General features: G+C 39.9%; 17 protein-coding genes and 1 non-coding gene across 31 annotated transcripts; 12 read left to right on the top strand and 6 right to left on the bottom strand.

Annotated features, from left to right (window-relative positions):
- Positions 1-10,255: 10,255 nt before the first annotated feature.
- Positions 10,256-17,585, top strand: txndc5 (thioredoxin domain containing 5). Its single transcript, XM_077508420.1, has 11 exons — positions 10,256-10,621; positions 11,728-11,880; positions 12,113-12,221; positions 12,306-12,405; positions 12,886-13,001; positions 13,191-13,283; positions 14,183-14,215; positions 14,855-15,028; positions 15,149-15,231; positions 15,897-16,026; positions 16,278-17,585. The coding sequence occupies exons 1-11, from the start codon at positions 10,395-10,397 to the stop codon at positions 16,398-16,400; spliced, it is 1,341 nt and encodes a 446-aa protein (XP_077364546.1). The 5' UTR covers positions 10,256-10,394; the 3' UTR covers positions 16,401-17,585.
- Positions 17,586-17,618: 33 nt separating this feature from the next.
- Positions 17,619-57,141, bottom strand: bmp6 (bone morphogenetic protein 6). The gene is made up of 7 exons (XM_077508421.1): positions 56,212-57,141; positions 36,358-36,550; positions 33,066-33,214; positions 32,213-32,410; positions 21,703-21,779; positions 19,376-19,486; positions 17,619-19,314 (listed from the first exon to the last, which is right to left on the bottom strand). The coding sequence occupies exons 1-7, from the start codon at positions 56,606-56,608 to the stop codon at positions 19,165-19,167; spliced, it is 1,275 nt and encodes a 424-aa protein (XP_077364547.1). The 5' UTR covers positions 56,609-57,141; the 3' UTR covers positions 17,619-19,164.
- Positions 57,142-63,537: 6,396 nt separating this feature from the next.
- shrprbck1r (sharpin and rbck1 related) lies at positions 63,538-69,232 on the top strand. 3 transcript variants are annotated; one of them, XM_077508418.1, is made up of 14 exons: positions 63,538-64,159; positions 64,828-65,002; positions 65,088-65,150; positions 65,332-65,473; positions 65,567-65,657; positions 65,750-66,059; positions 66,138-66,238; positions 66,661-66,831; positions 67,038-67,198; positions 67,327-67,438; positions 67,524-67,703; positions 67,778-67,876; positions 67,940-68,083; positions 68,288-69,232. In XM_077508418.1, the coding sequence occupies exons 1-14, from the start codon at positions 63,887-63,889 to the stop codon at positions 68,366-68,368; spliced, it is 2,103 nt and encodes a 700-aa protein (XP_077364544.1). In that variant the 5' UTR covers positions 63,538-63,886; the 3' UTR covers positions 68,369-69,232. The 3 variants fall into 3 exon arrangements, with proteins under 3 accessions (XP_077364544.1, XP_077364543.1, XP_077364545.1); XM_077508417.1 differs by having other exon boundaries at positions 65,085-65,150; XM_077508419.1 differs by having other exon boundaries at positions 63,539-63,847; positions 65,085-65,150.
- A 465-nt stretch (positions 69,233-69,697) lies between these two features.
- oplah (5-oxoprolinase, ATP-hydrolysing) lies at positions 69,698-89,674 on the top strand. The gene is made up of 28 exons (XM_077508723.1): positions 69,698-70,045; positions 70,523-70,702; positions 72,701-72,892; positions 73,247-73,361; positions 73,622-73,745; positions 74,796-74,991; positions 75,066-75,231; positions 75,338-75,476; positions 77,016-77,083; positions 77,431-77,606; positions 78,403-78,543; positions 78,621-78,733; positions 78,864-79,034; positions 80,474-80,611; positions 80,687-80,825; positions 82,086-82,198; positions 82,962-83,113; positions 83,184-83,344; positions 83,407-83,508; positions 83,577-83,751; positions 84,353-84,537; positions 84,610-84,756; positions 85,582-85,716; positions 85,810-85,959; positions 86,031-86,188; positions 87,357-87,517; positions 87,596-87,693; positions 88,735-89,674. The coding sequence occupies exons 2-28, from the start codon at positions 70,532-70,534 to the stop codon at positions 88,885-88,887; spliced, it is 3,939 nt and encodes a 1,312-aa protein (XP_077364849.1). The 5' UTR covers positions 69,698-70,045; positions 70,523-70,531; the 3' UTR covers positions 88,888-89,674.
- A 243-nt stretch (positions 89,675-89,917) lies between these two features.
- On the bottom strand, positions 89,918-94,926 carry foxh1 (forkhead box H1). The gene is made up of 3 exons (XM_077508726.1): positions 94,380-94,926; positions 93,888-93,992; positions 89,918-92,324 (listed from the first exon to the last, which is right to left on the bottom strand). The coding sequence occupies exons 1-3, from the start codon at positions 94,818-94,820 to the stop codon at positions 91,377-91,379; spliced, it is 1,494 nt and encodes a 497-aa protein (XP_077364852.1). The 5' UTR covers positions 94,821-94,926; the 3' UTR covers positions 89,918-91,376.
- On the top strand, positions 92,518-111,591 carry ppp1r16a (protein phosphatase 1, regulatory subunit 16A). 2 transcript variants are annotated; one of them, XM_077508724.1, is made up of 12 exons: positions 92,518-93,312; positions 98,338-98,530; positions 104,535-105,295; positions 106,509-106,579; positions 107,078-107,223; positions 108,427-108,530; positions 108,632-108,756; positions 108,847-108,972; positions 109,049-109,124; positions 109,199-109,328; positions 109,411-109,564; positions 110,617-111,591. In XM_077508724.1, exons 3-12 carry the CDS (start codon positions 105,046-105,048, stop codon positions 111,100-111,102), a joined length of 1,668 nt encoding a protein of 555 aa, XP_077364850.1. In that variant the 5' UTR covers positions 92,518-93,312; positions 98,338-98,530; positions 104,535-105,045; the 3' UTR covers positions 111,103-111,591. The 2 variants fall into 2 exon arrangements, with proteins under 2 accessions (XP_077364850.1, XP_077364851.1); XM_077508725.1 differs by lacking the exons at positions 92,518-93,312; positions 98,338-98,530 and adding an exon at positions 98,919-98,942.
- Positions 111,592-114,802: 3,211 nt separating this feature from the next.
- Positions 114,803-120,351, top strand: bco1 (beta-carotene oxygenase 1). The gene is made up of 11 exons (XM_077509024.1): positions 114,803-114,950; positions 115,033-115,161; positions 115,245-115,374; positions 116,605-116,752; positions 116,820-116,970; positions 117,195-117,415; positions 117,496-117,753; positions 117,823-117,928; positions 118,040-118,134; positions 119,757-119,868; positions 119,946-120,351. The coding sequence occupies exons 1-11, from the start codon at positions 114,893-114,895 to the stop codon at positions 120,098-120,100; spliced, it is 1,563 nt and encodes a 520-aa protein (XP_077365150.1). The 5' UTR covers positions 114,803-114,892; the 3' UTR covers positions 120,101-120,351.
- A 516-nt stretch (positions 120,352-120,867) lies between these two features.
- Positions 120,868-120,941, bottom strand: trnat-agu (transfer RNA threonine (anticodon AGU)). The gene has a single exon. It is a non-coding gene; the product is annotated as a tRNA-Thr (tRNA).
- A 231-nt stretch (positions 120,942-121,172) lies between these two features.
- marchf6 (membrane-associated ring finger (C3HC4) 6) lies at positions 121,173-131,940 on the top strand. Its single transcript, XM_077509300.1, has 25 exons — positions 121,173-121,588; positions 122,431-122,530; positions 123,418-123,491; positions 123,823-123,966; positions 124,137-124,209; positions 124,325-124,493; positions 124,608-124,800; positions 125,580-125,641; positions 125,730-125,762; positions 125,899-125,950; positions 126,369-126,427; positions 126,502-126,582; positions 126,668-126,736; positions 126,933-127,007; positions 127,975-128,109; positions 128,194-128,414; positions 128,531-128,668; positions 128,775-128,991; positions 129,262-129,331; positions 129,554-129,735; positions 129,863-129,997; positions 130,117-130,206; positions 130,935-131,067; positions 131,193-131,328; positions 131,423-131,940. Exons 1-25 carry the CDS (start codon positions 121,570-121,572, stop codon positions 131,511-131,513), a joined length of 2,751 nt encoding a protein of 916 aa, XP_077365426.1. The 5' UTR covers positions 121,173-121,569; the 3' UTR covers positions 131,514-131,940.
- Positions 131,941-132,631: 691 nt separating this feature from the next.
- Positions 132,632-140,645, top strand: zdhhc20b (zDHHC palmitoyltransferase 20b). 5 transcript variants are annotated; one of them, XM_077509325.1, is made up of 13 exons: positions 132,632-132,780; positions 133,731-133,757; positions 133,872-133,966; positions 134,051-134,171; positions 134,416-134,485; positions 134,619-134,651; positions 135,634-135,754; positions 136,006-136,041; positions 136,215-136,353; positions 137,338-137,464; positions 137,594-137,683; positions 137,775-137,881; positions 138,609-140,645. In XM_077509325.1, the coding sequence occupies exons 1-13, from the start codon at positions 132,663-132,665 to the stop codon at positions 138,653-138,655; spliced, it is 1,131 nt and encodes a 376-aa protein (XP_077365451.1). In that variant the 5' UTR covers positions 132,632-132,662; the 3' UTR covers positions 138,656-140,645. The 5 variants fall into 5 exon arrangements, 4 of the variants coding, with proteins under 4 accessions (XP_077365451.1, XP_077365452.1, XP_077365450.1 ...); XR_013280956.1 differs by lacking the exon at positions 136,006-136,041 and having other exon boundaries at positions 133,872-134,171; positions 138,609-139,373; positions 139,469-140,645; XM_077509326.1 differs by lacking the exon at positions 136,006-136,041.
- Positions 140,646-143,231: 2,586 nt separating this feature from the next.
- Positions 143,232-150,134, top strand: slc51a (solute carrier family 51 member A). Its single transcript, XM_077509101.1, has 8 exons — positions 143,232-143,470; positions 145,690-145,841; positions 145,931-146,004; positions 146,082-146,240; positions 147,744-147,855; positions 149,095-149,241; positions 149,328-149,433; positions 149,534-150,134. The coding sequence occupies exons 1-8, from the start codon at positions 143,398-143,400 to the stop codon at positions 149,680-149,682; spliced, it is 972 nt and encodes a 323-aa protein (XP_077365227.1). The 5' UTR covers positions 143,232-143,397; the 3' UTR covers positions 149,683-150,134.
- Positions 150,135-151,135: 1,001 nt separating this feature from the next.
- Positions 151,136-163,663, top strand: pdk3a (pyruvate dehydrogenase kinase, isozyme 3a). Its single transcript, XM_077509744.1, has 11 exons — positions 151,136-151,487; positions 155,155-155,296; positions 155,542-155,613; positions 156,842-157,026; positions 157,087-157,176; positions 157,349-157,426; positions 158,372-158,448; positions 158,530-158,631; positions 158,725-158,832; positions 158,947-159,060; positions 162,099-163,663. Exons 1-11 carry the CDS (start codon positions 151,343-151,345, stop codon positions 162,246-162,248), a joined length of 1,263 nt encoding a protein of 420 aa, XP_077365870.1. The 5' UTR covers positions 151,136-151,342; the 3' UTR covers positions 162,249-163,663.
- Positions 163,664-164,401: 738 nt separating this feature from the next.
- Positions 164,402-172,233, bottom strand: pcyt1ba (phosphate cytidylyltransferase 1B, choline a). 3 transcript variants are annotated; one of them, XM_077509746.1, is made up of 8 exons: positions 172,046-172,233; positions 168,923-169,022; positions 168,071-168,187; positions 167,822-167,973; positions 167,665-167,743; positions 167,434-167,546; positions 166,390-166,578; positions 164,402-164,662 (listed from the first exon to the last, which is right to left on the bottom strand). In XM_077509746.1, the coding sequence occupies exons 1-8, from the start codon at positions 172,127-172,129 to the stop codon at positions 164,438-164,440; spliced, it is 1,059 nt and encodes a 352-aa protein (XP_077365872.1). In that variant the 5' UTR covers positions 172,130-172,233; the 3' UTR covers positions 164,402-164,437. The 3 variants fall into 3 exon arrangements, with proteins under 3 accessions (XP_077365872.1, XP_077365871.1, XP_077365873.1); XM_077509745.1 differs by having other exon boundaries at positions 167,434-167,576; positions 172,046-172,229; XM_077509747.1 differs by lacking the exon at positions 172,046-172,233 and adding an exon at positions 170,887-171,217 and having other exon boundaries at positions 167,434-167,576.
- A 408-nt stretch (positions 172,234-172,641) lies between these two features.
- Positions 172,642-217,733, top strand: pola1 (polymerase (DNA directed), alpha 1). Of its 3 annotated transcripts, none has more exons than XM_077509742.1 (37): positions 172,642-172,981; positions 173,436-173,563; positions 173,691-173,787; positions 173,860-173,937; positions 174,022-174,137; positions 174,427-174,489; positions 174,635-174,736; positions 174,832-174,964; positions 175,046-175,202; positions 175,419-175,588; positions 175,664-175,776; positions 176,508-176,621; positions 176,696-176,770; positions 176,856-176,994; positions 177,087-177,241; positions 177,359-177,443; positions 177,531-177,592; positions 177,789-177,878; positions 177,962-178,078; positions 178,249-178,424; positions 179,063-179,192; positions 179,276-179,395; positions 179,500-179,590; positions 179,663-179,787; positions 179,856-180,005; positions 180,093-180,215; positions 188,693-188,725; positions 189,531-189,623; positions 189,715-189,920; positions 190,005-190,137; positions 190,229-190,360; positions 191,434-191,608; positions 191,723-191,904; positions 196,243-196,374; positions 201,809-201,925; positions 207,500-207,596; positions 216,996-217,733. In XM_077509742.1, exons 1-37 carry the CDS (start codon positions 172,933-172,935, stop codon positions 217,130-217,132), a joined length of 4,395 nt encoding a protein of 1,464 aa, XP_077365868.1. In that variant the 5' UTR covers positions 172,642-172,932; the 3' UTR covers positions 217,133-217,733. The 3 variants fall into 3 exon arrangements, with proteins under 3 accessions (XP_077365868.1, XP_077365867.1, XP_077365869.1); XM_077509741.1 differs by having other exon boundaries at positions 172,643-172,981; positions 175,043-175,202; XM_077509743.1 differs by lacking the exon at positions 172,642-172,981 and adding an exon at positions 173,073-173,125 and having other exon boundaries at positions 175,043-175,202.
- Positions 217,734-223,616: 5,883 nt separating this feature from the next.
- arxa (aristaless related homeobox a) lies at positions 223,617-231,184 on the bottom strand. Its single transcript, XM_077509059.1, has 5 exons — positions 230,915-231,184; positions 229,344-229,926; positions 228,445-228,490; positions 225,888-226,216; positions 223,617-224,142 (listed from the first exon to the last, which is right to left on the bottom strand). The coding sequence occupies exons 1-5, from the start codon at positions 231,084-231,086 to the stop codon at positions 223,875-223,877; spliced, it is 1,398 nt and encodes a 465-aa protein (XP_077365185.1). The 5' UTR covers positions 231,087-231,184; the 3' UTR covers positions 223,617-223,874.
- A 2,888-nt stretch (positions 231,185-234,072) lies between these two features.
- hgd (homogentisate 1,2-dioxygenase) lies at positions 234,073-247,704 on the top strand. Its single transcript, XM_077509456.1, has 15 exons — positions 234,073-235,999; positions 240,906-241,067; positions 241,821-241,892; positions 241,974-242,062; positions 242,134-242,239; positions 242,360-242,419; positions 242,507-242,598; positions 243,407-243,441; positions 243,571-243,650; positions 243,835-243,934; positions 244,988-245,112; positions 246,366-246,470; positions 246,828-246,954; positions 247,085-247,266; positions 247,342-247,704. Exons 2-15 carry the CDS (start codon positions 240,948-240,950, stop codon positions 247,483-247,485), a joined length of 1,437 nt encoding a protein of 478 aa, XP_077365582.1. The 5' UTR covers positions 234,073-235,999; positions 240,906-240,947; the 3' UTR covers positions 247,486-247,704.
- A 40-nt stretch (positions 247,705-247,744) lies between these two features.
- On the bottom strand, positions 247,745-249,320 carry ndufb4 (NADH:ubiquinone oxidoreductase subunit B4). Its single transcript, XM_077509546.1, has 3 exons — positions 249,017-249,320; positions 248,363-248,506; positions 247,745-247,892 (listed from the first exon to the last, which is right to left on the bottom strand). The coding sequence occupies exons 1-3, from the start codon at positions 249,311-249,313 to the stop codon at positions 247,830-247,832; spliced, it is 504 nt and encodes a 167-aa protein (XP_077365672.1). The 5' UTR covers positions 249,314-249,320; the 3' UTR covers positions 247,745-247,829.
- LOC144009698 (sperm-associated antigen 16 protein-like) lies at positions 249,280-268,176 on the top strand. 3 transcript variants are annotated; one of them, XR_013281014.1, is made up of 5 exons: positions 249,280-250,356; positions 252,169-252,324; positions 258,701-258,795; positions 266,070-266,211; positions 267,957-268,176. XR_013281014.1 is itself a non-coding variant. In XM_077509545.1 (2 exons), the coding sequence occupies exons 1-2, from the start codon at positions 249,532-249,534 to the stop codon at positions 252,295-252,297; spliced, it is 954 nt and encodes a 317-aa protein (XP_077365671.1). In that variant the 5' UTR covers positions 249,280-249,531; the 3' UTR covers positions 252,298-252,978. The 3 variants fall into 3 exon arrangements, 1 of the variants encoding a protein (XP_077365671.1); XR_013281015.1 differs by lacking the exon at positions 266,070-266,211; XM_077509545.1 differs by lacking the exons at positions 258,701-258,795; positions 266,070-266,211; positions 267,957-268,176 and having other exon boundaries at positions 252,169-252,978.
- The last annotated feature ends 1,128 nt before the right edge of the window (positions 268,177-269,304 follow it).

The raw sequence follows: 269,304 nt of genomic DNA, 5'->3' as shown, positions 1-269,304 counted from the left end.
TGACGTCTTCAAGTAAACCGAGCATTCTGTATAGTAACTTTCATGATGAACACCGCTTGAATGATCAGTAACAGCTGCTTCTCATTTGCATGACCACATCAAATCCGATGCTGCAAATCCACTGTTTGGACTGCCGTTTTTTCGCTATCACGTGACACGTAAATGAAAGAACATTAAATAAATAATCTGAATATTCCCAAAACAAGTTTCCTCAAACTCAATCAGACATCTAGCTATTATTACAGAATTAATTATTTTACTTACAATTGTATAAGTGTCCGTGTGTGTTTTTTGTCATATGGTTTGGTTGTTGATGGAATTGTAATTCACCAATCTCGCCACTAGGGAGCGGAATTACTCTTTAAAAAGGGGAAGTCAAGTCAAAACATTTAACTGCAAGGTAACAACAGTCACCTGTTTGCTCTTTTTTTTTTTTTTTCATGTGACGTTTGCAAACTAATGTATTCTTGGAAAGTGTGAAGTCGGATTTTTCCGACTTCATACCAGGACGTGAACTCAATTACGTCATAATTGCAAAGTCACTGACCGTCACTGTCTTAATATCTGACGTCACTCGACAATGGCGAACCCTATGGGAAAACCTAATTTACAAGATTTGTTTATTTGTATGTATTGTTACTTAAATTAGTTATTTGAATTAGACTGACATAAAACAATATGATTTGGAATGACTGTGTTAACCAGAATAGCAAATAATTCAGCCATCTTAGTTGTTCATACATTTGCCTCGAACGTTTTGGGGTTGGAAATGGGAGAACGCAAGGATATATTCAACTTTCCACTTTCCTCGTATGCAGGTTTAGCCCTAATTGGCCACGGTGACGTCAGTTTCAGTGGACAGCAAGTGGCAAAATGGCCGCCACCTCAGATGGATAAAAACAATGTAGATTTTGCTGCTTAATAAGTCATATTCCACAAATGCAATGTTAATCAGAATTGGGCTATACTGTGTTTAGAATAGTGGAGGTGCATAGCATTAAATATGTTATTGTAAAGAACATTTTACTGAGACAAATACACATGTTTGGTTGTGTCTTAAGAGTTTAAGCTGTGGCACACTTGAGGAAAAAAAAAAAAAAAAGGCACTTTAACTGCCATACACAGGATATTAAAAAAATATATATACACATCCCTCTTCAAAATGCCACATATTTGTGACATAAAAAATGATCACTGTGCTATAAGTTGTGACTACTACTGTTTTTTTTGTTGTTGTTTTTTTGGACGGGTTGTAGCTGTATTCATTTTTGTTACACCTGGTACAATGTCAATAAAAAGCTATTCAGATTCTGTTGTGGAAGTTGATCTAAAGATTTAGTAAGGGGAAAAAAAATGGCGCCGGAGCTCCCCCCATTTGGCTCCCATCTACTTTAAGCTCTCATGCAAGGTCACACTTTGTTTCCTCTGCTTGTTGCATGCATGGGTGCACGTGTTCACGGGTGTCAAAGTAAAAGTATGATGGCGGGTTCCAAGTCAGAACGTGGTGGTGGTGGTGGTGGTCGCCCTGTCAGAGATCAGAGAGGGCACGTCCATGCCAGCAGATGTTCACAGGAAAAGGGCCAAAGCCAACTTGCCTTTAACGCGTGTGAGTGCACGCGCGCGTGCGTGCGTGCGTGCCTTCTCGTGTTAGTGACACGGCACGGCTGTCCAACATGGAGACAGCTCATCATGTGCTAATACGGAGTGACAAGACGGAAACGTGGTCAGCCTCCGCCAGCAAGGCGTGTTTCATCTGCCCTTGTTTATTTTTTGGTTTGGCTGGAACGAAAGAAAAACAGAGCCCGTGAAAGGTCACTTCCAAAAGTCAGACACAAGGGCGGGGCCTCCTCTCAAGCCTGACGTGAGAATGTTCACCGTTCAGATCTTGTTCAGATGAATTTGGACTCAGCAGGATGTTGTCAGATTGAGAAATGAAGTCAAGCAACTTGTATTTATTACAATCACGCATTCAGATTTGACCTACGAGAGTTGTACACAAAACGGGTGATAATAATTCGAGTGGGTGTGGCAAATTAATAATCGAATTCCAAATGATAATTTGCGGACTCGGATCAAATGACATTTTGAAAAGTTTAGACAAAGGGAGCAAAACTTGAACATTTTCAAGCCAGTGGCCGTCCACTTATATCAAAACGTAGACGTGGCTTGTGTGTTATCAACATTTCAAGGCTTACTTGTAGTGCTAACATATCTATGGTCTCCGTCGCTAGCTAGCATGCAGGCTAACCCATCCAACATTTCAGTGTTTTTGTGACTATTTACTCCGGTTTTACAAATCAAAGTGCGCAACAACCGACCCAGATTCTACTATTACATTTGAAACTTTAAAAAACACATTTTCCATAGTAAAGAATGATGCAAAATGTATCAAATGTCAGGCTTTCTCAAATTGGATGCCAATCAAGCGCTACACAAGTCTCCATTCACAATTGCGCTAAATAGGTTTGTTTTCTGGTCATATGATGTTACAAATCCAACTGGAATTAAATTTTTTTTAAATATTCAAACAATGTTTGAGTCACGGCTGAGTCACAGAGTCCAACTTTTTAAGTTGTCAGAAAGAGAGACAAAAGGTAGATGAAAAAGTTCTAAAAATTACCTAACAATGTGGCAGAAAATTACCGTAAAATTTCCATGAAATTGACAAAAATGTCAGAGAATTGAATTTACAAAAAAAAAAGGCAGAGAAGAATATGCTCAAAAAGTAACCATAAAATGTCCAAAAGCAAAAGAATGGCTGGAAATTACCATAAAATGTATGCAAAAATTCCCATATATATATGATAGCAAAAAAAGCAGAAATAAATGCAAAAAAAAGCCCTAAAATGTCAAAAAAAAAGAAAAAAAAAAGAAGAATATTTCCATAATCGGTCCATAATATTGACAATAATGTCAGAAATTTTGACAGAAAGGCAGAGAAGTCTAAAAATGTATGAAAAATAAACAATGTAAAAAACTGAATAAATAAATAAATCCAAAAACAGTAGACGAAAGGTAGAAAAAAATGAATCTGGTGTACCTATGCAAGACTCGACGGCTGGCTGCTTCGTGTGTCTTAATTCCATGTTTGGCTTTGTTTTTTTGTTTTGTTTTTTTTAGCCGTCCATTGGTGAGCAATGTTTTCATCCTGTTTTTCGGGGGCTCTCGTTGGACTTGCGGTGCCTGATGCCAACATAAACGCGAAAGCGCGCAGCACACGTCTGGAGTTCCGTGAATCAATGCCAAGAGATAAGAGCAGTGTGCTCATGATTAAATGAACGTGATGCACGGAATGAAGTTGAGATTGTAAGTCTACCTGGAACAATGGTTATGTAAAAGTCAATGTTGGTCCAGCAGCCTAATTGGCTTAAAAGAACCTGTGGAGTCGTCTGACCCTGTTGAACTTTCAGAAACATAACAAACCTCATCATTCCGTACAATTACAACCCACCAAAAATGTTCGCAATATCCCGCATATGCCGTCTGCGTTAAGGTGGAAGTAATCATTCCCTTTCTTTATGGCCGCAATTATATAAAAGCTATAAAATGCCGGTGCTGTGAAATCTGAACTTCCTTGAAGAAACAAATCAAATGGGCGCACTGCTAACGTTTTGACCGAGCTGTCGCATTTCCAGTGTTGAGCTTCGTCCGCGGCCTGCTCAACTTTCACTCGGGTCCACGCTTGAGAAAAAGCAGGTCTTGGTGACACAATCGAAGCATGTTTTGCTGGATGGGACGTCAAGCTATTCATTCACTCCAGCTTTCCTGGAGGCTTATGAGAATTCTCAGGCTTTTTTTTTTTTTTCTTCTATTGTGCTACATGACGGGCCCCTGTTACTCAATTACGGAGGGTCCAAAATGAAAATGCCAGTGAACAAAAGCACCGTGCTTCCAAGTTAATAAGCCAGCATAACAGCACACAGGGGAGCCTTGATGCCTCCTTAGGCAGATGGTAATGCAGGTGCTGATATGAATTTGTGGGCTGAAGCAAATGTGATCACTAAATGGGGAAGAGAACGCTCTCCGAGCTGCAGTAAAACTAATTAAGAAAGTGATATTTTTCCGAGGGGAGCTTATGCAAGGCGTACTGGACAGTCTCAACTGAGCTTAAAATGAGCACTGGGTGGCATATAAAAGCAATCATTGGCAAGAAATGGACCTGAAATTAAATGTTCCACCCTTTGCTAGAAAAGGCTGCACCAATGCTTAACCATAAGATTTATGTTTCCCTTTGTTCATATATATATATATATGTTATATCTCAGTTTTCTGACTTTTTTCTTGCATTTTTTTGTATGTATATGGTAATTATGGGGATTTCTTCTTATATTTTTGGACATTTTATAGCTCCTTTTTAAATGTTTTCTTTTCTGCCTTTTTAAAATGCATTTTCTGACTCTTTGGGCAATTTAGTGCACATTATATGGTATATTTTGGGGCATTTCTTTTGTTTTTGGACACTTTGATGGTTACTTTTAAAATGTTTTCTTTCCAACTTATTCTTAAATCAACTTCATGACTTTTTTTTTCTTTTTTTTCCTTTTTTTTGCAATTTGATAGACATTTTATGGTAATTTTCAGGATATTTTCTTTTCTTTTTGAACATCATATAATTTCTGATTTTGAACATTTTCTTTTCTGCCTTTTTTTTGGCAATTCCAAAGATATTTTATAGTATGGGATTTCTTTTTGTGAACATTTTATGGTATTTTCTGCCTTTTTTCTATTGTGTCTGGACATTTTATGGTGACTTTTTGAACATTTTCTTATCAGCCTTTTTTATTCAAATCTCATTTTCTCATTTTTTACATTTTCATGCACATTTTATGGTAATTTTCTGCTTTTCCTCTTCCTTTTTAGACATTTTCTGGTCACTTTTTCGGACATTTTTAGATCATTCTTAAAACTTTTTCATCTCCATCCATTTTCTTGACCACTTCCTCTTCACAAGGGTCGCAGTGGGGGGTGCTGGAGCCTATCCCAGCTGGCTTCGGGCAGTAGGGTGGGTACACCCTGAACTGGTCGCCAGCCAACTTAAAAAAATTGGACTCTGATCATTTTTTAATATTTAAATATTCATTTTCAATCTAAATCGTTAATTTATTTAAAGCATGTTTTATCTTTTTAAAAAATATCATTTACAAAAAAACACTTTAATTTCTACTTCCTCGTCTTTTTTTCCTTTCTTTTCTTTTTTTGAGATCCACAGCAGAGGGCCTATCGTGTCTCCGGATCCGCATGTTGCAGACCCTTGCCCAAGCGCATCAAATGCACGAAAGGATAGCAGAAATGATCCAACTCGGCTGTTTGTGAAGCAGCAGGTGCTGGGAAGACCGGGCCTGCATGCTTGCCAAACAGCCGAGTCAAACTCATTTAATGGCTTCTGTGCCTGCACCTTCGGGTTGTTCTGTGACTGCTTCTGCAGATGCTCGGAGGTGCAAGCTGCACTCAGTCACCCGCACGCTCACAGAAACGCTTCCTCACAAGCACATCTAAGACACACGCTTTCCTACACGGGATCCATTTTTCGGGCACCTGTTTGGGAATAGAGAAATCTGCTCGAGTCATAAACTGACTTTGATGAAACGTGTCTGCAATAAAGCTCATATTTACAATGAGACGTAAACACGCGCATTGTATTGTACAGCGAAGCGATTTGGTGAAGTCTTGGACAGGAATTGGTAACAAATCTGTCTGAGAAAAAGAGTAAACATCTGTTTTGTAACTCGGCCACCTCTCGACAGCAACGTGGGCCAGACTTGAGCGAAACCTGGGCCCTTTCGAACGGTTTTTTCCATGAGAGTCGGCGGGAGCACCAATCAGCGGGTGACAGCATCTTTTTTTTTCTTTCTTTTTTTTTGCATAAGCTGGGGAAAATATTAACAAACATTGACGCAAGCAATAAATGCAGGGACACTTTTTTTTCTTTTTTTTTGACAGTCTACAAGGATGTACAAAAGGGGGTGCACGGGGGGCAGACAGTCTTTTAGTGTTTACATGTTTTTATTTGGTAGTTATTCAATTTTTAGCTCCAGTGTGAGCCTCCACAGTGAGAGGGATGCTTGGTCTTCATCCATCTCACTGTGGATGAACTCCTCCTGGGTGCCTTTCCTTACAGGGTACTTCTGTGCCCCGCCATGTTGTGGTTTTCATGTGTTTGTTGGGTTTTGGGTGTGTCTGTGGGGCTTTTTCTTTCTTTTCTTTGATTGTATTATGGATGTCCAGCACTTTGAGTTGCATTTTAAAATGTATGAAAGGTGCTATATAAATAAAGTTGATTGATTGATTGATTATACATACTGTATGGTAACAAAACTACAGGTATTACAGGTTCAATAGAATTATTCCATTTCTTGGTGGCTTTAACTCATCTGTATAGGGTCATTTTTATTCTCATTGGATCAAAATCTTGACCAAATGTTGATCCAAGTTCAAATCCTCAACCTCATATGTTGGGTATAAATATCCAAGCATTGTCGCTGGGTTAGTTTGTTCACCCAATTTGGGTTTATTTTGACTCATCAGTTGTGTACCGGTAAGTTTGGTATCCAAAAATTAAAACGACACGAAATTTAGAGATCACAACAACGGAATGTGAACATGTGAGCTATCAATCTAAAATATCCGCATGGCCCAGAATTATAAATTACTGGTACATGAAGTCTCATTTTGTTGGGTAACTTCAGCAATTGATGTTCAAAACGAACACGTTTGTCGTTTTTGCCCCACTTCATTCCTGTCCTAGTTTGGCAGGTAAATCCTGATGGCTTCCCCAGCAGGAAGTGGGCCTTTTAAAATGACGGATATAATGGCTCACACTCAGGTGACATGTTTTTGTATGCTGTTCATTTTTTTTTTTTAAGTGGACCACACAAGTCAATAGAATCCGAATTGCTGACAATTTTATTGCGATGACAAAAACAGCGTGTACATCAAGATGTGATATTTTTCCTGCTTTGGTGCTTTTTCAATTCAAACAAACCCGATGACTCGTGGTTCGGGTGTGTGTGTGGGGGGGGGGGGGATATTCACAAATACTGTCTTTGGCAAATAACGCATCTTTATTTTTCTTCCTGGTTCCAGAGCAGTAGCACAACTTCAACGTATCTGAACTTGACACAGCCACGATGACCAACTTGGAATAAATCCTTCCCTTCTCTGTCATCTTGTCTTCTTCATTGCTCACCAGTCGCTGCTTCTCTTTTCTTTTCCAAAGTCAGATTTACACCCATTATGTGACACTTTGTGTTATTCTATCCCACACGTCCACCCCACACATTTTTCTTCTTTATTCTCTCTCACCTTACTTCCTCTCACCCACTTTGTCATATGAAAAAAAAAGAAGAAAAAAAAACAGAGAATGCTTTCCAGTTTCCATCCTTTGAATGTTTTTTGAAGGGTGGGGTGTGCAAATGATGAGGGAGAGCCTTTTCCCTGCTGCTGTTTCCCCATTCCCAGGGCAGGTGTCTACTGCTCGAGTGACTCATCTGAAAAGGACATCGGTTCCCCTCTGTTGCTCATATCCTGTGTGCCGGATATGTTACTGTCATGTGGACCTCATGGAAAGTCATCTGGCTCTGGATTGCGCCGTATGCTTGCTGAGAGCTTTTTTGGAAAGAATTAAAAGTGCAGATTTATTCCCCGCTGTTTTACGGACAAAGCCGTTGAACACCGTTTTATTCAATTACTGGTTCTGTGGCTGTGTCATTTTTTTCGCTTGATCATTTTTAGTGTTCACGTTACCGGATAAGTAGCGATTCTGCAAATATGATGCGATGAAGATCTTTAGTTGTCTTAAATCTTTAAAACTCTTTGACTGCCAAAAACGTTTAATAACGATTAGTAAAATCACAATGTATGCCGCCATAAACGTTAAATGACGTCAACTAATTTTTTTTTATTTTTTTTTTATTTTTTTTTAATCAATGGGCAGTGCAACGTCTAAGTGCAGCGCTGCCTGGTCAATGGGTTGTGGAATCAAAAACACTCACTCACTATGGCCAGCAGATGGCAGCATTGTATCTCTTTTCAATGGGCTGCCTAACCAACTCCCGTGTCCACTCCATTTTTAGTGTCAGATGATTTCATTAAAAAAAAAGAAAAAAAGAAAAGAAAACTAGCCATAACAAAAGAAAGAGTTGTGTTAAAGTTGTGACAGCCATTCAAGTGGTTGATCAAATAGTCAACTCAACTTTATTTATAAAGCACTTTAAAACGAGCATTGCTGTATGCAAAGTGCTGTACAGGATATAGAATAGAAATCGGGCATGCAGTAAGGAATACGTATACTAGTATAAGTATACTAGTAAATAAAGTTTACATCAATACATTAATAACACAAAGTAGGCGAGTAAATAAATAAATAAAATACAATATCAAAACTCATGTTCTGCACTCTTGTTAGTTTTCATTTGACACTCACAGAGGTTCCTCAGTTTTGCCACCTGCCAGCTCATACAAAATATCCCCCGACTGCACGCAATCAGGAAAATAATCAGACTGTCATCTCGTCCCCATGCTCCATTAATCTCCCCTTCTCTTATTAAAGCATGCAGTAGCAAGCCTGGCAAGGTGCCCTCATTAACAATGTGTAACCAAGACACGCCCGCAAGTATGCGGCCTCCACTTCAGACAAATGTGTAAAAATGTGTCAGGAGCAATTCCGTCACAGCGTGACATGTTTCCATGTGCTCTCACGGGATCGCCATGGAAACAATAGAGTCCCTCTGCAAGAAGCCGACCGCTTTGTCGAGCTAAAGGTTATTAGGCGCGAGACTCAAAAGTAAATCATGTTCAGTGTCATTTTTCACTTTCAATTAACAGTCGAGCTTTTTGACCTCAGAAACGGCTGCAAAACGAGAAGGTCGCAGGACGTGGGAGACGTGAGCGGATGTCAAGTCCGGTCCAAGATGCGGTAAGTCAAATAAACGTGAGTGGGTGGGAGAGTTGGTGCTTCACATCAGCACAGTGGGACCAAATCAGGACAGAAATATGATGGGAAAAAAAATGAAAAAAAAGTGAGTAATAACAATCCAGATAAATGAAATCCTTCTGTGGAAGGGAAAGGGTCTTTAATCAGGGTCACGAAAAAATGAATGTTTACCAAACTTCAGCCAGTGCAAAGCTGGATAATTATCTTGTTAGTCCTTACGCATCTTGAGGTGGGCGTCACTTACTAGTTGTGATGACAATGTAGTCAGTGCTTCACTGTAATTGATTTATTTTTTTTTTCATTAAAAAAAAGGGCAATTTTCCAGCAGCTGGGGCGCCAAAAAATACAGCCCCCATAATTATAATACATTTTGTAAGTGTAATTATAGCAAGTTTTTAGCATATTAAGTATTAAGCAATAACTTATGGGAGCACTGACCCATTTCAGGTAATTAGGCTTTTCCTAACTCTCTTGGAGGTGAACAAAAATCTCCTAAATGTCTCTTAAATTACGTTTTAATGACACATTTCACTCTGCCGCCGATGACTTCATCGGCTTCAACTTGAACAGATTTCACACAAGAGGCTTAGCTCACATTCGTCATTTGAAATGTGCTGTGAAACTTTAAATATTTGTACGAGTCTACTTAATTGCACTACTTGTGGCTATGCGGGATAGTAATCGACAAAAAAAGCAAAATAAAACTCTCAATATCAAGCCACTAAATACTATAGGCTTTTATATACTGTATAACATTGTGCCTCTACGGCACTGCTTTTGAATTATGAATTAAGCAACTGTTTTTAATCTATCTTAGTGGCGGCCATTTTGCCACTTGTTGACTGAAAATGACATCATAATCGCTCATGGCTCAGGTAACGACCAATCATGGCTCACCTGTTTTGTGAAGCTGAGCTCTGATTGGTCACTACCTGAGCAACTGATGTCATTTTCAGTTCAGTACAGTAAGTGGCAAGATAAACCAAAAAAAAAAAGATAGATCATATAGCTCATAAAAGTGTAAATCGGACTCTAAAATGAACCTTGGTGTTTGTCACTGACTTTGCTATACAATAAGTACACACAGCCTACTGTATTTTATTTTATTTTTTCAGTGCTGTATGTAGGATTAGACATCATTAAAAAAAATGTTATGGCTCACTTTGTATATTACACCATACTGCATAAAATTACAGTATTGTTCATCCTGAAACACAACAGAGTTTGAATGACGATAATCAAGCCAGCTTTTACTGTTTTGTATAACCTGTCAGGCTGGTAAGCAGAGCAAAACGCCTGCAGGCTTGCACAGATCTGCACATCACAGTGATCCATCCACATCTTGCATACTTTGAATCACGTTCCAAAGGCACGAACGTGAACGCGCTTTCTCCATTGTAGTAGTCGGGGAAGCAGCAGCAGCAGCAGCAAGCAAGCCGCAACGACTGGCAGGCACTTCATCATGGCATCCGCACTCAATTGCACTCCTTTGACCCTACTTTTTATTTATTCGTTACTGTTTTCTTTTGCGTTTTGCGATCAAGAAGCTCAAGAAGCTCAAGCCACCCAAGCCACTCCAGACGCTCAAGACGAGACAGATGAAGAGCACGTCAAGTACACGTACACGGTGGAGATGTTCAACGTGGCCGTGGCCACCGAACCGCACTTTGTCATGTTTTACGCCCCGTGGTAAGTTGAATTATCTGGCTCGCTACCGGCTACTTTTACGCGGCGTGTTGCAGAAGCTTACGTTGTGACATCTGAGCTAACTGGCCAGTGTGTTAGCCGAGCTAGTTAGCATGCACGCTAGTCTTCACTTGGCTTTGAGCTTGTAGCCGTCAAGCTAGTTAACGCAGCTACCGACCGGTTAGCTCACTTCGGTGAAGTGATCTTCAGCGTTAAATAAAATAACGAGTGAGGAAAAAAAATACACTGTAGAGTTTGCAGGTAACCGTTTAATTTACTTGAGCTAACTGCTGTGGAGTTATTATTTTGTTATTTTTTTATGGTGACATACTGTCGGTGAAAGTTGTGAGTCGGGATGCTGAGTGAGCTCACAGAGCTGACGTGGCACAAGCGGAACTGCAAAATTCGTTTTCTAACAATACTCTATTTAACAAACGAGAAATATAAAACCACATGAAATAAAAGATACATTAAATTGCTTAGACCTTTAAATATTCATATCGTCCTGTTTTCAAAATGTCAAATAAACGTCAAATTCTTTCCGATGCATTTCCCCCCCGTTATCAAAATAATGCTTCTATGTTAAATCTGTCTCCTGAATTCATTATACTTCTTTTTAGTTTGCTCCTAGCAACATCTTTTGGGACTTGTACTCACATGATGACTTGATTGCATCTCAACTGCATGTTTCATTACCTTACGATGCATGTATCATAACTGAAATTTAGATGCTCTAAAATCTGTTTTAGTTATGTACCCCTTGTGATTCACAAAAAGCAGCACTGACAACATGAGTTTTTCCCGTCCAAACTTTTGCAGATTGTTATGTACTCATAAATGTCGTCATGATCAACATACAAAAGCAACAAGTTGCACATTTCCACTGACATCTGTGGATTCATCCAGCTGGAATGAAAAAGAAGTTTTCCCACAAATGTGTATATATATATATATATATATATATATATATATATATATATATATATATATACATTTAAAAAAAAAAATGATATACCTTAAATGAGCAACAATATGCGGCTCGAGTTAAATTAGAATTAAACCTACAACATAAAAGTTTTAATATAAGTATGTGTTTTTGTTGTGTACAGGTGTGCCCATTGTCAGAAGTTGCAGCCGACGTGGAATGAACTGGCAGAGAAGTACAACAGCATGGATAAGCCCCCTGCTTATGTGGTAAAAATAGATTGCGTCCAGGATACTCTGTTCTGCTCCAAAAACCACAGCATCCGAGGCTACCCCACGTAAGTCGTTCTTGACATGTCTTTAACGGCAAAATTCTCAATGCGGAATTAACATGAAGTGAGTGGAATCGATGAATATGTGGGAGTCCCTTAAGTGTTAATAATGGTAGAAACACATGCACATTTGTGTTCTGCAGGGTGGGTTAGGGTTTGCATTTGGGTTTCACAAATGTCTTGTTTTACAATTGTCATTGGAAATGTATTAATCAGGTGTATTCTGTGTTGTTTGTAGGCTCGTGTTGTACAAGCCTCACCAGAAACCGGTCACTTACCACGGACCAAGAGTACTAGACACTCTTGAGGACTGGATGTTGAAGACGCTCGAGATGGACCATTCTCCTGTACGTGTTGCCACATGATGTCATCATTGAAATGTGGCGATCCATGCGTCTATCTGACTTGCCTTCTCGTTCTGCTTCCTCCAGGAAGCAGTGGCTGAACAGGAGCAATCTGAAGAGCCTCCCGAGCCCAAAGATGGCATGTACGAGCTCAAAACTGGCAATTTTAAGACACACGTGGCCAAAGGTAAAGCTCCCGTGTAGAATGATGAAAGACAACGTAATAGTCTCTGTCATCGGGCGTATTGAATTGGGAAACCTGCTGTTCAAGTTCCAACCAGCAAAAGCGGTCCTTCTGGATCCGTTCCTCCTTGCCGTAATTCACTTAACTGGCATTTTATTTTAGTAAGTCAACGCAAAGCAGAGTATGCCTCCGTGAAGTCTAAACTGTTTTGGTTCTCAAGCAAAAATAAATGACCAGAAAGGGCAGGATATGACATCGGCATTTTTGAAGCCCGTGTTTATTGGTCCTCTCTTCACATGTTGGCAACAGAGGAGCAGTAAATGTTGTGTAATGCTTGCATTCAACTGTGTAGGAGGTGGCGATTTGCTTTTACAGCTCTTGTGGCAAATCGACGTTGCTGCAGCCGCAGTATAGAAAAGATTTGTGTACACGACACGTGTCGTGTTGGATTTGCCTGATGATTTGGTTCCTTTCTTTGTTTAGGTTTACATTTCATCGAGTTCTACGCTCCATGGTGCGGCCACTGCAAAGCTATGGCTCCTACCTGGGAACAGATGGCCTCCACCTTTGAGCACTCTGATGACGTCAAAATAGGAAAGGTGGGCCCTTTTTATGACACATTATGGAAAGGATAACAATTTACAACCCAAATGACCTCCAAAAGCCTAATGACTTTTTTTTTTTATTTTTTTTTTTTCAACATTTGTTTTGAGTTAGCACAGTATATCATTTGTATGTTAGCATGAATGACTGCTCGTTGAAGTCGTTTTCGGTTCAATTTTTTTTAGGTGGACTGCTCACAACACCACGATTTGTGTAAAATGTTTGGCGTGCGGGGATATCCCACACTGCTGTTCTTCAAGGGAGATGACAGTGCAAGGGTATGTTTGGAACTCACTACATCACATTGCATACTGTGTTCTTCGAAGATTTTAACGGGAATTAGTACAATTGGAAAAACAAGCATATTGTGATTTTTTTTTTTTTTCTTTTGATAAATTAACAGTTCCCTAAATTCTATTTTGACAATATTCAGGCCAAATAGACAAATGTTAGAGAATTGTAGGACACTTAAGAAAAAAAGAGAAGACCTCAATGTCAAAAGTTGTTCATCAAAAACAATGGAAGAGCTGAAAAACTTGGGTCGATTCGGAAAAATTTGTCATTTTCAGATTCAGCAACATCAACCGTGTCCTGAAACTATTAAAAAAAATTCTTGGCATCAAAACGTTTGTTGACCAGTGTCATCAAAGTACTGTAAATAATTTGAATGCATAAAGATTAAATGTTAATTAAGAGTCGTTCAAAGAATTTTTAAAATTGTTTTCCAAAATAATGAACAAACAGTTTACTTAAATTTATTGATTAATTAATTTATTTATATATTTATTTATGTATTGATGTAAATTTCAGTTGTACTTGGCATCAGAGAAACATTTTAGATAAATCTCTCGGCCAAGTGTTTGATGAGATAAAGTGATTTCAAGACCACAAGTAGCGATTTCGCTGGCAGAAGCGGCACATCTTAAGCGGTGAGAGGAAGGGCAACTGTGTCAGGCTGGCAGCATCAATGCGTGCAGAGCCATTTTTTGTCCATTAAACTGCTTTTGAAGAGTAATGCGACGGCTTTCGCCAGCCTATGTGCGTTAGCGGCGAGCCGCTCGCAGCTGATGATGCACAATGTGAGCATGTTCTTGCTTTTCTTTCGTTTGTGTGCGAGAAATATTCTTTTTCCAGTTACAAAAACGACTTTGACACAACCAGTTGTATCTGATTGCAGGTCGAAGAAGGAGAAACTACTCCCCCACCCAAGGTAACACTCCGCCCACTTGCAACAGTCCGCCCATCGCCTAGTAACACTCCGCCCCCTCCGACTACGGGCACTAATAGAGACTGATTTAAACACGCTACTATTAATGGCCGTGACAAACAAAACTTTATTGCACAAACCATCACAAACGTAGCACATATGAAACAGACTATTTCCCCATTATTACCTGAGGTGTAAATAGTATGTTACATTTTATTTTATTTTTTTACGTTTGAGGTGAGGAAATTGGCGTTGTTTTTAAACAGTTTGCAAGACGTTGAGCTAGCGAGCAGCTAGGCTAAAAAACACTCCCCTAGTTACGAGGCATACTGTCTAATGATTGCTTATTTTCATACACTACTATTAGAATTTTGACTTTTGTACTGCTTGGAAGTGAAACTAGAGACCTCAAGGAGGCTATTTGTGGACAAATCTCAAAATGGACAAAGTCCAACTGTCTAATATGGTACATATCTCTAGATTGATCCTCCCGACATGTGGAGCCTTTTGCTGGAGCCAGTCACATATGCACAGCACGCACACGCACACACGTCTATAAACCAGGCCTAATATTGTGCTCAGAGTTTAAGAATAAGAATAAGAATGAAGGTTATAGAAGCTGTCATGTCTTCCCAATTGCAGATCGAGATAACCCGATACAAAGGAAAGAGAGACTATGACAATCTCAAACAGTTTGTGGACGATATGGTGATCGCTGCTAAGAAGAAAGACGAAGATGTGAAAGAAGAAGTCGAGGAGCCAAGAGAGACGGAAGTCAAGGAAGAGCCAAAAGAAGTGGAAGTCAAGGAGGAGCAGGTGAGCTTAATGAATGTGCATCTTGATCCTGATGGGAAAAGAAACGGCGCCTGCGTTTGTTGCCGAATCTCGTACGCTACACATCTGTGTCATACATGACTTTTTGCTTCCTGTCCGCAGACCAACGTCTTAAATCTGGCAGAAAACAACTTTGACGAGACCATCGCCAAAGGATTCACTTTTGTCAAGTTCTTTGCTCCATGGTAAGATTGACGTTACGTTAACTTGTCCCTTCATGTCGTTTATAGAACAGTTTTTGATAGAAAATGTCAACATTTTTAATACCCATGTGATATTGTGTTCAATAATTACATATAAACCGAATAAGTAATGCAACAAATATTACAGGATCCTTGAGAATATAAATCAGTGGTGTCTAAACTACGGCCCGGGGGCCATTTGGGGCCCTCCATACATATTTTGGCGGCCCGTGGCGTATACTAAAAATATTTTTTTGACATGTCCACAATACTATTTAAAAACAAAAACAAAAAGAGGTTGCATTAAATTTTTCTGGCTATGCATGCAAAGACGCACACAAATGTACACCTAAAATAGTTACTGAATTTCTGTTTGTAACACTAAGTGCAGAAGCGTATCTATTATATAGTGGCACCCCAAAACATAAAAATTAAACCCTGAACTATTTACCGTATGGCCTTTTTAGTAGTCACAGTTTTTCCAAAAATAGCTACATTATTTCAACAATGTGTAATTGCTTCATTGATTTGTTTATTAAATAAGTTAAAGTAACAAAAAAAAGTTTGGACAACCCTGATGTAAATGCTCAGTGGAGCAGTTCAAGAACGGAGTGGCACATAATAACTTTTTGCACACCAATGATTGAATCTGGCGTGGTCCGGTACAGGTGCGGCCACTGTAAACTTCTGGCTCCGGTGTGGGAGGAGCTATCCACCAAGGACTTTCCTTCTCTGACCAACATCAAGATTGCCAAAGTGGACTGCACGGTGGAGCGCACGCTCTGCAACAAGTATTCGGTAAGTGTCATATTTTGAAGCTGTGAAAATGCTCATCACACTTGTACCTTTAACGTGGCTGTAAATGCTTAATTGGTTGTGATCTGTTTGCAAATGAGGCCTGGAAACTGGAATCACGATCTGGGTTTGTTTGCAGTCGTTAATGTTTAACAAGGAAGTGCTGCAAGAGCGTTAAAGATTCACATTTGCGTCACGGCGCAACAATGTGGTCGATCTGATTTTTTATTTTTTTTGCCGTTGCCCCTCCTCAGGTGCAAGGTTACCCCACTCTGATGATGTTCCGCGCCGGCAAGCAGGGCAACGAGTACGGCGGCCCTCGGGAGCTGCAGAACCTGTACGACTTTGTGATGAAGCAGGTGAGGGACGAGCTGTGAGGAGGACCCGCGTGTCAGCGCTCATCCCTCTCGCGCCGCTCGGGCGGCGGCGGCCGCTCGAGCGGCCGTGCACCAGCCAAACCTCACGCTCCTTTTCCGGTGTTGACGCAACAATTCTGGGTGTTTGGGTACACGAATGTATTTCTCTTTCTTGGTTCTTTGAAAGTGCTTATGAACTTTCCGAAGGGGGTCTCGGTTGTTTCCTGACATGATTTGTGTAGCCACTATTTTTATTTTATTTTTTTTAACTCTTTAAATGCCAAAAACGTTTAATAACGATCAGCAAAATCACGACGTATTCCGCCATAAACGTTAAATGACGTCAGCTAAGTTTTTTATTTTATTTTTTATTTTTTCTCAGTGCAACGTCTTAAGTGCAGTGCTGCCTGGTCAATGGGTTGTGGAATCAAAAACACACACTAACTATGGCCAGCAGATGGAAGCATTGTATCTCTTTTTGTGAATGATCAAAGCCTTTGTCATATCAAAGTTTTTTTTTTTTTGATAACGTGTGGCAGTAAAAGAGTTAAATAATAGTAATGGGATCTGTTGTTGAAATGTAAGCCATTAATTGATGTTGAGTGTTAACCTCTCAGCCACGCCAGTGCTTATGTGACTTAACTCTCAGGGACGACGCTCAATGAGCTTGGGAGCCCCTCACAGGAGTCTGACACGAAGGCGGGGCTACAGATCAGCTCCTCCATGGTGCCCCATAATATCGCCATTAGCATAACATTAACAGTATCGTTTCTGCTGCTTGTGTTGATCTGAAAACGTGAACGGTACTCGAAATGGTGTATTGAAATGAAGTGTTTTCTGTGGCCCAGTGGGGTCAAAGCACTGAATTAGTTCCTAAAAACGAGAAATTGAATAATCCATCAATTAGTCAAAACGTTTTAGCTCCACATGCTGAAACAGTCTCAAACTGTTTCTTCATATTTGCACTGTGTAAATGAGATGTAGTGCACATGTTGTTCATGTGACGATGTAAAACCAGGTACACACACACACCAAGCAGTTTTTTTTGCCAGTAAATCTTTATGGAAAGCACATGGTCTGAAGGAACTCCAGTGACACTTTTTTTTTGTTATGCAGTCATGAGTTGTGCACTGCCCATGAATTTGTAAAAAAAAAAAATGGCAAGTTGTAACATGAGATTTCATAATAAAAGATATTCCAAAACAAGTTCTTGTTTCTCGATGCATCTCTCATAAGGTGTACTTTATTATTTAATTTTTATTTTTTTAACAAAAAGTGCAATAAATAAACAAATGTACAAGTATTTACACAAAAACAGTCTAAACATGATCACAAATGTAAACAGCAGCTTACCAGAGGTATATTTTGTGTTGGATGATTGGCTAGGCACATAAGGTATTGAGATTCTTAGTATTGCTATTAGATTTTTTTTATTCAAATATATTGTCTAAAGACTCCACAGTAACATGTTCAATTAAAAAAAAAAACAACAACCGTCAAACATCAATAAAAGCACAAAGATGGGTTTTTTGTTTTTTTGTTTTTTTTTTGCCCGTTCTCTGGACGGGCTGTCAGAAGTGGGCGTGTTGGGCGGATAAGGCCTTATTCTTCACTTGTTTGCACCAGAACATCCTTTCAGCCACAACATGCATCATGTTGGACACGCAAATATTGACACTAGGGGGGGTTTATGTGGAGGCAGGCACTGCTAAAATAGCCTGTGGTCACGTTGGTTCAGTCTATTTTATTTTTAGGGAGTGTAAATATAATTTGAGAAGTAAACAAATGAGGAAAGATGACCAAAAAAAACAAAACAAAACTGGATTTAACGTCAAATTATTCTTGATTTTCCCTTGATTTAACACATCAGTTGAACCCAACCCCCCCAAGAAAAAGAAAATTATGCAATAATGTTTATAATAAATTATTATAAAAATTACTATAATATGTTTTATGTGTCAAAAAAAAACATCAATCTGATTTATATGAAATGTGGAGCACTTGCCAAGCAGCTTGGCCTTCCTTCGAACTCCACCTGCCGTGTTTGGAAGATGAATAAGTTGTACCATCATGGAACATCATCCCTCGTGTGAAGCATCATGATTTGGGCATGTTCTTTTTCTTTTTCTTTTTTTTTTTAAACCTTTGTAATTGTAAACAAAGGCTTTAGTATCAAATATTAACATGTATTTTCTCACATGTTCAAATACTTATTTTCAACACAAACATATATATAAAAATAAAATAAAATGTGATTTCCTGATATTTTTTTTTCCTCTGTGTAGTGTGTCAAATTTATAAGAAATGTATTTAGACTTTACAGGGATTTGAATGATAATGATCACTTTACGAAAATGTCTCCAGAACGTTTCCCACTCCCTGAGAATGGGATTATCTCCTGGAGAGACTTTGACTGGCACTTGCACTCATAACAGCTGATAAGAATTTTACAGCCACTGGGAGCACATTAATCCAGAATGAGGATAATAAATTCCACTCTAATGTGTAATAAGACGATTTGGCATTTTCTGTCCACACCAACGTGTTGCGAAAAACTGCCGCTAGTGGGTGAGCAAACAGGCTTGAAAGCAGCACTCGGACTGGTCCAATCACAGTTCAGTTTGACCCACTCATTGGTAGAAACCACAATGGGGATCTCTGGGTTGCCATGACATGACGCGCGTCGTCCCTCTAAATCGGCTTTTCCGAGCAAGGCTCGGACAGCCCTGGGATTCGTGTAACCACTCCAGCGTCGTTCAGTGTTGAACGTCCTCCTCCCCGGTCGTCAGTGGCAACCGCAGGCTCGCACCACCATGTTCTTGTATTTCTTCAGAATGACGTTGGAGTTGTCGTCAAAATAGAGCACGGAGATGGCGTGGAGCTTGGTGGGGGCGCAGCAAGGCTTCGGGACGTTCTCGGGATTCATCAGGTGCACCTGGAAGATGACAGCGCTTTATCAAAGTTCATCCACTCCCAAATGAGTGTGCGGGTTGTACCAGGGTCTGCACGATGGCGTGGTTGGTGGCATTCATGTGGGCGTTGAGAGGGAAGGAGCACTCCCCGTCGCAATAGTTGGCGGCGTAGCCTTCTGGAGCGATGATCCAGTCCTGGCACATGGGAAACATGCAAGTTAAAATGACAGTTTTGAAGCACAGTGTTCCATATCAATAAAGATGACTTGACTTGACTTGACTTGACAGCTAAGACTGTTTGAAAGCGCTATATAAATAAAGATGACTTGACTTGACTTGACAGCTAAGGGTGTTTGAAAGCGCTATATAAATAAAGATGACTTGACTTGACTAGACTTGACTTGACTTGACAGCTAAGACTGTTTGAAAATGCTATATAAATAAAGATGACTTGACTTGACTTGACTTGACTTGACTTGACAGCTAAGACTGTTTGAAAGTGCTATATAAATAAAGATGACTTGACTTGACTTGACAGCTAAGACTGTTTGAAAATGCTATATAAATAAAGATGACTTGACTTGACTTGACTTGACTTGACTTGACAGCTAAGGGTGTTTGAAAATGCTATATAAATAAAGATGACTTGACTTGACTTGACTTGACAGCTAAGGCTGTTTGAAAGCGCTATATAAATAAAGATGACTTGACTTGACTTGACTTGATTTGACTTGACTTGACTTGACTAGACTTGACTTGACTTGACAGCTAAGACTGTTTGAAAATGCTATATAAATAAAGATGACTTGACTTGACTTGACTTGACTTGACAGCTAAGGCTGTTTGAAAGCGCTATATAAATAAAGATGACTTGACTTGACTTGACTTGACTAGACTTGACTTGACAGCTAAGACTGTTTGAAAATGCTATATAGATAAAGATGACTTGACTTGACAGCTAAGGCTGTTTGAAAGCGCTATATAAATAAAGATGACGACTTGACTTGACTTGACTTGACTTGACTAGACTTGACTTGACTTGACAGCTAAGACTGTTTGAAAATGCTATATAAGTAAAGATGACTTGACTTGACTTGACTTGACTTGACAGCTAAGACTGTTTGAAAGTCCTATATAAATAAAGATGACTTGACTTGACTTGACTTTGCTATTTCACGGTTCGGTTATTGCAGCTTCTCAACTCTATTGCAGTTTGTCATTTGTGACTAACTTGAACTTTTGCAGTTTTACGGGTTTTCTTGCTATTTTTCTTTGACTTTTCCGGTCCAATTTTATTTATTTATTTATTTATTATCTATTTATTCATTTAGAGGAAATTTGTTTTACAAAGACTATGAACATAACAAATCGACAAAGGTAAATAGTTGCGTTCTGAAATGAATGTGAACAAAATTAACTAAGTAACGAAGTGAATGACCAGCCCTTGTTTTGCCAATCTCGCTGGGCATCCACAGCAATCACGTTTGCACATCCCGTCCCCGCGCGTTGTCTCAAAACAATCCCGTTTTAGCTGCCGGGAACATCGCCTCAAATCAATGTTTTTCCCGAGCTCGAGTGGAGAAAATTGAGCATGAATCTCTCCAGCTCGTCTCTCAGGACAAGTCCTGCTCAAGCGTTTTGGTCTGTGGACTCACTCAAGGAAGTCATACTTCTTGTCTCCTTCCTACTCTTTTTTTTTTTTTTTTTTTTTCTGGCACATTCTCGGCACCTGAGAGTGAGTGTGCGTCCCTCTTGATGTCAACTCAGTGTTTCCAGGCAGCTTGTTTGAAAAGTATGTTATTTGTTTTATTCTTCTCTGCCTTGTCTCCATGTAAAACACAAACACACACGCAGAGCAAGCGAGCGGTGTTAAATCTTTAACATGTGAGCAACTTAAGCTCTCTTGTGTCAAGACGGATGTTTTGCCGGCGCTCACTCACTGCATGTGAGGAATTGTGCAGTGAAGCGCTCAAGCGGTGCTGAGGGCTTCGTTCAAACGTTCACTGCAACTGTTTTCTTCAGTTTAGCTGCTTGAAGTCATGTTTTAGGATGAGAGAGATGTTATTTATTTATTTATTATTTCTTAAAATTTGGGGATTTTTGCACATTAAAATATATATATATATATATATATATGTAATAGTTTTTTTTTTCTTTTATTTCATTTTCAGTGTTGTTTTGTTTATTTATTTATTAGATTTGCTGTATTTATTTTTATTAGAGTGGGTTTGTTAGTTTTATTGTTACATTTAGCTTTTTGTGTGTATTTCTTGTGTATGACATTAAAAAAAAAAAATCACTGTTATTATTAATAGTAGTAGTAAGTTATATTGTGTAACAAAAATTCAACCCAAATATTATTTGATGTTTTACATTTTAAAAACATGTCTAAAGATCAACGCTTTGGTTACCTGCCATCCCAGCTCTCGAAAGCTGACGTAGAGCTCGTGTCTTCGACAGGCCGACTTCTGATCACTGCCATTGTAGTCTATAAAGAAGAAAGCATGATTATTACCATCATCATATTTATCATTATTATCATCATCAAGTGTATTTTCATAATTTTCCTCAGTTGTTTTTTTTTTTTTTTTAAAAGCACAAATTCCGATCATCATCATCGTCATCACCATCATTTTTATTATTATTATTATTATTTAAATTGTTCAGTGTTTTTAAAATTTTCCTCACAATAACAACATTTTTAACCTTGCAATAACAAATACACTAATAGCCCACCTTACTGTCTTCATCATCATCATCAATCTTCATCATCTATTCATCTAGATATTTTTACAATTGCCCTCACAGTAAAACTGTGAGATAAATAAAGAAAACATGTTCATATTTTAACTATCTTTATGATACTGTTTTCACATATATATTCCTGTATTAATTAAAAAAAAAAAAAAAAAAGTATAGAAGAAACAATAAATTAAGACAAAAAATTAAAATTGGGCCAAAATATTCCACATTAGTGATTTGGTAAAAACAATAGTTTTAAATCTCACAACAATATCACAAATTATTATTATTATTATCATCATCATCGTTTAAAATGTTCTGTATTTTTCTAACTTTATTTCTGTCATGTTTTGGTTCTGTTTGGGTTGGGTTTTGCTTTGTTTTTGTTGGGCTTCTAAGTTTTGAGTTTGTCATGTTTATGTTCTGCTTTCCTTTGTCTTCCCGAGTCTTGTTAAGCCTTGTCATGTCCACCTGTGTTTACCTGCCCTTCCTCATGTGTCAACCAATCAGCACCCCCTGCCACTTGTGTCTTGCCCACCTGTGTCTAATCATTCTCAATTAGTGTGTGTACTTAGTTATCGGTTTTTGTTTCTGCACGTCCATGCTGCCATTGTTCTGTCTTGTCTTGTATCGTTTTCCCCTTCGGTTTTTTTTGTTATTCTTAGTTACCAAGTCTGTTTGCCACTTTTGTTTTGTTTGATTAAATTGACTCCTTTTTGAGCACCTCCCTGACTTGTTCGCCTCCTGCACTTGGGTCCTCCGCCACACTTCATAGCCGTGAATCTGCGGTTTGCTCTTAATGATCTCGCGCAGGTTTTGCTCGCAGAGTGGAGGAGGTCATTGCTGGCGTGCGTCAGTGTGCTTAAGTCAGGCCGGCGACGCCGACTTTCCACCATGACGCCTTCCCTCGCTCGCTTCTCACTGAGACGCTTTATGCCCTGCAGCGTTCCATTCGAGACAATGGCAGGAAGAAACATGGCACCGCCGCTCGGTCCTGCCAAAACATCCACGGAGGGACCGAGAAGGCGTGGATGAAAAAAAAACGCCAAGTGCAGTTCGACTTAATGTGAGCACATTTCAGCGGTCGGTTGACGACAAGAAAATGAAAAGTTGGACCTGCTTCCAGACGATTATGAGTGCTTCTGTCATAGAAAGTCAGACTGCCGACATTGGCGTTTGTTACCGCCCGCCTGGACCCTCGTCAATAGTGACCTTGTTGAAGCAGCTGCGCTTTTTAATGGGACACGACAAACACGGCGCGTATTTAATAAAAACATGTTTTCAAATGCGCGCGATGCAGCGACGACACCATCTGAACAACAAATGCACAAACAGTAATCAATGCAGCTCTGCTTACCTTTTGACGTAAAAAAAACAGGGACGTGTTAATTGGAATTAAAATAAAGCATGCTGGGAAACACTTTCACTTATGAGAACACCATAACTTGTTTAAAAAAAATACAAAATTGAATGTCATGTTTCATTATCTTTCATGTACAATTAGTACCTTTAAAAACACATTTTGCAACTTGCTGTCGACCGAAAACGACATCATAAGGCCTCAGGTAACCGATCACAGCTCAGCTTGTGAATGTCACATGACCAAACCTAGAAAACAGGTGAGCTGTGATTGGTTACCTGAGCCCTTTGTGATGTCATTTTCAGTCGACAGCTAGTTGCAAAATGTGTTTTTAAAGGTACTAATTGTGTGTGAAAAATAATGAAAGTATCAAATTAATTATAGACAAAATATTAACTTTGTATTGCTATAATGGGCTAAATAATTGAAGTATCCCTTCAAGTTTGAGTCGAGTTCATGACCTGTTAGGTGTGAGGTCACGTGTCTGTCTTGTACTGATGTAACCGTCATCTAGTTTCAACTAGTTTTAGGCTATGCGTTGTCAAGAATCGTTCATAATATGTGATGCTACGTGATGTCAAGAATCTTTAATCGCAATACAGGGTCAACAGGTCAACAGCCATTCAGATAATTCCATGCCCGTACTGGTACCCACATGTCTAGCCACAACCAATGAGATCGATTCACTGTCTCTATAAGCTGTCTGAGAAATGTGCGTGTGGCCGGATTATTGCTCCCGGTTCCTCTGTGCTTCTCCGCAGTCCAAGTGGGCTTTGGCGTCTCGATGCATTCTTGTTGTTTTTCGTTTAGTTATGTGAATAAAAAGTTAAAACCTTATTTGTGTCTGCGCTTTGGGATCCAACCCTTCAGTACAACAACATACATAACCAAGAAATACAAACAAGTTACGGTTCATATTGTCACTTAATGTGCCTGCCGAGTTGTCACGCACGGAAACACGCAAACATGCGATGCAAAATAGGCGCCGCTCGATTAAGGACGTCAAAGTTGCCCTGACAGATCACTTCTACTCAGTCAGGTCTGTTCAGGCGTTTCCCGTCCTGTTCCCGAGTTCCTTCCCTTCCTCTTGGATAGGAAGCGCCGCTTGCTGGATGTTTATTTGAATGTGCGAGTGAGCAATGAATTAACACATGTACTCGAATGTGAAGTTGCTGTTTCGGAAACTGACTTAAAAAAAAAAAAGAAGATGACTGAAGATGAAGTGACCTGTGAGTGTTTCGTATCTGGAGGATAGACAGGAAGCATTGGAGGACAGAGGAAACTTGACCTGATGTGAACTTGAGGTTATGTTTGTGGGAGTGGTTGTTAAATCACACGTTTACGCTATAATAGCAAGATAACGTCGTCTTAATGGAGTTAATGTATACAGTTACGAGTTTGCAACGAGGATGCGGGACAACTAGTAAGCAAAAGTGAGAAATGAGGTCATGCAGATTCTTCAAGATGAGATTGTAAACCGAAAAAAAATAAAAATAAAAAAAATATCACGCAGGACCACAAATACAATTTGGTGCTTTCACAGCTGTAGTTTTCAAAAATACTTCTTTGTTTGTAAACAGTTCCCATGTCCCTCATTGATTGTGTTTAGTCAAAATATTCAAAGTGTGTCACAACTTTTATTGGTCACAAGAATGTGGGGAAAAAGTTTTTGGTGCACAGACTAGGGTTAGGGTTAGGGTTAGTTTTAAACTCTTCAGATCATTCCCTATTTTCGCTTAATAAAAAAAAAACAAAGCACAATATTATATTTTTGTTTATGAAATGTAATGTAATGAACTGCTATTTAAATGGTGCTTTTTTAATAACGATAAAAATCATCTGGACAATCAAGCAGGCTGTTTGCTAAATACGGTATTAACAAGAACATATATATATATTATTATTATTTATTTTTTTATTTTATTTTTTTTACTATAATAATGTGCTACCTTTGTAATTACATCACTGGTAAACCCTCGTTCCATATCCTCGTGATTGCATAATACAATTCCATCCTATCGCAGCCAGACGTTTCTTCAAAAGCGACGATGAACTCATCGCACATGTTCTTGATCCAACCTCACGGATGTTGCAGCAGATGGGAGGACGACTTGAATAACATTTCACTGAGGACATAATATCCATTGATGTCATTCCGGTAATAAAAATGAGATATGAACGAAAAAAGTAAAAAATTATCTTCGAGGCCTCGGGCCCGTCTGCATTACGGTAAAATGTCGTTCAGTTAGCAAATAGTAGCAGCTGTAAGCAAACAGCATGCACTGTCTACGAGGGTCTTTAAGAGGAATAACGCTGATATTTACAGTGGGCTTTCATTGAGTGTAAAGGCCCAGATTTGTGGTACCCATAAACCACATCGCCCCTTTCCTGCCAGTAAAAATTTAACGCCATGCAGCTACCGCTGAGCTCCGGATCCCATGAGCCCTCCATTCATTTCTTTTTCTTTTTTTTTTCCTTTACCTAACTGGGAGCAGAGGTGGAAAGAAACTTGAAAAATGCATATATAATATTGGTAATTGTAACTTTTAGAAGGCTACTTGTGACACTTCTGTCTTTGGGAAATAGTTCAGTTTCGGTATGTTTTACTTGCGGTTTTAAGGAAATGTCAGCCAACAAAAAAAAAAAGAAAGAAAAAAAAGAAGTAATGAATAAAAATGACGTGATAGTCTCCAACAGGCCAACTTATATTAGCATTAAAGACTGGAGACCTTTTTTTTTTTTCAAGCAGACTTAGTGACTTCCAGGACTCTTGACTAACTGTATAAAGTCCTCATATTATGCTAAGCTAATTGGCTGCTGCTAGCATTTAGTGAAATGAAACAGAATTATCACCGTGTTTCAGTATTAACTCTTTGACTGCCAAAAACGTTTAATGACGTATTCTAAAATCCTAATGAATGCTGCCAATAACGTTAATTTACGTTTATCACTTTTTTGTCTCACTCTCAGTGGGCAGCGCAACGTCTTGTACAGCGCTGCCTTGTCACTAAACAAAAAATATTAGTGTCAAAGTCACTGTTGTGCAAAAAAATGTATCTTTTCACAAAAAAGCTTGTTTTTCTCTTAATATTTTTGTATTTTCGCTTATGTCACTCCTGTGGCCTAATTTCAAATGGTGATTACTAAAGAACGAAATAAGGTAGAAACATACTTTTTTTTTTCTCATGAAAGAATGGAATCCAATCTTTCATATGGTATCCACCATATTTATGTTGTCATACTGCACAATATTCTGTTTGCTTTGAAATATGAGTGAAAATGCTCCAAATCGGCTGGCACCGTTTGGCAGTCAAAGAGTTAAAAACTCACCCACCTAATAAATAACCTTCATACAAGTAATATATATATATATATATATTTTTTTTTTTTTTTTTTTGAGGGGGGGTACTCCCAACCCGACTTTTATGGAGAACGCTTATTATCCCCGCTTGTTCAAGAAATTTTCAAACTGACCCCGAAGATAACAGGAAGGCTAAGGCTGTGACCTTTGAACTCTGAATAGCAACAAATATATAAACATGACCGGTGAGTGACCAAAAAAAAAAACAAAATAAATAAACATTTGAATATGTGACACTCCATGCTCCCCTATTGCACACTGACTTCACTTAAGGTCATGACTGGTCGCACACCAGGGTCCACTCAATCGCCAAGGAAATGCATCGTAACACTTTTAATGCTCACGACGCGTCCTGAGCACATATCAGCTCTTCGGCAACACTAGCCACCATTCACCCAGCCTGAAAAATAAAACTCTAGCACCTTCTATCCGGAGGAAAACTCCATAAATAACTTTTTTATCGCGTGTCGTTCCAAAAACACGCAACTCAAACGATGCTCATTTGGACTTTCCGAGCTCGACTGTTATGTCGTCGATCAAGACTCATTTAGAAGCCGCCTTGACAGTGGCAATTACACGTACGCCCACTCAACAGGCCCACAATTTGAACTCAACCCGGGAAGCGCGACGCAGCGTCCTCGACGCCCGAGCCGGGAGGACTTGAAAGGAAGAACGCCGTCTTTTTTTTTTTTTCCTCTGACGTCTTGATGTTGTCTCACTCCTCCCTTGCGAGTTTATCTTTCTTCCTGTCTTTCATCACGGAGGTTATTAAACCCTGTGAGGGAGCTCTGTCTCGTCTAATTACTCGGACGGTAAACAAAAGGCGATCGGGCGGGGACGGAGCGAGGAGAACGAGGAGGCGAGAGACGGATGAAAAAACACAGCTGGCTCAGCGCTGTGTTATTATAATTCTTTTAGCGATACAGTTAGCGCGGTTCAGTCCTTTAGCCGCACGGCTAATGACTGGCTAGGCCTAATTACAGGCCACCCGTGCTCTGCTGGGATGTGATATTCCTTCCCCGGATGGTCGTTAACTTCCCCCTGACAGCCCGACAACTATTAGCTGCCTTCGCGCCCACAAAAGTGGAAATTATGCTTAAAAGGTGTTGCATTGTTCTTTTGACGACGGACTTTGCTAAAGGCCCAGCCAGATGGACGCACAAATTTGCCGCACAAGTATAAAATTAATCACACAAGTGGAATAAAAGGACTAAACTGACTAAACTGTTCTAAACACGTTGTTGCTCAAATTAAACTGTTTTATATAGTGGGGCTGTTTTATGTTTCTCTTATTTGTTCAATAAAGTTAAAGTAGCAACAAGGTAACAACGTCAACAAAGTGACTCCAGCAAAATGTTGATTGGTGAGTTGAGTGTAAAAAAAAAAAAAAAAAAGTATTTTAAAAAAACAAACTTCCATTTTAGTTTAATTATTTTGAGTTTTATATGACGTGTATCAATCAGAGTGGAGAATAACAAATAAAAAAATCACAGTACTATTGGATTAACAAAAAAATAAATACATTTGCACAAGAATGTTTTCTAAAATCTTAACTTAATGCAATCCTAATAAACAAATGAACCTTCATTTTGCGATGTCAAAATGGCTCCTATAACTGAAGCTAATTAAAAACAACAAAGCTCAGTGGTGGCCCGAGACTTTTGCGCAGTACCGAATGTCAACGCGAAGGCAAGCAAACAAGCGACTGGACTGCGGATTGTCGGCTTTGGCGAGTGCGGCCCGATACAATTTATCACACGCAGAATGATGTCTCAAACTAATGCTGCAGAAATTTGTTTGGCAGACATTTTAAGTGCTTGTGTCATCTGGAAGACATTTTTCCTATCGTGATATCATTATCATTTTCAAATTATAGAAATGAGGAAAACGCTCATTGGGAAAACAGATGGGGGGGGGGGGGAAATCATTTGCAATGAGAACGGTGTCTTCAGGATTTGAAGAAGCATCATCGTGATCAATTAAAAAAAGTAACAATGCGTGTCAAGAATGGAAGGTGCTGCCCAGTCACCAATTCAAACATACACTGCTGCCTTTCTTCATGTCCAAATGTTCAGAAAAAAAAGAGAAAGCTTGTCTGGCATTTTGTTGGTTTCGATAATGCTCCCGCCACCATCCATCCACATCCATCCATCCATCTCGTCCCCCCTCCCTGTCTCTAGAGTGGCAGATTCCGCGTTTGATACCCTCTCGGAGTTCCTCGCCGATCCTCCCAAACCCGACCGATGCCGCAGTTGCTCGGACGTCACGCAGAAGGCGGCGGAGGCGGCCAGAGGGCGGGCGGGGTCCTCACTTCCTGCGTGGGATCTAAATATTTACCCTCGCCGCTGTCCCGAGTGGCAAGGCAGAAAGTTTTTGATGTCCCGGGTTACGCAAAGTCCAATTCACCAAGGGTGCACGTTATTAACAGACGGCCCCAGTTGATGAGGGTGGATTCTTAACTGAGAAAATAGCACTGCATCGCTTCTGCTAGGAGGCATCCATCCATCCATCCATCCATCACAAGGGTGTGCTGGAGCCTATCCCTGCTTCGGCCAGTAGTAATCGCAAATTTTTCATCTGTTCTAAATATTCAATAAAATATACAATCAATATTTTTTTTCCTAAATGTCATAGTCTTGTCAACATAAAGGTGTGAAAAATGTTAAATAGAAATACGGCTTCAACTTTTATTCATTGATACAGTAATTTCACAATAATTCACAAAATTGAGTTAAAATTAAAAACGTACTGTAAAGTAAAAAAAACAAAACAAAAAACGAATGTGAGATTGATTTGCGTTGAGGTCATTTTTTTTGCCACTAGATGGCATAATTGCATTTGTAAGACGTTGACAGCTCAGTGCATTTTTTTCTTCTTTTCATATTAACAGCCGTCTAATCTGTAACATGAAGTAACTTGTGAAATTGTGCACATTTTAAAAATGGTAAAATACAAATTGACACCAGTCTTCACAAATATATGCATTATTATTATTATATGTATTACTGTAAATTTTGCGACTGGAATTCCACCAGTATAGCCTCTCCCAAGTAACGGGCAGTCATTATTCGCACGTTTAAAAAAAATAAAATAAAAAATAAAAAAAGTATATATATGTGTGTATATATATATATATATTAGGGGTGTTAAAAAAAAAATCGATTCGGCGATATATCGCGATACTACATCGCGCGATTCTCGAATCGATTCAATAATCGGCAGAATCGATTTTTTTTTTTTTTTTTTTTTTTTTTTTTAAGGATTCACACCTTGAGCATGGAAGAATGTTATATGAACGGCACATTAAGCCTTAATATTTTTATTTTAATGCTGTTCAAACATGAAACAGATTACAACCTCTATAAGACTGAAATTTCAGATAAATAAATAATACATTTTCATATAAATCTTACACTCTACAAGCTTACTGATTAGTATTTTCTAAATATGAATGAAAAAAAATCGCAACAATCGACTTATAAATTCGTATCGGGATTAATCGGTATCGAATCGTGACCATTCGTATCGGGATTAATCGGTATCGAATCGAATCGTGACCTGTGAATCGTGATACGAATCGAATCGTCAGGTACTAGGCAATTCACACCCCTAATATATATATATATATATATATATATATATATATATATATATATATATATATATATATATATATTCTTCTTTCATCATATATTTCATGTTTTGATGCATTTGAGAGGTTTTGTGACATCTTTTGTCCAAGTCGGTCCAAAGCCAAGAGTGAACATGTGTTCCACTCTTCCAACTGTCCTGCGGCATAACAAATGATGTGTCTTTGTTCTCTGTTTTGAAAGCTTTCATCCGATGCGATTACTGAAAAAAAAAAAAAAAGACCGGAGGAATTGCACTCGTAGCCTCTTGTGTCAACAAGTGTGCACTGAGAACCACACCGAGGAGCTGAATGGAAGAAACGGGGCAGGTAAACAAAAGCGAAAAGCTGGAACATCTCAGAGGGCTTACAAGGAGTCGCGGCGCTTGGGGAGACGAAACACGGCGAGATGACGAGGTGGAAGAAGATGCAGCTCAGGTCGTAAGCCGAGACCGACTCGTGTGACGCTTTTGCAAGTTGTCTTGGATCAGTGTGCTCATTCTGGTGGATCATTTAGTTATTTCCTCAGTCCCACTCATGTGTGGTGGGCCAACACTGCATTTCTTCAATTTGCTTTGTGGTTTAGGCGCCATGCATCCATTTCCTATAGCGTCGATGCTGTTTGGCTGATGTGGGCTTCAGCTGTAATTGTGTGACAATTTTTTTCCGACATGTATTTAGTTTTCAATAAAGCATATTGGTTGGATCTATTTCTTCCTCCATTTTTATCTGACAGTTTAAAGTTTCTTAAGCTTGAATTCTTATGACCTTGTCGAAGGCCCCAGTTTCAGCTAAAAAAGCCATCAACATGCTTCACCGTATTAATGGTGTTCGTATGTTGAAGAATTGAAAACATTTTGAATTATGTCTCAGCCTTGGTTTCATTGGACCATAACACAACACAGGTGAGAAAGTGTGTTGTGGGTGTTGTTGTTTTTTTCAGCTGGAACCAAGTTTATAAAAGAAATAAGTAAATTGTGAACAAAATAAAAACTAAAATGCTTAAAAAAAAAATTTAAAAAAAGAAAGAAAGAAACTAAATAAAATCCTTCCTTTTCATCTTTGTCAAATTATATAATACATGGACTTTCTTAAGCTGGCAATAGTACCTAGATGTTATACAAAAAAGGCTTACTTATATTCCAAAATGATATTTAATGGCTAATGTTACAAATGTATGTAATTGAGTTTCCAAAAATTTGTTATAGACCGTGAGCGAAACTTAACTCATTTTTGGAGTCACTCTGGGTTACATTGCCACCAATGTCAATAACACAAAATCGCCCTGAAATCAAAATCAATAAGGATGCTCAGAAACTACTTAATTATGCTGACACTGTATTTAAACAACATTCAACTCCGGCTCCAACATGAGCATCTCCAGCGTTAGCCGCTAGTTGCTAACTAATCTGCAGCAAGCAAGATGAGAGCCATCGGATGACTTTTCATCGGCAGTTTAATCGACAAAAATGATGCTGACAAATGGCTCCAAATTTAAGGCAAGAGATTTATCTAAAATCTCAGAGGGACACCTTTCCGTCAACGTTGGTCCGTTATTTTTCGAAGACGAACCAGGTCTGTAATCGTCAGTAGTGACGGAATGCATATTTGCATCGTAAATAATTTTTGCTCCATGAATCCTGCCTAGCAACAAGTGATCTTCACGTGAGAGGGGATTATTAGAAAAACTGTTTTAGAATGATTTGTATTGTTTGTGTCGGTTATTGAACATGATATAGAAAGTTATCGGAATGCGATGTGGTCATTTCGCTGTGTGCCGGTGGCTTGCGGGCAATCGCGCAATGTTGACGCGACGGGCATGGGACTGACCTGCTTGGCTGGGCCCCCTGGACGCCTCCTGCGTTTGTGTGGATCGGTTGCGGTTCTGCTGGCGACGTTTGCCGCCGGCGGAGCGGGAGCTGCGGATGTGCACTTCGCTGACCTTGAAGAACGCCACCATGAACGGCTGCTTCTCCAGAGCGCCGTCGCGCCCGACCAGCCCCGCGTCTTTGGGATCGATGCTCTGCCCTGTTTCCAAAAACATATAATGAAACGATTACCGTATTTTCTGCACTATGAGGCGCACCTAAAAGCCTTCATTTTTTTCAAAACCTGACCTTATAATCCGGTGCGCCTTATATACGGATCAAGACTGAGCCGCAACAGGTCTCGCTGTCAAGACGCTATCGGTGACCCTGCACGATCGGTGACGCGCATGCGCAGAAGATCCCGCCATCTTGGATCGCTAGCTAATACTAATACTTTACCTCAGAGAAAATCATAAAAGCTGTTTATTCGTTTTGGAGTTGTCAGAAAGCTGCTTTGTAATCTATTAATAAAGTTTGACTGACCTATCTGACTGTTTTGTTGACATTCCCTTTGGCGCAGCACCATCTAATGGATGCATAACGTAACCCCAGCCTCTAACTTAGCGACTTTATTTGGAAAAAGTTTTCAAATATGTCATTCATTGAAGGTGCGGAAAATACGGTAGTTTTGTAAATAAATTATGAATTTGGTATCCACGGGATTTTTCCAATTAAATGCTTTGAAGAAATTGGTTCGAAAGAACTTGAGCATCTGCATAAAACTCATTTTTGATTCGCATCTTAACTAGAAAAACTAGTTTGAAAGGCCGTGTCGCAATATTTTTGTCCATACACTGTACAGTTCAATGGCTTACCGCTGCTGGTCTCCACGCTGATCTGGAGGCCCAAGTTGTGCACTGGACTCATCAGCCACAGGTTGCTGGTGGCCGCGATGTCAAACTCCAGCCAGCCTTCTTCCAGTGCCCACAGCCTGCGAGACTCCAGCAGGAAAAGGTCAGACTCTCTGGGCGAGAACAACAACGTAGAAACGCGCTTTACTCATTTGAGTCAAACCAACTTTTGCAATTACACCGTTGAAGTGGAAGTCAACCCAAAAATGTTCAATGCAGATAGTCTAAACACGGTATTCTGATTAATGTCATGTGACTGTCTGTGAGGCGAGCTGTGACACAATTTTATTTTGTTTTGCTGTTGTTCATGTTGTTTTGTTTTAATTACTTTGTAACTGAACTCTGAGGAGAAATGGGGCAAAGAAATTAAGACTTGTCTTTTTTCTGCTCGAAGAATAGTGTATATTGCATATTTTATATAACAGTGTTTATATTGTCTTTTTTCTTTTACAAATGAATAAAATAAATGATTTAAATTGAAAAAAAATGAGGTAACATTGTGTTTGTAGAATATAAATTAAGCAGCCAAATCCAACCGTTTTTATTTATCTCAGGCGGCGGCCATTTTGTCACTTGCTGTCGACTGAAAATGACATCACAGTTGCTCAGAGCTCAGGTAACAAACCAATCGCGGCTTATCTTGCAACCATCACACGATCGCACTCGGAAAACAGCTGAACCATGATTGGTCGAGCTCTGAGCAACTGTGATGTCATTTTCAGGTGACAGCAAGTGACAAAATGGCCGCCCGCCCGAATTTTGCTGCTTAAATTTAACGCGATATTAATCAGACGGCTGTGTTTTGACATACATGATAACATTATAAAGTAAAATGTATTAAGATTGAATAAAGTACTGTCACTTTTGCAAGAAAGTTTGGCTGAATGAAAACTTTGCAATTAAAATATATGTCAGATTGACAGCAGAATTGGAATAATGGCTGAAGAAGGAGTTACATTTGGACTCTGAATGTAACTTTTTGAAATGCAAAGGAGCAAATTGCTATTTAATTTATTTCACTTTATTTTATTATCCAGTAGGGTTTTATATGTTATGTAGGACAGCTGGTTTTCCTCTCAAGTTTTAGCCATTCGACCAAATCACATCCAAGCCCTTGTTACAAAAAAAAAAAAAAAAAAAAAAAGAAGAAGAGCCTACCTGTTCCCACAAAGCATAGAATAGACCAAAATGTTATTTTTAGCAAGTTGCTTTGACAAACGATGGTGGAATGTGTCCCACTGAGTGAAGTGACAGAAAAGTGCTTCACGAGAAGACGGTAGAGGACGAGTGATAAGAGGGCCCGTCCTCCCACTGTGCCATTACAGTAGTAATAACACGGCGGGGCGCCTCTCAAAGTCACATCAAAAGCCCCCGCAATCTTCCAGGTGTTCGGAGAATGTCCCTGCAGCACGTGAGCCTCCGCGGGATCGACGCAGCTGAGGTCCACCTGGCGGGAGAGACGGCGGGGGGGCCGTCGGAGAGCCGCCCGCGGGCTGGAGAGCCCCGCGTCAAAAGCACTTTGTGACTGACTGCTTAAATGGGCTGGAATAATAAGGTCAAGGGTCAACTGGCGAGTGCTTTTGACGACGGTAAATCTCATTCACAAGTCTGACCAGCAGCTTTTGTGCGAGGGATCAGACAAATCAGACAAAAATGAGTCCATTTTGAGTCTATTTTTAATCTTGTTTGGGTATATGAATCGTAAAACTACACAGTTAGGGCAAACGTCTTTAAAATGGATTCATCTTACACGACATCACCACCAAAAATGTAAACAAGATATACTACACTAACATATGGATGATTTAATCAAATTATTCTGTTAAATGAAGGGCATTGGGTGCATACATACATTACAAAATTATATCAAATTAACTATACTTATAGACCCTACCAGCTGACGTTACAAACATCTCATATCAAATGAATATAGAGAGCTTGATTTTCGCCGAGCGTTTTCGTTAAAAGGTGGGAAATATGTCAAGAGTCACCAAAAACGTCCCGAGTAGGACATTACATTACTGCGAATCATTGAAACAAGTCGTTTGGAGCCGCTAGCTACTTTGGGTGACAAAGTGGAAGCCTAAGGTACCACCGGTATGTTGTTTTTGGTTGAAACAGTACGTCGATCAAAACGTCGATGGTGTAAATTGTCATTCATGAAATGGTTTGTTTCCGGATATACTCGTCTTATTGTATATCAAAGTCTTCGAGCTAGCTTAGCTTGCTAGCTGCTAACAAACCGCACGTCGTTCACTCCACATTTCTCAGCAGAAATGTACATAGTAAAACTCTAGTCTATAGGAAGAGAGACGGATCAGTTGATGGTCTCCGACTGTCGTGTGTAATTTTACCATTTTGCTATTTTCTTTCTTCTCAGTGTGGCCATAATAGTCTTTTTTGTTTTGTTTTTGTTAACTATACCAACCAGGCTCGAATGAACTTAAAACAAGTTTCCCAAAATAACACAGTGCTATACGGGCCCTTTAATCTGCAAATATCTGTGAAAATAAAAGGCTTTACCTCTTGGCTGGGGAGTACAAACCGACCATTGTAGGGGTAAAGGAATGCAGAAAATAAGTAGCTTCTGATACCCGTAGAAACCCTTTTGACAGCATGGACAAACAGACGATTGCCAGCATCTTTGGATGGAGGACTTCTTCACTCCAAAGAGCTCAACGTGGATCACGTTGAGCCTCGTAACATTTTTTTGGACCGCACCCAAACATTTTGCTTTCTTGACAAAGGGTCACGAGACTTCCACTGCTTTATTCTCAACCATCGCACACAACAATGAGAAAAATACACAGTGGACGCTTCCGAAGCAAAACGGCAGAAACCGTTTTCGCATCGGCTGTCATCGGACTCGCTGTGCCTAACGTGGCGGCTGAGCGTACCGCGTAACCGCCGCTCAGCATGTCAGCATTAGCTTTCCCCGGGAAGGCCGGATCAAACACAAATACGACTTCAAAATCTCCCTGGATGTTTACGTAGCGCTGCAGATGCAATGTAAATGTTTGTCATGTATTAGTTCCGCGCGTTTGGGAGGCTCGGCGGATTTTGAAGCGGTGCTGTTTCAGTGAGAAATGGCTTTGCTCGATTTCACATTGTAAACATGGCCTGAGAAAAGAGCGAGAGAGAGAAAGAGAGAGAGAGAAATCATAATCCTGACATTTCTTGATTCCTATTTGAGTCAAAAGCAACCGCATGTCGACTCAGACTTTCTCCCCTCACGTGCTGCACAGTGTGCTGTCACCTGTCCGGGTGCTCCTTGACCACTTGGTAGACTTTGAGCAGGAAGGTGTCGTTGCAGAAGGCTCGGCTCACGCACTCCTTGTAGAGGCGGAACTCGGCGGCGGCGACGGCCTCGCCCTCGGGGATCTGCGACAGGTTGAACTTGTACTCTTTGTGGTGACGCCGCTGTGGGGACAGCTGCCGGTCCTGCTCCACTGGACACACAAAGACGACGTTCATTACCGAGAGAGAACATAATGATGTTTTTTTACCCGCGAGAGGAAAGAAAAGATCACAGAGTTGTGATTTCTCCTCAATTATTTGTTTTGATTCATTGGAAACTGTCACATGTGGTTGAAATAACCGAAATAACAGAGGATAAAACCGGGGAGTGATTTGTTCTGTTGAATTCGATTTTTTAGCTAATTGAAACTAAAATTAGCTTGCTGATTCCAAAATTACGGCGTATTTTTCTAGCACTTCAACTTTTTTTATCCACGGTTTACCCACCAAATAAGCAAAAATTCCACTGATTTGCTGTAGTAAGACTGTAGTAAGAATAGCCAATTATGATATACTCATCTACAGCTATATGGTGATTTGAGATGTCCAATAGGTCAGTACGATCAATATCTGCAAACAGAACGCCAGCATAGTCGGAATTAAGAGGATTAGTGCTGCTTTTTCTCTTAACCTTGTAACCATGGGCCTAACGCTGTAAGTTATATTTCATTTTATGCTATTTTTTTTTTCAAAAAGTTTTCAAAGCTTGTAACTACTCCATCACTTAGTGTTTGATTTGCATGCATACACATTTATTTCACATTTTCTAAGAAAACAAGGATCCCTAGTTAAAAAAAAACTTGACGTGAAAGTTAAAAACAGAGATCAGTTTTGGATTCGGCAACCAAGAACTCGTTAAAAACAGCTATCAGATCTCACTCAACAAAAAAAATTTGCGTTCCTTAGTGCAATTCACACAACAACACACAACAAACTAGTTTATGCAGTGGTTACTGTTTTTCACTTGATTGTTTTATACAGTTTTCTTGGCCCAGAAGTATTTTTTACACAAATATTTGACTTTACTTACTGAGTTAGCTTAGGCTATTGATACTACAGCACGTACCGTATTTTCGGCACTATAAGGCGCACCTTCAATGAATGACATATTTTAAAAAAAAATCCATATATAAGGCGCTACAGTAGAGGCTGGGGTTACGTTATGCATCCATTTGATGGTGCTGCGCTAAAGGGAATGTCAACAAAACAGTCAGATAGGTCAGTCAAACTTTATTAATAGATTACAAAGCAGCTTTCTGACAACTCCCAAAATGAATAAACAGCTGTTTTGTTATTTTCTCTGAGGTAAATATTAGTATTAGCTCGCGATCCAAGATGGCGGGATCTTCTGCTGATGGCGTCTTGACAGCGAGACCTGTTGCGGCTCAATATCGATCCATATATAAGGCGCACTGGATTATAAGGTCAGCTTTTGAAAAAATTGAAGGCTTTTAGGTGCGCCTTATAGTGCGGGAAATACGGTACTCTGTTACATACTATTGGCGATACATCACAGCCATACAAACAGAACTCCATCGAAAACCGAAGACTCCCTATAATCAGTCCCCTTGAACAAGGAATGCGTTTTCGTAATTGCCCATCATGTATTTTAATGTAGCCGTCCAGTTGTTTATATTCAGCTCAAACATAAATAGCGACAGTGGCATGAAAAAGTATGGGAACCCTTTGGAATTTCGTACATTTCTGCTTAAATTGGGGGCAAATCCTGGTCGAGAAAGTCAAAAGCTGTCCACAGTTTGGCCTGAGCCGCAAATGCATCGACTCAACTGGCAGAGAAAAGCTCATTTGCACATCTTTTGAGCTTTAACTATTGGACAGATGGTCTCACGTTGTGCCGACAAATATCTTGAATCCGTGTTTCCGTTGATGATAGCAAGCTGTCCATCCATTTGAGGTAGCAAAGCCAATTGATTCCGGTCTCAGATGAGGCTTTATTCCGCAGCCACTTTGATCGACAGATAACAACAAGAGCAAGAAAAGGGATGCAGAAATAGCAAACGTTACAACCTCAAGAATGTGCTCGATGCTGCAAAACACGCACACACACACCAAATATGCAAGTTAATTGATTGCACAGATCATTCAAGACAAGACAAACAAGCACCCGCACACCCACACAAGTCGCTTGTTTTCACTGAGGTTGAGAAGACGGCACTTTCCTGACCGCAGACTGGAAGTGCAGACGGGACCGGGAACCAAAAAAGATGGATTTATGCGAGCCGACGAGTTTTTTTTTACACGCAGCACGCAGTCGGGCCCCTCGTTCATAATTGTTACGTGCGCGTCAAGCCGCGCGTGGAAGACGCCACTCGCCGCACGATTGTTTGGATTTGTAAATGCAATTTTCCCTCCAAAAAAAGGACGCTCTGGCACGCGCGGCTGTGTCATTAAGTGCGTTTTTAGGTCATGTGTGAGCAAAATAAGGAACACACAAATTTGCTCACGTTGCAGACGTAGCCGCACACACACACACACACACACACACTTTGGCGTTTAAATGCCAGTTACAGACTGACTGGGCGGACCGCATGTGCTCACCGCTTGGTATCAGACGACACAAATGCCTCCAAATCATTCAGAATTACCATAATTATTGTATTTGTAGCAACGCTACAGTTGGCCAGCTGATAATGACATCAACTATTGAAGAAATAAATAAATAAATAAATAAATAAATAAATAAATAAATTACATTAATGACTGTACTGGGGGAATTCCAGTTAAAAAAAAAAATTAGTAGCAATAAATTGTAATAATAATGCCTATATTTGTGGAGATTGGGGTTAATTTGTATTGTACTATTTTAAAAATGTGCAAAATTTCCCAAGATTAGATAGCTCTTATTATGAAAAGAAAAATGCACGGATCTGTCGCCATCTTACAAAAGCAATGATGCCATTTATTGGCAGAAAATTTACCTCAACACAAATTAATATAACACTTGTTTTTTTTTTTACAGTACAGGACGTGTTTTTAATTTTGTGAATTATGAAATTACTGCATCAATGACTAAAAGAAAAACTTGGGAAACAATTAGTGTACATTTATTGTACATGTAGAACATTTAGATATTAAATGTGTGATTAATCGTGAGTTAACTATTAAAGTTGTGCGATTAATTACGATTAAAAAAAAATAATCGCCTGACACCCCTAATACATATATATATATATATATATATATATATATATATATATATATATATATATATATATATATATATATATATATATATATATATATATAGTATTAACTACATTTTACTTTTTTTTTTTTTTTTTTTTTTTTTTTGTGTGCTTATGACGGCAATAACCCTAACTTACGGTATTTGGACCAGCAAGAAAAATTTGTTATAATAATGCCAACTTTTCTGGTGAATTAGACATTTATTTAATAAAAAAAAAATAATAATAATGTACCGGAAGGCATAAGAAGTGTCATTTGTCATTCTGTACAGGAATAAATGTACATATTAGGGTTATTTTATTATATTTACGCTCCGTCCTACATGATTTCAGCGCACGCTGGGAGTTTGATTTATGATGATATTCAGCGGGGAGTACGAAAAAGTAAAGCAGGTCTATTAAGTCAATATTTCACATGTCATTAAAAACACATTTTATTTCATATTATTTTTTTAAAGACTTTCACAGGCCAAACATGAGGTAAGAAATTCTAATCTATTTTTGCAACTGAGCCAGGCTCGTTAAGTGTTTTTTTACGACGTGCCGAACCGCCCAGAACGGGCCAGTGACACATTTTGCACAAATACCGCTGCCGCTTCATTATGGTTCATTGGTAGAGTTCCCATGCTAAAACTCGGAGAAAAGAAAGAAAAAAAACAAGCCGTGACACATGATGGCAAAATGACGACACTTTCAGCAACATGATGTGTGAGGTCACGATAATATTTGAAATGATTTTATAACACTGCCAGCAACACCTTGGAATGAGATACTGTGTAATAGCTTCTTGTTATCAAAGTAATGACTTCATGGCAGGGAAGCTTGTTGATAAACTTGGTGTAGGTGTAAAAAAAAAAAAAAAAAAAAAAAAGGTGTCAGCATTATCACAAAGAGAAACATTAAATTTGATGTAGCTTTAATCTTTCTTTCAATATGTCCATTTTAAACCTTTGGTGTTAAATGTGGGAGTCGCAGTCTTATATTATATTTTGGTGTAGAGTTTCAGTGCATAACAACGATAATGACCAGCGTCAAAGCTTTCCCTTGTATCACAAATCATCAAACTAGGGGTGTTAAAAAAAAAATCGATTCGGCGATATATCGCGATACTACATCGCGCGATTCTCGAATCGATTCAATAAAAAAAAAATCGATTTTTTTTTTTTTTTTTTTTTTAAGAGCTCAGAATTGTTCATTCGGTAGTCTTACCGATTCAACGTCTTATCATCATTGCCTTTTTTTTTTTTTTTTTTTTTTTTTTTTTGTGTGTGTGTGAATCGATTTTTAAACTTCCATTTTTAATGTAAAAATATTCAACAAAACGTCTGACTTCGGGTTAGGATTCACACCTTGAGCATGGAAGAATGTTATATGAACGGAACATTAAGCCTTAATATTTTATTTTAATGCTGTTCAAACATGAAACAGATTACAACCTCTATAAGACTGAAATTTCAGATAAATAAATAATACATTTTCATATAAATCTTACACTCTACAAGCTTACTGATTAGTATTTTCTAAATTTGAATGAAAAAAATCGCAACAATCGACTTATAAATTCGTATCGGGATTAATCGGTATCGAATCGAATCGTGACCTGTGAATCGTGATACGAATCGAATCGTCAGGTACTAGGCAATTCACACCCCTACATCAGACTATTTGAATTATTTCAACCCAGATTCCGGGGCAACTCATTCGCTTGAGTTGGCCCTCACAAACTCAACTCAACTCAAGTTTATTTAACCTGGTTAGCGGTAGCTGCTCGGGCCCTAACTAGAGCTGCGAATGACAATGAAACATGACGCAATCTGATGAAATAGAACGTTTTCAAGGCTGATGTGAATGATCAAAGCATTTGTAACATTAAAGCTAATTTGACGGAGCGTCGCTAAACAAAAAATATTCGTATCAAAGTCAGTGTTGTGGAGAAAATCTTTTCTTTTCCATTTTCGCTCAATGTCACTCAAATGACCCATTTTCAAATGCTGATTACTAAAGAACGGAATAAGGTAGAAAGATACTTTTTTTTTTCTAATTTCTAATGTCGTATATGTAGCACAAGAACACAATATTCTGCTTGCTTCGAAAAACGAGCTAAAATGCTCGAAATCCGCTGTGGCAAAGAACGGAGGCCGAAAATGACGCTGGAGGAAGAAGAGAAGATGTCAAGACCAGATGGAGGATGATGAAAACGGAGGAGGAAAGAACGTTTGGGATGTAACGAGAGCAGAGGAGACGCAGACGTGAGGGAAATGAAGAGTATATGCAAAGTTACTTTTGCATTCAATCGAAATTCTTGTCATGGTACTGCAATAACTATACAGTGCAGCAAAATGAGTTTACCAGCTCTGCTCGATGCGTCGCAAAATAATCATCAACAACAAAGCAGTTTCTTTAGCCTTGCTGAAAATGTGCAGACTGAACTATTTAACACTGAACATTTTATAATGTTTTTTTTTTTCAGTTGTCTGGGAATTTCAGTCTCTACTCGAAAAATAGTCGCACGCACGCCAAACAACATCAGTGAGAGAAAGACTGTAAGTCAGTGGTGTCCAAACTACGGCCCAGGGGCCATTTGCGGCCCAACGTCCGTTTTTTAGTGGCCCGCGACTTATGCTAAAAATGGCATTTGACTCAGTTCAGATAAAATAAACAAAAATGTTTGGAGATGGTCAAAGTAAGAAGGGAGGGTGTCGAAAGAAAAATCACATTAAAGGTTATTTTAGTGATCTAAAACTAACGAAACAACTAAAACTAAAATTCAAAAAACAATTTCGTTAAGGAAATAAAATAAAAACGAAATTGCTTTTTTTTTTTTTTTTAAACGAAAACTAACTGCAATTACATTAACCATAACTAAGCATGACTAAAACATTTATAAGCATTTATTAAAGAACTAAAACTAATAAAATGTCATGGTTTGGGTTGGGTTTTTGTTCTGGTTTCTTTGTTGATCACTTCAGTTGTTTTCCTTGTTTGTCGGTGTCTCGTTTTCGTGTGATCATTTTCACCTGTGCTTGTCGTCCCACACGCTCGTGTTCAGCCAATCACTTCCCTCGCCCACGTGTGTCTTTGTCCAGGTGTCACTTGTTGTGTAATCAGTTTGTGTCTATTTAGTCACCTGTTTTCAGTTCACTTCTTGTCGGTCCGTTGTCGTTTCCACGCTTTGCAGTTTCTCCCGTCTTGCCTTGTTATTTGAGTTTGCTTTGATTTAGGACTTTTGTTGTTGTCGTTTGTGTCTGCACCTTGTTGTGCACCACCTTATTTTTACATAAGTAATAAAACCCTTTTTTTTTTTTTGTATGTTGCCTCGGCCTCCTCACTCTGCCTCCCCCCCACTTGGGTCCTCAATCCCCCACAAACCTTGACATAAAAACTAACAGAATCACTCTGAAAACTAACTCAAATGAAAAAATCCCAAACTATAATAACCCTACTGCCATATTACAAATAAATTGGTTTATATACTGTCGCATTTTTCTAAATATGCAAAAGCACAAATTATTTGTACAATTTTTAGGACTAAACACAATTTCTCTTCATAACATCATGTGGTCCTTTTTTTTCTGCATGTGGCCCTCAAATGAAAAAGTTTGCACACCCCTGCTGTGAGTACTACGCTTGGCTGCAATCGGGAGTCTTTCTGCTCTTTGTAGTCAGGAAATTGGGTGCTATAAGCTTCAGGGGCCAGGGTGCAAAGAATGAAGGCTGTAGCGGTCCGCAGAGACTCGTCATTATCATCGTGTGTGTCTTCGGAAGCTCCGATTTTCTCCCGACCTGCCATCAAAGCGCGAAGCGGCACCGGTTTATGTGCACAGTGCGTTGATGCAACATAAACGTGTGCGAGGACTAGCAAGAGTGTGGGCGGTTTTGCACACAGGCCCGAAAGGTCAGTGATGCGAGAATTGGGGTCAGGCAGGATCATTAGTCCGTAGCGAGGATATGAGGCAGTGAGGTCACAACATTTGTTGACCAAAAACAAACAGAAAACAGCTTTAAGCTGCATGTCCACGACAGAAAAATATATATTTTTTTAAAAACGTATAAATACGTCTTTGGGACACTTAGAACATTAAAAAAACGTATTTATACGTTATTGGGAGTAAATGAGTTCATTTGAATTGATCTCGTTACTTAATAAAGTTTGTTTGTTTGAAGAAAAAAAAAAATCACCACTCAACAGTTCATTACGATAATAGTGATGCTGGACCAGTGAAATTTACTCAGGTCTTAAAATAGTGGCTGTAATTTAGCGATGACTGAAAACATATCAATGATAGATTGAAGATGATGAACGGGTGTCCGACTGTTGACAAATAATGTAACATGAAAATTCATTGACACGCCCACCTCTAAATATTATTGTTTTTATCATTGGAGTTGTTGGTATCGAATTCCACTGGATCATACAGAAAGTAGTTTGCCTCTAAAAAAAAAAAAAAAAAGAATAAAAAGCAGGCCAGAATTCTTGATTCCAATCTTGCAATGGAGGTGATCAGATTTGGCGCAGGTTCCCAATGAAGTGTCTGTCGTCACTTTTTTTTTTTTTTTTTTGCTGCATTCCACGCGAGTTGATAAACAGACGATGATGAAGGAGATATCAGGGGCACACGTTTACTGTCACAACATGCGTGGCTTAATGTCTGCAGCTCTCGACAGCGGCTGGATAATGTGCGCTAATCGCTCGTCTGCCGGGCCTTTGCGAGCAGATTAGATGGAAATCTCGGATTTTTGTCTTTGTGCTATCAACAGCTCACTTCTGCAGTCTCCAGCCCGTCTCCTGCTGGCCGTACGTGTCATACCTGTGTGTCAGTAGGAGAAGCCATTCCATCTCTTCTATCGCTACGATTCGGGAATAAAGGTGATAGAAAGACTGCAAGACAGAGGTGTCCAAACTACGGCCCGGGGGCCATTTGCGGCCCGCCGTCCTTTTTTTTTTAGTGGCCCGCGACATATGCTAAAAATGACATTTGACTCAGTTCAAATAAAATAAAAACAAAAAATGTTTGGAGATGGCCAAAGTAAGAAGGGAAGGTGTCGAAAAACACAGGTACCATTAAAGGTTATTTTAGTTAACTAAAACTAACGAAAAAACTAAATTTAAAAAAAAAACAATTTCGTTAACGAAATAAAATACAAACGAAGATGCTTTTTTTTAAAAAGAAAACTAACTGAAACTACATTTTATGTTTACAAAACTAACTAAAATACAACTAACTATAATTATAGCAAAAATGTCCTTCGTTTTAGTCTTTGGTAATTAATTTAATGCATGAGCCTTTGGGTATATAAACCGGAATAATGATGATAATGTTGATGATTTAAATATTGCCCACAATACTACACATAAAAAAAAACAAACGAAAACTAATACTGAAACTAACTAAACTAAAACTAAGCATTTATTAAAGAACTAAAACTAATTTTAAAAAAAACTCACAGAACCACCCTTAAAACCAATTAAAACTAACTTAATAAAAAAAAAAACTCAAAACAAAATAAAACTAAAATGAAAAATTCCAAAACTATAATAACCCTACTGCCAAATTACAAATAAATTGGTTTTTATACATTTTTTCTAAATTTTTCTAAATATGTAAAAGCACAAATCAATTATTTGTACAATTTTTACACACAATTTCTCTTCATAACATGATGTGGCCCTTGCGTCCTTCTGATTTTCTGTATGTGGCCCTCAAATGAAGAAGCCAGGAAGCCAACATGTTTGAAAATACCATTTAAAATTCAACAACACAACCAGAGTTTTGCATAATGTTGAATGTAATATAGGCAGATGGACATCAATCAGCACGAGAATGTTCAAATACAAAATAGATCACATTATTGTGAAATTTCCTCCTGCAAGATGCTGTGTTTGGCTTCGTGATTTATTTGACACATGATGCTTTCTGCTTCCTATTTGGGTTGGCAGCATTGACTTGGAACCCGAGCAATATGGCGACGAAGAGTAGAACAGGCTTTAGACTTGCAAAAAGCAGGTCTAAGTACAGGTGCAGCTGGTGTGAAATATTAATTATAAATATGCATCAGGCAAAATAGCAAAAGAAAAAAAATCTTCACCCATGCGCACGGAAATGTCTGAAGTTGCTTTCAAAACAAACCCGGGAAAACGAGCCAAAGGACATTTTCCAGACAAATCCTGACACATTTTACACTTTGATTTTATGATGGTGACAGTTTGATCAAGGCACCATTTTTTTTTTTTTGTAAGCTTTCTAGTCTATCCGTGTGTATCGGTGAAAGTAGTAAAGAGGCCCGCTGTGGCGAAGCGTCACTAACGTCTGCGCTTGGGCAGCAGTCGTGTAGGCGTATGTGAGTGTGTGCATATGTCGACTCTGGACCGGTCCGGAGTGCTCCCAGATTTGAAGGAGGAAGCCGGCGTCAGGGCCAATAGATGGATCCCTCCCGCGGGATCTGATAAATGAGGAAAAATATCTTTGAAAAAGCGGAAAGCAGCTGTTGCCAAAGGAGAAGTCCAAAAATCGGTGGCTTTGCATTCCACAGCCACAAGGTAGAGGGACTTTTTTTTTTTTTTTTTGTCTCTGTGAACTGAACACTTCATTTTCTCTGCCATTCCCAGCCCCTCTCTCACATAACATCACCCGATCCTCATCACTTGTCTGATTTTTTTTTTATTATGATCTGAATTGATCTTATTATTATTTTTTGTTATGCCCGCCCCAATATAGGAAGAAGAAAACACCCCAAACGAACACAAACAGACTCAATTAACCACCGTGACCATAAATAATCTCATTTGTCGATGCAAATTGTTGCAAGTACACCTCTGCAGAGGAGCTCATACTCCTGTTGCACTCTCTGACAATCAGATCACCACTGCCACCTACTGTAGTGGATGTCCAATTACATATTATTCTAGTACAGAAAAAAAAATATATAAATATGGCATGTCCACTGCAATCATCTATGGGTATGAAGGGGTTAATTAAAATGATCTATCATTATTTGGGGGGGCGGGGTTGTGTATTTAAAAAAACAAAAACAAAAAAAAAACTAGTGGGTATTGGTACTTGGTATCGGTGCATGGTATTGGTGATTACTCAAGAGTTGAGTGCTCGTATCGGTCTGAAAAAAAGTGATATAATGTATTTGTTTTTGTTTTTTTTGTTTGTCTGTAATGCTCATGAGAAAACACATTGATGTATATACAGTAATACGCATATAGCTGCTATATAAATACCGTACATGATGATCTATTTGAGTCATTTTTGTGCCTGAGGGATGAAGCACATTTCTAATTTAGTTTTTTTTTTAGCTGAACATGTTGAGGAAACCCTGCATTAAGGCATCCATCTGTCAAACTGGAAAAAGCACACTGACTCTCTAAGTGGCATTTATCTACTTTTCGAAATGAAACACTTATGATGTCAACGTGTATGCCGAAATGTGACAAAAACCAACACTCCAAATATATTCAAAATGGAAGAAACGAGGAAGAATTCTTATTGGAAACGTCTCATCCCTTCCTGTCTTGCCTTCCTTCCAACAACTGTCCGATTCCGACTGTTTTCCTGCCCGTATCGTGTTTGGAAAGCCCGGCTGGGGGGTCAACGGAGGGCTCGTAAATTTGTCAGTGGCGGCGGCGATGTCGAAAATGAGCTTTGGGAGGGTCAAGAGCTCCGGTTGCTCACATTGAAGCTTTTTTTTTTTCTCAACGCCCGGCGACACTTGTTGTTTCAGGCGTGTCCTTTTTAGACGGACCACCAACTTGTGGTGGGGGGGGGCAGATGATGATGACGTGCTTGAATTTTGCCGGTCCAAATCTGATTGGATGGTCACAGAAGGGCAACGCAGCGTCTGCATTTGTCTAACGGTGTTACAATGTGTGAGGTAAAACAGGTAACCAACTCCAAAATGTTTTCCACATTTCCATAATTCATATTTTCTCAAATGACATCCTTCCACAATACAATTTTCAGAAATCAGAGGTGTTTTATATAAATCCCTCCTCCTTCAAAATGTCTTAAATTAAACCATTTCAATGTCAAAATATTTTATATATTCCAAGAATTTCCACATTCCCAAAATTACATGTTTCACAATATAATTATCATATGGTACACATTTAAATTCTTACGTCCACATTTCTTGACTGATTTGGGGAAAAAAAATCAAAATATTCTTTCCTCATTCCATTTTTTTTTTTGTCTGATTCAAACGGTTCCAAATCACATATTTCATATTTCAAAATTAATTCCACAACATTAAAGTTCAGCTTTTGAGCATTTACATCTGATTTCTACATATTTTGGATAGTTAGCCTACACTAATATAACCATTTTTTTGTAGATGACAGCTCCCGGCCGTTTTACTGGATTTTGACTGATTTTGCACGGCTATAAAAGCATGGAACCTACCAAAAGAAAGATTAAAGTTTCTTCTTTCATCAGGAAAAAAAAATATGTTTCTATCTGTTTCCGTTTTGCAGCAATTAGCATTAGAAGAGAGCTAAGTTTCATCAGTTTTCACAAATCTATTTCAAATTGTAAGTAATTGAGGCTTTTTTTTCGACATGGCCCTGGTTGATCGGCTTTGCTCTGCTGCCACCTGCTGGCCGTTTGTGTAATAACTACCATTTCTGCAACCGTTCTTCGTAGTTGAGAGGCTGAATCAAAGCCTTCTCTATGCTCTAGCATAAAAAAAAATAAACAAACAAAAAACGTATAAATACGTCTTTGGGACACTTAAAACATGTAAAAAAAACTTATTTACACGTTATTGGGAGCAAATGAGTTAAACACAAGACAAAGTCTGACAGCTTTACAACAGTGCTTTAGGCTGGAGGCATACGTTAAAATACGCACTCTTCGTATCCTCCCTTTACACACACAAACTGTGTTCCACTTAAACGACGTGCACGCATATGGCCTGAATAATCGCAGCTGCACTGGACGTGTTACAAAACGGATCGTTGAGAAGTATTACAAAATAAAGATAAACATGCGCCGAGACTGAAAATGTCTCACTGATCGTTGCCAAAAGTGAATACTTTGCACTTGTGTAAAAAAAAAAAAAAAAGCGTGTTCCTGCCAGAGCAGACAAGATCGGAGAAAACGCCTTCGAGACACGATTTGCAACATCCATCTCTCCAATGAAAACTGAGCGGCCAAAATCTAAAAACATCATGGCCGCGTGCAACCCAGAGGAGGCCGACATTTTGAAATGTTGTTGATGAGACGTTTTAATGTTGTTGTGGAAAAGCAGGTGTGGGTCATCAAAGTAGAACATGCTCGGCCGATAAAGTACGACGAAGAAAATACGAGAGGTGAATGGGGATCAAATTCCTCCATGCCGGCGCGCACGAGGGTGATAAATGGCAGCAGCGGGCCCTAATCAGATGTTGCGCTCGGGGTTATCAGCCCTCTTGGATCAATCGTTAGCAGCCGGGAGTGTGTTCCGCTTCGTCTCGTGTGTCGCTCCTCCTCCAACGTCTCGTGCCACTATCACTCCAAGATGGAATGTGCAAAAGAAGATGGCACGGCGAGAAAGAAAAACACAACAAGAGGCCCAATCGCAACCGCCATCTTGTGATATAGTATCAGGGTGGGTGGGCATTTTGTGTGGGCGGGGGGATGAAATGTGTGTCCAGGGCTGAGTGTGAGACTCTTTTTATTTTATTTTTTTATTTTTTATTTTTTTTTATATATAAAAATAAAAATAAATAAAAATAAAAAAATAAAAATAAAATAAAAAAAAATACAAAATTAAAAAAAAATAATAAATAAAAAAAATAAAAATAAAAAAAATAAAAAATAAAAATAAAAATTAAAAAAAATAAATAAATAAAAAAAAAAAAATTAGATTTTCCCTTTTTCTTATGTTTCATTTGTAATCTGCGACGATAACATTCCATTTTGACAAGAGTCTCACACTCATTTTTTTTTTTTTTTTTTTTTTTTATTTTTTTTTTTTTATATAAAAAAAAAATAAAAAATAAAAAAATAAAAAAAATAAAAAAATAAAAAAATGAGTGTGAGACTCTTGTCAAAATGGAATGTTATCGTCGCAGATTACAAATGAAACATAAGAAAAAGGGAAAATCTGGAATTGAGAATTCAACGTTTGAGAGAGTGAATATTTAAATATGTCAAGTAAATAAAACTGCATTCATTTTAGAGTGCTTTTTTTTTTAATCACACCAATTATGGTAAGTCAAAAAGATTGCTATCTACAGGACTGTCTCAGAAAATTTGAATATTGTGATAAAGTTCATTATTTTCTGTAATGCAATTAAATGAGCAAAAATGTCAAACATTCTAGATTCATTCATTACAAATCAACTGAAATATTGCACGCCTTTTATTGTTTTAATATTGCTGATTATGTTTTTTTTTTTTTTTTACTTGGTCTGAGGAAATATTCTAATATTTTGAGATAGGATATTTGAGTTTTCTTACGCTGTCAACTAGCGATGTAACGATATCCAAACATCACGATGTGACGATAATTATCACGATATTGTGGGGGCGTTGGCGATATAAGATAAAAGATCACAATATTGTAAGAAAGAGAGCTCATACTAACAAAAAAAAGAACAATATTGTGCTTTTGTACATAACAGCAATCTAACAACAATATTGAGGCACTTACTTGCTAATGCAAGCACACATTGATCGCTTCACAAGCAAATTCGGTTCCCCTTTTATCTGAGAATTAGCATAGATTTTAAACATAGAAGGCCAAAACATCCCTCACGAAAATTAAATTGCACTAATAAACTAGCCACTAGAGGGTGCTAGAACTGCACAAATGGAAATCAACCTGACTTGTTTAACAAATGTGTTCCTTTTAAATATTGGGAACATGACGACGACGATATTGTGGCAGTTTTAATATCGCGATATCACGATATTGTCCTTATCGTGACATCCCTACTGTCAACCATAATTTGCAATATTAAAATAATAAACAGCTCCAGAGTCCAGACCTAAACCCTATTGAACCCTGTGCGGCATCCTCAAATGGAAGGCGGAAGAGCGCACGGTCTCGAATACCCGCAAGCTCCCTCGTGTCGTCAGGGAGGAGCGGAAGAGAATTCCAGCGGCAGCGTTGTTGGACGCGGGAGGCCCGACCGTATTCTCAGACGTTCCCGCCACCGAACCTTTCAAGTTTTCATTTTTCCACTAATTCCTGTTCCGCACTCCACTCCGGGTTGTGTGACCTCATCGCGGCTAAACGTGAATGACATCAGAACAGCATTTGGAGTTGTTTTTCTCTGACCCGTGAAACCGAAGCAGGTTCTGTGCATCCTTTGGATTGTAACCACAAGGTAACAAAAAAAAAAAGACCCGATGGGAAGAGCACATTTTCCTCTGCCGGCTATTATAGACCCTCAGCGCGGCTTGAGATATTTGTTCCGCAGCGTGTCGCGATGTTTTATAATTGGGTGCGCAATGACGGATTGTGTTTGTTTTTCGTGGTCTTTGCGGTCTCACGCAAGGTGGGCCTGAGCTGAGATTAATATCCGAGACCTTTCAACAGTGAGGCGGACATTTGGGCCTAATTTATTACTAGTCCCATTTAGGAACTGAAAATAACAACAATTGATCATATTTACTTGCCAGGCATATTTTCATCATATTTTCCTGCATTTAATGTTACATGAGTGACGTCAAGAACCAACCATCAGTCGTTCTGTTGGATCCATCCATCCATTTTCTAGACCGCTTCCTCCTAACGAGGGTCGCGGGGGCGCTGGAGCCTATCCCAGCTGGCTTCGGGCAGTAGGCGGGGTTCACCCTGAACTGAACTTCAGCCAGCCAATCGCAGCGTTCTGTTGTAATGACTGAAATGTCTCTTTCAATGATACACAAAAAGTGGCAAAAAGATACAGTAAATGACACAATGGCGACATTTACATTAGGGGTGGGACCATACAGGTCAACCACGATTCGATACTGTGGCGATATTTGGCTCACGATATCGATAACATCACGATACACGATATCTACGATTTTTTATATATTGTCAAGAAGAAATTTGCACAATATATCACGACTGAAACATGACTGAAAATGTCAACAAATGCCCATAAAAAGGAAAATGTCTAATTATGCATTTATACAATGTACAAAGTTCTGCATCGTGCCTCACTGCCTCTTAGACTTTTAACTGTCAACATTGTAATGTGAGACAAATTAAAGTGCATCAAGGGGGGCGCGTTTGAACTCAGGGAACATGCTTTTTTCTTTTCTTTTTTTTTTCAATTTTTTTACTGTCCTAGAATAAAGTGCAATTGCACCTCCACTACATTAGGGGGCAGTGGCGCTCTCATTATTGGCAGAGTGTGCGCAGGGAGCGTTCGCTCGGTGGTGTTGGCGTTTTGTTTGCGCTGAGCATGCGCACTTTGCACACAGCAACAAAAAATAAATAAATAAAAAAATTAGCACAAATTATTTTATTATTATTTTATTTTATTATTTAAATCTTTTCTGTTACAGTTAATAAAGCTCTTCTTTGTTGTAAGTTGGTCCATATTTCTTTCTTTTTTTATTCTCTTATACGTTAATACGGATACAGTGTTATGCAGAGGTGCGCTTATAACAATTTTATAGACAAATGATACAATTTATAGTCGCGTGGGGGTGGGGGGGTTGTGCGAGATGTTTTCTTCTTACTCGGGGGGGCATGACAGAATATAATCGAGAAGCACTGTGCTAACGTAAGGAGTCTTCTCTTTTGAGTCAAACTCTCGAACATGATTCACAAATGCTGATCGCTATTTTTCCTGTAAAAACAGAACATAACTCGAAACCGAGGACGGTAGTTTGTTTCCTTTCTGTTTGTCCGTACGCAGCTCAAAATATAACCTCGACAGTCATCAAGTTTGGACACATTCTTCCTCTTAACTCATTGACTGCCATTGACGGAAAAAGACGTCAAATAATGCATTTTTGCTGGGCTGGCAGTGAATGTGTTAAACAAAATGTGCCAATATATTTTGTGATTATATTGCAGCATCCTTTTTTCCTTTTTTATTTTTTAAGGCAAATTTTGCTTAAAAATCCATCAATTTTGGTTACATCTCATCTTAACTCATTGACTGCCATTGACGGAAAAAGACGTCAAATCATGCATTTTTGCTGGGCTGGCAGTGAATGTGTTAAAAGCCTTCTGGGGACGTGTTCTCGCATATGCGCTAAATTTAACAGAACGATCAACAACACAGACAGTCCGGCAATGAAAAGATGCTCACATTTTCCACGAGAGCGGAAAGCAGCAAAATGGTGAGTTTGTGTGTGTTTGTCCGCGTGCGCCGCAAGAAAACAGAACGGACATCACAGCCAACAAAAGTCCGGGCAAAGCTTCGAGCGCGGTCGCCAGCGAGCGCCGCCCCCGCCGCGCACTGGCGACGCGTCAGGAGCCCGCGCTGCGTCACGCCACGTGAGTCACGCAGTGTCGGCGTGGACCGGCGCTTGGTGGAAAGCAGGACGTCCGCAAGGTAAACAGTCACGAATGTGCTATTCTAGGAATGAAGATGAAAAAGAAAGTGGAAAATATGCTCCGGGTCCTCAATTTGGAGTTTTTTCCACTACTTGCTCTTTATGTTTCACAGAGACTCACGCGACCGTGTGATGAAAGCTGAGGTGAACAAAGTGACGAGGCTCATACATGACTCATGCACGGTTTCAGGGGTCGAGGCTGTAAAAGGAGTCGTGCAGTTCTCGGCGGGTGTACAAGGACGTAACGCAGCAGCTACTAATTTGGTCCCGTGCCTCGTGAGAAGAGATCCGAAAATGAGCTCGCTCGCTCTCTCGTGCTACTGTTGCGGTCGGCTGTTAACTCGTTCACTCGCCGCCATTTTCACAGAAGCAATCCCGTTTCTTTGCAGTTGAGAGGCTGCATCAAAGCCTTCTGTATGCTCTAGCATTAAAAATAAAAAATAAAAAAAACGTATAAATACGTCTTTGGGACACTTAGAACATTTAAAAAAAAACGTATTTATACTAGGGATGTAACGATAATCAAACGCCACGATACGATATTATCACGATATGAAGGTCACGATACGATAATTATCACGATATTGTGGGGGAGTTGGCGATATTTAAAAAAAGATTACAATATTGTAAAAAAAAGACTTCATACTTTAAAAAAAAAAACGCTTTTGTACATAACAGCAATGCATATAAACCACCTACAATCTCTATTAATATTGAGGCTCTTACTTGCTAATGCAAGCACACATTGATTGTTTCACAAGCAAATTAGGTTCCCCTTCATCTGACAATTAGCATAGATTTGAAACATAGAAGGCCAAAACATCCCTAATAAAAATTAGATTGCACTAATAAAATAGCCACTAGAGGGTGCTAGAACTGCACAAATGGAAATCAACCTAACTTTTTTTTAACCGATGTGTTCCTTTTAAATATTGTGAGCATGACGACGACGATATTGTGGCAGTTTTAATATCACGATATCACGATATTGCCCTTATCGTGACATCCCTAATTTATACATTATTGGGAGCAAATGAATTAAAATACTTTGTGCTTCTTGTGATTAGTTTTTTTTATTCTCTTTTTACATTGCTAACAGTCTTTTATTTGCTCTCGTGGTGATAAACGCTTGAATCATAGCAAATTTTAGGAATTTTGCGGGGCTTTCCTTCCATTAGCAGCTTCAGTGTTTACTGGGAGACTCCAAACAGAAGGTTGGAAGATAAACAGACTCAAGGAGGCTTAGGGGACCACACTGATTGTCATTCTCTTTACAAGCTGATATCCAAAAATGTCTTCTTGGACCATTAACAATAAGATTCATTCAGCATTTTTTTGGGGGGGGCTTTATTGTTCTCTATTATTGTTCCTTAGAGTGGATGTTGCAACATGATGGAATGATAAAAAAAGGCTGTTTTGAATTCAAGTGTTGAGGTTGCTAGCTTCTGACTGCTGTGTAGCGCGTCGGTCTGTGGTTTCCATTTAAGTGTGTGCTTCCGTGCTCTTCCACATCTGGACTTCTACTTTGATTAATCACAACCTGTTGCACGTTCTGACAACTGCTACTGATTTTTAGTGGACTGACATCCTCGGCACCGTACAAGGCACAGATTCCTCCATGAAGTGACGTCGAATCTTACAAACGAAAAACGCCTTGCATGATTATCATCAATTAGATTTTAACGTGTCTCTTTTTTTTTTTTTTATCAAATTAGACACGGTGTGATGTACAGTATGTCGGCGAAAAATACATTCCGGGTGGTCCTTTTCCTTGTTTCAAAAGTCTGGATCTCATGAACAAGTTTTTTTAGAATCAAGACAAATGAAAGGAAGAACTGCAAGGAAGCCAAACGCCTGAAATCATTTGAGGATTTATTCAACTGGATTAATAAACAAAGCTCGCACAAATGGTGCTCATCAAACATAAAAGGACACGATCTGCGCTTGTAAAACCAAATCAAAGGGAACACAAAGAGACAAGTGTTGATCTGATTAAAATGTGGAATTATTGTTATAGTTGGGACTGAATCTTTATTCTTTGCTGTAGGCTAAGTTTCGGGCATTCAAGAAAATCGGACACTGGAATGTTTACAGTTGCAATTACAGAACAAAATTCAGGGAGTCGGGAGATGTCACTTCCAAAATCCTGCAGAAACTTTAGATTTCATACGTTTTTTTTTGGGGGGGGGGGGGGGGGGGGGGGGTTTATGCTAGAGCATACAGAAGGCTTTGATGCAGCCTTTCAACTGCCTAAAGCACTGTTGTAAAGCTGTCAGACTTTGTCTTGTGTTTAACTCATTTTCTCCCAATAACGTGTAAATATATTTTTTTTAATGTTTTAGGTATCCCAAAGACGTATTTATACGTTTTTTTGGGGGTTTTTTTTAATGCTAGAGCATACAGAAGGCTTTGATGCAGCCTTTCAACTGCCTAAAGCACTGTTGTAAAGCTGTCAGACTTTTTCTTGTGTTTAACTCATTTGCTCCCAATAACGTTTAAATGTTTTAAGTGTCCCAAAGACGTATTTATATGTTTGTTTGTTTTTTATTTATTTATTTTATGCTAGAGCATACAGAAGGCTTTGATGCAGCCTCTCAACTGCAAAGAACGGTTGCAGAAATGGTAGTTATTACACAAACGGCCAGCAGGTGGCAGCAGAGCAAAGCAGATCAACCAGGGCCATGTAGAAAAAAAGCTCAATTACTTTGAATTTTAAATCGATTTGTGAAAACTGATGAAACTTAGCTCTCTTCTAATGCTAATTGCTGCAAAATGGAAACAGATAGAAACGTACTTCTTTTTCCCGATGAAAGAAGAGACTTTAATCTTTTCTTTTGATAGGTTCCATGCTTATAGCAATAGAACACAATATTCTGTGGGCCTTGCAAAATCAGTCAAAATCCAGTAAAACAGCGAACGGGATTGCGAAACGTGAAAATGGCTGGCGAGTGAATGAGTTAAATAAAGTCATTCAAATCAAGCTTGAATTTAGAAATGTTGCCCTTCTCATAAGTTGCAGGTGATTCTTCCCTTTCACACCTGTTCCCACTTTGGCTCGTTTTTTTGTTTTTTGTTTTTTTAAAAAGCGCATTTACGCACCGAATCAAGACGACTCACCCAAATTCACGAAGCTCATCACCATGTCCGCGTCGTCGAGAAAGGCCGCTTCTTGATACGTGGCCAGCGGGGAACTCCGCGTGGTCCGCGCGGGCTCGCGGCGTCCCGACGCGCTCGCGTCCCCGCCGGAAATGCTGTTGTACAGGTCCAACATGAAGAGCGGGGCCGAGTTGTACTTGGCGTGGGTCAGATGCGGCCTGGGTCTGTGCGGGAGCCCCAAGATGGACAGGATCTCCTTCTGCATCTCCCTCCTCTCGTGCGTCCGCAGGCGCCGCTGGATGAAGCCCGGGTGCGCTTGGCTGCTCCCGTCCGGCGAGGCGTGGCTCCCCGCCGCCGGGGAGGTGCAGTAAGAGGCGCCCAAGCACAATCCGATCAAGGCAAGCCAACCCAGGGTCATGGTGGTGTCCCACGTACTGCGCGCTCGGTCCGTTAATAAGCGCGTCAGTCGCCTTGTCCAAAAAGCTTAAAAAAACAAAACAAATAAAAGACGTAAGAGTGACCAAAAGTTGACCTTAAAGCCGCCCGATCAGAGATCAGAAACTCCTGAGCACTCTTGCGTCAAGCCATTTGAAATATTTCCGAATGCAAAACGTGCAAATCGACGCTCGTCCTGGTCTCATTGCGTCCGGCGGCGGTCCGTGCAACCTCCGGACAAAAGTGCACCGCATGTGAATGAGATCCTCAGGAGCGCCTCTGAGTAGAGTTCACAACACAAATATGTCTCCGACTGGCCCGAGTGAAATAAAAACTCGTCTGGGTGACGCCATGTCGTGACAGCGGACGCGGGTTTTTTTTTTTTTTTTTTTTTTTTCTCCTCAAAAGTGGTGAAAAGTTGCGCGTGGACAAAAAGGAGCGAAATGGGTCACCCTCGTCCTCCTCTTCACACAGTCTGACAGTCGAGCAGGTTGCGCTCCAGAATATCCGCTACTTTGCGTTTGTGCGTGCATGCGCGTTCTGAAACCGCCCACTCGGTGAGCATTTCACGAGAGGTGGAGCTCCAAGGGCCACAAGGATCACACTTTTTCATATTTGTGCGCGCAACAGCACGTCCGCACTCTTTGTGTGACACAACGCCCTCTGCCAAGCTACAGCTGTGATTATTTTCAAAATAAAACAGACGTCAAATGGATTGGTCTCAAAAGACAACTGTGAAACAATAGAAAAGCTCCAAATACCAAGAGAAGAACCGCCGCACAACTACAAATGAAGGCGTTCGTGTAGGCGACAGAATAAATGTTACATAGTTGAAGTGCGACCCCTAACGACGAAAATGGGAACAGCACGCACACCACTTGTCCACTTTCACATTGAATGTAAATGTGATCCCGTACAACAGATGTGTATATATATATATATATATATATATATATATATATATATATATATATATATATATATATATATATATATATATATATATATATATATATATCCCAGAAGAGAGCTTATGCATTTATACTGTATTTACTTCTGTATTTTTTTTTAAGTCTTTATTTACAAAAAGGCAAAAAAAAAAAGTATGGTGAAGCAGGATTTAAATAATTAAATAGTCCATCCGTCCATTAAACGTCACAATTTTCGAAGAACTTGGATCGTTGTGTAAAACCTGAATAAAAACAATTTGCATTTGATTTGATTTGCAAATCTTTTTCGATCTATATTCAAGTGGATATATCGCAAAGAAAAAATAATATATATATATATATATATATATTTTTTTTTTTTTTTTAATATTCACTAATTTTGCTCCAAAACACCTTTTTGGAACCTTCCACAGATGAACAGGTTAATCATGCACTCATCCGTTCATGAGTGGAAATAAAAGGAGCATCCTCTTACTTTGACCATCTCCAAACATTTTTGTTTATTTTATTTGAACCGACTCAAATGCCATTTTTAGCAATATGTGGCGGGCCACTGAAAAATGGGCGGCGGGCCGCAAATGGCCCCCCGGGCTGTAGTTTGGACGCAACTGGTATAGATGAAGGATTGCACTCATTTTGATATTTATAAAGAATATTGTTTCATTTGTCCCAAAAGAATAGTCTTGATGGTGAAAACTAACAAGGGAGCCATGCATGGGGAGAAAAATGCTCTTCCAAACCTCCCCCTAATCCCTCTCCCACCCTTTTCCCCCCTCACTATCTTCATTCCTTTTAGCCAAACCTGTGTTATGTCTTCATGGTGCCACATCAGATGTTGATGGTCCCGCTGATAAGCTTCCAAAGATGTCCGGATCTCTCTTGTCTATCTTATCTATGCGTGAGGAGTGACAACTCGCATCAAAGCTTCGGCCTGCCGCGTATCTCACACAAACACGCACACTTTTAGACAAAACACTCTGAAACCTCACTGAAAGCCAGACATGGAATCGTCTGAATTGAGTTTGAGAAATGACATTTTTGTCCGCTGTGCAACGATGCAGCCATAAATCAGCATACAGGATGCATTTATTCACATAAAAGAACTTTTATAGGTCATGAACATTTTTCCTTGTTGACATGTGAAGCCTTTAATTGGCAGCAGAGCAGGCCATGTACTGTATCGTAAAACTTGCTTGCGTGTATCAACTCTTAAGTCGTGAAATCCTATGAGAAAACTCATCTTGCAGATTGAGAAAGGAGAGGTTTGGCCTTAGAGTGCGGCCCAAGATGGAAAAACTGGATTTACGAACATTTGCTGGTCCAATTTAAAACTACGTTTTCAACTAAGGTGTTTTTTTTTTTTAATCAATGGGAAGCGCAACATCTAAGTGCAGCGCTGCCTGGTCAATGGGTTGTGGAATCAAAAACAGCCACTAATGATGACCAGCAGATGGCAGCATTGTATCTCTATTCAATGGGCTGCTTGGTGGGTACATACAGTTGTCAGGATAGTTTTAAACTCCCTCTTGATCACAATGGTATTTTTATATTCATATTTATGTATTCTGGATAATTTTATCACTATAAAAATCAGAATGTGTCAAATTGGCCACAAATGGTATTTAAAGTTCAGAATCTACTCATTGTGTTGACCCCTAACTCATTCAATGCCAACACAGTTCAAATGAATCGTTTGACGTCTATAGACGTCAATGGCAGTCAATGAGTTAAGCTGGAACCTAGGGGCAGCAAATAGAGAGGAAAAAAAAGGCAGGGGCACCAATATAGAACCCTGTGGACCACCATGGGACAGAGAGACAAGCAGGACACAGAGCAACCAAGGCTAACACAAAAAGTCATGCCTGCCAAATATGATTAAAAAGATCATAGATCCAAGAACCTCACGACTGTGTGACAGACGACGGCAAAATATTCAAACCTAAATTACACATCAGTCGCTTTCAATGAAGAAAAATATCATCAAATATATATTTGCGATCATGAAGCAAAGCAAATGTTGTGCACAACAAGCGCGGCCTTGAAAACGTTTGTGACTCAAGGCCTTCTCACAAGCGACTTGGGACAATACAAAAGGGTTATTGGCTCTCGAAGGCTTTGTCTCGCTACTAATCCAATTGGGATCATCCATTTGGGAATGTTCTCACGAGACTTTCGACAAACGGTGTCAAAGTGGATTCATATTTAGTTCTCTCTTCTTAAATTGTCCGTATTTGTTTGTTTTTGTGTCAAAATGTAGTGGAGCGTTTTCCCCAGTAGCAAGCTATGAATCCAAACCGATTGTTGCTGTTTTGTCTGCTATTTTATTTATTTTACACCATAAGCAACTCGCCTTATTGTCTGTCAGTGCTTTGGCCTCATGCACGAGCGTCTCCTTCTCGACTCAAAGAGGAAAGAGAAGCAGACAAGAAGGAAACGTTCAGAGGCACGCGGGGCTGCAGCCGGGGAGATAACGGAATCGGGTCTGTCATTGGTGCTGCTGTTGGCACCATCGCTATCAGCAACCGGAAGGATCCCTCTTGTCCGCGGCACCTCCACCCCTCAACAACCCTTCAACCAGCCCAACCCAGCCAGATAGGCTCATCTCGAAAGTGTCCTGTTTGCAGGACTGTTATCAGATGTGCGCTTTTGTCCACAACTGTGAGGGTGGCCTTGATGTTGTTTTAAATTCCACTTTAAAAAAGCCTTGCGGTGGTGCCAACAAAAGATAATCTGGCATCACTCAAAAATTTGAATTCTGTTCACAAGATTTCGAAGTTCATCTCTCATTTCTTGTTCAAATGAGAGAAGTACATTATTTACTAGTTAATAACTTGAATGGTGGTCATGAGAGAGTAAAAAAAAAAAGAAAAAAAGAAAGAAAGTACGGTAATGCCTGCATTTATTTTTCCTTTTGAAATTGCGCTGATATTGACAGCTTCAAATTAGCGGTAAGTAAGTAGCAGAAACTTATTGTTGTTATATTAGTATTGTCAAGTTGTAGGAAACTGTCCAAAATAACGACAATGTTAACTCCCACTAACTGGACCTGGCCAAGAAAAATAGTACAATTTAAAAACACGTCTTTAAAAACAAACTAACAAAAAGAAAAGGAAAAAAAAACGGAGTGAGAGAGAGTGAGAGGGAGAGAGAGAAAATTGATCATATTTTGACCCACCAGCGGAGACCACACTCCAGGGAAGCAGCAGACTAAAACAACTTACAAACATAATGTGATAGGATGCTGCTGGCATCCTTAACCACATCAAAGTTAAAAAAAAAATTGATTAAAGACTGATTAAATGAACAATGAAATGATATCATTGAATTTTGGATGAGGATTCCCCCCGGAAAAGTGTTTTCAAATGAATTCTACTTTGCACTACTTCTTTACAGCTTTTTCAACTTCCTTGGTCATTTCCAGCAAATTACATATTTCACTCCACTTTGATTCCATTATTATGGCATCCAGAACAGACTTTGTTCAGTTTGCCATGTATATTTATTTATGTGGATTTTTTTGTCCTCACATTCTGCTGCGTCCTGGTCTATAAATGACATGTGACGACTGCACGATTTGGCAGCACATGTTTTCGATGGTTCAAAGTTACGTCAGCCTTGTAGTAACATGTGGCTTCGTTCTGAGGTAAGGCAGAAGGAGGCTGCAGGTCAGCTAGGGTCAGGTGCAGTAAAACACCCTCATTTAAGCTTTGCCGTTTTAGCCAGGCCTTGAGCGAACTATTGAAGTGTTTTAGTTCCGTTTCCGCGGGCTGAAGAGCCCGAAATAACTTCAGAATCAGCCGAGCATGTGTCGCGGTTTTTCATTTCAACTGGCAAGAAATTCTGAGCGGCAGACACGACCGCCACCAGACTACGGTGACACAACCGTCCTCCTTCTCATTTCCTCCTTGGTGAGGCAAATGGGGCCCCAGAAAAGTGGAAGCCGCAAGCCGGGTCAGCCAATCACGTGCCAGAAAAGATGCTATTGGCCCACATCACAGTTTTTTTGTTTTGGTTTTTTTAAAACCAGGGATTCCCTGCAGCTGGGTGCCTGACCCAAAAAAATAAAAATGGTAACCACCATTAAAAAGAAATCATCATAAGGAAACACTGAAACTTTTAATAACGATAGCTGGAAATGAGCAGGCAAGTTTGGTTTTCACTGGTTTCGTTTTGTGGGGATTGTGGAATGATGGATTTTTTTTCACATTTTTTTATTTTTTTTTTCAAAAGGACCAATAAGTACTTTATTAACAAAGAATCAGAATTTTTTCTCATATATTTCATGGAAGGAAGGAAGGAAGGAAGGAAGGAAGGATGGATGGATGGATGGATGGATGGATGGATGGATGGATGGGCAGACAGTTACACAGAATTTCATGATTGTGACATATTTTTATGACACTACAACAAAAGCCCAATTATTTGCATACAAGCAATCAAAAAGTCACATTTTCCACACGTCCACTTTAATGTCGTTAATGCAGGCATATAAATTGACTAGTCAATCGAAATTTCTGGTAGATTATGTGGAATATATTGTTGATAATTATGTCCCAAAAAAAATGAGGTTGCACTTGAATCCAGCAGAGCCTCTGATAAGATCAGTGTTTGCACTTTGACCTCAGCTATGGGAAACTGAACTTACAGCCAGCATTAATTTGCTCAATACGACACGGCCGCAGGAGTTAAGAAGATTTTGAACACCCGCTTAGGTTAAGCTATATGGTTGCGTGTCCAGTAATTAAAGATTCCGCTATAGATTGGATGACTTTGTAGTGCGCAAAAAAAAAAAAAAAAGATGTGATATTCCTTGATTGATAGAATGTACAGAAGGGCAGACGACGGCACGGCCACAACACTCTCCAGTAAAATTACAGGCCTGTGACGACGGATGAACCCTTCATGTTTACGCTCAAAATCAAGCACTGCCAGTAAATTATTGAACAACAGTTATATTTATACATAACCTACTTGTATTTTAAGCACATCAAAGAGCGATGGCGTCACCCTCTCTAACGGGAGCTACTCCACAGTCTTCCTCTGCTAGTGCGAGTGTCCTCGCCAGTTGGCCGCGAGATGACCAAAAAAAAATGTTGTTTATGAGGAAGTGGCGCAACATCAATAAAACGCCTTGTTTGGCCTTGCGTTCAGTGGCTTCCTCTTCTACTTATCAAGGAAGGTCAGGAGGTCATGGTCTCTGGTGTTTCTAGCACGCAAGACACACGACCGGCCGGGAGCTGGGGAGATAACAAAGCTGAAAAATAGAAACAATGACCCATTCCTGGCACGAGGACGCAGATGATATATGCTTGGATGCAAACGGGCGTCTTTAAGAAGAAGAGCAAGAGGAGGAAAAAGGGATGGAAAAGGGGACGGTAGACTCAATTATCATGTATAATTTTAAACAAGCTTTAATGTGCACCTGTAGTGATTTTTTTTCCCATCTTTATAAATGAAACTAAAACTATGGACATCCAGTAATATATACAGTACGGGGCACAAAATTCAATAAATAAAAAGGCCTTTTTGAAATAACTATTCTTTTGATAAATAACAGGCAATTATCTAATATGGCCATTACATTTTAAAATGAGGTGTTAGTATTATTATGAAAAGTGTTATGCTATTCTTTAATATGTAACAAATATTTTATTTTGGTTAAATATTTCATAATGATTATTTTAACGTCATACTTTTTAAAAAAAAATAATGACATTTAATTTATTTTCAAGGTTTCATAAGATAAGAAAACGTTGTTTTACAAAGTCAGTTTTTATTCCTTAATGTCCTTTTCCACAATGGTCTTCTTTTACATCATGGCGTTTTACAGCCGAATGACTTGGTCACGCTCATTCTTGTTAATTGGCAAGAATCAAAATGTAATGCGTTGAAGAGGATGAATGTAAAGTGCAGTTACACGCCACGCCCGCAGGGGGTAGTGTGAAGTTGCGCACCTATTGCCTTGTCTCGCCGGTAAACAAGCCGAAGAAGACGAAGCAGAAGTAGAACGTGACAGTTGAGTACGAGCAAGCGCTTCTTGAAGATATAATTTACAGTTTGTCGCCAAAGTTCCAACGTCTTTGTGTTGCAAAAACAGGAGCTACAGTAAATAGAAAAGGAGGAAATCATTTGGAGGTCGAGTAACTGATATTTGACAGCCCACGCACTTGCTTCCTGTGTTGTCGGTGAGGGAGATACGACATGAGCTACGGTGTTACAACAACATATACTTGGAACAGCGTTTGAAGTGGAACAAAACCGGACGCCCTTCGGTCAGTGTCTCTTTTTTTCTAAATGCGTCCCTTGACACCATGTCACTGAGTTCGGGCGGTTGGACCGCCAGCGTCGCAACGGAACAGCGCACGCTTGCTTCGGCTCTCGAGTATGGAGCGTCGCAAGCCGAACCCGACTGTCAAACCGTCCTCATGTCGGTTCGGGTGTCGCTGTGCCATTCCGGTATTCGACCGCTTCGTCTTCCGGGCATAGGTGGGGAGTTCGTTCGCCTTCAGCTCAGTATGGACCCGGAGAAGTCCGGGGAATTCCGTCTGTCGCTCCAAGATTGCAGTGGCAATGGTCGTTGCGTGGTGAGTTCGCTGCCTGGCGTCGCAGTAGGATGTTTTTTTTTTTTTGAAGTGACGTTTGGCTTGAATGGGTCTAGTAAAAAGAAAAACACTACTAAAAAAAAAAATATATATACTATTAATTCTGGTCATGACCAAAAGTATTGTAGCGGTGGCCTTCTAAAACGTTATTAAAGTCACATGTTTTATTCCAATTGAAATGTAGGTTTGCTATGAACTTTAGGGCCATTTTCAAAGCTTTTTTTCCAGCTTTGAACCTACTAGAGCCTGTCGTGTTTGACGCCCTCTTTGGGCCCATGTTTTTAAGCACTGGTTATTAAAAAAAAAAAAAAAAAACATTACTTTTTATAATCTTATGTAATACCAGTAAACTCTTGATTTATTATTCAGCCATTATTTAACATTGCAATAAAGTATGAAAATGTTTTTCTCATGTGCAGTGTCATGTTGAAGTTGTTTCTTGAGCTAAATTCTTGATCATTTACTGTAAGAGGCATGACGGACAATTATTCCCAAAAGAGAACAATATAAGGCATGTTTTGGGTGTGGCAACTTTGCCTGAACAGAAAGTAAAACTTAAGTCCGATACCAACCAGGCTACAGAGATAAAAGAGAGCAATCAGACATTGTGAGTCTTGTTCTTACTTGTAATAGTTTCGCTCTTTCTCCAGACTCTCGTCAAGTATGATTTGAGATCTGTGAACTACGAGGTGAAAACGCCCAAATGCCACCAGCTGAGTCTGGCAGCGCCTCCGCATGATCACATCAGCTTCAACTTTCGCTGTGAGCAGGAGGCTCAGCAGTGGGCCACTGTCATGACGACATCGCTGAGAGAAGCGCACAGAGGTCAGCGACCTTTAACCTTTTTACATCCATAACGTGCATTGCGAATTACATTGGCGTTTTCTCCCCTGCTCTCACTCTGCAGCAGCCTCAGAAGATGGTGACACAGAGTGTCTTCAATTCCAGGGCAACTCATCTTTGCAGAAGTTAGGTGCGTGTGGAACATTTTAAATCTTACTTGTAACTGGTCATCTCTTTGTTATTCATGTGCTCATTCGATCATTCATGCATTGACTCATTGGAGGTATGGCAACACCTTCGTCATACATTTGTCACCTTAAGTGGGACCTTTTGTGTTTCTTCTGTGTGGACGCGCATGTCAACATCTATAGAAGAGGCTTGCATGGAGTTGACCAGAGCCATCGAGGCTGGTGACATGAAGGCGGCATCCATCTTTGCTGCAAATCTTTCGCATCAGAAGGCTGCACTGAAGATCCAGCCCTCTAAAAGACTACGTGAAGACACTGATATCAAGTAGGTTTCCTTCTCGACCAGTCACCTAAATAGCAGACCTGCCAACTTGTATGAGTGGTAGTTTCTCAAATGTTGCCCGTTGTCTCACAACAGTTTGACTGTTGTCGTTGAGGATTCGTCGACATCATGTTGCATCACCATGAAAGTTTCTCCTGTAATGACGACTGGAGCTTTGAAACAGCAGGTTTGTGTCCCATCTTGTCTTCTTCCCCCCGTTTGTTGTGTTTTAAGCTCATTTTTTTTGTTCTGTGATTGTTTTCAATCCAACACCTCAAGATGTTCCTCCAGTATGGCTTTCACCCATGGGTGCAGCGTTGGGTGATTGGCCAGTGCCTGTGCACGAACCAGCGCTCCCTGGCCTCGTACGGCGTTCGTCAGGATGGCGACACGGCGTTTTTGTACCTTTTGTCAGCGTGCCACGCTCACCTGACCCGCCAACTCCTCCAGCAGGACCAGGAGAGCGCACTCCTTCACAGTTCGCTTCCGTGTGCAGCTTTGCGCGCGCTCTCTAATCGTAACAGTAACACATTTCACGAACAGAGACCCTTTCACACCTTGCCACCCAGATTAGATTGTGGCGACGGCGGTGAGTGACGCGTCTGATTTTGTAGCAGTCATACCATGCGAATCAAGTGTAGAGAATTTCCATATTTGTCCTGCATAGGGTCCCAGAGAAGTAACCACACTGAGCAAGAAGGCAATGTCCCCAATGTGGAGTTGGCTCAACTCTATGAAGAATTGACCACAAACGCACCTGACCTTCAGGTAACACACTGACAAGATGCAGTCAATGGACACAATTTAATAATGTCCACTACAAAAGCTGTTTAGGTATTTTTTTTTTTTATCTCTTTACATTACAACAAAAGTAATACCCAACCAATGTGTACCATTAAGTACTCAACTGCACTGTGTTAAATAATCCAAATGTAGGTAATTACTTTGCCATCAAAAGCCCTTTCGGTGAACCAAGTCAATGGGGTATATGCCACGGCTGTTTTTGCACATCAGTTTGGTTCCGGTTCAGCTTGCAGCTTTACAGGTGGCATGTCTGTTTTGAAGGCAATGTATTGTAATATATTGCTTCCTGGGCAGAAGCATTTATTAGAAAGTTGGTCTCGAATTGAGGAGATACTGTAAATTGATATTAAAAACCAAATAATAAAAGTGTGCATGCATTCCGTCAGGGTTGGCCGTGCCCTTCTTGTACATACATCAACAAACCGACGCGGCCCGGCTGCGAGATCTGCAGCGCGAACCGCCCTGAGACCTACGATGTTCCGGGCGAGTACGAACCGGACTCAATGGAACGCAAATGGCTCCAGGAGGAGAAAGATGCAATTACAAAGTACCAGAAGGTAGGAGAATAGTCTTTATCTGGGAATATAACAGTATAATAATATATAATATAACAAGTATTGGAAGGACAAGGTCAATTCCTTTGTTTTAGAAATTACCGGACATACCACAAAAATGTGTGTACTGCATACAGTACTCTGTGTGTTAAAGTTTCTCCAATAATGTATGATAAGTTGATGGCTGATGGAAACCCTCCTTGTCCTAGGCAAGGGAAGAGGAACGTCAGGAAAATTTTGCCCAACTGGTGATGATGGACAGCCAGGACTTGGTACCGAATCCCGAGCCTCTGGACTGCAGGATCTGCTATGTAGAACTTGAGCCAGGAGAGGGCGCACTGCTCAGGGAATGTCTCCACTGCTTCTGCAAGTAAAGAGTCGGGAAGTGAAACGTGTTATGTTGGGATATTGAAAGCGGGAGGGAATCAATGCATACGCACTCAGAAAACATTTTTTTCTAGAACTCAATTTTTGCCTGCCTGCGCCTTTAATTCCTAGAGACTGCTTGCGCTCCGTCATTATGCTGAGTGAGGAGCCGGAAGTGGCGTGTCCCTACAGAGATGACACGTACGCCTGCACGTGCTCCTTGCAGGAGCGGGAAATCAAAGCTGTGAGTAAAACAAAGACACTTTGGAGGGTTTTTTTTTGTTTTGTTTTTCATGCTCTTGAACATTTTTCTTCCACCCGTTTGGAAGTTGGTTACACCAGAGGAGTACCAGCGTTGGCTGCAGAGAAGCTTGTCTGTGGCAGAGTCCCGATGTGAAGGAAGCTACCACTGCGCCACCGCGGACTGCCTGGGTTGGTGCTTGTACGAAGACACGGTCAATGTGTATCACTGCCCCGTATGCCAGAAGCATAACTGCCTCATTTGCAAGGTAAAGAGTAAATATGGCACATTATGCACAACAATAAAAGGATAATTGATGATATGAAACGCTTGCTTGCGCAGGCTATTCATGAGGGAAAAAACTGTAAGGAATACCAAGATGATCTTGCGGTCCGCGCTATCAACGACTCCGCCGCACGGAGCACAACACATCTACTTCAAGTGAGCTAAATGTGTAGCATTGTCAGGATAGGACACGTTTCATATCTTGGTTTTCACAAACAGACCCTGGTGCAGTCTGGGGAGGCGATGCACTGTCCCCAGTGTGGCATCATCGTGCAAAAGAAGGACGGATGTGATTGGCTGCGCTGCACTGTCTGCCACACTGAAATCTGCTGGGTCACCAGAGGTCGACGCTGGGGGCCAAAGGTAAGTTGTTTGGATCAACTGTATGCCAAAGTTCAACACAAGACACGTGTTGACTTCAGGTTGTTCACACTTCAATTTTCATCAAGAGATAAAGTCCAAATGAATTAATTGGTTTGAGGCTTATAAGTCAAAGTGGTTCAAAATGATGACACTAATAAAACTGGTCAATGTGCAAAGCAAATGTTTTTATTTTTTGTTTTCAAGGGTCCAGGTGACACCACTGGAGGATGCCGCTGCAACGTTAACCAACAAAAATGCCACCCACAATGTCAAAACTGTCACTGAGTCGTTCAAAAGTGGTTTTGTGTGGAATGACCTGGAAACCCAAGTATTTTCTGTCAAAGTATTAGTTAGTAGAACACGTTTTTAAAGCCCAGAGCAGACTGTGAAAGATTGTACCATAAAAGGCACAACATTTCTTGATGGTTCCTGACAATCACTGTCGAGCTTTTTGACACAGTCACGATAGCAAATGAAAAGAAAATCCCGCAACATAACAATGTCCCAATGATGACAACGTGATGATGCTGCCTTAGAAAAAAAGATTTCCTCTGCAAATGTAGCCTAACCAGATGTGTGACTTTGACATACTGGACATAGATGCAATACACCCAAGTGGCCTTTTACTTGCACAAACTCTTGAATCAGGATGGTATTGGTCATTCTTGTGCCCGTGCAATGTAGATTAGTTCTGAAAATGTAATAGTCTTTTATAGTTTTTATAAGCATGTGTGCTTTGTTCTGTTCTCTTATTTTTGTGCCTGCTGAATGGATCCTGAATTTCTCTCTACATTTGACATAAATGTAGCAGCTGATAGAAAAAAAGTTATGGTTAATGCGCAACATCCTGTAATGAGTGAGTAGCTATGTTGGTTAATAGGGAAACTTGTCACCTGTAAACACATGTATAAGCTAATGATCTCTTCCAAATCCGATTTCAAAATTTTCGAATGCATGGTTTGACTTTCATGCTGTTAACTTTAGGTACTTCGACCCCAGCCTTCCTAGACAGGGTACCTCCTTAAATGCATGACGATCCTGCACTGACAAGCCATGCAAAATACTGCACTGTCATAATATGTAATCAAATGTCATCAATGTGTGGTGTCTGGTGTGCCTTAATGCTCATTAAATACCCTTTAAACAATATTTTGCGGGATATCCTTTTTATGCTATCACTCAGTCTATGCCTGCTGTAAATATGCATAATCTAATCACCGCAGTTATATGATCAATGATGTTGACAGTCATGTTAGTGAGTTGTTTGGCGTGTGCCTCCAAGAAAAGACGAGCTCAATGATACGTTTATATCAGTAGTATGTATGTCACAACTGTCTGAAGTTATGACAAGAACTGCATCGTGCGAGCGTTTTGTTAAAACTTTGCTATTGTTTTCACTTTTATTTTCCAAGCCGCAATGACGCTTCCTGTCCGACGACACCGTGTCTTTTATTTTGAAATCTTTCTCACCACTTCCTGCCTGACAATGCACGTTGGCTGAAATCTGATTGGACAAATCACCCAACTCCCCATTTTACTACAGGAAGTAGTACGAAAGCTGTTTTGAAAACAAAACAAAAAAAAATCAGCTAACAAACAGAATTTAGGTTGTGAAATTACCTCATTTTTTTCTGATAGTGTTGAATCTACCAGAGAAAGCCGTGCTGGTTCTACCGTACCACTAATGATTCGAAGAAGTGTTTTATTTCTTCTTCTTCTTATTATTATTATTATTATTATTATTATTATTATTATTGATGATGATAATAATAATAACGTAAACCTTACTCATTAAAACTCACCGTGTCGGACCGGTTTTGCTGAAGGGTGGTGGAGAGTGGAAGGGGGCGGAGCTCCAGATAATCTTATGTGTGACTGTCGCTTCCTTGAAGAACACGCAAAGGGGGACTTCTTGAGGTTAGGACATTGAAGATTTCACAAAACGCCTGAGCTGGCTGACGGGTGAGTGAATTCAGTTCTCCTTTCATCGGATGCCCGGTAACGAATCATACGTAAGCAAAACTTAGTAGAGCACTTGCACCCCAGTTGTGTTTTGTGACGTTGCACGAAGACAGACGTCCAGTTCCATTTACTGACCACGACAATGTGCAAAAACAGTGGGGGGGTTTTATGCACCACTCCTGTTTGTGCACGTGTCATATTTCTGCAGACTTCTTTTTAAGTATAAATATGATGCAATGTATGTCTCAAATTGCAGCTCATTTTATAGTGGTCTCCTAAGGTAGCGCTCAAGTATGGAGTTAAATATGGTGCAAAGGTAACTCTCAAATGTCTAGCATCATTTATATGTAACTTGCACAAGTTTATACTACCTTCTACTACTAGCTTGTAGTTTAAAACATGAAAACTTGAGAGAAAAAAAAAAGACATAATTTACATAAATCAGGTGCACACATTCACACAGGTGTCTTGTCTCAGGTGCTCACCATGGCCCACACTGAAGGAAAGTTTGACTTTGCCATCGACCGAGGAGGAACCTTCACGGATGTGTTCGCTCGCCTACCAGACGGCCGGGAGAGGGTCCTCAAACTGCTCTCCCGTGACCCCCAGAACTACAAAGACGCCCCCACTGAGGGCATCCGCAGAGTCTTGGAGGAGGTAACTTTGACGTCTGAACATATGCAGTGCAAGCTACAATGACAATAATGAACATGTTGTAAAAAAAAAAAAAAAGAAGAATACCTTTCAGGCAGTGTTAATCAAAACTAGGGATGTAACATTAGTCAACCATTTTAAATGTATATACAATGCTACTTAGATGATGTCATAATTATACATATGCATAGTAAATGGTACCGATAGCATTAACCGAAATGTACATAAATGGCCTACAATCACAAATAATGCTTTAATATTGAGGTACTTGTTAATTTGTCAATTTGTGAAGGAATTCGTGTTACGTTCCCCTTCATCTGGCGATTAGCGTGGGTCTTAAACGTCGGTGGCCAAAACATGCCTAATTAAAATTAGACTGCACTAATAAACTAACCACCCGAGGGCACTAGAACTGCGCAAATGGAAAATGATCTTTTTAGCAAATGTGCTGCTATTAACTCATTCACTCGCCGCCATTTTCACATTTCGCAATCCCGTTCGCTCCCGGCTGTCTTACTGGTTTTTCACTGATTTTGCAAGGCCCACAGAATATTGTGTTCAATTGCGATAAAGGCATGGAACCTATCAAAAGAAAGATTAAAGTCTCTTCTTTCATCAGGAAAAAAAAGTATGTTTCTATCTGTTGCTGCTTTGCAGCAATTAGCATTAGAAGAGAGCTAAGTTAGAGAGAGCTAAGGGGGGGGTGCTCGCTTTGCTGGACCGCGGTTGACGGCTTCTTTCTTTGGTGGTGGTCCTTATGCATGCCAGATCCGTCGCACCAGCATCTACTGAAACTCAACAGAAGTACCCTCTCCCTCCCACAGCCCCTTGAATCAGTTGGTGCTGGTGTCTGTGGTTCTCACTTTGCTTTATCTATCCTTCCCTCCTTCCTCTCTTTAGTTTTTCCTCTGGTCACTTGAGATCTTAATTTATTAGAAGTATGAGGTTTCTGGGGTTGGCATAAGACTCCGGTTTTGTAACCACGCAGGAGGGGTCTTGTTGGTGCTGGACTTCACTTTGATGGATTGGATGTACTGGCTTCTATTGATCTCACTCTGCCTTATCGATCCTTCCCTCCTTCCTCTCTTTAGTTTTTCCTCTGGGCCCTTGAGATCTCGCTAAATTTGCTGGAATTTAGAGGCTTCCGGGGTTGGCGTAAGACTTTGATTTTGTAATCATGGGGAAGGCAGGAAGTGTTTGGTCGGTGCTGGATGTCACTTTGATTTACCTTTCTTTTCTCTTTATTTCTTTTTTTTCTGACCTTTTCTCTGGTCTCCTGACCATTTAAATCTCACGACTCTGGCAAGATTCTGAAGTACCTGGTTAAGGCGAAGGGTAATGGGATATTTAGAAGGTTTTAGGTGAATGAATGAGTATAAATTTATACGTATTTGCACGCACGCACACGCACGCACGCAAACGCACGCAAACGCACACACGCAAACGCACGCACGCAAACGCACGCAAACGCACGCACACATACACACACAAAAAAAAAAGAAAAAAAAAAAAAAAAAAAAGAAAACAGCAATGATGACAAGACGTTGAATCGGTAAGACTACCGAATGAACAATTCTGAGCTCTTCAAAAAAAAAAAAAAAAAAAAAAAAAAAGAAGAGAGCTAAGTTTCATCAGTTTTCACAAATCTATTCAAAATTGTAAGTAATTGAGCTTTTTTGCTACATGGCCCTGGTTGATCTCCTTTGCTCTGGTGCCACCTGCTGGCCGTTTGTGTAATAACTACCATTTCTGCAACCGTTCTTTGCAGTTGAGAGGCTGCATCAAAGCCTTCTGTATGTTCTAGCATAAAAAAAATAAAAAAATAAAAACACGTACAAGTACCTCTTTGGGACACTTAAAACATAAAAAAAAAAAAAAAAAAAACGTAATTACACGTTATTGGGAGTAAATGAGTTAAAAACACAATTGTACCTGTAAAAAATCAAAAAAAATTGATGCGTTTGAATTGAATTTGTGCTACGTCTGCGTCTTGGCCGGCAGGAAACGGGCTCCGCCTTTCCTCGCGACCAGCCCGTCGACACGTCTCGGATCGGCTGGATTCGAATGGGCACCACCGTGGCCACCAACGCGTTGCTGGAGAGAGACGGCGAGAGGACGGCTCTGCTGGTCACGAAAGGCTTCAAAGACTTGCTGCACATTGGAACACAGGCCCGGCCGAAGCTGTTTGATTTGGTTGGTAATCCTCACCCTGCAATAAAAAACAGCCCATTGAAGATTAGATCTGCTAGTTTGGAAACCTTGGGGATAAGCAAGGTTGTTTTTGTCATCTTACAAAGAACCGTCTTAGAGTTTGCCCTATGTCCAGTGAACCATTAATGGTTATGTGGTCTGTCCTGAAGGCTAAACAGAAGTTGTTTATGTGCTTGTATGTTGTACTCTGATCACGTCTTGCTCGAACAAACAACTTACTATCATACGTCCCTTATCGGTTTTATCTTTGCCGCTCTGCATATGTCCTCACCTGTTTTCTGCACATTGTCCAGTTTGACATAACGCATTAAATCATGTTTCCGTGCGCATTCGCAGGAGGTGTCGGTGCCTGAAGTGCTGTATGAGGAGGTTATCGAGGTAGACGAGCGCGTTGTCCTGAAGCAAGATGGCTGCCAGCTACCCAGGAAGGATCCCAAGCGCGTTGTCGCAGGTGCGCCAACAAAAACACTCTGCGAGTTCACTTTTAGAATGTTTTTTTTTGAGGGTCATGGCTCATGAGTAATCAATAATTACTCATTAATACTACCAAGGTTTGTTTGTCCCATCCAAGTCAAGGTTGAATACTTTTATCAGCAAAGTGGTTCACTTGAACAAGTTTCAGGAATCCCGTCGTGTTTATTGGTGTTTGTACAGATGATCGTGTCACTCATTTGAATGTGTTTTCTTTTTTTTTTTGGCGTCCATCCGCAGGCAGCACCGGGGATCGTCTGGAAGTATGGCGGGAGCTCGATCTGGAACGTGTCGAGAAGGACCTGAAAGGGGTTCTGTCACGTGGGATTCGCAGTCTGGCTGTGCTTCTGCTTCATTCCTACACGTGAGTGCAACTGCATGTTTTGTACTCTTTTTGCCTCGTGGTGCATTCAAAGAAAGTGGGACAGTGTAGGAGTTTCCTGCAAAGTGCACTGGAACACCACTCGAACTTGGAGGTCCAAGTCACGATGTCGGAAAAAAAACATGTTTCTAACCGACCAATAAAAAAAAAAAAATGAACGTGGTGCAAAATATGTTTGTCTTTTAAAAAAAAAATAAAAATAAAAAATCATCACAATCAGCCATCTTTGTTGTTTACAATTGCCCGGAACGCTTTGAGCTCGCAACTGTTACAATCCGAGTGGGATAAATCAGACTTTTTTTTTTTTCCCCATTTTTCTGGAATGCAGCCAAAGTCTACATGTTCAAAAAAATAACAATATTAAAAAAAAAAGAAAACTTTCTACCTCCTGAGGCCAAAAAGATCTATATATGTCAACAAACTGGGGTTTGATGACACTTAGCTGTAACGATATATTGACAAAATTGTTTTTACTTTTATATCTCAATGCATGAAACTATGGAGGACCAAAAATGTAAAAAATAAATAAATAAATAAAAACGGATATATAAAATATATTTCAAAAATTAAATGCAAAAAAATATACATGGAAATAATACATATAACAAAGTAAATAGAAAAGTAGAAAATAAATATAAAAATAAATGCGTAAATAAATAAAAATAAATAAATAAATAGAATTAAATGTCATCAATAAATAAAAATGCCGTGCTCTCATATTTCCGTCAGCATGAAATACGCCATTTATATTTATTTTTTGTATTTTAACTTATTACTGGTATTTAATTTAATTTTTGAATTATATTTTTAATGTCAGTTTTTATTTTCACACGTATTTATTTTTCATTTTGGCACATTTGGTCCTCCATATGAAACTATCTTCAGTTGTCGGACTCGTGTCAATTATGGGAGCTTCAGTGCCTAAAATAAGTCAAAATGAATTATTAAAAAAAAAAAGACCCGTATGACGATGCTTTTGTCCTTTTGCCATATGTTGTAGCTCTGTCACAATTTCCCCTCCTTCCTCCCCAGGTGGTCCGACCACGAGAAAGCCGTGGGTTCCCTGGCTCGTCAGTTGGGCTTCAGCCAGGTGTCGCTGTCCTCCGAGGTCATGCCCATGGTCAGGGCGGTCCCTCGAGGTTACACCGTCTGCGCCGACGCCTACCTCACACCCAAAATCCGCGAGTACCTGAAAGGCTTCACCTCTGGCTTTAAGGATGCTTTGAAGGCAAGCTGGTTCAATTAAATGCAGCGTTATCGTCGATCGTGATTTATTTCAGCAGCGTTCCGTTCTGTCGTCAGGACGTGGACGTCCTGTTCATGCAGTCGGACGGCGGTCTGACTCCCATGCGGCAGTTCTGCGGCTCGCGCGCCGTCTTGTCCGGCCCGGCCGGCGGGGTCGTGGGTTACGCCGTCACTTCTTACAGCCAGATGGAGAAGAGGCCTGCGATCGGCTTCGATATGGGCGGTAGGTCTGCGCTGTTGGTTTGTATGCGCCGTTATGAAGATTTGTGTCGTTTGTGCCTTTCTGTGACCGCAAAAACAATCTTGCGTCCTATACTTAACTTCCACAGGCACGTCTACCGACGTGAGTCGTTACGCCGGCCAGTTTGAGCACGTGTTTGAGGCCACCACAGCTGGGGTCACGCTGCAGGCGCCTCAGCTCGACATCAACACTGTGGCGGCAGGCGGAGGCTCGCGACTCTTCTTCAGGTCTATCGCCAACAAAAATCGATTGACCAGTAACAAAGTGTAGTATTTGTACTTTGTTACTGTACTTAACTCATTTACTCGCAATAACGTATAAATACGTTTTTTTTATGCTCTAAGTGTCCCAAAGACGTATTTATACGTTTTTTTTGTTTGTTTGTTTTTTATGCTAGAGCATACAGAAGGCTTTGATGTAGCCTCTCAACTGCAAAGAACGGTTGCAGAAATGGTAGTTATTACACAAACAGCCAGCAGGTGGCAGCAGAGCAAAGGAGATCAACCAGGGCCATGTAGAAAAAAAAGCTCAATTACTTACAATTTTAAATAATTTGTGAAAACTGATTAAACTTAGCTCTATTCTAATGCTAATTGCTGCAAAATGGAAACATTCCTGATGAAAGAAGAGACTTTAATCTTTCTTTTGGTAGCTTCCATGCTTTTATAGCAATTGAACACAATATTCTGTGGGCCTTGCAAAATCATTCAAAATCCAGTAAAACAGCCGGGAGCGAACGGGATTGCGAAATGTGAAAATGGCGGCGAGTGAATGAGTTAAGTAGTTTTTTTTTTTTTTTTTTTTTTTCCAGATGTCTGTACTACCCTTACTTGATGCATTTTAAAATTGATATCTCTACATAAAATAGACTCATGACTATTTTTTTTTAAAACCTTCATGGATGACATATTTATCTTGAAGTTGAAGTCACACTAGTATTATAGGCTACATTATTATTTTAAGGCATTTAAAAAAAAATAATAAAGTGGCGAAGTTTCAAAATTTAAAAGATGCTAGGATACTATAGAGAGGTAAAGTCAGCTGTGGTCGAAAGGTGTGCAAATAATATTAAATAATATTTAAAAAAAAATAAAAAATCTTTGTGTAAAATTATCAAAATTAGTATTCTCTTTTTTTTTTCTTTGTTACTTTTGTACTTAAATAAATTCCAGTCTGTACTTCTTTACTTTTGCTGAAAGGGATACTTGACTCATTGAACAATTTTCAGCAGTGAAAAGTTAATATTTTGTCCAGAATCAATTTTGATAACTTCATTATTTTTCATGTACAATTAATAATACCTTTTTGAAAAGACATTTTTCTACTTGCTGTCGACTGATGATGACATCACCTGTGCTGAGGAAGTGGGTAACGGCCAATCATGGCTCACCTGTTTTCTGGCTTCGGTCAGTAAACTGAGCCATGATTGGCCGTTACCCACTTCCTCATCACAAGGTGATGTCATCATCAGTCGACAGCAGGTAGAAAAAATACGAATTGTACATGAAAAATAATGAAGTTACCGCATTAATTATAGACAAAATCTGAACTTTTTACTGCTGAAAATGGCTCAATGAGTCAAGTATTCCTTTATAGTGTTGAATCAGTACTTTTTTAACAATGTATCAAGTACTTCAATTATCTGTACTTCAACTTAGAGTGTGAATATATTGACCCACTGATTATTGATACGCCTCTCGCATCGGGTCCCACGAGATCGTGTTAGCGGTCTGTGGCCTAATTATTGGCATGATGTCATCTGTCAGGTCCGGGATGTTTGTGGTCGGACCAGAGTCTGCCGGTGCACATCCGGGACCAGCCTGCTATCGGAAAGGTAATTCTTTTTTTTCTTTTTTTTTTTGGTAATTTTTTTTTAAATTATTATTATTTTTATTTTATTTTTTATTATTAAATTAATATAAAAAAAAAAATTTAAAAGAAGGAAAGGTAATTCATGTACATAACCGTCATTGCTTTGCTTGTGTTTGACGTTTTGTCGTGTTGTTCATCCGCACACCTTGGATGAATGTCATGGACTGCAATATCATTTTTTTGTTGTTTGTTTATTTGTTTTTACACCTTGATAGCTCACAAAAAAAAAAAAAAAAAAAAAAAAAAAAAACTTGTGTGCATTACTTTGGTCAAACATTGTAACATGACATCCCGTTTTGATTTTCCTAGGCGGTCCTCTGACTGTGACAGATGCTAACTTAGCTCTCGGCCGCCTCCTCCCATCCTTCTTTCCCAAGATCTTTGGTCCTGGCGAGAACGAAGTTCTATCCCTGGAGGAGACTATGACGCATTTCCGCGGTCTCACCAAAGAAATCAACGACTTCCTGTCCTCTAACCAATCACAAGTACTAATATATTTATCTTGATAGCGTCTCATTGGACCTATTTGCGGTCCAAAAATGTGAAATATTGTTTTGCTGTTTCCAATTTAACATTATAGTGACTGTAGCCTTGTCAATGTCGTTTTCTAAAGACTGAATTTTAATGCATGTCTTGTATGAAGGACCAAAAAAATGCCAAAATAATAAATAAAACGACTATAAAAACCAAACAAAAAATGGAAAATACAATCAAATATATATGTAAATAAATAAATACAAAAATAGGCAAGATCCAAAAATACAAATAAATGTGGAAATAAATACAAAAATAAATATGTAAATAGAATTAACTGTCAACCAATCAATAAAAACGCTCTGCTCTCAGAGTTTGAGGCAGTTTGTTGCAGTGGAGTCCAACCCAAGACACACTTAGGACTGCCCCCTCATTTGAATAACATTTCATGACAGCATCTGTAGCATGAAATAAATAAATATGAGATCAGAGCCTTTTTATGTATTGATTGATATTAAAATCTATTTTTATATTTATTTCCACATGTATTTTTATTTTTTCGCCTTGTTTATTATTCTTTTATTTTTACTTTATTTATTTACATTTGTTGTTTTATTTCCATTTATGTTTATTTTTTTGTATTAATTTTTTTAATTAAAATGTTATATCCGTTTTTATTTTCTCTCTATTTATTTTGGCGTTTTTAGTCCTCCATATCTTGCAATGAGTCTCATTAGATTGTGCTCGTGTTTACGCCAATAATTGTAATGTTTGAAATAGTTTTTAATATATCTATTTTTTTTGCAGGCCGGTGCAAACGGCACATACCACTCCGACAACGCTACTTTGCCCAAAAGCCGATCTGAAATGACCTTAGAAGAAGTGGCCATGGGCTTCATCCGCGTGGCGAATGAGGCCATGTGTCGGCCAATCCGAGCCCTGACGCAGGTACTGAAGTCACGATGTGCGCTTTCCTATACGAGTCTGCCGGAATATGTTGAATGTTAAAATGTCTGCACTCTCAGGCGAAGGGCCATGACACATCTCAGCACGTGCTGGCGTGTTTCGGGGGCGCCGGCGGCCAGCACGCCTGCGCGATCGCACGAGCCCTCGGGATGAAGACCGTCTTTATACATAAGTAAAAACCCAAAAAAAAGCTCAAGATTTGCTTTGGGGCACAGTATGAACCTGGAAAAAAAAAAAAAAAAAAAAAGAGCTCATGACGCACATCATTTTTTACTGTACAATGTATATTGTTGCTCATTCAGGTACAGTGGCGTGCTGTCGGCCTACGGTCTGGCTCTAGCGGACGTTGTGGAGGAAGTGCAGGAGCCGTGCTCGCTGCAGTACGAAAAGGGCTCCTTCAGCGAGCTTGACCGTAGAGTGGAACTGCTGTCCAAGCGCTGCGGCGACGCGCTGCATGCGCGCGGGTTCGACAGGTGACGTCATAGCTGCGTTTTCAACTCTGTTTTCAAATTGCAGAAGAGAGCGAGAAGAATTAATTCATCGATCAAAATGTGCAGAACCAGCACATCCGCTATTTATTCAATTAAATGCAATGGAATTTGATGACTTGGTGGATTTTAAAATGGTACAAATAATGTTTAAAGTTGATCACAATGTACTCGGCCACAGTACTCAGAAGTTGTTTGAAATTAGACACAGTCCTTATTAGGGCCTGACGATTCGATTCGTATCACGATTCACAGGTCACGATTCGATTCGATACCGATTAATCCCGATACGAATTTATAAGTCGATTGTTGCGATTTTTTTCCATTCAAATTTAGAAAATACTAATCAGTAAGCTTGTAGAGTGTAAGATTTATATGAAAATTTATTATTTATTGATCTGAAATTTCAGTCTTATAGAGGTTGTAATCTGTTTCATGTTTGAACAGCATTAAAATAAAATATTAAGGCTTAATGTTCCGTTCATATAACATTCTTCCATGCTCAAGGTGTGAATCCGAACCCGAAGTCAGACGTTTTGTTGAATATTTTTCCATTAAAAATGGACGTTTAAAAATCGATTCACACACACACAAAAAAAAAAAAAAAAAGGAAATGATGATAAGACGTTGAATCGGTAAGACTACCGAATGAACAATTCTGAACTCTTTATAAAAAATAAAAATAAAAAAAAAAATTTAAAAAAATCGATTTTTTTTTAATTGAATCGATTCGAGAATCGCGCGATGTAGTATCACGATATATCGCCGAATCGATTTTTTTTTTTTTAACACCCCTAGTCCTTATGATATAAGGGGTACAAGTGTCTACAAAAAAAAAACCGAAACAAGAACAAATATTAAGCAAAGTTGTATTTCTGTACAAGGTGTTGATTTGTGGAATCATTTGGGAATTGATTTGAAAAATTGTGACTCACTTCTGGAGTTTAAAATTTTTTTTAAAAATAAAGTTCCAAAAAAATGACTTATGTCAGACCAGAGTATGAAAATTGTACACGTGAGTATGTGTAAATGATTTAGATGGGTATTATGGTATATGTTTATGAAATTCATGTTTATATGTTTTTGGCAAATGCGAATATGTCTAAGTGCACTTGTGTGTGTGTGTGTATATATAACCTGGTTTATATATTTTGTTTTAAAAATAGTACATTAGTATTAATAATGAAATAAGTTTAAATCTATTTAGTAAAAGGGGTCGGACGAGATAAGTTTCTAACTTCTTCCTGCTCCCTTTTGAACATGTAAGTTGTGATTGATTGACTTTTATTTTCTTTTGATTTTTTTTTATATTATTATTATTTTTTTTTATCTCTGCTGTTTGCCTGTTTATATGTTCAATAAATCCAATCAAAATCAAAATAGCTCTGTCTCACACAAATGTCTTTTTTGTCTTATCTTCTCAGCGGCCAGATAAGCAGCGAGGTTTTTCTCCACCTGCGCTACGAGGGCACCGATTGCGCCCTCATGGTGACCGCAGCCGGTTACCCCCGAAACGAACAGACTTCGCGAGCCGGCGACTTCCGCCGCGCTTTTGCGCAAAGGTTTGGCGCCCTAAAAGAGTTCGGCCGTGTCCGTCCGCCCACGTGACGCTCGGCTGAGGATTTGCTCGTGTTTAGGTATCGGAAGGAGTTTGGATTCACCATCCCAGACAGGCCCATCGTGGTCGATGACATCAGAGTGAGGGGGTGTGGCAAGTCGGGCATCAAATTGACGTACAAACCGAAGAAGGGACGTGGTCAGGCCAAAGCTGTGACGGTATTTGGACTCTATTGCACAATACCCCCCCAAAATAATGTCCACATGCAACTCATGCTCATTTTTAACCTTTGTTATCCCGGTCAACTCATTTTGACTAAAGAGAGAAATAAAAATGCCTTTCTTTCACCCTAAAATTTGATGTATGTGACCTCACTAGTCTAAACATGAGTTAAGGAGTTATGGAGCAAAATCCTGCAGTTTTTATCCATCTTAGGGGGCGGCCATTGTGCCACTTGGCTGTCGCCTGAAGATGACATCACAGTTGCGCAGTTGCTCCGGCAACGACCAATCACGGCTCCCCTGTTTTCTGAAGCTGGGCTGTGATTGGTTGTTGCCTGGGCCCTGAGCAACTGTGATGTCATTTTGGCTCGACAGCAAGTGGCACAATGGCCGCCGCCTAAGAGGGATAAAAAAAAATAAAAAAAAACGGCTGGATTTTGCTGCTGAACTCGATTCCTGTAATGTAATATTAACCAGAATACCGGATTTAGATTAGTGGGGCTGCATAAAACATCTTGTCAATCATTTGTTTTCCCTTTAATGATACTTAATACTGTCATGTCATTCTTTTATTCAGGTGCAAAAAGTTTGTAAATTTGAATGACGAAGTACAATGGTGGTGGCAATATTTGTGAAACTGCACTTGTCATTAATGTGTGTATTTTTGATGGTACTGTGGCAACAGTATTCACACTCCCAAAAACAGTTTCCACCATAGTTACACAGTTTGCACAGTACCTATGACATAAATGCAAAACCTCTCTTATCATTTTAAAGCGGAAGTCAATCTCCCAAAATAAAATTATTGACAATAATATGTTCTGTGCAGCCTCACTAGTCTAAATATTGGTGGAATATGAGTTAATACAGCAAATTGTAGTCGTTTTGATCCATCTCGGAGGCGGTCATTTTTCCATGAGTGAAAATGACATCACAGTTGCGCCTGTCTCGGGTAACAACCAATCACAGCTCCGCTTCAGAACACGGGTGAGCTGTGATTGGTCGTTCGTTGCCGGAGCCCTGAACAACTGTGATGTCATCTTCAGTCGACAGCTAAGTGGCAAAATGGCCGCCCCCTGAGCTGTCATGTATTAATCAGAATGTCCTTTGAGACTCGTTAGCTAACGTCGTCTTTAACCTGCACAATTTGTGGCTGACAACATCATTTTTCCGATTGTCCACTTTTGAGGAAATAACATATCTTGAAGACTTGTGGTCTGGAAATGTGCTTGATGACACATTTGCTCTTCTGTCTAGATGACCAAATGCTACTTTGAGGACGGTTACCATGACACCGCTGTGTATCTGTGGGAGGAGCTTAATTGTGGTCACACCATCCCGGGACCAGCCATCATCATTGACAAGAACAGGCATGGACACTTCGCTTATACTTTGGATAATTAATAGGGATGCACGATAATATCGGTGGCCGATAATTATCGGCAATTATCCACCTATTTGACTTCAAACAGATAAACCAGATAATAGAGAAATCTGCCGATAATTATCAACCAATTTGGTGTCATCCAGATAAACCGGATAATAAAGAAATTTGCCGATAATTATCGACAATTATCAACCAGTTTGACATCATGCAGATAAAACAGATAATAAAGAAATTTGCCAACAATTATCGGCAATTATCGACCAATTTGACGTCAAACAGATAAAGCAGATAATAAAGAAATTTGCCGAAAATTATCGGCAATCATCAAACAATTTGACACCAAAAAGATAAAGCAGATTATAGAAAAATTCGCCAATAATTATCGGCAATTGTCAATTTGGTGTTAAAGATAAACCAGATAATAGAGAAATTGGCCGAAAATTATGGGCAATTTGCGACCAATTTCATTTCATACAGATAAATATACTAGATAATAAAGAAATCGGGCATTAATAATTGACATGCCACATTGGTCCATTTATCGACATCGGCACATTCTAAATGATTGGTTTATCGGTATCGGTTGAAAATAGCATTATCGTGTATCCCTAATAATTAATATTTATGATGAGATCTATCTGAAAAATGAGATCCGATCATATCTCTAAAGTGAGTTTTATTAAGAGACGTCTTGTGTTGAATTCCGTCAGATTTTGAATCGGTTTTTTTTCGCATGCCCCCCTCAGCACGATCCTGGTCGAGCCGTGCTGCGACGCCCGTTTGACAGAAAGGGGCGACGTGTGCATGACGGTTGGTGCTGACCCGCACTGCGCAGTGGGCACAGAACTCAACACGGTGCGGCTGTCCATCTTCTCCCATCGCTTCATGAGCATCGCAGGTGGGCCGATCACACCATCGGCAAAATACTCCAAATTCTGTGGTTCATTTGTTTTTGGGTGGTCCGGTAGAACAAATGGGCAGAGTTCTGCAAAGAACTTCCATCTCCACCAACATCAAGGAGCGTCTGGACTTCTCCTGCGCTGTGTTTGGACCGGATGGTGGTCTGGTGTCCAACGCGCCCCACATTCCCGTCCATCTCGGTGCAATGCAGGAGACTGTCCAGTTTCAGGTGGGGAATTTTACCTTTAGCTGCTTTGACCCAAAACACTCCATTCTTTTTTTTCTGTTTAGATCAAATCTCTCGGGGATAAACTCAAAGAAGGCGATGTGATTCTGAGTAACCACCCGTGCGCTGGCGGCAGTCACCTTCCCGATCTCACGGTCATCACTCCAGTCAGTTCGTGTCCCGCAGAATTTTTTTTTCAACTCTCCGATGCCAACAATCCCTCCTTGAATTTCAGGTGTTTAAGAAAGGCATTGGTGGGCCAGTGTTCTTTGTAGCCAGCAGGGGGCACCATGCCGACATAGGAGGCATCACTCCAGGCTCCATGCCCCCGCACTCCACCTCTCTGCAGCAAGAGGGCGCTGTCTTCATTTCCTTCAAGCTGGTAACAGGCGGCGTCTTCCAGGAAGAAGGTAGGACAAATATTTATGTATTTATGTCTTTATGTATTTTAAGCATTCAATGCTCGACTCGTTGCCTAGCAACTCAAGTCGCAATTTGAGGTGTCAGTGGACAAGAATAGTCGTCCGTTGCTGGAGCTCTCCAATGCAAGCTGGCATGTCAAGTAATAAATGACTAATTAAGTAAATTACTAAATAAATACATGCATAAATAAATGACTAAAAGTGAAAATAAAAATGGATATAAAAAATGTAGTTCAAAAATGACATTTTGTTGTTTTTATTTCCATTTATATATATATATTTTTTTTTTTTTAATTTTCTAATTATATTTTTTATATCCGTTTTTATATTCACTTTTATTCATTTATTTATTTCGTCATTTATTTATTTTGAAATTTGGCAGTTTTGGTACTCCATAGTGGATAGCATAGGATGCAATTATCTATATTAATTTAAAAACTGTGCACAAGGTTAGAAGACGAGACTGGGATGTTAAATTTAATTATGAAATAACAAATTGGCAAGGATAAAATAAACACACGCTACCATTACGTTCTTCCGACAATTTTATGTCTTTTTTTTTTTGCTACTCTCGCTGTCCGCTCCTCAGCTGTGACGGAGGCCCTGATGGCTCCGGCCCAGTACCCCGAGTCGTCCGGAACACGGAACCTCCACGACAACCTGTCGGACCTGCGCGCTCAGGTAGCAGCCAACCGCAGAGGCAGTCAGTTGGTCGGGGAGTTGATCAACTGCTACGGGCTGGCAGTGGTTCAAGCTTACATGGGCTACATCCAGGTAACGACGGCTCCAAGAGTAAACGGCAGAGCGGAGACGATAAAGTGACGGCGCGGCCCGTGCATATTGCAGAGTAATGCCGAGTTGGCAGTCCGGGACATGCTGAGAGACTTTGCGCGTCGTCGACGGCAACAGACGGGCTCCTTGGAGGTGGAGTCGGAGGATTTCATGGACGACGGCACCCCAATCCGACTGCGGGTGCAGATCAATGAAGAGGAGGTGATAATCGTTATTTATTTCATTCAATGTAATGAATTCATGTATTTATTTATTTATTTATATTCATTTAAATTTTATTTATTTTTATTTTTTTAATGAGAGCTTAGCATTCGACAGCCTTCCTGAGTCAACATGTCAAAAAATAAAAATAAAATTTTATATATATATATATATATATATATTTTTTTTTTATTTAAGAAGAGGTGATAATGTTTTTTTTTAATACACTCTAAGAAGCTGCCACGTAAACAAACAAGCTTTCACTTTAAAACAGTGTCGTGAAATCTTCCTTCAAGTGAATATGTTAGCATTAACTCATTTGCTCCCAATAATGTATAAATACGTTTTTTTTTAATGTTCTGTGTCCCAAAGACGTATTTATATGTTTTTGTTTTTGTTTTTTTTACGCTATAGCATACAGAAGGCTTTGATGCAGCCTCTCAACTGCAAAGAACGGTTGCAGAAATGGTAGTTATTACACAAACGGCCAGCAGGTGGCAGCAGAGCAAAGGAGATCAACCAGGGCTATTGAGAAAAAAAGCTCAATTACTTACAATTTGAAATAGATTTGTGAAAACTGATGAAAACTTCTAATGCTAATTGCTGCAAAACGGAAACAGAAACATACTTTTTTTTTTCCCCTGATTAAAGAAGAGACTTTAATCTTTCTTTTGATAGGTTCCATGCTTTTATAGCAATCGAACACAATATTCTGTGGGCCTTGCAAAATCAGTCCAAATCCAGTAAAACAGGCGGGAGCGAACGGGATTGCGAAATGTGAAAATGGCGGCGAGCGAATGAGTTAATAGCCTTTAACCACAACAGGGCACTGCTGTGTTTGACTTCACCGGGACTGGAACGGAGGTTTGGGGGAACTGCAACGCCCCGCGAGCGATTACGCTCTCCGCCCTCATCTACTGCCTGCGCTGCATGGTGGGACAGGACATCCCCCTCAATCAGGTCTGATGCTTCTCCCTCTTAATCTAATTTGTCTGGGACATCCATTGCCATGAAATGAGCTCCTCAATGTTTTTCCTTCCAACACACATTTAGGGCTGTCTCGCCCCAATCAAAGTCATCATCCCCCCAGGTTCCATCCTGCAGCCTTCGCAGAACGCCGCCGTGGTTGGCGGGAACGTGCTCACGTCCCAGAGAGTCGTGGATGTCATTTTCAAAGCGTTTGAGGTCTGCGCCGCCTCCCAGGTGAGGATGGCGGCGATAAGATGTCGCCACGCTGCGAGCTCTCCATTGACACACCTGCGTCTGTTCATCAGGGTTGCATGAACAACGTTTCTTTCGGCAGCGACAAAGTCGGTTACTATGAGACCGTCGCCGGTGGTGCCGGGGCCGGGCCAAGCTGGAATGGGAGAAGTGGCGTTCACAGTCACATGACCAACACGCGCATCACTGACCCAGAGATTCTGGAAAAGAGGTAAGACGTGGGATCTGGTTAGATCAGGGGTCTGCAACCTGCGGCACTGGAGCCACATGTGGGCTCTTTGAGGATCTCTTTTAAATAAAAAATAAAAAATAAAAAAAATTTAAAAAAATGAATTATTTACATAAAAAGTAATAATTAAATAATTGATTTTTTTTCCATTTGTCAGAAAGAATGGTGAAAGGGAGATGTGAAGGAGAGAAAAGTTGTTTAAAATAAAAAAATAAATAAATAAAATAATAATAAATAAATAAAAATGTCCAAAAAGGAAGAGGAAAATGCAGAAAAGAAAATGTTCTAAGAGTAACCATAAAATGTCCAAAAACAAAAGACGAAGGGCAGAAAATTGCCATAAAATGTCTTTGGATTTGGGGGAAAAAAAAAAAAAAAAAGGCAGAAAATTAATTTAAAAAAAGACAGAAAATGTTTAAAAAGTAATAATAAAATGTCCCCCAAAAAAAGAGAGTCCGAAGATTACAATAAAATGTACCGGTACATACATTTGCCAAAAAAGTCACAAACCTTATTTTAAAAAAGGTAGGGAAGGAAAAAAAAAAAAAAAAAAAAACGTTCAAAGAACAAGAAATGTCAAAAATTGATAGCAAAAAAAAAGGCAGAGTAAATGTCCAAGAAAAAGGATAAAGAGAGGCAGAAAATTATTGTAATATTGCCAAAAATATCAGAAATTTGACAAAAAAGCAGAAAAGACTAAAAATGTGGTCTGAAAAATGACAAACCTGCACACACAAATTCAACAACGAAAAATGAAAGGTAGAAGAAAATGAATCTTTACATAATGGATACTACATCTTTTTTTGGGCCCTCATTACATTAGACTACTAACAAATGGCACACTGTTTCCTTCACCACAATGTTCAAATGTTTTTTTTTTGTTATTTATTTAGCCTAAAACGGCTCTTTGGACAGGAAAGGTTGCTGAACCCTTTGTTAGACAAAACATTTATTTCAGTACAATAATTAAGAGTTGATGATAGTAACTGGATAACTATTTTAACTTCATGTGTCCTATCAATAAAAGCCAAAAAATACTTAAAAAACATTTATATTTCGTCTTTTTTTTTTTTTTCCCCATACTTTTCAAGAATAATATTTTTATCAGTATTGCATGTAAGTTGTGCACTGTTTTGCCCATTTCTACGAGGTACCCAGTGATTTTGGAGCAGTTCTCTTTGCGGCCCGCTTCAGGAGGCGCCGGGAAGTACAGCGGAGGAGACGGTGTGATTCGGAAGCTCCTCTTCAGGGACAAAGTGGTCCTTTCTGTACTGAGCGAGAGGCGATCCGCGCGCCCCTACGGCCTTGAGGGTAAACGCATTGAAGCCGCCTTTTCAGAATGGCTTTGTTTGTAAATTGTGTAACCAATTTCTCTTCCTCTGACGTCAGGGGGCGAAGCTGGTGCGGCAGGACTGAACCTGCTTCACAGAGCAGACGGCAGGGTGCTCAGTCTGGGTGCGAAGACCAGCGTCAGCCTTCAACCTGGGGTAAGATATCAAGATGACCTCGTTTATGATTGACCCAAATTCAAAGTTGTTGTTTTTTTCAACATACAAGGCAAGCAGTCATTTACCGGTATATGTGCGCAGTGAGCTAATTTCAACTCACTTCCACAACAAGCCACAGTTTGGTAAATAGTGAACAATTAATAAAAAAAATTAAAATAAAAAAATAGGGTTCAAGCTGTTTTAGAACAACCACATTGAAAAGTCCGTTTAGCTTAATGCTAACAAACGATGCAAAATTGCCATCAACGTGCTATGCTAATGGTTAGCGTCAATAGTTTCATTTTTTTAAATCTTTAAAGGGACATTTTATTATTTAGTGACATATGGGGGGTGAACTAATAGAATGCAACAAACGGCGTCTCAGAGAGATCACACCAATTATTATTTGTAGAATATTATATTCTAGTGCTATAAAGACATGGACACCTACTAAAAGAAAGATTAGACTCTCTTGTCATCAGGAAAAACAAAAAACAAAAAAAAAACACTGGGGGAAAAAAAAGCATGTTGGAACATGGCTGATCTCTTATACTCTACTGCCAATTGATGGCCGCTTTTTGTAATACTACCATTGCTTTAAGCGACTTCTTCAGGTCAGAAGCTATGTTAAAGCCTTCTGTTTGCTATAGCATAAAAAACATTTAAAAAAACAAAACAAAAAAACGTATAAATATGTTTTTGGGAGTGAATGAGAATGTATTAAAAACGTATTTATACGTTTTTGGGATTGAATGAGTTAATCACTTTTCCATTCTTTTCAATGGGGAAAGATGATTTGAGATACAATTTATTAATTTTTTTTCCCCAAGTTAAGCGTGCGACGATAGCATGCTTTAAACTCGTAGGATCAAGAATAATTTACTTTTATCGGGGTTTCATACCATTTAAAGTGATTCCCCATTCCAGTTAGAATAATATTCCAAATTAATTGATTTTTTTTACTATAGTCGATCAAGGCAATTTACCTTGGAGTGACGGGGGCCCCCCGGATAACGCGCATGTGTCTGTTCCCCTCTACAGGACATGTTCTGCCTATACACGCCTGGGGGAGGAGCTTATGGGAAGGCGGAGGAAGCAAATGGAAGAGCAGCGACAAAGCGCAGGCGCTTGAATGAGACTTTCCCCGAGCGAGGCAGCGTCTTTGACTACCGCATGGCACAAGAGGGAGTGTGACGGACGGGAAGCAAAGTAAACACAAGTGGAAAAAGGTGATTTGATGCAAATTACAAGATGATGTGGACTTTGACAAAAACGGATGTTTCACAGAAACATATTTACTTTTAACATTTATTAACCTGAATTGTAAAGGCTAATGCATAAGTGAGAATTAAAAATTCTAAAGCACCTTTTCCACTCCTGAACTGGAGTTTAAATTGGGACAAAGTGGTACATTGAAATTTGCGACATTGTCTTGTATTTGGGTGGGGCCGGTGGGGGGATGGGGGGGTGCCTGTTTATTTCCCTCCTCCCTTTTTTGGGCGAGGAATGACGCACGGGGGGACGCATGGTGAGCGGGAGTGCAGGCATGCGTAGGCCGCTGATAAAGAGATAGCGACCACTGCGGAGGAAGCAGCGGGAGGTCGACGGCTGCTGGATTTTGGATGTAAATCAGACGGTTTCCTTCTTTTTGCGCTCGCTGCAAATTCCAATCGGGAGCCCGCTTGATCAAAGATAACGTCCGTGTTTATGGATCTCAATTCCTTGCGCTCAAAACACCATCTGTGGTACGATGAAGATTGGAGGCGTGCCCCCCCCCCCCCCCCCTCCCCCTTTTGAGCTTACCCGGAATTATCTTCGTTAGTTTATCAGCTCAAAGCTTGCAACAGCTTCATTGACACCAAACATGACGAATTAAAACGAATGTTCTGTAAAATGCTGACATCAATATTTCTGTTTAGAAAAAATAAATAAATGTCGTAAAATTATGTGCGGTAGAAAGATAAAATCTTTTGCAAGATAAGCCCAAGTCTTACTTTTACTTTTAATTGATTTTACACATAATACATGAAAATCCCACTTTATAGAGTACAGTATTTACAAATGTAATAACACTAAACAAGACAATTTGACGAAAACAGCCTTTTATTATCAACCCTGTTCAGCACCGTGACATTCTTTCTAAAGGATAACATATTTTTTTAAAACAAAAATATTCACCTGTCGACACAGGTAGACTTCATTAGACAATCACCTGACTTGAAAAGAGTGCAAATTAACCCACAGTGCAAAGTCCACGTTGCCGACAGCATCAAAAAAAAAAAAAAAAGAGATAGTCGGACCGTTTTAAAAAAAGAGACAAACCTGAGCAATATTTAAAAGGACATAACAACTGCTACAAACAATAAGCATGATTGATCTGTGCAAGTAGTAATGCAGTGGAAATGTCTAGAATATATCAAGGCACTATTAAAGTAGATGAATTTAATGCACTTAATGAGTTTGTAGCACCACAATGTTTTATTATATGCACCATTTTACTGCCCGCTTCCTTTCAAGCAATCGTAAAATTTGGTACAAAACACATTCAGCTGTCCAATAAAGACCGGCAGTGCAGTTATAATGCTGTATGTGGGACTACGCAAATTGTTTTCCTTGTAGGAATGAGGTAGATTTGCTTGGTTGTACAATTTGAGGTAGTTTTTCAAGAATGACTTTTTTTTTTCTTTGACTATAATTTGTTCTATGCAGTCTAAATACGGCATTCTGATTATGTAATATGAATACAGCAGCAAAATCCATCTCAGGGGGGCGGCCATTTTGTAATCGCTGTTAACCGAAAATGACATCAGTTGCGCACGTCTCAGATTACCGAGCACAAGCTTGCGAATGTCACGTGATCAAAGTCATAAAACAGCTGAGCCCTGATTGGTTGTTACCTCTGAGCAATTGTGATGTCATTTTTTTATTTAAACAAGTGGCAAAATGGCCGCCCCCTGAGATGGATAAAAAAAAAAAACATTTGGATTTTGCTGCTTAATTCATATTCCACAAACGCAATATTAACTCATTCACTCGCCGCCATTTTCACATTTCGCAATCCCGTTCGCTCCCGACTGTTTTACTGGAATTTGACTGATTTTGCAAGGCCCACAAAATATTGTGTTTTATGGCTATAAAAGCATGGAACCTATCAAAAGAAAGATTAAAGTCTCTTCTTTCATCAGGAAAAAAAAAAGTATGTTTCTATCTGTTTCCGAGAGCTAAGTTTAATCAGTTTTCACAAACCTATTTCAAATTGTAAGTAATTGAGCTTTTTTTCTACATGGCCCTGGTTGATCTCCTTTGCTCTGCTGCCACCTGCTGGCCGTTTGTGTAATAACTACCATTTCTGCAACCATTCTTTGCAGTTGAGAGGCTGCATCAAAGCCTTCTGTATGCTCTAGCAAAAACAAAACAAAAAAACGTATAAATACGTCTTTGGGACACTTAGAGCATTAAAAAAACGTATTTACACATTATTGGGAGTAAATGAGAGTGCTATTTTTAGACTACGTGGGATAGATACAATATATTGTCAAGAAAATGTTTTTGGTTGCCAAACTTGAAGTCAATCACAAGAAGGAGTCATGCTACAAAAAAAATTGGGTTGACTACCCCTTCAAATGTTGCGGATTGCATGCCATAAAGTGACGGTTTCCAAAGTCAATAGCGCAAAAAAGGAGTCAATAGTGAGCGTATCGGTTTAAAGACGACGCGTTCTGCAGGTTGTACTGACTGGCTGCTTGGCGATGCGCGTTTTGATTGGGTGGCAGTAGTGCGTCAAACACACTCTTGTTGGGCGGCACCGACTGCAGCATGTGGTCCAAGTCCATGACGAGCGCAGGGGGCGGTTGGACGGAAACTCGCCTGCCGGGGAGGACTGGCCAGTAGGTGTGGCCGAGAAAGCGAGCCGGCGCCACGTGAGAGCCGCCGTAGCCGTAAAAAGGAAGTCCGCCATGTAGGGGCATGAGAGACCCGCTGTTGAACCGCATGCTCGGTGGGGCGACTGCATTGGGTGGGGCGTATTTGGCGTAGGAGGTCGGCAGCTCCCACGGGGCTGCGATAGCGTCCCGTCGCGCCGACTTGTGGAGCGGAGGTTTATGTTCCTCGTAAGCGCCTGATCCCGCTTGACCATCAGGGGGCAGACGTTTCCCGTGAAGGGACACCCCCTTCCAGTCGTCCTCAGAAGAAGAAGAAGACGAGGTGGACGCTGGGCTAGCAGAGCTCGCGGAAACACTCGGCGCAGATGAAGCGTAGCGGGGATGAGGCGGGGGCGATAACTGGGGGCGCTCCGTCTCGCCCCAGCAGTCTCTCGTGCCCACGTCGACCACCCCCGACTCGCTGCTGGGGCGAAGGCTGTGGAGCAAAGAGTCGATAGCGAAGGATGAGTCCAGCTGCTTGGGTCTGTACAAGTCCTCTTGGGGTGGCGAGAGGATCCTGGGCCGCGTCGCGGGCTCACATTCTGGCTTGTGACCCTGCAGGATGTAAGGGGCCAGATCCTGAGCGAAGATGGTCTCATCCTGGCGGGACACGGCCGTGTTCTGCCTCTTTAAGAGCTCCATGGGAACGCAGCTCAGCTCCACGGCCCAGAAGTTACCTTTGCCCTGAGGCTTGCTGGGATCTTTTAACACCTGCGGGCGCAAATAGCAATGGATGATGAATATTCAGACCCGACAACCCCAGCTGGGTTTGCACTCTTTCACATTTACTCACAATGACCACGAATACGTCGACGCTTCAAACTGGTTTGAGGTTTCAGCCATCGGAGTTGTCGCAACAAGTAGAAATTTGCAATTCGAAGCATTCGATGTATATTTCCCCCCCCCCCCCCCCCCCCACCCTTAAAAACAATAATTCGGCACGTTTGAGGAATCTCTAGATCAGTCGACTCTATACATTTGTCAGTTTTAAGAAAGCGTTATTATAATCTTGGATTCATATAGGGAAAGACCGATTATCGACGCCGATATTCAGCATTTTGACCAATATTAGCATTGGCCTTTTTTAAAAATCTGATGGCCGATAAAAATTGAATTAAAAACGGTGTTAGCTTCAGGGAACTATTTATTTAAATGGCAGTCATGCTCGCATCATTTTGCCCCGGGACCACTTAGCTTAGCGGTTAGCATCAAAGTAACGTCAACATAGTCGGTACAAAAGACAACTTTTTGACCGCCAGTTTAATAACGATTAGTAAAGTCACGATGTATGCTGCCATAAACGTTAAATGACGCCAACTTTTTTTTTTTTTAATCAATGGGAAGTGCAACGTCTAAGTGCAGCGCTGCCTAGACAATGGGTTGTGCAATCAAAAACACACACTAACTATGGCCAGCAGATGGCAGCATTGTATCTCCGGTGTATGGAACTACAATGAAACATGATGGAATCTGATGACATCTGATGAAATAGAACGTTTTCAAGGATGACGGGAATTGATCAAAGCCTTTAATTGTCACATTAAACCTAATTCACAAAAAAATGTTAGTTTGAAAGTAACTGTTGTGGAGAAAATGTATCTCTTTTTTTTTTTTTCACAAAAAGCTTGTTTGTCCTTTTCAATTTTCGCTCAATGTCACTCCCTATTTTCAAATGGTGATTACTGAAGAACGGAATAAGGTAGGTCAATACTTTTTTTTTAATTTATTTATTTTAATGAAGGAATGGAATGTGATCTTTCATTTGGTAACCACTTTGTATATGTAGTAAAAGTACACAATGTTTTGTTGGGGTGGGGGGTGTCTAAGGATTAAATTTAGGTGAAGATTGGAAAAAAAAATATGTTAAATGAAGAAATATCCAACTAAATAATATTAATTATATATATTAATATATTATTATTTTAAACTTTTTTATGTTAAATGTTTTAAAGTTTGTTGAATAATGTTTTAAGATTGTTATTGTATGTTTTTTTTTAGTAAATTTTGTAACCTATTTTTATTTTTTATTATTTTATTTTTTTTTCCTCTGAATGTTAACTACTGTTTTTTGATGCTTATGTGTTGTCTTTCCTTGTGTAAAGCACATTGAGTTGCCTTGTGTATGAAATGTGCTATACAAATAAACTTGCCTTGCCTAAACTGTTTGCAATTTCCAACGGGAGCCTTCAAGAAACTCATGATAGATGTGAATCGTGTATACACTCAACTTCTTTTACTGCAAAAAAAAAAAAGTGAGTTTCCATGCATACAAACCTTAACAAAGCAGTCGTATGAAGACAGGTTGTGTCTCACAGAATCCCTCCAGCCTTTGTAGCTCCCCTTGAAGAACGGGAAAAGTGTGCTGATCTCCTTCAGAATCTGAAACCAGAAAACGTGAATGGCCGCAAGTCAGATATATGACAATAATGCCTGATTAACAAATAGATGAAAATGAAATGAGCTATTTACATGTTGCGGCTCATGTACTGTCCTGTATCTAATCACGCTCATGATACATAATCAGCATCTGGCAAGCTTATCACAGCAAAACCCAATAATGGCAAGGCTGGCAGTCACTCAAGTGTCAACAAGCTTTGCTGTTTTCCGTCCAATATTGACACAACATTTATAGTTTCGGCAACAATTCGACGTTTTTCTCTTGAAGAAATGTCAACTTTTAGTGTGTCGTTGACCTGCTAAAGTCAAAAAGGCCCGTGCGTAAAATAGCCAACACCGAAACGTGACATTTATTGATGTTTATATTACCTCAGATAAAGTCAGCTTCTTCTCTGGAGAGCGTTGAATCACCATAGCGATCATCGCAAGGTACGAGTATGGCGGTTTGGGGTACCGCTGATAATTCTTCTTCTTGCCGCCTCTTGCGCCGGTCGCCTCCCGGTCACCGCTGCGCGCAGCCCGGGGAGCGACTTCTTGTTTGGGGTCGGCGTCGCGAGCGTTCCCGTACGACGGTTGCGGTGCTCCGAGTCTGCTGATGTGCTCGTCCTGCGCGTGCGCGAGCGCGAGCGCGGGCTTCTCCAAGCTCGGCGGCGGGAGCATCTGAGCCGAACGCCGGTTGCTCCAGTGCCGGACCGCGTGGCCGGGCGGACAGCTTGGCCGCACGTCCCAGCTCAAGTCGAGCTGGTGGTCTGCGAGGTGGGCGAAAGCGGGTGGTGCCATCAGGTTGCGGCCCGGCCAGTGCTTTGTCATGCTTGTGCCTCCAGCACGGTCGGACTGGAGGACGGAGAGGTAAAGAGAGAGAGAAAACTGGGGGCTGCAGGTTGGGGGTGGGCGGTCAAAGAGTCGCTCCTTAACTTGTGGCAGACTGCTGGCTCCAGGCTGACTATTTGAAGAGCAAACAATTAACAGTTTCATGTAAATCCCGCTGCGTAATCGAGAAGAGAATGACGCGTTATCTGAGAGCAGGATGACTGATCGCCGCGGGGGGGCTGAGGGGGGGCCGGGGGGACTTGCGTGGACGACAGTAAACCTGGAAAAGTACCTTTATGATAATATCGGTTTGATGCAGTTTGCTCTGGAGATGGTGCGTATTTGACTTTTGCGTTGAAGATACAGGTATTAAAATTATAAACTTGAAAAGTATTTAAAACTAAGGAAACTTAGCCATCTGATTAACAAACTACAACCAGTGTTAGGCGATAATGAATGCAATCAAAAGGAGGGCTGTCTTCCAAGTGGTCATTTCAATTGGAGGCCTACATGCAATCAACAATTTGTTGTTGTTTTACAGACAATATACAAAAGGAATCTCTAATTTGCAAACTATTGCAATGGCCAAAATATGACTAAATTAATTCGAAAAGCAATTGCCTTCTGAGATTATTTGCATCTCAGAGCATCCATTAAAAATGCTAAATTTAAAAACTTGAATGCATAAACTGCAAGTTTCCAAACATGTTGCTCACAGTTTGACTTCTCGCGGTACTTCGCAGGATGTCATTCAAGCGCAGAAAGTGGAGAGTTTCGGGTAATGCGCGTCTTTTGTTGCAATTAACGCAGTGCTAATGTGCCAACTCCTTGCTTCTCAGCAAGACAGTGAAAACAAATTGGATTAGGAGAAACCCCGTTGGTAAGATGACGAACGACCCCCCCACAAAAAAAAAAAAGAAAGCTGTTTTGCATGTGAGTAGATTCGGGGCCCATTCAAAAGCATTCGTCGGTCTTGTTTGGCTGACAAGCTGCGAAGTGTCGTCGATGGGCAGGCAGGACATTCACACCTTTGAACAAGAACAATCTGGTAGTTGTTTGCAAAATACCCTAAAAATGTTCCCTTGGAAAAGCCACGAATCAACAAAATCATAATTTGCTCTGCTAGTTCACACTTTGAGTGTTCTGTGTCGGTTTTTATTAGGTCTATTATAAAAATGCACACGAACAAGCACATAAATTATGCAAGCCAGTAAACATCCACTATTTTTTTGTAAACAGGCTATTTGTTAAATGACCATACTTACAAAAAAAAAAAAGACAGTATTGGCTTTATATCCCTAAATATAGACATATATTGACAACTAAATCTGCACCATTTTTTTCCCAAACATTTTTTATTGTGACCCCACATTGCAGCCCTCAAATAATCTTCAAACATTTTATGACCATAAGCGTATTCTATCAATTGTACAGCAAGTATCGACAATCCCATTTTCGGCAAAATGTCCAACTGTCACTACAACATTTCAAATGAAAATATTCATGACATACCAATTATGGGAAGCGGCTTTTGATTGATTCAAAACAGCAGCCCCAACAATAAAAGAATATTTTTCGACCATGTACCTGCTCCCTTTTTCAAACATGTTTTATGACCCAATTTTATTACCGTATTGGCAACACCAACGTTTGGCATGTTGTTGTTGTTATATTGGCCTAACTTTATGGCTCTCATTTAGTAAATATTTACATTTTTTGGTAAGCAGTTATTTTATTCAAACGTGTAGTTAAAGATGCACATTATATATTATATTTTGGGTATATAATATATTGATTATTTACCCTACTTTATAGTTCTCAGAAGCTTGAGGTACAAATATTTAGTTTGTACACATGCTGCTACTTTTTTTTTTTTTATTATTATTATTTTGTAGTCCCTCTTGTCTTTTTTGTTTTGTTTTGATTACTTGACTTTTTTCACCTGCAACTTGCTGGGGATTTATTTCACTGAATCTTGCACAGACAAAAAAAAAAAAAAAGGTCTCCCTCTAGTGGTTTCAACTCGGTTTTTGTGTTGTTGATGTTGTGCAACATTGAAGTCAAACATGTGCAGGCAAACCCCCACGTTCATTCCCTATGCACAATTTTGGAAGCAATTTGCATGCATCGTGAAGTGCTAAGTGATTTAAATACAAACTGCCAATCTATCTCTTCCTGTGTGCTGGAGTGTCGCCTAATAGGTTTGGCCTGGATTAGTGAGCTCCGCCTGCAAAGAATGTCCAAACCATCTGAATGGGGAAAGCGTCTATTCTCGAACGACACTGTTCACTGATTGTGTCTGGACAAATCCCCTTAAAGCTGCCCAGGGATGCATCCTGCTCATCCCCAAGATGAGAAATGAAGTTAAGACCTTCAGTGGCAGGCATATTTCTCATTACTTGTGCATTTGTGGAATTGTGGCGCCTTAACTTTGGACTTTGAAATTTTCTCTAACTGCTTTCACTGTAATGTACGTTTTGAACACTTTACTTAAATTAAAAACTGTACTTTGTTATTGAATTAACAAAATACAAATTGCACTTAAATAAATCTTTTAAAAGAGACCATGTGCAAAGGTTAAATGAAAATCACAGAAGTCCACATCCTGTTGCGTTTAGAAAAATTAAAAACATTTTTTAAAGCAAGAATGAAACATGAGCTACTCGTATATTGTCTGTCTGTATTGTTTGTAAAAGTTGAGTTCGTCGCATGAACCGCTGTTGAAATTAGAATCTGAGTTCAGTATAGTCCAACATTCAGTTTTATTGTTAAAATATGCTCAACATACAGTAATTCAAAAGGTTTGTCACTATATTAAAAAAAACATACACAATGCAAGGCAATGAATAACACTTGCAAAAATAAATAAATGTGGGACATAGACGTTTATATTTACAGGGATAGTTTTATTGTAAGACAGTGTTTCTTTATGTATTTAATTTTGTATTTAATTTTGTATTTTTTTTTTTTTTTTTTAAACACAAATAGTTTTGCTTTTTGTCAAGAAAAGCTGCCAAATTTATTAGTGGTAGTAGTTGTCGGGTGCATGGGCGTTTTCTTTCTGATTTTTTTCAGCACTTGAAGCCCCACCCAATTGGCAATTGGTTGACTTCCAGGCTGTGACAGGTTTTTTTTTTTTTTTTTTTTTTTTTTTAAATAAATACATGCTGAAGGCCTCTTAAAAAAAATGGACAGGCTGCAAATGATCCCCGCCCTGGTCCGTATTTGAACACTTGAGGGTCTGTCATCGTCAAATGAAGCAATAATGTTGTTGTATCGTAATCCTACCAATAGATGGCGCTGCTCCTCTATGCTAAGTTTGAAAGTTTTCGTTGCAGCTCTAACGTTGTTGACGCTGAATACATGGGACAGAATAAAGCTCACGTTGCAATACACACATTTACTGAGAGATGCAGAGGTATATTATTATTATTATTATTATCAGGAATTACTACATCAACGATGATTAATATTATTGTATCACATCAGCATTAAATACGTATGTACTGTATTTGAGGCTTTGGCGCCCTCTCGCGGAGGCGGTTAGCAGCAGGAGGAGAGGTGACAGGTCCGGTTGTTATGGTGAAGCATTTCCCTGGAGGGGCTGGCGGTGGCAGGAGCAGCGGGCAGCAGCTGACTCGCTTACACACAACAGAAGCCTTCCTCCTCCTCCTCCTCCTCCTCCTCCTCGCACACGGCCAACAGCACAGGTAAGATACTTTGTCATTCTGAGCTCTACTTTTATAAAGTGTCGTGTAAGCAAGGTTCGTTTGGTTACGTAAGTACGTGCCCGCTACTTGGCTGCTGAATGGAAAGCTAACCTGCGTCGTCTCACGGATGCTAACATGGCAGAAGAATAAAAGAAAAGTCGACTTTAGCGAAACTCGGTGGGCAATCTTAAAAAAAAAAAAAAAAAAAAAGTTGACAAAGGGGAAGCACGTTCGCCGGTTTGACTCGCTCGCGGTCTCGTTGGATTGAAGTCCAGCAAGTTGAACGAACCGCCAACTTTACCTGTCCGATGATGAGGCACCTGTTCCGGTTAGCTTAGCTTATTCGGCAGCTGCCATCCGTCATTTGGAGCTATTGCTTAATGTTGATTCATTTCTTCATGCACCAATAACGGTACGAATGGTAATCTGTCATTAAGATCGATTTATCATGACAATAGTTGAACGTTTCTTTGGAAATTCATTTTAGTTATATGATGACGTTTGACGTCACCATGTACAATGAAACAATTTCATATGGTAATATAAAAATACCCATAAAATGTCCTTACACTGATGCATAATAATAATCAAAAGTAATCTAATTTTGAAAAAATGAATCTCTTTTGCAAACTTGATCAGAATATTTTGCCTCAAGGGGTCAAATAAAATCGTGTAGTAGTTGTTTGATTTGGGTGTGTCACTGAAAAAGGCTCAACAGAGGCCCGCCCTCACACGTTTTTAGTTATGTTCAACATAATCAATATTTGCATTCTTGCCAGACCAGTCCTCTTAAGCTCTCAATCCACACTACCCGTTCTTATTCATGCATATACCGTACATACAATCAAACATTTGCCGATTTCACAATCGTGCAAATGAATTGAAGATTAGCTGGCAGACGAGAGTGTTTATGATGTCAGACCTTGGAGGAAATCGTGTAAAGGTCAGCTGACATTTCAACATTGTATTGAAGTGAAGTGGACCTTGGTCTACTTTAATCGAATGAGGAAAGCAGAGCGTATCGAGTACACTTTCATTTCACGTGAAATACATTTCATTTTTATCTTTTTTTTATTTTTTATTGAAGGTTTTAGATAACAATGTTGCAACAGGTGCATTGTCAACTCGTCTAAGCTTTGTGGGGCTCATGTCAAAAAACATTAACAATAATGCAGTCGAAACAAACCTGAACTGTCTGGTAAGAAGTGGCATTTTTATTAGACACTTTTTTTTATTTTTTTTATTTGATATCTTGTTGAACCCCCAGTAGATGATGCCACTTCCTGTGTTAGCTGTCAACATCATTCCTCCTCATTCACTTCCTAGTCCCTTGCCTTTTTTTTTTTCCCCTCCATGTATTGTTCTTTAGGAAAAAAAATGTTCTCTTCATCCCCTGCCACTACCGCACATACATCATCCATGTATCTTTTGAAACCGTTCTGATGACATCCGGTAAACTTTTCGCCCATTCTGCCGACTCACGCAAACACGGTCATTGTGTGATTATTTGTTAAGCAGATTAGCTCACTTGGCGTCCGCCAGAGGATCATTCAAGAATCATCCGCGCACTCAACTCGGCTTTGTTTCATCCAACGGCTCAGCTCCGGCAATCCACCATGACCGCGCCAACGCTATTTCGTAACCCAACAACCACCTGCCTGCTCCCGAAGGTTGCGACATTTTTAGGCCGGAGCCAACCCGGGGATTTAAGCCGGGCTTTGTTCCTGCCAGTTCAGTCGCCGCCCTCTTGCTGAATGCTTCAGCAGCGTGTTAGTATGTTCATAGTGCCCCATTCATTGCCCTCGTTGAATGAACGTGTATGTTCCAGAGCCGCTCCTGTTAAATCGTGAGGTGGAAAAAAGTCCACAAATGTCAGATTGACCCAGGAATATTTGAGCTGGCACTGAATATTTGTTCATATTTCTCCGTGCGTATGTTCCATTCTACACTACCAGTTTGTACAATGAAAGTGATTTACCACTTCCCCTTTTATTGTATCAGTGGAGAAAGTCAGAAAGGCCAGAAGTCAGGAAGGTTAGACTCTTCATTCTCTATTCAATCTTTTTTTTTTTTTTCTGTGCATAAAAGCTAAGGATATATGTAGTGCCAAAATAATGAAAATAATATCTATATTTTTCTGTTTTCTTTTTTTTTTCTTCAATAATCAGGGTTATTATAGTTAGGGATGTAACAATATCCAAATATCACGATACGATATCACGATAGGAAGGTCGCGATACGATAATTATCACGATATTGTGGGGGCAGTTGGTGATATTTAAAAAGATCACAATATCATACTAAGGAAAAAAAAAGCACAATATTGTACTTTTGTACATAACAGCAATGCATATAAACCACCTACAATCTCTAATAACAATATGGAGGCACTCACTTGCTAATGCAAGCACACGTTGATCGCTTCACAAGCAAATTCGGTTCCCCATCATCTGACAATTAGCAGATTTTAAACATAGAAGGCCAAAACATGCCTAATGAAAATTAAAATGCACTAATAAACTAGCCTCTAGAGGGCGCTAGAACTGCACAAATGCAAATCAAGCTGACTTTTTTTTTTTTTTTTTTTTTTTACAGATGCGTTCCTTTTAAATATTGTGAACATGACGACGATGATATTGTGGCAGTTTTAGTATCACGATATTGCACTTATCGTTACATCCTTAATTGTAGTTTGGGAAATTTCATTTTAATTAGCTTGTATTTCTTGTTTTGTTTTTTTGTTTTTGTTTTTCAATTTAGTTACTGGTAGTTTTTAATTGGTTCCGTTAGTTTTAATTATTGAATAATATATGTGAAAGTTATCACATGAACTTGTCATTATGCTTCTGTTCGTTGCGAACTTGGGCTATAAAATGCGTACAATTCAACACCTTTTAAATGTAATAAATAGGCCTAATTGCTCTCGCGACCTATTGAAGCCAAGCGGTGACCCGTCAAACGGCAACGGTGATAAGTCGTCTAATATACCCGCATATCAACAAGTGTGATCAGCCACGATGGGCTTCGCTGGTATCAAATGGAACGCTTGCGCTTCTGGCTGGCTCTGATAGATGCTTTATTTATTTTTATGGCCAATAAGTGTTTGTTTGTTTTTTTTTTGTTTTTTTTTAATGCACTGCTGTTTTAATTGACCTATTCTATCTGGACTTACACCACTAATACAGCAGTTAGCGTTCCTGTGGGGATTTTCCTTGTTTCTCTAATCCTTTCATCCCTAACGTTGTTTTTCATTGGCTGACTGTAGTTTTCCTCTCCTATTCACTGTCGGCATGGATTGTGGAAATTATGACGCTTACCTGTACACGTAGAACACAAATAGCATAAATAGAAACAACATTTGCCTTTGAGCAGAGGTGTCCAAACTACGGCCCGGGGGCCATTTTTTGAGTGGCCCGCGACAAATGCTAAAAATGGCATTTGACTCAGTTGAAATAAAATAAAAACAAAAATGTTTGGAAATGGTCAAAGTAAGAAGGGGGGGTTAATTAAAGGTTATTTTAGTGAACTAAAACTAACGAAAAAATTACAATTCAAAATACAATTTCGTTGATGAAATAAAATAAAAATGAAGATGCTTTTTAAAAAAAGAAAACTGAAACTACATTTTGCGTTTAAAAAATTAACTAAAATAAAACTAACTACAGAAAAAATGTCATTTGTTTTAGTCTTTGGTAATTAATTTAATGCGTGAGCCTTTGGGGTTGATTTTAAATGTGATTTTTAGTAGATTTATTTTGATGTAAACCAGAATAATGAGGTCACGCCCATGGTGTTTTTTTAAATGTTGCGCACAAGTAATACACATTAAAAAAAAAAAAAAAAAAAAAAACTAACACTGAAACTAACTAACCTAAAACTAAGCATTTATTAAAGAACTAAAACTAATTAAAAAAAACTATCAAAACCACCCCGAAAACTAATTAAAACTAACTAAATAAATAAAAAAAAAACTCAAAACAAAATAAAAACTAAAATGAAAAATTCCAAAACTATAACAACCCTATTGCCATATTACAAATGAATTGGTTTATATACTGTAGCATTTTTCTAAATATGCAAAAGCACAAATAAATTATTTGTACAATTTTTAGTACTAAACACAATTTCTCTTCATAACAATTATGTGGCCCTTGCATCCTTCGGATTTTCTGTATGTGGCCCTCAAATGAAAAAGCCTTAGAGCAGGGGTGTCAAACATAAGGCCCGCGGGCCGGATCAGGCCCGCAAAGGGGTTTAATCCGGCCCGCGAGATGATTTTGTAAAGTAAAAAAAATAAAAATAAATAAATAACATTGTAATGTCGGACTAATTAATCAGCCGGCCACAATCAAAATATATAAAATTTGTAATTTCACAAGCAGTCCTCAGACGAGCAATGCAACGTACGGGGGAATTGTCCTGGATGTCATTTTTTTCACACAACTTAAAGTTATGGTTTGTTTAATTGTTATTATTATTATTTTAAATCATAGACCAACATAAATGTGTTAAATACGACACAAATTAAATTACTGTTAACAAAAATCGATATGACAAGGATTAGCGTCCTTATAACGTCATTAAATACGCCAGGAAATGCATTCTGGGAATGCATACAATATATATGCAAAACAGGTCGATTTAACACGTCCGGAACGTATACCGGGAAAGTGTTGCCGCGTTCCATTAGCATTTGTGTTATTCTTCGGAACAACATAATTACACCTGAGTTCTGTAATTTAGGGCTGGTCCACGAAAATCTGCGTATAAATGACTGTAATCGTATATAAGTTATATACCGTTATTTTACCGATGTGGCCCACTTGGTAATATATTTTCTTCCATGCGGCCCCTGAGCTAATATGAGTTTGACACCCCTGCCTTAGAGGTTTGTATTTTTTTTCCAGTCAAGTGTGGTATGTTAGTTAAGCTGTTGCCTCAATCTAAGGAAATCCTTACATTGTAGTAAGAAAAGGGGAGGTGCTTAAAATAGCACCACAATGTTGTAAAGTCGCAAATGACAAACATTTGTGTCATGCCAAGGCCGTTTTTTTTGTTTTTGTTTTTTTAAACTCTATCTCACCGCATGCCTCGAGTTGACCTTCCTCTCGGCGCTGTGTCTAAATAATATATGAGTAGCTGAGAAAGAGCCAAGCGTGTGTTGTCGGCCGCAGACGTGACTCGGTGTTACGCTAATGAGGACCTGCTTGAAGCATGCCAGGCCGCGATGCCGCCCTGTCTCACGTCTTCGACCAGGTTCGGTCCACCTCACGTCTGTTCGCGCCTCCTCAAGTCTTACCTCGTGTCTATGACGCCGGCGAAGTTTATGTTGGGCTGCGAGGCGTGTCAATCATTCATGACGACGAGTCCAACCGTCTCGGGTTTCTCTCGGGAGAGGAGGGACTTGTTTGAAGGAGCGCAAGAGTTAAAATTAACCAGCGTAGTGCTTGTACATTGTACTGTAACATGCCAATTAACTCGTTCACTCACCAGTCATTTTCACATTTCGCAATCCCGTTCACTCCCGGCTGTTTTACTGGATTTTGACTGATTTTGCAAGGCCCACAGAATATTGTGTTCAATTTCTATAAAAGCATGGAACTTATCAAAAGAAAGATTAACGTCTCTTCTTTCATCAGGAAAAAAAAAGTATGTTTCTATCTGTTTCCATTTTGCAGCAATTAGCATTAGAAGAGAGCTAAGTTTCATCAGTTTTCACAAATTATTTAAAATTCGAAGTAATTGAGCTTTTTTTCTAGATGGCCCTGGTTGATCTCCTTTGTTCTGCCACCACCTGCTGGCCGTTTGTGTAATAACTACCATTTCTGCAACCATTCTTTGCAGTTGAGAGGCTGCATCAAAGCCTTCTGTATGCTCTAGCATTAAAAACAAAAACAAAAATAAACGTATAAATACGTCTTTGGGACACTTACAGCATAAAAAAACGTATTTACACGTTATTGGGAGCAAATGAGTTAAATAAACGCTCCTTTCCTTTTCACAGACCAGAAAACGTGCACATCAACACAGTCCTGCCAAAAGTTGTCCGGCTGATCACCAATCGCCACCAATGGATTTTTGAAAGCACAACTGCAGTTGAATACCGACTACTTGGCTCTACGAGAGACCGTCACAAACTATTTTTGGACACAATCACCATCAATGTGAATTACAAGCTCAAATGGAACATCTAAGCTCGAGAGAAATTGGAACAAGCGTCGCACCAGCGGCATGGAGAGGAGGACTGACGACTCTTTTTGCTTTTTGACACATTTTTTATTTTTCCTGCCATGATAGAAGTTCCAGTCTGAACGATGGGAAAGAGACATTTGATGTGTTGCTCCTTTCTGCAACCATGGAGGTATCTGTCATCTGATTCCACTACATAAGTTTGAATCTTTTTTTTTTTTTTGGCTTTAGCTTTTGTACATACAATGTCATAAGCGACTTGTGTAGGACCTCTAAATTCAAAACAACTAAAGACCACCAAAATATTGAGTGACCGTCGTGGCATCATGGCTGCGGACCACGGCGAGCTTCTGGCTGAGATGTCCACCGTTGGCCGCCTGAGTGCCACCGAACGCCTCAAACATGCCCAGAGGCGGCGCGCTCAGCAACTGAAGGCGTGGACCCAGATGGAGAAGGACGCAGCGCGAGGCTCGAAAGCCAAAGCCGATAAGAAGAAGAAGCAGCGTGCGAGAAAAGTCACCTTCCCCGGCGCCGTCACGCTTCTCGATGCGGCTGCACGCGATGACCTGGATGAGGGTCAGTAGACGCGTATTGCTCATATGCAATCATTGAAAAAAAAGACACAGTGACTACATCAGGCAATATTTGGGTTGACGGTAATATCTTACTTATATGTGACCTCACTAGTCTAAACGTGACATTCTGATTCATATTATTACATTTGTGCAATACGAGTTAAGCAGCAAAATCCAGCAGGTTTTTTTTTTTTAATCCATGTTAGGAGGTGGCCATTTTGCCACTTGCTGTCGCCTTAAGATGACATCACAGTTGCTCAGGGCTCAGGCAACGACCAATCACAGCTCACCTGTTTTCTGAAGCTGAGCTGTGATTGGTCGTTAGCTGAGATCTGAGCGACTGTGATGTCATTTTCACGCTACAACAAGTGGCAAAATGGCCGCCTTCTGATATTATGAAAACTGCTGGATTTTGTTGCTAAACTCATATTCCGCTAATAAAACATTTAACAAAACGCCATATTTAGACTAGTGGGGCTGCATAGAACATATTGTCCCAAAAATGTTTTTGTGTTAACTTCCCATAAAGTTTTTTTTTTCCCCCACAGAGATGGAGAATAATACAAAAACCGTAAACAAATCAATGTACAGTGTTCCAAAAAATACCTGCGATAATGGAAATCCACATTAATTAAAAGAAAAAAAGAAACAATCCCCTTAATCATATATATTTGTGTTTGTTTGTTTTTCATTTTGGGATGATTTTTACTTTATTATAAACACTTTTTTTATTCCTCATATATATTCTTTTTTTTCATTTATTATGTTTTTTGTTTTGGTATGACTTTTAGTTCATGAATGCTGTTTCATTCATCATTAGTTTTTTTCCCCCCCATTTACAGTCTTTTTCTATTAAAAGTATCTTTTTTTTTTTTTTTTTTTTTTGAGGTCTTATTTTGTTTTTTGCCATGTTATTCTTTTAGAACAATTCTGGCTCGAGAAAGCCCGAGAAGACATTCATCAAGCATTAAATTAATATCAGTAAAAACTAGATCAAAGGAAGAGTTTCACGTATAATTGACACAGATTTTAATTCTCTGAGCGTCTTTGTTTTCAATGTCCTTTTGTCAGTGCGGGACCAAAGCTAAGAATGGAGGCAAATCCTTTAAGTTCATTGTTGGCTTGCATACTGACTAGCATGTCTATTTATGGAAGCTTGACTTGGAAATGCTTTTCATGTAAGTTTTACGTGTATATTTGTGTATATCCACTAGTGAGGGAGCTGCTCAACAGTGGGGTGAGCCCTGATTTGGTCAATGAAGACGGACTGACTGCTCTCCATCAGGTAAAAAGCAGCATCAATCTACTATACTAAAGCCCGCGCATGTTTTATAAACAAAATCTAAAGGTTGAACAATCTAAATGAAACAATTTGCAAGTGCCCTTAAAAATTGTATTCACCCGCTCTTGAATATTTGCCTGGCACTGTTTGTCTTTATTTTGTCTACACTTTATCTTTATTATCCAAACACTCTGACTCCTTCTCAGAGTTTTCGTTTATGGAGAACATTCTTCAACAACAATTCCAGTAAGATTCCAAGGACAAGATCATAAAAAATCCTGTTTTGTCTGATGAGCTCGTCTTCCGAGAAGCACTTTGCCACTATTGTTGTTGCGACAACAGCAGCAGCAGATTTTCTCTTCCTTAAAATGTCTGATGTTCACGCATGGTGCTTTATTTTATTCAACTGCAACAACATCGGCATTGAAGGCTAAACTTAACAATTTGCTGCATGCATGCAAATGACCACCTGTCCTGTCCTGTCCTGCCCTGCCCTGCCAGTGCTGCATCGATGACTTTGTGGGCGTGGTGCAGTGCCTGCTGGACGCCGGTGCCTGTGTCAACGCCTGTGACAGTGAGCTGTGGACACCGCTGCATGCTGCTGCCACCTGTGGGCACACTGGGCTAGTGCAGCTCCTTATTCAGGCGTGAGTTGGCCCAATGAACACTTTCTCCTGTTGCAACTGACTTTTCCTGGTTCTAAAAAGAAAAAGAAAAGAAATTAGTAGAAATTATTTTTTACATATTTATTTGTATTTTTAAAATAAAAAAAAATATTAAAATTAATTAATGATTAAAAAATAATAATAATAATTGAATATTCCAAAAATGTCAGAGTCCAAATGTTTAAGTTGTCAGAAAAATATGAAAAAGATTTTCAAAATGATCTAAAAATGTCCAAAAAAAAAGAGAAAAAGTAGAAATTTACCCTTAAATGTCCCTGAAATTGCAGGAAAAAAAAGTCAGAGAATTGAATAAAAAAAAGGCAGAAAACCCCCCACAATGTCCACCAAAAGAAAGGCAGAAAATTACAGTAAAATATTTTCGAATTGCCATTCATAATAATAATAATAATAATAATCATAATAAGAAAAAACCCCATAAAAGAACATGTTCAAGAAGTAACTATGAAATGTCCCAAAACAAGGGGCACCAGAAATTGTATTTAAAAAAGCAGGAAAATATGTTGGAAAAAGTAAATATAAAATGTACAAAAACAAAATAAGTCAGAAAATTTATTTTCAAAAACAGGAGAAAAGAAAATGTTTGAAAAGTAACTATAAAATGTCCACAAACAAAATAAGTCATAAAATGTATTTTTTTTTAAACAGAAACTGTTTAATAAGTAACTATATGTCCAAAAGCAAAAGCAGAAAACTGGAAATTGCCGTTAAAAAACTGTACACAAAATTGCCAAAAATGTCAGAATATTTCTCACAACAAAAGGTAGAAATAAAATGTCCCAAAATATCCAAAAAAGAAGACAAGAAGCATAAAATGACTGTAATGTCTACAAAATTGCCAATAAGGAAAAGTCAGAAAAGTCTAAAAATGACAATTTACCCCCCAAAAAAACGGAAGAGGAAAAGCATAAGAAAATAGATGTCAAAGTTGGATGCTGCATATTTTTGTGTTGTGATGCATCTCTAATTAGCTCTTGGGCCCTCAGTACATTCTAATACTAACATGTTTTCTTTATATGTTTTGTTGCTCCATAGAGATTTTTGGTTATTTATTTGGCCTAAAATGGCTCCTTTTGACTGTAAAGTTTTCTGAACCCTTTCCTAAACGTGCCAGGAAGGCTTTTGGTCACTCTCTTTCCTCCTTTTTTGCACGTATTGCACCTGCAGCGGGGCCGACCTGATGGCCGTCAACGCGGATGGAAACATGCCCTATGACCTCTGTGAGGATGAGGCCACTCTTGAGCTCCTGGAGATGATCATGGCTGAACAGGGTCAGAGATACACGACATTAACAGTTACACTGCCATTTTTTTTTTTTTTTGTCTCGACCGTTAGCTAAAAACATCATCGAGATGTCGTCTTGTTTGCGCAGGAATAACGCAGGCGCGTATCGACGAATGCAGAGGCGCGAAAGAGGCGGCGATGCTTGCTGACATCCGAGCTCTGGTTCACGATGGAGCTGACTTAAACAGTCAGGATGATAATGGGACAACACTGGTGAGCAAAAAAAAATAAAAAATACATCTTGATATTGACGATAGTGTTTTTTGTGAATTCTGTTGTGCCGTGTTTGTGTTGAACTCCTAGCTACATATAGCGTCTGCCAACGGATATCTGTCTGTGGCGGAGTTGTTACTGGAGCACAAGGCTCAGGTGGAGGTCAAGGACTGTGATGGGTGGACGCCGTTGCATGCTGCCTCCTGCTGGGGACAAGTCAGTACTACATTCTCAGAAGCTTATCTCGAACTCCCAATGTACAAGAGGAAATAATGGTTTGTTTGTACTGTAGATCCAAATGGTGGAGCTGCTGGTGGGCCATGAAGCCAGCTTAGACACAAAGTCTGTCCTGGAAGAAACTCCCTTAGGCATGTTTTTTTTTTGTTAGTTTTTTTTTTCTTGTCACTATCAGACTAATAAAAATATCCGCATGTTTTTCAAGATGTGTGCATGGATGAGGAGGTCAGAGCCAAACTAATGGACCTCAAGCACAAACATGACGCCATCATGAAGAGCCAGGATCGTCACAAGGGCACCTTGCAAAGACGAGCTTCGAGTACCGGCAGCAGAGGGTAAGATCGGAAAGCCGGGCTTACCACCGACGGTGTCGCGAGATGAGCGATTTACTATCTTGGGTCTCGTTCGCCTGGACAGGAAAGTGGTGCGCCGCGTCAGCGTGAACGAGCGCTCCAGCCTGTACAGGCGCGAGCATCACAAAGAGGCCATGGTGTGGCAGGAGAGGGGCCGTCAGCCCGAACCGCAAGATGACGACGAGGACCGTCTGACTGACAGCGAGCTTCATCAGCATGTAAGCATGTCAATTTTGAAGAAAAAATATGTCTGCTCAGTGAACTTGGAAAGCAATTTAAAGCTGTTTCTAAAAGAAATCCGGCCGTTCCTCACTGCTTCCTTTCATCTTTACCGTTATCCACTCTCTTTAGTCCTGTTTTCGTCCCACCCACAGTATTGAAATGGCTCTTAAAAAAAAAAAAAAATTCTCCTTGACCTGAGTGTGACCTCTGACATCATTTCACACCTCATCCTCCTTCAGTTCATCCAGCTAAAATCATTTTCATCCAACCCTTACCCAGTCACTTCAGGTGTGCCCCAGGGCTCTGTACTGGGGCCCCTGCAAATATTCTGAATGTCATACACAAACATTTATTAAATGCTTTACTTTAATGCATGTAGTTATGTTGCTCAAACATAACCTATTCTACCTTTAACGTAACCATCTGCTGTCAAACTTAATAGTGTGATTAATCTGCATTAATACATGATTAATGCGTTTTGGGTTTTTTTTTTGGGGGGGGTTGTGATTACCTCATTTACTCGCAGCCATTTCCCACCTATGCTCCTGGCTATTTTACTGGATTTTGTCTGATTTTGCAAAGCCCACAGACTGTTGTGTTCTATTGCTATAAAAACATGGAGTTTACAAAAAGTAAGATTAAAATATATATTTCTATCTATTTCCGTTTTGCAGCAATTAGCATTAGAATATAGCCATGTTTCATCATTATTCACAAATCTGTTTAGAACTGTGGGGAAATCAGCTTGTTGCAATATGGCCCTGGTTGAGCTCTTATACTCTGCTGCCACCTGCTGGCCGTTTTTGTAATTACTAGCATTTTTTTTTTCCGCCCATTCTCTGCAGTTGAGAGGCTGCACCAAAACCTTCTGTATGATCTATAGCATAACAAAACATAAAAAATGTTTTTTTTTTAAAACGCATAAATACGTCTTTGGGACACAATGCTTTTAAAATAGAACATATTTATATGTTTTTAGGAGCAAATGAGTGAATTAATTAGTTAAGCACTAATCTTCATATAACATGGCATACGTCTTACCATTCAGGCCGGCGTTGAAGCCTCGGCACATGCCGATGAGCCGCAGGCTGTCAGCGATGTCGTGTCAAGCCTCGGCAACGGAGGGACACCCGCGTCTCTGGCCTCCTCCGTTCCCGGAGAGCAATGGAGCGGCGGAGGTCGCATGGATCGCAGCGCCTCCTACGACCTCAAGCCGACGGCGGCGCCCGTCGGCGACGAAAACTCGGACAGCATGACTCGGGAGAAATCGCGCCACACGTTGGCCGACCTGAAGCGGCAGCGTGCGGCAGCCAAGCTCAATAAGTACCCGGCGCCTCCCCCGCCTTTGACCCCACCTATAGAAGAGGAGACCGCCTCTGCCGCCGCGTCCGAGGTGGCAAGCCCTCCGCTGCCGGCGGCGGCCCCCAGCCAGGTGTTCTTCACACCAGCCAGTGGAGATCCTCCTCTACTGAAACTGCGAGCCCCCGAGGAGGAACAGTCCACCAACAAGGAGCCTTGCTGCACGCTCATGTAGAGACGTTCTTCATATCACGCGTCTGTCATTTTAGGCCATGAAGTGTTATCTTTACGCTTTGCAGCGATTTGACTGCATGGTCCACTTTTTTTTTTCAGTCTCTTCTTCTTCTTCTTCTTCTTCTTCACAAAAGCCTTCGAACGATGTCAACGTCGTGTAAGTCGACTGAAGCTCAATGATGAAATAACTTGATTTATTAGAATTGAAAATAGGATCTTTGAGTTCCTCCAGAAACTGACGGTACGTGTGCAAAGTAAAACTCCTACTCGAGTATTCACATTTATAAGAAAGATGAAACATTATATGGTTGGGAATTTTGCCGTACTGTACAGAATCACCATTCATACAAAGTTGTAAACAAGGACTGTTACCTTGCATGCTTTGTTTTCAATTTTGCGAATCATACGAAAGTCCATATATTATTTTTAATGGTCTGTTTCTCTAACGTGTGAGTTAATTTCTAAATAAATCCACACCTTATTCACTCAACTTATCGTATATTCATTGAAAGATCAAAAAAAGAGATTTCAAACTGTTTGTTTATCAATCTAAAGCAGTACTCGTAGACAGTCAGTCATATACTCTTGAATCACTGATATTACCGCTGAGGTTTCCATGTAGTGTATATCAGAATCTCTTATACTGCCCTCAGGTGGCCAAGACGCACACTGTCATTAACTGTCATTAACTCATTCAAACCCAAAAACGTGTAAATGGTTGTTTTTTTTTAAATATTTTCTCCTCCTCTCGCCAAGACGTATTTATACGTGTTTTTGTGCTAGCACCTACAGAAGGCTTTGATGTAGCTTCAGACATGCAAACGTGGCTTAAAGCAATGATATTTATTGCAAAAAAAAAAACAAACGGCCATTAGGTGGCAGCAGATTATAATAGAGCAGCCAGAGCCATGTTGCAACAAATTCTTTTTGCCAGTGTTTTGACCAGGAATGTGAATATTGATGAAAATTAGCTATATTCTAATGCTAATTGCAGCAAAATGGAAACGGATATAAATATATATATTTTTTCCCTGAAGGTAAAAGAGACCGAGTGAATGAGTTAATATTTTTTATTTTTTTTTACAAAGTATAATATTCTATTGTGCTATTTTTCTCATTATTTATTTATTTTTGGAACGAGCTCATCGCATTTCCATTCATTTTCATGGGGAGAGATGATTTGAGATTGATTTGAGTTATGAGCGTGGTCAAGGAGAAAATTAAACTGATATCTCAAGGCACCACCGTACTATATTACGGACCATTGATGATGTTGAAAGTTTGTATACGTCAAATTTTGGGTACATTCGGTATTTTAGGTCATCATTCTCAATTTGAATGAGCCTAATCATCCTCGAAATTCGGAATGTTTTTAGAGAAAATACTTTTCTCATGCATTCATCGAGCAGTGTGGAAGAGGTTTCATAATAATAATAATGATGATGATGACGATGTATCAAAGGTTGCCACACTTATCTATGGTGTACGAAATCGCCACCCGAGCTCACGTACACAACGTGAAACTATCCAAAGGTAAAAGTGACGTCAAAAATTGTGACTTCACAAAGGCTACGTCCATTGTTTGGAAATAAATGATCAAATGTGCATTTTGAAAAAATGTGAAACATTTTGTCCACGTTATTTTTGTTCATGCATCCGTTGCAAAGGTTAATTGTGGAACATATAAAAGTTCAACAACTCAAATCTAGTGTTGTGCGCTCATATCTGTTGTGGACACTGTAAAGTTGACTAATTGGATTTGAATTACAAGGCTAGCGACAGTTGTAGAACTGTATTATTGTGATCATAGAAAAAAATATGGTTATGAAGTTGGTTAAGATAATGCCAACCAGTTGGCGTGCTGGGATTGGATTTGTCTATCATTGCCATCTTGTAAAATCATAAATTTAATCTGATTCTTCAGATAGCTGTTCCTAGAAATCAAACTTCTATGAAGTTTGATAACTTCATCCTGGGACGAGAATGTCAACAGGATGACCATGATTTTGCTTTTTATTTCTTGTATTTTTTTTTTGTTATGCTTGATTTACAGCATTGGCTCACATATTTATATGAATAGCAAGCAAGTTTGAGACATATCAATTTGCATCATAAGTGGCTTATAAACGGGTACCACTTCTATCAGTGTGAATTTCCTGGAATACCATCCTTATCTAATCTATGATATGTTATGGGTCATTTCATATATATCATTTGAATTATAATAATTTGTAAAAAAAAAAAAAAAAAGAAATTCAGAATATGGTTTCGATGGAGCAGCTGTGCGTGCACACGTATATCACCGATTGACATATTTTGACGTGGATGTGATATGATAAAACATAACTTTCCTAACATTAGCAAGACTTGTTATTCTTATCCGAGGATATCCAATTTCATGTTGTTATGTTGTGTTTTGACGCTGACGTGAACACAATTGTGTTGCATGAATTGAGGTCACGCAAATCTCACCTCAAAATCTGAAATCTGACTTAATTCATGAAGCACAACTATCTGTGTAACTTTATTAACATTTTTTTTTTTTTTTTTTTAAGCGTCAGAGAGGGGAAAAAACGCGCACAAGCGCTCCTTTGGTTTGTCAACAGGATGATGTTTATTTTTCCTACTTAAAAAAAGCACAACATCCTTCGTTCATCATTGCTCTAAAACAGGGCTGTCCAAACTTTTTCATTTGAGGGCCACATACAGAAAATCCGAAGGACGCAAGGGCCACATAACGTTATGAAGACAAATTGTGTTTAGTCCTAAAAATTGTACAAATAATTTACTTGTGCTTTTGCATATTTAGAAAAATGCTACAGTATATGAACCAATTTTTTCCAATTTATTTGTAATATGGCAGGAGGGTTATTATAGTTTTGGAAATTTTCATTTTAGTTTTTATTTTATTTTGAGTTTTGTTTTTTTTAAATTTAGTTAGTTTGAATTAGTTTTCAAGGTGGGTCTCTTAGTTTTAGTTCTTTAATAAATGCTTAATTTTAGTTTAGATAGTTTCGGTATTAGTTTTAGTTTTTTGTTTTTTTAAAATGTGTATTACTTGTGCACAATATTTAAAAAAAAAAAAAAAAACACCATGGGCGCTACGTCATTATTCCGCTTTATATCAAAATAAATCTACTAAAAAATCACATTTAAAAACATCCCCAAAGGCTCATGCATTAAATGTATTACCAAAGACTAAAATGAAGGACATTTTTGCTATAATTATAGGTAGTTTTATTTTAGTTTTGTAAACATAAAATGTAGTTTCAGTTAGTTTTCTTTTTTAAAAGCATCTTCGTTTTTATTTTATTTCGTTAACGAAATTGTTCTGAGTTTTAGTTTTTTCCGTTAGTTTTAGTTAACTAAAATCAACTTTAATAGCACCTGTATTTTTTGACACCCTCCCTTCTTACTTTGACTATCTCCAAACATTTTTTTTTTTTTTTTTTAATTTGAACTGAGTCAAATGCCATTTTTAGCACGTCGCGGGCTACAAAAAAAATGGACGGCGGGCCGCAAATGGCCCCCGGGCCATAGTTTGGACACCCCTGCTTTAAAATGAATGCATTGGGAACTTTATGTGGCTTGTACTAAGCAGAGGTGCACATTTGACATCATATGAAATAAATATATATATACACATGTCGTCAGTGTTTATGTTCCCACTTGCCGATTAGATAACGCTCGTCCTTTAGCCCCTCCCCTCGCAAAGAGCTTTTAAAAAGGAGTGGTTTGCATGTTGGGCTGTTTATTGCGACAGCTTCGCGTGCACTTGTCAGTCAGTCAACATGGACTTTTCCAAAAACGCGACAGAGCGGCCGGATCCTCTGAAGGCAGAAGTGAAAGGTATTTTCTATTTGGCGTCAGAAAAATTTAGCGCATTTAATGATGATTTTTTTTTTTTTTATGAATTTGCTTTTTGTTTTAGGGAACATCCCCCAATGGTTGCAAGGCACCTTATTGCGCAATGGGCCCGGGATCTTCTCAATTGGGGATACCAGCTACAACCACTGGTTTGACGGCATGTCCATCATGCACAGCTTCTCCTTCAAGGACGGTCGGTCTCTTCCATTTACATACTTTTCGACGAATAGTTAATTAACATGCTGTTTTTTGTTGGTGTTTGCTGCACTTTCACAGGTCAAGTGACCCACAGAAGTCGCTTCCTGAGAAGCGACACCTACAACGCCAACATGGAGTCCAACCGAATTGTTGTGTCCGAAATGGGAACGATGGCATATCCAGACCCGAGCAAAAACTTCATTGTCAAGTAAAGTGTCGGCTCGTGATTGTTATCTGAACACTCCTGTTAGGTTTCTTCGTCAGCAAGGGCGATAATGCTCACGGGTCACTTTGACCCGCGCTATGTTTAATGTTCCAAAAGCGTTGTGATCATTATAGCTCATAATTAACATAAATAAATAAATAAAAATACTCATTTGTAGCCTTCAACTTTAAACTGGGTCACTTTGACCTGGGCTATGTTTAATCGAAAGCATTTTTGATCAACATGTAACATTTGAAATGAAAGCGTGTCAAAATGAACCATTTTAAACGTTGATGAAAAGTTTCATAACAAAAAAAATACATTTGTACGTTTTCACCCTTAAAATGGGTCAGTTTGACCCGGAATTTTTAATATTCCAAAACATGCCAATAAATATTTTTATTTTTATTTTTATTTTTATTTTTATTTTTATTTTTATTTTTATTTTTATTTTTATTTTTATTTTTATTTTTATTTTTATTTTTATTTTTATTTATTTATTTACAGTTAGTTGATATCAAGTTTCATAGGGAAAAAAAAACTAATTGTTGGGTCAGTTTAACCCGGAATTTTTAATATTCCAAAACAAGCCAATAAACATTATTTTTAGCTTATTGTAATGCATTTTTATTGTATATATGTGTAAATTATTTATTTTTTTACAGTTATCAAGTTTCATAGAAAAAGAAAAACAAATTGTTGGGTCAGTTTGACCCGTAGTTTTTAATATTCCAAAACAAGCCAATAAACATTATTTCTAGCTAATTATTACCCATTTACATTGTATGTATGTGGAAATTAATATTTTTTTGCAGTCAGTTGATGTCAAGTTTCATAGCAAAAAATAAATAAAAAATTGTTGGGTGAGTTTGACCCAGAATTTTTAATATTCCAAAACAACCCTATAAACATTGTTTATAGCTTATTAATACCCATTTTCATTGAACACTTTGGAAAGAATTTTTTTTATAGTCTGTTGATGTGAATTTTCATAGCAAAAAAAAAATAAATGTTTAGTCAGTTTGACCAGTACATTTTCAATTTTCCAAAAAGCATACAGAGAAACATTGTTATCGCTCATACTGCTGATTATGAACTGTTTTCATTGCAAATATGTTGAAGCAGACCATTTGTGACTGTTTGTCTGTGCCAGCTTCAAAGTGGCTCATTTTGACCCACAAGATAATCGTAGTTTGAAAAAAAAAAAAAAAGTTTTTCCCTTTTTTTTTGAAGGGCAATCACCTTCCTGAACCACACGGTGCCCGACTTCACTGACAACGGAGCCAGCAATTTTATCAAATACGGTCAGGATTATTTTGCCACCTCAGAAACCAACTACATTCGGAAAATTGACCCAGTTACCCTGGAAACTCAGGATAAGGTAAGGCTTTAAAAAAAAAAAAAAAAAGTGATAGTTTCCGTGAAGTGTATAAATCATGTCCACTCAGGTGGACTATATGAAGTTCGTCCCAGTGAACTTGGCTACGTCTCATCCACACTACGACAAGGAAGGCAACGCTTACAACATGGGCACTTGTATAGCTGAAAAGGGCAAGACGAAATACCTGCTGTTCAAAGTCCCCGTCCTTTCTCAGAAAGGTAAATGAGGACGTGCTCTATTTTTTTTCCCCCTACAACTCAATTGCCTGGATCCTTATCTGCAAGTCAAAATGCAAGAAGGCAGGCAAGAGAGACTTCGTGCACAATTTCTGTATGTCAACACAGATATGTCGGGGAAAAAAAACTGACGTCAAAAAAAAATGTTGACACAGCAAAAAAAACAAAAAAAACAAAAGTTATTGTTCAAACTTTTTTGGCCACAGACAAAGACAAGAAAGTCGGCGCTCTGAAGAACGCGGAGGTGATCTGCTCGGTCCCCTGCCGGTCCCTCCTGACGCCGAGCTACTATCACAGCTTCGGCATGACGGACAACTACTTCATCTTCATGGAGCAGCCCTTCAAACTGGACATCCTCAAGATGGCCACCGCCTACATGAGGGGTGTCAACTGGGCCAGCTGCCTCAAGTTCCATCCGGAAGAAAATGTAAGGTTGCTTTTACTTGAGCACACTGGTTAAAAAAAATAATAATAAAATGTAAAAAAAAAAATCCAATTTCCCTTCAGACTTTGATCCACCTGATCGACAGAAAAACAGGCAAAGAGGTGGAGACCAAATACTACACGGAAGCAGTGGTCGTCTACCATCACGTGAACGCTTTCGAGGTGGACGGTTGCGTCATATTCGACGTCATCGCCTACAAGGACGACGGCCTCTACGAGATGTTTTACCTGAGCAAGCTGAAGGAACAACCGGGATCTGACGATAAAAGCTACTCCAAACCGAGCTATCGGAGATTTGCGCTTCCTGTTCAACCAAACAAGGTGAGAAAGACGACGACAAATTGGACTTTGGCGCCGAAAGGGGGATGCTGAGCTGTACTCGGTGCGCAGGCTGCGGCGATCGGGGAGAACCTGGTGAAAGTGACGTGCACCACGGCCACAGCGGTGAAAGAGAAGGAAGGCAAACTAACATGCCAAGCAGAGGTTCTCCGCGGAGGTAAAGTTCATGCCGGTTTCAGCAACTTTCATGTAAAAAAAATGGATCTTTGACGACTATAACCGTCAATGGCAGTGAATGAGTTAAAAGTCACATTTTTATCTTCATCAGGGATTGAGCTGCCGCGAATTAATTACGATGTCAACAGCAAGCAACACCGCTTCGTGTATTGCAACTGCGTTGAGGAATCGGCGCTCTCAAAAGAGGTAAAATTCGGATTTGACAATTGGAATTCCTTTGACTTGGGAGGGCATTTTTAAATCAGCAGAGTAGTTAATTTTGTTCACGAAAACTAAACGAAAGTATTTTTGTCAACACACCTGGCATTTTTTTTAAAGTTGACTAAATAAAAACGAGACGAGGTTGACTAAACTATATGATAAAAACTAACACGCATGATTGAAACTGGACTAAAAAGCAAGAAAAATGTCTGATAAAATGAACACGACACCAGAGTCTTAAAAGTAAGGAAGTACATTGTTCGCAGCAACATTGTTATTCCAAATAACATAAATGACAAAACCACAAAGGTGGGAAATCGTTTAATGTCGACTTAAAACAAAACGAACCCCTCATGGCCTTGATTACTGCACCCGTGGATTGTCTATCGTTTGGCAATGCTAAGCGCAAGCGCTAACGCAAACAATGGGATGAAAGGAAGTCCATTCGACTTGGTTAGCATCGGAAATACACTTTCAAGAGCTTCCCCTCATTCTGAGCGTACGTCCAAATCACTGCTCTGACGTCAGAGAGGGGGGAAAAAACGCGCACAAGCGCTCCTTTGGTTTGTCAACAGGATGATGTTTATTCTTCCTACTTAAAAAGCACAACATCCTTTCGTTCATCATTCCTTTAAAACGAATGCATTGGGAACTACACGATCTCAACTCAACTTTATGTATGAGCAAAGTTTTGTGGCTTGTACTAAGCAGTTCAACAAAGTCTTAAATTTAGATAACATAATACACTAGATTGTAAATTGTCACTTATAAACATCCCCGTTTGTGGTCATAAATAGGGGTGTGCTCAAAATATCGCTACGGCAATATATCGTTGCGGGCCTCATTACAATATACGCGTGTCGATACGCAGGCGTCAGAATCGATATTGCTCGTTAACCTTAAATAGGCAGTTATCGATTGCCTTTGCAGCTTGCATTGTACCTAAAAAATAAAAAACCCAGCAGCTTCTTTGAAGTTAATTGCCTTCAATTAATGCAAAATTAGCTCACCAGTGATTGGACACAAAAATGAAAGCAGAGGAAGAATATTATTTATTTACTTATAAACTCAACAAGTGGCACGTGTCTTAATGGACCAATTTTCGTATATTTCGTTTAAAAACGAAATAGAATGTGTCACATGAAAAAAAAAATGCTGTTTTTATTTCCCAAAATATTTCCACAAATGTATTTTTATGTTTTAAAAAGCGTGTACTATGCTGTTACGTTTACTTTCAGGATACAAGTAGCAAGCTTGGATACTGCATTTATAATCAACCAATTCACCTCAAGTGTGTTAACTCATTGACTCCCAGCCATTTTCACAAAAGTATTTTTTCTTTTCTCATTTTCAACATGGCCATGGTTGATCTCTTATACTCTGCTGCCACCTGCTGGCCGTTTGTGTAATAACTACCATTTCTTCAACTGTTCTTTGCAGTTGAGAGGCTTCATCAAAGCCTTCTGTATGCTCTAGCATTAAAAAAAAAAAAAAAAAAAACATAAAAAAACGTATAAATACGTCTTTGGGACACTTAAAACATTTAAAATAGAACGAATTTATACGTTTTTGGGAGCAAATGAGTTAATCTGATCTTTTTGTTGTAGATTGCCAAATTTGACACCGAAACCAAGCAGCTGTTGACCTGGAGTGAAGACAACTGCTGGCCCTCCGAGGCGGTGTTTGTCCCCAGGCCGAATGGCGAGTCAGAGGACGATGGTAAGCATATTGTGTGGTTGGTTCATTATAACAACATGAACATTACAACTCTTAACAACTTTTTCTTCTTCCTGTAGGTGTGGTTTTATCATCTGTAATCAACACCAATCGCGACCAGTCAAACTTCATCTTGGTTCTTGATGGGAAAACATTCAAGGAAGTAGCTCGAGGTTACGTCAACGCAGAACTTCACAAGGACATGCATGGATTTTTTATCCCCCAAGGGAATTAGTCACTTATAATTTAGTGTGCATCAGTCTACATTTGAGGGGAAAAAAAACAATCTTTTGTCAATGTGAAGTATGTAAATTATACTACGGACTACTAGACAAAAGTGATGTACGTAGATTGTATCAAAATGTTCTGGCAGGATTTTCATAATTTTGCATATTGGTGAAAATGTGTGGATTAAATCCATTTTATTATTGTGCATATGACCAAGTCATTTGGCTGTAAAACGCCATTATGTAAAAGAAGACCATTATGAAATAAAAACTGACTTTGTAAAACAGCGTTTTCTTATCTCATAAAACCTTTGAAAATAAATTAAATGTCATTATTTTTTTAAGTATGACGTTGTTAAAATAATCATTATGAAATATTTAACCAAAATAAAAATATTTGTTACGTATTAAAGAATAGCATAACACTTTTGATAATAATACCAACACCTCATTTTTAAATGTAATGGCCATATTACATAATTGCCTGTTATTTATCAAAAGAAAGGTATTTCAAAAAGGCCTTTTTATTTATTGAATTTTGACACTTTTGGGCTTCCATAAGTCAAGAGTTTGAACACTCCGGTAAAACGAAACAGAAGCTGGTTACAGCACCGCCACCTGGCGGTCGGGAGGGACGAAATAGATCCGGTCGGTGATAAACGTACAAATCTAGTGACACGTTTCTGTAAGATGGTTACGTCATTTACCTCATAAGTCAATCAATTGTAATACAGTATACAAATACAAAGTACTACACTATCCTTTGTTCCTGAAAAGGTACCGCTGGGATTCGAACCCAGGATCTCCTGTTTACTAGACAGGCGCTTTAACCAGCTAAGCCACGGCGCCTGTCTACCAAGATTGAAGAGATAAAGATAAACAATTAGAATAGTGGAAAATGCCATTTCTTTAAATTGGAATTGTGAGTTACATTTTCAACACAAGCAAGACAACTCAAAAGTAGAGGGTTTGAATCAAAAGCCTTTAAACGCGCTCGTTGTAATTTACTCTCCGATACACTAGACGGCGGTATAGTTTGCTTTCAGGTGACTTCTTGTTTTAAGGAAGAAGACGGGGCGAAAAAAAACTGTTGTGACAGGAGCTCCGGCCTATGGCGCATGTGCAGTTAGGCTTCAGCAAGCCATTTGTCTTTTTCACTTTTTATCAACTGTCTGTCATTACAATCTTACAGGAGATGTGGTGTTTCTCGTGTGAACTAGGATAAAAACGACATCGTGAAATAAGCAACGTCTTTTAGATGTCAAAAATCGCACACGGCAGAGAATCAAGCCAGCCGGGAGTTTCTTTCTGTTGGGGAACCATTTTCTGTTCGCCAATGCATTCTGACCCATAAGGTGAACGTTGTACGCGTCTCGCTAGCTTGACTTGGCTAAGCTAAGCTAACTCGTCTGTCGTTGATGGGTTCGCTGAACGAACTGCACCTGCAAGAAACAGCGACAGTTGATTTGTGAACAACATGGACACGACCGAAGAAGGTAAACGGGGGTCTCTTCATGTCTTCGTTATCGTTTCTTAGCTTTTGATCAGAGTGATCGTAAGCACATCATCGAGAAGCACACTAAGGTGGCCTGCTAGTGCTTAACCGGCTAACATTCGAGCTTAACGACGTAATATTGTCGTGGAGAGCGAATTCACGATGCCGAGTAAAGGTTACTAAACAGTAGCATGTGTCAGGTGGACTTTAAACAAAAATAACGTACTACGATGAAATTGTAGCACGGACTAGAAAGTGATGTCATCAGCCGTCCGTAGCACAGTCGGTGGCCACTTCATTAGGCACACCATCTAAATTGTGCAATTTGTTAGAACTGAATGTTACTGTCAATCAAAAGAGTAGTAACTGGATGTTCTGTCTGGTTTTTATTGTACATTTGTACCAAATCAATTGTTCACTGGATATTCTCATCTCATAGAGCTGTACAATGTAAATAACCCAGTCCGTGTTGCAGTGTAGTGTAAGGATCACCAATCTATTAAAATGTAGAGCTACTTCTTGGATACTGATAAGTGTGAAGGATTCATGCATTGATTTCTCACAATTTCTAATGATTTAATAAGGTAGGGGGGAACATGTATATATCAATATTTCCATTAATGTAGTGTACATTTTTAAATGATCACTTCTGCAATGTCCCATTGCTGGTGAGGTATTTTTAGAACATACACATGGCTACTCATGTGGTCCATCCACCACTCGTGCAGGCAAATCACCATATATTTCTTTTTTTTCTTGTTAATTGTTTTTGGTTCTACTATTGAATGGAAAGTAAAAAAAAAAACGGTCTTGGTTTTCTGTGTGTGATATTTCCACTCTCAGCGGATATTTGTCGTGTCTGCCGCTCCGAGGGGACCCCAGACAAACCCCTCTATCATCCTTGTGTTTGCACCGGCAGCATTAAGTTCATTCACCAGGAATGGTAAGTGAAAACGATCAATACTCAACAAGAATATAATCAATTTCTTAAAATCCCGAATGACAGACATAGACAAAGACAACATTCAATAGCTATTTTTGTTATTATTCTTTTACATTAACGTTTTTTTTTAGTCATTAGCATTGACTGCGACTCAGTGATACGAGGAAAATGTGGATCCCAGTGTGGGAGTAACTGTTTTAGAAAATATCTCGCTCGAGCTATTTTTAGTGTCATTAGTTAAGGATTTGTGTTTCCCCTGGATCTTGAAGCCACTAGGTAATGATCAGATCAGGTTTATGGTCAGATTAGTAAACTCCAAAAGGATTTTTCATTTTTGTAAGGGATTTTGATTTTTGTTATGTCAGACCGGGATACCTCAGAGGAAAAGTTTGAACATTATTGGATCTTCGCTAGCATAAGGGAAGACTAGTCAGAGAGCAGCTTTTCTTTCTCCTCATGGTTAGATGCTGCTCACATTATAGAACTGAGGGATGGATTTGGCAACGTAACAATCAAACCAGCCCAAACATAATGTGTTGTGTTCTCGTATCCTGTTCATCGCCGATAAAAGGGTGGGGCTGGGGAACAGGTGGATAACTGCTGTATAGAGGAAAAAAGTCTGGATGTTTCTGAGCAGTTGTTGAAATCCACAATGAATGTTTTTGACTCTCAAATCACCCCACTAGAACAACTAAGAGCAGAACAATATTTGTTCCAAGTTAAACAATGTAAATAATCCTGACCAATGTTCCCATTCATTTCATTGTTTTTGTTGGGCTAATGGCAGATTTCTCAAAGACACAACTTTACTAGGAATTGAAGTTTTCGACCAATAAAGATGGCATTTAATTTATAATCATTTTCACCTTCAAAATTCTGTTTTGCAGTTTGGTCCAGTGGCTGAAACACAGCAGGAAGGAGTATTGTGAATTATGCAAGCACAGATTTGCATTCACACCAAGTAAGTGCTTGCGGTCGTAATAGCGCGTCCATTTTGATGTATGAAACAGAGCCTCATGTTTCTCACATTATATGCTATATATTGCTCTCTGATTGATTTTAACTGTGTAGCTATACTTGGGTGGGAATAGATTTATCTCTTTTTGCATAGTTTTTAATTGTCAGGTTTAGCACAATAGTAATAATGACTGTCGGAAAAATTAGCTTGTTTTCCACTGTTGAAAATTGCTTTAAAAGTGCTTGGCAAGTGTTTGAATTTCAGTCACAAATACGTCTGAAATGCTAATAGATTTGCACATTTGAATATGGAAATCATTCTGTATCTTTTGCAGTCTACTCCCCAGACATGCCGTCACGCCTGCCCATTCAGGACATTTGCGCCGGCCTGCTGACGAGCGTGGGCACAGCCATTCGCTACTGGTTCCATTACACGCTGGTGGCTTTTGCTTGGCTTGGCGTGGTTCCTCTCACCGCATGTGAGTAATCAGTGTCGAGTTTGTGTCCGTGTTCGCCTGGCCATACTCCCCTGTAAATATTGGGACTCGAGCTCTTATGTTCACGGCTGAACTAGTGTCCGAGAATGACCATTTTGCAACCATCACATCATAAAATGTAGATAAATGATCTTTTTTGTCATCTGTTTCAGGTCGCATCTACAAGTGTCTTTTTACTGGCTCTGTGAGCTCACTTCTGACACTGCCGTTGGACATGCTCTCCACGTGAGTGATGATCTTAATAGCATTTTGCAGCAACATACACACCAAATTTTACTAAGAGGAAAAAAAACAAACTTTCTGGTGTGTAATTATTTCATTTTTTTCCCCCTTTCTGCAGAGAGAACCTGCTGGCAGACTGTCTACAGGGCTGCTTCGTGGTTACTTGCACCCTGTGTGCATTTATTAGCCTGGTGTGGCTCAGGGAGCAGATAGTCCATGGTGGCGCTCCGCAGTGGTTAGAGCAGCACCAGCCTCCGCCGCCCAATGCAGCCGGACAAGCCAATGAGGTGCCTTATTTGATTCATTGCGCTATTTATTTTTTAAAGCTGATGTGCGTAATGGTGCACTCTATGTAAACGCAACACCGTATCCGTGTCAAATCATCAATTTTGTCACGTCAGGCACAAGCGGCGGGCCCAGGAGCAGCAGATGAACCCCCTGCTAACCAACCGGCTCCTGCAGAGCCGCCAGCCCAGAACGAGGCAGAGCCCGAGCCCCCTGATCCACCAGAGCAGGGCGACGACCCCGAGCTGGAGGAGGAGGAGGAGGAAGGAGTCGCTGCCGAAGATGCCGACCCGAACAATGGAGCACAAGGTCAGAGTACAAGTTTATGTTCCCACACATTTGATATTATATCAATACGGGTGATGCAATGAATCGAAATTAATTTACAATTTCAATTATTACACTCCACAATTACAATATCAGCATAATCATAAAAAAAAGATTACTTTTTGAGTTATATATTTGCATCTTAATATAACTAATTTCATAAATTTTGTTTCATCCAAAAAGTTCTTGCATTAAAGAATTTAATATTTCTTTTATTTTTTTTGTTTTTTACGTTTGTAAACATTTTCTTGTTTTTTTTTGTTTGTTTGTTTTTGTTTTTGTTTTTACCAAAAAAACAAAACAAAAACAAATATGTCATTATAAATATATATATATTATTATAAATTCTTTTTGGTCCAAAAGGAACTTACATAATTATGGTGTTTCTATTTTTTAATTGGTCTTAATACTTTTAAATATGTAAATATTATCTTGTTTTGTATCAAAAAATAAAAAATAAATAGTCGTCCTACAGCACAGTGGGCCAGATTGCACTCCAACTTTTTTGTCAACATAAATAAATAATATATTGCTGTAAATTCTGATTGGTCTATTTTTTTTTTTAAATGCTTCAACATTTTCTTGTTTTGTACCAAAAAATAATTGTTTGAATAATTGTGATTTCAATTATTGCCAAAATAATCGTGATTATTATTGTTCCCATAATCAAGCAGCTCTAATATAAATCCATGTTTCCTGATGACAAATTTGGACCTAACATCCTCTGTTATTATATTAAATGTGGAAATATATCCTTGCAGATGACATGAACTGGAACGCTTTGGAGTGGGACCGAGCGGCTGAGGAGCTCACCTGGGAAAGGGTAACTGTATTATATTGCACATTTTATGGAATTCTGTTGTTTAAAAAGCAAATTAAACAGTCACATTCTGTTCATTATTTTTTTTTAGATGCTTGGCTTGGATGGCTCACTGGTTTTTCTGGTAAGTTTTGTCCATATTTATGAAAGCAGTGATTCCCAACTACTGTGCCATGTCACACGAATGTGATGTTTAGAGCTCCTCAAATGTGCCATGGCAATTTTTCTCCTGAAAAATATGTGCCTTGACTGTCCTGCAGGAGCATGTATTTTGGGTGGTGTCTCTCAACACACTCTTCATCTTGGTGTTTGGTAAGTATGCATATCAATGTGACTAGAACGTGTTCTCATCATAATCCATCAACTGTGCCAAAACAGAGAATGAGGTCTTACTAGTTGCCAAATGTAATAAATCTTCATCCTTGGGTTTGTAATTTTCATCGTTTTATGTGCGTGTTTGCGTAGCATGTCGAATGATAGTGAAATAGCAAACGACACAAAACTAAACACGTCAGAAATTTCGACTGTAACAGCTTGCTAACTGAATCAGGTTGCTGGATGAGGGTGCTAACATTAGCCAAGATTGTGCACCCTTCCAAAGGAAGTCTGAAAGGCACTTTATAGTGATACTGACTCACACATTAAACTGTGATGTCGATTTGTCTCCAGTACCATATTTATGTAAAGTCTTTGCATACCCTCTAATATGTGTATTTCTCTCCTCTGACAGCATTTTGTCCCTACCACATTGGACATTTCTCTGTTGTGGGGCTTGGCTTTGAGGAATATGTAAGACATTGTTTTCATAACCTACATTTAAAAAAAGAAATAGTTTTTGACTCTTCTTAATATTTTTGCTTCAGGTTCAAGCATCCCATTTCGAAGGCTTAATTACAACCATCGTTGGGTACATACTGCTGGCCATGACACTTATCCTGTGTCATGTATCCTTCCACAGCACATGCACAAATGCATATTAAAGATGTGTTTACGAGTTTCTGGTGTTGGTTCTTAACGAGGATCTTTTAGGGATTGGCCGCTCTGGTCCGGTTTCAGCGCTCCCGACGTCTCCTAGGAGTCTGTTACATTGTTGTCAAGGTAACCTGTCAGCAGACAAGCATGCATGAGTTTCGCTTGTAGAGGCACACAGTGTTCTGTAACTGTGAATCAGTGTCTCAGTATACTTCAGGAAGCTGCACAGAAAATATCTCAACTAATAAACATTATTTTTTTTTGCATAATGTTGTGATTATTCTTATTACAAATGGCATTCTTCATTATTTCATGGTTGTAGGTCTCCCTGCTGGTAGTTGTGGAGATTGGTGTTTTTCCCCTCATCTGTGGTTGGTGGCTCGACATCTGCTCTCTTGTAAGAATCTTGTTTGTACAGTTCATTCATCTTGTGTTTAAGCACATTTTGTCGTTTATGGCACTACTTGAAGTAGATTCAATGAAGGCCAAGGTTTCTTATTTTATTGTTTTTCTATCATTCAGCTCAATAGAAAAAAATGTAACCTAGAAAGAACTGTTAAGTTGAGTCTCAGCAATCACTTACATATTGACATTTAGTTATGAAAGAAACGGCTTTGTCATTTGCATTTACTTGCTCTCCAACACGTTCAAGGAAAAACCACACGTTGCTTGTCCCGAAGTAAAGCTGACATCGACGACAAATAAACTTTGGCTGCGTGGAATCAAATGCCTTTTATCTTCATCAATTTGCTATAAATAGGATGTGGCTCGTAGTCCTTGTAATTCAAAACGATGTCCAAAATAGAATAAACGGTGCGTTCGCAAGAGAATACTGTCATTTCTTAAATTAGCCTTTTTTTTTTTTTAATTTCTTTTATTCTATTATAGTTTTAATTATTTAATAAATGCTTAGTTTTCGTATAGTTTTAATTATTTTCAGTATTAGTTTTATTTATATATTTTAAATGTGTATGACTTGTGTGCAGTATTAAAAAATCACCAAGGGAGTGACGTCATATGAAGGTGTTTTTCTATTGGCTGCTGCTAGATGACGTCATTTCTGTGTGACATACTTTCAGACGTTCTTATTCCGGTTAATCTAAAAATAAATTACTTAAAATCACATTTAAAATCATCCCCAAAGGTTCATTCATTAAATTAATCACCAAAGACGAAAACGAAGGAAGTTTTTGCTATAATTATAGTTTTGTAAACATAAAATGTAGTTTGTTATTTTCTTTAAAAAAAATAATAATAATTTTCGTGTTTATTTTATTTTGTTAACGAAATAGTTTTTTTGAGCTTTTTTCGTTAGTTTTAGTGAACTAAAATAACCTTTCCTTTTATAAACCTTTGACTCGCAGGAGATGTTTGATGCTTCTCTGAAAGATCGAGAGATGAGTTTCAAGTCAGCACCTGGCACCACCATGTTCCTGCACTGGCTTGTTGGGATGGTCTACGTCTTTTACTTTGCTTCTTTCATTCTACTTTTAAGAGAGGTAAGCCCATTTGAATCCGATGATATTGTTGACAATGGAAATATGTCGAATTTGCTGACTTTTTTTTTTCCCCACTCTTGTCAGGTGCTGAGGCCTGGAGTGCTGTGGTTTCTGAGAAACCTCAACGACCCCGATTTTAACCCAGTGCAGGAGATGATTCATCTTCCCATTTACAGACACCTGCGGCGCTTCATTCTGTCAGTGGTGGTGTTTGGTTCCATAGTGCTGTTAATGCTGTGGCTGCCTATCAGGTTGATTAAACTACTGATGCCCACCTTCCTGCCGTACAACGTCATGCTCTACAGGTAGACTAATACTGGTTGTCTTGTTGTTTTAACAGAAGTAAATATGTTGAACTGCAGCTATTGAGCTTTCATATGCACATTGTTGAAAGGGCCTTTTCTGAACCTTTGTCCCTCAGCGACGCCCCAGTCAGCGAGCTGTCTTTGGAGCTATTATTACTTCAGGTGGTGCTGCCAGCTTTATTGGAGCAAGGGCATACTCGCCAGTGGCTCAAAGGCTTAGTCAGGGCCTGGACAGTCAGTGCTGGATATTTATTGTAAGTCCCAAAGCTGCTGTTCTGCTTCAATGCACTCATCATATTTTCATTTCGACTATGATGATTTTTTTTTTTATTTTTGATGTTGTCATCTGTGCCATCGCAGAGATCTCCACTCCTACCTCCTCGGGGAGCAAGAGGACATTGATGCTAACCAGCCGGTGAACAACAACAACAACCCTCCCCCGGGACAACATAACAACAATAACAACCCGCCACCAGCAGTTGGCGAGGGGCTGCACGCGGCCCACCAGGCCATCTTGCAGCAGGGCGGGCCAGTGGGCTTCCAGCCGTACCACAGACCTCTCCGCTTCCCGTTCAGAGTGAGATGATCCCATTTTTCCATGTTTTTTCGTGCTGCTCGTGCCCCATAGTAGTTCCTCTATAATTACGACAACAAGGAACATGTGTTAAATTTAACCTCAACTACAGTTTTGCATGAGAGAACGAGAACGCCCTCATTATTTTCCTTCAAATTCACAAAGGCGTGGTTCCCACTGGAGAAGCTTGTGAAGTATTTTTAGTTGATTTGTTTTCAGTTGGTCTGTACTTTTGAGGCATTAACACTTAAACATGACTTCTCTTTCCTCTAGATTGTGCTACTGATAGCATTTATGTGCATCACCTTGCTCGTGGCTAGTCTTGTGTGCCTGACTCTACCAGGTGAGAGAGAGAACACAGATAGCTTTTTTTTTTCCCCTCATATTGCACTCATCCACACTCATACACTCACCACAATTGAATGTTCTCTTTATTTATAGACTAGTGTGATGTTTTCCAGTTCTATTTTTAGCTCAAATTGCAATTCATTTTCTCATCCAGGCCACATGACCACCTTGAAGTTGAATTAATGAGGAGATACTGAGTTATTTTTATTTTTACTAGTGTTCACCGGACGCTGGCTGATGTCCTTCTGGACCGGAAGCTCTAAAATTCACGAGCTGTACACGGCAGCTTGCGGCCTGTATGTCTGCTGGTTGTCCATCCGCGGAGTCACGGTGTTGCTGGCTTGGATGCCCCAAGGACGCACTGTCATTGTGCACAAAGTTCAGGAGTGGACATTCATGGTGGGTGTTAGGAGTGTCATTGTAATTGTAATTGTAACCTGCCTGATTTTTTTTTTTTTTTTTTCTGATGATGAAAAAAGTAATTGTCCTGTTTACTCATCCAGCGTGAAATGACATGTTTGTGCAGATCTTCAAAACTTTGGTCGTTGCTCTGCTGGTTGCTGGAGTCATCCCACTGTTGTTGGGTCTGCTGTTTGAGCTGGTCATTGTCGCGCCGCTCAGAGTGCCTCTGGATCAAACGCCGCTTTTCTATCCCTGGCAGGTAATTTCCCGAGCGCGATTAACAAAATATCTCATCAGTTTTCCTTTAGGAGCATAGCATCAGGAATATCCTGTGAATCATTCATCCCCCTCCCCGCCACCACCCCCTTTTATCTGCAGGATTGGGCTCTTGGAGTGCTTCATGCCAAAATCATTGCAGCCATTACCCTGATGGGTCCTCAGTGGTGGCTGAAGACCGTTATTGAACAGGTAAATTATTTTTTTTGTCCCAATTGGAGAATAGGGGTGTCAAAATGAGTGCATTAATTTGGAGTTAATTTAAAGTTCTTATAATGTCACTAAATTTTTTTAAATGTGTGATTAATGACTGCATCTTACTTGGAAAGCCTGTAGTGGGGGAATTCCAGTCGCAACGCAGCAGACCTATCCATGTCAAAATTTTACAGTAATAAATTTAATAATAATGCATGAATTTGTGGAGGCTGGTGTCAATTTGCATTTTACAATTTTAAAAATATGCATTATTTCACAAGTTACTTCTTGTTAAAGATTAGCTCTTAATATGAAAAGAAAAATGCACCGAGCTGTCACCAATGTCTTACAAATGCAATTATGCCATCTAGTGGCAGAATAATTACCTCAAGACAAATCAGTAGCACTTTTTTTTTTTTTTTTTAACTTTAGCTCAGTTTTATGAATTAGGAAATTACTGTATCTGAGTAAAAGACGCAGCCATGTTTATATTAGTTTAAAAATGTTTCCACATGTTTACAAGAGTATGAAAACAGCGCTAGCGGGAAAAAAAGATTATTGTACATTTAAAACAGATATAAAATTTGCGATTAATGGTGCGTTAACTTGAAGTTATGCAATTAATTTTGATTAAAACTTTTTATCACCTGACACCCCTAGTTTTTTTGTGTCATTGAAGCAATTAAATTTCGTTTTTACTTCTGGTATTTCACGCCCCCTTCCAGGTGTACGCTAATGGAATTCGCAACATTGATCTTCATTTCATCATCCGTAAACTGGCAGCACCAGTCATCTCAGTCCTGCTGCTGTCCCTGTGTGTGCCCTACGTGATTGCGGCCGGAGTGGTGCCCGCTGTTGGTGAGTGTCTGAACATCTTCAAAAATGCTTTGGCCACTGAAGTCGAACAAGTTTATTCAGCACATATTCTTTCTGTCAAAACTGTTGTTGTTATTCTTTACATGTTAAATCTGTTGCTCCCACAGGGGTGACCCCCGAGATGGAGATTTTAATGCAGAGGAGAATCTACCCGTTCCTCTTGATGGTGGTCTCACTTATCGGCATCCTGTCCTTCCAAATTCGACAGTTTAAACGCCTTTATGAGCACATCAAAAATGACAAGTAAGGACGTTTTAGCGTAGTAAGTGGTACGCTTTTTATGAATTGTGGGTTCAGTGTTGAAATTTGATATTCATGAAATCATTTTTGCGTGCAGGTACCTGGTCGGCCAAAGGCTTGTCAACTATGAAAGGAAAGCAGGAAGAGCAAGCGCAGCAGTCCCCCCCTCCAACCCCGTCATAGAATAGATTTTCAACCATGACCCTGCATTCATGACACGCCCTCCCCACTTTTGATTTGATCAGTCACTGGATTGTAATCCTTTTTTAGACTCTCCATTGCATCTTGGTTGATTTCATCATGGATGTTCTTCAGTCCCCTGATTTCCCTTGAATGCCCATCACAGTTGGCAAGGGAAACGTGTATTATAATTATGGGACAGCAATGTAATCTCCTCAAACGGAGTGAGTGCGAGAGGGAGGTTTTTGATTTGACTTATTGTCTGTCATTCTCACCTTGCTTTGGAAAGTGCTGCCTGATAATTGTACATCTGTAAATACTTTGAATGCAGATTTTGTCTTAAAAAAAAGAAAGAAGAAGAAGACATGGAAAAATGTGATTACCATTGTACATCTTAAAAGTGTATGTATAATTTATTAAATCAAACCAGCAATGTCTTGTTGTTTTTATGACAAATGTCATGTAAATTATGATTTGACATCAGGAAGTGCTGGGAATTTGCATTGTTTTGCCAAGTTAAAAGCACAATTTTTTTTCTGGAAAAGCATGATCAAAATGCAACATGAGATGGTGGTGGTGTTTCCTTCAAGAATCAAGAAAAATCTACATTTCTTTGCATCAATAGCATTATTGGCAGTTTCTAACTGCCGTTTGCAGATAGGTAAAAGGGGAAATTTAATATTAACATTTCAACTGAGTCCACCAGAAGGAATCAGAAATGTTACTATTATAAATATGCCCCTCAACCATCCCATGCACTGTAAAGCCGGCTCCGTTCAGCATTCACATCACATTCACATAGAAGTATCATACATATCAGTCAATCCAATTTATATTGTATTGGGGTGGAAAAAAAGATAAAAATGATACCTTTTTTTTAAATTCATAATTTCAAATACTGTACAAACAATTAAGTCACACGTTGGTCAATGTCACAACAAATATATGCAAACACTCAGACAGTCCGGCTTAATGTCACATAACTGCAATTGGAGATATATATATATATATATGATAACCTGAAAAGGGAAAAGAAAAAGACAGACTTCAACTAAACAAACTAGAAAATATTTTCTATAAAATTATTTCCGGGTTGTGGAGCTTCATTCTAATGACGTCACACGCAGACACTCCCTTTCCCCAGTAGAGGGAGAAAGATGGCGCCCACTCACGTTCTGAGATGCTGTCAACGGGGATTAGCATGGATACCTGTGATTTTTATCGCTCTGGTCGTCTGCTGGTCCTATTATGCCTACGTGGTGGAGCTTTGTATATGTGAGTAGATCGCTTTACTGCCCCGTTGTGTCCATGTTAAGCTTTTTTTTTGTTGCCGCTGTTGCCATTGTACTCGCCACACAAACAGGCAGCCGCTGTTTTTGGCCAGTAGGAAGTAAATAGACTGCAGCCCAATAATTAAACTGGCAAGCCTCTTTAAGTCTCCTGATACAGCTAATTAGAAAACCGACAGCGGGCATTATTTTGAGTCGAGGTATTATTTAAGTGATTTGGAGCGAGACAAACTTTCCCCGGGTGACGTGCATGTTATTGCCTTGCTAACAGTTTTAGGTTCGAGCTCAGTGAGGAAGTGGACATCATTTTATTGCTTCATTTGGTTGGCTTGTTATTTGCAAGTACTTGCTTCGAGCGTGTGCCCCTATTAAATGTTAGTAAAATGCATTTAAAGTTCGTATTTATTTTTACAAATATTAATAATGATTATACCGTTGAAAAACAATAAAAAAAAAAAAAAACTGTACTACCTCTACTAACTGTATGTGGAGTCTGTATATGTGGAACCCAATAAACCACATAACTGCATTCAACAAACACTACATTCCTAGAAAATCACAATGTCCCATCACTGGTGACCTATTTTTAGAACAAGTCCACAAGGTGCTCATGCGGTCCTTGGGGGGCCCCCACCTGGTGCCCACAATGTTGGTGACCACTACATTGGACCATATCATTCGGTTTTCGATACCTAAACAGGTGAAAATTGCATATGTTTGTGTGGTCGCGAACGTTTTAAAGCTTGGGATAAAGATGGAAAATAATTCCACTGGGTACACTCGGTCTGCTGAGTAAGAAGGCAATAAAACAGCTGTTGGTTTTGATGTATTCTTTCAACGGCGCTCTAAAAATATGCGTGATGGATTGCTTGCACAATGTCGTATCTACTATCATTGCGGTGATTTATGTCATTTCTATTTTGTTGTCTCTTACAGTCACCATCACTAGTATAGGAAAACAGGGTAAGCTTTGTTTATTGGTTTTATCTTTTTTTGTTTTTTATGCTCCCTTTTATTAGTTTGCTGGCGCACTGTTCCTTTCTGGCTAATATGGATATTTTTCATGTTTTCCCACAGTTGTATATCTCATCTTCTTCCATCTCTCCTTCATCATGTTTGTGTGGTCTTATTGGAAGACCATCTTCACAAAACCTGCCAACCCTTCCAAAGAGGTACTGTGCGATCCAGAGAGACCCCGCTGCGCTATTCTGGTCAATAGTCTAAAATATTTTGTTTTTCTTTTATGCTCCCGCCAGTTCTGCTTACCCAAGGCTGAGAAGGAGCGTTATGAGAAGGAGGAGCGTCCAGAATCCCAGCAGGAGATTCTGTGGCGAGCGGCCACCAACCTGCCACTTTACACTCGTACCGGAGCAGGAGGTGCACAAACACCTTGATGTCTTTTTTTTTTTTTTTCAGTAGAAGGGGTATAAACACCCCCCAAATAGACCCCAACTGCAAAGTGGTGTAGAAAATGGATGGATAGGGCCATGAAAAGCTACAGTATTGACAGTACAGATTCATAGAAAATATTAACGTTTCATAACAGGCAAAAATATGACACATCACAACATCAATATTTTGTCCCACAAGGATACTGATATCATTTTGATTTTTGTTTCAGCAATTCGTTACTGTGATCGCTGTCAAGTGATCAAGCCCGACCGTTGTCATCACTGCTCCGCGTGCGACATGTACGTTTTTATTCACCAGCTTGCATGGGGAAGAAAAACAAAAAACAAAAACAAAACTTTTCCCTTGCTTAGTTGCCTTGTGTGCCTTTATACGTGTTTCATCTACCTCCTCCATTCTTTTTCTGTTTCATAGGTGTGTGCTGAAGATGGACCACCATTGTCCCTGGTCAGTGTTTATTCCATGTGACTTATGCACAAACCATCCACAAATCCAATACAAAGAATCAAAGTTGGTGAAATTTGCTCCGCATGCAAGCTCTTAGCAGAAGTAAATGAAAGAGCGCACCTTATTTCCCGTAATACCACCTTTATAATCCCAATTTTTTTTATACACATCGCAATATTTTTTGTCAGGATGTTCGATAGCCCTTTTTCAAACTGATATAGTGTACTCAGCTCTTTAGTAGTCGGTTTTAAATGAAATCCGCTGCTGGAGTGAAGCCCAAGATTTCTGTTGATCCCAGAAATGATGCGGTTTTCCGTGTTGTGCATACAGCAGCGGCCTATCGACGCAATATGTGTTGCACACATGCAATCAAATACAAAAAAAAAAATCTGACGGCCCATTATTATGAATGTTTTGATTGATGCAGTCATTATTGACTCATTTCATCCCAGCCATCTTTAATGATGCAACCCCCTTCACTCCCGGCTGTTTTACTGGATTCTGACTGATTTTGCAAGGCCCACAGAATATTGTGTTCTATTGCTATAAAAACATGGAGCGTATCAAAAGAAAGATTAGAGAGTCTTCTTCCATCAGGGAAAAATGTTTCCGTTTTGCAGCAATTAGCACGAGAATATAGCGAAGTTTCATCATGGTCCAGACATCTGTTAAAAACACTGGAGAAAAAGAGTTGATTACAACATGGCTCTGGTTGAGCTCTTATACTCTGCTGCCACCTGCTGGCCGTTATTTTGTAATAAGTACCATTGCTTTAAGCGACCTCTTTAGGTCAGAGGCTGCATCAAACACTTGTGTATGCTCTAGCATAAAAAAACAAACAAACGTATAAATACGTTTTTGGCACCATGGCACTATTTAAAATAGAATGTTTTTATATGGTTTTGGGGAGCAAATGTGTTTTAATTTGGTGCTGTTTGGTCCCATTTTCGAATGTAGATGCTGAGTGTGTCTGTCTGTCCAGGGTGAACAACTGCGTGGGATTCTCCAACTACAAGTTCTTCATCCTCTTCTTGGCCTACTCGCTGCTTTACTGCCTGTTCATCGCGGCCACCGTGCTGCAGTATTTCATCAAGTTCTGGACCGTGAGTAATGACGCACTTGGGCGCCGTCAGTTGAAACCTCCGCGTGCACCCAGACGAGTCCGTGTCGTGTCCTCTTCCCATCCGCGTGTGTGTCCAATCCGAGCGATTCTTCCGATCCGCCGCTGCTCCACCAGTTTCCTCTTTTGTAACATTTTGCCTTTACCTCCTGTGCTTTCTTATTTGTCCACCATCTTCTGCTGCCTGTTTTCCCACAGTGTTGCTAACGAGTCTCGTTTCTGTTTATACTAAAGCTATGCCGGAGAAAATCGGCTGAGAACTGCCCAAAGGTAACACGGAGCAAAGAATTTGGCTTTGTACCACCTCGCACGGGTCGTCGTCGTCAGTGTGATGCGTGCATGCTGTGTTCATCCCTTCGTGTCTCTAACCCCCCACCACCAATCGTTTCCCTCCATCTCGACACCTGATTGATGCCTCTCTCGTTTTCCGTCTGTCCCCACAGAACGACCTGCAAGAGACGCACTCGCACGCCAAATTCCATGTCTTGTTTCTCTTTTTTGTGGCGGCCATGTTCTGCATCAGTATTCTCTCCCTCTTCAGTTATCACCTGTGGCTCGTCGGAAAGAACCGCACAACAATAGGTAACGCCCTTTTCTCCTGAAATCCATCCATTCTTTTTCCCTATCACTTCAACTTCTCTTCTTACTTCGTCTCTTCTTCCATCAGGGGAAAAAAAAAAAAAAAGTATATTTCTATATGTTTCTGTTTTGCAGCAATTAGCCCTAGAATATAGCTAAGTTTCATCATTATTCACAAATCTGTTTAAAACAATGGGGAAAAGGACTTTTTGCAACATGGCCCTGGTTGATCTCTTATACTCTGCTGCCACCTGCTGGCCGTTTTTGTAATAACCATTGCTTCAAGCATTCTCTTCAGTTCAGAGGCTGCATCAAAGCCTTCTCTATGCTCTAGCATAAATTTTTTTTATAAATACATCTTTGGGAGCATGGTAAATATAAAATAGAGCGGATTTTTACATTTTTGGGAGCAAATGAGTTAATCTGCTCGGATCAACAAACAGCCGTTCGCAATTTCGAGACTTCAATTAACCTACCGCCATCCATATTGAATGGATTATTAACTCATTCACTCCCAACCATTTTCACTGAAGTGTTTTCCTGGATTTTGACTGATTTTGCAAGGCCCGCGAAATATTATGTTCTATTGCTATAAAAATATGGAACCTACCAAAAGAGAGATTAGAGTCTCTTCTTTTATCAGGAAAAAAAGTATATTCCTATCTGTTTCTGCTGTGCAGCAATTAGCAATAGAACATAGCTAAGTTTCATCATTATTGACAATTCTGCTTAGAACTGTGGGGAAATCAGCTTGTTTTAACATGGCCTGGTTGATCTCTTATACTCTGCTGCCACTCAATCATTTTCTGTAGTAGATAGACTGCATCAAAGCCTTCTCTATACTCTATTAAAAAAAAAAACAACAACAAAAAAACATATAAATACGCCTTTGGGACACTTAAAACATTTAAAATATGACGTATTTATACGTTTTTGGGAGCTAATGAGTTAAGAATGATTTCAGTGATGATATTGTTTACGTCTCAGAGGCGTTCCGAGCGCCCGTCTTCAGGAGCGGGTCCGACAAGAATGGCTTTTCGTTGGGCTTCCGGAAGAATATCGCTCAGGTGTTTGGCGACCAGAAGAAGTACTGGCTGCTGCCAGTCTTCACCAGGTATTAAATTGCCCCTTTTGTCTTGCTGCTTTGTTTAAAAAAAAAACAAAATCTGGAAGATCATTTATATAACCGTGTTCTTTAGCATTTGCGTATTGCTTGTGCCGACTTTGTCCTCGTTTGTTGCAGCCAAGGAGACGGTCTGACCTTCCCCACTCGGCTGGTCAACGTCGACGTCGAGCAGCCGACAGTCACCTTGCACCCAGAACCTGCTAAAAGGTGATCAGTCGTCGGAAGGCGTTAAAAAGTTTTCTTTCTTTTTTTTCTTTTCGTTGAGGCGTCAGGGTTCATGCGCTTGTTTTGCTCGCAGTGAAGTGACGGTGAGCCCGCTGAGCGAGTCACAGAACCGCCTCCTGAGCAACGAGCAGAACAGCAACAGCATGGTACAACACACGGCTGATAATCCCGTCAAGTCAGGTGAGTTCCACTAGAATGCAGAATAATAGAAACAAACAAAAAAAAAAAAGTATGTGAACCTTTTGGAATTTCCTGAATTACGTTATTTATTTTTTTATTTTTTTATTTTTTTTGCTAGAGCATAGAGAAGGCTTTGATGCAGCCTCTCAACTGCAAAGAACGGTTGCAGAAATGGTAGTTATTACACAAACGGCCAGCAGGTGGCAGCAGAGTAAAGGAGATCAACCAGGGCCATGGAGAAAAAAAAAAGCTCACAATTTTGAATAGATTTGTGAAAACTGATGAATTGATTAGCTCTCTTCTAATGCTAATTTCTGCAAAACGGAAATAGATAGAAACATACTTTTTTCCTGATGAAAGAAGAGACTTTAATCTTTCTTTTGATGGGTTCCATGTTTTTATAGCAATAGAACACAATATTCTGTGGGCCTTACAAAATCAGTCCAAATCCAGTAAAACAGCCGGGAGCGAACGGGATTGCGAAATTTGAAAATGGCGGCGAGTGAATGAGTTAAAATAAAATTAGTGGCGTTCAAGGAACTTACTGACTCAAAATTAACCCACTAATATTGACACCTGTAATTACTATACAAACAATTGCATACTTTGAATTGTAATGTTTGAGATTTGCTGACTTATCTTAAGCCCTGCTGTTATTTTGAATCCAACTGTAAGCGTATTGTTGCGCTCGCCACAAACCGACACGTCTTCCTGTTTGCTTTCACAGCCCCAACTGACAGCGCCGCCGCCGTCTCCATGGAGAGTGAATCCTAACCAGGTGATTTTGTCGATCCCACACGTAACGATCCGTCTCGCGATTTCACGCCGCCTGATTGGCTGTCGTGTCCCGCCCCGCCGCGCCGCAGGAGCGACCCCCTCGATCATCCGGTCTGATGCCTTAAAGCTGCGCGACACTTTTTTGCTCATCACCATGGTGACGTGCAACCTCAGTAACTACGGAAATGCATTCCTTTCGCGCCCGTCACAGCACAGAGCCACGTCCACGGCGTTGGCGTTTATCCGCATGCAGCAGCACCAGTGATTACCCCCCCCATACACACACACGCACTTATTTCATTGATAAACTTTATCTGTATTGGACTATTTCGGTTTGTTGATGAAGGAAATCCTTTGTGGGAATTTTGAGCTGCTTTTTTTAAATTTGTGTTTTTTGGTGCCAAAAGCTACCTGGATCCACTTTAAGATGGTCTCATAGGCACAAAGAAGCTGCAGTCATAAGTGGGAGACAAGCTGGATCGTTACCTTTTCCTTTTCTGTGAAGAATCTAATGATGGGACTCTTGTTTTTCTTATTTGAACTGTCTTCTTGGAAGATTTTATTTGATTTTATTATTTTTTTACATCAAATATTTCCCAGCACAGATGTCCCAGATGCCTGGGCCAGTGGACCGTTTTTGTATGAGCACAAAATGATGGTGCAATTGCACTGCAGAGTTCATTGATGTCCATCAGGCATTGCTGCTTGTCCGCAGGTTGGCAAAGCAACACAAGTTGAATGGATCTTTCATGTCTGTGTGTTTCCAATGTGCATCCTTGACATGTGTTTTTATTCATTTTGCTCATCCAGAATTTTTCCCTTCCGTTCTGTGTCCGCCTGCAGTGCTCGACAAATTCAACATTTATTGCCAAAAATAAGGGCTGAACCAGCAGGAGCTCAGACTTCTGAACCACAAGTTTACAGCACCTTTTTTTTTTTTTTTTTTTAGCTTTACCTTAACCTCGGTGGGCCAAACAAACATGAAGTCATGGCGCTTATTTATCAAACTGGACCTCCTGCCTGCCGTCTTGTCTCACTCTGACCAGCAGATGGCGACAGGGCTTTATTTTTGTCTGCATTGTCTCAGAAAAAAAAACAAAAAAAAAACTCACTGTAAAGACTTGAGTTCAACAAGTCAGATTTGGCCTTGTCTGCTTTTTTTTTGTTTTAGGTGAATTTTATCATGTTTAGTGGGGGAACGCAAAGTTTTGTTTCTTTTTTTTTTCTACCATGTCCCCTTAGGGGCTCCGTCGAATTATGTTCCACATATGCAGCGTTCCCGTTACATGTCTGCCGAATCGCATCCTCATGAGTTTGCTGGATGAGCCTCCTGCTATTTGCATCTCACGCTGTACACGTTTACAGCCGTTTCTATATTGTACAGAGTTGAACTGTGGTGGTGTACATTTTCGATCATATCTGTGCTACATGTACATGTAACAGTATGTGATGACAGGGGGTTGACAATACCTGCTCTCTGGATTTTGTTTACCTGTTATTGTTCAAGCAAGTGACATAGTTATTGAAGGTGTTGGGCTTTGTAACACTGAAGCCACATTTAAATGTAAAAAAATAAATAAATTCCTTTACAGGCAACTCCGAAACAAGCATAATGGAGGGAGAACTTTTCCACTAATGCCCATTTATTCCCAACATTTGGACCTATCATCCTCTTATTTTCTATAAATGGCCTCTAATCTTTTTCTGGGCTGTTGGGCCTCGAGATTGACGCGTGCGTGTGTATTTTTGCACTGTGTTGTTTTGTAATATTATCGTCTTGAGAGAAATGCTTCAGTGCAGCAACCTGTTTTTTTTTTTTTTTACATACGATGTGCAAAAGGCCAGAATCAAGCCCGTAAGCATGGCGCCTCACTGTCAGAAGATGTGATTTTAGCCGTGTGTCAATGTGGTGAAACTGAAGGTGCATCATGTTTGGAAACAGCTTTACTCTGGTGTGTCCTAATAAATGAAGCCATAAAACCACAAATAGCAACGCATTTGTTATTTTAGTGTGTTCCAAGATGGCAGTTCCATGAGATGTTCTCAGGGTTTTTTTTTGTTTTTTTTGTCCATAAATACCAACTTGCCCCCTCAGTTTATCTACTTTTGCTGTCACAGTCTGCTTCTATCCTGCAGTTTGTGACGTTAAAAGTTTTATGGGTTGTTTTTTTTTTTGGGAGGGTCACAGTCGAGTACTTTTTAAAACCTATATCAATCACATTCCAACCGCTGATTAATAATCATGAATTTAATAGCGGTCTTGTAAAACTGAAAATGTGTACAAGTGTACCTAATATTGTGTCCGGTCAGCGTACGTGATAACAGTATTTGAAGTAAGCCAACTTTGTGGAGTTGAACTTTTTTTTACTATCTGTCAACACGCAGGCCCTTGAACTCCTCTTGGAAAGTTGTCCGGTGAATATAAATTCTGTACACGTCAACTCCAGTTCACTTGATTTTAAAGTACTTTCATGTGTCAAGATGCATTTCATGCAAAAAAAAAAAAAAAAAGAGATGAGGGTGAGATCACCACGAAGCACATCCAACGGAAAACTTGCTTGTTGAACGTGCACTGGTTTGCATCCAAGGCAATGGCCTCCACGTCATTTGTAGGTTTTTTTTTTTTTTGACTTGTTGAAAAGCAAACACGTGGCAAGGCCAAAGTGGCCTCACTTTTACTGAACAACTTTGGATGGCTTATCCATTACAGATAACACAAAAAATCCGCCATTAAATAGTGGTGTCTTGTGTGTGGAATGACATTTTGCACTCAATCCGAACTCATTAGTTCAGATATTCAATGGCGTCAACAGCTGCCGTAAACTGGAGTACTTTCTTATATAAAGCGTTTGTAGTCAAACATGGTAGAATTTGGAGTAAAAATATTTTATTTATGGGGGGGGAGCCTCAAAACCGTCTCCATGCTTGCAGTTAGCAAATCCAAAAGGTTAACGCCACATGTTTTGTTTTTCCTTTGGCTTTTTTTTTTTTTTTTTTTTTATGTGTGTGATTACATAATGGATCGTAACAGTGAAAAGACAAGTGTGAAGGTAACTATCCATCAAATGGAGCTTACGGCAACATACAGTCGGGCACGTTACCGTCATATATCAATTAAATACACCAAACACATGCTAACGTAATTAGCATGTAGCTGAAGGCAGAGATGCTAATGAGTAATGTAAATGACCAAATCATTTTGTCAACAAATCCATCATCACATGATGAGGGTTTTATTTTATTTATTTATTTTTTACTGTACAGTTTTCATACTTGACTTGTATGATGCGTATTAGCGGGTTTTTTTTAGGCTCTTAGTGGTGATAGTTAATTCAGTGATTTTACATTGCTTCCTTTGTGGAAAAAGGTTGTGAAACTGAAAGAAACAATGTGGGCGTCAACCAGTATAAAATGTGATAATTTAAGAGCTGCTGAGGAGATTCAAATTTTCCAGAAAGCAACGTGAGTTTGCTTTGAAAGAATGGAAAGTGAGAATATATATGTTGTATTTTCAGTGAAGGTAATAATATCGTTTCAGAGAAAAATGAAATGTATTTGATAGTTTTAAAGTTGCTCAATATAGAAATGTGGCCAAATGATCTTGTCATGCTGTTTTTAGTGTACCTGAAGAAGGGAATATGCAGTTTAAAAAAAAAAAAAAAAAAAGAGAGTGTGCAGTTTCATTTTTTGGCCACAATACAAATTGTGCAATTTAGATTCAGTTTTTCAATACAATGTTTTAAAAATCCAAATTCAAATTCAATTTCTGGGAACAAATATTTTAGCCCATATCCATCCATTTCCTTGACCGCTTATTCCTTTTAGCCCGTATGTTATGCTTTAATAAAAGGGACTATTTTAATATTTGAATAACAAATACTTACCTCAATTTTCATTTGACAGATTCTCCCCATCCATACTAAAATAAAAAAAAATAAAAAATGCTACAATAAAATTACAATACAAACACGCCTGTTCCACAAATGTGTATTTTGTTCTGTCCAAACTATTTAGCTTTATTGTATTTGTACAGCGATTTACATGGTTAAAAACCCCAAACACACATTCACGCACCAGCGGTTGCTTGCTGGGAGCAAATCGGGGGTTAAGTGTCTTGCTCAAGGACACTTGGACATGGTCACCAGGCATGAGGAATGAATCCATAACCTCACGGATGCGAGATGATGGTCCACAGCACAAAAAATGTATATTGTTTTAATATGCAGCACCAACCTTTTTTTCCTTCAATGTTTTAGCGTGACAAAATAAAATTGTGTGGACCAGGCTGACATTTAAAAAGTCACCATATTTTTATTTTTAGACTAATGTGGAAGCTCAAATATTTTTATCTGATTCTTTTTTTTTTTTTTGTTAGAATATCGATGCACTACATTTTGATTGTTTTGATGTTTTGGGGAGGAGGCTGAGCATTTTCATGAGGATGTCACCTTTGATAAAGTAGCTGGATTCGAGGCTACATTGATCAATTATGTTCACCAAATCTCTCCAGGGGTGTGACTGGGTCTTGCGTGCGCATGTGCAGCAGGGGGCGTGCCCATCGGGTCTTGCATCAAATGCGGGGGGTGCCCCGCTGCCCCTGGTGCACATATGACGCCACTGCCAAGTAGCAGCACGCCCTTTTTTCAACTTGGGTAACCCAGCACCGCGACTTCGATCCGTGGAGAGCAACTCGGGACGTCGAAGCGATTCCATCGGTGAAAGTTTCTGGAACCTTCGACATGAACGAATCCATCCCCACTATGGACCCTCGGTGCAAGGAGAAACCTCCCCTGGCCATGGACATCATCCTTCGTGAGTAGGCAATTTTTCGAACCAACCGGGAGACGGGAAGTGGGGTTCAGAGGTCACGTCACGCCATTCAAAAAAAAAACAAAACAAACAAACATTTTAGACGTAATGAATATCTCACCCTTGTGGTATTTGTCTTCGTGTCCTTTTATTTTAGTCAAGAACAATTATTAAACTATTTGAATGTAGGCTATTATGTAATTTATGGACTTAGCGCCACATCATAGTTAATGCAATGTTGACATCAAATTAGTTGTGATTGAATCAACAGCGCCTCTACTGGACGCAGACCAGAATTTCATCAATGAGAGATATCGTGTCTAATTTTTTTTTTTTTGTGTGTGAACTTTTTCAACTTAATGCTGCACCCTAAATAATTAATTGACCACAAATTGCAGTCACATTTCGAAAAGCTGTGATGTTTATTGCTACATTTAAATGACTTTGCTTACCAGAAACCCATCGAGCAAAACGCTCATTTACGGGCAACAGAATCAAAGCAGCCACTCAAGCTTTCGTTTTTTTTTTGTTTTTTTTCTTCCCCACGTGCACAACTAACATGTGTGTACCATCTTTTAAATGAACACCAGATGTGTGTTCTGTTGACACACAATGAGAAATACAGTCGACTCTTGCTCTGTTTATTTTTCACGTGTCTTGTTTCCGAAACTTTGATTAGTTCCAGTTTGTTGATGCTTCAATTAACTGGACAACAGTCCAGATGTTACCTGACTGAATATTTTCTAGATGAGGTCAAAACAAGGTTTTTTTTACCAGGACCTAACTCATGTTTGGTTATGTTGCAAAGCAGATAGTAGCAGTGCTTTATTAGTATTGCCCTTGTATTATTTTGTATTATCTTACCTCAGAGTATTATTATTTTTTATTATGCTGCTGACATTTTTTTCTCGGCCGAAAGCAGCTGACATCTTTGAACGTTTCCTCACAAATGAGGTATCAAAAGATGCGTCTCAGATCGGAATGATGATTTTTGTGTTACCATGGTGACGGAGTTTCAAAATATGAATAAACTGCCATAGAAAATGAACGGGGCGATGACCAAATTATCTGGCGCATAACAGATGTGTTTCTCGTTTTATTTTGTAGACACGTTTCCAATATTTTGGTGGCAATCTTTTTTTTTTTCTTTTTTTTTTTCCTTCTCAAAATATAAACTTGTCTCTTGATGTCATTTGAAAGAGTGAGAGGAAACATGTTTTTTTTTTTTTTTTTAACCTTGTTTTTTATTCTTTTATTTTTACATTATTTATTTACATTTGTTGTTTTATTTCCATTTATATTTATTTTTTTTGTATGAAATTTTTCAATTAAAATTTTATATCCGTTTTTATTTTCTTTTTTTTTACGTGTTTGAGGTATTTTGTGCGGAAGTATATTGCATGGAAGCGTATTTCATTCACTCAAAAATCAATATGTAAAAAAATAAATACATATATTTTTTTTTATTGAACCTTTATTTAACCAGGATAGTCCCGTTGAGATTAAAAACCTCTTTTTTTTTTCAATAATAATAAATAAAACCTGTTTTTCTGAATAATTTTGGTTCTTTTTTTATCTTTTTTTTTTTTTTTTTACTTTTTTCTGTTTTTCCTAATATTTTTTCTGTTTTTCTGAATATTATTTTAATGACAGAAAAAAAATAAAAATAACAGGAACAAACATTACAACAACAAAAATGCAGGAAAAAAAGCAGTAAAACAGCAATTAAAACAAATAGACAAGGTTGAACTTTTTGAAAATAATGTCTGGAAAAGCCTGCTAGAACAACTGAATTTTATATGGGCTTCTTAACAAGAGGCAATTCAAATGGGGGCAGGCGTGCGCTGACGCCCGTTTAGCATGAGTTTGAATGTGATTGGTTCATTTTGAACTTAGCCACATCCCAAAACAACAATCACATTATCTCAGTTTATTTTAACATACTCTCATGATTTTGCACAGGTGCAAGGTCATAGGTAGAACATTTTTGAAATGATCTTGGTTTCATTTGTTTGTGCAGGGGTGTGTAGACTTTTTATATTCCTAAATATTAGAAATACAGTAGCTCTAAGTATGACGTAATGCAAACTACAACCTAAATAAGACACATATTGTTACGTGAATTAGAATGTGCGGATAATAAATTTTTATTATTTGCTTTAGCGCCATTGTATTTTGGATCTAAAGATAGTGAATGCATCATGTGACTTGTTCCCCCACAGAGTTGGATCTCTTCGGCATCATCTTGTACTCTGTCCTCACCTTCATGGCAGCCGCATCCATGTTGATTTTCATTGAGGAGTGCGTTTATATTTATAAGAAAGTGCCCGCCAATAAGAAGAGCACCATCATATGGGTGAATGGAGCCGCACCGGTAAGATTGATCGTCTTTGGTGTACGTCTTCCTGTGCTTGTGTGGGTTTTCACTGGATACTAACTGCTAAAGTTGTGTTTTCTTTGAAGGTGATCGCCACCATGTCCTGTTTGGGAATGTGGATCCCCCGAGCCACCATGTTTACCGATATGACCTCGGCCTGGTGAGTGCGCCTTCCTCCGCATCCTTTTGAAACCTCCCTCACCCCCCCTCCCCTCCGCTCCATCCTTTCATTTGCAGCTACTTTGCCATCGTAGTGTTCAAGTTCCTCGTCCTGATGCTGGAGGAGGTGGGCGGCGACGAAGCCTTCCTGCGGCGGGGCACCAAACACAAATTGAAGATCAGCACGGGGCCGTGCTGCTGCTGCTGCCCCTGCCTGCCGTATGCGGCCATCACACGGTAAAAACGATACGCTGATGCGTGCGGGTTTTTTGTTTTTTTTTAATTTTGGGTTGTGACAGATTTAGGCAAAACTGGCGGCCCCAATCGCACTCTGAATGACAAATTTTCAGAAAAATTGAAAAATGGAAATAGATGTTGTTTAAAATAACCCAAATAATTCTTTTTTTTAAACGGAAAAATAGACGTAAATATAGAGAAGAAACCCTGAGAAAAAAAATGGACTTTTTTTTTTTTTTTTTTTTTTTTTTTTTTTTAAACAAAACTTTAGATAGATATTGTTTAAACTAGTGTTGTTCCGATACCGCTACTGGTATCGGCAGAGGTGCCGATACTGCATTAAAACAGTGATATCGTTATCGGCGACGACTCACAAGTAACATGCCGAAACCATTAATTCCAACGCTAATATAGGATTTTGGATGCAACATCTTGTGTCTTGCTCGTGCACGATATTCACTGATATGTGACGTGCTCACTGCATGCCGATCTAAGATATCCTATTGGCCCTTGAATGATCTGAACCAATGGCAGGACAGCTTTTTCATGTTGAGGAAAAAAAACTCTAGGTATCGGTATGGTATCGGTATCGGCTGATACTGCAAAGCTGGGTATCGGAATCGCTATCGGGGGCCAAAAAACAGTATCGGAACAACACTAGTTTAAACTAAGCCAAATAATTCTTCAGAAAATGCAGGGGTTTGTTTGTTTGTTTGTTTTTTTGTTTTATTTATTTTAACTATAGGGAAGAAATCCTGAGAATGTTTTTTCCACAATTCTTTTTATTTTTTAAACAAAAATTTAGATAGATATTGTTTAAACTAACACCAAACTAATTATTCAGAAAATGCAGATTGTTGTGTTTTTTTGTGTTTGTTTTATAGAAAAAAAAATAGCGGCACAATTTTTCTTCTTTTTTTTTTTTTTTTTTGCAAATACAAATTTTAAAATATATTTTTTAAACTAACCCAAATCATTCTGCAGATTTTTTTTAAAATGGAAAAATAGGTAAATATGAGGAAAAAACGCCTGACAAAACAACAACATTATTTTATATAAATGGGGGGGTATGCAAATTCGAAACTGCAACTAACCATTGACTGTAGCTTTAAGTTACAATATCACCATTTATCACTAGATGGCAGACAAGTGCCCTATACTACCAACATGACTAGGCCTAATAATTTTTTTTGCAGAGGCGCTAATTGAAACCTCATGTGGTTATAATGAAGCACACACATGTACAGTCTAACTTCCTTTTTTTTTTTTTTTTTTTGTGAAGCTTATGTAAAATGAGGAAAATGCTGTGCACATGCCGTACTTGTAAGGCAGGTTAAACACACTCCCGGCCGTTCAACTCTCACTGGCGAGGCGCCACTTTTATGCACACAGTTTAAAAGTTCACTCCCCCCCCCGCATAAACTCACGTGGGGGCAAGCCGCAAAGCAAAATGGCTCCCGATGCAACTTGATTTGCAATTTGAGAATTATCCTCTGTTTGCAGGCGTTCTCTTTTCCTGCTCAAACTCGGCTCCTTTCAGTTTGCTCTGCTCAAGGTCGTCTTCACCGTTCTCTCCATCGTGCTGTGGACCAACGGAACCTTCGATTTGGCGGACGTGAGTTCATCGTTTTGACGATGGGGAACACGCGTCGCAATCTACTTGTACTTTCCTTTCATCTTTCATTGCAAACCACAATTATTAAAGGTATACTTGACTTATTTAAACCATTTTTGGCAGTCAAACATTCATATTTTGCCTGTAATAAATGTCCTATTTTCCATTATTTTTCATGTAAAATTAGTACCTTTTAAAACACATTTTGCAACTTGCCGTCGACTGAAAATGACATCACAAAGGGCTCAGGTAACCAATCACAGCTCAGCTTGTGAATGTCACATGACCAAACCTAGAAAACAGGTGAGCTGTGATTGGTTACCTGAGACCTTGTGATGTCATTTTCAGTTGCAAAATGTGCTTTTAAAGGTACTATTTGTATGTGAAAAATGATGAAAGTATCAAATTAATTATAGACAAAATATTCACTTTTTATTGCTATAATGGGCTAAATAAGTGAAGTATCCCTTTAATAATTTAAAAGTCCTATTCCTATTCCACATTTTTTTTTATTTTTAGTTATTTTTTTTAATAATTGTTGATGTACTGGGGGGGGGGGATTTGCATGATAATTTAAAACCTATAACGCCAAACGTATCATAGTAAATACAAGACATTTTGAGTCCCCTATTTCATATTTTTTCCCCCATTAAAACCCTGACGTATATGATCTGACGCATGCATCGCACGGATGATCCATTAGAGGGCAGTATTACCCAGCTGATGGCTTTTCCAGCGACCTTGCACGATCGCCCCCCCAATTGAGAAAGGAAAGACACCTGTACTTATTATAGCTGGAAATGTTCTTTGGGATTTTTGGAAATACTCATATGTTTGATATGACTGTTTTATTATTATATTTTTGACAGTTATAAATGTGCAATTTTAAAGCATTGTGACCGGATGTATCAAATATGACACAAATCAAAAGTCATATGTGGAAGTTGATTCCCATAGTTGTGTTTATTCAAAATGACTAATAAATAGTTTATTTACAAAGAATCAGAATTTTCTGTCCATATATTACATGGATTCTGTGACATGTGAAAAATCTTTGTTTCAATTGGATCGCTCGTCTCCTTAATTTGAATATGGAAAACTGCTTTTGTGAAGGAGAATTCAAAAAGTTATGGTGAAACCTTTCAATGGATTTTTTGTTTTTGTTGTTGCTCATATTTTCCCCGTCTGTTCTGTCCTGTCTTGTATTCACTGACACGCCCGACGTGTTGCATGATTCAGCTGAGCATCACCGGATCTGCAATCTGGATCAACCCCTTTGTGGGCATCTTGACAATCATCGCCCTGTGGCCCGTGGCCATCACGTTCATGCACCTCAGGACCACCTTGCGCAGCATTAAGATCATCCCCAAGTACGCAATGTACCAGGTACGACTCCAAGGCGCGGATTCACACCTTTATGACGTCACAACGGCTCATCGTGTCGGGTCTGACAAGCGTTTACATGTCGGCAGCTGGTGCTGATCCTGAGCCAGCTTCAGTCTGCCATCATCAACATCTTGGCGCTGAACGGAACCATCGCCTGCGCGCCGCCGTTCTCTTCCGCCGCCAGGGGATACAGTGAGTCACCGTCAATCATCCGACCCGTTCTGACGTGGAATTGCTCCATCGCCGTGTGAAACTGTTTCACTCCTCGCGACGTTTCTGCGCGTCTCCGCAGTGATGAGTCAGCAGCTGCTGATCCTGGAGATGTTCATCGTCACGCTGGTGACACGTCTGCTGTATCGCCGCCTCTACGACCCGCTGCCCGACGAGGAGTGTGACGACAATGAGAACACCAAAATGGTCACTTTGCAGAAGGCCATATGAGTCATTTTTTTATATTATGTGCTTTTCATCTGGATTTTTGGGGACGTTCAATGGACTGAACAGACTCTTTTTGGTGGCACAAACTTTATGGAGTTGTAATAACTTTTGCTGCCAATTCTTCTCTGGTGTTTACTGTCATAAAACCCTCAGAAGTTATGCAAGAGACTTTTAGCACATCAACAATGTTTTGGAATGTATGACAGTTGTTTTTGTAATTTATAACTTTGAAGAAGGAATAAATGAATATTTAATTTTATGATGCTAAATCTGCAAAACATGTTGGACTTGAGACAAGCTGGCGAATAACTTGAATATTTTTTTTCAGTTTTACCTCAATAACATGATGTCACTAACCTTTATCAGTACAGGACTGTCTCAGAAAATTTGGAATATTGCGATAAAGTCCATTATTTTCTGTAATGCAATTAAATAAGCAAAAAGTCACACATTCTGGATTCATTACAAATCAACTGAAATATTGCAAGCCTTTTATTATTTTTAATATTGCTGATTATGGCTTATAGCTAAAAAAAAAAAAAACTCAAATATCCTGTCTCAAAATATTAGAATATTTCCTCAGACCAAGCAAAAAACTAAATAAATGTCATAATCAGCAATATTAAAACAATAAAAGGCTTGCAATATTTCAATTGATTTGTAATGAATCCAGAATGTATGACATTTTTGCTTATTTAATTGCATGACAGAAAATAATGGACTTAATAAGTACAGTTGAATATTCCAAAGACTAATGGCTTTATCCGTTAGGTGGCAGTAAAAAGCTAATTTTGAGTAGCGTTCATAAAATAGAATAAATTGGAATACATTTATGAAAATATGATTTAGACATGGTATAAAAATAAAATAAAAAAAATCCTGAAATAGTTCTCATATAGCTATGTAAAAGTATATTACATAGCAAAAAAAATAAATGCATGTTTCGATTGATGCTACTATTGTCCAATCGGATTGCTACTAATGCCTTCCGTCATTTCCTTTTAGCCAATCATTTTAGTACACCGACAGGCACGATCACGCATGGTTGACTCGTGACTTTCCAACGTACGTACAAAAGCTGCTGACTAGGCTGAGTAGAACGGAAACAAGGACGCGTTTTACAAAAATAAAATAAAATATCGATCATAAGGTTTATATTAAAAAACAGACATATTTGCTAGTATCTTTTAAAAATATGTTTACAAACTGCCATGTGGTTTGGAGAGCCCAATTCTGTTTATGTTAAAAAAAAAAAAGATAATGTTTTTCCTTTGAAAATTGAAAAGTGCGCATTAAAATGTGATAAATAACAAATAGCCGCTGTATTTACTGTACTGTACTCGTTTCGAGTTGTTTAAGAAGCTCTGCGTCCAAAGTGAAACAATAAATGTTCATCTACCAGACGAGCACTTCCGCATTCGAAATTTATTTTGAAAAACCTTAGCAGAAGCCGCAGTCGAAGACTACAACTTGACATTTTTGACGGGTCTGAATTGATAAACAATCAGGAGGAAGACCACTTGCAAGATTATCGCTTCAATATTAGCCATAAACTCGCATGGACGAGAAGCGCTCGCCTCGCTGCGTGTCTTGCAGGCCGAGACCGATGTCGTCGCCGCCGAAGCGGAACTGTTCATCCGATTGTCAACATTCCCGGGGATGAATGGTGGTGCGTCTCGTGAGCGTCAACACTAAACGCGTCAAAATGAGGCTGGTCATGTTTCTGCTGAAGAACACCAACCCCAAAGTCGAATATTACTCCAGGTTCTCGCCGTCTCCGCTCTCCATCAAGCAGTTTTTGGATTTTGGTAAGCGCAGGCATCATCTGGCAGGTGGCTGTTGTTATTTCCTGTGTTGTTGTTGTTGGGTTAGCTCTGTCAAGCTGCACTTTTAAAACGTTACCGTCCACGTGTTTATCATAGTGGGGACTAAATGTTGTGATGTTCATGGTTCTGCACGACAACCATGTTTCTTGTGTAAACATGCCGACATACAAGTTAGTCTTGAAGCTCTGCTTATTTTCTTATTCAGTTTACATTCATAAACCACACTAATGATATCTGTACCATGCTGTTTTTTTTTTGTTTTTTTTTAAATTGTTTAATTCCAATTTATTTAAAGTATATTGGCGCTGTATAGTACATCAGTTATTAACTTATTTTGTGATAGCCCTGGCTAGCTTGTATTGGATTTTATTAGCGGTGCTGGCGTGTTTGGTGAGTGCATATTATTGTTTTTAAACGGGATTTTGTTGATCAATATTGTAAAGAAGAATTTATTCCAAAGCAGATGGCTTCAGTTTTGGTCATATTCATAATTCATCAAAACGCTACAAATATTTAAGTTTAAACAATACTGTATTATGATTGGTTGAGCCTAACAGTAAGTCCAAGTACAGATGAGATCAAGAGTAAACATTATGGCTAACTTTATTTTATTTTTATTTTTTCCTTAAAAGGAGCACAGTAGCTCCTAAACTGAAATTTTAGGGGCTCAAGTAGAAGATTTCGGAGCACACACTATACATTGACTTGCAAAGTAAATATTCATTAAGTATTATTATTTTAAAAAAAATAGACAAATAAATAAATCAGCCAATTTACTGGTTTCACTGGTGCAAGTGGATGAAAATTTTGGTTGCACTGCCTCAAATTTTAGGGGCAAAAATGTCACCATTTGGGGGCAGTCTGGAGTGGAGAAAGTTCATTATGAAACTGGGAACTGCGATTTTCTTTCCCTAATATAAATACAAAAATGTGTCCGCAGCTTACCTCTTTTTGTAGTGCTACTGCAAGTGTCGAACCAATTTCGACATTGCTTCAACGTGTGTCCGAAATTCTCTTCTTGCAGAATCTGCAGGTTGCTTCATCCTGTTTTTTTTTTTTTTTTTTTTTAAGATGTGGCTAGCGCCAATTTCCTATGGTTGGTACCAAATTTTTACCAAATTTTAGCTTGCTGCCCCGTAACTATGATTACCGCGTGGCCATTGTAAACGTTGGACTATGTTTCTTTTGAAGTAGGACGTTCATTTTCAAGAATAAAAACGTAGCTGCACTTGGTTGAGTCGATTAAAAACATTTTGTGAGTCCAATGGCGGAGTCTCGAGTCAATAAATGCTCATAGCAGTACCTTGATTTTACAAATATATTCAAGTGATTTGTGAGGATGGCGTTATTATGTTCGCCTTGGCAAGATTCATATATTTGAGTATTTTTAAATACTGACGCCTTATATTGATTTTGTCATATAGCCCACTCTGTGTCGTGTACGTATATCGTTGTTTGTCACAAAGGCTGACAGCGCATGGAAAGACTTGAGGTTTGAAAGGCAAGCGCATGGTTATTAACTGCAACATGCAAGCAGTTCTCTTAAGCTTTCCCTTAATCCATGTGTGATTTAAAAACGGTCGTTTACATTATGTGAGTTGTTCTGGCGGCTGCGCGAGAGGGAGGCCGTGCAACGTGCAACAACCTTTTTCAGCAAGCCAAATAAGGGCCAAGATACAGAGCGTTTGTTGTTTTACGCTCAAAACAAACCACATCCTCTCCGTCCGTCATTCTGCTGAATCAGAGGAAGGAGCCTTTTGTTCTGTGATGTCATCTGGTTTATCAAGGCAAATAGCAAAAAACAGTGTTGTTTCTTGAGTTGCACACGTTGCACTTTGCATCACCAAACCGGCGTTGACATGACATCCTTTTTGAGGGAGACATTTGCAGAGATTGAGTTCTTCCTGCCTATTCCAAAAAAACAAAAAAAACAGAACCTTCCCCTGACTCCCCTACTGAGTAGAGAAACACGACTTGTTGAAACAATCAAGTCTGATGGATGTTGGCTTCAGATCCCCCCAAAGCTCTCTGTGACTCATTGTCTTGCTTTTGATTTGGTAAATAATTGATAGTGTGTTAACGATAAAACACCCTCGGACAGAAATTAGCCATTGTTATTACAACAACTTTGTTTTCACTGTATCTGATTCTGTACCTTGACTGCGTTAGTCGCGCTCACAATGCTTAGCAAGCAGTAAGTACATTGCAAATTAGCCAATGGATACAATTTCCATACAGACAACAAACATAGTTAGCTTTGACGCTAATAAGGACAAGATAAAGAAATGATGCAGCGTACAAACGTAATTAAGTTTTCACCTTTGGTAACCGCTATTCTTTTCTACATAAACCCAACTTCTGTGTGTCAGATATTGTGTTGTATAGGTATCAATGGGACGCATTGTTAAGTCACTGCCGAGTGTGTTAATGTGACAGTTAGCCGACATCCTATCACCGACAACTTGTAAATCACGCCAAGTTCAACTTTTATGATGGAGTGCTTTGTCTTTTTGTCCACCATACAGAGCAGTTTCGATTACTTGTCAACTTATGTTTCAAATATTTCTAGTGCACCACTGACTTGTGTTATGTTACACCTCAGACAGCAACAAGTGAATGTATTGCCAAGAGAGGAACCAGTTTCGTGACGTTGGACCAATTATTATTATTATTATTGTAGCGCATTCTGGGACCTGTTGACTTACTGGCGCGCGCTTTATTGACAAACTGGTCAGCTAAAAAGTGATATTAGAAAACATTTTGCAGTCCAGACAAAAAGTGTTTGAAAGTAATAATAACATGCATCATGATTAGGCGCTGTTAAAATCTGAAAAAATCAGACGATTTTTTTTTTTTAAGACCATATGAAAAAGATAATAATGTGCTAATGTGCTTCAAACATCTAAAAGCATTAACAAACAAAGACATTCACAGAGCAAATACAACAAAACTAGCTTACCAAAATGACTAAAAGAATGTACAAATGACAAACACATTTGCAACCAAAACATTTGGACATTTAAAAGCAAAATAAAAAAATAAAAAGTAGGTTTATGAAATTACTCAAGACTGAATAGTGAAATTGATTAAAAAACAACAACAACCTTAATCAAAGAAAACTTGGATTTAAAAAGCATTTAAAATTGTGTCTGTCTTCACTTCAGATGGCAACATATTTGTTTGCAGCATAACAGCTAAATGACACTTCACCATGTTTGCTTTGAAACCTGGCTTCCACTAAGTTGAACAAATGCTGGTACTAGTTCTGCCTTTACTGAATCTTTAATGTAAGCAACAAGGGACCAAAAAAAAGACATTTTATTTAGATATATATTTATGTTTTTATAAATAGGCCCATTTTTCGGTTATCAAAATTTCATTCTGCCAAATATCAGAAATGGTAACTGCCTCGAAATAATCCATACCGGTTGGGCCCTCATGATTAGTAAGATTACCAAATGTATTTTTAAGGGTGCTAAAATATGCTACTCATGAGCACAAAACATCTACAGTACATTTTTGCTTATCATTGCACATTATTTTGCCATTTCTGATATGGAATGATGTGTCTGGTGAACGCATTTGATTGGCTAGCATGTTTGATGTCGGACATTGCCAAACGTTGGTCGTCATTGATTGATCGTTCCAGGGCAAGAGAACGCATGTGAGAAAACGTCGTACATGTTCCTGCGCAAGGAGCTGCCGGTGCGTCTGGCCAACACCATGCGAGAGGTCAACCTGCTGCCCGATAAGCTGCTCAGCCAGCCGTCCATCCGCCTGGTCCAAAAATGGTGACTTATTTTTCTTTCTTTTTTTTTTTTTTTTACAAAATGCATTGTTGGAAATGCAATGTGCTCTTGTCAGTTGTGCCGAGAAATTAACTTCTCTTGTTTGTTTGTTTTTTTGTGAGTTTGTTATCGTTTAGTAGAATTTGCGATGGAGTTGGAATTATTTGAGTTGATCTGTATATATGGGATCCATTTGATAAGATATCTGATAATGGTTGCCCTTTGCTTTTTTTTGTCTGTTTTATTAGGTACATGCAAAGCTTTGTGGAGCTGCTGGATTATGAGAACCGGAAGCCTGAGGATCCTCACGCTCTGAATGAGTGAGTAATACATGGATCCCTGAAAGTAGAAGAAACATTTTTGCTTATTCGTATTAACTCATTCACTCCCGGCCATTTTGACTGAAACAACCCCTTTACTGCATTTTGACTGCTTTTGCAAGGCCCACAGAGTCTTGTATTCTATTGCTATAAAACATGGAATCTACCAAAAGAAAAATTAGCATCTCTTCTTTCATCAGGAAAAAAAAAGTATATTTCTATATGTTTTCGTTTTGCAGCATTAGAATATAGCTAAGTTTCATCATTAATCACAAATCTATTTAGAATTCTGAGCAATTGAGCTTTTTTTCAACATGGCCTCGGTTGATCTCCTTTTCTCTGCCTCCACCTGCTGGCCGTTTGTGTAATAACTACCATTTCTTCAACCGGTCTTTGCAGTTGAGAGGCTGCAACCATGCCTTCTTTATGCTCTAGCATAAAAAACATAAAAACAAAAAAACGTGTAAATACGTCTTTGGGACACTTAAAACATTTAATATAGAACGTGTTTATACATTTTTTTTTGTGAGCAAATGAGTTAATGGCAGGTCAAAGAAGGTAACTTTTTAAATTTGGACGCCAATATTTTGTCTTTTACTGCAAATTAATATCGACTTGAAATATTGGTTCTCGGCCTATCTCTAATTTGCATGTTGTGACTTGACTTGACTTGACTTGTCTCCCACGTTTGATACTCACACTTTTCACGCCCACCTTAAAAATAAATCAATAAATAAAATACATGTGATACAGGCCGCGACAAATGTCATTTTGAGTGCATAATGTGGGCCACTAAAACATGGAAGGTAGGCCGAAAATGGCCCTCAGTCCATAGTTTGGACATTGGGGCATTACAGTAACTGTCATTTGGTCTCAGCTTAGCAGCTCTAACAGCCTCGATTCAACTGGATCGACTTTGTGTTGTGTACATTAGGAATTTATGCCACCGATGTTGGATCTGCTCTATTTCATAGCAAAGTTCTTTTGAGTGGTAGAAAATGAACGACTGCGTACGTGGAGGTGTGTCCCGAGGCTTTTGTCCATCCGGTGTCGAGCTGCCGGCTCCGCAAGTATTGCGTGTTGACACAATAACAATGACCATTTGATAAGCAGCACACAGGAATTTGGATGAAGGAGCCTCGTTTGTCACGCCAATTCCTGAGAATCGCTCCACTTGTTTCCGCTTGTTGCGAAACACCGAAAACCTTTTCCCACGTCGACCTCTCAGCTTCCTGGAGTTGCTGATCGAGATCCGGAACCGCCACAACGATGTGGTCCCGACCATGGCGCAGGGCGTCATCGAGTACAAGGACAAGTTTGGCTTCGACCCGTTCACCAGCAGCAACATCCAATATTTCCTCGATCGCTTCTACACCAATCGCATCTCCTTCCGCATGCTCATCAACCAGCACAGTGAGTCTGGAATTCGGGGATGACGTCGTCGTGTTTTTCTAAACTTGCGCATCTGTCCAGCGCTGCTGTTCGGCAACGACACCAACCCGGCTCATCCCAAACACATCGGCAGCATTGATCCCACCTGCTGTGTGGCTGAAGTTGTGAGCGGTGAGTTTGAAAGAGGCGTTTCGAGACGCACGTTGAGAATGGTTTGTTTACATAATACACTACGAACGTACTGGTGGACTTCCTGCAGCGAGAGCGCAAAGAGGAGCAGGAAAGAAGCCACATTTTTTTGGTTTCTTCTACTGAGTCATGTTGTCTTTGCTTCATCCATCAGATGCGTATGACACGGCCAAAATGCTGTGTGAGAAGTACTACTTGGCTGCTCCTCAGCTTCACATCCAAGAGTTTAACAGTAAGAGAGTTCAAGGTTTTACGGTAATATTGTTAGTATTGTTATGGCTAGGGCTGTTTGATACCACTTTTTTTCTTTTTTTTTTTCCCAGTCTAATGCCAGTACGAGTACTCAAGTCTTGAGTAGTCACTGATATCAATATCAAGTATCGATACACCTTGTACCGCATTTTCACGACTATAAGGCGCACCTCAGAGTCTTCCATTTTTTCAAAAGCTTCCCTTATAATCCAGTGCGCCTTATATATGGATCGATATTGAGCCGCAACAGGTCTCGCTGCCAAGACGCTATCGGTGACCCTGCACGATCGGCAGAAGGTCCCGCCATCTTGGATCGCTAGCTAATGCTAATACTTGACCTCAGAGAAAATAATAAAACAGCTGTTTATTCATTTTGGGAGTGAATGGAGTTGTCAGAAAGCTGCTTTGTAATCTATTAATAAAGTTTGACTGACCTATCTGACTGTTTTGTTGACATTCCCTTTAGCGCAGCACCATCTAATGGATGCATAACGTAACCCCAGCCTCTACTGTAGCGCCTTATATATGGAAAAAGTTTGAAAATGTCATTCCACGAAGGTGCGCCTTATAATGCGGAAAATATGGTAATTTTTGCTCGCCAAAATGGCCGCCTTTGGATATTGATAATAACTGCAATAGCGCAATATTAACCAGAATACTGTATTTAAACTAGAGAGGATGCATTTTCAAGAAAATATTTTTGGTGCTGAATAAATCCTCTGCAGTAGTTGGCGCTATGCTAACTGCATTTTGACACATTATATGCTTCAGAAAGAATTTTTTTGTCATTATGGTAAATTAACTTTGATATTTCCGAAGTACTAGCTGGGGGAAAAAATAAAAAAAAGCTAAGGGACTAGAAGTACTCAGTGGCGGCATCCATTTGTTTGATTGTGCAATCGCTCTCCGTTTTATTATTTTCTAGTGAAGAATCCCAAAAAGTCCATCCAGGCCGTGTACGTGCCCTCTCATCTGTTCCACATGCTGTTTGAGCTCTTCAAGGTCAGCGACCTCATAGTTGCCTTCATCTAATTACCGTACACTGCATGCTAATTAACTAATTAACCGGCTCTTTATTTCTAGAATTCAATGAGAGCCACAGTGGAGCTTCACGAGAACAGCACTGAGGGATTACCACCCGTGAAAGCAAAAGTCATTCTTGGGAAAGAGGATCTGTCCATAAACGTGACTCACACACGCACGCACACACACGCACGCTCCGACGCACGCGCACGTTCTTCTTATCTCTGCTGAAAACGTCGTTTGCGCGTCTTGCAGATCAGCGACAGAGGAGGCGGCGTTCCCCTGAGGAAGATCGACCGCCTTTTCAACTACATGTACTCCACTGCCCCGACGCCCAGCCTGGAGCCGGGCGCCGTCCCGCTGGTACGTTTCCAAACCATACTCGCGTTGACGTCTTCTTAGATTATTTTTTTTTTATGTTCCGTGAGCTGTGTTGCGCCCGAAATGCCATAACCGGCTCTCCTTCCTGCTTTTCAGGCCGGTTTTGGCTACGGTTTGCCCATTTCTCGGCTGTACGCTCGATACTTCCAAGGGGATCTGAAGCTCTACTCGATGGAGGGTGTGGGCACTGACGCTGTAATCTATTTGAAGGTAAACATTGAAATGGCGGGATAGTTTTTCGCCACGGGTCAAAAGTGCCCGATACCTGATTTCTGTTCACGTGTTCTGACGGTCTGTTCACATGTTCTGTTTTGCAAGTAACACGTTATTCGTTGTCACGGTTTTCACATTTCCTAAACGTGCACCACTTGTGCCCAAAAGGCATCCAAACGACGACAAGTGTGTCAACATCAGGCAGCGACAACACAAATGTTCATACTATTAAACCATTCAAATATTTAAAAAAAAAAATCAATTACATACTGTGCGTTATTTTGACTGTTAACTCCCCCGTCCCATCAGTTTAAATGTAACGTCAACATTATTTGGCACTTTACAATACAAGGTTTCATTAAAAAGCATTGAAAGTCATTCAATGGAATTCACTCAAATTAAGGCCTTAAATGGCATTACGATTCATTAAATACAATGTTGAGAAATTAAAATGGCTTTTTTTTTTTTTTTTTTTGCAATTTAGCAATCATAAATATGATTAAAAACATATTTGTGGGGACTGCTGACTGCTTTCAATGAACAAAATGGCCGGAAATCCACGAAATTCTTCATGTTCCAAATACTAAATTGCTCTGAATTTAAAAAGAAAATTATTGTTCCTGTCACCGACATCCAACATGAAACACGGATGCCAGCTAGTGGTAGAAATTTACCTCAACACAACATTTTAACGAAAACTGTGAACTGTATATTAATTAATTACCGTACTTACTATAAAATTATTTTATCAATAAACTAAAAGTTCTGACCACATTTGTAGAAGAAGAGTATGAAAAACCTATAAAAGATATTTCATCATACATTTGGAATAGCTATAACATGATTAATTTCTGGTAAATCGTCATTTAATTGTGGAAATCATGCGATTAATTATGATTTAAAAAGAAAAAAAAAACAGCCCTAAAATATAAACAGTATATGCAGTGCTAAATTAGTTTTAATTTGCATTAAAAAAAAAACGCATTGAAAAGCATTCAAGTAGATTTGATGATACCTACAGAAACTTTGCTGAAAAACTGACCTCTATTTTGTTTTTGTGCTCATGCCAAAGCTCGTCTAACAAGGAAAATATTTTGGAACTATGTTGAAGTGAGGTGAGGAGCTTTATTGCACAGACTATCACCCTTGTCTAATAGCAAAGTAGTGATTTGCCACCGTCTTGGTTCATCCGTAGGCGGTGATCAAACTTTTGAGCTTAAGGGCGTCAGTTTGTCGCTGATTCTCGTCATTTGGGGCGGGGCTTGGTCCGGATCAAACCAATTGGATCAAACCAATAAACTCCACAGGTGTCAATGATAGGCTCGATCACCTAAACTGAAATCATTAAACGCGAAACTTATAACCCAAAAGATAAGCTAGCAAACTTAACGGCTATTACCCTAACGACAATAAACTAAATGCTAAAATGTAGCCAAACCATGTGACCACCCCCTGCACACTCCTCCACTTGGTCCAACCCGAAAACCTTTGAGCAGTTTCTGACCGAGTAGGGACTCTTTTTGGCCTGAAACCGCCCACCTTGGACACAAGAAGAGTACGTAAGTAAAACGTGCAATACACACCCAAAAAGAAAAGCCAATTTAAAACATACAATCGCACAAATATTGCACATGACTCAATGACGTCTACTCCGCAGGCTGGCCGCCCTTCCCCGGATGCCACCACGACCGCGCCTGTGGGCAACCACTTCAATAAATATTTTTTCAATTATATGCAATATCTCTCTTGTGCAAAAAAGTGCAGTGTAGACATAACGAACGTTTAATGCTGGAGAGGGCCTCCATTTTTTTTTAATTTTTTTTATCAGTTCTAATGATGATTTAGGACAAAAATTCCATTTTAAATATAGGAACAATATGGGAAAAATACATGCTCCTTGATATATGTATTTTTCTTCTAATACATTCTTCAGTGCATACAAAAAAAAAGATAACCAAATTACTTTTTTTTAAATTATTTTTTTTTTTTATTTTAAAGGGGCATGATGCAACTTAAGACTCAAATTGGAGTTTTAAAACAACCATATTTGTCACCCGTGCATGTTTTAAGAATTGTATAATTGACAGGAGGCACTACTGTGGCCTCCATTTTCATGTAAAGTGAAATAATGTTGGCGTGGTCGAACTTTGAACTTTTGCTTAGAGCGTGACGTCATGCTCGTCGCTGGCGTCCATTCCGTGTTTCACCAGAGGGGTCGCAAATGTGCGAAAACTTTGAATCCTGCGTCATGGGCCTTGAAACGATTACTAATTACATTTTTAGGGTAACGTGACCAACATTAGGTTATGCAAGAAGACGTGCATGTTTTCGTAAAAATCTACTCTCAAAATTTTAATATTACTGTATTCAAAATGTGTGTCCTCATGTCATTCCAAATCTGCAAAAAAAATTATTAGGCTTACTCACATTGTAGTATCAGGGCGGGATAAGACCCAGTACAAGCACAAAAAATAAAAAATAAATAAATAAAAGATTACAAAAAAAAATAGCCATCTTTTTTTTTTTTTTTTGTAGACCCAAAAAATTATGCAAATTTATTTTTATTAAATTTTATTTTAAAAAATTGAAAAAAAAAGAAAAAAGTGGATTTGCAAATACAGAGCATTTGCAAAAAAAAAACAACCAAAAAAAAAGGTCCCCTATTTTATGACCAAATTAGAAAAAAAGACTCACCAAAAAAGAAAAAAAAAGTGGATTCGCAAATAGAGCATTTGCAAAAAAAAAAAGAAAAAAAAGTCCCCTATTTTATGACCAAGTTAGGAAAAAAGACTGACCCAAAAAAAAAGAGAGAAAAGAAAGTGGATTCGCAAATACAGAGCATTTGCAAAAAAAAAAAAAGAAGAAAAAAACCCAACTTACCCTATTTTATGACCAAGTTAGAAAAAAAGCTTTGACCAAAAAAAAAAACCCAAAAAAACCAGACCTCCTCTCAAATCGGTTCCACTATTAGACGATATTTACGTATATTTCCCAAATTCCCCACCATTCCTTGTGTGTTCCTCATCTGCATGAAGGCCCTATCGAGCGAGTCCTTTGAACGCCTTCCCGTCTTCAACAAATCCGCGTGGCGACATTACACCACCAGCCCCGAAGCGGACGACTGGAGCAACCCCAGCAAGGAACCGCGTGACGCCAGCAAGTCCAAATACAAGACCAACAGATAACTTCGGATAACACTCCTTTGCAAATTCCCAGATAAGCGTCGCAATCTCTTATTATAGTGGCGCAAACTCCAGATGACATCCGAGAAGTCTCGTTTCTGTAACTGCATTTATTTAGAAGCGGCGACGCCCGTTTGAATGTCTTTTTTTGTGTGTTTGTCGTACTGTTTTGCCTACCTCAGTTTGGCACATGTGAGTCATCAGTATCCCTTCGTCGTCCAAAGGCCTTTTTTCGCTTCGAGTTTCAGTGGCGTCGTCCTTTTGTTTGAGAGATACTTTTGACCGGGCGCAAGTAATCCAACATGGCGGTCGTAGTCTTATTTCAGCCCGGCGGGAACGTCGTTCATCAACAAAAGACACCAAGATAAAAGCCTTACTACTGAATATTATGGTGGATGTTTTTCAGTTTGGAATCCCTCAACGTTCTTTTGCAACGTTGAGGGATTAAGTCACGTGCCAACCTTGTTGTTGTGTTGTCGTTTTGGAGGGATAGCAAGACGAGGGATGCGCGTGCAGGGGGATCAAGTCAGTCATTTTATTGACCATAATCTGCTTTTTATGTTATAATTGTCCTCACAAACTTTTTTTTTTAATCTGTTATAAGAACACATCAACTGTAAACATTTATTTTCAGCTTTGTTGCACTATACTGCTTTTCCTTTTAGTATAATCATGTTTACTCCGAAATGAAATTTCTCTTAAATGCTGAATCTACTGAATCAAACACAGTACAAAGCAGTGCACTTTACTAATATTACACTGAAATTGTACATTTGATTTTACTTCAAAACTTTTAATGAATTGTGAAAACGTTCTAATAATGTTTTATGAATGAATGCAATTATTAATGCAAGCTTGAAAGTGGTTAAAAGAACAAATGAAGAGTTTGTGATGAAGGCCCATTTAAGCCTTATTTCCGATTGTTGCCGGCGTTTCAGGAGACTCCAAAAACATGAACGTTGCATCATCAAGCAATTTTCAACATTTTAGATGGTTGATAAAAATGATACCCACACGTGTGGACTGACCAAAAGTATATATATTTTTTTGGGGGGGGGGAATTTGCCAAATTGTGACTTACCATGTTTCGGCCTGACGCCTGCGAAATGTTCCTCATATGTTTAAGAAGAAACCCAGCATGTACAGCATATAACTATGAAAATAAATTTGTCGCATATGTATGCAGCCAGTGTGAGTGTGATGGCTCCCATTTTCCATCTCACAGCTTCAAATGTATGTATTTATATGCATGAACTGTGATGAGGGCCCCATGCAATCGCCAACCAAAAAAGCCAGCGGGAGCAAAGATGTGATTCAGAAAAAAAAAAAAGTGTGATTTGTGTGTTTTTAAACATATTGAATGTTTATTTACATACCCAAGCTATTTGATCCATATAATAAAGAAATACATTCGCAAAGCGTATGTTGGATCTTAGTGTTGCCTATTTATACACAGAGGATGTGTGGAATGTTGCAGGTGAATTTAACTTTAAATCATTCTGGGTTAAGATCCAAAGAACTATATTGCCAGCAGTAAAAGCGTTTTGAGTATTGTCGCATTTTATGGCTTTTCTGTATGTGCGAACGATATCAAAGCAAAGACGAACGATTCAATGTCTTTTTGTCCCTTGATTTTTGTTTTGTTTTGCACTTTAACAGTCAACATCTCACAGTGCTTGTACCAACACAGTATTGCATTTATTATTAGTTAATTGTGGTCTGCGTAAAACAACGTACATGGCTTTGTGAAATGAGAAGAAAAAAACCCAAAACATTAATAAAGCCCAAATACGTATGCAATCCCCCCCACCACACCACACCTGTCTTCGTCCTCGTCAGGTGTGGTCAGTTTGTACGTCGCACGCCCTGAATGTCACACACAAAACTTGTAAAGAGACAAAAAAGAAGAAAGTGGCTTCACAAAGTTGTGAGAACATTTGTAACGGACTTTCCATTCGAGTCTTGATCTACATTTTTCGAAGACGGACCAGGATCATGACGTCATCGTCCTCCTCGTGATGGCTTCTTAACCCAGCAAAAACAAACCTCCCATGCACGTCTTCAATATGCTTTACGAGTTTCCTTGAGGTAAAGTGCTTTTGGTGGCCGTCCAGAGTGTTTGCGTGGGCACGCGTGTGACAAGTTCTTAGGCAGTGTTCTGTGTGAATCAACGTGCGCATGTGCGAGCTTTATTATTTCTCGTCCTCGTCGCCTTCGCTCATGCTGCTGATAGAGGCCGAAGCTCCCTTGGGGGAGGCTGGCGGCGACGGCCGAGCGTTGTGCCAGCGGGCCGGCGGTGATGGCGGCGACGGTGAGCGCAGGGGAGACAGTTCCCGAGGAGGACTGTTGCAGGGAGACTCTCTGGGGGACAGGGCGTAGGAGAGCATTCGCCCGCTGCGCTCCTGAAACACCTGCTTCTGCTCGAGCACAGAGAGGGGAAAGGAGGGGTCAGAGGTCATGCCGCAGAATAGTGGTTCTCAAACTTTTTGGGATGAAAAGGAAAACTACTTTTCTGTTCGTTCGTATCACTGCGCGACGCCCCGTAGAGGGCTCACCGACGCACTGCAGCCAGCTAGCTGATACTTCCGCCTTCGAAAAGGCAAACAACTTCTAAGCGGAAGGATCAGCTGGCAGCAGTGCGTCAATTCGCTGTCTACAGGGCGCCGCGCAGTGATACGAACAAACAGAAAAGTAGTGGCTGGCGGTAATGGCGTCTGACTTTTTTCAGGAAAGGAGTATTGTGATGGAAATGTATCACGCTTTTGAAAACAAATAGTTTTTAGAAGAAAAAACGCTTTATTTCCGACACCCCAGCCAGCTTGCTGGACTATTTTCCTCTCGTCCAACACCGGACCAGAACTTGTGTCACAGAACGCTGTTAGGGGTAAGTCAGTGCTGATCGCACACACTGGAGGTGAGGATGAAATTGAGATTCATGTTAAAAAAATCCCAACGATGCCTGGGTGGGAAGAAAAATAAACCCATATTACGCTCATGTAAGGGACGCACGGTATAGATTTGAAGGTGAAAAAAAAACTCATGCGCCACTATGGAGGACCAAAAATGCCAAAATAAAAAAAATGAAGAGTGAAACTAAAACTGAATATAAAAATATAATTCAAAAATTAAATACAAAAAAAATATATAGAAATAAAAACTTCAAAAACATAAATAAAGGTAAAAATAAACGCAAAAATAACAATGTCGAAGCCATATACTACCTTTTGGTGTTTTCTTCCTGTGTGGGTGTGGCTGTTTGTGTGTAGTACACGTAATTAACGTCCACCCACACATTTGACTATCACGATGATTGGCGGTGTCACAAGTGGGAGTGGTCTGTTTTGTTATTAAGTGGACTCACCTGTGGTGTGTGTGTGGGGCTGTCATTGATCACCTGGTGGGGTGAGCTGGGGAAGGAACTATTTTGTTGACCGCATCAAACAAATCGATATTGGAATAAGCACAAGAATCAACTTGGAACCGTGAAGTATACAATCAGGAGAACGTCGCTTCGGGGCTGTGGAGGAAACGAGCTGCGCTGACGTCTTATTGAAAGTACCTTGTTGGGCAAAATAAGTGCATGCTGGTGTTATCGCAGTGTTGTGGATTGGAATTGAAGCGAGTAAACTTGATGAAGCTGTAAGAAAACGGAGCGCGTCAGCAAGGTTTTAACTCCCCCATGTCTTAGCCTGCCGTGGCGTCGCAAACAACTAGACGCCACAATAAACAAAATGAGATTCGAAATGTGAAAATAAATATATAATTAGATTAAAATATCAATCAATAAATAAAAAGGCTCTGCTCTCATATTCCTTTGTTTGATGCTTACCCGAGTACCATCAGGTCCAAACAAATAAAAGGAATTAATAATAAAAGAAAAAAATGAATACAAAAATTAGATTAAAAATATAAAAATAAAGTTGGAAATAAATACAAAAATAAATATGTAAATAGATTTAAATATCAATAAATAAAAAGGCTCTGCGCTCATATTTATCTGTTTGATGCTTACCCGAGGTCCAAATAAATTAATAATAAAAGAAAAATTAAATACAAAAATGAGATTTAAAAAAAAAAAAAAGGATTTAAATATCGATCAATAAATAAAAAGCTCTGCTCTCATAGTTATTTATTTCGTGCTTACCCAAGTACCATCAGGTCCAAACAGTTCCAAAAAGTTGCCGATAAACTCCCTGGATTTTTCTTCCCACTTCTGAATGAGGTCATGACTTTTCTCCTCCACACGGTAGACAAAATGTTTACTTTTCTCCTCGACGTTGCGAACCTTCTCTTTCATCCGGTCCACTTGGTTCTGCAGCCGGTACTTCTTTTCCTGTCGAGATCAAATAGCCCAGATAAGTATGCCGAGTGATGATACTGGGGAACGCACCCGTGGCCCAAGCAGTGAAAGAAGATGGATGGACATCTTACTTTTTTGAGAGATCCGAAAATGGCAAATGATCGCCATTCAACCAGTCGCACGGCATATTGGGGGCAATGTCGAGTATTCATCTAACCCAGGGGTGTCAAACTCATATTAGCTCAGGGGCCACATGGAGGAAAATATATTCGCAATTGGGCCGGATCGGTAAAATTGTAAAATAATTTGTAAAACATTGCCGTCAATTACATGCAGATTTTCGCTATTTGTGGGCCAGCCCTAAATTGTGGGGCGCATCTGTACAAATATTGTCCTAAAATTTTTTTTGCATAAACCTGTATATTGTTCACTGATTGTGTGCCGGGTGCCGTTAATGAAGTTATAAGGACGTTAATCCTTGTCATATGTGTAGTTGGATGTGTCTAATTCAGCATGTTTGTGTTTGATTCATGTTTTTATTTTTTAAACAAACTAACTTTAAATTGTGTTTAAAATAACGACATTCAGAACAATTCCATGTACAAGATGCATTGCTCAACTGAGACTTACTTGTGTAATTATGAATTTATAAGCTTTGATTGTGGCCGGCTGATTAATTGGGCCGACAGTCTTTTTTTTTTTTTTTTTTTTTAACTTTACAAAACCATCTCGCGGGCCGGATTAAACCCCATTGCGGGCCTGATCCGGCCCCCGGGCCTTATGTTTGACACCCCTGATCTAACCTTAAAAAATACCTTCATGTGAAAAGCCCCGGGCCCAACTAAAGATCCAAACTCCCAACCAACAAAAGCAGTGTGATGATCTTACATTGATGTAGCTGACGTTGAGCTCCTTGGCCGTGTAGCCACGTTGGAGGTTGCGACGGGCGTAGACATCGTAGTCCCGGACAATCCTGGTGATGATGTCCGACGTGGAGATTCCTTCGGTGCGTTGAGTAGGCACAAACATTCCTGGATTATGCGCATTACAAATACTTTAATACAAAAAAAGGTTGCATCTGATTTTTTTATTTTTTTGCATTACACGAAACACACCAACCTGCTTCCTTGATGTGTTTGTAGACGTCCTCGCTCCCTGCTGAGGAGTATGGAATATCATCATGAGCCACAAAATCGATCTGAGAAGCAATCAGACGACATTGTATCGCATGGAAGGACCACGCACAGCCCGCAGTCATGCGTTTGAACATCACCACCTTGTGTTGCTCCAAAAATTCGGGCGTGAGCGTCCAGGGAGCATCCCTGAGCACCTCATCGACGTAGCGGCAATGTCGCAGCGCTTCGTATCGTTCCGTCTCTGTCATGACGGTGAAGCCCTTGTACTTATGGGTCAGCTCGTCGCTGCACACTGCGTCGCACAAAAAACACGTACAATGTGGGTCCAGGCAGATCGCGAGCTAGTTTAGAGTTGTTGTTGTTGTTGTTTTTTTCTGGTTGTCTCCCACCTCCCACGATGAGGTAGGTGTTGGGGAAAAGGTTCTTGGCCTGCATGAGAGCCCGAGCATGGCCCGAGTGAAACAGGTCGAAGATGCCATCAGCGTAGACTCTCACTGGACGGTCCACTGAAAACGAACGTTGATAACGTTAATTTTCTGCAAGTGTAGACAGATAGATGTGTAGATTGATGTATTTAGATTAGATTCGATTAGATAGATAACATTTCTAATTTGCTAGCTAGCAACCACATTTTGCTAATTGCTAGCTAGTTTGCTAGCCTTCTAGATAGATAGATAGATAGATAGATAGATAGCATTTCTAATTTGCTAGCTAGCAACCATATTTTGCTAATTGCTAGCTAGTTTGCTAGCCTTCTAGATAGATTGATAGGTAAAAATATGTAAATAGATAAGTAAAAATGTATAGATAAATAGATACAGTAGGCTATGTTGACAGATAAGTAGGAATCCAAGTGGGATATATCCGACTTCCCACCTTTCTCGAATGCAGCAATATATAGGCTACGCCGAAAGATACGCAGATTCGATAAGTGGATACGGATAGTCAGTAGATGGGCGGGGATGAAATACTTAAAAAAACTAAACTAAAATGACAACGTAAAACCACTTGAAAACGCATGATGGATTCTATGGTGCAGAGTTTCCTTACAAAGTAATTGCTATTGACACCTTTTGGCAGTAATGTCCTTGAAATCAATTTCAACTCTCTAAATCTAAAGCATGTGTATTTATACATTTTGCAGCCGATAGCTGTAAGTCTCCTCTTTGTTGGTATGATGACATTGCACTCAAGCGCCAAGGTCACCCTTCCCAGCCTTGTCAAGTACGAGGTCTTCTTACCCGGGGTGCCTCTGCGGGCCTGAGCGATGGTGAGCTTTTCGTGAGGGGCGCGGCAATCGCAGCTGGTCTCTCTGGCAAAGATGGCGGGCTCGGTCAGCATCTGAGGAAAAACACAACAAGAGATGGGCCATTACAGTAATGCCTTCGACGTCGGAGCCATACCAAAATATTGGCTCGGGTTGCAAGCAGCCCTGCTCTTATCGCGTGTACTTAGTTCTCTGTTGTGTAGCACTTACATGCGTAGGCACAAAAACAAGTCTAGGAACGATGCAAAATATGAAGAATAAAAGTAATTGATGAAAATGAAGTTTTGGGGAATATATTTTTTGTTTAGCTTACATCACAAGTTAATACTACTACATACTACAATTTGTATTTTATGCTTCCCTAATCTATCTGTACAACTGGGTACTAAACGGACGGTGTATATGTACTGAGCACGCCACACTTCTGTTGCAGTGCCAACATTGACCTGTGAGAGGCGCCACATGACACCCGGACTGCCAGAAAATACAGAGAAGGAATAAAAGTTGGAAAAGAACTAGAAGAAGCTAAGCTAACTGTTAGCTTCTCAGGTCATTACAGTTGCAACTTGCAAACTATTAAAACCAGCAGATTTGTTTATAAAAAAAAATAGCATTAGCATTTAAAAAAAATAATAATTCTTATGCATAATATATTTCTGATCATATTTTGAGGCAAAAGGGCCTTCACTGTTTGGACTTCACTTCTGGCTGTTGATTTAACTTTCAATTAGGTTGTGAACTTCAACTAAGGCTGATATTCTCAGCACACGCCCGCGTGTACACTATTCATAAGACACAGTTTCCATATTTTCAGTTGTAATAAATTATTTTAGTTATTTATCAAAGCGGAATATGACAAAATGGGGGCTCGTCCAGGATTTTTGTTAAAGTTTTGGTTGCGCAAAATTGCTGTTTGAAATAATGATTACTTGCAACATTTAGATAATTTGTTACACAATCAGGTTCGGGTTATGACTGATGCACTCCAGTGCGTTATGAATTCCGTATCAATTCTACATTTAACTACATATTACGCCTATTGATGATTGCATATGTTGATGTCATTCATTTTCCAAAAAGAGGACAAACTATTTATGCTGTAGTCTTCGAAAAGAAGAGGTCAGTGGCAAGATAGTGAAATTTAGCTGTCAAACTTTATGCTATTTTGATATTTCAATTTACTAACTGCATATTCATTTTTGTACCTGCAGGTTCATCCTCTGTTCCTTAATAAGGTAACATGGAATGCATTTTGTATATAAGCGCTGTTTAATATACAATCTATACATATATTTTAAGATGCTTTTTTTTTTTTTTTTTTTATACAACCAAAGCCAAAGACCAAAATATCAAATATGGTTTGATTGCTTGTGTTCATAAAAAAAAAATACATGGGAAGGATGCCTTGAAAAAAAAAAATTGCACCTCAAATCTCAATACTGAGACAATAAATGTAACATTTGCATTTTTATTTTTTCAAAACAAGGAGTCACTTTGACAGTTTCTGTGTCACGGGAACATCCACAATACCCATAATTCGTCGGGGGTGGGGGGCGTAGGGAGATAGCTAACAAACATTCAGCACAGGACAGATGGTGAAGCTTAACTGTCCATGAGCACAGAGGGGCCTGTCTGGATGAGCCCAGTAAGGCGCACCCTGGCACAAGTGAAGAATATCTGCCGTAAGAAGGATTAAAGCCACGGGATGACATGCTGCAGGGGGAGAATGACATGAGCGGAAGCGCTGCAAAAATGAAAACCGAGGCGACACAGACATCGGTGCACCTCTTTGTCCTCACTGCAGTAAATACCTTGTTTGGCTCAGCATCCTACCCACTCCCACAGGCACATGTGATTTCAGGCATCTGTTTCATATCCAGTCTAACGCCCTTTTGTCTACCTTGTTATATGCACACGACAAAAACAGAGACACCCTACCGTCCGAGGATGGGGGCAAGTGTGTTCAAGCTCCTCCATGATTCCCTAAAGACTCATGGGATGTAGCTGTGGTCCTTCCGCTACGTGACTCAGCATCAATGAGATGATGCCTCGCCTCACCACTATGTGTTTCTTTCTTCTTTCCCCTGTTTCCACTCTCACGTCCCCTCCTCCCATCAGTCTCTCTGGTGCTCTCTGCCTTCCCCTCCCATCCCATCCACTCTCATCTCATGCTGCACAGAGGAGCTCCTTGCAAAGAGAACCCACTCCGCAAACCTGTCCATGCACAGTACACCTTTAGAAACACAAGCCACAAAGACCATCATCAGCAGTCACTTGCATTTACTCTCCCCTCTCCGTAGGAAAAAATAAATAGAAGTACAACTCGCCTGATATCGCAATGTTTACGTTTGAGACACGTGAGCTGCCTGTTGTCTGTCAGAGGATCTTGGATGGTTCGCAGATCATCGGCAGAGATCGCTCGCCCAATCACAGCCGCGTAAATAGTCGAGGAGGAGACCGCAACGGAAACAACCGGTTGGCGTTATATGAAGTAATTATTAAAACTGACAGTCGACTGTGTTTCGACACATACGCCTCATTTACGACATATCATATCTGAGCTCATAAGCACAAATTATTAACAGTAATGAATAGGCTGTGGCTTTTTATTGCTACACATTAATAATAATAATAATAATAAAGAAATTAAAACAATTTTCAACGTCGTGAACCTAGACGGTTTCACTAGGTGATAACTTCACTTTTGCGACAATCTCCAAGTACCGTTAGAAACTTCGAATAACAACACTATTTTCTAATGTAGCTATGATATTGGATTAAATAATATTGCATACAAATGTTCTAAATATGTTTTCCACGTGTACTCAAATAATTACAATTGATCGTAGAAGACAGTTACAGTATATATTTAGTTATTTATTACATTTTTTTGTTCGGCAACTTTACCATTTAAACATTTTATTGTTTCAATCAGCAAACATATTTTAAAACATTCATATGGGGAAAAAAAGACATCTTTTCATTCATAGAACTTCAATATGCATCAATTACAGGTGTGATTTCCGCAATTAACAAGGTGATCCAAAAGTTTAAAAATAAATAATAATAACAAAAAGGTCATAATTACTCATTTTACCTTTGAGGGTCTTCTTTTGCGCCGAGGACGTGTTGGATATGAGCAACATTGACGACGGGCTCGGGTACGTCGCTCCTCCGCCATAACATCTCATATATTTGGTCAATATCGATTGAAAAGTGTGTTTGTTTCTTCTTCAGCCACTTTTGCTGTGATGGTAGCACCTCCCGTCCGTGTTCGAGTAAATACACGCAACATAGACATGATGATGACGACCAATCAAGTGTGCTGACTTTATGGCATTTTTTTTTTTTTTTTTTTTTTGGAGTGACCATATGGTACGCAGTGTCTGATTCAGTTGGCTACATCATATTGTAATAAATAAGTACTAGTCATACAAGAAGGTGGGGAAATTAGTGTAACCTAAATGTGCATAGTGGTCATATGGGGATGAAGAACAAACGGCCTTTGTGCTATTATTGTAAACACTATCTGTGGCCCCAATCTGGGGCACGAAACTATTGTACCCTCCGAAATTCCGCTTCATTACCATGGAAACGAATTTGGTTGGGATACACTGCAGGAAAATGACCCTAATCGTATTTTGGTTTTGTTTTCTTTATCATAGGGGCGGTTTTAATTTATTTACGTTTTACAATGTTTATATAAAATTTTTCTACAAGGAAGGTTCATTGTTTCAATAAAGCTTCGTGGAAGAGAGGGGAAAAAAGGAGTAGGGGGAGTAGCCGACTTTTTGTACAACACTCCCACCGTGTGGACAATAAATGCAATAGCATGTTGTCGTCATTGGTTGTGATGTCACTTCCGGCACATGACTTTCCCCGGGAAAACCATTTGGCGCGGACTTTCTTGTTATTGTGTTGGATGTGCTGCTGGTTCCTCGTTTAGGAGCTTTTAGCGAGCGTCCAAACCGGACTAAAGTAGTCATGGCTCCCGTCTCGAACCCCGACAAAGATACGGACGCACCGGGCGGAGGTTGTCTTATTTTAGTTGTCTTCAAACCTTCAAAGCGTGGCTGAAATGAGCTAACTCGGTGGTTAGCTTACCTATCACGGATGCTACTGTGTCTGCGTATGCTAACCCAAATCTCTAGTTTTACGTTTTCAAACAATAATTCGGGTAATAAATAAGTTCCCGTCGTTTTATTAGGGTTTATGGGTTATGTGTTGTCACTTGTTCCCTTAGTTTTCTATACACATATGTCACAGGCGAAGTATAAACTTATTGCATAGAATTTGCTCGGAACAGCCTCAGTGTACACACACTATGTAGTGCTTGTTAAGAAGACTGCCATTTTCAAATATGCTCATTTATTGGTATTTTGAGTCACTTATGGAAAATAAATACATTTAGAATATTTCTACTCCTCAAACCTTGACACGATAACTGTGGACGTGGTAAACTACATATGTATGTGTCTCCTTGCCAGATGATGTCGGCGATTCCTGTGGTCTGGCCAAGTCTCGCTCCAGACGGGAGAAGAGGGAGAAAGTAGGGAGGAAGTCTGCTCTGGAGCAACTGAAAAAGGCCAAGCGAGGGGAGAAGATCAAGTATGAGGTCAGCGGATGAGTCAATTTCAAAGTGATAATGCTCTTGAAATCATAAAATACGAGAATGAGTGTCGACACATTGGAGGCATGTTTGTATTCATCTCATAAGAGTATTAATTTGATCTATTTTGCAGGTGGAGGAGTTAAGCAGCGTGTATGAGGAAGTGGATGAAGCACAGTACTCCAAGATAGTCCGGGACAGACAAGAGGATGACTGGATTGTTGATGATGGTGATGCTGCAAATATCGCAGCAATCTATGTAGTCAGTATTGTTCTCATTTATTTATTTTTTCTTCTTTCAGATGGAGTAGGGTACGTGGAGGACGGCAGAGAGATCTTTGATGACGATCTGGATGATGACGTGGTGGAAAAGACAAAAGGTATTTCGTATTATTACATCATACATCATATTCAGTCATTTTCTATGCAATTTATCAGTCTCTCGATATTATTTTCCTTGGCAGGAAATTCTAGCGGCAAAGGAGTCACTGCAAAGAAACAAATGAAAAAAGTAGCAGTGTCAAAGCCAAACAGCATTAAGAGCCTCTTCATGAACAGCAATGTCAAGAAGCCAGCAGAGGTGCATCATAGTTTTCTGTCTGCTGTATATAATACTATAATGTGTTTACAAAGGGTTCAAAGTTTGAAGTTCCAGTCTTACGCCACCTTTGTCGGAGCACATAGTCTCTTAATTCTAACCTATACAACTTCGCAAAATACGTCACAATTGCAGTAAATAATTGTCTGGAAAAAAAACAAAAACATAAAGGGAAGTAACAGAAAGAAATGGTTGCTTACCTTGACATAAAACGTAAGACTATTTTATTCATGTTATTTATCCATCAATCCTAAATTATAACCTCTTGCAGAAAGATGTGGACTTGTCCAAGGATGATCTGTTGGGAGACATTTTACAAGACCTGCACTCAGAGGTTGGTAGAGAGATAAATATGTTTTCATGTCAACAAATGTTTTTGTCATACTTTTTATTTTTTTTATATATATTTTTTTTTTAATAACTTGCTGGTTGCCCCTCAAATTTCCCTTGCAAATATGTCTTGCTCTTTCCCCATCCAGAAAAGCACCATCCTGGCTCCTCCACCTGTGGTAACACTAAAGAAGAAAAAATCCATCGGCTCACCCATGAATCCGTTCTCTATCAAGCCACAGATGGCCAAAGTAAACTTTTCAGTTGTTTAAATGACAGCTGTGATTCGTTGGGATGACATCTGTCAAATGGGCTTTAGAAAAACAAAAAATGTTTGTCGTATCAGGAGCCAGCTAAGGCCAAAGTCATCCGTCCGCCTCCTCCTGACACCCAGAGGCCAACAGCTACTTCATCTCCTCCCTCAAAAAGAGCTCCAGTAGTGGAGAAAGAAACAGAACCAGTCCAGAAGCAAGAGGAAGGTGCTAAAAATTGTGCACTTATTGATTTACTCTTGTTCTGACTCTTGGACTAACTTCACTGATCATGTTTACCCACAGTAGCCGAAGATCTGGTGTTTGACACGATGGACTTTGATGAGCCGATGGAGGTCGGACCTGAGGAGCCTCCGGGGCCTGCGGTCAGACAAGAGGCCCCATCTGAATGTAAAACAGCCGTTGTGGCGCCAGTCAAAGAGAAAGCTCAGAACGCAGCCCTCATGTGAGTCCTTCCGTCCTCGCATATGCGAGTAAGCTTTTATGGGATGTGACGGAACCTGACTGAATGATCAGCTCCGTCTGCGAGCGCTCTGTAGCGGCAGGTGACGTCACTAGACGGAATTTGGCATCCGACTAAGGCAATGGAAGACAGAATCATGAGTGCTTGTGTACTTTTTCTGTGATTAACCACTGCTCCAATTCTGGTTCTGCATTGCAGCAAGACGGGAGGCTCATGGGGGCCGGATGATGGAGAGAGTGCAGTCACCGAAGCCACTGCAGAGGTGCAGGTGGACTCAAGCAAGCTGCCACTGGTGGAGGGTCCAGATGGCGAGCAGGTTTTCAGATTCTATTGGTTAGATGCTTTCGAAGACCCTTATAATCAACCAGGTATGGCAAGCTATATCCTCTGACATATTGCTTGGATATTCCTCAAGCACAGCCTGACTCTGTTTTGTCTTGCAGGCGTGGTGTACCTGTTTGGAAAAGTGTGGATCGAGTCGGCCCAGGCTCATACAAGCTGCTGTGTCTCTATCAGGAACATCGAACGCACCATGTATATCCTACCACGTGAATTTGTATGTTGAAAACTCTACTATAACAATTAACACTTTTTTTTTTTTTTTTTTTTTTTTTTGTTAATACTAGAGGTGTCGAAATTAGTGTGTTAATTATGAGAGAATTTAAAGTTCCTTCAAGGGCACCAATTTTTTTTTATTAAAGACTGCTCTTTACTTGGAAAGCCTGTGCTGGGGGGAATTACACTCGCAACGCGGCAGGCACGCCCACGTCAAGATTTAGCGGTCGTAAATGTAATAATAATGCCTGTACTTGTGGAATGGGCTCAAATTGTATTTTACAATTTTAAAAATGTGCAGAATTTCACTAGTTACTTCATGTTGAAGAGATTAGATAGCGCTTACTGAAAAGAAAAATACACCACCAATGTCTTACAGGTGCAATTATGCCATCTAGCGGCAGTAAAATGACCTCACCACAAATCAATATTACACTTGTTTGCATATTTTTTATTTTCACTCAATTTCATGAATTATGAAATGGCTATATCGGTGACTAAAAGATGCAGCCATACTTCTTAGTTTCACATTTTTCTCACTTTTGTAAAGAGTATGAAAATTAAAAAAAAAAAAAAATTGTACATTTAGATCATAGAAAATTTGTGATTAATCGTGACCTAACTATTAAAATCATGCGATTTGATTACGATTACAAATTTTAATCGCCTGACAGCACTAGTTAATAAATGTGAATGAAATATTCGTTAAGTGCTTATGTGTTCACCTCACAGAAAGTAGACCCCAAGACGGGGGAGGTGTGTAATACGCCTGTTGGAATGATGGACATCTACCAGGAGTTCAGTGAGCTTTCTGACAAGTACAAGATCATGAAGTTCAAGTCTAAGGTAATCCTCCCAACATTACCTACACCACAGCGTGTATATTTTTGTGTCAAATATTACACTTGTTTTGGCTTCAGAAAGTGGAGAAGAACTATGCCTTTGAAATGCCTGATGTGCCCACGCAAAGCGAGTACCTGGAAGTTCGCTATTCAGTGAGTAAACGCACGTTATAGGGATTTTTTATTTTTATTTTATTTTTTATAAAGATTCAAACATTAATCTTACTTGTTTTCGAAGGCTGAGTTCCCTGCTCTGCCGCCTGACCTTAAGGGGGCAACATTTTCCCACATTTTTGGAACCAACACTTCCAGCTTGGAACATTTCCTCCTTAGTAGGAAGATTAAAGGCCCGTGCTGGCTGGACATCAAGACACCGCGTAAGAACAGATTAAATAAAATGGCGCACCGCTATCTATTTCAAATGTAGCGATAGATAATATGTATTAACATGTTTGTGTGTGTCTGATAGAGCTGCTCAATCAAGCAGTCAGCTGGTGCAAAGTAGAGGCTCTCGTCCCGAGAAGTGATCTGGTCACCGTGGTCAAAGACTTGGCACCACCGCCGGTCACAGTCATGTCTATCAGCCTCAAGACCGTCCAGAACCTCAAGACTCATCACAATGAGGTCAGGATTGATTGATTTTGGAGGACAACAAAATACGTAAACGTTTTTTTTTTTTTTTTTTTTTTTTTTTAAATCAAAGGATACGTTTGTGATTGAGTTTATTTTCCCCTTGTGCAGATAGTTTCCCTGGTAGCACTTGTCCACCATAACTTCCATATGGACAAAGCTCCACCTCAACCACCTTATCAGACTCATTTTTGTGGTGAGCTCCTGCTAAGAATTCTTTTGTTCATCGCATACTGCCAAGATGAGGACCACAGGGCTCATTAAATCAAATTTTGTCTTTCAGTGGTGACGAAACCGACCGACTGCATCTTCCCATATGACTTCAAGGATGCGCTGAAAAAGAAGGTGAGCTGGCACAGAAGGGGGTTCATTGACATTCCTGAGGAAACTGATGAGATTTAGTACACGAACGGTGCCAAGTAAATCAGACTTTAAAAAGATAATCATGTTCAGTCATGATAAGTTTGGTGTGAGTTTAGTTGTATGATGCCTTTCAATGATGTTTTGAAACCAACACACTGAAGTTCTCTTCTTCTCTTAGAACGCTAAAGTGGAGATAGCCACCACAGAAAGAACTCTACTTGGCTTCTTCCTGGCCAAGATGCACAAAATTGATCCTGATGTTCTTGTGGTATGCTTTTGTATTTTTCTTCACATCCATGATATGTTTAATCACTTGGTTAAAACAAAACTTTCCGCTTGTTACTTTTTAAGGGTCATGACATTTTTGGCTTTGACCTTGAACTGCTACTGCAGCGAATCAACTACTGCAAAGTTCCGCACTGGTCCAAGATCGGACGCCTCAGGAGGGCCAACATGCCCAAACTAGGGGTGAGGATTAAAAATACACGGTGTGGCTTTTTGTGTGTGTGTGTGTGTGTGTGTGTGTGTGTGTGTGTGTGTGTGTGTGTGTGTGTGTGTGTGTGTGTGTGTGTGTGTGTGTGTGTGTGTGTGTGTGTGTGTGTGTGTGTGTGTTATAACTGTTTTCTGTTTGCTTGCAGGGCCGCAGCGCCTTTGCGGAAAAAAGTGCCACCTGTGGCCGCCTTGTGTGCGACACAGAGATCTCCGCAAAGGAGTTGATCCGCTGTAAGAGTTACCATCTGACTGAGTTGGCTGCGCAGGTGCTGAAAACGGAGCGAGCCACCATCCCAGAGGAGAGCATCAGAAATCTTTACAGGTGTCACATTTCATTAGGTCCAATGTTGATGTTTTTTTTTTAACTTCTTAGAAAGGTCTGTTTGTCTTCTAATATGGCAAAGCAAGTTGCAATTTAGAGAAAAGTCTCACCTAATGAGAAACTTTCTTGTTCTAACGAGAAGGTTTTCTCGCTTGGGTAAGACTGTAAAATGACTCTACCTGCGAGCGGTAGACGTCAGACGTTTTAAATTACTCTCAAACACACCCTAATGGTGATGACTTACAAGTACAGCAGCAATGTTGTTATAATAAATTCCTAGGTGAAAATATAACCAAACTAGGTCCATTTTCACACAGAAATGCAAACTGTCACTCGAGGGGCTCCGTGCATAGTGTGAACTGTAAAAGGAAATTGTACTTTATATTCAATTCCATTATTGTTATTGTGCCAACCAGAAACTACTTCATCAGTCGCTTTCACCTGACAGCCTGGGGAATTATTTTAAAATGGAGTGAGATATTTTTTAAAAATACCATTTGTGTTGACACAGTTATTTCCTTGAATCCGAATATTTGCTAAACATTTATTTCTATAGACAGATATGTCTCATGTTGTGGACATTGACTTATTTGCATATTATTTACAACATTAAATTTATGTGACTGTCTGCGTGCCAGTGATTCTCCTCATCTTCTCTACCTGCTGGAGCTGACGTGGACCGACGCCAAGCTGATCCTCCAGCTAATGTGTGAGCTCAACGTACTGCCGCTGGCCTTGCAGATTACCAACATTGCCGGCAACATCATGGTAATGCGTGATTCCGCTGCCCACTCACATTTCAAGTTGTCTTTCAATGGGCAAGCTTAGTCACCTAACTATTTTCCCCGCAGTCTCGCACTCTGATGGGAGGTCGTGCTGAAAGAAACGAGTATCTGTTGCTTCACGCTTTCCACGACAAGAACTACATCGTTCCTGACAAACCGTCCTTTAAGAAACTGCAGATGGAAACGGTAACCTCAAACACACCAGAGCACCTTTTTTTTTTTTCTTTTTTTTTATCTCGTTTTGTTAACATAAATGCTTAAACATGACTGCTCTTTTCCAAATGTCTCAGCATGAAGGAGAAGAAGATGTTGATACCGGGAAAGGGAAGCGTAGAAAGAAGGCCGCCTATGCTGGAGGGCTGGTGCTGGATCCTAAAGTTGGTGCGTGTGTTTTGGATCATTCTGAACTCTTTTTACTTCATATCTTGAGTTAATATAAAATCCTTGTTTCAGGTTTCTACGACAAGTTTGTACTGCTGCTCGACTTCAACAGCCTATATCCGTCCATCATACAAGAGTTTAACATCTGCTTCACCACCGTGCAGCGAGCGGCTTCCACCAAGCAAAAGAAGAGTCGGGTGCGTGCAACTTGTCCGTTTGTTCGATCACTTAGGTGTAAAGTGATGTGTTGTTTCTATGGCAACAGGAGGATGAGCCAGAAGAGATCCCAGAGATTCCAGATTGTGACTTGGAAATGGGAATCTTGCCCAAGGAGATCAGGAAACTGGTGGAACGGCGCAAACACGTTAAACAGCTGATGAAACAACAGGACATCAACTCGGACCTTTACCTGCAGGTACACACCAACGCAAAATCAAATTCAGTTTTAACAAATGAGCAAATACTTAACCAAAGTTGAACCCCGTTTATGTGTCTTTCTTAGTATGACATCCGACAGAAGGCTTTGAAGCTAACGGCTAACAGCATGTACGGCTGCTTGGGATTCAGCTACAGTCGCTTCTATGCCAAACCGCTGGCTGCCCTGGTCACGCACAAGGGCAGGGAGGTAAGTCCGGCGAGCACACCTAAATACATTTTACATCAGTTAACACAGAATAGAGAGAACCTATATTGCTTAACAAATTTGTCCTAATATGGACATTTTTTTCTTACATTTGCTACGAATCAGATTTTCAATGGTAATTTTTCTGTGCCGCCACTAGTATTATGTTACAAGTGATATCCACAAGAGAGCACTGCTGCATAATTTTTCTTGTCGACCACCCATGCCCTCCTTTCCTAGTTTTTCCATTAACACCGCTGTAACTTTCGTTTTTAAAATTAATTCCCAAAATAAATATTTGTCTTGTCTAATGTAATGTAAGTATTGTCTGTCATACATGGCACTACATACAAAAATCTCCACGTTAAATCTGATCTAATGACTTCTTTCGACACTCGTTAATGGAGTGTGCACATGCTCAGTAAATAGGTGCGAAGAGATGCCCGCATGACATAAACAGCTAAATGTGGTAGTGTAATTGAATACTGCACACACACACACATTTGCCACACTACTGCTAGCAGGCACGTTCATTCACTCATCTCAATAGTGAACATCCAAGTGGAGGTGTCGGGCTGCCACGCGGGAGTATTTCATTATTTTCGTTACACACGCATTGTGTTCCCTAATGGAGGGCGGGGCCATAATTCTGTGTGTTCTTGTTACTTTGTCAGCTCACTTGTGCTTGCGACGTAGTACAATTTGTGTGTCTTGATTGGCTCGTGCAGGTGGGATTCTCTGGGAGTTTATAGGTTGCGGACAACTTTTATTGCATTTCATCTTTTCTTGATGCGTTTAATGTTTTGTTTTTAATTCATATTCTCCATTTTCATGAGTTTAAAAGGTGTATTGTATGGGAAATACGCCTTTTGGAATAATGACTATCGCCGCCGATGGTATGGAGGGGAATTACTTCTCGCGCATGCGCTTAAGTTACCTAATAGTCGGGGTCGGTGTGGTGTGTATTGATGCCATTTTTGTAGGAGATGTGCGGACGTCTGGGCCGACGCCACAGGTGGTAGGCGTCGTTCACATTCGGCTGATATCGGAGTGGTGTATCTCGGCCTTTAATAAGGACAAATGCGATATCAGGACATATGGGTCTTACTTTAAAATTATCTGTCAGTTTTTTTTTTTCCTGTAAATTTTATGCATCAAAAGTACTAGGGATATTGGTGACTACTCAAGCAGTGACTACGTGTACTGGTATTGGTCTGAAAAAGTGTTATCAAACATCAAGATTCTATTAAAGTTACGTTTTCATCAGCTAGATGAAACTATAAGCCAGTAGAATTCAGTCTGAACCTCTGTTTCACCAAATTAGTCATTTTAATTGAGTTTTCTTGGAGCCCTGACATCATATAGCTGTCAGCCAAGCACTTCTCAGTAGTTTCCGACTGCAGCAAGACAGAAAGGCCAGCTGGCATTTATAAGCGGCATCCTGATGTATTTGCGGCTATCGCCGTTTGCACCTCCGCCCCCGTTTTTAATCGCCACATTTGCACTCTACTTTGGTATTGTGATTTAGGAGACTTTTTATTTTTGTAATTGTAACACTCGCGCGCCTCCGCCTAAGTGCAAATCCAACCCCGCACTGCTCCCACTGCTCTGTAGGTAACGATTTAGCGGGGAATGTGTATATTAGTCGATTGGCTCTTGTCTTCTCAATCTTGTTTTGAATTGAGACTGGACGAATCAGATTGAAGGTTACAGGTTTCAGAGACTTGGTGGGGCTGAGTTGGAAAGGGATGACAGGATTTTTGGCCGCACTTATCGATTGTGTCAAGACCCCCCCCCATCCGTGCACCTTTTTTTTTTCTCGTTTTTGTATTTTTTTTTAATTTTTTTATTTTTTTCCCCCCGTTTGATCTTATTACATGTGAATAAATGTTTGGGTATGTTCACATCCATGTTCGTGTACGTGGGTTTAGCGTATTTCGCGCGTGTGCGCACAAGTGCTACTGCCCGAACTCTGCCCTTTGTCGGCGGACCATTTGTTGTGGGCCAACTCTGTCCTGGTATGTGTGGGTATTAAGGAGTAAGAGGAGGTGGGGGCACTGGTATTAAGAGGAAGGTGAAGGTTTAGGATTACACGGCCGTGAGTCTGCCGCAGATTGATGTCCCGCTCAACCCCTCGGCGTTATTTCGGGTCCTTTTGTATGTTTGCCAGAGAAGCGTCGGGCACAGGGGAAGAGTTATATGAGCCACAGAGAACAAGCGGTTATAATTGGCTGCTAAATGCATCTGTCACACCAGGAAGACATTTATTGTCTAGTGAGTAGTGGCCGGCTGATCCATGATGTCATGCTTGAAATACGTAGACGTCATAATTATATATATATATATATATATATATTTATATAAATAAAAGGGGGATAAGTTCCTGAGAGGATCTATCAGCTTGCTGGTGTTAATTTTCTGTCCTGGTGTTAATGTTGTTACTTGCTGCAAATTGAGTGTCTGCGAGCAGTTAAGGGCACTGCAAAACTAAGCACATCACTGGCTTTTACTTTGCTATTCATTTTATTTTTTTATTTTTTCTGGAGTAGCTTTCGGCTACTGATTATAAAAAGTAACAGTGTGTCGTCCTAATCAAGTGATGTAAACAAGCAGCCCGCTGGAAGCCGCTGATTGTTTTGGAATGCATATTGGTTTGACCTTTGACTTTTTGCCAGCACATCTGACAACTGTTAGCAGGTGTGTGTCGGGTGCAGGATGACTCCCTAAAAGCCATGTAATTGAGTCTCTGTCCTTGTGTTTAAAAACAGACTGACAGGAGCTCGTAGTTGACATTATTGGATGGCACGCACGGCGAGGGATAGATGCGAGCTTGGATGACACGGGCGAGGGTGCCGTGAGGTCAGAGTGTCGTGAAGGTTAATCCCACCCCGTGTGAGTGTGTGTGCGCTTGTAATCAAGTCAAGGTAAATATTGCCGCCCCCGCAGTCCTCCTTTCAGGTTTCGGATCATTCCGCTTGTCCCACGATTCACAAATCATTCCCCCCGAATTAGACACTGGAATCCCGCGACCATCCGATCATGTGTCGTCTGTGTCTGTATGACTAAATAGTGTTGGCATCGTTCCTATAGTAGCCACTGGCTTCGAATCATTTTTACATTTCCTTTGATTAGAGATGGCCGTTACAGGTGTACGTGTGTCTGTGAATGTTTGCGTGTTGGTGTGGAAACGAGGGCTGCATGTTTCCACGGTCGTCTTGTCCCCCAGCCCCCTCCGCACTCCCTAAAGAGGTGGCTTTACTCCGGACTTAACAAATAGTCACATGGGAGCAGCGCTGCTATTTTGGCTCCATTAGCTGGCCGTGGTGGCAGACGATCGAGTGGGACAAGATTTCCACATCCGGACTGTCACTTCAGTCACATTTGCTAATGAGGCCTTGTGAGATGAGACTAATGGTTGGGATTGTACTTTACAGTGCATTAATCTAATGTCTGATATGTCAATTGCGGGAGCTCATAATGAGAGAATAGGAAGTTGTTCTAATTGGCTCAATAAAAGATTTCCTTGGTCAATTGTTAGCAAAAGTAATAGTCAGTTTTCAATTGCTTAATATTGATATTGATGGCTGAAACACAAGAAAATCTGATTTGTATCTCCAACTGGAAATCTTGCAGTTCATTTTATTGTAAATCAGGGTTTCTGTGGGTCATTAAAAAGCCTTAAGTCATTAAATGGATTTGGCTAAAATCAAGACCTTAAATGTCATTAAAAAAAATAAATAAAAAGAAGCATTAAATACAATGACCGGTGGCATTAATAATTTAAATACAGTTGACGTAAAAACATTGTTCATTCTTTTTTTTTTTTTTTTACTTATGTTGTGTAAAGGAGTCATAACACAATTTAGCAACACTAAATGTGATAAACACTTAACTTAACATTTACAATGAACAAAATTACCTGGAGTCCACAAGTTGCTTCATGTTCCAAATAACAATTGCGCTGATTTTGGAAAGAAAAAATGTACCGTTCCTGTCACTAACGTCCAACATGAAACACTAATGCCACCTAGTGGCAGAAAAATTACCTCAACACAAATGTATGCCTTAATGCGTTCCCTTACACAATGGCACTCGATTTCTCAAAACACAATCTTCTGTCTGCTCTAGTCTAGCAAAATACCAAAAGAAACAAATGCGCACAGTTTTATTGCGCTTTGCGCTAGACTTGCCTTAGGCACAAAAATGGGACCCAGTGTGTAGAAGTTGTATTTTGTGTTGTTACTACACAAATGAAGATTACTAAGATTACTCTTATTATTAAAATCCTGGTTGTGGATTAGAGAAAATGGTACGAACACTTCACAACATAGTTACCAAATGATCAAGGTATTAAAGGGACTTGTTTTCTGGGTATACTTGAGTTCTGAGCACATGTGATGTCATTTTCAGTTGACAAGTGGTAAAATGTATTTTTAAAGGTATTAATACAGTATTGTACATCAAAATTATGAAGCGATCAAATTAATTTTAGACAAAATTTTAAATTTATACTGCTGTACGTAGGTAAATGAGTAAACTATCCCTTTGAAATATTTATTATTGTGGTATAAATTGATTCGTGAACATTACAATATTTTCATCCTGTTGGTTTGGCTAATTGCCATGTAATAAAAATTCCAAGCATACCAAAATAGATCACAATGAACCATGTAAAAATCGCTCACTTTTCTTATTGGTTCCAAGGATGTAAAAATGAAAGAAGTAGTGTTGCTTACTGCTAGCATCCATCAATGGTCTAATTTGGTTACATCCCGTCTATAGTTACATGATCGTCAAGGAAATCATGACAAAAACATAAACCCAGTTCTTGAGCTGCTTTTTAGATGACAAAAGGCGGTTTAATCATTTTCGTCAGAGGCCACTTAACTGCCACAAGTAAATTAGCAATTTGGACGTGAAACATTGCTTATTTGCTCACCGTCACACAATTGACTTTGGCTGTGTCAGTGGCAACGCGGCGACGTCGGAATGCGTCCTTTTCCATCTGTCGGTGCGCCGTATTTTCTAATTGAGTGGACCGCAGGCGCATTGTTGTTGTCGTCGTGGAGTTATTTACATTGAACGCCAGCATTTGTGATCTCAGCCGTTGGTATTAAATCAGAAACGGCCTTGTGGCAGGCTGACCCGCCCCGGCGGTAAACATGAGAACGCGGCTATGGCATCTTCCCAGACAGGTGTGTTTTGGGAGCAAAAACCTTTGGTGCTTTTGTGCGCAAAAATGTCCACATTAGCAGTAAAGGCAATACATCTTTGTAGTCAATCTTTTTTTTTTTTTTTCGCAAATATTTCTCTTTTTGTGTGTTTGCGCACATGGCAAGGCAAGTTTATTTGTATGGCACATTTCATACACAAGGCAACTCAATGTGCTTTACACAAGGAAAGACAACACATAAGCATCAAGAAACAGTAGTTAACATTCAGAGGAAGAAAAATAAATGAAAATAGGTTACAAAATTTACTAAAAAGAACATACAATAACAATCTTAAATCATTATTCGACAAACTTTAAAACATTTAACGTAAGGAAGTTTAAAATAATAAACACTTAATTAAAGCTGTTTAAAAGTCCCTAATCAAAGGTATAAGAAAAAAAGCAAAGTTTTTAACCTGGATTTAAAAGCATTTACACTCGGGGCTGACTTCACTTCTGTTGGCAGCCTATTCCATCTGTGTGCGGCATAATAGCAAAATGCAGCTTCACCATGTTTGCTTCGAACTCTGGGTTCCACTAGTTGGCCCAAGTTTGTAGATCTCAGAGCCCTGCTTGGTTTGTACTCAATCAGCATTTCTTGGATATATTCAGGACCCACACCATTTAGTGATTTATAGACGAGTAGCAGAACTTTAAAATCGATTCTACAGCATGAACTCTAACCCCACAGCACTGACAGCGCCGCTTTTTCTCCACAGGTGCTATTTCAGTCAGGCCATGGGTCGTCCCAAAATGCTTTTCATCAGGAGTGCTTTTCAAAACAATCCCAACTGTTGTCCCAGGCTCCTTTTTACAAGGACTCTCGGTCACAGTGCAGTTTGACACGCTAGCCCCTCATGCGCTTCTCCCGCCTGGTATGCAAATGGAGACGTAAGAGGAGATCGGCACGGCCCATTCCATCTTTTTGCGGATCCAGTCGCAACTCAGCCGAGCAGGTCAATTAAGGTTGATGCTGCAAATCAGTGACTTGTCTGGTGAAAGTTACAAATGAGACAAAGTAGAAAAGAAGAAATTGAACTGCAATTGAACAAAAGGCATCTGTTTGATATTGAGTGGTCACTCCTTCTCTGTTAACCCGAACTGATTGATAGTGTCCAAAATAGTAGTTACTTGAACAAGATTTAAATTGTCAGAGATTGAAGTTAATTTTGCTTTAAATGGCATATAACTGTGTACTACAGCACTTACATTCCTATCTCACGTTTTTAATACATCAGTGAAACTGAGCATTATAACATTTATAAGGACATAATGTTTCACGCAGCCCCTGTAATGGATTTCATTAGCGTGTTGGTGTTTTGTGTCGAGATGAGTGCTCACACCACCAGTTGCACAGATTCCAGTGTCATGGTCAAACGACTTGTCTTACACGCGGCCCATTCCTCTGGGCGGCCTGCCCTGTTGGAAGTGACAGCGTATGGAAAATGTGTCTAAATGAGTCCGCGCATTATTTACATCAACGCGTTCTCACTTTGCTTTGCCTCACGTTGCTGTCGCCCTCACTTTCCCAGGATTTGTCTATTTAGCACTTGTCTGGCCTTTTTTTTTTTTTTTTTTCCTTTCTGTCTACCCACTGCTTATTAGACTCAGAACATGCTGTTTTCGCTGTCTTTGGTCACAGATTTATGAAGGAGCAAAAGTGCCTGAATAAAAAAAAAAAAAAAAAAAATGAAATAAAATAAAAGTAGAACATAAAAATATAATTCAAAAATTAAGTACAGAAAAATAAATATAACTGGTAATACAAACAAAACTATATACACTTAAATAAATAAATAAATAAATACAAAAATAAAAAACAAGTCTCAAAAAATAAATGTATAAATAAATGTGGAAATAACTTCAAAAATAAATCTATTAATATGATTTAAATATCAGTCAATAAAAACAAAGGCTCCGCTCATATTTATTTATTTCATGGTGCAGATGCTGTCAGCATGAAATGCTCACTTACAATTTTAAATCGATTTGTGAAAACTGATGAAACTTGGCTCTCTTCTAATGCTAATTGCTGCAAAACGGAAACAGATAGAAACATACTTTTTTTTCCCTGATGAAAGAAGAGACTTTAATCTTTCTTTTGATAGGTTCCATGCTTTTATAGCAATTGAACACAATATTCTGTGGGCCTTGCAAAATCAGTCAAAATCCAGCAAAACAGCCGGGAGCGAACGGGACTGCTTCTGTGAAAATGGCGGCGAGTGAATGAGTTAAAAATCTGAATAATCTCTTATTTGGATTTTTGAGTGTTTTCATGACCTTGCAAAACACAAATATTGCCAATATTTGGGTTTTCAGATGGAAATGTAATCTTTGTCATCGTTATCCAAACAAAAAAAGAAAAGAAAAAACTTTCGCAAGTGATTAGTTGAACTCTCTCCTTACCATCTTATTTTCCTTACACCTGCCTGTATGTCTTAATAACCTCTGGTTTGAGGCTTTCTCCACCGGTAAAGATCTTTGACTGATTCTCTCCCTCATTATTAGCATGTCATTGAGTTGTTTAGTCTGCGAAAAGCCTTCTACCACACACTCGCGTCTTGAGACGTTGACCTTGTTGTTCAGCCTCTAATGGAGCAGGCTGTTGGGTGAATGACTCAAACGCCCGCCTTTGTACAGTGGCATGTGTCACCCCATAAAACATGCTTAAGTCCCACTCTGGTTTCAGGGAGTGGATGTACCCCACCCAGCAGCACCCTTCCCTTACTCTGAAATAGCCCTCGTCCTTGTCCCCGCACACCGCTCACGCGTATGCCGGCGCACTTGATTGAGGCGCAGATTGCCAGTGACGGATCACGCGAGCTCTGTCCGGTCTTCGGACCCCTCCCACTCTCAGGTTAAAGACTCGGGGCTCACACCTGTTAGGATCATTTTCGCTACTTTGTACACAGTGGACAGCCACTGTTAACAGTCTTTTGTCCTTCAAGTCACTCCTCGGGTGATTGAGGCCATTACGAGTCATTAAGACGAAGTGTGTGTGTGCGCGCGTGTGTTTTGCCCAGCGTGGATGTGTGTGGGCTGAAAAGATGGCTGTCACAGCACGCGCTCATAATTGCCCTGTTAGCCAATTATCCCCCGTTTAAAAGAAAATCACCTGCTCTGCTTTTGTGTCCGCACGCACGCACACGGTAACACATGAAATGATATTGAGTTATTATACTGTTTGTTCCTGTTGTTTTTAAATGTGCGATGTTGACAATTTTGTTCTAATCTATTTTTTTTCCCCCCTGCATCTGTTCTCATTCAGATTCTGATGCACACCAAAGACATGGTCCAAAAGGTTGGTACACCTCATCCATTCATTTTATGACACTGAATACTTCATTTGTAATTTGGTTTATACCAAGGGTGTCAAACTCATTTTAATTCAGGGCCACTTTCACCTAAATAACCTATAAATAACAAGTCAAAATATTTATAATTTTAAATATTCATTTTATTGGTGCAAATAATTACGTTCTGAAAATATTAGCTTGTTTTATTATTTTTGCTCTGGCCTAATGGGCCAAATTGGTCCTCCTGACGGGCCGGATCTAGCCCGCGTGCCGTATGATTGACACAAGTGGTTTATACTGTAAATCATCTTATAAAGTCATAGACCAAAATATTAGCAACATTGCTGAGAAGGCTAAAGATGACTTGACTTATCTTTGATGTCAAACATACGGCGCTCGGGCCAGAACCGGCTCATCAGTGGATCCAATCTGGCCTGTAAGAACAGAACTGCAGTTTTTTGATAAAATTAACGCTTGTTGCTATTTTTGGCCACTTGGGGGGTCCATTGACAACCCTTTAAATGACGTTCTTGAAATTTGGCTGTTGCTCAGGATTTGATGCAAAAATCTTTGCACTTATTTTGTTAAGAAATTTCTGATTATTCTGCAATAATATAATAATAAATGGGAATATTTTCAGAATATATGTGTAGTTATTTGCAGCAAAAAAAAAAAAAAAAGGAAATATTTTGATCTGTCATTACTTAAAGCTTTTTAAGCCACGGACAAACTGGCCTGGATCAATTTAGATCAAATGGATAGTTTGTGAATTATTTTACGTTTTTTTTTTTTTTTTGATGTTCTTTTCAGATGAACCTAGAGGTCATCTATGGAGACACCGACTCCATTATGATAAACACCAACAGCCGATCTATGGAAGAAGTCTTCAAACTGGGCAACAAGGTGGCTGCAAAACAAAAACAAAAAAAATCACACTTAATCAAGACGATACATTGCTTTTCTAATACTTTTTGTGTTCTTTTTCCCGTCTCAGGTGAAAGCAGAAGTGAACAAGTTGTACAAACTGCTGGAGATTGACATTGATGGAGTGTTTAAGTCACTTCTGCTGCTGAAGAAGAAGAAATACGCCGCTCTGGTGGTGGAGCAGCACGGCGACGGGCGCTACAGCGTCAAGCAGGAGCTCAAAGGTCTGGACATAGTTCGGCGAGATTGGTGTGACCTGGCCAAGGAGTGTGGCAAGTACGTTCAAGTTAAAAACCAAACAAAACCTGGATTTGAGTCGCTCATACTCGATTACAAGGGGCTTGCTCTCTCCTGTTGCAGCTATGTAATTGGTCAGATCCTGTCAGATCAGAGTCGTGACATCATTGTGGAGAACATACAGAAGCACCTTGTGGAGGTGGGAGAGAAGGTAGCCAGTGGGGCGATACCTTTGCAACAGTATGAGATAAACAAGGTAAAGGACATTTTCTATACTTAGCAAAGTTCCATTTGTCATTACCTTCCTTATACTTCCTCCTCCACGTTTTCCCCACCTCCCCATGCAGGCACTGACCAAAGATCCTCAGGACTATCCAGATAAGAAGAGTCTCCCCCATGTCCATGTGGCTCTGTGGATTAACTCCCAGGGTGGGCGGAGGGTCAAAGCTGGTGACACGGTCTCTTATATCATCTGCAAGGTGTGTTCAGTCATTATCAATACGGAAACAAATTACAAGTGTGGAGTTTATTTCCCCCTTGTTGTTTGAAGGCTTCCACTCTTTTTGGAAATTTCTTACCATTTTCACGAATCACATGCACACAATTAGGGATGTCCAATATCACTTGTTTCAGGTCGATACCAGTACGAGTACTCAATCCCGAGTAGTCTCAGATACCACTCGTACTTTTGATACATAAAATAAATCAATAAAGAATGATTTCAAGAAAGACTTGTATTTCCCTATATTGCATAAAATAAATGTCAATCTTCTGTTATCTTTTTCAATTTCTATACGCACTTATAGATATTGCGGGCCTCTGTTCAGTCATGCATGCTTTTAGTTCCTGATTGTAAAACGGTCACAAGAGTTTCGGCCGCTGTAGCGAGTACGGAGACCTTGAAATAAGGCAAGGCAAGGACAAGCAAAGACACTTAAAGCGTTAACAAACACACCAGTTAACAAAAAGAAAAAAATGTTTAGAAGACCTTAATCAAAGTTATAGGAAAAAAATCCGTTTTTTTTTTAACCTCGATTTAAAAGCATTTACAGTCACTTCGATTGGCAGCTCCATTTATGTACAGCTAAATGCAACTTTGCCATGTTTACTTTGAACTCAGGGTTCCACTATTTGACCCACGTCTGCAGATCTTAGAGCGAGACCGGTTTTATATTCAATCAGCATTTCTTTAATGTATTTAGGACCCAAACGAGTCAGTCATTTACAGACCATGCGGTAGCAGAATTTTGAAATCTATTCTCACAGTTTCTGGTCTTTTTTTCTTCGAAAGGCGTTTGATTTGATTGATGCCAGGGCTCTGTGTGGCCCCCACTTTTATTCATCCGCTCCAAAACCATCCAATCAGATTTAACGGCCCTTACTCCACTCCGTCTTGCTGGAATATAAAATGGCAGTTGTCCAAACTGTCTACCCCTGATTGATTAATTGATGAATAGGCGTGGCATGTTACTTTTATATCAATGGCAGTGATCATTTATTGATGACATTTAAGTGTACGTTTTTGTTGTTTTGTTTTGTTTTTTACCTGCAGGATGGCTCCACATTGGCAGCCAGTCAAAGAGCGTACGCTTTAGAGCAACTCCAGAAGCAAGATAATCTCAGTCTGGACACGCACTATTATCTGGCCCAGCAGATCCACCCAGTGGTGTCCCGCATCTGTGAACCTATTGAGGGCATCGACGGCGTGCTCATAGCCACGTGGCTTGGTAAAAAGCACATGTTGATCATGTTTAGATGATTCTGCTGCTTCGCCCCAAACGTTTCTGTGAATGTGAAAGGCAATGTTACCGTTTGTTTGATTGGCCTGCTGGCGACTTCAGGTCTGGACCCCAGTCAGTTCCGGTCTCATCAGCTGCACCAGAGAGAGGAGGAGATGGACAGCACTCTGGGAGGGCCCATCCAGCTGACCGACGAGGAGCGCTACAAAGACTGCGAGAGGTTCACCTTCACCTGCCCTCAGTGTGGGAAGGAGAACATTTACGAGAGCGTGTTTGAAGGAGCTGTGAGTTTGTTTTCCTTCACTTTTTTTTTTTTGCTACATTTCTCTCATCACAGAAATGGTTGTTTACTTTAACCTGTAGGGATTTTTAATACCAAAAAAAAGGTTTGGATTTTCTAAATAAGATATTTTTTTCTAATTAGCTTATTAATCTAATAAATTTTCGTTTTTATATTCTTTTAATTTGTAGTTCCTGATCGTAAAACGGCTACAAGTAATGGTTGCCGTCACAAGTACTGATACCTTAAAATAAAGTTGGTATCGTCACAGATACGACACCTGGCATTGGTAGTCAACCATCCCTACTTATAAGTGCTCAAATTGTTGGTGCCTAAAATGTTTTAATGAGTTATGTGAGTGATAATTTTTACCATAGTTTTATTTTAATAGAACACCTGAAATATGCCACACGCCGACTGCACACCTCACAATCTAATTAGACCCAGCAATTGTATGAAAAATTTACACATGCTTAGTTTTGAACCACCTTTTCAGTTACGCAAGACTTGAACATGATGTTTATTAATGTGCGTGTGGTGTAGCATGGCATCAAGTCAGATTTTGGTGTGCTAATTTAACTACATGAGTGGGATATTTAAAGAACATCCAACTGTTAACATCACTTTAAAAAAGTTAAAAATGGTGAATTAGGAAGCAAATATATGGAATTGTCATACTTCAGTCAATACAATAATAAACCTAATCTGGATAAAGGCCAAGCCAAAGAGATTGGTGACATGTTAAGAGTGGCACGCTCTCATGTCCTGTGATGAGAGTTCTAAGTGGCTAAAAGCAGCCTCGTTGTGATACTTGGATAGAGCAACACCTAAAAGATGTGGAGGATGCATTCCATCAATAAATGTCAAGCAGATGGTCAAGACCCTGCAGAGATTTGTGGCTAATAAAAACAAACTCTTGAAATCACTTCTGAAAATAGGTGTCCATTGCAGACGGCCTGGCCAGTTCGTTGCTCTCCGGTCCCGGATAACGTGTGCTCTACAGACTGCACAATTTCACTTAGTGTATGTCGCTGCAGTGCAAACACAAGTTGTGTACCGCTTCAAGTACACAAAGCGTGTTCGATTTGAAATGCTACAGACATGATTGTTTATTTGGATCATTAGTGAGGATTTGAACTGGTGAAATTGACTGCTAAGCAGATCAGTCAAAGAACGGTGATTCATGGTGCAGTCACCCTCTATATTGTGTCTCTGCCTGTATTTTTAGACAGCTGCCTGGCTCCAATACGGACTCTGTTTTCATTGGCATAGTTTGGACACCGCAACTTGAAAAGCCTCTCCTTAACCCCTGCCGTTCTGTAGACACGCACACATACAACTACGCACAGATATTCTACCATTTGTCAGGCCAAGGTTATGTATGCGCTATCAGCTTGTAATGAGGAGTAGGGCACACAGCCTTTTCTTGTCTTAAAGGCTCTAATAAACCTGACATCCCCCCCTTTATCCTCTGTTGGCTTAAACAACTTCCATTAAATCAGTGGTTCTTAACCTTGTTGGAGGAATTGAACCCCACCACTTTCCTATTTGCGAACCCTTCTTTTTCAATAAATATCCCCCACCCTCAAATTCAAGACATAGGTATACGTTAAATAACGTCAACAAATTTTTGTATTTTTATTTTTTTTCCCAGTGCAACGTCGAAGTGCAGCACTGCCTGGTCAATGGGTTCTGGAATCTAAAACACTCTAAACTATGGCCAGCAGATGGAAGCATTGTATCTGTTTTCGTCAATGATCAAAGCCTCTGTCATATCAAAGTTTTTCTTTGATAACGTGTGGCAGTAAAAGAGTTAAAAGTGTTTTGGTGAAGGCCGGTCGGAATCCGTCAGTAATAAGTATCCGTACGGAAACACGAAATATGGGTTCCGGCAACTTTTAGTTGCTGCAAAAATGTTGCATGCATTTTTGCGTCAACCAATTATTGTGGCTGACCCAACCGACTTGGTCGACTTTTTTTTTCTCAACAGCCCTATTACTACATATTAAAGAAATTACACGACGTACCAACACAACCTACAGATTTATTTCGCATTGAAAATAAACCCAACATGGAAGTTAATTGCTTATAAGACTTAATTATCCATGATATGTCTTACTTTTTTGTGCTTTCCCTACTATGTGAGTCACTGATAAGACGGTAAGTTAATTAGGGCGGCGAGCATGCTCAGTGAGCAGAGAAGGGAGGACAGATGGGCCTTGACACGTAGCAAGGGATGCTGGGAGGAGGCGGTGACAGATGATGGAGGACAGACAGGGGAGGAGAATCGTTTGATGAAGGTGGCGGGAGAGCCGGGCAAAAGCTGGATCGAGCCGCGGGGATTTCCCCCCCGAGTTCACTTTTAGCGGCGCGACCTGTTAAATCAACATGCACATTATCATGCAACAGTCAGCTGACATAGTAAACCGTTTAAAAATGTTGAGGGGTGCTAACGTGGGCTTTTAGAGTCAGAAGGAGACTTGGATGTCAAAGATATGTTCTTTGGGTCACGTTGTAAGCCCCACACACGAGATTAATTGCAATTCCTCTGCAAGCCTGACATCAAGACGAGCGTTTCATAGTTTTATTTAATTGCTCGGTCATTAAAGAGCTGGCAAGTAAAGTAAGGAGGTGCATAATTTTGTTTGGGGGCGGATGTCTGTTATCGGAATGAAGCAAGCGAGTTAAAAAAGTAGCAGGGGGAGGAGGTCATGTAGAGAAGAGAAGGAATGAAACAAAGATGGAGAGACGTAATTCATTGAAGTGCATTTCGGAGAGTCAGGCAGTTGACGTGAAGGCAGAAAAAGTCTTTGTTTTTACGAAAAGTACTGTTATAGGCCGAGTGGGGGGGTGTCACCCGGCATGCGCCCGTCTTTGAAAGCTTTTCTTTGCTGCTGTCAGTGCACTAGTTAAATGGAGTTTAGAATTTAAATGGGTTAAAGCATTTTTTTTTTTTGTCTAATTGGTATGGACTACTTTTCTTTTTCTTTTTTTTTCTCTCTCCCATGGACATGATTTTACCAGGAATTGACTTATGCAAGCCTCATTGTGTCTTTTCCTTTTGACTGTCATCCCTAATGAGTATGACCACAATATGTGTACGGTGCAATCTAAGGATTATTGGCCTTCAAACATCGGCCAAAACAATCGTCCAATTGGGCCAAATAACCGACTATTTCCCCCTTAAAACGTTATCGAAGAAAACTGACGTTTCCGACGTTGTGAAAGTGCCCTGATTGCACCATTTTGCTTTTGTAGCATTAGCAACTAGCGAGTGTGTAGCGTATGTTATTCTGGTTATTCTGTTGTCCCTTTAAGCTGTTTCATGACACCGCAGTTGGAGTTAACTGTGAAAACCAACCACACAACGTAAAAAATTACATCCCCTGTGTATTTAAATACAAAACATGCTTCGTTTCTAAAACATCGCTAGCCTAGCACGAACATCAAATTAGCAAATGCTAACAGGAAGACAGGAAGTTAGCGTTGACTTCGGGAGTGTTTTTCCTTCAAATAACGAATATTCACACACAAATTTATGGGAACACATACTCACAGATGATAACACTACGCAAAGGCACAAATTTTTCCCAATGGGTGAAAAAACGAGTTATTTTAATAGAATTCAATTGCAACCTTTTTCTGTACTCACTTTAGGTGTGTACGCCATGGATGCATGGCACCACACTGCCCCCAAGAGGCCAAAACACACTAACAGTCAAGTTATCTTGATTTATATAGCACTTTCAAACAGCCTTAGCTGTCAGTATTTGTATTATATATATTTTAAATAAATAATCGGCAGATTAATTGGTAATCGGTGTTTTTTTCTGCCGAAAATCCGTATCGGCCTCAAAAAGTGCATATCGGTCGGGCGCTAATTCTAGCTTTACAAGGCTAACTTATATATTTTTTTTCCCAAATTAAAGACAGATTTACTTTTACTACAATAAAAACAAGAGGCCCCAGAATTGAACCCTGCGGAACACCATACAGCATTATTATATAATATGAATTTATATTGCACGTTTGTCTGACTGCTTTCTTTTTTTTTTTTTTTTGCTCAACATAATTAGTAGTATGAAGTGATCAAAAATAATATGTAAACACACGACGTACTGTGCCATCACAGCAGTCAATAGTCTACTACTGCAGCATAGATAAGGCCAAGCAAAGTAGCGTCGTTCTCATCTGCAGCCATTGATGACCAAGCGGGGGCATCATGTCATCACCAATCATGTGATGACTTGACCTCCGCCGAGAACATCAAATTGGAGAACTTTTTCTTTCCGTGTTGTTGTCATTTTTTTTTTGTATTGAAGTAATGCATGTTGTCTTTCAGGGATCAAAGTTGGAACCCAGCTTTTTGCGATGCTGTCACGTGCCTTGCGGGGGCCGCCCCATCGACTACGCTTTCAACATCAGCAACAAGCTGCTTCTTGACATCCGACGCCACATCAAGAAATACTACTCTGTGAGTATTTCCGTTTTGCGCTCCAGTACACTTGTGTGCGCCGTCTACCTCTGATAAATCACCGCGATGCTTCACGCATCTACTGTCTGCAGGGCCCTCCAAATCCATTTAGGTTTCAACTTGCTTGACTTGCACATTGCTGCTGCAAGCCACTTTCATCTTTCAAAGATCGCACGCGTTTGAATCGGCAATGTCGTTTTCCCGTGAATGGGTTTCATTTGGTTCAAGAGATGTTGATGCATTTCCTCAAACAAGGATGTATTAAATATTCCTCACGTGTGAAAATCGAGGCAGTAACGGTAAGGCAAGCAATCAAAAAAAAATATATATCGGACAAAAGATGAGGCAAAACCCAGCGGGGGCACCGCGCTGACATTTTCCACCAAAAGAGCACATTATGCTTGCAAAAATAAGAGAGCAACGGGTTCATTTGTTTGGATCATGATCCATGAAAAGACTCAAATGCCAATTTCAACTTTTGAATAGCAAGTTTGTCCCTTTCCTTGCCAGTGGGTAATATTAACATGAGATTTGTTAGTGTTTGTTAATGGAGAATGAGCAGTGACGCATATAATGCAATTTTACAATGACAGATTTGCTTTGGTTTGTGACTGACTGATTTAATTTGGTTAACGTCCCCCAGGTACTGACCAGACCACTGCTCAAGGCTACAAAGCTACAATGACAATTGTTACTATGTCCATATCTTGATGACCATGTGTATTTCGGTCTTTTTTTTTTTTTTTTTTTTTTTTTAATTAGCTGTAGGGCTGCACAATATTAGAAAATCATGCGATATAGTTGCTGAGTATCGCTATCGATATTGCGATATTTAACATGTACCGAAGGAAATGACGCTTTTATGATCGAATAAAGGAATTACATTTTTTCATGCAGCAAAATAAGCAAACTCAATATATTCTTAGTTGAATTAATTTGAACTATTGGATTTAGTTAGCGACTGATAAAAAGTATACAATTCCATATGAAACTTATTGCATGTCTTTGAGATAATGCATATTGCACGGGCCAATATTGCAATATCGATATTTTTTTCGATATATTGTTCACCCCTAATAAGCTGTCAAGTGTTTTTGGGGAAGTTTTAAGTATCAAAAGTGTTAGTGGTAAAGAGTTAAATACTTGCTTGTACTATATCGGTCTGGAAAACAAATGGTGTTGAACATCCCTCTTATTATGGTGGATTAAGAGAATTACATGTCACAACTTTATAGGAGTAGCTTTAAAAAAATAAATAAAATAAAAATAATCTTTCTACTTTGAATGCCAATCAAGTGCGTTCCTACAAAAATTCAATTTCTGATGCAGAAATTGTCCAATCCATGTGTTGTGTTTGTAGTGCTGCCCCCCCCCCCCCCCCTCCACTCTCTTAGGAATCTCTGGCAACTTCTTAGATGTTGGACCTGAGAGAGTGGAATGCGCTGTCTGTAAAAGTGTGTGCGCGTATGTGTTCCTCTCCCACAGTGCTGAACAGAAATCAATTATTGGAGTGAATGCGCGGGGAACGAGTTCCCTCTCAACTCCTTTGTCACAATGTGTGAAACAGCTGCCGCCACCGAATAGTTACACCTCACGCAGCAACACACTCTCTGTCACACATGCGCACACACACCAGTGATGGCTGAACTGCAGCGGACAGAGCACACACACACACACACACACACACGGCGGGGGCAATGAAGAGAGGGGTAATATCGTGTAATTAAGGATTCCTTTCAGGCCGACGGGGGAGTTCAAATAGAGCCGTTTGTCTGGCCAGAGAGGCAAAGCTTTGCGCTTGTTTTTGTGTCTGGGGTCACTCGTAACTCGTCTACGTTTGCGTTGGCATCCTCAACCGCACGCACATTAATCATTCGTGAACCCCCCCACCCCCCCAATCATTATTAATAAACCTGTACCCTGAGAATAGGCAAACATTGTGTTTTCTTTCGCCAGTCTTTGCGAAATGAGAAATTCATTGAACCGCCCCCCCCCCCGTTTCTTCTTCTTTAACCCCTCCCATCAAAGCACGGTTGCCATGGCATTTTACAAATGATTGCAATTACCCCTCAAATGTGCGGGTCGCCCCTGGAAACAGGCTGAGGGGGCAAGACGAGAAGTTGGGAAGGGGAGAAAGGGTGAATGAAGACAGGAGAAGGTGATAATCCTGTTTGGAACAAAAGGTCAAAGTGTTGAATTGAGAAGCTTTGATTAAGCGGGGCGTACAAAGTGGAAGCGTTTGAGCTTTATTCAGTGTGTGTGAGTGAGCTTAAGTCTTTGTGGGGTTGCATGTGTTGGTAAAGTAGATCGATTTTCGGTCTGCCAATTTTGGCAGACAAGTGTTTGGTGTGAAAGTGGTCGCACTGGTACAAGGAGTCACGCTGGCTCTAATAGAGCGCAAACAATTACTCCATCAGAACATCAAATTGCGTCTATTGTCATTTTTTTTTCTCTCCAATATACCATGAGTGGCAAAACACATTTACATTTTTCTTTTCTTTCTTTTTTTTTTTTTTTTTTGACAATGATGTCACTTTATATAGGGCAGGGGTGTCCAAACTTTTTCATTTGAGGGCCACATACAGAAAATCAGAAGGACGCAAGGGCCATATAATGTTATGAAGAGAAATTGTCTTTAGTCCAAAAAATTGTACAAATAATTTTATTTGTGCTTTTGCATATTTAGAAAAATGCTCCAGTACATAAACCAAGGGTTATTATAGTTTTGCAATTTTTCATTTTAGTTAGTTTTTATTAGTTTAATTCTTTAAAAAATGCTTAGTTTTAGTTTAGTTAGTTTCAGTATCAGTATTTATTTATTTATTTATTTATTTTTTTAATGTGTATTACTTGTGCGCAATATTTAAAAAACACCATGCTTTTCTATTGGCTGCTGCTAGATGACGTCACGTCCGTGTGACATACTTTCAAACGTCATTATTCCGGTTGATATCAAAATAAATTACTAAAAATCAAATTCAGGCTCATGCATTCAATTAATTATCAAAGACTAAAACCAAGGACAGGATTGCTATAATTCTAGTTAGTTTTGTAAACATAAAATGACGTTTCACTTAGTTTTCGTTTTTTTAAAAAGCGTTTTCGTTTATTTTATTTCGGTAATTTTAGTTTTATTTTTTTCATTAGTTTTAGTTAACTAAAATAACCTTTAATGGCACCTGTTTCTCGAGGAAAAAAACCAACCAGTAAATTGGGTCAAAATGTCCCAAGTCGATCCAATTTTTGACCGGGGTTATTTTTGACCCAGCTGTGTTTTTTAGCGTGTGCTACTTTACGCATCACCAGCTAGCTAGCAACGAGCTCCGGCTGGCTCGTCGTGTGGCTTAACATGTTGTGGAGTCGTTCCTAAGTCAGCTAGAATTGTCTTTGTAATGGCAAATAAGCTACATTTCTGACAAGTATCATTCTCATGACGAGGAAAGACACAGAAGTCATGCTAATTTGCTAATTGCTAAGCTAACCTAAGATTTACATAGAGAAGATTTACACTTTTTCCCATAAATCTTGGCTCTATCTGCCTTAATATGGAGACTACACTTTGAAATTTGAGGAGGAAAGTAGCAAGCAAATGAATAAGAGTGTTTTCCACTACTTTGCACTGCGAACAGGACCGAAACCGGAAATGAAATGTTACAGTACACGACCGTCGATTGATTAGAAAAACTGTGCCACAAAGAACAGTTGTTTTGAGCCTTGTTTGTCTAAGGGTGTTCAAATATTAAAATGGAAGACCAAATTATTTTTGAAAGATGGCAGAACATGAGTTATTTTTTTATTTTTTATTTATTTTTTTATTATTTTTTTAAAGTGATCCACTGCAACCACTGAAAGAGGTTCAGCGGACCGGAAGGTTTTTGACGAGCAGTTACCTGTCGCGTCCTGTTCTTGCCTTGTTTAGTTAAATTATGTAGAAGTCATTTTGACGTCTGCATGCAGTCTGTCATGTATCCACTCATATAATTATGCAATTATGGGCCTTTATGCCGCCTACGTCAAACGTGTACACCTCCACTCCCAACGCCGGCAAAATACCTTGATTAGACGGCACCCCGCGCACCTTTTTTGCTCCTCATGAATTCCTTGTTTCACATTTCCGTCCGTCTCTTTGTCTATCAATCTAATCTATAGATGGAATCAAATTTGCATCATTGCATCAGTAATTTATTAACTTTTCGGTCCATTGGAGTCACCACTTTGGTGGCGCGTTGCGGTTGCAGGTGCTGAGGGGGTTTATTTGGAAATAGTGAATGGAAGAAGGAAGTCTGGGCATTGATGACTGTGGTTCTTACGCTCTGTCATTAGTTGGGCATTAACCCCCCCCTTCCCTCCCCATTTAGTAATAACAGGGCATAAGACGCTATTGGGGGTGGGTGGGCTGCTTGTAAGAAACCTATTGAGATGGTCAGGCCACAGCACCTGTCCAGGGTCACTAACTTAACCCGGCGGGGGTCCTAACTGTGGGTGCCCACACTGTTGCCTGTCTGGCAAGTGCACAAGGAAAGATCTATTCTATCTTTTCATCCATTTTGTATACTGCTTATTAGGGTTGTGGGTGAGTTTGTGCTTTTTTTTTGTTTTTGTTTTCAAAATGTGATCCTGTGTTCTTGAAGCAATTGGGGAAAATGTTGAAATTCAAGGAACCTAATTGGTTTTAAAAATGAATTGAAAGTCATGGAAGCAGCTTCCACATAATGTTGATGTTTGAACAATTTATTCTTAGTCACGACTTTTACTATTACTTTTTTATATATTGGATTTTTTTTTCTCTAAAACCGTGTTTTGAACAAATCTCATTCCAAGCCAAATTATGATAACCATTATTGGAGGCAGCGGCACTTTTCAACCTCAAACTGGGGATGATGTCTACTGTGTGCAGCAGGCATTCCACATACTCCTTCTTGTATCGTCGCATTCGTTTTACAATAAACCGATCAATCTCAAATTCCACCGCCTGTGGTAAACGGGCCTGCCTCGTGCGCTTTTTTTTTTTAAATTTTTTTTTAAGTGAGCTGTTTATATTTTGGAAATCTATAAATTGTCATGCAGGAATGAACCAGATAAAGAAAAAAATGGAGTGGGACAATTTCATGACATGCTTAACTCATTCACTGCCAGCCCAGTAAAAAAAAAAAAAAAAAAGTCTTTGACGTCTAAAGCCGTCTATGGCAGTGAATGTGTTGACGCCAAGAGTAAGACTCAGGCATACAATAGTTTTTTATAAATAAATAAAAGGGCTCAGCCCATAGTAACACACACCCTTCTGAAATCTGTGTTGCCCAACTGCTCATATTGTCGCATTTTCTCTTTTTATACAACTTAATTAGATCTGCACCCTGTTGAAAATACTGCTTGCCCTTGAGTACCGTCAGAAGTGTCCATGATGGTGTACCGTCTGTGTGTGTATCTATTTAAGGGCTGGCTGGTGTGTGAGGACCAGGCTTGTCAGAACAGGATCAGGCGCCTGCCCATTGCCTTCTCCCGCTATGGACCCATCTGCCCAAGTTGCAGCAGAGCGACCCTCAGGCCCGAGGTAACACACGTACAAGCACCCCTCGTCACTCTTTGGGTTGAGACACAAATCCGCACACAGATCACAAAAGTCACGGTTCGGGTCAGGTCATGCATTTGAGCCACGGATCGAGCCGTTTTTTTTTTGTTTTGTTTTTTTTTTGGATCAGCAAAAAAAAAAAAATAGTGCTTTGTCTTCATTTATTTTGCAAAATCCGACAGCGTATTTTTTATTTTTTAGGTTTTGAGGGCAATATTCTGAGGGAAAAAAAAGTCAATCAGAACCGACCACGGATTAACACTGATCTGTTGCACCACGAGTAATAACTGGCGGATGTGTCCAGGTGATGGCGCTGTGGAGCTGAAAAGGCTCGATATGCAGAATACACACATCTGCGGATCAAATGTTATATTTCCACGTCGACAAACATCTCATTAAGTACGCCGGCATATAATAAGACGTGATGTCAAAATGTCCATTTTGTGGAAACGCTGTCACGTTGCTACTTGATATCACCTGAATTCAAAACTTCATCCACATGGACCGTTTAAAGTAGGAGTGTCAGATTCATTTTTGTCACGGGCCACATTGTTGTTGTTATGGTTCCACACGTGTTTTTGGAACTGGTAGCAACCTTCTGAACACTTTGTTAGCTTGACCACTGGATTTCAAAACACTCTCCCTCTTAACTTGAGTGTGACTGTCCAGTCTGTCTGTGCCATTCCTTTTTAACCGTTGCCCTAACTCTCCTGTCAGTTTGTTTTTTGTTATTTTTTAAATCCACTGCGCTCAATGCTATGCGGTCTGTGACTCTGTGGCGACAGATTGTAACCCAGAAGCCCAATTTCTGCTGTCACTGTAGCCACTTAGGAGGCTGTTGGTGTACCTGAGGCCTGTGGCACTTTAAACTGCAGGCTGAATAAAAACTCTCCCGCGCTCACTCATCCATCGTTTCTCCACCACAAGCGTCGCAGACTCGCTGCGTTTTTACCGTCTCCCGAGCTTCACGTTTAGCGCCACACTTTGTCATTACGTATTTACTCGCAAGGCCAACGATAAGGAAGACAGTCAGCTTCAGTACTGTTGCTACTGTTTATCCACTGTTGACAGTGACCGCATTATTCTAAGAACGTTTTGAATAAATGCATCTCCTCTTTGGCCCAAGTTAGCTTAACATGCTAACGTGCTTGGCTATCAACCGAAATGAACATTTCTCCAGTGTGTCTTCTAAACATCGAAGGGTGTTGAACAGGTTCAATAACATTTTTAATGGCAGAATATACTTTGTCAGAATGCACATTATTCCTTGGTCAAGTCTTATTCATACTACACGTTTCTGGCTCCAAGCTAAGTTTCACATTTAACTTTAGCATTAGCTGTTCCTTGTTGTGAACAAGAACAGCTTGAAAACAAGATGTCCTAAATAGGGCTGAATTTAGTGAAATTCAGTAGAACTGTCACAAACTAATTCTTTTAGAATTGATTAGCTGTCGATTATTCCGATTTACTGTAGTAATTGGTCCCTTTGCCCACCCACAACTGTAATTGGTGTATATAAACTGTCTTTCACATTCATTCATGGTTCATTTGCCTTTATTTTAGCATAAGACTAACCTATCAGACCAAGACATTTACTGTATGTATATTTTTTGTAATATAGATTCATTTATTGCTTGTCCATCCATCCATCTATCGTTGGGAGCCATTTTTTTTTTTTTTTTTAAATTGTCAAAATCTTCTGATTTCAGCATATCAACAGTAATTGTTCTTTGATTTATGTAGTCTTTCATGAAAGTAGATTGATTATTATTATCAAAATAAGACATTTACAAACATCTGTTTTTTTTTTACTTTAGAAAACAATGACCAAACCGGTAGCAAAGTACAACATCAACCCCCCCCCCCCCCCTTTTTTTTTTTAAAATTGCTATATGAATATGAAGAAAATAACCATCAGTCACTGGTTAATAAACAGTAATCAGGGCAAAAATACTTTCGTAATACACTTTAATGAAAGATTAAAATGAATCAGATTAGTCAATTAAGTAATTGATAGATTAATCAATTCTAAAAATATTCTATAGCGACATCGCTATTGTGATGACTGTTCAAGTGCATGCTCATTAGGCTTTAAGTCTGAAGATTGACTTGATTCCCTCTGCCTTGACTTCTCTTGGGAGATTTTGAACTTTTGTACTTTTTTTTTATTTACTTGTTCCTTTGTTGGAAAATAATCTAGGCCGATTTGAGGCAAGCAACCATCGGAAAGTTAATTTTCAATTGATAGAATTCACTCGGCTGTCGAGACCAATGTCAGCCATGTATTCTGTGATGTTTGAAGGAATCTCATTTTTTTTTTTTCCCCCCTCTGCCGCATTATCACTTTCTCAATGTTTTCATGTTAGAGTAATCTACTATATCAGTGTAGATAATAGCATTGTTAATATAATTCATGATTGATGAGCCAGAAACACAATCAGGTTTTCTTGTTGACGCATCCACCAGCAGAATGTAAATACACTTGTTGTTTGGTCCTTCCCTCCCCCCCCCCTGTTTAGCATCACGGTACATTTGCCATGACAGTGGGGGCCGCTTCTGCTCACTTCTCTTCCCTCCCTCCACATCCATCTCTCCATCCATGCCTTTTTACTCCTCCGCCCTCTCTGGCTGGACACAGTTTCCCGAGTGTGATCTGATCTCCATGTAATGGGCGAGTAATAGGCACTCTGCCTTGATTGGTTGGTAATTTGGGGGAGTTATGCGCAGGTGCAATTTGTAATATTTTCAGTAAATTAAATTTCTTTCTCTTCCTCTCTCCCTTGCTGTTCATTTCTGCCGTTCCCGTCATTGCTGGCAAACCAACCCACCCACCCACATGCGCAGCGCTTAACTCAAATAGCCTCTTCTTCCACACCCTGTTTCAAATCGCTCCTGACTTTCCCTTTCTTTCCCCTTTTTATTCACCGCTTTCTTGCCCCTGCTCTTTTCTTTTCACTTTTTCCCCTCCCCTCCCTCGTTAGCTCTCCCACTTATTCTCTCCTCCTCCGCATCCCTTTTTCTCCCCCCCCCCCCCCACCCCACTCTCACTTTATTGATGTACGCTCAGGCGCCCATTAGAGCTCCCTTTTTCCCTCTAGTGGAAATTGCACCGTGTTAATTTTCACACAAATTACGGCAATAGCAGGTATCTCTATTTGATACATTATAGCGGGAGCAATCAGAGATAATTGAGTGCCTTTCAGAGGGAGACGGCTGCATTCAGCGCCGCCTCAAAGCTGCCCCATTATCGCCTAATCGCTCTTTAAACACTGAATTTTGCCGAACAAAAATTCTTGTCATAATTTTGCTTAAGTGTATTTGGAAATCACAGTCCTTTGAGTGAGGATAATTGAAATCAAATCCCTTTCACTGGAGCTGACATTTCTACATTTCTCCCCAATTGAAATTAATTTCAAAAATTGGGCATGAATATCTTCAAATAGCAGGCAATTATGCCTTTCAATATAGAGAAATTACCGCCACTGAATGGTTGGAGGCTTGCGGGCGAGAGCACTAGTTAAATGCTTTTGTTTCCCGTCGTGTTTGCCTAGTAAAGATTTACATATATTGACTCATTATCGTGCCTTGTGAAGCTGATCAGCGCGGCCAGCTTGGCCGGCAATAAACGCTTATTGCATCTTTAAAATAAAAAAAAAAAAGCTGTAAAGCACGCTGGAGTTACAGCTGAGGGAAAATGTATGTTGGCGTGGTGCTTCTCACAGCTGCACTCGTGAGACTGGTGATGTTGTGTGCTCGGATTGAATGCAAGGTTTACTGGGTGAAAACCGGATGTAACACGATCTTGTTTATCAATGGTCCAACATCATTTTAAAGAAACATCTCTCGGGAAAAGAAAAAAAAAATTAAAGAAACATCTCCTGCACAAATCTCCATATAGCATTTTCCTTAAAATTGCATGAATGAACGGCAATATATCTGTTTTTCTAATTTCTCAATTTGAGTCCATGATCGCAAGTCAGCCCATCCCTAATAATTGAATATTAATTTAATTTAATTTAATAATCATTTGGAGAATCGGTTTCAAAAGGATTGGTGAAATTGCTTAATTTTTTTTTTATTTTTTTTTTATTATAATCACTAAATAAACAATAATTGGTTGATAAACATTAATTGGAGAAAATGGTTTGTAATCCACTTTAATGCAAAACAAAATTTTACCCATAATGGATAGTGATTTTTGTAGATTGTATGTGTCGAATGATGGCAACAGGTTATTTACAACGACAAGCGATTCTTGAGTGCTCTTTTTTTTTTTTTTTTAATATTCATATTTTTCCTTAAAAATTTTTTTTCTCATCTGTTGTTTGTGCATGCATTTCTGGTGGCGGGCGGGAGGTTGAGTCACTAGGGGACAAAGACAAGCAAGGGGGTACGACGTGGCGAGGAAGGGGGTGTTAGGGTGTTGGGGGGGGGGGCTCCTGCGCTCCCGGGAGAGAGGCAATTTCACAGCTGGTTTGTTCCTTAGGCAGTCAGGCTGAAAATGCTGCAGATTTGTGGAGCAAATTGAAATGGTGTCAGTGCGGGAACAAAGCGGCGAGTGACGAGGCGGCCGTACGTGCGCGCATGCCGAAGAAAAGGTGGGGCCGAGGTGCTACAAATTCAATAACAACCCTGTAATATTTTAGCCACGCCTTTTTTGACACCTGTCCGTCAATCAGAAAGTAACAATTGGCTCGCCCGCAATCAGCGTTATATCGTTTGAATGTGCGTGCGTATGCGCTCGCGTTTACTCTTCGTTTGAAGATGGCGTGCGACTGGCGCTTACGCAACCTTGGCAACCAATAGCGAGGCTCCATTATCGGCCCCCGCATGGTTCGGTTGTTGGAGAGGCAGCGCATCAGCGGCGGTCAACAGCTGTGCGTTCCATGCGCGGCCATTAAACACCTCCGTCAGCCTTACGCGCACACACACACACACTCATCATATTTGGCACGGAGCTACATTAGACACTCTTGCCACTTGATTATGCCGCCGCAGTAAAAACTGAAATTACAATTACGCCGGCGGCCGATTGGCAGGTATAATGGGTACGCGCACGCTCCAGCGGTGACACGCGGGAATTGTCGGGGGATTCTTCCTCCCCGGCGGTAATAATAAAGCACTCTGCACACACCTGACGTCGGTGTGGGGTCGTGGCTTAGCGTGGCCTCTCCAGCGTAGCGGGGAAATGACGATCCAATAACTGCAATTAAACATGCAGTATAATGGCTAATCAAATTGACAGCCTCGGCTGTTGGCGTTCTTGGCTCACAATGGCTTATCACAACAAACTATTAGGAGGGAGGATATTTCCGTCCTGATCCCTTCTTTTCATTCTCTTTGCATCTGTATCTCATTCTGTTTATCTCACTCCTCTTTCTATCTTTACCCTCCTCCGCTTGCTCAGCTCAGTGTCGCTCATTGTCATCCGCCCCCGGTTAATTGCGCTAAAGATTAAAAAAACAAGCAAATTTGTTGCTTCACACAGAGGAACTGAGCTCTTCTTCAGCGTTTTCTCATAAACTTTTTAATGGGTTTGTTTGGATCTGTTTGCAGTACTCGGAGAAGGCCCTGTACAACCAGATCTGCTTCTACAGGTTCATCTTCGACTGGGATCATGCAGTGACCAAATTACTACAGGGAGACGAGAAAGGTAAGACAAAAAAAAAAAAAATCACAACTAAACCACTTTTGAGAATCCGCCCTTTCTTCTTCTACTTTCTTTTGGCGGGTACTTTTGGTGCATTACAGCCACCTTCTGGCCACTGGGGGCGATGCACCAGAAATATTCGGCAACCTCCGAAATAGTCAACGCGGTTGGGAGCAGAGACTTGGGGACCAGTCTGAGCTCTAATTTCAACATATACGCACCTGTGTATATAAGTAGCAGGACTACCCCATTTTATACGAAAAAAAAAACAGTTTCAGAGTCCATCGGAGAAATGGCTGTATTTTGGAAAACCTATTTTTCTACTGTTAATTATAAAAGAACGGGACGGGGCAAAAAAGTATTCTATTGTCATTTGGTAGATTCGGCTTATATATAATTATTGAACATAATATCGCGTGGGCTGCGATTGGTTGCCAACCAGTCCAGGGTGTCCCCCGCCTACTGCCCAGAGCCAGCTGAGATAGGCGCCAGCAGCCCCCGCGACCCTTGTGATGAGTAAGCGGTCAAGAAAATGGATGGATGGAATATCGCGTGGGTATTAAAAATTTAGAAATTTTCTATAATGGCTGGTCGTGAAAGAGTTCATATGTGGAGTGAGGAGCCTGGTGAGCAGGAGCTAGCGGCGAGTAGGAGTGGCTCGCAAGAACTATCTGGAGTGGCTCGCAAGAACTATCTGGAGCGGCTAGCCAGAACTATTTGAAGCTGCTAACAAGAACGGCTAGCAAGAACTCGGTGAAGCGGCACGAGCGGAACGAGCAGCTTGCACGAACTAGCTGGAAAAAAAATCTGGAGTAACAAGAGCAGCTAGCTAGAAGTAGCTGGAGTGGCTATGGCTAACAGGTGCGGCCAGCAAAAATGTGCTTGAGCTAGCAACTCACTTGAATGACCAACAAGAGCGGCTAGCAAGAATTAGCTGTAGCTGCTACCAAGAGCGGCTAGCAAGAACTCGGTGAAGCGGCTAATGAGCAGCTTGCAAGAGCTAGCTGCAGTGGCTAATGAGTGACGAGGAAGAACTATCTGGAGTAACAAGAGCAGCGAGCTAGAACTACCTGCAGTCGCTATGGCTAACAAGAGCGGCCAGCAAAAATGTGCTGGAGTGGCTAACGAGCAGCTAGCAACTCACTTGAATGTCCAACAAGAGCGGCTAGCAATAACTAGCTGTAGCTGCTAACAAGAGTGGCTAGCAAGAACTCGGTGAAGCGGCTAACGAGCAACTTGCGAGGAACTAGCTGCAGTGGCTAATGAGCAACTATCTGGAGTAACAAGTGCAGCTAGCTAGAACTAGCTGGAGTGGCTATGGCTAACAGGAGCGGCTAGCAAAAATGTGCTGGAGTGGCTAACAAGAGCAGCTAGCGACTCACTTGATACAAGAGCGGCTAGCAAGAACTAGCTGGAACGATTAATGACAGCAACTAGCAAGGAGAAGCTAGCAAAGCTAGTGAGAGCCAAGTGGAGGGAGACAAATGATGTGAGCCCAAATCACAGAACTTGGCGACGACTGCAGGCCCTAGTTGTGTAAGATGAGCGCTAAACGGTGGTCGACCATTTGGGGTCCAACACAAGCTAGCTGCAACTACCACCAGAGGTTCGCGAAGTTCTTCTCCTTTCGGCATCCGTAGCAGAAAGAGATGGCGGCAAAAAAATGTCAGCCTCTTGTAAGGCGTGGTGCGACCTATGCAATATAATTAGTAGGTTGTTGTAATAGAATCTTTTTTTTTTTTTTTTGCATATTATTTAAATTAATGTTGGTTTTTAAAATGATTAGTTCACCACTTTTTGGCACTAAATCTACTGTCCTTTTAGTGTGACTAAGTAAAACCATTTTGAGTATATAAATTTGTGTAAATGTACAATTTAATGTAGCTGTGGTCAGAACGCCCTCCATGTTATGGAGCTGATTTTTTATTTTTTTTTTCTAAAGTTTGGTGCATGTGTAGTATGTATTACTTTCTAAATGCTTTGATATTTTATTCATTTTTGCTGTTGGTGTTAGAACTCTGCTAAGTGAAAATTGAAATCAAAGCAGTCAAAGTGCAGTTTGAATTTTAATGCCCCCATCAACGTTTGCTCACAAATACTGTAAATGTAACATAGCATTAACAATCAATGGCTCAAAGTAAGCCGGTTACCCAGGCTGCAATTCAAATATTCATCATTGCTGCCCCATGCACACGCACACACACACACACACACACACACCAAAGTATGGGCATTGTACATGGGAAGGGGGGGTTAAGGACATTCATCTCCTCGAGTCAACAGCCCTAATTTAGGAGACGGATTCAATCACGCACACGCACAGAATGCAAAATGCTCCAATCACCGGGAGAACGTCGGAGAGAGCCCTCCATCGCTCTCCCTCAGCCCTTCGCTCACTGTCCACCTTTCCCGCTCTCTCCGCGTTCGCTCTCACTCTTAGACAGGCACTCGTTTGGCTGTGTTGATTGAAAACAGGTTTTAGATTTGGAGAAATGATAGGGGAAGTAATGGGCGCGCTGAAGAAAGGATAGCCCTTCTCCTGTAATGGGACATGGAGCGTATATTTCCCCCCCCCCCTTTGGACTCAAATAGACGCTACTCCAAGTCTGTGGGTACGCTCGGTAGGCGGAAGCCACAAGGCCTCTTTAGCCATAGTTCTCCCTGATTGATGTCACTTGATTAGAAAGGGCCGCTCCACTGAGTGATTTATTTATTTGATGCAATATTTATGTATGTATGCCCGAATGCCAGGGCTGTGTGTGGCAGCCAGGAGTGAAACAGCAGAGGTAAATATAACTTGTAATCAGCAGATGACCACTCAGATGATGGAAGGCGCTAAAATAAAAGGGATTGGACGACCAGTGCGGGGCTGCTAACGTGATTATAGCCCCCGCACTTCTGCTTTCTTATTATATTTTTGTCGAAGCCGAGATGCAAGCAATCATCGCCAATCACTTCTTGACTCGCCTCCCTTTTATTTTGCTGAGCTTTGCGGCCACTTGCTCTTTTTTTTTTTTTGTTCACTCTTGTATTGTGACTCCCAATGCAACGTAATGCGACGTATTCCGTAAGATGTCCATTTTACAAAAGTGAACTCGATGTCAAATGAGAAGCGCAATAATGTTTCCCATGATCTAAATCAGGGGTCACCAAGGTGGTGCTTGGTGGTCCCCAAGCATACCAGTGATGGGACATTGTTGATTTTCAAGGAATGCTGGAGATGTGATTATTTGAAAATTGGCAGAGATTAATATAAAAAAAAAAAGTGTAGAATTATTGTGAGAAATCATAATAATGAATATTTACTAGTAATTTCTTATTGAAGCCACTTACCAATTGGTGAACATTAGGAAAGATTAATGGTTCCCATTAGTGTTTAAATAATTAATACAATATATATATATATATATATATATATATATATATATATATATATATATATTTACTTTCAACATGTCAAATCTTTCCAATAACTTCCAATCTAATTATAGATTTTTTTTTTTGTAAAAAAAAAAATAAAAATAAAAAAGCCATAATAATAATAATTTTATGCTGTTTTTGTCATAAAAAAGATGCTGTTTTTAGGAATAAACAAAATATGTAATAGTCCAAAAAAACAAAAAAAGTTTAAAAGTGGAATAATCAAGATTATTTTTTGGGCATATGATAGGTCAATAATAATATAAATAGAATAAATATATATATATATATATATATATATATATATATAAAATTTTATTTATTTTGTAGTAGTAACAGCTTTAAAAAAAACTCAAACTGAACACATTAGGGACCATCCTTGTTTTAAGTGTTGAAGTAATTAGTACAATATTTTTTTGTCCATTTCTTTCTTCTTTCTTATTAATTTACTGATGTCAAATGTATTTACTTGTTAAAAACAAAAAACTTGTATACGCACTTCAAAATGTTTGCTTTGTTTCTTGTTTTGTTACCTTATTCTTTACTGCACAACCGATATTTATGTTTATGTACAGCACTTTGTATACAGCAATGCCTGTTCTTAAAGCGCTTTATAAATAAAGTTGAGTTGAGAGCATTTCAATATTCAAGAACTTCTGATCCAACTGTAGAAGCATAAAGTTTGTATGCTTTTATGCACTTTTTCTCATTAAAAAAAAAAAAATGTTTTTTAGACAAACACAAATATGTAATATTTCCATAAAAAGGTTTCTAATTTCCCATTTAACTCTAGCTATAAAGTTATAAATAACTGTACATTAATTGGAGAAAATGTTATTTCAGAAGTGTGTCAAATTGGTAGCACTTCAAATCAGTTACTACCCTCAATTGGCGCTCTGCTTCAACACGTTTGTTTGGTGTTATTTTCCCATGCCTGTATCATGATAGAAACTTGCACAGTACAACCTTGTTTTCAAACAAATTGGATGTAGCACTCTATTTTTTATTTTTTTACACTGTTTTAATGTTTCGATCAAGTATCTCTTATTTGCTGCCAGAATTGTCCTTGAAAACACCTTCACCTTTAAGACCTCGCCTTCATTCGCTTTGTTGTAGAAGCGCTGAAGAGGATAACCATGACTTGTGTCTTTGTGATAATGACCTGACAGTCATTTGGGGTTCAAGAAATGTCTGTAAAAAAAACAAAACATTGTTCCCGAACACACACACAAACACCTTCATGCTGATAGAAAGTATAGCTTTAAAGTGTTATCCTCCGTCCTGTGGCCGTAATACCACATATTACTGCATTACACACCCAGGGGCCACATTGCGGAGATAACAGGGATGAGACATACAATTCTATACTCTACGTGTAGGGTGCTTTTTGTGTAAGATCGTGTGCATGCGCTGTAGTTTTTTTTTCTTTCTTTTTTTTCTTAGCCGACATTTAATAATGCTAATACATTGATTGTATTGTTAGTGCAGATGGTCAAAAACACTTGCTTTAAGAGCAGGGGTGTCCTTTTGGACTGTTTTCCTTTGGGGGGGGGGGGGGCCACATACAGAAAAAAATACAGAAAAAATGAAGTATGCAGGGGCCAATTCAACATTGTCCAACGTTATTAAATACACTAAAATCAATAACTCAATGAATTATGTGTTGTAGTTATTCTAGTGCGGTTTTTTTTTTTTTTTTTTTTGTATTTTTGACACTTTGAAAAGATAAGGCAAACAGTTTGGGATTTCTCATGGTTTGGGCTGGTCTACAGCCCAAACCATGAATCCAGAACCAAAGCAAGAGTAGTCGGTAATAAGTTTTTAAAGCAGTGTTAATTCACATGAGGATCTTAGTCATTAACTCATTCGCTCCCAGTCATTTTCATTTTCGCTCCTGGCTGTTTTACTGGATTTTGAGAGATTTTGCAAGGCCCACAGAATATTGTGTTCTTTTGCTATAAAAACATGGAAACTACCAAAAGAAAGATTAGAGTCTTTTCTTTCAGCAGGATAAAAAGTCTATTTCTATCCGTTTCCCTTTAGCAGCAATTAGAATTAGAATATAGCTAAATTTCAAAACAGCTTTGTTGCAACATGGCCCTGGTTGATCTCTTATACTCTGCTGCCACCCGCTGGCCGTTTTTGTGATAGCTACATTATCATGTTCAGAGGCTGCGTCAAAGCCTTCTGTATGCTCTCGCATAAAAAAAAACAAAAACGTATAAATACGTCTTTGGGACCATGGTATTGTTTAGAATAGAACGTATTTATACGTTTTTGGGAGCAAATGAGTTAATGTAATGGTTACAATCGAACAGACGAACTAGAGCGATGCTTAGTGTAGTTCAACTTCAGTAGTATTTTGTTGTAGCTGCATTCGAATGTGTGCGGATTTGTTTGTTACAGATGCTCAACAAGCACTATAGAGCGCATTGAAGTCGAATGGCTCGCCGATTTGAACGAGAGCGTCTTATCTACATGTGCGTGGCGTTTTTGTGCCTGATTGCTGCGGTTGAGTAAAACATGGCGGTAATTTCATCCGCGGCGGGAGAGCTCCTAATAGATTATGCGCCCGCTCCTGAAAACACGCCGCCCGTCCGTGGCATCTCTCATATCGACGAGTTCCAGTCGTTTCTTGTCACTTTCCGTCTTTGCATCTTGTTGCTTTTTCTCCCTCCCCTCCCACGTCCGGGAGCGTGGGCGCGGTGATTGCGCGCGTGAGCCGTAATGTAATGTAATTTTGACGCATTGATAAAAACTAAATTGTCTTTGAGCTGCACTATTCTAACGGTCGCTTTTACCCGGCTTCTGCATTTGCCCGTCCTTTTCCTCCGTTCTCTCCGCCCTCCTTCCCCTCTCCTCGTACCCCCCCCCGTTCCTTTCTGCGGCATGTCCACGTCCGTGGGTGCGATTGTCGAATCAATTATTCATTCTGTGCAATTACACTCACACAAAGAAGTTTCCCCCGTGCTCCGAGTGGTGATTAAATTAACTGCTATTCCAGCTGCCCGCCACCGCCAGCCTAATAGAATATTCATGTAGGCGGCCGACACGATGGCCGATCTCCATTAACTTCATCATGCTCACTTAATTACAGGCTTGTTATTGTATTTACACCTAGTTAGAGCGTGCGGAGCCCCGAACGTGCTCGTGCCCAGTACTGCCGGAGTGTGCGCGGTTGTGTGGCGACACCATCGTTAGAGCCGAGATAACCTCTGATATGCTCACTTGTGATTTTTTTTTTTTGCTGGATTTTGACTGATTTTGCAAGGCCCACAGAATATTGTGTTCAATTGCTATAAAAGCATGGAACCTACCAAAAGAAAGATTAGTCTCTTCTTTCATCAGGAAAGAAAAGTATGTTTCTATCTGTTTCCGTTTTGCAGCAATTAGCATTAGAAGAGAGCTAAGTTTCATCAGTTTTCACAAATCTATTTAAAATTCAAAGTAATTTAGCTTTTTTTTCAAGATGGCCCTGGTTGATCTCCTTTGCTCTGCTGCCACCCGCTGGCCGTTTGTGTAATAGCTACCATTTCTGTAACCGTTCTTTGCAGTTGAGAGGCTGCATCAAAGCCTGCTGTGTGCTCTAGCATAAAAAACAAACAAAAGAAACGTATAAATACGTCTTTGGGACACTTACATTTTAAAAAACGAGTTTACACGTTATTGGGAGCAAATGAGTTAAAGGACACTTCAGTGTGTTTGAACAATGTCTATTAATTTGAATGTTTTCGCAAACAATCACAGAAGTTTGGTATAATTGATTTGTTGATCCTTTAAACATTTCTTGACAATAATATGTTATATGTGACCCCGCTATAGTCTAATCATGACGTTCTCGTTAATATTGCATTTATGGAATATGAGTTATGGAGCAAAATGCAGCCGTTTTTAAACCATCTAAGGCGGCGGCCATTTTGCCACTTGTCAACTGAAAATGACATCACAGTCGCTCACGTAACGCCCGATCACGGCTCAGGTATTGATGGGTACGACAAACGACCGGCGCCAAAACATACGAGACGACAGGGGGAGCTCCCGATACTGGATAAAAACTCACAATGTTAAGTCTTTGACTGCCAAACTTTATCAAAAAAAAAAAACCCAACGGTGCCAGCCGATTTGGAGCATTTTCACTCATATTTCAAAGCAAACAGAATATTGTGCCGTATGACGACATAAATATGGTGGATGATACCATATGAAAGATTGGATTCCATTCTTTCATGAGAAAAAAAAAAGTATGTTTCTACCTTATTCCGTTCTTTAGTAATCACCATTTGAAATTAGGTCATTGGAGTGACATAAGCGAAAATACAAAAATATTAAGAGAAAAACAAGCTTTTTTTGTGAAAAGATTTTTGCACAACAGTGACTGACTCTAATATTTTTTGTTTAGTGACAAGGCAGCGCTGTACAAGATGTTGTGCTGCCCATTGAGAGAAAAAAAAAACAAAAAAAAACGTAATATAAACGTAAATTAACGCTTTTGGCGGCATTCGTTAGGAGTTTAGAATACGTCATTAAACGTTTTTGGCAGTCAAAGAGTTAAAAATAAATAAAATAAAAAAATTGTGATCTTGATTTAAAAAAATAAAATAAAAAGCAGAATATTGTGTTTTTGTACATAACAGTAGTACCCAAAAAACAAAAAAAAAACAATTAAATTCCAAGACTAAACTCCTCTATGCATACTTCTCCAACTATTCTATTTTTGTTCCTCTTTTAAATCTTTTATCTTTTCACTGGTGGTGATTGAGGTGAGGAAGCGCAATGGTGGTGGTGGTGGTGGGGGGGGGGGGGGGGGGGAAGGATGATTTTCTACCTTTTTAGAAATGATGACATGATTGCTTTCGCTTGATCATGCATCATCACACCCACCCCCTTCTATTACCCAGATAAATAGACCCGTTTGTGTCTTCCTTCTCCTCCTTCCATCCGTCAGCATGAGTATGTTCTCGTCATACTTGCCAATGCCGTTGAAGTCGGCCACATATTGTGCTTGCGTGCGTGTGTTTGCGTTTCTGTGTATCTAACCTTTGTTCTCGTGGCTGCTCGGTAGGCTTCTATTTATACAGCGGCCGCTAATGTGGCAGGAAGGAAGGACAAGACGGGAGATATTGGCCATATGGACGATTTGGACACACGTGTGTGTTTACAGTACATCATCTCGAAATGCATTACCTCCTTACGGGTCCCATATTTACCGGACATTTGTATGCTAATGTGTTTAATGAACACTCTTGGTGACCACCACCTCAGAACAGGAACAAATACTGCGACGATTCTGATCAGCGTAAAAAAAAACAACAAAAAAAACCCCTCAGAATGTCACATTTTTTATGTCATTCTGTGGGGGTGGTGAGTCCTAATGTGGGCTAAAAAGTATGGAAGTATAAGTGGAAAATGCAAGCAAACAATCAAAAGTAGGGTAACGGTTGGAAATAATGTGATTAAATAAGCGGTTGGTTTTTTTTTTTGTTTTTTTTACATCCACATGAGAATGGCGTCATCAAATTGTCAATTGAATTCCCTTCATCTGCGCCATTTAACTTCTTGTGTCCGATAGTGGGCAGATTGCTGGGTTTTAAGACACTTGATGCGCACTCCTCGCTTGCTGTATCGTTTGGGAAGATTTAGCGAATGGCGGCTATCTTGCCAGAGATGGTATCACTCGTCTCACAGCGGCCCACCTGAGGGGATAACACACCAGATATCGACTTAACGCTCTCGCTGGACTTTCGCATCGATTTCTCGTTCCCTCTCTGCTCGCGCTGCCATCGAACGGTCGGTCCAATTGTGCGATCGCCACCCCGACCTTCAAAGTGATAGCATTACGGGGAGATCGCAAAGTAATCTCCAGGTAAACTCCGATTCAGGTGATTTATTACTCGCCGCAAGTTTGATGTTTGATCCAATTCATGGTTATTGAGAGTAACAAAATCATTTTATTTGTTCGATTTTTTTTTTTTTTTTTTTTAGCTCGCGCCGGCTGGTGGAACAAAGAAAAGGAGGCGTACCGGAAGCTGAAGGACGTGCCGGACAAAGCGCTTAACGCCAGCGGCTACTCAGAAATTAACCTGGCCAAACTCTTCCAAGCCTTCTCCTCCCTCAAGTAAAAATTTCACGTTGGATTATATTGTTGTTCATTCATCTCATGGTTCCGGTACACGTTTTAAAGCCCAATCAATCACATATTGACCCCCCCCCCCCCCCAATCATCCAGAGAAAAGGCGAGTGAAGACATCAAAATGACCGACAAGATTAGAAACGGTGTCCAAAAATTCCATCTAGTCCAAAAGCCCCTAATTAGATAACGATAGCGACCTCGGACCATTCGGACTTACTGGATGCCTGAAACCAATGACCACTTGTTCTGATTGCCTCCATTCGTCATCCGTTTGTGTGTGTTATGTGTTAAAAGTCAGGATGATAAAAGGTGACTTGTGTGCGAGGAGGCCACATGTGCCGGCGTCCCGTCACTCTTTTTTTTTTTTTTTTTTGTCTCTCTTATCGAACGGCAAATCTTCGAGTGCGCCGCCTCCGTTTAACCGTTTTCACCCCTTCTCACTCGCCCCCCAAACTTGTCAGATTATCACTTCACATTGCGTTTTTAAACACTCGTCATTTTCAGTCGAGTGTTGTAATTACTCGAGTTGTTTGTATTGCCGTTTTCATATTGTTGAGACTCTTTGATATTAAAATCAAAAGATAAATAAACGTGGTGTTTATCTTGTCATTTGTAATGCTCGCTGAAGCCTTTTTTTTTTTTTCAACACCTAATGCTGCTTTAACGTCGATTACTTTTGATTGATACTGTGAAAGACATTAATATAACTGCTTATTGGGGGTGTAACGTCTCTTTCTGATAGATTATGACTAACGCAAGCACAATTATAGTGCCAAATGTTAAATTATCGTTTTGTTATTGTAATTCATTTGGACAGAGTATTTGTTTTGAATTTCTGATGGAAGTAAAAATGGTTAAGTAACAATAAATAATGCCTTGGAAATTTGACACAACACAGAAGAGTGCTGTTAATTTAACAACCCTGGCAAATTTGCATGATTAAAAATTTTTAAAAAATCGCTGAAACCATGTCTTGCACAACTGTCACCTGCCAATCAAATACCTGACTTGGGAAAACATCATTATTACAGCTACACACAGGAAATAGGAGTTAAGCAGCAAAATCCAACCATTTGTATCCATATCAGTGGGGCGGCCATTTTGCAAATTGCTGCCGACTGAAAATGGCATCAAAGTTGCTCAGGCAACGACCAATCACGGCTCAGCTTGTCAATGTCACATAACCAAATTCAGCCCTGAGCAACTGTGATGTCATTTTCAGTTGACAGCAAGTGGCAAAATGGCCGCCCCCGGAGATGGATAAAAACAAGTGGATTTTGCTACTTTATTTGTATTCCATGAATATTAATCAGAATACCGTGTTTAGACTAATGCGGCTACATAAAACACATTATTGTAAAGAACATTTTTGAGTTGACTTCCTCTTTAGCCCTCTTATGTTCCTTTTTTAGGAACAACGCTCATGGGTCAATATGACCCGCTTATGTTTGGTTGTCAGAAATAATAGCAAAACCGTCTTGGGAGCAACGGTGAAAATAAATAAAGCAAGTTAAATGCCAGCTGTTAAAAAAAATAACGGTATTACCCGCTCTGTTAGGTTGTCAGCGATAACAGCATGCAAATTAAACTACCAAACATTTTTGGGAGAAAAAAAATAAAATAAAAATCTTGTACTGGATCACCATGACTTGCTGTCAAAAAATATGCAAATTAAATGTTTGTAATTACTTTGAATGAAACAAATAAGAGCAACAGTAGAAGTTGATTTTGTTTTTGATTTTTTATGGGTCAATTTGACCCGCAATATAACAGGAGGTTTAAGTGGTCTACCCGAAGGGAAAATAGCGAGCGAGCCACGCAAGTAAGCGAGCGAGCGAGCCACGCAAGTAAGCGAGCTAGCGAGCGAGCGAGCCACGCAAGTAAGCGAGCTAGCGAGCGAGCGAGCGAGCCACGCAAGTAAGCGAGCTAGCTCGCTAGCTAGCTCCACATCGCTAGCTAGCTAGCTCCACATCGCCGTTGTGCCAGATGAAGGCACTGTCGTTCTTTTATTTGGACATTGGTTGGCAATCAATACATTCGTAGCACCATCTTTAACAGTGCCAATCCAAACGGAGCATTATTATCTTTGATATAGCTCTTCCTATTGGATCTCAGACTTGTTTGGGCGTAGCTAATGGTGCGCGATATGTTTTTTTATTCCCCACAATCAGGTTGAATTTCCTGTGTTGTGGTTGAAGTTAACTCCATTAAGTGTCTAGTATATCCCACCAAGAATTCTTTAATACATTCAATTGATTTCCTGTTCCAACTCCGTCCCGCTGTTTACATTTCCATAAAGACTGCCCGCCTCACAAATCACTTGAAACCATTGTGACCCGCAAAGGCGGCCTAAAGTGGACCGAGCACTTAAATCATGATTCACAATGAATGGAACATGCTGCGTGCGAGCAAAAGTGTATTTAAGTTTCAGGAACTTTACATATTTATTTAATTCTATCGTCTCCTCCGGCTGCTCAGCCTTGTTTTATTTTTCTCCCCCTTTTGGATCAAATCAGCCTCATCTCTCAGAAGAGGCCAACTATTCTCACTAGCAGCGAGGGTCTTGTTTTGTCCCGGTCCGCCGTAAACCAGTCAAACGGAGTCCCTCGCATTAATTCGACCCCGCTAAGCTAATAAGGTCGAACAAGTCTCTTTGTATTGTGGCGTTAAGCTTTATTGCTCGTCGTTTTGACCGGCGATGGACAAGGTAGGCTTTGATGAGGGAATTAGTCCTCCATTCTGCGGCTGTTATTCATCGCGCGCTGGAACTACAAGCGGCCGAGAGGGTGTCAAAAGGAGAGCCGGTCCTATTGCAAAGTGTCTCCCTTGTTGGAGCTGAAAGGGCGGTTATGAGACGATAAACCGCTTAATACACTGAGCTAATTGGATGAGAGCAAGGGAGACGAGGAATTAAAGGGGCAACCCGAGAGGGGAGCACAGTGCCGTGGCCCCCGCTATTCAGCTCTTTCACGGGGCCCGGGGAGGGGAGGGGAGGGGGGATGACGACGTAGGGGGGCGGGGGCTGTTCATCAAAGCGCATTGGAAGCTCTGAGTGAGTGGGTAAGTGAGTGAGGGCTGATCCGGCTGAGGCCGTGGAGTGATTGGGCCTATTCTCCTCTCTTGCTAGGGACGTGGGGTGAGAAATGAGGGCCCGGGAATCTAAATCAGGGGCCAAATCAAGTCCGCAAATACGTGTGAGGGAGGGGTAAGCAAGACATCCAGTCCAGACTCACCTGTGTAGTATCACATCAGGGACATTTTATTTTATTTTTTTAGGTGCAGAAGAGAGAAGGATCTAACGTTATATGATTAAAACATTTTCTCAAATATTGGTCAAGTAAAGTCAAGGGCAAGTCAAGTAAAAAAAAAAATAAAAAATAAAAAAATTCTTTCAATGTGGCCACTAGTCTGAACATGACATTTTGATTAAGATGTTTTTGGAATATGAATTAAGCAGCATAATTCAACCGTATATATCCAGCTCCATTTTGTCGCTTTTTGTCGACCATGTGTGACCATTGTAGTAAACTTTACATTATGGATGTATGTTCTAAATTATAGATGTCCTAATTTGTTGAAATATATATTTTAATTATACAAAGTAATTTTACATGTACGGCTAGCTAGCTTGTTTTGTTTAGAGCGGTAATTGTTAGCCTCATAACTTTGATTTAAGTTGCAATATTACGTGGTGTGACCATTGTAGGAAGCTTTCCATGAAAAATGTTTTTTATAAAATATAGATTTCCCAATTTGGCGAAAATATATATTTTAATAATTGTAATTTCACTTGTGTGGCTAGCTAGCTCGTTTTTAGATGACTAATTTGTTCGACTCATAACTTTGATTTAAGTTGCAATATTATGTGGTGTGACTATTGTAGGAAAAAAAATGAAAAATGTTTGTTCTAAAATAGTTTTCCTAATTTGTAGAAAATATATATTTTAATATTTATAATTTTACTTGTGTGGCTAGCGAGCTCGTTTTGTTTTAGATGGCTAATTGTTAGCCTCATAACTTTGATTTAAGTTGAAATATTATGTGGTGTGAATTTTACATTTCCCAAATTGTAGATACTTTTGAAATGGTAGATAATAGTAAAAAAAAAAAAAATCATAAAGATTCAATTTGTTTGTTTTTTTTATAATAAATTAGCTGTGTTGGTTCTAGTGAAATCTTTATCTGTCAATGACCCGCATTATTGCATTATTTTTGCAGCTGTGTCCCCTGCATGAGGCCTGCGTGAATATGTGAAGACAGGACAAGTAATTTGCCCAATATAACTCAATAATTTTTTATTTTTTTTTTCTCCCCCCCCCTCTTGTCGGCTGTCTTCTGATTCCCGCTTGTTTGGAGTAAATTGAGTGATTAACAGGTGTCGGACCTGTGAAACAAGTCCACCGAGGGAGGAAGAAGAGGCTTTTTTTTCACTGCGGCATTCAATCAAAAGAGGGACTAAATTAATCCTCGGGGTAATTTCACGCGATTTCCACCAAGGATGGGTCAAACGGAGGAGAATGCGCATTGATTGCTGTAATAGTCCCCGCTTCAAGTGAGACGCTCGTTGGGGGGTGGTGGGGGAGGATTGGGCGGATTTTTTTGGGTGGGAGGTGGGATTAAAGCACGCGAGGCGTATGTGTGAAAGCCGACTGATGAAGTGGTTTGTTACTTCATTAATGACAAAGAGGACTCACTTCCAGCGACACGGCATTACAGATGTTAAGACCAATTTAGCGGCTCGAAGCCTTTTTCTCAAGGAAGTTTTGTCGCCACCCGCCCAGCTAAAGTGCTGGATCTAATTGAAAAGCCCTCGCCTTTGTGTCTCCTTTCACACGTCGGGGGATTACGCTCATGAATATATGGCCTCTATTTTGTCAACTGGCCTCAAGAGGGAGAGACGCAACTGAAATACGTCAGCCGCCGATAGAGCGCTGCTACTTTGGAAACGAAAATCAGCGTTTATTCGTATATTTCAGCCAAAAAGAACTTCATTTCATCAAGGTCATTTATTCAGATTAGACTTCTCAGTTCATAAGGGACATAAATAATGATCTAGAAATCTAATAATTGATAAAACACATGGAGTTCTACACAGCTCACGTCACGAGTGCAAATTATCAAAACATGCCCTCCGGAAATGTACACAAGCTTCTGTTTTGAAAACGAATCTTTTTTTTTTTTTTTTTTTTTTTTTTTTTTTGTCGTCGTATTTTGTCCTTCGTCTTTACACGATATGTACAGCTTTCTTTTCACGCAGCCATCCGAGACGTCCCGGCTCGGCTCGCCAAGTCCTGAGGCCGGACTCGGGCATGACACGCGTGTGGCTGGAGGACAGGTGAGCGGCGGGAGAGGAGTCACGCGTGTAGAGAAGACTCGAGTCAGGTCTGTGGACCGGTTTCCTTTGGTTCTGTGCGGGTGGCTTGACAGCGAGTCGGGGACGGTGGCAGGGTGGGTTTTTTTTGTTTGTTTTTTTCACTTTTTTGGATCATTTTCTTTTTCATTTATGCGTCATAATTTAGTCATTTTATCTACTGTAGCTTAGCATTAGTTGCATCCATTTTGTTGTCAAATATGTTAAGAATGTGGAACCTTTAGTCCAATTATGATGCATCTATGAACACTTTTTTTGAAAATTGTATTGACAAACATTTTTTGTTGAGCTAGGTATGATGGTTGTTTTCAAAATTGATATCACTTTTTCTCTGCCACGTCAAATTTTTTAACGATAGATATGCGTTGTCTTAAAAAATATATATATATATATATATAAAAAAAAAAAGTCCAATCGTAAAATCAGCTTTTTTACGACAGTCTTACTACAGCTCAACTGTGGAATTTTGCTTATCATGGAGAAAAAAAAACTTGACGTGCAACAAAAAAAAGTGACTGCAATTTTGGAATGAGAATTCCAATTTTAGTTTTAATCAGCATAAAAATCTAACTCAACAGATTTTTTTTTTTCTTTTTTAAACCACCATGGAGTCAAGGTTCCTCTCTCCTGGTTGAAGTAAAAACATTTATCGGTACATCTGCACAATCGAATGAGATCCGGAACAAAAATTGTATAAATCAAATCATTCTTTATAAAGATAATTTTCAGTTTGATTGAACGTGTGAGCTATTCCTTTTTTTTTTTTTTTTTTTTTTTCTCTTTTCAGACCGATACTAGTACACACAAATTTAACTCGATTATGAGTGGGACCAAATAGACTCAGTTTTAGAGTAATATTTACACTTGGGAGAGAAAAAAAAAAAAAGAATTTAAAAAAAAAATATTTCCCCTAAAAACAAAGACATATTTTTTTTTTTTTAAAGAAATGCTTATATATCCCATTATAGCATTTTTATTTAAAATTGCATGAAATTAATGGCATTTTTTAAAATGATAAATCAGCACTTGCCCATTCCATGCTATTTATTATTGGCATATTTTGTGTGGTGGAGAAGTGTACTGCATCAAGAGAGCTGTTTAAATTCACTTTTTTTTCTTTCTTTTTTTTTTAACCCAAAGTATGAGAAATGTTATGTACATTATCTTTATTGAGTATTTGAAACAATCACATTTTTACACATTCGGGTTTAGGATCTCATTCGATTGTTGTAGTCTGAAAATGAGTCACCCATGCTCACTCTCTCTTTCTTTTGTTTGTAGTCAGTGTTTGTGTGACTTTGGTCGTGCTACTATGTCGGGGGCGGGGTCACGGAGCTCCAACGGGAGGCCTCGAATATGTTCAGCACACCTCCTTCCCCGCCGCTCCGGGGGCCAGGATGTTGATCTGGGTCAGCTGGGCCGAGTGTTCCTTGGCCTTGAGGCGCAGGGCGGCGATACTGGAGGCCCGGCGGTCCGCCGCCGCTGAGGACGAGGGGGCCGGAGACGGGCTCGGGTCGGCCAGGATGGCGCCCGCGTCGACGGCGGGGGCGGGCTGCCGCTGCAGGAGCGCGGCGGCGGCGGCGGCGGCGGCGGAAGCGCTGGTCAAGGGGCCCATACTGGAGAAGAGCCTGCGTTGCAACGTGAGCACAAATTTGCTTTGAATTCCGTCGACGTGAACGTGTGACGGCAGACACATTTGCAGTTAATTAAGGCTTTGGGTGTCCCAAATGAGGAGCTAATTGTGACATGCGGTGTTTGCAGTGTCAGCGCTCTTCGCAGCTTGTTTTGCGCGATCACACATTTGGTTAATTTATTAAGACATTTGGCAGTGATTGCACACCACACTGCGAATGGTTAGCACTCAAACACATTTCTAATCAGACGCCCCCGAGATAAATAGCAAAAATCTGGAAGCATCTGTTATTATTAGTCTTAGTGCTGGCAGTCGTTTAAAGGAGAGTTAATTTTTATCAACAAAAACTATTTCCTCAACACATTTTCCACTGGACTAAAACTAGACTAAAACCCTCATTAACTCATTTACTCCCAATAATGTATAAATACGGTTTTTTTTTGTTCTAAGTGTCCCAAAGACGTATTTATACGTCTTTTTTTGTTTTGTTTTGTTTTTTTATGCTAGAGCATACAGAAGGCTTTGATGCAGCCTCTCAACTGCAAAGAACGGTTGCAGAAATGGTAGTTATTACACAAACGACCAGCAGGTGGCAGCAGAGCAAAGGAGGTCAACCAGGGCCATGTAGAAAAAAAGCTCAATTTTGAATAGATTTGTGAAACTGATGAAACTTAGCTCTCTTCTAATGATAATTGCTGCAAAATGGAAACAAATAGAACCATACTTTTTTTTCCTGATGAAAGAAGAGACTTTAATCTTTCTTTTGATAGGTTCCATGCTTTTATAGCAATAGAACACAATATTCTGTGGGCCTTGCAAAATCAGTCAAAATCCAGTAAAACAGCGAACGGGATTGCGAAACGTGAAAATGGCTGCGAGTGAATGAGTTAATAATAACTGGGACTAAATCAGGATGCATTTTAGTTCATGACCAAAAATGAGACAAAATGATATGATTTGGTTAAAATCTTGTCTCTGCATGTGGACACACGGCACAAACACATGGGACAGACAGGAGGCGGAGTCACGGTGAAAGCTTAAAAAAAAAGTGAATTAGAGTTATAATCCAACGGCTATAACTAGGTATGGATGTAACGATATATCGTGATATCGCCGATTATTCAATCTCCCACAATATATTGTCGTCATGTCACGATATTAAAAGCAGCACATCTGTTAAAATGAAAAAAAAGTCAGGTTTATTTTAGTTATTTTTGTAAAAATAAAATGTAGTTTGTTAGTTTTCGTTTTTTTTTTTTTTTTTTTTTTTAAACAAAAGCATCTTCGTTTTTGTTTTATTTTGTTAACAAAATTGTTTTTGGGATTTTAGTTTTTTTTTCGATAGTTTTAGATAACTAAAATAACCTTTAATAGCACCTGTGTTTTTCGACACCTTCCCTTCTTCCTTTGACATCTCCAAACATTTTTGTTTTTGTTTATTTTATTTGAACTGAGTCAAATGCCATTTTTAGCATATGTTGCGGGCCACTAAAAAAGGGACGGTGGGCCGCAAATGGCCCCCGGGCCGTAATTTGGACACCGCTGTTTTAAATCCACGCGAATGGTCGTTAAATTGTGCAAATACTGTCAGATGATAAATACCCCAAGAGGCATGAATTTTAGAAACTAGTTGAAATTTGAACAGTGTAAATTAGAAGTATTATGCGGCAAAAAAGTGCGGAGAATAAAAATCACAATAACATATGTGGGAATGCTAGAAGCAAAACAGGCGACGCCCACCTCCCGAAAGTTGGCCCGATGAAAGCCGGGTGGCGGAACATGGCGGCCGTGCCCAGGAAAGTGCCCAAGCCCAGCGGGGTGGCGAGAGGCGGCGCCGAACCGTTGTGGTGGGGCGGGGCCAGGCCGGGGAAGGCGGCGGCGGCCGCCGCGGCCGTCCACGCCGACTCCAGGGCGGGGTGCGGGTGAGGCGGGAAGGGTCCGCCTTCCAGGTAGTGGCTGAGAGGGTGGCCCGCCGCCAGAGGGCCCCCGAAGGGCAAGCCGGCCGGGTGGGCCTGCACTCCCGCCTTTTCACGCTTCCGCCATTTGGCCCTGCGGTTCTGAAACCACACCTGGACGGACAGACAAGGTAATTTCACACTTTTTATTCATATACGGTCACATCGCCAAAATTATTCATGATTATAAGGCATTTTTTTGTCATTTTTCGTTCCATATATATCAGTTTGTTTGTTTTTTATGTATATATTTTTTAGGGGTCCTTCTCCCCTACAAATAGCACCGGTTGGCTGTAAAGTCAATATAAAAGTCTTTTATATTGTGCCGTCTTCTGATCGGTTATCGTTTTTTCAAAGTCGGTGATCGGTCGAAAAATCCTGATTGTGTAAAAGTCAGTTGCCATCCACATCCTCAAAAAAACAATAATTAGTAACTTACTACTTCGCTGACTGTGCCAGTCAAAAGCAGAGGATGTCATTGTAAATATGTGTAAAATTTCTGAAATGTATTTTGAATTGAATCTCATTACTCCAGGTATGTAATTTAATGTGCTTACATGACAGCAGGGTTATAATAGTTTGGGATTTTTCATCAATAGTTTGATTGTATTTTGTTTGGACTTTTTTTTTTTTATATTCAGTTTTAAGAGCATGCTTGTTTGATTTTATTTTTTCGAAAATGATCAGTTTTAATATTAGTTTTAGTTTTGCAAAATGAAAAAAAAGAAAGTTACTAAATATAGCCTGACAATTCTCTTTTGCACAGAACCAAAATGAATTGATCTAAAAATGAACTCTGAAAAGCAAATATTGTGACAAAGACGAAAACGAACGTCATTTCCGGTATAGTGTTGCTTCGGTTCGCTTTTTGTTTTGTATTTTAATTTTTTTTATTATTTTTTTTTTTATTATAGTAAAAGTATATTCGTTTATCAATTGTATTTTTCCCTTAGTTTTCGTACCGCAGCTGTAATTAATTACCTTCAAGAATACTGAACGCCGTTGTCCTTTTCAGGTGTGCTGCAATTACGGTAATTATACGCGCAAGGTAAATCGTGCCAACTCACAGCCTCCTTAAATCTACTTTCTGTCTAATTAAACCCTGCTTTTTTTGTGGCCAGGCTTGGGGTGCAAAGGGGGGAGGGGGTGGTTTAAGGTAATTAAAAGCCCTGTTGACTAAAAGACCCACAAAATTGCCGCTGAACTGGCCTCCAATGACAATTAATGCGCTTTAAATGAAATTCTTGAAAGCGACGCGGAGCGAGTGGGAGTATTTAACTTTCCCACGCATGCAGCCACTCTCGCCCGCTGGCCAGTTTGCACTGCGAGACGCACAAAGAGCAAAAATGTCAACATGCGGTGGAGCGAAGTGATTGAGCGACAGGGACAGTACGCGCACGCGCACTATTCCCAAGAGGGCTGTTTAGCATGACACAGTCCCTGGGGAATTTATGAGTTTTTATCACCTCCCGATGGCGCCCGCTAAGTGATTTGTTCACCTACAGCCCCCCCCTCTCGAGAGACATCTGTTGTACCACCGTCGGCCATTGACCCTCCAGCCGTGTTTGAACTGTCTCTGTGGTTATGAGCCCCCGCTTTGGACATGCGCGCCACGCTTTCAGTGCGAGATTGAGGAGGGGGCGGGGGGAGGGGGGGGGGGGGAGCAAACACCTTTAATGGCCTATCATTCGCTCCCAAGTGCAAAGCATGGGATCAATGCAGGTCTAACTGCAATCACAGAATAGGAAATCAAATAGCATTACGCCCCCCCCCCCCCCCCCCCCCCTTCACACTCACCTCACCCCCCCCCCCCCTCCTCTTTTTTCCTTCTGATGGGAATCCAAACCCGGACAATATGTTTACTCGTGCACTAAGTGAGCGCTTTTATGAATCGCTTAATTGCCGCTAAAAAAAAGCGATGCAGGCGCGAGATAGAGCGCCAATAACCGGAAGTGCGGGCTCTTGTCGCGCACGCGCTTTGGCCTCGCCCACTCCCCTTTTAAAACACCTTTGCAGTCGTAAATAATGGCCGCCTTTCATTGCACCTGTAGCATACATCCGCGAGTTTCAGCTAAACTAAAATAATAAGATAAAATCTTTAGAAGCTTAACTACAGTTTTTTGTTTTGTTTTGTTTTGTTTTATATAAGAGCTATTTAAAAAGTGATAATGCTCACTTATTTATTTTATTTTGTTTTTGTAATATCTTCCTGCTAAACATGACGTTTCTTGATAATTATCTGGAGTGCATATTTGACTTTTTATTACTAGTATTTTTATTTTATTTTTTCCCCCAAAGTGGGTCGTGACGTCATGAATAAACGTGGGAGGCCTTCCACTTACTTGCACTCGAGCTTCGGTCAGATCCAAACGCATGGCGAGCTCTTCCCTAGAAATAAAAGAACAAAGCAAGACAAAATAAAATTAAATTAAATAAAAAAATCAGCGTTTTGAATTGTTTTCAACAATACAGGTGGCAAAAAATAACCTTTCAATTTTCCTTCTTCCTAACCAGCTTGCTTGAACTAAAAGACATCATTGCACAATGCACATGTTCTATTTTCCCTGTCTGCAATAGGTGGAAATAGGCCTATGGTGATTGTTAGATTTTGTTTTTATTTTTTTTCTCCCTTCTTCTTCTTTTTTCCTCCTCCATCCCGGCGGCCCTGTCAACTGTAACAACATAATGGCTGGAATAATGACATCCAAACGAGTCTGCCTCGCACAAAAAGCAATTGACGCCCCATTCAGCTGCGGGTAAATGAGACCCACAAAAGTACACCGCGGAAATATGAATACTGTCATCTCGATATGAAACATATTGCAAAAAATAAAAATAAAAAAAATCTAATTATAAATTAAAATGTGTTATACCAAATAATTATTAGTTCCATTGCAGCATGTATTTATTTATTTATTTATTTATTTATTTATTTACAGCGTGTTGGGGATTTTTATTATTTTTTTTTAACTTGTTTACAGATTTTTTGTTTAAAAAAAAAATATTACAATGGCTTTAACTGAGGCATATAATGCCCATAATGATATGGTCAATTGCAATTATATTCCATGAATGTACATAATTATTTTGCTGCCAATATAAGAAAATAATTTACTACAAAAATAAGTAAAATTAGTTCATAATTCGCATTGAGTAAAATGAGTGGGCCTGATTTTGACTATGGCAGCAAATTGGTAATAAATGAATGAGAAGGGGGGGGGGGAAGAAAAAATGGCGTTACCTGGTGAAGACGTCTGGGTAGTGCGTCTTTTGGAAAGCCCTCTCCAGCTCCTCCAGCTGGTAACTGGTGAAGGTAGTCCTGTATCGTCTCTGCTTGCGCTTCATCATGCCCTCCTCCGAGTCGCTGCCCGCCGACAGACACACGCTGTCCTCCCCGTCCCCGGCGTTCAGGCCCTCCCTCTCCTCGTCTTTGGGCGACGGGCTCGGGGCCGCGTCCCCGCCGCAGTTCCGCTCCTCCGTCTTCACCGCGTCCTCGTCGAACTTCAAGGCGCCGAGCTCCACCAGGTTGCCGCCGCCGCCGCCGTCCTCCGCCGAGACCGGGCTCGTGCGTTCGCCCGCCTCGGGCCGGCTCAGCGACGCGTTCTCCCTGTACGACTTGCTGCGGCTGATGCTCACCTGCGGCGCCTGGATGATCTTGAGGCTCTCGGCGGCGCCTTCCATGAGGAGGAGCCGCTCGCGCTCGCGCTCCTGCAGCTTCATGTCCGCCCGCTCTTGCAGCAGGTATTTGCCGCCCGGGCCGTACAGGCGGCGGAGCTTCGGGGGGAGATGCACGTCGGCGCTCAGGGAAAGCTCATTGGTCGGCCCTGCATGGTTAGAAAAGAAGTATAGTCCAAGAAAGTAATATACGTATTGGCAATCACTCATTAGGCAAAAAAAAAAAAAAATGTCATCAGTTGCTGTCCTGTCGAGGTGCCCTTGAGCAAGGCACCGTCTCGCCTCTGTTTGCGCGCCGTTTCACTTGTGTGCAACACAAAATAAAAACAGTGTAACTTGAATTGATTAATTATGGTGCGATCAATTAATTTAAAAACTAATTTTAAAAAATACTTTCACTGCTTAATTGTATCTCACACAGCCCACCTCTAAAAAACGTTCGCTCAAAAAGCTTATTTGCCAATTTAAATTAAGCCATAGCAAAACAATACATTAATATTTTGGCTTAAATAGGCCTTTAGCAAAACATAAATAATTGCCAACTTGTCATGCATCAAAATAACTAGTCAGTAGTTGTCAACTGTTTTTTTTTAACCGCTGTTTTAGTGACATATAAGGCACACTAATAAATCTTATTTGTCTAAAACCATAAGGTTATATGTCAAGTCTTTGACTGATTTTTTTTGTTTGTTTGTTTTTGCACTTGAAAGAAATCTAGTGAAGAATTATTGGCTTCATTTTTAAATATATATTTTTATCTAATGTAGCTCCAACATAAGGACACAACGTGAAAAACTGAGTAATGCAAAAAAATACATTTGTATCCTATTTAATGTGAAAAAGACATTTAACCTATAGTATTTATTTTAAACGTGTTAGCCACAAAATTTGTATGAAAACAGATTTGGTTATGTTTACTAATTTACACGTGAATTGGTGATGAGCAAATGAACGTAAACTTAAAAGTTAACAATAGGCTACAAAATGTCTTTTAAAAGTTGCTAAGGATATTTTTTTTGTTTACGCCTTCAATGAAACACAAGTATAATAATCCTAAAAAAAAAAAAAAAAAAATGTGATGCGTCCTATTTATTTTCGCCTCAAAAGAGAAAGTTGCGCGCACGAATTGAGACGTACCCTCCGGCGCCTTGTCGAGCTCTCTGGCGGGAAGCGCGCCAATGAGTCGAACCCTGCACGGGCTCCGGCGGCCCAGAATGCTGTCGATGCAGTAGGACGACAGCAGCGTGGGCGACTTGCTGCCTTTCCTCTCGCCCCTCTCGTGGACGTCCTCGTCAAAGTGGCCGCTCATGTCGACTCTTCTCCGGCCACTTTGCGTTGCGCTCTGCCGTGGACGAGACGCGGTTCACTTCTGTCACGCACGCACGCACGCACGTACGCGCCTCCTGATTGGTCGACAGGCTTAGCGCGTGTGTGTCGAGGGAGACTCGGAGGAGCTGCTTTATATATTTTACATTAAGGTTAATTTGAGGGGAGGGTGACAAACGCTGACATGGACTATGCACGCCACACGGAATGAACCTTCATCTTCATTCCATTCTGTCATATTTACGATGAATTTCATTTGGACCATTTGTGAATCCACTACTGGGTCAAAAACATACTTGGATCTATTTTCACCCAACTAGCAAAACAACAAACCCCTAAAAATTGGGTTGTCTTAATTAATACGAAACATCCCCAAGTTGGGTCAAATTGACAGGTCGCGCCAGTTTTTCAACAGTTTCAGCGTGAACTGGTGCACAAAAAAAAAAAAAAAAGTATTGTAACAATGTAGTTGAATTTCAAACAGGTGTTTAATAATAATAAAAGGCCTATTAGCTGTTGGGGCAAAAAAATTAAATAAAAATAAAATGGGCGACACTTCTTGAGTCGATTTAACCCAAATTATTATTATTATTATTATTATTATTATTATTACTGCGACTGGCTGGCAACCAGTCCAGGGTGTCCCCTGCCTACTGCCCAGAGCAGCTGAGATAGGCTCCAGCACCCCTCCGCGACCCTTGTGATGCCTCACAAGCGGTCAAGAAAATTGATGTATTGATTATTATTATTATCATCATTATCATTATTATTATTATTTATTTTTTTGTGTAAAAAAAAAAAAAAATGATTCCGAAAATTGCGTCACATGGACTCAAGATATGGGTCGGTCCAAATTTTGAGCAAAATTGGACTATTTTTGCCCCACACTTTTAAGAGTGTCCTATTTAAAAATACATAAATGGTTATCTTAACATGCCAAGTGTCTGTGCTGTGGAAAAAAAAAATCTAAAGAAAAAAAAAAAGTTTTGTATTTTGAGTTAATGATTGAGATTATTTTTTTTTCCTTCAATCTTCTTTGAGAACGATTTCTGGGTCCGAAAAAAGAAAATCTTATATTTTGCAATTCTCAATATTAATAGACACATTGCTTATATGTGTCATATGACTTTCATTTAAAAGTGTTATAACAATAATGTGAATATTCGTGAACTAATCTAATCACTGTTAACGATTAATGGCGATTGTGTGTTGAAAATAAATGAATAATAATTTCTTTCTTTCTTTTTGTTTTAGGCAATCCGGGATAAAGAACTATATCATATTGTGAGTGATTTGCTTGACATTTTTGATTCTGATATGATTTCCTTTATGTGGAGAATGTATGCCTGTCACTCATGTTCTCTCTGCTGGAGACGACGGCTGACTTATTATAAAGCGAGCTGCAGGTGATGAGGTGTCGCAAGGGAAGCCGGGATTGCACGCGGAGACTTCACCGCGCGGTCGGGGGTGGGGGTGGGGGGGTTTTAGATGGAGAATGTAATTTTAAATGAAAGTCTATTTAACCCGCTGTGAATGGCGTGTGACCCCCATCCTCGCCTCAGAGCCCATCACTGTTAAAAGGATCATTTTCAGAATTCAATCCAAAAACTTGAGCAAGCTGCAATTTACTCGGCCCCCTTTTCTTTCTTTCCTGGTCTTCTCCCCCTCCGATCTGTCTGGATAGAAGAAAGAAAGGCACAAAGTCCAGAAAATTGCGTATAATTCCCAATTTTCCTTTTATTTCAACCAGGTCATATTTTTATCTTTTTTTGTGTGTGTGTGACTGCTCAGATTAGTTAAGGTTTTGCTTTTTGATTTTGATAGGGTGACTTTTAAACAAACACAACACTGTTCTGCAGCCACAACATTGAAACGAGAGTCACGATATGTCGTCTTTTATTGACCATATACGTCCACATATCACATGCTGGTGTCACGTTCAAATCATCCGCAACTTCTAAACTTCCGGGCTTTGTTTATTTGCAGGCAAATCAATGTAATGAGCGTAATAACAATAGGACTATATAAAATGTTCTTGGCGGTCACAAGCAGACGTGCCTCGCAGACGGGTATTTAGAGTCGCTCTGTAATTTGCGGGCCACAATTTGATTCATTTATCCGCGCACTGTTATTAACCCTGCGGAAAAAAAAAAAAGATGTCAGCCGCCGTTTCGAGCAGCAGGACATCCGCGCTTTGTTTAAATGCACTAATTACGCGCATACATTAGGAGGAGAAAGGAATAGCCTGCGCGCGTGCAATTTTCACATTTCAAATTTTCCGTCGAGTTGACTTGCAGGTGGCGAGAAGACGCCTGGAAGCACGTTCAGCGTCACTTTGGCACGAATGGGAAAGGCAAATATAACACTAAATATAATAATAAAAAAAAAAAAAAAAATCCAAAGATTATATATAGTTATATTGGCACAGAAAAAAAAGGTTATTTGCATATTCCTTCAGGATTTATCAGAATTTATTATTTATTATTTTTGAAGAATCTTGTTATTAATGGTCCGACCAACAAGGGGTGTACCTAATATTGTGACTGGTGAGATAAAAAAAAACAAAACAAAAAACAAGTATTTTGGTGGTATTGCAGGCGAGCATTGAAAGGTGTTTGGCAATGCATCTCATTCAACTGGCGCCATCTTGTGGCTGGAATAGCAAACGGCTACATGAAAAGATGAGAGTTCAGGTTCCGCCACCTTTTGGCAACTGAGAGCTACTTCTGGGCACTTATTAACGCGAATGCGCACTTGTAAAAATAACAAAATTGCTCGAAAATACTACTCGTTCATTACAAGATGAAAGGGTCCAAAAGTAACAACAACAAAACAATAATAAACATCTTTTAAAAAAAGCAACAACAATCGTTGGCCTTTACGTCACTTCAACTATCCAGACTTCCTCCTTCCGCCCTCCGTGTATGACGTCACTAGACACGTGTCCGCTCCGGGTGCCAAAGCCGGAAGTGGAGGAGAGAAGAGAGGGAGGGGGAGGCCTTTGGAGGCGCGCGCGTTCGCAAAGTTAATTAGCGGTTATTAACAGGCCGCATAATGAGTGCGAGAGAGTCAATTTAATGACTTTGTTAGCGCCGAGTCGAGAGCGACAGCCAGCCGAGGAGCGAGACAACAAAGGCACGCAGCCATCATGTGTAATTTCCAGCCCTAATGCGCTCTGATCGGAAACAAAGGCCTCTAATTTCGTTCAACTGACTCGATAATTTCTCCCTTATGTAAGGGAAATAATGAGTGACGTAATGTGTCAACAGGAGCGTAGTTTTCCATGCGAAAGGAAGAGGAAGCGGATTTTTTACAAGGGAAGTCAACCCAAAAAAATTTCGTTACAATATGTTGTTTACAGCCTTATAGTCTAATCATGGTGTTCTAATATTGTACAGCAAAATTCACCTGGTTTTATTCCATCTCGGGGCGGCCATTTTGTCCCTTGCTATCCTGAATACGACGTCACGGCGTGTAAAAGGGCTCAGCGAACGACCAGTCACACGACCAAACTCAGAAAACAGGTGAGCTGTGATTGGCCGTTACCTGAGCCCTGAGCGACTGTGATGTCATTTTCGGTGGACAGCAAGTGACAAAATGGCCGCCATGTTTTGATAAATGAAGATTATAGAGGGTTGTTTTGCTTGAAATTCAATTCCAATATAATGTAATATAATATAATAGAGCAGCAAAGTGAAAGTCCAGTTGTTTTAAAGAGAAATCAAAGTAGAATGTGCATCAATTACATAGGCAGGGCAGTAATGACACCATTAAAGCTTATTGTGGCCCGCTACTGCAAAATGACGGTGTCTTCACGCATGACCTCATCATTCCACAGATGGCTTGAATTATAGGAAAGATGCAAGCGCCATTATCGGTGGGGGGGGGGGCGGGACTCCAAGTCGCCTGCTCGGATTCGCGACGGGTTAAAAGGTGATTCAAACGAGCGAGGCTATTTCACGGCTGCTTTTGTCTCCTCTGATTACAACCCCCCCGATGGCACGAATCCCGATTCTCGCCACCTCCTGAAGATTGTGCGCCTCAAGAGGTCATTTTCATCGTCGTCGCCGGTTGACCGGCCAAATCTCGAGGCGCCGTGTTTTCACGCAGCCGCGTTTGCCCTTTTATTGATTGCGCGCCTTCATTTTAATTCAATTGCGCCGGTGTCAAAAACTCTGCGAGAATCATCCGAGTAATGAGATAATCAAAGTAATATATGCAAATCAGTTCTATCGAAACCCCACCGCCCCCCCCCCCCCTCCCCTTGAGTGTGAAGAAGTCCTTTTATTCACTTAGCGGCAATACCTTGAGCGAATGACACCATGCAAATGACAGTTGATTAGACTAAATTAAGAGCCTGACCTTGTCTGAGTTTTATGTAAATGCTCTTTTTTTTTTCTCTCTCCACGTTTTAATGTGATCAAAAAGCGTTTTTACACATTGGCCTTATCCTGCACGTTTTCCACATGGATAAGAAAAACCAAAGTTGAGTCTGAATGCCCTGAAAGGCTTGAACGATCCTCTCCACTAACGTACCTTGACCTAGGTGCAATCCCGCTGCGCCACAAAGTGCGTCGTTACAACTTCCTTGCTGAGAAGGGAGTGCGCCTCGGAAGATTGACTGCGCGTGCACCGTAACAACACATTGTTTTAAAGCCACCGCGGCTGAGACTTCCTCTCTGCGGGGCGCGCGGCCTGTCGATGGGAAAGCCTAAATCCAATATAGATGGCGGAGCCGCGCCCGCCCCCCCGCCGGGGGGACCCGCAGACTCGCCGGCCGGGATCGAAGACTCCAAATTGGTCTGAGAGGCTGTTGAGCTCCACCCGGCAAAAGATGAAGCCGTCTATGATCTGATGACGGGACTGAGGACGGCTGCGTGTGCCACCTGAACGGCGGTAAGACTTGACATGATTGATGGACACCGCATTGTTTGCTCTTCAACACTTCTCGGACAGAGATCGTTCACTTCAAGCCAGATTGTCCAAAGCGGAGAAAATAGTCAGTGTGGTGTCACAAATCCCAAATCAGACCCATTACTACGCACCAAAATCCTTTGTAGCTTCAACGCCCGGTTTTGTCCAAGCATCTGACGTCCAAATGTCTTTTTCCATTTTCCACTTTTTTGTATTTTCTCCCTTTCATCGCGCTCTTGATTGCGCCTCTGTTGCGGTGCCACTTCTGGCTGTTTTCCTTTCTCTTTTTCTATCTCAAATTCTGCCCCTTACAATGATAACAAAGCTCAGTTTTGAGTGACACTCACCGAGATGTGTTGGTTGAACAAAATGTTTATTATTTGTGCTTTTATTTGGCAAGCGCGTGGAACTGAGCTGGTTTCCATTTGCTTACCTTTTGTTTAGTTAAACCTTTAAGTATTACTGTATGGAGGACCAAAACTGCCAAAATTCTAAATAAATAATGACTAAATAAATAAATAAATTACTAAAAGTGAAAATAAAAACGCCTATAAAAATCTAATTCAAAAATTATATATATTATATATTTATATATATTATAATATATTAAATTACATTTTTTATATATATATATTTATTTATTTATTTATTTATTATTATTGTTATTATTGTTATTATTATTATTATTATTATTATTATTATTATACGCCATTGTTCCAGTGCATAATTCCTGGTATGAAAAGTTCAACTTCCCACCTTCCTCAAATGCAGCATAAAGACCAAGAATCCTCGCAAATAGAGCATGCGCAGAACACAAAAACCAAAGTTCAGTTCAAAGGAGGTACCCTGATTGCGTTTATATGACCAAATATTAAAGGTTAGAAAAGGGGTAATCCAGGGGTTTTATTCAGATTTTTATAATAACTCGTTTAAAAAAAATAAAATAAAAATAAAAAAATCCCGAAGAAGAGAGTTTTGTTTTTTTTAAAGTTTGATTGACTGCATATAAACGTATGTGAAAACAGAACAACAAAAGAAAATACTGCACACTTGGAAGACAAAGCCGAGCAGCTTCTAATCAGAAACCACAAACTTCATTGATGTCAATAATTGCTAAATCCTTTGATTAACTTGTAGGGATTGTCCTTTGAGTGCTTCAGTAATCATGTGTGTATCTTTTTTATTTATTTATTTATTTATTATTATTGTAAGCACCCGTCGCTCTTTAAGGCACATCTTTATAACCAAGCAATTCCAAAGCAATTTTCTCTGTGGGAGGAGAGTGTAATTTTCGATTCGGTGACACTGTGATGTGTAAGAAACTGGGAGCTGGCGCTAAAAGGGCATTTGCAGCGCGCGTCGCCGTGTGGGTGTGAGCCCTTTTAATGGCCGACGCGGGTGGTGGGGGAGCGCGAGCCGTGTCAGGGAGGCCGTCGTTTAATGACCCCCCCCAAAAATAGCGCCCTCCCTTGTTACAAGCTATCGTCCTGGAAACACGAGGCTTTTGGACCAGGCCGGCGCCGCGCGCCGCAAATACTCTTTTATCTTCATATTAACCCATTTGCATAACATTAGATAGGATTCCGAAGATACTCACTCACGGGGAGTGGGTGCGCTTACATGTCCTTGCAAATCTAATCAGTGTTAAATGGAGCTGTCAGATTTGCGTGCGCGAGGCGGGCGGTGGATGTCTCGTGTCAGGGCTCATTTAACATTTCAACCGCGGCGGTGTGTGACCCAGCTGCAATTACAATATCCAAGCTGGCTCTTGGTCGATCCACAATTCATGGGTGATAACGCCGCAGTGAGACACTAGTTGAGGCCGATGTCATGGAAGCGGTCACAACTTGCGTATGTGCTGCGGTAGCTCTCTGCGGGCCAAGGCTTGTGCTGTAAGATATAACCACAAAAGTCAGGAAAAGCCTACTAGAACATCTGAACTTTTTAGGGGGTTAATCAGAGGCGCTTCAGATGGTGGCATAAGTGTGCCAGCTCCCATTTAACTCATTCACTCGCCGCCATTTTCACATTTCGCAATCCCGCTCGCTCCCGGCGGTTTTACTGGATTTTGACTGATTTTGCAAGGCCCACAGAATATTGTGTTCAATTGCTATAAAAGCATGGAACCGACCAAAAGAAAGATTAAAGTCTCTTCTTTCATCAGGAAAAAAAGTATGTTTCTATCTGTTTCCGTTTTGCTGCAATTAGCATTAGAAGAGAGCTAAGTTTCATCAATTTTCACAAATCTATTTAAAATTGTAAGTAATTGAGCTTTTTTTTCTACATGGCCCTGGTTGATCTCTTTTCTCTGCTGCCACCTGCTGGCCGTTTGTGTAGTAACTACAATTTCTGCAACCGTTCTTTGCAGTTGAGAGGCTGCATCAAAGCCTTCTGTATGCTCAAGCATTAAAAAAAAAAAAAAAAAAAAACGTATAAATACGTCTTTGGGACACTTAGAACATAAAAAAACATATTTACACGTTACTGGGAGCAAATGAGTTAATAGTGTTTAGCTAGTTAGCCTAATAAATAACACGATACCACAAATTTCCACACAATAATAAAGCTTGTGGTGGCCTAAGACTTTGTGAGAGTCGAGCAGTCAAAGTGAAGTTGTGTGATTTCGCTCTTGTGCATGTGATTGCTTGTTTATGCATATTGGGAGACTGCGGCAAGCAAGTGTCCCGTTTACCGTTGGGCCATTCGCTTCAGCAGGCATCTAATAACAAAGCATTTCTGTGCCACTTACACATGCATACATCCAGGTCCATTTGTCAACAGTTTTCGTCGCCTCTCTTTTAAGCACACGGGTGCCATCCGGATTGCACCCAAATGCTCTAGAATTCTATCATGAGACTCGGGGATGAAATTAAAATCACCTATTTTCTTTCTCCGTGCAAGCTGCAGATCAATTTCCGGAAACGGGGACGTGATATTTGGCCGCCATTTGGGCTTTCTCGTCTTGCACAGCACCCTAACCGCCTGCCAGCGGGGGATGCCCGGGCCTGATCGCATGCCTCGCCGGGGGAAGCGTTACTTCTGCCGCGGCGAGTTTATTTGCGCCTCGCTAGGAGAATTGCCTTCATTTACCTTTCCCCCGACAACACTCGCGAAAAGGAACGAAATGGACAAGCCAGGCGTGAATGGGAAAGACGAAATTGATTCGGTTTGATACGTGCACCTGGGGTAGACCCTCGTTTGACCGCCTATTTTAAAGATAAATGGGAAAAAAAATTGCCTTATGCATAACCTTTTTCAGCCCTGCATGTTGTTGTTTAGCACGAATCAGTTGTCCTTGGTGCAATCTCACCTGCAGCCACGAAATGTTGCCTACACTTGGAATGGAGCCAATATCAAAAGAAATCATGCTTAGTTTTGACTCACGCTTTTGTAGTTATTAATTTAACATTAAGTAACATCACGTCACGATTGCAGCTGCAGAGAGAATTTTGTTTCCTATATTGCATGGAAAAATATTGGAAATTAAGCATTAAGTGTACTAGACTAAGTGCAATTTCTGGAGAAATTGCGTGGGAATGCTGAAAGCTGAATGCTAAGATTTGAATGCTTATGAAGTAAATTGAGAGATAATTTCTGAATCATGCACTTTACCAACTGTTCCAACGAGCAGCATCAGACACCTGGTAGCGATGATAAGTTCGATGTATGGAAGTGGGCGTGGAAAGTGACACTTAGAAATAGTTGAATGTCGATCCCATTGAAAATGAATGGGGGGGGAAGTTGATATTTAACATTAAATTGTGCGTATACTGTAAGTAATGTGGAATCAGACGATATATAACCCGAGAGGCGGGAATTTTTGAAGCAAGTTAATTCAGAAGTATTATGTGGGAGATGTACCACGGCAAAAAAAAAAAAAAATGTGGAAAATTAAAAAACACAATGCTTCAGCATTCCCACAATGACTATTTTTATTTTCATGTACCACCTAAAAAATAAAATAAAAAAATACTTGGCTCTCTAAGTACCACCATAATGACCAACATTAAAAATACATGTTTTAAAATAAACAATTCTAAAAAAGTTTTACAAAATAATAATAATAATAACAATAATAATACTTTGAGCGATTGTATTAGGTTATAGAGTACTGTATAATAGGCATCGACATATTAATCGATTTGATAAAAATGATCCCAGAAGGGTATGTAATTGATCGTTGATTAATTGTGGTGAAATGGAGTACACCACTACTCATGTTCTAAAATTTCACACTTCTTGAGCTATTAATTCTCTAATTCCAAACATTCACAGTTTTCCCACAATTCAACATTTTTCACCCCCCCCAAAATCTCCATGAATTTCCGATGAGACATTCAACAATTTACTCCCATTTGAAATTCAAAATATTCAGCTCATACAGTACACCTTGGGATCAGTTTTCAACATTCCCTCAATCCGTACATTATAAAAAAATCCACATTTTTTTTGCACATTTTCCACCAACAAAATACCACACTCATTTTGAGGGTTTGCGTTAGTCCTACTCGAAATTCATTATCGTTCCGATTCAAAATTCAAAACATCCAACTCACTCAATTTGATTTCACCTGTGCATAAACTTTCCACATTACACACAATTCTACATTTTGGACCCAAAAATCCCCCATTCATTTTCCACCTTGGGAATGATTTTCAACATTCCTACAAAAAAAAATCCAAATTTTTTCACATTTTCACCAATATCGTTTAAGCAAACTCCATATCATTAAATACTGTTCAATATCATTCCACATTATTCCGCTTCAAAAAAAGCTTCTCCTGCTTGTTGTTTGTCCTGGCAACATTTTGGACACTCATCTTTTTATTTGTGACCTGTCCTCTCCTCCCCTTTTTGCCGTCGGCCCTCTCTCATTGGCTCACACAGTTTGCAGAAGCCTAATTGAAACCATATTGACAAAGAGAATAAATGCAGCCCCCTCATCCAAGCGGAGTTTGCTCTCCAGGAGATTTCCATGAGAGTCATTCATTGACGGTTATCGCTTGTGTAACTCTTGCAGCGACACACAGCAGAATGGCTCAACTCAAGGTAAGGCAGCATTTCTTTCGCTCCAAAATTACTGTCATGTTTGTGCAATACAAGTAGGCTAAGTGGGTAAAACAAACACATTTTGTATATACTGTAAATGTTACTTTAGTAAATAAAAAAAAAATACATTATTTAGAAATGATTTCCTCTTCGTTTTGCATCACAAATACAATTTGAAAGTGCAACAAACAAGATATTGTATCTTCAAGCAAAAGCAGATGGGTGGTGTTGCGCCTGACCAATCAGGATGCAGCATTTGACAGCTGCCCAGATGTGACCATGGAGACGTTGAGCTTTGAAAAGAAAAGTCCCAAAATGGTGCCATTAAAAATCCATAATGACTCCATGAAATAAAAGCTGAAAGTTGCGTTTTGTTTTGGATGTGGGAGGCATAAAGTGCACGCCAGCCATGCTCAGGCGCACATTTGCATGCTAACGATGACTCAGCAACATTTCTTCTATCCACGCTATGAGCAGTCGTCGTGTCTCATCAAGCAAATTTGATTGAAATATCAATGAACGTGTCCACTGGAGGATGCCAGTTCAATTAGGCTCCTTGTGAACACAAAACAACGGATGACTGCGTTTTGTTTGATCACAAATCTAATGTGAATCAATGCGACAACAATTAAGAAAAAAACACTTAATGACGAGCCTTTCCAATTTAATTATAACCAGCGTGAACACATTTATCCTGCATGACAACGAAGCGGCATGGTGAGCGCGTGCCTTTGTTGAATTTCTCTTTCGCAGTACTTGTGTGGATTTGGGAACGAATTCTCCTCCGAAGACCCTCGCTGCCCCGGCTCTTTACCTGAAGCGCAGGTAGGACACGCAGGAGTTGAATTTGCATGCGAAATGCCCATTTTTTCACGACTGCACCTGAACGCGCCGCCGTCTCCCTAGAACAATCCTCAGGTGTGCCCCTATGGTCTGTATGCCGAGCAGCTCTCTGGCTCCGCCTTCACCTGCCCGCGGTCAGCCAATAAGAGGAGGTGTCTATCTTTTTCTCACGTTTCCATCCGTCAAATGAATTGCATAGCTGAACAGTTGCGCTTGTTTCCAGCTGGCTTTATCGCATTCTCCCGTCCGTCAAGCATAAACCTTTTGCCCCCGCGGCTTGTGGGAATCTGACAGAGAAGTGGGAAGGGGCGGAGCCCGATCCCAACCAGGTAACTTCACGACATCCAGATATTCATGCATTCTATTTCATAATGATAATGTTTTTTTTGTTGTGTTGTGTTTTATAATTGTCATAAATTGTATACGTTGTGTTGCTTTTCCTCTTCCAGATGCGATGGCGGCCATTTTCCATCCCCAAGTCGACAGACAAGATAGTCGATTTTGTGGCTGTAAGGTTAATCGCGTTCTCTTTTTTCCAACGTTCCGACTTTATACGGACGTTTTTCAGCGTTATTGTGGTTTTGTGATTCTTGCAGGGTCTGCACACCATCTGTGGAGCGGGCGATGCGAAATCACGCAACGGCGTTAGCGTCCACGTGTACACCTGCAACACTTCCATGATCAACAAGTGAGAACGGACAGAAGCGAGCTTTGCAATGTTGAAAAGTGTCAATCAAAACGGAGCCTTCTTATCTTTCAAAAGGCAGAAAGAGCGTTTGTAGAAGGGATGTAACGGTATCCAAACATCACGATACGATACTATCACGATATGAAGGTCACGATACGATAATTATCACGATATTGTGGGGAGGTTGGCGATATAAAAAAAAGGTTACAATATTGTAAAAAAAAAAAAAAGCTCATACTAAAAAAAACACACAATATTGTTTTTCTACATTAATTAAAACAATTACAAATATTATAAAAATATAAATATTATATATAAAAAATATATAATATAAAACAAAAAACGTCATATTGAAAAAAAATGAGCTCATACTAAAAAAAAAGAAACAAAATGGTGTTTTGTACATTAAAGCAATAAAAAGTGTAAAATATAAATATATATAAAAATATATATAAATATAATGTACATATTGAGGCACTAATGCAAGCACACATTGAGTTCCTCGACATATCGACAAATTATGTTCCCCTTCATCTGACCATTAGTGTGGATTTGAAACATAGAAGGGCCAAAACATGCCTTGTGAAAATTAAACTGCACTAAAAAAAAAAAAAAACTGCCACCAGAGGGTGCTAGAATGTCACAAATGGAAATCAACCTGACTTTTTTTTGTTTTTTTTGTTTTTAACAGATGTGCTACTTTTAATATTGTGACATGACGACGATATATTGTGGCAGTTATCGTTACATCCTTAGTTTGTAGCATTCAATTGTGAAGATGGCCGCAATGTTGTTTCTTGTTTTCTAGATGCTTCAACAACTCCGACGGAGACTTTCTGATCGGTGAGCAAAATAAAAAGGAGGAATGTTTACACCATTATCTGGCACAGGAAGACTGATTGCTCAATTCCGAGTGCGCTTTATTCCCTCATATTTTCTTTCTGCTGCTCCATCTACTGTTTGCCTGGATAGTGCCGCAGCAGGGTGAGCTTTTGATCACCACCGAGTTTGGAAAGATGACGGTCGAGCCCAACGAGATATGTGTCGTTCAGGTGCGTTTTCTTGCTTCGCGTCTAGCAAATACACTGACACTTTTTGGGCCGTATTTGGAGAGCTTGAATTGGCTGGACAATATCAAATCGGTTTTGGATTTGAAGATCCCCTTTTAACCTTTAAACTTCATTTGAAGAAAACTTGTCGTAAAATGTGTTTGTCTTAATACTGTATTGACTCCAGCAAGGAATGCGCTTCAGTGTGGACGTGTTTGGAGAAACGAGAGGTTACATCCTGGAGGTGTACGGAGCACATTTTGAACTCCCTGACCTCGGCCCCATAGGTGGGTGTCAGTGTAACATTGCTGCTGTGTGGAAAATCACCTATGTCCATATTTTTCCCTCTTTTTTATTGGTATGTTTTTGGGTTCAGTTTCATCCCAAAAACATTCAAATAAAAAATGAAAAAATTGACATAGGTGTTTTTATGTCCATTTAACCCCCTTTTTTTTCTTTTTATGTTTTTGGGATGATTTTTTTTATTTTTTTATGTTTTTGGGATGTCCTCATTCAGCTTCATCTTGTATGTTTTTTTTTGTAATGCAGACATCCCAAAAACCTTAAAAAAAAGAAAAAAAAAGAAAAAAAGCATCACAAAACCATTAAATAAATGGAAAAAAATTGACATGTTTTTCACTTATGTCCATTTTGTTTCTTTTGGGATTATTTAATTTATTTATTTATTTATTTATTTATTTATTATGTTTTTTTGGGATGTCTGCATCTAGTTTCATCCCAAAAACATACAAATAAAAAATGAATGGACACTTGTCCATCCAACCCCCCTTAATTATTATGTCTGTGGGATGATTTTATTTTATTTATTTATTTATTTACTTTTTTTCTTCTTTTTTTTTTTTACTGTATTTACTTCAGAAAGGAATACAAAAAATTTATACAAATAAAAAAATGAAAAGAAAAATGGCCGTAAGTGTTTTTCACTTATGTCCATTTTTTTCTCCCTCCCCACCCATTATTTTTTTATTTTATGTTTTTGCAATGAAATTGAATGCAGACATCCCAAAAACATAAAAATAAATAAATGAAAAGAAAAATGGGCATCAGTGTTTTTCACTTATGTCCATTTTTTTTTTCATTTTTTCTCCCCAATTGTTTTTTTTTTAATGTTTTTGGGCTGAAACTAAATGCAGACATGCCCCCCAAAAAATGACAGCCCTCAAACATAAAAATAAAAAAATGGACGTAAGTGTTTTTCACATAGCAGTAACGATAACCTAAATGTATTGATTTTCCCAAGTCAATTCAATCGGGAACGTCTTTACCGTTTTTGATTACATTTACATGCCAATGACGGATGTTTGCGTGACTCTTTGCAGGAGCCAACGGCCTGTCCAACCCGAGAGACTTCCTGTGTCCGGTGGCGTGGTACGAGGATCGGGACGTGTCCGCAGGTTACACCGTCATCAATAAGTACCAAGGGAAGCTCTTCGCCTGCCAACAGGTGATTTTTTGTGTGCTTTTTTGTGTCCTTGTACTTGAAAAGCGTCCTACGTGCCACGTACAGCCTTTCTCTGCCCTATTACCCCATTTGAGGTCTGCGTGTGCTTCAGTAAACACCAGTCAAGCGCGACAATGACTAACAGCGAGGAAACGGCGCCGGGGACGCGTGTGATCCATTAGCCGCCGCCGCTGATTGATTTACCGTCCCCGGTGGTGATTTAATATCGAAATGTTTCCACCTCAATTATGCGTCTTAATCACTCGTAATTAGTTAAAGGCGTTCACGAGTTGCAGAGTGAAAAACAAGTTAGGTATTCATTTCAACCTCATAAACAAAACGTATGAGGAGATACTTGAAGTCTTTGCTGTATTTTTTGTGTTTTTTTTGGCTGAGGGTTAAAGGTGGTGTGGGCCGAGATGTGAGGTAGGCGAGGGAGGTCTCATCTAAAGGGAAGATGCTCCCATCTTTTCCTGCTGGTTTGTCCACCCCCCCGCCGAGCATCAAAATTGCTCAAATTAACTTATTATTTGCTTGACTGGGCCAATGTGTTTTTTTTTTTTTTTTTCCTGTACGTGTGTACGTGCAACTCTCTTCCACTTTTCATTTTAATCGAATCTAGCTGAGCCACCACAAGTGAATGTTCAGGAATAATCTTGCACCAGGTTGACCAAAGAACGTTTTGAGTGCAGCAGAAACTTTCATGTGTGTTTAGTTGATTTTGGTTATGTCATGAACTAGGACTTATTTTCCGTGCGTGGTAATGTGTGTGTAAAGAGTGTCAAGGTCAAGAAGACAGCTCGAGTTGTAATGAACTATATCGATTTTAGAGCTGCTGCTGTATTTCTTTTTTTTTTTTCTCTCAACAGAGCAATGCTACAAAATTGCTTTTCTTTTTTTTAACAATCAAGATAAAGAAATAGCTCTGCACTCGCTGTTACTGTTGTACCCCCCCCCCCCTCCCCCCCATTCCATCAAGTTCGGTATGTGAGCGTTGAAATGATGAAAGTTTGTGAAAGTTTGATTTTGTTGCCAATTACTGAGTAATACCATAAAGACTTGCCTTACAAAGAAAACAAAATGGAAGAGGTACAGAAGCCGACTTTATTTCACAAAACATTTTCATTATGAGCATTTCCCTCCACTCCTCCTTTATGTCAAGCAACACTACCCCAAAGTACGAATCATTTATTGTTTTCTTTGTGTCAGTTGCCTACTCGACGATGGCTGAAGTTGTCATGTTTTGTTTCTGTTAGGATTTCTCTCCCTTCAACGTGGTCGCATGGCACGGCAACTACACGCCGTACAAGTACAACCTCGACAACTTCATGGTCATCAACTGTGTGGCCTTTGACCATGCGGTGAGTGTCATTTGTGTCCATATTAACAGGCGTGCCGTCGAAATAAGTCAATTGTCGTTCGACGAGTGTGCGTGCGCATACCAAATTAGTGCCAGTTCTCGACAGGTTGTGATGCGTCGAGTTCGGCTGTTTCTTAAAATACTTACTCAGTTCGTTTATCTTAATTTATCCAATATTTATCAATTGTGGCATAGTTGAAACCCTTTTGAATGTGAATAAATGACGTTAGTTCCTTTCATTCTTCGACAAAGAGCGCTTTACGCGTGCGCAGTGTTACTCGTTTTAGCTCTCCTTGACGGTAAAAAATAATTTCCAGCACTTCTTCCTGAGTTCCCTTTTGCTGCTAATATTGTGTAGGATCCTTCCATCTTTACCGTGTTGACGGCCAAATCCACCAGACCGGGTGTGGCCATTGCCGACTTTGTCATCTTCCCTCCACGCTGGGGTGTAGCTGACCACACCTTCCGTCCACCATATTATCACCGTAAGGCGTAAACTTTTGTGCACAAGCGAGAAAAAAAAAATAGATGACATATAAATAAATATGACTTCAATCTCCTTGCTCGCAAACTCAGATAAGGTTGTGTAATAGCTCCCCCTGTTGGTGTTTGAAGGCAACTGCATGAGTGAATTCATGGGGCTGATCAAGGGCCACTATGAAGCCAAAGAGGAAGCTTTCCAGCCGGGAGGGGCCAGTCTTCACAGCATCATGACCCCACACGGCCCTGATGCCGAATGTTTTGAGAAGAACAGCGTGGCTGAGCTCAAACCGGAGAGGGTTGCTGAAGGAACCATGGTAAAAATTCCTCCCAATAAAGCTTATGATTTGTACAGAACAAATGAAGATGGGTTAACGTCTTGCGTCCATCAGGCGTTCATGTTCGAGTCGTCCTTCAGTATGGCTGTGACCAAGTGGGGCCTGGAGACGTGCCAGAAGCTCGACAGGAGTTATTACCAGTGCTGGGAGCATCTACGCAGCCACTTTAATCCCAACTGGAAGCCCAGAAAACACTAGACAACAGGTAGCGGGATCATAATAATAGCCATGCGAAGCTAAAAATATAAATAAATTGATCGAAACATATTCGCTCAAAGTCCCTGGATTCATAGTTAAGTGGCGGATTTTTCTTTTGAAATTGAAATAACTAAACATTCATTGGGTATGTAAAAAAAATAATAATATAGTGCATGTCATCCCACCCTGATGTGTATACAATTAAAATGTTATTCCCCACAGCATTCTCCTTTTTCTGAGCATATAAATCCACACCATCTTCATTAGGACAGTCTAGTTTTATTTTGCTTCTAATTACACACACATCAAAACAAGAGACAGACGTAGTCTGTTTACAGTTGCGCTCACGATGACAAACAGAGCCTGCGGTCCTGAGTTCCATCTTTAATGCGTTGTTCTCGCCGGTCCTGTAAAAGAAAAACAGTAAACATATCAGGCTGATTTTGCGCATATTATCTGACGGCTCTTAAAGATTACTGATTAACTTGTGATATTGGGTATGTTGAGAGTGATTTTTTTCCTTCCTAGTCTGCTCAGGGGTGACAATCACATATTAAATATATTTAATATTTCCAATTGCTAAAAATGATCAAATTAAAGTTATGTAGTTACTGCAAAGCAGAGCTGGCAAACAAGCGAGCCAGCCGATGCATACTACTCGAGTTACATGTTTATTCATTAGGCAATGAAATATATGCTACCGCCGTAAATTAGAACGCACTCCATGTTGTTAGTAGACTGCACGCTGTAATGTATGTGCAACTTGTGTGTGATGGCAGGAGGTGGCTGATTAACCGAGTAATCAATGGAATAATGGATTCTAAAGACAGCCCTAACACGTGCCATTTGGAAAAAAAAAAGCAACTAGTGCACATACCCTGTCTGTCTTGAAGACATAGTACCAGAAGAAGAGTGGAAAAATCCCAAACATTGCGCCCATCAGAGAAGTCTTGAAGGTGACCCTATAGTGTGGGTAGGGGTTGTTACGGGCGTAAGACCAGCGTGTCTGGGCAGGGTCATCCTGTAACACAATTTTAAAAAAAATAATACAAAACAAAACATTTAAAAAAACAAAAAAAAAAGCAGGGATGGCTCTATGGAGTAATGAAGTGTCTGGCCAACATGGAATACAAATAGCACACCCATGGTGGAGCTGCTGTTGGCCACCTCTCACACCCAGACTCACACGCCACCCTATCAGGCCTCGCCCTTTAAAGACACAAATGCTACAATATATACAGCACTTTCTACACTTTTTATGTTTGCAATTTATTGTTTTTCGTAAGTATGTTTGTGTGTAAAAAGTGACATTTACTAAGGTAGAATGTCTTATATAAATCCACGTAGTTAGCAGCACGTATGTGAAATATAAACATAACGTATAGTTTAAATCGGAAACAAATAATAGAGTTGAATGTTGACGAAATTGGACTCTTGTAAATAATGTTTACAAGCGACTATGTTAGCAATAGCATCCTAGCATCGAAGGTTTATCCAAGGGTGACATTGTTAGCTCGTGCTAGCCACTTACAATAAGCTCTTTTCTGTGCGGGTTGTTAAGTTGCAGCTGGTACTGCCGTTTCAGATTCGCCCGCATTGCCGCCCTGGCGTCCTGTATTCTTCGATTTTCCGGCGAAACATGAAAATATTCATTTGGGTCCAATGTTTTTGGCCCCGTTGACAAGGGCGCTTCTTTGTGCTCCGCCATGACAGTTTGCTTGCGACGGACAGCGAGATTACGGAAGTCTCGCGATGTTTGATTTGCCAGTGACGCGAGCATTGGGAATTCTCGCGTGGATTTGTCCGCGATCTCCATGGAAACATGCATGACGCTAGAAACAACAACGTAAACAGAAGTCCCACGGAAAAGACATTAACAGGTGGTGACGCGTTAATATAACGTCACCACGTTTGCTTACTTAAATATAATCGACGAGTGCTGACGACTTTTTTTTTAGGACGTTGCCACATTTTGCTAGCGGATTTACAACTTCGACTGTCAATTGAGAATGAAAGGAGGGATCGTGTCAAGTTTTCAGTGTAACTATGAGCACAGACGATAACGCAATGGAACAAGACGACACGGTTGATACTGACGGTGATGATCGTGATGAAGACAATGTTGATGAGGAAGTTGATGTCAACGATGGCGATGACGGCAACGCTGCTGCCGATGATGATGATGATGATGATGATGGCGCTGAAGATCACGATGGTGATAATGAGAAGGCTGATGCTGGACCGAATGAAAACGAAGAAGACGATGAAGAAGAAGAAGATGATGATGATGATGACGACGGTGAGATTGATGATGGAGATGATGACGCGAGCTTGACAGAAGGAGAAGAAGATTTGGAAGCGGCGGTCAAAAGCATAAATGAGCGAGTGAGAAGAGGTCACGCGGGTTCCTCCGGGTTCGACGCGACCACCGAACTTCACGTCACCACAGATGACTTCGTACGCAATTTTCTAAGTCAACTGAAGATGACCGCAACTCTCGACACCTTCCAAACGGAGTGGACGGAGATGGCGCAGAAGGGCTTGCTGAATAGCAAGCGCTTTGGCGAGGTTCCGGACGTTTATGTCCAGAACCAGCGTTTGCACAACGAACTGAAGAACGCGCTGCGGGAGAGGGAGGAATTCCAGCTGGCAGCCTCCACCTCGGCAGACACGCTGGCGAGGGTGCAGAAGGCCCGCGACGCGCAGTGGATGACGCGCAAACGTGCTGGCCAGGAGAACAACAGACTGCTGGAGGAGACGAGGAGGCTCAAGGCGCAGTGCCACGCGTACGAACCCGCGATTCGGAGGATGGGCGACAAATTTCAAGTCCTTGTCGAGCAAACCATGCGGGCGGCTCTTGAGAGGGACAAGGTGGTGAACCTTGCTCAAAGTCAACCATGTCCCCCTCGTGTCCAAAGAGACACGAGGGGGACGCAGAAAAGCAACAACTGCATTAAAAACTCACATCGGTTAAGCTGCAGCAAAATGTTATAATATAAGTTATTATGGTCTTAAATAAAATAATATGGGGGAAAACGGTCCTGCTTTGTGTTGTAGTTTCTTAATAAAACTAGAGGGCAGTATTTACTAGGCAACACCAGAGACTTTTTTTTTTTTTTTTTTTAATCATGCTTGATTGAGCCATAGAATAAGTACAGAACAAGATATCCGAAATGAAACATTAGTATACTAGTGTACAACATAAAGGAAACAAATCAAAATTACATAAAAAACCACACCATAATGCAAAGGGTTTATATACAGTCTTCCCTCGCTATAACGCTGTTCACTTTTCGCGGTCTCGCTGTATCGCGGATTTTTTTTTAAGTGCAATTTTGCATATTTTTTTGCAGTAATATACCCATTTTATAAAATTTATGAAGGTTTGAACATTATCAATGTTTAAACAAGAGAGAAATGTGAGAACATGTAAATGCCTCAATGAGAAAAGTGTCTAAATTGTGCGGTCGGGGATTTTAGAGCCTTAAAACATTTATAAGAATTGTAAAACATAAAGCTAACTACTTCGCGGATTTCATTTATTGCGGGTATTTTTTGGAACCGAACCCCAGCGGAAAACGAGGGAACACTGTACATCAAAATAAGCTTTTTACAAATATTGACAATTTTCAGAGCCTTTCTATTATGAGAGTCATTTATAAGTCAAAAGGTATCAATGTCAAAGTGTGTGAAGTTGTTTTTTTGATTTGCACAAAAAAAAAAATAAATCTGCCCTGATTTCCATACTTGCATTTATGGAAAATAAAAAATAAAAAATCTGTGACGTCATCTTTAAGGGCCAAAAGTCACTAGAATGTTGTCTGGGACTGAATGTAATCCTTTGTACGTATCCATAACAATAGAAAAATAGATTTATTTAGCTTGTCGCGATTAAGTGCCATATAAGTGCATAAGCGGCACGTGATTTGGATTGTTTCCAAACGTTCCACGGTTACAGAGATGCTGATAAAGCTTTTTGAAATCCGCAGTTGTCGGGAAGGCTGACAAAATGATTGATCCCCTGCAGGACATCTGACATCTGCCACCCTTTTGCCACTTTGCAGTGAGGAATCCAAATTCACGGGCAGTTCATACTTCCCTTGGCCAGCAAGCTTCAAGCCTGTCAACACAGCGGCCAGGGAAATATTTAACCTCGTGAATTATTCAGGTTGCAGCTCTTGAGTTGATTTCGGAGCATGTACGGACGTTTTTCAACAATTCTCAATGGAAAGAGACTGAATGTGAAGAAGTGACGGCAACATTTTCAGGAAGACGTGATAATCTAACGTTTGCTGCTTCTTCGCTACGTCCTCGAAATTGAAGTCAGGCTTGGAAAACCCCAAAACAGGTTCCTTCTGCGGCCACATCCCCAAGATAGTTTTTGCTTTTTCGCCGAGCTCCTTGAAGTGGCTTGTAGACTTTCAGACAGTGACCTCATGCTGCTTCTTATTCATAATATTTCCTGCCTCAAAGATTCCATGAGTCTCTTGCCTTTGAGGAATGTTATAGGAATTTAATGTTCCACCCTTGTTTTCAGAAACGGCACATAAAGACTTTGTAATTTTCACACATGGTGTGAAACAAGTCAGCGAGGTGGTGGTTAAAAGGAGACAATTTTTCTACCACCCAAGATGGCCTCCCTGTCTGCTCTCATCCGAACTCTGTGCTTCCTTTCTGTTATAGGAAGTTTGTGGCGACATCAGAAATACCTCACGGTCACTGGATTTCCACCCTCGCTTGCCTTGCTCCAGCCATTTCCTGTCTGTCTCTTCCCTGACCCAACTCGTGCTCCGAGTCCTCCCATCATGCTGAAGCCACTTTGGGGACTCTTGACAGTCGGTGAGTTTTGTTTTTTTTTCGTTATAGACGGCGACAAAACAATCAACAGAAACGCATTTTAAATGGAAACAGCACCCTCTGGTGGGGAACAACCAAACTTTACTACTGTACTATTTATTTATTTATTTATTTATTTATTTATTTTAACGTTAACTACATGCTAAAAAAAAAAAAAAAAAAATCAATGAATCAATGCAAATTTTTTTTATTTTTTATTTTTTTATTTCTGACTGACTTATCTTGATATTCCACGGTGCTATGAAGAGAAATTCAGCTACTATTTTAGCTAAAAATGTATTTGTGTCTTTGCATGTCTCGAAAACATGTATTAATATTAGTAGTGGTAGCCCCCCAATCGCTCACATGCCCCCACTTTGTCGACAACTACACTTCCAATGCTGCCCATCCCTAGCCCCCACTTTCAAACAAACAAACAAACAAACAATTTGAAACACAAAAAAATGTCTGTCCATCCGTCTATGCTCTGACTCCCACAGATTTAGCCAATTGTGTAAACATTGCATTTAACATGTTTTTTGTTTTTGTTTTTTTTCCTGATTGGATGAGTGCATTCCATTGTGGGTAATCAAACATTTCATTCCTGGAATTCAAAGTGCTATTTTCACCCAAATTAAGTGATTATTGACAAAGCAGTCAGCAATTTCCAATCAATAAATGCTTAATATTTTGGTCAAACTTTGCCACAGGAATAAAAAAAAAAAAAAAATGCTATTTACTGATTTATCACAAAACATATGTAGGCTGGCAAACAAAGCATTTATTTATGATATAAGCAAAAAAAAAAAAAAAAAAAAAGACTCCTACACTCATCCATGCTGTAAGGTCAACGTGCAGAGGAGTTCCACATATCAAGTAACACAACATCCATTTCCTGCTTTCCTGTATACGCTTTCATCATAAGCATGAGTGATGCTCCTGTGACAGCACTTGCAGGATGGTTTTGGCGGGCCCACGGCACTCCTGGGAGGGGCGTTGTCAAGCAAAGAGAAGGGGGGTCAGGGGTTGAGGGAAGACAACAGCCTCTCTTGTGTGTCTGATCCAATCGGAGGCGGCAGGAGATGGAAAAAAAAAAGAAAAGGGGGGGGGAACGAGGCGAATCCAGCCCGAACGCGTGGTCACAAGTGTGCGGTCAGCTTGAAAATAGATGAGAGGGACGACCTCGTCTTCACTGTCAATCACCACAAAATCACACAGGAAATACGCTCAAAAACATTCGTCGCTTTGATGGCAACATGAAATGAAAGTAAGATTTTGATTGTATAGTACAAGTCATGTTGGTTTTCGCCTTCCATTTGATATGGAACTCAACCAGTGTCAAATCGGTCCTCATCCTTGCCGCCATCATTCACTGAAAGCTGTCATGGCGGACTTTAGGAGATGTTAGCTAACTGCGTGGTTTTAAATGCCACATACCGAATGGTTTTGGCAAACGATCACGTGAGTTTTTCTTTCAGAGTTGACCCAAACTTGTTTTGGGACTTTAATCTTCGTCCCACATTTCATCTCATGATGAGAGGCTCTCGTCAACACGCGACAAACATCGAAGCAGCGGTTTCTAGTTGCCTGCAAAGCACATTGACCGTAAAGCCCGCTAACGACGTGCAATGCCATACGGGAAACTGTCAAATCATGCATTTCTCTGACGACACCATTTCCTATTCCCAGCCTTCAGCTTTTGGGCTGTTATTGGCTTTTACGCACAACACTAGACAGTCGCTATGACTCAGAAAAAAAAACAAAACAAAATGTTTGTGTGTGACAAATGCTGCGACGGAACACCCTTGTTAACATTTGTGCCATCATGACGGAATTGCTTTATTTGTCCCCACTGTCCACAACAATGTCGTAGCTTTTGTGGTTTGGTGACCTTTGTAGTATTTGGACGTCAGTCGGATATTGTGACGGGTTTTCCAGGCACAACGTTGTGTGTTGTGGGTGTTTTTCACTTTTGTCATATTGTCCCTTTGTGGGCTAACAGTTCCAAACGTGAATAGCGACGCTGTTCAATTAAATTAAAATAGGGTAGAGTAGGGTAGATATGTATAAGTAGAGAGGTTGTGGCTAGATTGACGAGTAGGTGGAAAGGTAGGTGAGCAAGCTAGCTAACGAGCTAACCTCCTCTCTGTCACGCTGGAGCAGATCTTTGTGTATTGCTAGCTAGCTAGCGAGCTAACCTCCTCTCTCTAACGCTGGAGCAGATATTTGTGTATCGCCAGCTAGCTAGCGAGCTAACCTCCTCTCTGTCACGCTGGAGCAGATATTTGTGTATCGCCAGCTAGCTAGCGAGCTAACCTCCTCTCTGTCACGCTGGAGCAGATCTTTGTGTATTGCTAGCTAGCTAGCGAGCTAACCTCCTCTCTCTAACGCTGGAGCAGATATTTGTGTATCGCCAGCTAGCTAGCGAGCTAACCTCCTCTCTGTAACGCTGGAGCAGATATTTGTGTATCGCTAGCTAGCTAGCGAGCTACCTACATATGTACCTATCTAGACACTCACTGTCAGAAAAATTGTACAAACAAAAAGGAGTGAGTTGAGGCCACATAGCTCGAGATGTCTGTGAATAAACATAAGTCCTTGGCCTTATTCGGGCGTCGCTGTTTTTGGCTCCCCATATTTGTTTGTAACCAAGACAACCTCACATCCTGGTAATCCAGGTCGTGTGACGACTCCAGGACATCATTGTCTCACGTATATTACGCCAAACGGAGCGTATAATATCTGGAAGAGGCGTGTCCTGGGAATATTTTACCCGTTGACTTTGCCTCTAAGCCTCAAAAACCTCCTAATGGCTTCTTGCTTTGATTGGTAAACGAGTGGTGGATGAGTCATGCAGTTCATTTTGGATTGTCTTGCTTTCAGATCACATGGGGGGTTTTCGGATGAAACGGTTTTCGATATCAGCCTCGCAGCTTTTATTTCCAACCCATCACTCATTTGGCGATTTATTGAATCTCGGCTCACCCTGACGCTGTAAATAGGCCGAGTTTGTTGTTCGAGCGCCGGTTAATGTGGCCGCATTGACGTCAGTGTCCTGCAGAAGCACTTCAGCCTAATCTGCTGCTCGACTCTGGACCACACTGTTTCCATTTTGTGGGCAAATGAATTAAAAGTGACATGAGATACTTGAATAGATGTATTATGATGCATGTAGCAGATGCTCTTAATTACTTTTTTATATATATATATATATCTTTCACTCACACAAACATTTTATTTGCACTTGGTAGCCTTTTCACCCTTTTTTTTCAAACTCTCAAGTGTTACCTGCATCGCAACATTGCCATCTATAATTGGCGACTGAAACCTTTTGATATTTGCTTTTATGAGTCAGTCATACGAGGCGCTTTTGCAGATGCCAGAGTGGGAAATGTAAGTTATTATTCCAGGAAAGTCTACACTGCATTAAGAACTGATATAAAATGGCTTTAATGGTCCACTGAGTGTGAAAGTGTGGCTGTGATTTGCGGTTGAGGTTCATAAGTGGTGACTGAGGCGCTGAATCCTCTGGAGTTTGGTATAAAAATATGAATCCAAAATGAAAGATTTTTTCTTTTTTTTTCTTTACATGCTATGAAAGCACCGATTTTATAAAATGACTTATGCCTGGTATCATAAAAGCATGTTTGATGTTTGTCATAAATCAATTTGTGTCGAAATTGGTTATGAATGCCTTTGAATAGGAAATATTCAAATTCGTCTATTTTAATGATAACAAACAATCAACGTCAAGTCCTGTTCTGCCAAGTCAAGTCCTGTTCTGTCAAGTCAAGTCCTGTTCTGTCAAGTCAAGTCCTGTTCTGTCAAGTCAAGTCAAGTCCTGTTCTGTCAAGTCAAGTCCTGTTCTGTCAAGTCAAGTCAAGTCCTGTTCTGTCAAGTCAAGTCCTGTTCTGTCAAGTCAAGTCAAGTCAAGTCAAGTCAAGTCAAGTCCTGTTCTGTCAAGTCAAGTCAAGTCCTGTTCTGTCAAGTCAAGTCCTGTTCTGTCAAGTCAAGTCAAGTCAAGTCAAGTCAAGTCAAGTCAAGTCAAGTCAAGTCCTGTTCTGTCAAGTCAAGTCAAGTCCTGTTCTGTCAAGTCAAGTCCTGTTCTGTCAAGTCAAGTCAAGTCAAGTCAAGTCAAGTCAAGTCAAGTCAAGTCAAGTCAAGTCCTGTTCTGTCAAGTCAAGTCCTGTTCTGTCAAGTCAAGTCAAGTCCTGTTCTGTCAAGTCAAGTCAAGTCAAGACCTGTTCTGTCAAGTCAAGTCAAGTCAAGACCTGTTCTGTCAAGTCAAGTCAAGTCAAGTCCTGTTCTGTCAAGTCAAGTCAAGTCCTGTTCTGTCAAGTCAAGTCCTGTTCTGTCAAGTCAAGTCAAGTCAAGTCAAGTCAAGTCAAGTCAAGTCCTGTTCTGTCAAGTCAAGTCAAGTCCTGTTCTGTCAAGTCAAGTCAAGTCCTGTTCTGTCAAGTCAAGTCCTGTTCTGTCAAGTCAAGTCAAGTCAAGACCTGTTCTGTCAAGTCAAGTCAAGCTCAATCCTGTTCTGTCAAGTCAAGTCCTGTTCTGTCAAGTCAAGTCAAGTCAAGTCCTCTTCTGCCCCGTCAAGTCTAGTTCTGTCTCATCGAAGTTTTGGTTTTCCTGCCCAGTTATTAATAAATCACCCCAAGTTGCCCATTGCCGCTGTCTGTTCTGTCTCCTCAATTTGGGTCCACATCACTCAGTCCACCTACAAATTGTGACACTTTCTCGACTAAATCTTTATTGAAATCTCATATAAAAACAACAAAACATTTCTGCAAAAATATACCCCTCAATATCTAATAAAATATAACAATAAACAAGAATGCCTCATGCATCTTTTTCTAACTGTTTTCATAACATGCAGGCATATACATATTAGAACCTTAGCATATAATTGCTAACTAATCAATCGACTATCTTAGAGCTGAAACTAATGATTGACGCACACAAGCCGTTTACTTGCTTGTGTGATTGTCTATTTGTTTTCCATCTAAGATCCGGACACATCTCTTCCCGTGTTTGTCCACTTAAGCATAATAACAACACTATGTTGTAATTGTCTGTATGCTTCTCTTGGGTCTTCCGTTATGTGGATCTACCTGGACAGAAAACAGACACAACTGATGAGAAATGATGTTTTTGACGGAGGGGGCAAAACTGACGTGACAAGATGACTCACCAGACCGACCGGACGTGCCGAATTTGGGCTGCTCGTTCTTCAACTGTCTTCTCGCTCGGATCACCTGGAAAGTCAAACCAGTTCTCAGCATTCACGCGCGTCTGTTTCGACCCATTTCGAGCTTGCGCGTCTGCTCGGGGGTTGTCATGGAGACTCACCTGCAGGGGGTTGGATTTCTTATCGTTGCTAAGGAGGGAAAAGGAGCCGACGCGGGATTTACGCTTGTTCTTCTTCTTATTCGCCGTTTGAGCCAAGTGCCGCCTGGACCTGTCAGCCTGGAGATGTTGTTCATATGGCAATTAGGCAACACGTGCATCCACACACACACACACGCACGCCATCAGTGAGGATTTACCTGGATCAGACTGTTTGGAAAGCCTTTCACGGAGAAAACTCCAGGAAGTTTGGTGTGACCTGGGTGGGCGTGGCTTCTCCTCTCCAACTGTCTCTTGTGCCTGAGCAGCACCTACAACACAACAATCAAGTTTGTATATGACACCAGCATTTCAATCAAAATCTCGTTGATTTATTTAGCAGCAGTCCAACTGCGTTCGTTCTTGGTCATGAAAATCCTTTCCTTGCGTTTCTCATTGATCTGGGCATAAACAAGGAAATGTTATCGATCCTGATCCTGCCTGTGCGCTCTAACAAATGGACTGTCAGCGTGAGAGGTAACAGGTTTCCAATTTGGACTTTGTGGTTCATTTATTACACCACTGCCGGTTCTTGACTTCATCAATAATTCATTTTCTGGGCAAAGTAATCATGCAAAAAAAAAAAAAAAAAAAAAGAGGCTATCATTTCCTGACCTAAGATAGAAGACAAATAAAATCGTCATCCTTCCTTATTAGTCGTGATGCTGTTTACCGCGCTTGCCCTTGACCTACATCGCGACGGTCGTGGCCATTTTTTTTCATCACGTTGCTGCACGCGGCTCTTTGTCACCGACATAATTGGAACATGCATCATGTCATTTCCGCGTTTCCGAGCTGCCCGACAAGCCGGATTTGCTCATCTGGGCGCCGCCACGTTTCCATGGTCACACCGCCGGAGCGTTGTTCCAACTTCCAGCATGTATCGCAGATCTCATCTTAATAGCTCTGAATGGAGCGATGATGTCGCCGTTTTGCACGGAAGATTCAAATCAGCAGCCGAGCTGTAATTCATTTCATTTTCCTCTCTCGTTTACAGCTGCCGCCTTCCTGACAAAAGTGTCGCGAGCATCTGAGCAACATTGTGGACTCTCTTCTGTTGGTAGATGGGACGCACCTGTTCTTCACTTGCAGGTAATGCCCGCTGCAGGCCCCCATCGCCCATCTGGGAATAGAATGAGGAAGTGCACATGATAAATGATAACAATAAATTCATTTTGATATTATTTTCACTAGGGGTGTCAAAATTAATGCATTCATTTTGAGTTCATTATTTTTTTTTAATGCACAATTAATGGCCGCCCCTTACTTGGATCAAAATTGATCAGTAATAATAATGCATATATTTGTGGGTCAAGCTGTATTTTACAATTTTGTGTGCAGAATTGAACAAGTTACATCATGACAAAGATGAGATAACTCTTATGAAAAATGCACTCAGCCGTCACCAACGTCTAGCAAATGCAATTGTGCCATCTAGTGGCAGAAAAAATGACCTCAACACAAATTAATATCGCACTCGTACAGTACATCTTTTTAATTTGAACTGAGATTGATGAATTATTATGAAATTACTGTATCAATGACTAAAAGATGCAGCCATATTTCTATTAGTTTAACTTTTTTTCCTTCCATTTTTATGTTAGCAACAGTATAAAAACTTACCAAAAAAAAGATTGTCCATTGTATTGAAGTTATGCGGTTAATTACAAATAAAAATTTTGATCACCTGGCACCCCTCATTTTTACACAAGGATGTTGGATACAATTTTTTTTTTCAGACATATACAAATATGAATACTCAACCCTTGAGTAGTCATCTATACCAAGTACCAATACCACTAGTACGGTTGATACATAAAATAAGAATGACAGATAATTAACTCATTTGCTCCCAATAACATGTAAGTACGTTTTTCTTTAATGTTGTAAGTGTCCCAAAGACGTATTTATACGTTTTTTTTTTGTTTTTGTTTTTTTGTATGCTTGAGCATATAAAGTCTTTGGTGCAGCCTCTCAGCTGCAAAGAACGGTTGCAGAAATGGTAGTTATTACACAAACGGCCAGCAGGTGGCAGCAGAGTATAAGAGATCAACCAGGGCCATCTCGAAAAAAAAAAGCTCAATTACTTACAATTTTGAATAGATTTGTGAAAACTGGTGAATCTTAGCTCTCTGGGAGTGAATGAGTTAAAAACAAATATAATAATAATAATAATAATAATAATAATATAGCAGTTTTTACAACCAAAAAACAACAACAAAAAGAAACCAAAGGATCTTGCATTGCTTTGCAGTGTCATGTTCATGGAATTGCCTTTAATAAAAATCAGTTTTGAAATATTTTGTAACATTCATGTAGCTAAATAAACTAGACTTTAAAAAAAAAAAAAAAAAAACAACCTATTAAATACACGTCATACGCAGTGGCCATATATATTTTCCTGCTCCTTATGAACAAAAAAACATGTAGAAACCAACTTAAACTGAAGGAAAGTGTACATGCGGTTCCACATTTGAAGCTCACAAATGCGTGCGCGTCATTTCCTTTCCCAAAAACGAACACAAAAGCACGTACGTGCCACCGACTTCATTCGCTTGACAAGAAAGTTCCTTCCCTCGTGAAAATCCTTCCATGTGGCAGAAACAATTCTTTTCAACTCTCGCAGCTGTACGATCCATCGTCCAGATGAGTTGGACTATTATGGACAAAACACTCGACGACTTTCCGCAGAAAAATGCTGAACCGCACGTTTGAAGTCAAACAGTCTGCGGCCACATGAAACAAAAAAAAAAAAAAAAAAAAAAAGGGCTCCGAGGGATTTTTTGTTCCGCAGTGGGTTTTATTTTGGGTGTTTTTGGCATGATGGCTGCAAAAACCATTACAATGAGATGCTGTTCCAGTTGGGCAATCTAATTACATGTCATTGCTCTTCGGGGTTATTTTGTCTGCTGCAATCTTGACCGCTACTGTTATCATACATAGACACGCAACTGCCTCTTTCCAGGGAGCCACAGTGGAAAAACAACAGACGGATACATGAACTACACTCTGAAATGACTAAAGTCTAAAAAGAGAGAATTGTTAACCAACTTGATTGAATTGCTTCAAGTGGGCAACACATGATGATTGAATTAAGTACATCCAAAAATAATTTCAATTAAATATAATTTAAATATATAAAAAAAAATGTTAAAAAAATCTAAATTAAAAAACGAATTTAAATGAACTTAGTTAATTAAACTTAATGACCTCATAATTAATTAAACTTTATATATTAACGTAGATTAACTTAATTCAATCGTGTGTTATCACTTGAAGAAATTCAATTAATTTGGTAAACAATTTACTTTTTAGAGTGTAGGATGTCCTTGACAGATTAAAATAAAAATAAAAATAATAATATATAGTATAGTATTTGAAGTCACATATCTGCTGGGAAGATTTTCTGCAAGATATTGGAGTGTGTCTGTAAGCATTTTTTTTTTTTTGTAAAAGTAAAAATAAAATAAATAAATATAATAATAAAATGCAACAAAAAATACTATAAAATAAAATGAAAAATAAAATAAAATTTTAAAGAGGGATGTCTGAATACTTTTGTCTGAATTATTTTGTGGCATATTTTTGTTCATATTGCGTACAATAATACATCACACAACATTTCATGACCTTTAACCTAGATACAAAGTAAAACATTTATGAGATTATTCTGAAACACATATATGAGCGTTGGCCGTATTTATTATATTTTGGTGGCATTTAAGTGATTTTACCCAAAAAAAAAAGAAAAAAAGAAAGAAAGAAATTACTGACTAGTTTGGATAATTGTTAAATTGATGTAACGAAATATCAGAACATAATCTCGATCGGGGGGGTGGAAAGTGTTCGCATCCCCAATCCGCGGTGAATTACTTCCTTTGCTTTGAAAGGACGACGCGTCTTCCTACCTGCTCGTCCGCCGTCCGCAAGTCGGTCCGGCTTCCTCCCGAGCAGTCAAGCGCGTGAGACAGCAGACTCGCCTGCAGGCAGAGCAGACACAGCCACGCAGTAAAGCCCATGATCCCGTCTGCAAGTCGAGTGTTCCCAGCCCCCGTCAGCGCCTCGCTTTTTATCCTCTCGGCTCCTCCTAATGAGGACCAGATGCTGGCAAGCCCGCCGCAAGCCAGCTTCGCTCCACGCCTGAAGCCAGTCGACTGCGGTCCTGCGTAAACATGTCATAAAGAAAGACATCTTGTGGAGCGCTCTCGACTTCTGCCGCCTTCACCTTGATGAGCTCACAAGCCTGTTGGGCGAGAAAAGTTAGCTTGAAATGGCAGCTTCAACTTTGAATGATGACGATCAGAGAATCACAAAAAAAGAAAACAAATATTGCAACAACACATTAAACATGATGCTAAAACTAAACCGGCAAGCAATTATATTTTGGGTTTTTTGTCTGCTATGATTATAGTTGTCAAGCGATTACAATTTTGAATTGTAATTAATTGCATGACTTTAAAGTTAACTCACGATTAATCGCAAACTTTTCAGTCATGGCGACCTGTCCTATCTCGTCCAGTCCAGTCATGGCGACCTGTCCTATCTCGTCTAGTCCTGCCATGACGACCAGTTCTATCTCGTTCAGTCCAGTCATGGCGACCAGTCCTATCTCGTCCAGTCCAGTCAAGGCGACCTGTCTTCTCTCGTTCAGTCCAGTCATGGCGACCTGTCTTCTATCGTTCAGTCCAGTCATGGCGACCTGTCTTCTCTCGTTCAGTCCAGTCAAGGCTACCCGTCTACTCTCGTTCAGTCCAGTCATGGCGACCAGTCCTATCTTGTTCAGTCCAGTCAAGGCGACCTGTCTTCTCTCGTTCAGTCCAGTCACAGTGACCTGTCCTATCTCGTTCAGGCCAGTCATGGCGACCAGTTCTATCTCGTCCAGTCCTGTCATGGCGACCAGTCCTATCTCGTCCAGTCCAGTCATGGCGACCTGTCTTCTCTCGTTCAGTCCAGTCAAGGCTACCCGTCTACTCTCGTTCAGTCCAGTCATGGCGACCAGTTCTATCTCGTCCAGTCCTGTCATGGCGACCAGTTCTATCTCGTCCAGTCCTGTCATGGCGACCAGTTCTATCTGTCCTATCTAATCTTTACACCAGATCTTTATGAAGAACGTTGTCAGGAGTGTCTTGACATATTTTGCCTAACCAATTTATTAGTCGGATTTTACCCCACCACATGCACCGCCGCAGGCAGATAAAATACTGGACAACGAGGCGCAAAAAAGGCCGACGGGCTGGACTTTTATGACACCTCTGCTTAAACAATTAAAAAAAAAAAAAAAATCCCTGTTCCGTTCCCTCAGCACAAGTCGCTTAATTTCACTCCAGGAAGCCCAATAACCATTTGGAAACTTACATAAACCGTCCGAATGGTTCGCGTCTGACTCACATTAGCACACGTTCACATTGTGGAAGCACTTAGCACACCTTATGCGGGCGATTTATTTATTTATTTATGTATTTATTTGCTTGCAAGAGTCTTTACAATGCCCGCCTGCCAGAAAAGAAATGTATCTTCTGGATGGGGGCAAGTAAGCGCATGAATAGGCAGCTTGTCTTTTAAAGGTGCGTTACACGATGGAAGGAGTGACTCTTAACGTCTTCGAGCCAACAGCACCTTTAGTCACACAGGAATTGTTTGCCGCTGGTATTGGAAAATTGTCGAGACTTAAATAGAGTTAATTTCCTCTCCCAGGTTATAAGCTGCATGGCAGTTTCTTGATATATCAGCGAGAGATGTTCATGTTAGCAAGCTAGCTAGCGGCGCAATTTCCCAAAGGGGCCTAAAAAAAGTTATGTGGAGACTGTTATTGCAAATGTCTCTCAAGCAAAGCCACAACTGCAGGGCTGATGATGGGATGGATGGATGTGGGGGGGGGGGATGTTGAAGCCTGGAGACAAGGAGAGAAAGAGTGAAAAATGACCTTGCAAACACGTGTTGTTGTTGGCAGTCAAACTCAGGAGGACAGAAACTCGCCGTTTCACGAAGCGGATCATTTTGGCTTTATTTAGTTTGTATGAGATGTTGAAATCAAAGCGACATGCTTTTGCTTACATTAGCCCCGTGAAAACCGCAAGTGAAGACATGCCAGTGAAATGTCTCATCCGAAAGATCCACGCGCATTCCCAATAATCGTTCTGCTGTCATCGTGCTGACGATCACGTCGTCTGACGTAAAACGATGATGCGTGTGAGGGTGGGCAGACACAACACAGCTGTTCGGCAGTGGGTTCGGAAACAACATTTGGATCAGAAGAGACGTGACTCATGTCATAATGGATGTTTTGAATTAGCTGAAACATGCTCTTCATTGCTACTAATTGCAGACAGACCTTTTCTCACTTGGGGGACATTTGCAGATGGATTATATGCACGCTCACCTCCAATATAATCAATGACTAAGAGGTGAATGGAACTTAAGCGCTTTTGTTTTAATATAAAAGATTTGTCATGACCATTTTTTTTTCTTCAGATTTTGGTATAATTTATATATATATATATATATATATATATATATATATATATATATATATATATATATATATATATATATATATATATATATATATATATATATATATTTTTTTTTTTAATTTTTCAAATGTAGTACTGTCTTATCCATTTGCTCAATTTAGCACACTATACCATTAAAGAGTAAATAATAATAATAATAATAATAATAACAACAACTACAACAATTATAATAATTATAATAATTATATTATAACTATTATTATTATAACTATTATTATTATTATTATTATAACAATTATTATTATTATTATAACTATTATTATTATAATTATTATATTATAATTCTTATTATTATAACAATTATTATTATTATAACTATTATTATTATTATTATTATTATTATTATTATTATTCTTATTCTTAATTGAATAAAAAAAAAATACTAGGGACGGTTTAAGGACTTTTTTTTTTTTTTTTTAAATATGTATCAACGTACCAGTGGTATCATTATGAAAACAAGTGGTATCGGACATTTCTAAAATAAATAAATAAATAAATAAATAAATAAATACTGTAAAATCCTGTGAATAACACACATCCATGTATAATATGCCCTCCAAAATGACCCTTAAAAAGCTGGTTGTTTTTTTTGTCTGTACTTGCATATAGTTTGTCCCCTCTATTTGCTGGTATCCTATATTATAGAGTGAATAATATGAATGAATAAATATTAAAATATCAAACAAAAATATAATAATTAAATATAAAACATATAAAACAAAACATACCAATAAAGTGTCAAAATAATCGGTTCGGAAAATGGCTGGACGGATTGATTCATTATTTTCTTAAGCCCCTTGTTTAATACCTGACCTTAATTTTAGATTTTTTTTCCCCCAAAAATATGAGTGTTATTCACTGGAATTTACAGCACATCCTCTTTTTCACACTGCTTGTTCTCTCCAAAACGACGTGTGAGAATCTGTAATTGAGTAAAAAAAAAAAAAAACAAATACTCCATTCTCATTCACGGTTCATTGTTTTCAATTTATAACAGACAAAATTTTGTCTTCATCAACATGGATTTCCAGACAAAAGGAAAATCACTTTGTATTTAACCTGTAATTTATAAATGTATGTGAAACTGCCATCATTATATACATTATGCTCAACTAACTCCTATCGGAGGATTTTCCCCAAAATACATACATTTAAACAATAAATTTCCATACAGACACAGATCTAATATGGTATGCAAACGACAAAATGATTGACAGTGTCTCTCTTATATGTTCTTACACGTTTGTGGTTGGTGTGAAATGAAAAGGGGTCTAATGAATTCACGTAAAAAGCACAGCAGTGTGATTGCTTGTCAATAAACAAATTGGAAGCATTTCTAGTTACATTTCATACCTTAAAACCAGGAAACCGTGTTCATTTTATGGATAATAGATGACGTCGATTTGAAGTGACAGAGACTGTGGGGGGGGGGATCAACGGCTCGGTTTGGTTTAAAATAGTATTGGCGAGCCAATCATATGCCGCGAAAACGAGGAAGTGGGTCATGAGCAGTGTGATTATGGTATGAAATAGAAAAGTGAAACGCTGATGGAATTACGGGCTCTCAACATTTTGGAAGCATTTTCGATAGAGACTGAATACTTTCTATTTTTTTTTTTTTGATCCATCATTCATATCATTTTGAGAGGATGGTGCATAATACTGCAACCAAAGCATTTACACGCATACCTGAGCCAGATTGACGAGGCAGCGATTTAAGCAGCGAAAGTTCTAATTAAATCCAATTAGTCGTTTCCCGACAATGACGTCACGAGAGCAAGCGCAGGTCGCGGCCTCTTCCTATCTTGCATTTTATATCTCATCGTCTCTCAGCTCCCGGTTACCATGGCAGCAAGCGGTTGTATTCAAACAATACCGCCGTGGGCTGGGTTGAGGAGCGAGATGCGTGCGGATGACAGCGGGTGCGGACGCCTTCCCTGCAGCGGCAACGAGACCAGGATTATGCCGCAGTCAGGTGCGCTCAATTAATCTCTTCACGTTCATCAAAAATTAATCACGCGTCTTGTGCGGTGGCGTCTTCATGGTTTTCCTTTGCGTTGTCAATATGTTCTCAGTTTATGTGTCTGACAAATGTAAAAAAAAAAAAAGTAACATTAGAAAAATCCATATGTCTGTAGCAGGCTCCTCCCCCCTCCTCCCTTTTTTAACTGTTGCGAAAGGGAAGCAGGCAAATTTACTCTCACTCGTAAAACGCACACAATACCAGAGGAGTTAGTATGACTAATGTAGTCCAGATGGAGAGAAACCACACAATATGTTGTGGGTTTTCCTCATTGGAAAAAATAATAATTAGTAGGAGGTGAGGAAAGACAGTGTGGGAGCTTTGCATTACTAACACAAGCCTGCAAAGGAACTGGTCTTGAGTAAACATCCAATTGTGCACGTGTTACATATGCGCTGGACAGTTGTTGACCTCTGATTTGTTTGGGAATCAAAATTATTATTAAAAGTTATGGAAAATGGAATCATTCTGTCCCGCAGTCAAACTGTCAACAATCACAAAGTGTAGTTTGCATGACACAGCAGGGAGGTCTGGCATAGCAAACCTCCAATTTTTGTGACATAAATACAATTTCTCCCAATCAGATAAGAGGTTCAAAAATAAGTCCTGCGCTGCTCCGCATTATATTTTTGCAACGCTTCACGTTTCCCCAACTCTGTAATTGTGTTTCCCACAATAGTGTTGACAGGCAGCTAACAGTCAGTAGACTTTTAGCTAACTGGCAAACAAACAAACTAAGAAGCGACCAACGAACCAAACAACCAAATAACTAACCAAACAACCAACTAAAAAAAACACAAAGAAAGAAGGAAGGAAACAAACAAACAAACAAACAAACAAACAACATGTGGTGGTTTTGGCTAGCTAGCAGTATAGCTGGATGTTTAGTTGTAGTGTAGTGCAGTGTAGTAGTTCTATATAATTTTGGCCCCAAATTTGTTTTCTTCTTTCCAATTGTACAACTTTTGGAATGTTTGGATTGTGAGGTTAAACTGTAAACAAATAAATACCCCCCATATATTCTTTCCTCATTATGAATAGCAACACAGCTAACAGTCTGTATAGATAACCACTTTTAGCTAACTGGCAAGAAAAACAAGCTAAGAAACAACCAACTGACAAACTAAACAAACAGCCAACTAACCAAACAACTAACCCAAAAAAAACCCAAAAAAAACAAGAAAGAGAAAAAATGAAATAGAGAAAAGAATAGTGAAAGAACGAAGCAAAATGCAGCAGCTTTAGCTAGCTACCAGTATAGCTGAATGTTTAATTCTAGAAGATCTTTTTTTTTTTTCTTCTTTCCACTTTTTGGTATGTTTGAAAGGTGAGGTCAAACTGTAAACCAATAAAGAGCCATATACTGTATTCTTCCCTCACTATGAATAGCAAAGCAACAGATGATGACTCATCACAAATAATTTGGGTGCTCTGTTTCCCACACGACAATGGCCACTTATCAACAATCAGTCAAGCTGACGCGCAATGGCACGACTGGAGATAAAGAACAGAGGATTTATCACACATTATGTATATAGTATATCGCAAATCCTTTTTATACCCATGCGCTTATGTATAATAAGCTGATCAAGGCGACAATTTTGAATGAGTGGGAATTGATTTAAAGTGAACTGCCATGAGGCCTTCGAGTCACAAAGTGAACAGTGCTAACTCAAAATATTGACGGCTTGTTTCAGCCTTGAAGAAGCCAACGAGAGGGAAGGGGCAGCCAACAGCACGCCGTCACCCCTGTCGCCAGCTCGTGTGCGCATATACGTCAGCACGGGGCGCAAACTGGCTGCTTGAACATCACAAGTGAAGGAAACGGGTCCACTCAGACCAGTAATGGTGCACCTGCATGTCATTTTGATAGACTATATATTCTTATTAATGGTGATGTATTAAAGTACTTCTAAAAAAAAAAAAGATTGTCACTCAATGAGATTGCTCTAACTGGCCATTAAAAAGAAAATTGCGCCACCTTCGAATTTGCTCATAAATAGAAAAATCACAGCTTACTTTTTCTCACCTCAGATGAAGTGTCCCCAAAAAGGGGTGTAAGCACACGTTCATTGCAAGTGACTCAGCAGCAGAGCATGAGATCCTTAATAAGATTTACAACATAATATATTTGTGAGCAATAGTTGCTATAAGGTTGTCGAAATGTGCTTGTGACCAGTGGGGGATTAATGATACACTGTTGGCCTTGTTCCTTCGTCTGAGCTGGAAAGTGATGAAAGAGTGCGGGTGGTCGCGCACATATTCGCCAAATTGAAACAAAATCTGTGTTGCCTCTTTTGATGATGCTTTGTGAGATGTGAGATCAGAGTCTTGGCCGTTTTACATCAAACGTGCCAACACAATTTAGTGATGCATGTGTATTTTGTTTATATGGATACTTGACTCACTGAGCCGTTTTCAGCAGTAAAAAAATAAAAAATAAATAAATCACATTTTGTTTATAATTAACTCATTCACTGCCATCGACGGAAAAAGACGTCAATGTCAATTTGTTTTGCTGGACTGGCAGTGAATGTGTTAATTTGATAACTTCATTATTTTTCAAGTACAATTAATACCTTAAAAACTCCCCCCCCCCCCCCCCCCCCCCACCCCCCACCCACTCACACAAACACACACACAAACAAACGTGGTCCCCCAGGCGGGGATGCGAACTCGCGCCAACCGGCACCGAAGGCAAGTGACGGTTCTAATACTTTTTAAAAACAAATTTTTTTCCCACTTGCTGTCGACTCAAGATGACATCACCTCTGCTGAGGACGTAGGTAATGACCAATCATGGCTCACCAGCAAACTGAGCCATGATTGGTCGTACCTACTTCTTCACCACAGGTGATGTCATCTTCAGTAGACAACAAGTGGGAAAACTAGTTTTTAAAGGTATTAATTGTACATGTAAAAATAATGAAGTCACCAAATTCATTCTGGACAAAATATAAACTATTTTTACTGCTGAAACTGACTCACTGAGTCAAGTATCCCTTTAAATCTCCAAACAAATACAAAAAAAGCACATTAGCGTCT

This window comes from Festucalex cinctus, chromosome 20 (assembly GCF_051991245.1).
Source record: "Festucalex cinctus isolate MCC-2025b chromosome 20, RoL_Fcin_1.0, whole genome shotgun sequence".
Classification (NCBI taxonomy): domain Eukaryota; kingdom Metazoa; phylum Chordata; class Actinopteri; order Syngnathiformes; family Syngnathidae; genus Festucalex; species Festucalex cinctus.
The sequence above is the reverse complement of the archived record's forward strand: the minus strand, read 5'-3'. Positions and strand labels throughout refer to the sequence as shown.

Coding starts and splice junctions, on each gene's coding strand:
- shrprbck1r (XM_077508417.1), top strand. CDS start 63,887: ATGTCACTGAGTTCGGGCGGTTGGACCGCCAGCGTCGCAACGGAACAG. Junction 65,658..65,749: donor CTGGAGCTTTGAAACAGCAG/GTTTGTGTCCCA, acceptor CAACACCTCAAG/ATGTTCCTCCAGTATGGCTT. Junction 67,704..67,777: donor ATAACTGCCTCATTTGCAAG/GTAAAGAGTAAA, acceptor TTGCTTGCGCAG/GCTATTCATGAGGGAAAAAA.
- ndufb4 (XM_077509546.1), bottom strand. CDS start 249,313: ATGCATGTTTCCATGGAGATCGCGGACAAATCCACGCGAGAATTCCCA. Junction 248,507..249,016: donor CGCACAGAAAAGAGCTTATT/GTAAGTGGCTAG, acceptor ATTGTGTTACAG/GATGACCCTGCCCAGACACG. Junction 247,893..248,362: donor ATGTCTTCAAGACAGACAGG/GTATGTGCACTA, acceptor TTTCTTTTACAG/GACCGGCGAGAACAACGCAT.
- pdk3a (XM_077509744.1), top strand. CDS start 151,343: ATGGTGGTGCGTCTCGTGAGCGTCAACACTAAACGCGTCAAAATGAGG. Junction 157,027..157,086: donor CATGCTCATCAACCAGCACA/GTGAGTCTGGAA, acceptor GCATCTGTCCAG/CGCTGCTGTTCGGCAACGAC. Junction 157,177..157,348: donor TGTGGCTGAAGTTGTGAGCG/GTGAGTTTGAAA, acceptor TTCATCCATCAG/ATGCGTATGACACGGCCAAA.
- zdhhc20b (XM_077509324.1), top strand. CDS start 132,663: ATGGCGCCCACTCACGTTCTGAGATGCTGTCAACGGGGATTAGCATGG. Junction 134,652..135,633: donor ATGGACCACCATTGTCCCTG/GTCAGTGTTTAT, acceptor CTGTCTGTCCAG/GGTGAACAACTGCGTGGGAT. Junction 137,684..137,774: donor CACCCAGAACCTGCTAAAAG/GTGATCAGTCGT, acceptor TTTTGCTCGCAG/TGAAGTGACGGTGAGCCCGC.
- bmp6 (XM_077508421.1), bottom strand. CDS start 56,608: ATGACCCTGGGTTGGCTTGCCTTGATCGGATTGTGCTTGGGCGCCTCT. Junction 36,551..56,211: donor GATGAGCTTCGTGAATTTGG/GTGAGTCGTCTT, acceptor TTGTGTGTCCAG/TGGAGCAGGACCGGCAGCTG. Junction 32,411..33,065: donor CAGCGTGGAGACCAGCAGCG/GTAAGCCATTGA, acceptor TTTTGGAAACAG/GGCAGAGCATCGATCCCAAA.
- LOC144009698 (XM_077509545.1), top strand. CDS start 249,532: ATGAGCACAGACGATAACGCAATGGAACAAGACGACACGGTTGATACT. Junction 250,357..252,168: donor CGGCTCTTGAGAGGGACAAG/GTGGTGAACCTT, acceptor TTTCTGTTATAG/GAAGTTTGTGGCGACATCAG.
- hgd (XM_077509456.1), top strand. CDS start 240,948: ATGCAGCCCCCTCATCCAAGCGGAGTTTGCTCTCCAGGAGATTTCCAT. Junction 242,599..243,406: donor AACACTTCCATGATCAACAA/GTGAGAACGGAC, acceptor CTTGTTTTCTAG/ATGCTTCAACAACTCCGACG. Junction 246,955..247,084: donor CCGTCCACCATATTATCACC/GTAAGGCGTAAA, acceptor TGGTGTTTGAAG/GCAACTGCATGAGTGAATTC.
- ppp1r16a (XM_077508724.1), top strand. CDS start 105,046: ATGGCTGCGGACCACGGCGAGCTTCTGGCTGAGATGTCCACCGTTGGC. Junction 107,224..108,426: donor GTGCAGCTCCTTATTCAGGC/GTGAGTTGGCCC, acceptor TTGCACCTGCAG/CGGGGCCGACCTGATGGCCG. Junction 109,125..109,198: donor CCTGGAAGAAACTCCCTTAG/GCATGTTTTTTT, acceptor ATGTTTTTCAAG/ATGTGTGCATGGATGAGGAG.
- arxa (XM_077509059.1), bottom strand. CDS start 231,086: ATGAGCGGCCACTTTGACGAGGACGTCCACGAGAGGGGCGAGAGGAAA. Junction 228,491..229,343: donor TACCCAGACGTCTTCACCAG/GTAACGCCATTT, acceptor TTTTATTTCTAG/GGAAGAGCTCGCCATGCGTT. Junction 226,217..228,444: donor TGACCGAAGCTCGAGTGCAA/GTAAGTGGAAGG, acceptor CTGTCCGTCCAG/GTGTGGTTTCAGAACCGCAG.
- foxh1 (XM_077508726.1), bottom strand. CDS start 94,820: ATGACAAAGCACTGGCCGGGCCGCAACCTGATGGCACCACCCGCTTTC. Junction 93,993..94,379: donor AGAAGCTGACTTTATCTGAG/GTAATATAAACA, acceptor TTCTGGTTTCAG/ATTCTGAAGGAGATCAGCAC. Junction 92,325..93,887: donor CATACGACTGCTTTGTTAAG/GTTTGTATGCAT, acceptor TTGCGCCCGCAG/GTGTTAAAAGATCCCAGCAA.
- pcyt1ba (XM_077509745.1), bottom strand. CDS start 172,129: ATGGCGGAGGAGCGACGTACCCGAGCCCGTCGTCAATGTTGCTCATAT. Junction 167,974..168,070: donor CACCTACCTCATCGTGGGAG/GTGGGAGACAAC, acceptor TGTGCGACGCAG/TGTGCAGCGACGAGCTGACC. Junction 164,663..166,389: donor TTGGACCTGATGGTACTTGG/GTAAGCACGAAA, acceptor GTGCTCGAGCAG/AAGCAGGTGTTTCAGGAGCG.
- slc51a (XM_077509101.1), top strand. CDS start 143,398: ATGAACGAATCCATCCCCACTATGGACCCTCGGTGCAAGGAGAAACCT. Junction 145,842..145,930: donor GGGTGAATGGAGCCGCACCG/GTAAGATTGATC, acceptor TTTTCTTTGAAG/GTGATCGCCACCATGTCCTG. Junction 146,241..147,743: donor CCGTATGCGGCCATCACACG/GTAAAAACGATA, acceptor CTCTGTTTGCAG/GCGTTCTCTTTTCCTGCTCA.
- bco1 (XM_077509024.1), top strand. CDS start 114,893: ATGGACTTTTCCAAAAACGCGACAGAGCGGCCGGATCCTCTGAAGGCA. Junction 114,951..115,032: donor TCTGAAGGCAGAAGTGAAAG/GTATTTTCTATT, acceptor TTTTTGTTTTAG/GGAACATCCCCCAATGGTTG. Junction 117,416..117,495: donor AGTTCCATCCGGAAGAAAAT/GTAAGGTTGCTT, acceptor ATTTCCCTTCAG/ACTTTGATCCACCTGATCGA.
- txndc5 (XM_077508420.1), top strand. CDS start 10,395: ATGGCATCCGCACTCAATTGCACTCCTTTGACCCTACTTTTTATTTAT. Junction 13,284..14,182: donor AGGGAGATGACAGTGCAAGG/GTATGTTTGGAA, acceptor ATCTGATTGCAG/GTCGAAGAAGGAGAAACTAC. Junction 15,232..15,896: donor GTCAAGTTCTTTGCTCCATG/GTAAGATTGACG, acceptor GGTCCGGTACAG/GTGCGGCCACTGTAAACTTC.
- pola1 (XM_077509741.1), top strand. CDS start 172,933: ATGGCTCCCGTCTCGAACCCCGACAAAGATACGGACGCACCGGGCGGA. Junction 180,216..188,692: donor TCACGCACAAGGGCAGGGAG/GTAAGTCCGGCG, acceptor GTTCTCATTCAG/ATTCTGATGCACACCAAAGA. Junction 201,926..207,499: donor GAGCGACCCTCAGGCCCGAG/GTAACACACGTA, acceptor ATCTGTTTGCAG/TACTCGGAGAAGGCCCTGTA.
- oplah (XM_077508723.1), top strand. CDS start 70,532: ATGGCCCACACTGAAGGAAAGTTTGACTTTGCCATCGACCGAGGAGGA. Junction 75,477..77,015: donor GGCTCGCGACTCTTCTTCAG/GTCTATCGCCAA, acceptor GTCATCTGTCAG/GTCCGGGATGTTTGTGGTCG. Junction 83,345..83,406: donor AGGAGACTGTCCAGTTTCAG/GTGGGGAATTTT, acceptor TTTTCTGTTTAG/ATCAAATCTCTCGGGGATAA.
- marchf6 (XM_077509300.1), top strand. Junction 123,492..123,822: donor CAGATTTGCATTCACACCAA/GTAAGTGCTTGC, acceptor TATCTTTTGCAG/TCTACTCCCCAGACATGCCG. Junction 129,332..129,553: donor TGTGTGCCTGACTCTACCAG/GTGAGAGAGAGA, acceptor TATTTTTACTAG/TGTTCACCGGACGCTGGCTG.